Source organism: Molossus molossus, unplaced genomic scaffold (genome assembly GCF_014108415.1).
Source record: "Molossus molossus isolate mMolMol1 unplaced genomic scaffold, mMolMol1.p scaffold_m16_p_16, whole genome shotgun sequence".
In the NCBI taxonomy this organism is placed as follows: Eukaryota; Metazoa; Chordata; class Mammalia; order Chiroptera; family Molossidae; genus Molossus; species Molossus molossus.
The window spans coordinates 23,290,305-23,578,662 of NW_023425351.1; the positions used below are offsets into that span (position 1 = coordinate 23,290,305).

The 288,358-nt window shown below is 40.1% G+C and overlaps 3 protein-coding genes, 1 long non-coding RNA gene, 4 other non-coding genes and 1 pseudogene across 8 annotated transcripts; 5 read left to right on the forward strand and 4 right to left on the reverse strand.

The window, feature by feature from the left end:
- Positions 1-9,061: 9,061 nt before the first annotated feature.
- Positions 9,062-87,460, reverse strand: LOC118631672. The gene is made up of 7 exons (XR_004959886.1): positions 87,397-87,460; positions 86,330-86,352; positions 85,495-85,617; positions 82,763-82,817; positions 34,820-34,895; positions 33,903-33,973; positions 9,062-9,167 (listed from the first exon to the last, which is right to left on the reverse strand). It is a non-coding gene; the product is annotated as an uncharacterized LOC118631672 (long non-coding RNA).
- DNAJC5B (DnaJ heat shock protein family (Hsp40) member C5 beta) lies at positions 41,424-137,008 on the forward strand. Its single transcript, XM_036264173.1, has 6 exons — positions 41,424-41,521; positions 73,529-73,648; positions 82,734-82,861; positions 117,963-118,176; positions 121,637-121,808; positions 136,830-137,008. Exons 3-6 carry the CDS (start codon positions 82,743-82,745, stop codon positions 136,922-136,924), a joined length of 600 nt encoding a protein of 199 aa, XP_036120066.1. The 5' UTR covers positions 41,424-41,521; positions 73,529-73,648; positions 82,734-82,742; the 3' UTR covers positions 136,925-137,008.
- A 12,687-nt stretch (positions 137,009-149,695) lies between these two features.
- Positions 149,696-149,768, reverse strand: TRNAR-ACG. Its single transcript has one exon. It is a non-coding gene; the product is annotated as a tRNA-Arg (tRNA).
- A 329-nt stretch (positions 149,769-150,097) lies between these two features.
- On the forward strand, positions 150,098-150,191 carry TRNAY-GUA. The gene is made up of 2 exons: positions 150,098-150,134; positions 150,156-150,191. It is a non-coding gene; the product is annotated as a tRNA-Tyr (tRNA).
- A 499-nt stretch (positions 150,192-150,690) lies between these two features.
- Positions 150,691-150,779, forward strand: TRNAY-GUA. Its single transcript is given in 2 exon segments — positions 150,691-150,727; positions 150,744-150,779. It is a non-coding gene; the product is annotated as a tRNA-Tyr (tRNA).
- Positions 150,780-150,911: 132 nt separating this feature from the next.
- TRNAA-AGC lies at positions 150,912-150,984 on the forward strand. The gene has a single exon. It is a non-coding gene; the product is annotated as a tRNA-Ala (tRNA).
- Positions 150,985-157,261: 6,277 nt separating this feature from the next.
- On the forward strand, positions 157,262-199,433 carry TRIM55 (tripartite motif containing 55). The gene is made up of 10 exons (XM_036264282.1): positions 157,262-157,791; positions 158,322-158,494; positions 164,729-164,894; positions 167,369-167,464; positions 179,238-179,471; positions 179,824-179,846; positions 179,950-180,074; positions 181,303-181,616; positions 182,935-183,222; positions 199,190-199,433. The coding sequence occupies exons 1-10, from the start codon at positions 157,624-157,626 to the stop codon at positions 199,310-199,312; spliced, it is 1,710 nt and encodes a 569-aa protein (XP_036120175.1). The 5' UTR covers positions 157,262-157,623; the 3' UTR covers positions 199,313-199,433.
- CRH (corticotropin releasing hormone) lies at positions 199,314-202,176 on the reverse strand. The gene is made up of 2 exons (XM_036264281.1): positions 201,591-202,176; positions 199,314-199,424 (listed from the first exon to the last, which is right to left on the reverse strand). The coding sequence occupies exon 1, from the start codon at positions 202,174-202,176 to the stop codon at positions 201,595-201,597; it is 582 nt and encodes a 193-aa protein (XP_036120174.1). The 3' UTR covers positions 199,314-199,424; positions 201,591-201,594.
- A 50,244-nt stretch (positions 202,177-252,420) lies between these two features.
- Positions 252,421-263,036, reverse strand: LOC118631879 (annotated as a pseudogene).
- Positions 263,037-288,358: the final 25,322 nt, after the last annotated feature.

The window sequence follows — 288,358 nt, forward strand, 5'->3', positions numbered from 1 at the left end:
CTGGCCTTCCCATTTGCTCATCTCTCCATGCAGACCGTGGTCCAGGCCTGCCTGTTCCTTTGCTCTTCCCCAGGAATGGCCCATGCTGCTGTGTCTGGCTGACTCCATTCCATGCATCGCCACCTGTCATGATCCTGCTTATCATTCAAGACCCTGCTGAAATCTCACCATCTCACCAGAATGTCCCTGCTCTCACCTGCAGGAAGGAAGCTTTCTGTCCTCAGTGCTTCTACTACCATCAGAGAGCTATTTAAATATTTATCAAGGTCTGCTTTCCATCAGACTTCTTTATCTATGTCAGCGTCCTTCACCAGATGGTGAGATCCTAGAGAAGGGGCCATGCCTTCTGTGCACACCCCTATGCTCACACCCCCAGACCCCCACATACACTTGTGCCTGGCACAGGGCCTGTGTGTGTTCTAATCGTCGAAAGAACCTGGGAGCAGAGAGAAGGAATGGGGATTTGATCCCTGTCCTGTGCCCTTCTCTCCCTCTTTACATTCCCCCAGTTGCTTTTCCTTCCCCCCATTCTTTCTTTCTGCTCTTGCTTCTCCATTTGTTGGTTATAAATATGGTCACACTGGGATATAGTTAAGATTAGAGTTTGGCTTTTAAAAGCATGCGGCCGGAACACTGAGCTCCTAACTCTACCATATCCAAACACGTGACGAGTGTTGCAAAACAAAAGTGACTATATTCCCTTTTAGAAACTTATGTGCCTTCTCCATGCCAGGGTTGAAATCTTTTAGAGAATGATACTTTTATAAGAACATTTAGAAAAGTGTTGATTATTAAACCAAATTGGTTAAATATGCAAAGGCATGAAACATTATTTGCCTCTTCAAAGGGAGAGCTAGATCTGACCTCTGCAGCTGTTACTACATTATGACCCTTGTGTTCAGAGACATTTTACTTGCACGTTGGTTTACACTTGACTGTTAAGAGACAGAAGCAAAACTGTTCATAGTGTTCATTGAGGGTCAGTCGGCTTTCCTTCTTTCTTTCCTGTTGTTAACTACAGGGTGTCTTTAACTGTGCAGAGCCTTTCTAAGTGACCCTTTTGGTTTCTATAGCTACTACTTTGTACACGCACATACACACCCCTTCTTTGTGAAGGTATCTGCTGAAATACAAGTAAACGAAAAGCCTTGAGTTTTATGACTACTAGTTAATAGCACATCTGTGTCAGGCCATAGTAATCAATTAGATAAAATGTAACTTCTGGTTATTAAATAAAGTCACCATTTAAAAAATTTACCAGAAGAGGTAAAGAAGAGGACTTAAACTTTTCTATTACTTCTAGTTTGTCAAACAAGCAATCACACCTCTCTCGTCCTTTCCCCTTCAAACTGAAAAGAAAGAAATGAAAATAGAAAGGCAGGAAGAAGGGTAGGAAAAAAGGAAGGAAATAAAATCCAAACATTGTTAACAATCAAACAGGGAAATATTTAACAACTTCTCAAGAATAGGTGCTATGTTTCTTAGATGAAAATCTTTAATTTAACCAAATAAACTAGAACCTGTTAACACTACTTTTCTTTTGGCTCCAAACCCCCATCGTGACATTTTACTGAATCCACATTTCTACACTAATTACTATAATTTTTCTAGAGGTAAAACAACAACAGATGGTATGGCATTCGAGGGAGGCTAGGAAGAGGATACTTAGCATTTCCAGCTTCTATAGAAGAAGATGGCAAGAGAATAAAGAAAGTTATAAATGACGGCTGAGTTACCCAACAGGTAAAAGAAAGGCTTGGTCATAGGCAAGGGGTTGGAATGTACAAAATAGGCTGGAGGAAGGGCAAGCAGATGACATCTCACTGGAGCTGGGGTTAGGTGAGAATTAAGAGATGAGATTAGAGCCCTGGCCAGTTTGGCGCAGCGGTTAGAGCATCAGCCCGAGGACCAAAGAGTTGCGGGTTCAATTCCGGTCAAGGACATGTACCTCGGTTTTGGTTCATCCCTGACCCTGGTCAGGGTCATGCGGGAGGCAACCAATTGATGTGTCTCTCTCACATGGGTGTTTCTCTCTCTCTCTCTTTCTCTTCCCACCTCCCTACGCTATCTGAAAATAAATAGGAAAATATCCTCGGGTGAGGATTACAAAAAAATAAAAACAAAAACCAAAGAGATGAGATTACAGAAATAGCTTGGCACCAGGACCTTACCCACCAAATGAAGGAGTCTGGAATTTATCCTTTTAGCAATGGGGATCCATTGGAAATGTGTGAGTAGAAGAATGACATGATTAAAGCAGTGTTTGAGCACCAATAACCTGGCAGAGCATAGAATGCATTGAAGGAGGAAAGCCCGAGGAGGAGGCGAGGAGACCGACTGCTGGTAAGAGGAATAAAAGGTGTGATCATGAAGAAATTATAGGACATGAATGTTCAGGACTTGTTGGCTAATGGAGGGAGCATCAAGGCTGACTCGGCAACGTTAAGCCTGGGTAAGTGGGGAAATATGTAATAGAAGTAGGAAACCAAGAGGGAGCTGGTTTTAGGAAGAAGTTGACTAGTTCAAGTTTAGATGTGGAGTTAGTGGTAGAGGCAGCAGGACAGGCCATAGAAACATGTCACAGGCAGATCACACACAGCTCACAAGATATTGAACATTACGAACAATGCTGCCTCTGGTGCGGCTCCCAGAAGGCATTTGGCACAGGAAGTGAGGTGATGTTTCCTAGAGGAGAGTTTGCAGGGTTTCAAAGAGAGGCAAATACTTCTATACATGGTCTGTACTTGGCACAAGTGAAGCCTGAACATTTTTTGAGATTAGTAATAATGGCCCCTAAAGAAGAAGCAACATTCCATGTCAAGTAGGATGCAATATTAGAAGTATATCCCAAATCCTGGGAGAAGAGAATCCAGGCTGTATAATAGTTGAGACAATTCTCACAACCTCACTCATTAGCGTTGTCACCAATTTCTCAGTGAAAAAGAGCTAGAGAGTATTCAGAATCACCTGTATGTTTGTATATAAGATACTTGCCTAGTAAACTTCAGGTGTAGTTCTCTTTCCAAAGGGTGCTGTCATAAGTTAAGGAACCTCTATTAAATTGTTATAGATGGAAACGAGTCTGAGTAGATGGGAACTAATACAGTCAGGACACTGTGTCGGAATGACGAAGCCAGGACAGACATTTCGGAATGCTTTCTTAGCAAGGCCTGCTTTGTTCTGATCAGGCTGCCGCTGCAGGGCTGAGCTGTCTGCAGCTAGAGCTGAGCTAAGGGTGATCGCCGCGCATGCAGTCGTTCAACTTGAGGTTGAGGATTCGATTTTTAAGACGTAGAGAGAATAAATGTGTTCATCAGATTTACTACATGGAGTAGGATTATGTTTTTCCTTTTAAAAAGTTTTTAACAAGAGAAACCCCTGAACCCAGAAAGTTAAAATATCCTTTAACAAATTCTGTTGACCTGGCTGGGTGGCTCCGTTGGTTGGAATGTCGTCTCATAAATAAAAAATGTTGCAGGTTCAATTCCCGGTTAGGGCACATAGCTAGGTTGCAGGTTAAGTCCCCAGCTGGGGTGTGTACTGGGGTGGCTGATCGATGTTTCTCTCTCACAGCAATGTTTCTCTCCCTCTCTCTCAAATCAGTTTTTAAAAAGAAATATATCCTTGGGTGAGGATAAAAAAATTTTTTTGTTGAAGGGAATAGAATAAGGTGAATGCAATATTCCATCCTTATAATAGGATAGTTTGTTAAGTCAGTGTGAGTATCTGACCTGTTTTCAGGGTTTTCATCCTAGAGTTTATCTATACACTGGGTTGCCAGGCAACCAAGAAACAAGCCGTCAGATTTGAACACCTAAACTAATTTTATGAATGTCAGCTACCACATTTCTTTTACCTTGTGTTATATAAAGACCAGAGCCCAGCAAACATTCACATTCTACTTTGATTTATATTTTGAATGCTGTTTTCATTTCATAGATTAGAATGTTATAAATGTATATTATATATAGTCATATATAGTTACATGACTCACTGTTTATGTAAAAGATGAAAGATGTATGTATGTATCCAAGTATGGGGAAGAAACTGCAAGTGTGCCTATTTTTAAAAGGTAAATGGGGCAATAGATAATGAAAAAAAATAATCCCAAAGAACAAACAATAACAACAATAAAAATCTTGATTATTCACATGTGAATTAAAATTAAAGGCTAAGTTTTCTGGATTTTTTTCCTAGAAGAAGCAGACCTATAAAAAAGTCCAGTTGATATCAGAGCTTAATTGAAAATGCCACTGTTTTGTGCTCTGGCATTTCTCTGGTGGGGGGGTCCTTGCCAGGGACGAGGGGGGGAGGGACTGCGGGGCGAGGTGGGTGATGAGCAGCGGCTGCCGTGGCTGGCCAGGAGACCCTGGGGGTCCAGAGGAGCCCGTGCTGGATAGCAGCTGGGTCCACTTCAGGTAATCAGTCAGGAATGGGACAATTCAGCCCAACAAACATGTGCCAACTCAAACAGTGGTGAACAATACAATCAAACCCCTGACTTTACCGTTTCAACTCTTGGCCTGGGTACAACAGAAAAATTGAGATCTTGTCCTTTGGCCTTGACAAAAATGCTTGAAAACGCTCCATGTTAACTCTTGAGCCCGATTGGCAGAGATGGGCTCTTTTAGCTCCTTTCTTGCTGTGGGCACCTGTTAGTCTTGAGAAAGATCTCTCCCAGCTGATTGAGGTGCTTGGCTAGGATTCCTATCTCATGGTGCCCAAACTATTTGCCTGGTGGGTCTCTGATTCCCTGGTCCCAGGTTTCCTCACCTGATTCTTCCTTTTTCTCCTCTCAGAGTCTGAATTTGTCTGTCTACACGACTTTCCTGGTCCTCTCTGCCACTGGGCCTTTGCCTTCCCTGTTTGTTCTCCCCAGCCCTTTTCCTAGTGAGTTCCCAATCCCGGCTCCTAAGACCACCCATATTATACATGAAAATGAAGATTGCAGGGAATGCAAGTCCTCCAACACTGTGCGCGTGGCCAAGGCTGGAACAGGCCTGTGATGCTCGCTCGTGCTTGCCTGGCACCTGACAGCACCCACGCACGCCTGACACAGAGAAGACATGAGTGAAAGGGCCAACGAGTAAGTTAATGTGTATTTACTTCAAGTAGGAGACTTAGAAATATTTTTAATATGGATTGAAACAAAAAGATGTTTCTAATTGGCCAGCTTATTAGAAAATTTAGGAAATAAAAAGGTGTATATATTTATAGTTCATTGAGATTTCAATCCTAAGTATTTTGCCCTTGCCTCCTCAATGTCCCTTCAAACGCACCAAGTAGCCTTACTCAGGGCCTTCGTATTTGCTATTCTCTCTGCTTGGGATATCCTTCCCTCAGTTACTTCATGGCTCATGTGTTCCGGAATGTTATGTTCATAGTTTTCTGCATGGTTCATGTGTTTGCTTCCTGTATTTCTCTGCTCAGATGTCATCACAGCACAGAGGCCTTGTCCTGACTTCCCAGCTGAAATAATAGCACCCATCACTCTCTAGATTTTTTGCCTTGTTTCATCATTTTCTGCCCACCTGACACATCATATACTTATGGGTCCATTTCTGTCTCTTCCCACTAGAATTTGCAAGAGGGAACATCTTTGTTGTTTTCACTACCATATCCTTATTCCCTGGTGCCTGGTACAAGGGAAGAAGGTGCTCAGTAACTATGGCAGTGAATGAATGATTGAAGGTAGAAACATAACTATGTACTTTTAAATCTAATGCTTAAAATGACATTCTTAATCAGTAATCCAGTTTAAGTAGGCAGCTGTTATTGTTGGACTACACAAGAAATTATGAAAGAAAATAGCCTACTGTTTTTAATGTTACTGCATTTAACTACAAACTAAGCTTATATTTATAAACTTTGTGATGCTTTCTTCATTTTTATTCACCCTTTTGAGCTTCATTAATCTATTCTAAAATATGTCCTTTTCACTCAGCGACATTTTCTCTGCAGGCTAAATAAGTCAGAACATCTGCCTCCTAGATTCATATAATGAACCATAAAAGTATGCACCCAGGTCAGGTGCAACAAAAGCAGAGCTCTTCAAACACATTAATGTTTAATCTTTTTTTATACATTAGAATTAAAGGAGGTGGTGTAAAGAGGGATACATGAAACCTAGCAGGAACCGAACCCGGGACTCTCTGGTCCGCAGGCCAACGCTCCAACCGCTGAGCCAAACCAGCCAGGGCTTTAATCTTTAAGTGGATTTTCTAGTGGGCTTTTGACAATCTGATAGGCAAAGTGCATTTATGAATTAATGTTTCTAAAGCCACCCCCTACTCATTCATGAATAATTCTATTAAAAATTTTTTTTCTCGTTTTTAATAGGAAGTCCCAAGCCAACACTGTGAAAAAGCACACATCAACTGTGTGAATTTGTCATATCATCCATTAGACACCAGATCCCAATCTTGGGCTTCTCTGCTAAGCCAAGCACCCCAAAAAGTATACAGGTACTTGTCATTCATGGGAGGTTGATGATCAAAGTGGATATAAAAGGATTGTAAGCAAAGATTAGGATAATAAGGAGGGAGGGGCAGGGCAGGGGAGGTGACAGAATGTCCAGAGAAAATTGTGTAGGTCATTGGACAGTGGTCAGGTCCATAGGTTTTTTTAAGCCACCCAAGCAAGATTTAAACTTTATTCTTTAGTTATTGAAACATACAGCAGAATCTCCTGCTGCATGTCCTCAGGTAAGAACTGTTACTAAAGCTTCTACAGAAACTCCCAAAGCCTCTTCCCTTCTTACCAGAAGCTAGATGTAACAAATAGAACCCTAGTCTGGAAACCACTCCCCTGGCTTTAGGAAAGTCGCTCAACTTCTCTGAGCCTCAGGCTCCTCATCCGTTAAATAGAGGTGATAATAATGTTATAGGTCTTTGTAAATATTAAATGAGCTAATATACATACATAAGTGCTAAGCTCCAGACTGGTGATTTAGTAAGTACTCAATAAGTTAATATTAGTGATTACTTCTTTACATTCTTTCTGTACCCTCACTCTTTCTCTCTGCTCCCATTTCCCTTTCCTTTATTTTTCCCTCACCACAAAACCCAAATTGTAATGATTATTTGTAAATATTTATTGAGCATCAATCAATTACCATTAAATAATAGTTCAGAAGAGTCAATACACATGTAAAGATTTATTAAGCAATTATCAGAAGCAAAGGGCTGAGAGAGACTGTGTACTTGGTCCCTGCCCAGTAGGTAAACAATCACAGAGCCATGCAATGCAATAGTCTGGGCCAACATTGCCACTGAATTGCGGATGGTGGCTGGCTTCCCAGAGAGAAAAGACCTGCAGTATTTGGATTCTTAGGAAGCTTGTTCTCATTTGAGATCCAGAGGCTTCCAGGTAAATGCTTCCAGGGTGAGGGTGGGAGGGGGCTCATTGCCCTGCATCCTAAAATCCTTGGGCTCAGGGAAGCAGGCCCTGTGAACTTTGGGGCAACGACTCTCTTAGGGCTATTTTTGAGAAGTGGGCATATCTAGAAAAAGGCTGTGTCCTACCAGAGATGTGTGGCTCAACTATAGCCAGACAGGGAGCTGTGAAAGCTGTTCCATGAAACCCCTCTCTGCTCTTTCCCTGCTCATACCTTTGTCCTGGCCTGTTGCTCCCCACCTCTTACCATGTCTTCTATGGGACTCCCGCTCCCAGCCCTCATGTTTCTACTTGGTCATTCTGAAATCCTTACAGTTCCCTGAAGGAGCCCTGTCTTCTCTGCTTTGCATATTAAAGACAGAGGAAGCAGCTCCTTAATCATTTTATTGGCGTGTCTCCTATTTATCATCAAGACCCAGCCCAGGTGCCACCTCTGGGCAGTCTTCATCCCCATCCTACAAAGTGCCCATGTGTCCCCATGGCCTCATTAGTCAGAACGTGGCTGAGAGGACTGCCCACTCTTCTGGAAGTGCCTTGAATGAAGAGGCCAGATTAAATCATCTTTGCTGCGGTAACACAGTACAGTGTCTGATGCTTGGAAGTGCTGAGCAAATGTTGGCAGAACAAATCATTAAGAATCTCCACTACGCCCTGGCCAGTTTGGCACAGCGGTTAGAGTACTGACCTGTGGTCCAGAGAGACCCGGGTTCGGTTCCCGCTAAGGGCATGTACCTCGGTTGTAGTTTGTCCCCGGCCCTGGTTGGTCGTGCGGGTGGCAGCCACTCGATGTGTCCCTTTCACGTCGATGTTTCTCTCTCTCTCTCTCCCTCCCTCCCACTCTATCTGAACAAAAAAATGGAAAAATGTCCTTGGGTGAGGATAAAAAAAAAAAAAAGAATCTCCACTACAACCTTCTCTACTCTGTAAGTAAGCTGCTGACTGCTCTCCCCTAAAAGTTCATAAAATCGTATTGAAAAAGTGCATATTTTCGCCTGTCTCCTTCGGTGTTGAATAGACTAATGCCTATTTAGCAGTGAAAGTTTTGTAAGAAGCCTTATATTCCTTGGAGGTAAAAGGCCACATATATTTTATTTTTATTTTTTAGGGGCCATATCTATTTTAAAATTCAGTAATGATTTTGATCCGTGGTTATTGACACATCTTTTCTTGTGTTCTGCTTATAGAGAATACAGGTGCCCTGAACTACTTAGGAAAGTGATACAATTTTTTAAATGACTAAAAATGATTATACATTATCCCACATTCTTGTCAGATGAAATAAGAGAGATATTCTGAAAGAGAAAAATGAAACAAAACCAACCATTGATTTGTTCATATACTCTCTACCCTTCAACAGGGGAGAACCAACTATTCTTTTTTAAGAGTGTAGTCTGCCAAACATTTCCTTTTTTTCCCCTGAGATAATACGTCCAGGCATCACACGCCACATTGCCACAGTCAGCAACTACAGATGAGGAGGATACAGATTCAGAAAGTAATCCAAAAAAAGAATATTCACTGGGTATCAGTGGCTGTTCCTCGTGGCTTCTGATATAGGAAGGTCCTTGCTGAATAACAGTAATGGTTTACCGACCACAAAACACTTCCTCTTAAATATGGCTCCACTGTGTCCCTTCATTTTCTTCAAAATCAACTCTTCCACCTACCTTTGCTTCAAGGTGCCCTTGGCATTGATGCCTGGCCTTCCATGAATGGTAACAAGTGGAGCTGAGGGATTCCAAGTCTGATATACTTTCCAACAATATTACCACCTAGAATTTGTCAAATAAATGGAGCAGAAAAGGCTTTAAAAGCTTGACTTTTCTGGGAAAACTTCAAATATGAGCATTTAAAAAATGCAATGAAAACAGAACGTTTCAATTACTTCTTGTATCCCTGAGACACCTCCAAGAAAATGCCCTAAAAATGTCACCATAAAGAGAGAGAACATTATCACTATCAGCAAAGAAACTTCTGAAGCACAGGAAGAGCTTTGACCAGCTCCAAGGTGGGTGACTGGTGCGAAAAGGGTATGGGCTTTGTAGTAACAGACCAAGTTCAACTCCTGCTCCCTCATTTAGTAGCTGTGTAACTTTGGATAAATTACTTAATTTTGTGAAGCCTATCTTTCCAAATTTCATTTGGATTCCTAACAGCCTCATGATTTTATTGTTCATTCATTCAAGTAATTAATAAATGTTTATTTATTGATTAATTACTAGGAACTAGATGCCATGCTGGGTGCTAGAAATCCAACAATAAGATACAATGGTTTCCCTCAAGGATTTCATTGTCTAGGAGCAGAGACAGTTGAATAAACGGAATAATTGCAGTACATTGTAATAATTGCCGTGATACCGGCAAGTTCAAGTAGTACAAAGGAAAAAGTGATCAGGTTGACTTGGGACAACCAAAGAAGGCTTTAAAGTAGAGCTAAAGTTTCAGCATCGTTTAATAGACAAGCAACAGTGGTGAGCGGAAAGATGTGCAAAAACAACAGAATGCTCAGTGGCATGATGTGAAAATTAGCTGCTTCAAGAGTTTGGACACATCAAGTAGCTCAGCATGTCATTTTGAATGAACAGAGTCATAGCAATACTTCTTAGGACCCCCATCTCTTTCCCATTCATTTTCTTCTTATCACAAAGTGCTCCCCCAGCCCTCCTACAAGTCCTGAAAAGCCTGCCCCACCTCCTAGCCCCCACATCTCTTGTTCCTATTTCCCTCCCACTTCTTCCTTATTCTACATCATAATGTGGACCACAAAGGGGTCATATACTAAACCTGACAAACTCAGGAGAGGCTTGTATGGCAGGCTTTACAAACTCAGAGACCTAAAGTAACCACATAGGATGGTCTGAAATTAAAACTTCCAAATTAAAAGGGAGTCACAGCTGGAAGTCATGTCGTAGGCCACTATCTTCCTTGACAAAGGTCAATATTTACCTTAACTGAGCCTGTCTATTATCTTTTTGCATCTGTGATAACATACCTTTGAAATGTCAGGGTAATTTCTTTTTTCCAGACCCCTCAGGGCACAATCTCCCACCAAAGCAGGAGACCACAGAACCCCTCATTATTATTGTTATTTAATCGTGTTAATTAACTGTTAACTATCCTATACCCACCAATGTAAAAGAAGCATTTGCCTATTCATTTTACTTTTTATCCAATCCCAGAGATTTCCCCATTTTTTCTTTCTCCTGCCTCCCTAATGTATCACCAATGGATTTCATGTAACCCCCTTACACCTTCTCCTTTAATTCTAATGTATAAAATAAGGCGAAAAACCGCCATTTTTTGGAGCACTTTCTCAGTCCCTTGAGATGTTGCTTCCCAGCAACTATCCTCAGTTTGGCTCACATAAACTCAAAAATTCTTACAGGTCTTAGACATTTTTTAGATTGACATTTACTTGGCATAGTGCAGCAGGGTTTCAAAGAAGTCCACCCAGGACCACCTTGCAGACCCAAACCAGTGCTAGGTACCAGCAGGGGCCTGCTGTGCCCTACCAGCTCCTCGTTTTACACTGGGTGAAGTTGGCTGAGTTTTTCTTGGAATTCCAGACCTCCTAATTTTAAGGTAAGAGGCCCTGACTTTATTTGAGCTGTGGTTTTGTTTTGTTTTTTAATCCCTGAAGTAGAATGAAAGATTAAGAGTTGAGATAACCCAAGATAAATATGAGTTGAGGTAACTCAGGGACAGGAGACAAAAAAAAAAGAGTGGCTGATTTTTAATTTTGAGTTACTGAGAATTTGAATAAAACCATTTGCTGGATAAATAAAGGTCCAAGTTCATGGAGATCTGAAGATAAGGGACCTCTACTTCCTCTGGCTCTACTTTTGGGTATTCTTAGGTGACTAAGAATCTATGTGGAGGTGTCAGAGGGTATCCCTCAAGAAGAGCAGAAGCCCCATCAGGAATTGCAACACAACAGTAATTAATGATTTGATTTGTTTGGGGACGTGCATCAAACTGGTTTCCTGTTGCTCCGAGTCCTCACATTTGTATTATACAGCCATGGAGAGAAACCGAGACATGTAAGAGGGTCGAAGTGATGTGGGAGGTGACAGTCCCTGAGATTCCACTCTAATCCAATATGTAAATGCTTTACTTTTATGCACTAAAACATATTAACTTCCAAGAGGGCATAATTTACCTGCTACAACAGGTAAAAGGACAAGCTTCGATTCTGTTTATTCCAGATAAAATATCATGGTTATCTAATATCTAAATGTAGGTTACTAATTAGCCTTGAAAGACTCAGAGAAATAATATCCTTTCCTCTTCTAAAAACAAAAAACAAACAAAAAATAAAAACCCAGCTTATAGGGTTCCTAGGCCTGACTGGATACTGTCACAATTGGATTCCAAAAAAAAATTTTTTTTAATCCTTACCCATGGATATTTTTACATTTTATTTTCAGACAGAGTGTGTGTGTGTGTGTGTGTGGGAGAGAGAAAGAGAGAGAGAGAGAGAGAGAGAGAGAGAGAGAGAGAGAGAGAGATATCAATGTGAGAGAGACACATTGATTGGTTGTCACCCACATGACCCCAATGGGGGCCGGGAATGAACCACAACCTTGGTACATGCCCTTGGTAGGAATCAAACCCAGGATTCTTTGGTACACAGGCCAATGCTCTAACCACTGAGAAAACTGGCCAGGGCAGATTCCAAAAATTTTTATTAGTGGCCTAGCCTCTATGTCTTATTAAAATCAAACTGACCTAATCCAATTCAGTGGAACCCAGAACGGAAATGAGCTGTAACATTTCTAAAGAATTACCTAAAGCTTCCATCCTGACATACCTTAATTGTAAACTTTATAACTTTTATACATGAAAATAAAGGATTCTTATACTTTAGAAGTTTTAACTAAAAAACATAGATTATCATAGATTTATAAGAAATTTTGATCAGCAACTAAACTCAGTAGCCAAAGGGCTTTCTCCCTGTATGACAACAATCTCGGCTATAGAAATGTTATGCAAACAAACAGAAAAGATAGTATATAGGTTCTCTTTGTTTACATTCCTCATTCTATTTTTTTCTCACTTTAATTTTTATAAATCTAATTAATTTATTTTTGTTTCAGATATTTCTCCTTTTCACCCATTGATACCCCCTTCTCATTCCTGCCCCTTTCCACCCAGCATTGTCTATGTCCATTGGTTATGCTTATATGCATAAGTTCTTTGGTTTTTCTCTTCCCTCCTCCCAGCCCCCTCCTCTGAAATTTGTCAGTCTGAACCCTACTTTTATGTCTCTGGGTTTATTTTGTTTATCACCTTATTTTTTTCATTATATTACACAAATAAGTGAGATCATGTGATACTTGTCTTTCTCTGATTGGCTTATCTTGTTTAGCACAATACTCTCCAGGTCTCTCCATATTGTCTCAAAGGATTGTAAAGGACAAACACATGACCTTGCCCCCTGGATTTTTAAGGGTATGGCAAGAACTATCTGCTAATAGATAACCACTGCATTGTATAGATAACCATTGCTTTGTGTACACAGAAACTGATTGTTCCCTCAGGCATAACAGCTAACTGCAAATATCTGCTTCTGTACTTGCTTGCTTGCTTGCATATCCTTAATCCAAATTCCTTAACAGGGGCTAAGACAACTATATAAGCAACCGTCCCCCTGAGCTTGGGGCTGCTCTCTCCTCTGAGTAGGATAGGACAGTCGCCGCGCAGCTAATAAAGCCCTCTTAATTTGAACCCAGTTCGGAGTCTGAGTCTGGTCTGTCTTGTTGGTCTACAACAAAATATGAGGTCTTCCTTTCTTACAGTTGCATAGTATTCCACTGTGTATATGTACCATAGCTTTTTAATTTTTTTTATACTCACCCAAGGACATTTTTTGCATTTATCTTCAGATAGAGTAGGAGGGAGAGAGGGGGAAAGAGAGAGAGAAACATCGATGTGGGAGGGACACACTGACTGGTTGCCAACCACATGACCCCAACCATGGCCGGAACAAACTGCAACCGAGGTACATGCCCTTAGTGGGACCCGAACCTGGGACTCTTTGGTCCACAGGTTGACGCTGTAATGGCGGAGCCAAACCAGCCAGGGCGTACCACAGCTTTTTTATCCACTCATCTATTGATGGACATTTGGACTGTTTCCAGATCTTAGCGACAGTAAATAGCGCTGCTATGAACATAGGGTTACACATATTTGTTCTGATTGGTGTTTCAGGCTTCTTAGGATATGTTCCTAGAAATGGGATTACTGGGTCAAATGGCAGTTCGGTTTTTGATTTTTTGAGGAAGCATTATATTGTTTTCCATAGTAGCTGCACCAGTCTGCATTCCCACCAGCAGTGTACTATAGTCCCCTTTTCTCCACATCCTCCCCAGCACTTGTTGCTTGATCATTTGTTGATGGCGGCCATTCTGACAGGTGTGAGGTGATACCTCATAGTTGATATACTTATTATTTATTTACTTATTTATTTATATTAATTTATTTATGTTACAGATGTTTCTCCTTTCCCCCAGACACCCTCCTCCCTATCTCCCTCCCCACCCCTGTACAAGCATTGTTATCTATGCCCATTGGTTACTCACACATGCACATAACTCCTTTGATTTATCTCATCCCTCACCCCTGCCCCCTTCCTCTGAAGTTTGTTAGTCTGAACTGCACTCCTTTCTATATCTCTGGGTCTATTTTGTTCATCAGCTTTTTTGGTTCATTATATTCCACAAATAAGTAAAATCATGTGGTATTTGTCCTTCTATGATGGGCTTATTTCATTTAGCATAATGCTCTCCAGGTCCCTCCATGTTATGTCAAAGGATAAAAGATGTTTTTTTTTTTTTTTCTCACAGCTGTATAGTATTCCATTATATAGATGTACCACTGTTTTTTTATCCACTCAAATATTGATGGACACGGGCTGTTTCCAGATCTTAGCAATTGTAAATAGTGCTGCTATGAACATAGGGGTAGATATATTCTTTCTGATTGGTATTTTAGGCCTCTTAGAATATATTCCTAGAAGTGGGATCACTGGGTCAAATGGCAGTTCAATTTTTAACTTTTTGAGGAAACACCATATTGTTTTCTATAGTCGCTATACCAGTCTACATTCCCACCAGCAGTGTACTAGAGTATGCTTTTCTCCACACCTTCACCAGCACTTCTTGTTTGATGATTTGTTGATGGCAGCCATTCTGGCAGGTGTGAGGTGATACCTCACAGTCATCATAATTTGTATCTCTTTGATGATTAGTGATGTTGAGCATTTCTTCATACGTCTCTTGGCCATTTGTATGTCCTGTTTGAAGAGGTGTCTCTTTAGGTCCTCTCCCCATTTTTAAATTAGATTCTTTGTCTTTCTTTTGTTGAGTTGTATGAGTACTCTATATATTTTGAAAATTAACCCCTTATCTGTATTGTTTGCAATTATGCTTTCCCATTCAGTGGGTTCCCTTTCCATTTTGATGGTTGTTTCTTTTGATGTGCAGAAGCTTTTTAATTTGATGTAGTCCCATGTGTTCATTTTTTCTTTTGTTTCTCTTGTCTTAGGCATTGTATCAGTGATAATTCTGCTGAGTGTGATGTCTGAAATTGTTGCCTATATTTTCTTCTAGGATTTTTATGGATTCACGAGGCACATTTAAGTCTTTTATCCATTTTGAGTTTATTCCTGTGTATGGTGTAAATTGGTGGTCTAGCTTCATTTTTTTGCATGTAGCTGTCCAATTTTCCCAACACCATTTATCAAAGAGGCTGTCTTTACTCCATTGTATACTCTTGCCATCTTTGTTAAATATTAATTGATCATCATGTCTTGGGTCAATTTCTGGATTCTCTGTTCTGTTCCATTGATCTATATGCCTGTTCTTGTGCCAGTACCAGGCTGTTTTGATTACAGTGGCTTTGTAGTATTACCTGATACCAGTATTGTGATCCCTCCTACTTTGTTATTCTTTTTTCAAGATTGCTGTGGCTTTTTGGGGTCTTTTTTGGTCCCATATAAACTTTTGAAGTGTTTGTTCTAGTTCTGTGAAATATGTCATTGATATTTTAATGGGGATTTCACTGAATCTATAAATTGCTTTGGGTAGTATGGACATTTTAATGATGTTAATTCTTCCAATTCCTGAAAAAGATATATTCTCCCACTTTTATATATCTTCCCCTATTTCTTTTTTCAATTTCCTGTAGTCTTCTGCGAACAAGTTCTTTACTTCATTGGTTAAATTTATTCCTAGGTATCTTAATTATTTTGTTGCAATAATAAATGGGATTGTTTTTTTAGTTTCTCTTTCTGTGTGTTCATTATTGGTGTATAAAAATGCCAATAATTTCTGGATGTTGATTTTGTATCTTGCTATTTTGCGAAATTTATTTATTAAATCTGGTAGTTTTTTTGATGGAGTCTTCAGGGTTTCCTATGTACAATATCATGACATCTGCAAATAATGACAGTTTCACTTTTTTCCTTTCCAATTTGGATCCCTTTTATTTTTTCTTTTTGTCTGATTGCTATGGCTAAGACATCCAGTACTATGTAAAATAAGAGTGGTGAAAGTGGACATCCCTGTGTTATTCCTGTTCTTAAGGGAAATTCTTTGTTTTTTCCCATTGAGTTTGATGTTGGCAATATGTTTGTTATAAATGGCCTTTATTATGTTGAGATATGATCCTTCTATTCCCACTTTGCTGAGAGTTTTTATCAAAAATGGATACTGGATTTTGTCAAATGCTTTTTCAGCATCTATTGATATAATCACATGATATTTATCTTTCATTTTGTTTATGTGGTGTATTACATTTATCAATTTATAAATATTATATTAGCCTTGCTTCCCTGGGATAAATCCCACTTGGTTGTGGTGTATAATTTTAAAAAATATATTGCTGGATTCGGTTTGCTAATAATTTGTTAAGGATTTTGGCATTTATATTCATCAGGAATATTGGACTGTAATTTTCTTCCTTTGTAGTGTCTTTATCTGGTTTTGAGATTAGGATTATGCTGGCCTCATAAAAAGAGCTTGGAAGTCTTCCTTGTTCTTGAATTTTTTAGAATAGTTTGAGGAGCATAGGTGATAGTTCTTCATTGAATGTTCGGTAAAATTCCCCTGTGTAACCGTCCGGACCAGGGCTTTCATTTGCTGAGATTTTATTGATTACTTCTTCTATTTCCTTAATTGTTATTGGTCTGTTTAGGTTTTCTGACTCTTCCCAGTTGAGTTCTGGAATAGCATATAATTCTAAGAATTTTTCCATTTCACCTAGGTTGTTCAATTTGTTGGCATATAAATTCTGTAGTGTCCATTGTTCCTTCACCTGTTTCATTTCTGATTTTATTAATTTAGGTTCTCTCTCTTTGTTTCTTGGTGAATCTGGCTAAAGGTTGATCAATCTTGTTCATCTCTTCAAAGAACAGCTCTTGGTTTCATTGATCTTATATATATATATATATATATATATATATATATATATATATTTTTTTTTTTTTAGTCTCTCTGTCATTCATTTCTGCTCTGATTTTTATTATTTCTTTCCTTTTACTAACTCTTGGTTTTTGTTGTTGTTGTCTTTCTCAATCTTTAAGTTGTTGGGTTACATAGTTTATTAGAAATTTTTCTTATTTCTTGAGATAGGCCTGTATTGCTATGAATTTCTCTCTCAGGACTGCTTTTGCTGTGCCCCATAGATTTTGTATTGTTGTGCATTCATTTTAATTAGTTTCCAGAAAGTTTTTCATTTCTTTCTTGATCTTATTTGTAACCCATTGTTTAATAACATGCTATTTAGCCTCCATGTGTTTGACTGTGTTTGAGTGTTTTTATTGTAATTGATTTCTAGTTTCATGCCATTGTGATCTGAGAAGATGCTTCATATGATTTCAATCTTCTTGAATTTGTAGAGACTTACTTTGTGTCCTTACAGGTAGTCTTTGAGAATGTCCCATGTGCTCTTGAGAAGAATGTATATTCTGCAGCTTTGAGGTGAAATGTTCTGTAAATATCAGTTAAGTCTAGTTCGTCATTTAAGGACTCTCTTTCTTTGTTAATTTTTTGTCTAGAAGATCTATCCAGTGGTGTCAGTGGGGTGTTAAAGTCACCCACTATGATTGTATTGCTATTGATCTCTTCCTTGAAGTCCTCCAGAAGTTTTTAATACATTTTGATGCTCCGGTATTTGGTGAATATATGTTTACTAGGGTTATATCCTCTTGTTGGATTAATCCCCTTAATATTATGTACTGACCTTCTTTGTCTCTTATTATGGCCCTTGTTTTAAAGTCTATCTTAGCAGATATAAGTATTGCTACACCAGATTTTTTTCATTTTCATTTGCCTGGAAAATCGTTTTCCATCCCTTCACTTTCATCCTGTGTAAGTCTTTTGTTGTGAGTTGGGTCCTATGTCTTTTTCTTTTTTAATCTTCACCCTAGGATATTTTTCTATTTGTCTTCAGATAGAGTTGGAGGGAGAGAGAGGGAGAAAAAAGGAGAGAGAGAGAGAGAGAGAGAGAGAAACATTGATGTGAGTGGGACACATAGACTGGTTGCCTCCTGCATGACCCTGACCAGGGGCTGGAGATGAACCACAACTGAGGTACATGCCCTTTGCCAGAATCAAACCTGAGACTCATTGGTTTGATGAGTGGGCCGATGCTGTACCACTAAGCCAAACCAGCCAGGGCTACTCTATGTCTTCTTATTGGAGCATTTAAGCCATTTACATTTAAGGTTATATTGATAAATACTTATTAGTTGCCTTTTTAATTTTATGCCTGTGTTCCTCTCTCTCTCTATTTTTCTTCTTCTTACAACAGTCTCTTTAGCATTTCTTGCAGTGCTGGTTTGGTGGTGGTAAATTTCTTTAGTTTTTTTTTGTTTTGTTTTGTCTGTGAAGCTCTTTATTTCACCTTCAATTTTGAATGATAGCCTTGTTGGACAGAGTAGTCTTGGAGTCAGACCCCTGCCTTTCATTACTTTGTATAATTCATGCACTCCCTTCTGGCCTGCAGTGTTTCTATTGAGAAATCAGCTGATAGTCTAATGAGAGCTTCCTTGTAGGTAACTTTCTGTCTCTCTCTTTCTTCCTCTAAGATTCTTTCTTTGTCTTTAATGTTTGCCATTTTAATTATGATGTGTTTGGCTAAGGGTCTTTTTGGGTTCATCTTGCTTGGGACTCTCTGTGTTTCCTGGACTTGTGTGACTTTTTCCTTCACCAAATTAGGAAAGTTTTCTGTCCTTATTTCTTAAAACAGGTTCTCTATCCCTTTTGCTGATTCTTCTCCTTCTGGTACCCCTATGATGTGAATGTTGTTACATTTCGTATTGTCCCAAAGCTCCCTTAAACTCTCCTTCTACTTTTTAATCCGCCCCCCCTCCCCCAATTTGCTGCTCTGTTTTTTAACCTTGTCTTCGAACTCACTGATTTGTTCTTCAGCTTCTTCTAATCCACTATTGAGACCTTCTAAGGTATTTTTGATATCAGCTAAGTCATTCTTTATTTCCACTTGATTTTTATTCATAGCTTCTACCTCTTTTTTTATGCTTATGTAGTTCCCATTGAGATTTTTTTTTTTTTAATCCTCACCCGAGGACATTTTTCCATTTTTTGTTCAAGTAGAGTGGGAGGGAGAGAGAGGAACAGAGAGAGAGAGAGAAACATCAATGTGAAAGGAACACATCGAGTGGCTGCCACCCGCACAACCAACCAGGGGACAAACTGTAACCGAGGTACGCGCCCTTAGCGGGAACCGAACCCGGGTCTCTCAGAACCGCAGGCCGACGCTCTAACCACTGAACCAAACCGGCCAGGGCTCCCATTGAGATCTTTATAATTCTCATTAAGTTGCTTGTAGTTCTCACTAAATTGTTTGAGCACCTTTAAAATCATTGCTTTGAATTTTTTATCTGACAAATTGCTTGCTTCCATTTCATGTAGTTTCTTTTTTGGTGATTCCTCCTTTTCTTTCATTTGGGTGTTGTTTCTTTGACTCACCATTTTAGCAGTCTGGTAGTTCTGGGCCTGGTGAGGGATGTGAAATATGTAGGCAGGTTGGTGTATATCAAATAAGGCTGTTGTGCCTCTCACTGTTTTGGTGTATTGCGCCTCTTGCCTGCTATGGGTCTTGGAGGATTGACAACTGGTGGCTGGTATTGGTCTGTCATGGTAGCCACTGCTGGGGTGCATGGTGTCCACTTGGTGTATTGCTGGGCTGTGTGGGTCCTGCTGGTGTACTTCTGGGGTGTGTAGGTCCTGCTGGTGTGCTGCTGGGGTACATGTGTCCCACTAGAGTTCTGCTGAGGTGCATGGGTCCAGCTGGTATGCTGCTGGGTTGTATAGATCCAGCTGGTGTGCTGCTGCCTGGTGGGGCTCAGCTCCTGGTCAGTTGCTGCTGATGCTGATGGGGACTATGGTCAGCTCCTTGTTTGTGCTGCTACTGCTGCTGCTGCTGTTGCCAGGGGTTGTTGTCAGCTCCCAATCCTCTGCTGCTGTTTAAGGCTGAGGATGCTCAGCTCCCGGGACATTTTTGTTGCTGGGGGAGGGGCTCCACTCCAAATCAGCTGCTGCGGTTGTCAGGGGTGGGTTTCAGCCACCTGAGCCTTGTTGCTGCTTGGGCTGGGGCACCATTCCTAATCAGCCTCTGCTGATGCTGCTGGGTTGGGTCTCAGCTGCCAATCTGTGTTGCTGCTTCCTGGGGATGGATGTCTGCTCCTGAGCCTCTGCTGCTGAGGGTATGTGTCAGCTCCCAAGCCTCAGCTGCTGTTGGGGGTGGAACTCCATTCCCACCCAGTCACTGCTGTTGTGGGGATGGGGCTTGGCTCCCGGCTGGTTGCTTTTCCCCCGAGTAGATACCTTGACAGTGCTGCTACTATATGCTGGTCCACATTGACACAGTGGGGTCCACTGTTTCAACAAAACATGGTACACTGGTGGGCTCAGGTCACTTGGCCCTAGCTGCTCCCTGCTGCCTCCTCCCAGAGAAGACCAGGGATCTTATAAAATGGTGGGGCCTCCCGGCCGAGCAGGGAGAAGCACCCTGACAAGCCGCTTACCGTGGTAGCTGGCTGTTCCCTGTCCACAGCATAGGAAACCTCTGCCCCATGTTTCTGCATTGCTTGAGGTTGATTGTCCACACTCACGTCTACTCACACTCTCTCTTACACTTGCTCACACTCTCACACACTCACCTTTGCTCTGGTCCTGCCGCCGCCATCTTTTTTCCCCCTATGTTTCTTATTCTATTGAATCTTCACTGAATTCTTATCACACTCAACATTTGTCAGTCAGCTGGCTCTTGCCTTCTGTGCCTAATGTTACTTTAACTCAATGTAATAGTCTTAACCCAGCAACTTTGCTACCTTTGTTGCAGGATGAGCACAGCGATGATTGCGTCTTGTTTACTGACCACCTGCTTGTTCCTAGAATGGTTTACAGCAAACTCCTATTGATAATGCTGACTATTCTTTTAACTTTATTTTATATAGAGAGAGAAGAAGGGGGGGAGGAGAGAGAGAGATACATCAGTTTGGTTTTTCACTTATTGATGCATTCATTGGTTGATTCTTGTATGTGCCCTGACCAGGGATCAAACCTACAACCTTAGCATATTGGGACAATGCTCTAACTGACTAGAGCTACCTGGCCAGAGCCAATAATGCTGACTTAATTTGGTTTACAGATAGACCTTTGAAAGGTCAATAAGGATGCCATCAAGCTGAATATGCAATAAGTTGCATAGTAGACATAATAGAAGGTTCTTATTTACCTGAATAAGATCTACCCAACAAGCTGAATTAGTTGTCAGGCTTGTCAATTGGCCAAAGATCAAATAGCCAATATTTACATTGATAGTAGCTATACTCTTTGGTGTAGGTCATGACTTTGGAATGTTGTGGAAGCAGTGAGGCTTTTAAACTTACTCAGAGAAGCCCATAAAGAATAGAAATATGTTACAGAATTATTAGATGTCATACAAAAATGAAAACAATTGGCAATTATCAAAATTCCAGGACATTCTGAAGCTACCACCATGAAAGCAAAAGGAAATTATTTAGCTGATGCTACAGCTAGACAGACAGCATTAAACAGCCAAATCATCGAGACCCGGGGGTGCTCCTTGCTTCCTATTAAATACATAAAAGACTTGATTTTAAAGCTCCAATGGGCCACTGCAAAAGAAAGAAGGATATGGCAACAAAAGGGGGGAAGCTTTGAGCCAGACAAACAGATGTGGTTTAGAACGAATCAGAAACCAATCTTACCTTTAGGGGTTCAATTACCTATACTTTAACATATACATGAGCTAACACACTGGGGTCCTGAAAAGATGATTTCATAGAATAAACGATATTACTAGAGACCTTCTAATGAGCTTGTAAAGTATATAGCTGATGTTCTATCTGTCCAAATATATCCCTGAAAAATAATTCTGAGGGCCCTAAGGACATTTCCCACTTTTTTTTTTTTTTTTTTTTTTATCCTCACCCGAGGACATTTTTCCTTTTTTTTTTTTGTACAGATAGAGTGGGAGGGAGAGAGAGGAAGAGAGAGAGAGAGAAACATCGACGTGAAAGGGACACATCGAGTGGCTGCCACCCGCACGACCAACCAGGGCCGGGGACAAACTGCAACCGAAGTATGTGCCCTTAGCGGGAACCGAACCCAGGTCTCTCCGGACCGCAGGCCGATGCTCTAACTGCTGAGCCAAACTGGCCAGGGCCATTTCCCACTTTCTTTAGATCCACTTAAAGTATGGCAATTGGGTTTTACTCAAATGCCACCATTGCAAGGATACAAATATGCATTAGTTATGATTTGTATGCTTTTTTTTTTTTTTCCTGGGTTGAGGCATTTCCTGGCAGGAGAGCAACAGCCTTAATAGTAGGTAAATTATTATCGAAAAAATTAATTTCCAATTGGAGAATTCCCTCTGAGTTACAGTGACTGGGGACTCATTTTACTTGGCAAATAATTAAGTCCATTTATAATACTTAACCTATTCTACAATATTTTGATTGTGCTTATCATTCCAGTTCTCTGGATTGGTTACACATACAAATAGTACAATTAGAACTCAACGAGGTAAATTTTCACAAGCTTTTAATTTCCCTTGGCCAAAAGCTCTTCCTATAGTGCTCTTAAACCTAAAATCGACTTCTTTTGGTAAACATAGCTTTTCTCTTCATGAAATAGTCACCGGCTGCCCTACGAATCTGGATGAAGGGGCATATGAACCAACCTTGATGAAAGGAGACATATTACTTATTGTCAAAGGCTTGTTAACCATCCTATAGGGATCGATAAATTAGTAACATTTATTTTACAGTGTGCTTTCAGGAGATGAAGACTTTAAGAACTACAACTTACAACCAGCTGATTTTGTCCATTGGAAAAGACATCAATTAAAGGTTCTTTCCAACATAGTCAGGTGCCTAACTGTGAATAGACATCTGCCCCTGTCTCTGGCACTTGCCTCTGCCTACAGCAGAGATAAAAGATGTCTTGAGGATGAGAAGCCACCTACATCAGAGATAGACAGCTATCCCAAGACATCGACAAGGCCTGTATACCTACCAATTGATGCTGAACTTCCAGTCAGAAAGAATATATGCACCCCTATGTTCACAGCAGAGATATTTACAATAGCTAAGATCTAGAAACAACCTAAATGCCCAAGTCACTTAGAAAAAGGCTAATATCACATGATCTCACTTATAAGTGGAATCTAAAGAACAAAATAAACTGACGAACAAAATAGGTCCAGTGGTATGGGTGCATGAAACAGAATAATAGATCTTGGGTGAGGGGTGTTGCGGGGAGGGGAAAGGAAGAGATTAAAGAAAGAATATATATGTATATATGCATAACCCATGGACACAGACAATAGCATGGGGAAGGCCTGGGGCGGGGCAGGGATTGGGTAGAAGGAAGCAAAAAAGGAGAAAATGGGAGACATCTGTAATACTGTCAACAATAAAGTAAAATTTAAAAAAATAACTTTATTTGTTTGATTATCTTTACCTGTCTGCTAATAACATTAATCATAATACTAATTATACTTGTTCTTTGGGCTTTTCTCAAACCAACTGTTAATAATTGCTGAAGGTGTTTAAGATAACTTTTGTATTATCAATAATATTCCTTTGGAATTTAGAAGGAGTGTTATTACAAAAGGAAGGAAAGAGATGTGTGTTTTTTTGTTTTTTGTTTTTTATCCTCACCTGAGGACATTTTTCCGTTTTATTTTGTTCAGGTAGAGTGGGAGGGAGAGAGAGGAACAGAGAGAGAGAGAGAAACATCGATGTGAAAGGAACACATCGAGTGGCTGCCACCCGCACAACCGACCGGGGCCGGGGACAAACTGCAACCGAGGTATGCGCCCTTAGCGGGAACCGAACCCGGGTCTCTCAGGACCGCAGGCCGACACTCTAACCGCTGAGCCAAACCGGCCAGGGTGAGATTTGTGTTTTTAAGAGACATTAAAAGGAAGTAGTTTGTCCTAATAAGTCGGTTATTCTGAATGAGTAAAAAGAGAAGCTAAGAAGAACAGGGAAATTATAAAAGATTAGTGGAAAAGAAAGGAATTTCATGTATAAATGCTAGAATCCAATTATGGGAACATGCTTATTCCCTAATCAACAAGGACTATTACTATATTAATTCAAATGGAGCTGGAGTGGCTACAAAAACATGACCCTCTATAACTGCTGGGGAGGCACAGGAAATTTACTGTCCTCCTGGCCTCTGGAATTTTAGATTATTATGTAATTATAATATACACCATTGTGTTCTTACAGCCTTGGACCTAAATAAACCTTAAAGTTACAGCTTCCAATTGTACAGCTAGCAGGAATCACCTTAATAATAAACAGCAATTGAGAGCTTCCAATGGGAAGTAGATGGGCCATAGTGAATGGGAACTCACCTGATGGTCAGATAGAAAACTAAAGAGGTATATGGTGTGCCCTCAAACTTTAAGCAAATGTTATATTAGATGCAAAACACAGAGAATTGAGACAGACAGCAAAACTTGGACCATGATAGCTTGTAGGTTAGAAATGATCCAGAATGTTTTTCTTTTCTTTTATTCTTACCTGAGGATATATTTATTGATTTTTAGAGAGAGGAAAGGAGATTGAGAGAGAGAGAGAGAAAGAGAGAAACATCTATGTGAGAAAATGTCCATCAGTTGCCTCCCATATACGCCCCAACCAAGGATCAAACCTACAATATAGGCATGTACTCTGACTGGGAATCAAACCTGCAACCTTTTGGTACATGGGACGACACTCCAACTAACAGAGTCACCAGCCAGGGCCAGAGTGTTTTTCTTGATGAAGGTCCATAGACCTGACTGCCTCCCATTTACCTGCTTTTCTTTTTTGAGAAAAACTTGTTCTTGACTTCCATCCAAGATTATGGTCTTGTCTCCTCCCCAGTGGTCCACTGTTCAGCAAGACAAGGGCTGACACTAAGCTTTCCTAGGAATGAGTCTTCCCAGCACTGTGGGACCACATTATCCGACCAAAATGTTGGTCATCAGTGCATCCTTTGGATTTATTTTTTTATTTTATTTTTTACTAATCCTCACCTGAGAATATTTTCCCATTGATTTTTGGATAGAGTGAAAGGGAGGGAGGAAGGGAGAGAGAAGGGGGGGAGAGAGAGAGAGAGAGAGAGAGAGAGAGAGAGAGAGAGAGAGACATCGATGTCAACTGGTTGCTTCCCATACAACCCGACCAGGACTGAGGATCAAAACTGCAACCCAGGAAAATGCCCTTGACCAGGAATCGAACCCCTGACCCTTCAGTCCACAGGCCAATGCTCTAACCCCTGAGCCAAACCAGCCAGGGCAACTTTGGATTGCTTTATGACCAAAAGGGGGAAGTGTGGATGAAAAGGGGGACACATACTGAACCTGACAAGTTCAAGGGAGGCTACCCAGTGGGCCTTACAAACTCAGAGGCCTAAAGGAACCACATAGGATGGTCTGAAATTAAAACTTCCAAACGAAAAAGAGTCATGGCAGGTAGTCATGTCCTCGGCCACCACCTTCCTTGACAAAGGTCAATATTTCCTTAACTGAGCCTGTCTATTGTCTTTTTGCATCTATGATAACATGCCTTTGGAATGTCAGGGTAATTTGTTTTTTCCAGACCCCTCAGGGCACAATCTCCCACCAGAGCAGGAGACCACAGAACCCCTCATTGTTGTTGTTATCATGATCATGTTAATTGTTAACTGTTAACTATCCTAAACCCACCAAAGTAAAAGAAGTATGTGCCTATTCATTTTACTTTTTATCTAATTCCAGAGATTTCCCCGTTTTGTTTTCTCTTGCCTCCCTAATCTATCACCAGTGGATTTCATGTAACCCCCCTACACCTGCTTTGATTTTAATGTATAAAATAAGGTGCAAAACTGCCATTCTCTGGAGCATTTTTTCAATCCGTTGAAATGTTGCTTCCTTGCATTTGTCCTCAGTTTGACTCAAATAAACTCATAAAAATTCTCTACAGGTTTGGATGTTTTCTTTCACTGACAAAAAAAAAAATCCCCAAAGATAAATCTGGTAAGCAGGAAGAGGCTTCTCTGGTGGGTGGGAGAGGAGAAGAAATGAAGCCTGCAAAGTCAGGATCCTTTTAGAGGCTAGGAGGAAGGACTCATGTATTAATAATTTTGTTTTTGTTACAGTAGACTCAAAGCCAGGCAGATCATCTAAATAAGTCATGCATGCAAAAAGGTTAGCAGAAAGTACAGATCCTTGTTCCAGGGAGTGGGATAGAAACACAACAAGAAAAGAAGGTTCTAAGTAGTGGGTGAAAGGTTGCCTAGAGAAGTTCCCTGGGCTGCAGGCAATGAGTGAAGCAACGTGTGTAGGTTCTAGTGCTCTCTGGCACGGGGAGAAAGGAGACATAACAGGTTCTGGTAAGGCATGGGCATCACCGGAAGAAGGTGTAGAGGGAGAAGAAAACAAGAGTCAGGACGGAAGCTTAGGTAGCAGGTCAAAGGAGAAAGCCAGTGATAGGAGTCTGATGAAAATCTGCCAGGAGGTGGAAGAGGACCAGGTGTATGGTATCCTGGAAATCAGGAAGCATTTTTCAAGGAGACAGTGTCAAATGTCCCATAATCATCAAGTTGATAAGGAATAAAAAGTATCCATTGAATTTGGTAATTAGGAGATGACTAGTAATTTTAACAAAAGCATCTTTAGTAGTAGGTGCAAAGGCAAATTGCAGTGTGTTCATTGATGGTACCTCCCTCAGATGGGTTGTAAATATTAAGTGAAGTAGTTTACCATACAGTATATTACTTCATACAATGCCAGGGACACTTTGAAAAGGGTTTTTAAAAGGCTAGTTATTATGATGATGACTTGCTAGTTGACTTCCTGACCTGAGTCTTCAACCAACAACTTGGTCAAGAATGGTAGTTACTGTTCTGGGCTCTATCACTAAATCAATGTGACCTTGAACAAGTCACAACCTCTAAGTGCCCTCATTTTCTTTCTGTAAAATGAAAGGCTATGCACTAAATGATTGTTTTATAATCTCTTCCAGCTCTGATGATCTCTGGGTCAATTTTGACCTAATTTATTAGATTTTTATTAGGCCTGGTCTATTTCCTCCAGCCACCAGACAAGATCTATTCCATTATTGGTACATTTGAAGCTGCTCCTACACAAATGGCCCTGTAATGACTGAGTGGTTTATGGTCTGAGAATGCAAACTAAGTTTACTATTAACCTGACAAAGCATTCCTGTTATTTTAGTCCGTAGTTATAGAACTTTTGCTCTACCTCAGACTACAGGCCATGGGGAATATAACACAGCATTGCATCTGGTCCCTGCCCTGAAGGAACACAGGGAGACCTCTGAAAAATCAGACACTACTATGAGGGATTATATAATTAAGCCCAAGCACTACAGGAGTTGAAAGAAAGGGGACAATAAGAACACTTTGAACAAGAAATGAGAAAGAAGCTAAATCTTCTGCTCTTGCTATTTGTCATTTATTCCAAAATTAAATGGGTGAGATTTAGGAAGCTATATACAACGCTTCTTGTCTTTGTTGGCACAGATAATGGAAAAGTAGATTCTTCATAACTGCAGACCTTCCCTCCTATTCTCCCTGGCGTGTTCTGTGCAAGGCTGAATGGCCAGCAGGTGCACTGTTGCACGCATTTACACATGCATACCTGTAGACATCATGACAATCCCCATCACCCATGCATTTGGGGACTCCCCACAGGAGATTAAGTTTCATTAAGGTGGGATCCCTGCTTCTCTTATCCACTGCATAAATATTTGTAAAATAAATAAAAGAAATTATTGCTTTTCAGAATATAGGAGAAATAAAGGGGAAATTTCCCTATCTGAAACTTTCAATGGCATTAAAATCTTTAAAATGGTGATGCTTATACTGGAAATTCTTTGGTTTTCAATGTCAACCCAATGTGACTCTCTGATCCCACTCTCCGCAAAAGGTTGCTTAAGCCCTATTGGCAGGGCTTCTTGTTCAAAGAGCCATTGATAGAAGCATTGCCAAGAACTTGCTGGAGCTGAACAAAAAACCAGTGGGTGTGGGCAGAAGAAAAGTTATGCTTGAATGACAAGCAAACACCAGAAGGATTAATCTTACAAGCTCACCTTTGAGATCAGATAAAGACAGCTTGACTTTTAAAAGACAATATACATTTCTATCAGTTTAATAAACTGCTCTTAGCAACACAGATAGTCATCTTTAGTGGGCAGAAACAAAGAAGCCCTATTAACAGTAAATTTTAAATTGTTTACTTATCTTACTTTAGTTTATTGCCTCTTTCATGATGATCTTTTGCTAAATGAGTCTAAAAAAATACTTGGTAATGTGTGTAAACAAGCCAGAAATTCTCAAGACTGTGGTCTAATGAAAGCAAATAAACAGGGTTTACAAAATAATTCTGTACACTGAAAGAGGCAGTGTTTGGGATGTAAATATAGATTCCTACAAACAAGAAGTTAATAATCATAAATCAAAATTTATAAGGATCACTATAAAGACTGGACATGGAAAAATAACCTCTAGATTCAGAAACATCTCCTAGCCAGTTGCAAAAACTAATTCTTTCCATTAATTATTACCATTTATATTCCAACAAATTTTTGCAAATGTTTATTGAGCTCCAGTTATGTGCAATGAATATTTCTCAAAACATATACATCTAATCAATGCAACCAATCATTACATATTTACTAAGAACTGGACTACGAGTAGTCTGGGTAATATAACGTACATGTGCTATTTTTGCCTGCCCAGCCTCTATGTATTGCCCCTTCTTCTGTTAAGAACACCTAAATTTTCCTTTGGGGAACCACTCTCCCCTAACTCCACACTATGTGTTTTTATGGGATTAACACAACCCTTCTAGCTCCAAGGGTATTCAGTTAATCATGACCAGCTCAATTGGCCACAGTGATTGATTTAATGACTGAAACAGAGATTGGTTTAGTGCTATAAACCAGGCCAATGAGACTAAATTCTGTATTTTTGTTAGAAAATCTTGGGCAAGAGAAGCTCTCTTCCCACAGATTGCAAGCTGTAAAGGTGATGAGCTGAGACCCTGTTTAGAAAGACACCAACACAGAAGATGAAGAGTGGGACCAAGTCTCAATGATGGGGCTGGGTATTTGCCCCTTGCTCCAGACTTTTCCTCTCCTGCTCTCTACCAGCTGACTAAAAACGGACTCTATCAATCCATCTTCCCCTCTGGCTTCCAGGCAGAAATATTGTCATATCAGACACATTAGGTTACTTATTTCCCACTCTCTTTCCGTGGGGTCTCCTTCAGGCTGATTGTCTTTCTACTGAAGGCTACAGCTCCGGTTAGGAGGCTGTTGCCACATTCTTTACCTTCAGGTTCCAGTAACCACTCCTGCTTTGCTCCTTCATGCCTAAAGATGGTGACAACGTCCCACTGTTACTTGCTCTGGTACTTTAATATCCCTTGTAATCTTCCTGAATTTTGCCCTTATCTTCGTAAGTTGTCTTCTTAAAAACCTAATTAGATGGAGCCATCCATTTCCTGCTAGGACCCTGACACATAAAATGACCTTACTTGAGTTCTGGATCCAGACATGCCTAAAGATAGTCATACTTCCGACTTTTCAGTTACCTGAGTCAATAAATTCCCTTTCTCGTAAGGTTGTTTGAATTGGGTTTTCTGCCACTTACAACAGTCCTAATACTGTTTGTTAGGTTATTTTGATTGCATAGGCACACACAAGACACTTAAAAAAAGGGAGGGGCACTATTATAAACTGAATTTGACTCCTTCAAAGTCATATGTTAAAGTCCTAACCCTAATACCTCAGAATGTGATTATATTTGGAGTTAGGGTCTTTAAAGAAGTAATTATGTTAAAATGAGGTCATTAGCATGGAGCCTAATCCAATCTGATTGGTATCTGTATAAGAAGAGGAGATTAGGACACAGATATGCACAGAAGGAAGACACTGTGGGGGAAGATGCTCCAACTATGAGCTAAGGAGAAACCAACCCTGCCGATACTTTGATATCAGACTTCTAGCTTCTAGAATTGTGAGAAAATAAATTTCTGCTGTTTAAGCCACTTAGTTTGTGGTACATTGTTGTAGGAGCCCCAGCAAACTAATGTAGGTGCCTATAAACTAGAACTGGGAAAGATACTTCTAGGAGCCAACGAAGGTCTCTAGCTCTCCCAGTCAGCATGGTCTCTCTGTAAATCGGTTCCATTTACCTTTATTACTCACTGGCCAGTCCTTCTATATTTCCCAGTGCAAACAAATTGCCTTGGCTAATTGCCATTGATACTGCTGAGGTGAGACCTTTGCCCTGACCCACCTCAGCAGCTTTTGGGCAGCACTGGATAGCTGCTTTTGATCACGCGCCTCCTCTGTTCCACCAGTGGCTATCAGGTATCGGAAATAGTTGCAAGCTGGTTCGCTGCATAGAGTGTGGCGGAAGGGTCAGTTTCAGAGAGAAAGAGAGGCTGGATACAGCTGGCATTTGACAAGTCCAGCATTTGGTCTCCCAGGCTAGTAGCATTAATAGTTACATGAAAATATCAATACCAACACATACTACTCAGATTTGGCTTCATTTTTTACTACAGTAGCCAATTCCTCATTTCAGTTATTCAGATAGCCCACTTTCTTGACCTTGAGTTTCATGAACTATCCCAGAATCTTTACACTAACCACACTGTTTTGCTTGAGTAAATTTGATGTGTTTGTTACTTGAAAACAAACAAAAAAGCCTTGATTAAAATCATTTCAATAGCGAACAACAATTTTGTTCCAGAAAGAGGGATCTGTTTATTAGTAAACATGACTTCTATGGACTATTCCTAACAGTGCTATCAGCTTTGTGACCATGCTGCTCCCTGCACCTCTTCATGTGTGATACAAGACATGGAAGGAACGCTGAAGAATGTCTTCCACGTCCCAGTAATGTTGCAGAGAATCTTAAGAGGGTACCTCATGAGGTCATCTACTCCTACCTCAGAAACTGTTTTCTTCTAGTTTCTGAAATCCTAAAGAAGCGAATTATTTCCAATTTCCTGAAATGCTGTTATTATTTTTCCTTCTCCACTGACTTCTCTTTCTTTACTTACTTCCTGATACCACAGACACAAGATCTAGTGGGCACAGGGCTTAAAGTTCACCATTTGTGGAGCTAATAGCACATGTCCAGCAGTTTGATTACATTTCTGCTGGTAGTCATTTCCCCCTTGGAGAGGTCTGGTGTGGGGCAGGGAGGCATTGGCTTGGGGTGAGGGCAATCTTGTGGGGCACTCAGGCGTTCAGGTTACTGTGCTGTCCAGTAGGCCTGTCTAGCAGCATGGCCAGGGCTATTTCACCTGTATCCAGGAGCCTGGCGGTGTGGAAGTCTGAGTGGGCAAGGGAAGCTTGACCCTTTACCAAAGCTGAACGTTCGGGGACAAAGGCGGGCACACACGGAAAGCCACCTTTTGTTTACTAGAGGCAGAGTATAAAAACATTGAAAGATTTGTCAAGAGAGCCACAATATCAAATTTTCACCATAGAAAGATCACTCTGGATCAATTTGAATAGAGAGTAGTTTGGAGATGGTTAGGCTAGAGGTAGAGCAGGACTTGAAAGCTGGGGTAAGGAGCCAAGCTAGAGGTGATGATGGCAGGAAGGAACTAGAGCCAGCAAGGATGAGGAGAGGAGGACACTGAGAAAAATGTAAGGATTACAAGGGAGGCTAGAGCCTGCTGTCCAATACCCCCGCCATTGACTGGGTGTGACTGTGTGACTGGCTTTGGCCAATAAAATGTGAGCAAAGACTTAAAATATACTTGTGCTGATTTGGTCTGACCATTTGCATTCTTGCCCTCTTCTGTAAAAAGATCCCTCTCCATCGCCTGGGCCCTGGAGAGAGCAGAGAAGCAGATCTGAACCACTTGCAGGCTGGGGCAGAGCCATTGTGGGCAACCTCGAACCCATGGGTAAGATGTCTTTGTTTTATCAGTCACAGAGATCTGGCGGTTGTTTATCACACAACATTATTGAAGCAAAAGCTGACTAACGTAGAGATTCATCCCTAAAAATGTGGTGCTGCTGAGATGAAAACTTAAAATACGTGTCCTTGGTCTTGGGACTGAACAGCAGGCAGCAAGAAAGTGTTGCAGACTGCAAAAATGAGGATCCATGCTGTCGAGTAGCAAATTTGGTAAAACTATCACCTGTGATAACTTGAAGACAAAAATATATGTATGAACATGTGGTTTTGGTGATGAGATTTCAAGACAGACTGTTACCAGCATGGGGTGGTTACTGACTTTGTTAAGGTCTTTTCAAAAACAGCTGGCCTGCTCACAGGCAGGATAAAAGAGTAAAGAGTGACTCCAGAAATTCTGGGACTTGCAAATTCGAAAACTAGAACAGTTTCTCATCTTTAAATAGAAAAAGAAATTAAGAAATGCTGAAGGCCACAAAAGCTGGTTAAGATGCTTAATAAGACCCAGTTTCAGGATAAAGATCAAATAAAAATCTGCATCATCCTCTTTGGTAAACGTCTGGATTAAGGTGGCACCCAGTAAATTTTTTAATCTGGACAAAATGGTTTATTAAAAAAAAAAAAAAAAAAGAAGGACTAGGTTCCACTAAGCCTGATAAGCTCTAACTATTTGTAATTAAGTTGAGAGAGAGAGAGAGAGAAAGAGAGAGAGAAGGTGGGGGGCATGACTTGAAAATTATTGTGGATTTGGCTATTGAATCATAAAAATTAAAAAAAATTTTTTGTCTTTATTGATTTTAGAGAGAGAGGAAGGGAGAGGGGGAGAGAGAGATAGAAACATTGACGAGAGAGAACATCGACCAGCAGTCCCCCACTGGGAACCTGGCCCATTACCTAGGCAGGTGCCCAGACTGGGAATCGAACCAGTGACCTCTTGGTGCATGGGTTGACACTCAACCATTGAGCCACCTAGCTGGGCAAAAACATATTTTAAAATAGTTTTTAAGAAAAATCCAAATCCCAAAGCACCCTGGCCTGGAATAAAAAAGACCGTGACTTTTTCTAACTGACACTGTGACTCTTTGTGCCATAAAGAAAAAAGATCTTAGGATAATAATAATGTATCAATATTGGTTCATGAGTTGTGAACCACACTAATGTAAGGTGTTAATAATAAGAGAAACACCCTGGCCAGTTTTGCTCAGCGGTTAGAGCATCGGCCTGCGGTTCAGAGAGGCCTGGGTTCAGTTCCTGCTAAGGGCACGTACCTCGGTTGCAGTTTGTCCCCGGCCCCGGTTGGGTCATGTTGGAGGCAGCCACTTGATGTGTCCCTATCATGTCAATGTTTCTCTCTCTCTCTCCTTCCCACTCTGTCTGAACAAAAAAAAATGGAAAAATGCCCTCATGTGAGGATAAAAAAATAATAATAAGAGAAACTAGGTATTGGGTATATGAGAACACTCATACTATCTTAATAACTTTTGTGTAAATCTAAAACTATTCTTGATTAAAATTTTATTTAAACAAAGAAAGAAACCTTAGTGTCTCCGATATTCTGGTAGCAGAATGGGCGAGCTGCTCATCTGCCAGGAAGAACATCTCCTCCTTCAGACATGGCCAGAAAGGATCACGGAAAATTATCCTTGAAGGTGGAGCCAAGAAACACGAGAACAGTAGTAAGAAGAGGTATTCCCAATAGTAAGAATAGAATTGGAGCCTAATCAAGGAAGTCTACCTTTAGGTTGGGACTTGGCAATATTTTCCCAGGAAGATTTCAGAATCGCTACAGACCAGTGACTGATTCCCCTTCAGCAATGGACTGTTTATTTTTGTTATCTCTGGTCTACTAGGATTTGTTGAGTGCGGGAACTATTCTCATTTCTGCCTTCCTTTCCTCACCTATATGAAGAGTGTTTTACCTTCTCCATTGATGTTGGGAATGGCTTTATGAGTTGTTTTGGTCAGTGAAGGGGAGTAAAGCTTTGAAGGTGCTTGCACCATGTGACTTACCTCTCAGGCTTTTCTCATTCCCACCCTCTGCATTAAGAAGAGTTTGTCCCAGGAGCCACTGTTCTTTCAACCTGAATCCCAGAATGAAAGACTCATAAAACATACCTGAAACTGACCCACAGCTAAGAGCAGAGCTGCTGCAGCTGCCCAGTCAACCCAAGGCAAGATGTAAATGCTTTGTTATTGCAAACCACTGAGAATTTTTAGTACACAGCAAAGTTGATTCATACATCTGGAAAAGTTTCCCAAGGAACTGAGGAATGGCTCTAGATGGGATTTGAGGCGAGGGAGTAGGCGAAACAGAGAGTTCCAGGGCCTCTCCAAATTATAATTTGTTCTATCTCCAAAATCAGGCGAGAGTGCTTCAAACATCACATCCACAAGAGATACTAGAAATATTCTCTGATGACAAGAGTCTAGAATGTCATATTAAACTTCAATAATTAGTGAATGGGTTTTACCACACAACAATTATAGCCCCAAACAAGGTCCTGTAATAAACTCCTTGGGAATGAGACTGAGATATTGAATGCTGATGAATATTAGAACCTCTTAGATCATTTTTATGCAGAATGCACAAATCTTAATGACACAATCTCAACTGTGTCTTTCTGATAAATATCTTAAGATAATTATTAAAACAGACATCCAAGTCAAAAATTAACTTCTATATTTACAGAATAAGATTAAAAATCACTTGTTCATTTTATGAGCCATAAGTTTGTGCCTTGTGAAGACAAACATAGGTAGAATTAAAACTCTTTTATTGCAAAATTATTTGAGTCTACCAACAATGGCTTAATTAATCATAATATTGATATTTATTTCATTCTGATATAAACTTCATATATGTAATTTTATGCTATGTAAGATTTGCTGCAACAAATTACCAACATAACAAAATAATTCAGACTTACCCACAGAGTTTGTTTTAATGGGAATAGATCTTTGTTCAATGACTGCAAACCACTTGAACAGGTTTTACTTGTTTACCTAAAAGACATTTTTAAAAAGACATTTATTTTTTCATTTTTCCTGGCATTAACTAGGGACAATCTTGCCATAGTTCTACTTTACAAAACTACAAGGAAGGAACATTCAACTTGATGTTCATGTGAAATATAATTACCCACTTTTCTTCCTTTACAACATGTACTCTATAGACAAGATGACAAGCCAAGAAGTACACAATACTCTGCCTGTCATTAATAATAAGTATGCTCTTTTGAAATTTATTTCACAATAACACTTATTCAAACTGTCCTTTGCTAGCTTTTTGACTATTATGAATATTATAGCACCTCAATAAGTATCGCCTGTTTCAAATCAAAGATATAAATAGAAATTTATTGAATGAATGAATGGACCAGGTACAATCATAAATATTGTAAAAAATGTTTTAAATAAAGATTTTAAAAATGTTTTTATTATTATTATTATTTTTTTTTTTCAGAGAGAGAAGAAGGGAGAGGGAGAAATAGAGAGAAACATCTCTCACATGTGCCCCAACCAAAAATCAAACCCTCAACCTGGGCATGTGCCCTCACCGGGAATCAAACTGGTGACCTTTCAGTGCACGGGATGATGCTCAACCAACCGAGCCACACAGACCAGGGCAGTGTTGCAAATTTTAACATGTACACAGTTTCATCTCTGTCCATCACCCTTAAGGAGGTTACACTGGTAGACTGAGGGTTTCTATGCCAGGATTGTAGACAAACGAAATGCATCCATCTTGCCCTAAAGAAATATCATCACACATTCTTCAAGGCTTTGCACAAAGGCCATTTGCTGAATGAAGTCTTTCTTGAGTCTCCCAAGCATATGGGATCTCTTCCTCCTTTAAATTCATAGAGCTAATAGTGAAAATTGCACTGACATTGAGAACTTCCCATGTGCTTCAACCTGCTAACCTCTACATTTACCATCTCATTTCTTCTTTGCAGCACTCCTGAAAAACAGGCATCATTATTTCCACTTTACAGATGAGGAAATGGGGGAGGATTTGACCTTACAATTTAACTCCAGAGATGGTAGTTTTAACAACTCTGTTGGAAGACATGGTCTGCACTTGAATTGTTTGTGATTTCTGTTTCCCTAATCAGTTGGGGAACTCCTTCAGGCAGAGGAGAAATTCATTTAATATGTTTTCATTGATTTTTTTTTTTAGAGAGAAAGAAAGGGAGGGGCAGAGAGAGAGAAAATATCCATGTGAGAGAGAAACATTGATTCGCTGCCTCTTGCATGCGCACCAACCAGGGATAAAACCTGCAACTTGGGCATGTGCCATTTCAAAGTGAAAGGGAAGGTAATCAGAGAGAGCTTAGTAGAAATAAAAAAGTTGTGGCTTCAGTGGTTTTAAGAAAACACGCTGAATACACCAAAATCTCACAAGGAGGGAAAACTGCTAAAAGCTTACATCTTTATGATTCCTAAGCCCAGGTAAGCCAGAAACACAGCTGGTGGGTAACTAGGTGTCCAGGTCTATCTGACTGAACTGTACATACTCTGTTCCCAGATGTCCTGGTAATGACTTAGAATGAGAAAAATCACATGATAATAATGTTCTCTATAGACAAGATGACAAACCTCTGAGGCAGGGACATGAGTAGTCTGTCTACTAGCTGTTGCTGGAAGGAAGTCTGGGGAATGTTTAGGAGTGACGTCATGAAGGGAGTATAAAATATATCTAGTTTGGGTACTTTTATATCCTCCTTGTCTTGCTTTAGAAATGGGCATTGTGGTTTGAAAGAAAATGTAGTACATTATTCTTTCCATTAGATTGTCTTGGAAAAGGAGAAAAGAGAACTAAAAGTAGCTGTGTTGGGAGAGGGGTCTGGGGTTAAAGGAGGTTTTGTATTTTTATAAATAGAAAGGACTTGAGACTGTTTTAATGCTGAGAAGAGAAAAACTGTGGTAGAGATTAGCTACAGGAGATAGTTAAAAGAGCAACTTCCTTAAAGTAGCAATATTGAGTGGGGCTCAGGGCACAAAGGGAAATATTAACTGAAGGAAGGCGTTAAGAGATGGCACGGATGTGGTATGTTCAGAGTGCTGTGGGTTGAAGTTGGAAGATGTAATATTTAATGACTTCTGAGTTCTTTGCAGGGGAGATAAGGCTCCCTGCTAAGTGAGAGGGAACTAGGAAAGAGAGAGAGGGCTTCAGGAGATTGGAGACGGTTTATAGACTGTGCAGTAGACAATGGAAGAGCTGCCTTGTGTTGAGGGCATAACTGAGGTTGGAGACCATTTGTAGTGGAAGCAGTCTGTACGGTGCTGTGAGTTTCTTCAGCTGTGATAACTATTTGGGGTAAAGAAAGGAGAAAAGAGGCAGATTTATCCAGGGCTCAGCTATTTTCTCGAGAGTTCAAAGGACAATAAAGCAAGGCATCTGAGGTGTGCCTGAGAGAGTGGCTGGAGGGATGGGATGATGGCATCCTCAGCTGAACAGGGGAAATTGGTGAGGTCAATGGAATGTGGGTCTTTGTAAGGTTCAAAGAGCAGTTTAATAGGAAATAGTGGGTTTGGAAGGACAGAAAGAGATGGTCAGAACAACTGGAATTAAAAAGCTTAGAACTGGATGATATAACGAGACCTGGTGGATCCAGAACCAGCAAAGTTGAGTTGAAGAACTCTGAAGTTGAGGAGGATGGAGTTGGGCAGTATCTTATTGTACTGGATCATCCCATAAGATAATGGAAGCTACCTATGACAACAGTAGGCAGTAAGGTGTCGGGGATGATTTTTCCTTCATTTAAAAAAAGGTTTAATTGAAGTCTAAGATAGTCTACCTTTATTTTTTAAAATTATAGACTAATTTTTTAGATCAGTTTTAGGTTTATAAAAATACTGAGCAAAAAGTGAGGAGTTCCCCTATAATCTTTATTTTTAGCTATCTTATAATATATATGGTTTAATTATATGCTCTCTCAAAGCCTTTGGAGTAAATCATAATAAATACCTGTCTTTTTAAAAAAATATATTTTTCTTTATTGATTTTAGAGAGAGAAGAAGGGAGAGGGAGAGAGATAGAAACATTGATGAGAGAGAACATTGATTGGCCACCTCCCTCATGCCCACTGGGGATTTGGCCCACAACCTGGGCATGTACTCAGACTGGGAATCGGATCAGTGACCTCTTGATGCATGGGTTGATGCTCAACCACTGAGCCACACTGGTCAGGCACAATAAATGCCTATTTTGATTGTATTTTATAGCACTAAGATTTTGACTTGATTAGGATTATTGATAACGGATAAACTCTAATCCAGCTGTCCCAGAAATTCCTTCTCACCTCTCGTTCTCATCTTCATCTTTGTCAAAAGAGTGCCCATCCTTTCACTCTTGTCATATGCCTTCCACTTCACGAGGCTCTCTTCGATTGCCACACCAGGATGCCAGTCCCCTCTCCTTTAATATCTCATAGTACTTTGATAATAATTCTTTTACGATACATATACACTGCCTTCTGGTAGATTTTTTTTTTTTTTTTTGGTATCTAATTTATACACCGTTGGGCTCTAAGCTCTCTGAGGAAAATGTCTTTGTTTAACACATTCCCTGTAGCATCTGGCTTAGTGCCTTGCACAAGGTAGGTTTCAATCAACATTCGTGGAAGTGAATGAATTATGAAGTGAAAATTTCAACTTTATAAAGGTGGTAAGCTAGGATGCAAACATCCCTTCTTTCAACAAAGGGTCTGGTTTCATGGTTTTTTTGCTAAATAATTAGTTCCTTTAATGCATTTAATATATAATTTATAAAATTTCAACTAAACTAGGAACAGTTCAGTTCCCAAATTTTAATTAAACTAGGAACAGTTTCTTTGTGAAAAATAAAGTACATTCATGTAACTATTTACTTTTGATTATTTGAAGCAAATTTTGCTTTCTGTGTTCTTGTTAACAGAAAGAGTCAATACTAATGGCCTTCGTTCAGACCTTACACTGTTTCTTGTTTATCTGTACTCCTCCCAGAAACTCTAACCCAATTTTAAGCCCAAACATATTACCTTCCCTGAGGTAGGGGAAGGAGTACGTTATTTAGCTCATTCTAGAATGATTCAGCCTTGGGGAGAGAGAGCACAACTTCTGGAGTCAGGTGTTTCTCAGGTTCAATCTTGTCTCCATCACGCACTGCTATAGAGTTCAAGGTAAAATTTACTTCTCTGAACTATGTCCTTATAAGTAAAATGGTATTAATAAGATACCTAACTCATAAGAGAATGGTGAGGACAAATATAATGTATATCAAGTACCTAACCACAAAGCTCAATAAATATGTTTCCTATTCCTGAGATATGATTGTGTCTGCCTCTGTCACGGGTGTAAGAAGTAGAAAGATTTCTTACGAGGTAGCTTGGTGGGGAAGTTAGACCAGTATCAGTTCCAGTCTTCAGGAACGTAAACCTTCACAAAGTGTCTTATGTTTGGTTTAAAGCATTTCCAGCCCGGCTGGTTTGGCTCAGCGGTTAGAGCGTAGACCTGCGGTCCAGAGAGACCTGGGTTCGGTTCCCACTAAGGGCACGTACCTTGGTTGCAGTTTGTCCCCGGTCCTGGTTGGGTTGTGTGGGTGGCAGCCACTGGATGTATCCCTTTCATGTCGATGTTTCTCTCTCTTTCCCTCCCACTCTATCTGAACAAAAAATGGAAAGATGCCCTCGGGTGAGGATAAAAATAAATAAATAAATAAATAAATAAATAAATAAATAAATAAATAGCATTTCCAAAAGACCAGGCAGTCACACCCAAATGGAATTACACAGGTGTACTACAAAGCCAAATGTATGTTATTTCCTAAAATGTTTGTGTTATTAGTCCTATATAGAACTTTCTGTTCTTCAGAGAGGAGCCACATTGCACAGGTGGTCCTGTAGGGATCACCTTACAGGATCTAAACCAAGAAGTCCCTGAGACTTTAGTTATGATACAGCATAAAATGTCTCTGTTAATGACTTGAGCATTGTATTTCTTGAATCTGTAATCACTTATTATTTTAACCTTTAAAAGCTAATAATTTTAAAGCATTCAACTCAAACTACTTTCACTGGGCTAGAAATGCTTTATTGCAGCTTGGCTGACATTTTCTTTTACTAATGTCATTAGCACTGCTTAAAAATGAATTATGCTGGGGTATACAGTACTACCTTTGTTTTGAGAAAATATCATTTTATGAGTACATGAAGTGGGTCTCATAGGAACAAGCATTAACATATATCTTTCTGATTCTCCAGGCATGCTTACATTTCTATTAAGCATAAATAGTTTGTCTTGGAAAAAGGCCTGGTTTTAGATTTATTTTTCCAGGATTATGTCGAGTTCTCGTAACATCTTTTAAAGGAGAGTCTAGCTCCAGAGTCACTAAGGCTTATTAAAACCTCTAGCACCCAGTCTGTGCATATCCCTTACCTGGGAATTGTTGTTATGCTAACTCTGGTGTTCAGTGGGTCAATGAAATCAAATTAATGCAGTTATTTGAAAAGTCAGATATCAATTGTGTTCATTCATCAACATTCTCACACATAAAAGGTACAAAATAAAGGAAACGTAATTCTGTTTAACTTGGAGACTCTTATATGGATGGACATAGACTACATTTTAGTGGAAAATAAAATTATTTGTAAAATAAAATAATTTTCTTAAAGAAAAAAAAAACAAAGAACAAAGTTTCTTGATATGCAAATTCTTCTGAATCTTTAATGGGTGAAGACTCATTCAGGGTCTCAAACTGCATTTCCTAGGGCTTTGGAAATACTCTTAGAATCCCCCAAGTTTCTTGGGATGAACACAGGGGTCCTCAATGGTCCCAACCAGCAACCCCATCACCATCTGGGTACTTGTTAGAAATATTACATTTTGGGCCCTGGTTGGTGGCATACTTAGATTTAGTGTTTTCTGTGCACCGAAAGATTTCAGGTTTGATTCCCAGTCATGGCCCATACACAGGTTGCTTGTTCATCTCCATTCGGGAAGCGTGCAGGAGGCAACTGATCAATGTTTCTCTCTCTCTCTCTTTCTCCTTTCCTCTCTCTCTAAAAATCAATAAATACATATCCTCAGGTGAGGATTAAAACAAAACATATATATATATAATGTCTTGGGCCTCCCCAGGGCCCAGAACCAGAAACTTGAGGGTGGGGCCAGCGATCTGTGTTTTAACAAGCACACCAGACACTCTGATGTTATGCTCTCCAGTTTGGGAACCTCTGTCCTACACAATTGTTCTCAAACCTTTCAGTACAGCAAAATTCCCTGGATGATTTACCTAAGCATGGGACCCTAACTCAGTCCTTGAAATTCGGTGGCAGTAAATTCAGGGAGTTGTGTGGGAATCCACATTAATTTTTCTTTTACAAGAAAAGTGAGTGGTGCTGGTGTAGGTGGCCTATAGACCACAATTTGAGAGATTTTGGTTTTAACTTTTGACAAAATTAATGCCCCCCCCCCCCCCAAATCAAATTCCCTTCTACAATTGAGCAGAAAGTTTTGAACTCTGACTTCCAATAACTTTCATTTAGACTGAGAAGGCCTGCTTATGGAGGTGTTTCCTCATCCCACTGCCAGAGGGGCTGGAAACCTCTGCGGGCTCCAGCGGTGAGGCTTTGCCCACCTTACCACAGGTAAGGCACCTTACCACAGGTATGGCACTTTTCATTCCAGAAACCTACACTATAGGAGAAATGATGCAATCCATACATTAGCAGAAGATTAAATACATGGACTCAGCCAAGAAAAACACAAGTGAGAGTCTAATTTTTTCATGAGATGCTAGCTGGAGATCGATCACATTGGAAAAAGGGAACTCAATCCTTGAATATCCTGCTATGAGAATGCTCTATTCTAAGCAAGGTGACCTTTATAGAGAGTTTTGGGAATTATTTATTTCCTTAATCCCTGGGTACCATGAAAATATTAATAAAAGTAGGGAAATTATTGGTTTGTTTTATGCTTCCTCTAATGAAATTCTGCTTGCTCTACAGTCTTCCATTTTGTGTGGTAGGACTATGGTAATGCCTATTTTTGCATACCAAATAAATAAAAAGAAAGATGTAAACTGTATACTGGCTTCACACTATACTATTTAGCTAGTTAGAATATACAAACCTATTATTAATATACAGGATGGGGCAAATGTAGGTTTACAGTTGTTCATATGGAAACTACTATAATAATTAATAATACAAGAATAAACTCTGTTTCTCATACTCACAACTGTATTTCACACTCACCCTGTTTCAACTAAAGAATTGATACTCATTCATTATATTTACAAGTATAGTCCTTTCCATGTTTTTGTTTTTTCTACTTTATTAGAGTTTTAATAGTGAAATCAATAATGCTTGTTAAAGAAGTCAAACACACTCAGCCAGAGTGGCTCAGTGGTTGAACGTTAACCCATGCACCAAGAGGTCACCTGTTCGATTTCTGGTCAGGGCACATGCCCAGATTGTGGGCCAAATCCCCAGTGGGGGGCATGCAGGAAGCGGCCAATCGATGTTCTCTCTCATAGATGTTTCCATCTTTCTCTCCCTCTCCCTTCCTTTCTCTCTAAAAACAATAAAGAAAAAAAAAGGAGTCAAACACTACAGAGATGTATATATGAATATAAAGGTCCTATATCTCCCTCCAGTTTTACCTCCTAAGCATATGTATTTCAAATAGTCCTTTTTCCCTTAGAGAAAAATACATGTTCATTGTAAAACATTTAGAAAAGGTAGACAAGCAAAAGAAGTGAATCACACTTCTGATATAGTCTCTCATTCTGATGTAACCAACTGTTAATATTTTGGAGTTAAATTCTCAAAATTTTTCCAATGTGTATATTTATTAAAAGTGGTACCGCCCTGGCCGGTTTGGCTCAGCGGTTAGAGCGTCGGCCTGCGGTCCGGAGAGACCTGGGTTCGGTTCCCGCTAAGGGCATGTACCTCGGTTGCAGTTTGTCCCCAGCCCTGGTTGGTCGTGTGGGTGGCAGCCACTCGATGTGTCCCTTTCACATCGATGTTTCTCTCTCTCTCTCTCCCTCCTGCTCTATCTGAACAAAGAATGAAAAAGTGTCCTCGGGTGAGGATAAAAAAAAAAAAAAAAAATGGTACCTAGTTGTTTGCAAGTTATCTTTTTTTGCTCACTAATATCTTGTGGTCATTCTTCTATATCATTAAAATGAAAAATCTTATTTCCTAAAGCACAATATTTAATATGTGCCACAGTTGATATATGAGATGGTTCTTCTTTTCTTTTCTTTTCTTTTCTTTTCTTTTCTTTTCTTTTCTTTTCTTTTCTTTTCTTTTCTTTTCTTTTTTGGTGTTATATGAACACAGTTTAAACATTTCTAATAGTTACATTTTTGTGGATAATTGAAGAAATATAACTAGTACATCAAATTTGTAATTTTATAGCTACTGTTGCTTGAACAAGGCTAAAGAAGGTAGCACTGTGTTCATCAACTTTATAAAGAATGTGTGGATTACAGCGAGACCCTCAGGCATGCCTGTGAATGTCTCACATAACTTCTTGGAATTGCTGAGTGGTACTCAACCCTATCAGATCCAGTGTCCCCTTTTAATGATGAAGTTTTAACTCCCTTTGTCATAGATAGCTTACCTATGTACATAATTTAATAAAAATCAGTATAATGTTCTACCCTGGGACAAAAGGAGAAACAAAGGAAAATAATTCATATAAAAGAATATGCATTTCAATGAGATAAATGCATGGGTTTGAGTACCACAGAGAACACACGGGAGATTTGCTGAGAAAGAGAAATTGTAAGTGCAGACAGATACAGGTGACTTTCACTGTGACTCAAATACTGCCACCAGCATGGCCATTGGTGATGTTGATTTTCCAAAATTGTGAACAATTTTTGGTAAAGTTCTGAACAAAATAAAGAATAGTTTTCCCTGATGTACAAAATAAAGAATAGTTTTCCCAATGTAGTTGAATTTCTAGAAAAATCAGTGTATGTTAAAGCTGTGCATTTACATGTTAAATGGATTTAGGTCTGGCTTAGGTAATTATGCATTATGAATAATATTTATGTCTGACAGTAGGTTTTTCACTGACTTGGATTTTCTGTAAGACATTTAAAGTCACTTTGAATTACCAGTCAATTCCTGGGGACCATGCCTGGCATCAAAGTCTGTCTAACATCTCTGGCCCCTGTCCAGCAAAGCCATTAGTACCTCTAACATCCAATTACTGCAACAACCAAAAATACCCACAAATTTCTAAATTCTTCCTGGGCAGTACACTAAATGTCTATATGACAGCTATGCTCTTTTTTTTTTTTTTTAACTTTTCTTTATTGTTGAATGTATTACAGATGTCCCCCCTTCTCCCTCTATTGACTCCTTCCTCCCCAATCTAGCCCCTCCCCTGCCCTCCCCACACTATTGTTTGTGTCCATTGGTTATGCATATATGCATAGAAGTGCTTTGGTTTATCCCTTCCTGCCCTTCCCCCACCCCTTCCCTTTGAGGTTCATCAGTCTAAGAACCAATTTGTACTTCTTAATTCCTTCATCTTTTTCACCTACCCCCCAGCCCCCTCCCATCTTGAAAGCAACAAAAAGTTCTCTCTATCTATGAGTCTGTTTCTGTTCTGCTTGCTCATTTTGTTTGTAGATTCAATGGTTATCAGATATGTATTTATTGCCATTTAATTGTTCATATTTTTGTTCTTCTTCTTTAAGAAGACCCTTCAGCATTTCATATAATACTGGTTTGGTGGTGATGAACTCCTTTAGCTTTTTCTTGTCTAGGACACTCTTTATATGTCCATTGATTCTAAATGATAGCTTTGCAGGATAGAGTAATCTTGGTTGTAGGTCATTGCTTTTCACCATTTTGAATATCTCTTGCCACTCCTTTCTGGCCTGCAAAGTTTCTTTTGAGAAATCAGCTAACAGTCTTATGGGAGCCCCTTTGTAGGTAACAAACTGCTTTTCTCTTGCTGCTTTTAAAATTCTCTCTTTGACTTTAACCTTTGGCATTTTGATGATGATGTCTTGATATGGACCTCTTTGGGCTCAACTTGTTTGGGACTCTCTGTGCTTCCTGGACTTGTATGTCTGTTTCCTTCACCAAGTTAGGGAAGTATTCAGTCATTATTTTTTCAAATAGGTTTTCAATTTCTTGCTCTCTCTCTCTTCTCCTTTTGGCACCCCCATGATGTGATTATTGGTATGCTTGAAGTTGTCCCAGAGGCTCCTTACACTATCCTCATTTTTTTTTGGCTTCTTTTTTCTTTTTGCTGTTCTGATTGGGTGTTTTTTGCTTCCTCATACTCCAAGTCAATGGTTTACTTCTTGGCTTCACTTACTCTACTATTGATTCCCTGTAAATTATTCTTTATTTCAGTTAGTGCATCCTTCATTTCTGACTGGTCCTTTTTCATGTTGTTGATGTTCTCACTAAATTCCTTGGAGTTCTCCTTAAGTTCCTTGAGGCCCTCACTAAGTTCCTTGAACATCCTTATAATCAGTGTTTTGAATTCTGCATCTGATTGATTGCTTATCTCCACTTTGTTTAGTTCTTTTCCTGGAATTTTGTTCTGTTCTTTCATTTGGGACATGTTTTTCTGTTTCCTCATTTTGGCTGCTTTCCTGTGTTTGTTTCTATGTGTTAGGTAGAGTTGCTGTGTCTCCTAGGCTTCGTAGGCTGATCTATTGTGGTAGATGTCCTCTAGGGTCCATTGGCACAGCCTCCCTGATCACCCCAGCTGGGCCCTTGAGGGGCACCCATAGTGTGGACTATACACCCTTCTACTGTAATTGAATCTTGATTGAGGTTGGCACATCAATGGAAGGGATTTACTCAGGCTGATAACTTGCAAGGACTTGCTGTGCCCACTGGCCACTGGCCTCTGACTCCCTTGGAGGATCAGCTGTGTAGGGGCCCAACACACAGACCAAGACTTACTTCAGCTGGGCTCTGGTACCCACTGAATACACTCACTGAGTGTGTCACTTGTGGAGGTGGTTGGGTGGTGGTGTTTTGATGTGGTCTAAAGCTGTCCACTGGGTGTACTGGCTCTGGGGAAAGGTCAGCCTCTGCCTGTGTTCTACCTGGGGCCACCAGGCATAAGTTACAAAGTGATCTGCCAATGGCTGCTTCTTGTGGTGGGCTTGGAGTTGCCCAGGCAAAGCCAAGCTGTGAACCAAGTCTGGCTGCTTCTAGTGCTAGTCCTGGGGCACTTAACATGAGGTATGGGGCTGGCTGAGGCCAGATGCTGCTTGTTTGAGTGATTTTAGGAAAATCTGAAGCAGGATCCAAGACAGGCCAATCCTATGGTAAAGCCGCTAGAACCAGTTTGGACCGGAAAGTTGAGTGGGGCAGGGCCTCAGGGCGGGGCAAACAGTGTGAGTCAGGTTGCTGGAGTCCCAGATGTGGCTGCCATCTGCTGCCCTAGGGAAGGGCTCACCAAAGGAACAACAGCCTCATATAGAAAGTCTGTCCAGGAGAAAGCTGCCCCTCAAGCTCTCCTCCCAATACCAAAGAATTCAGTTCTTCCCCATATGTCTCTGGTGCATTTTAAGTTGCCTCCCCTCAGCACTGGAGCTCAGAGGGAGCGAGTCCGAGTACATCCGTGTTCAGGCCCTTTAAGAGGAGCTCCCTGGAGCTCCAACAGCCTCAGCCTCTCCCGGCATCAGTTCCCTCCGGTTTTTACAAGTCATGGGGACTTCTCTTTCTGGCATTGGTACCCTGAGATGGGTGCCTGATGTGGGACAGGGACCCCTCACTCCTCAGGGAGGACCTTCACAGCTGAGGTATCCCCCTGATTTTTATCCACCACATGTGGGTGTGGGACTAGCCTGTCTCTGCCTCTACCCCTCCCATCAGTTTCCGTGTGGCTGCTGTAGTTGTAGGACTTACATTCATCTCAATTTCAAGTGGTTCTGAATGATGGTTGTTCTGTAGTTTAGTTGTAATTTTGATGTGGTGTGGGAGGAGGCAAGTACCACGGTTTTACCTGCACCGCCATCTTGACCAAAAGTCCTGCTCTTTTTTTTTTATTTTGTTTTTATTTATTGGTTTGAGAGAGAGAACGAAGAGAGAGAGAGAAGGAGAGAGAGAGAAACACTGATTTGTTGGTCCACTTATTAATGCATTTCCTGTGTCCTGACCGGAGGAGATCAAACCCACAAACGTGGCACATGAGGACGACATCCTGGCTGAGTTGCCTGGCCAGGGCAGCTATGCTCTTTTCTGCGTTACATCAAAGGGTCACTTTTGGAAGTTGACAATTATTTAGTATACAGGTATACTAACTGAGATTTGGAATCAATTACACACATTTCTCTTCCTTATTGAGACTGTTGTATAACTGTGATGAAAAAAACAAAAACAGAAAGGTAAAATTTGTGAGAGAAATAAAGGGCATTAATTGTGATTTAATTAAATCAGTCCTGTTTTTTTTTGCTAGGTGACAGGACCAAATCAAAGCATTAATAGCATTACTTTGTTTTCCTCATATTTATTTTTATGGTTATCTGACACTTAAGGTAATTTTACTGTATTTCCACTTATGTAGTGATAAAAATTACCTTTCAAAACTCTTTTTTTAAAATCATTATTGATTTCAGAGAGGGAAGAAGGGAGAGAGAGAGAGAGAGATTCATCAGTCACCTCCTGTATGTGTCCCAACTGGGGCTTGAACCCAAAACTTGGGTATGTGCCCTGACCAGGAATTAGACCTGCAAACTTTCCATGCACGGGACAATCCTCCAACCAACTAAGTCACACTGGACTGGCCAGGGCTCAATATTCTTATTTCAATAAAATGTGCAAGTTAATTTAAAGAAAAATGTTAAGAAGATATTAGTGTAGATGGCAATATTCCAAAGATGGCACATAAATGATTAAAGTTAGGGAAAACCTCATCTACAACATTATTTTCATGAATTAAGCATAATTCATTTTACCACTCTTCTAATGTTGAGCTTTTAACTTGTTTTCTATTATAAATAATGCTTCAAGTAACCTCTTATAGCTAAATGTTGTTCCTATTCCATGATGATTCCCTTAGGAGAATTCATAGATGTAGAATTGTCAGGTGGAAAGGTAATGACTATATTATTTTAAAGTTTGAAATTAGTGTTCATTATCTATTTCTCTAAGTTTTTATGATGACATTTAGGAGGTCAGTAAAGCAGTATTTACGACCCATGGGAATAATATCTCCTTTGTTACTCTAAGGATTGCATATTGCAATTGCCTTCAAGAGTGTTCTGGGGCCAAATAACAATTCCTTCCATCCTGGGGAAGCCCTGTGGTAGGAAAATGCTTGCTTGGAAGATCTGGCTTGTAGTTAATGTTACCCTTTCCACTTAATTAGCTTTGTGATCATGTGCAAGTCACCACCTTTCTAAGCTATAATTTTCTCACACATAAAATTGTACTAAAAAATAGTTTACCTCATTGAGCTGTGATCATTAAATGAAATGATATATGCAAATATGACTTATAAATGGTAAAGCACAATATAAAATGTTAATCGTTGGCATTATAAAAGTGCAATGTATGTTCTCCTCTTGAGAGATTCTGAAAGCGCAATTCCCTGGATTGACAGATACAAGTCATCTCGTGCACTGCAGATAATTTTTTAATGCCATATGTGGACAGTGTCTAGAAAAGGTGAAGCGTACAAAAGAAGAAAGAACTAAATTCCAGTAAGAATATTTCTTTACTGATTGTTCCTTCCCATCCCCTCCTCAATAAACACTAGAACCTGACATGGCACTGCAGTCAATACCAATCCTGGCTTTTGAGCTTTGTTCCTACCTGTCAAATCTCATTGAAAACATTGGTTATGCAGAAGTTACATTGGTTGTTAAATTAGAATTGGTCTGGTGGCTCAACAGTTTTGAGTTAGGGCTCTGATCAAAGTTAGCGAATCCTGGAACCAATAGATCGGAAAAACTAACGATAGTCACTGAGACTGTTCTCTTCCCATTATGCAATTTTTTTGCATGGTCTCTTGATATAGATAGATTTGAGTAAAAGTCATCTCATCTGGTAGCTGCCTACCAGAAAACAGTGATGTTGACAAAATTCAGAGAGTTGAGCCAGTGTGAGTATAGTATGTTAAAGAAGGGCCTTGACACAGAGGGCACTAGTGCTTTAGATTTAGCTCTGCCACTTACCCACCTGAGGCCTCAATATTCTCATCTGCAAAATAAGGGAGTTAAACTAGAATCTAGTCACTAGTCTCCACAGTAAGGTTCTAGAATTCTCTGGGTCAATTTAGAAATTAGGAGGTAGACCTTCCAACCTCCTACCATGCACAGGAGAGGAGTGTGCAGCCAGGGGCTCTGGCTGGGCCTTTGGGAGGAGCAAAAATTGTGTCTGTGACATCACAATATCCAGCCCAGGCTCCACCTGGCTACTAAGAAGAAGGTAACAGGAGGTTTGGCTACTGATATATTAGAGGTGGGACTGTACTGAACAGAGTCAGAAGAAATCAGCCAGCCATGCCTCCAGTTCAGGTATGTGCCATTTGCTAAGCTCAGAACAGAAATAGTGGGTGTCTAAAGGAACAGGAGGAGAGGACCACACGATGAGTGTGTCTCCATTAGGAATAGCAGCATAAGCAAAGAGACTGTGCACCAGATACTTTAGGGCAATGTAAACATTCCAAATAAGTAGACCAAAGGTCAGAGGCAGTCCCACCAGAAGCAGAGCTGGGGCATGTCCTCCCAATAGCCAGACATACTGTCATGAAGCCAAACCACAAAGACATTTCCAAGACTGTTAGCCCTTCGCCGTCCTCTCCCCAACCACTGGGGAAATGCAAAAGGCACAGGCACCTCAAGAGTTCAGTGTAAAATTACTTTCTAAAATAGTCCATATTTGTGGCCTAGTAATGTTTATTCCTTTATCAATATGATTTTCTTTTAATAACTTCTTCCCAGAATGACAGAGAATAAACTAAACAAAAAATAAGTTAACTAAAAGAAGTATTCTTTTAGAAAAAAGTACCAAAAATATACAAACCAAAGTAATAAAAGAAGGAAACAAAATTTATTATGGGTTAGCAACTGAGACTGATTCGGAAGTCTGCTTTTGAAATGTCAAGGCTTAAAAGGCAAAAGGTCGTCCCCTATAAACAGTGGAAGAGAAGGGCCTTATGGTTGAGAAGTAAGTAGAACAGTTCAGCTGGAACCATCCCCAGCTCCTCCTCCTCTAAGGGACTCACACCAGTGAAATCATCACTGGGGATGCGGACAGTTCTGTTTTCTTTACCTTGCCTTGGGGTTTTGGCTTCTAAAGTATTTGTTTCTTCCTGGAGTCTGAGAGCCCTGAGAGGCCCCAAGTGATGGCAAATAGCTGTTCTGTTTACCAGTAGGGCGGAGTTCGGGGTAGGCGCCAGGCCCTGACTCATCTCCACTGGCCTCCCCTGGGTCTCAACACACTGCGACCCCAGAGCTGAGTACAAGGCTGCTCAGGAAGCATGCTGAGATTTGCTTGCGGGAGCCAAGTTTATTGCCACACTCCCTTGATGGAAGCAGCCGTCCAGTGTTCTGACAGGTAGATTAGTTACCCACAGGGGACCCCAGCAGCAACAGACAAGGGAGGGAGACCCCATCTCTAGCCACAGGACACAGTTTTAGCACCCGCTGGCCTCTAGCACATCAGGAATAAATATATCTCAGGAGTAAGGCCAATACTTTCATATTGTAAAAGCAGAACAACCCAAAGCGCATAAATAAAGCAAAAGGTCCGAATAAAAATAAAACGTAAAAAAAAAAAAAAAAGAAAGAAATGTACTTGCACATTACCTGGAGCACATATTCAACTTCTATCTAGAAAAGCCTCTATGATTTTCACAATTAGATTATAATCCAACCTCTTAAATCCTTGAAAATTAAAACCTCACTGGTCCAGGTTTCAGACTTTGCTCATTTTATAGTCATTAAAAACTAAGTTTAGGTTTACTTCACAAAACACAAAATGTCCTAACTCATCTACACTTATATTTATTGACCATAATGTTCTCTGACCTTTGTGTTAGTCACACACCACAGAAGTTTAGAATTGGAGGGGAACTAAGAGCTCATCCACTCCAACATCCTCATTTCCAGAAGCGGAACCAGCACAGAGGTGAAGTGTCTGGACAGGTCATGGAGTTAGCTACTGCTGCTTGGAGGCTCACGCTCACGCCCTCCCTCTCTCAGCCTGGTGGCCTCCAGTGCCCCCTGCCCCTAGTTCATGCTGAATGAAGTCACTGGTTTGAATTTGAGCTATTTTAATTTCCAAGTTAGAATATTCTACGACGAGGAAATCTCACTTTGTCACCTTGGTATGGTTATTGGTAAAGTCACCAAAGCTCTGCTAGCCTTCCCGGTTCTAAACAAAACAAACTTGGGTCAAGGCCAGGAAAAGGCACTCAGGACCCTATCCACAGGCTGATATAACCATGAAAATCAATCCAGGGAAACTGACAGGCTACTATGACTTGAGGCCTGAATAGAAGTTCATTGAGGGGGAAAAGCATTTATACAATTAATGAGCTTTTGTTTTATAATAAATATACAGACTTCCTTTGGCCTTGCCTGTTCTGGTTTCGGTAGATCACTTTGTTTTTATGTATGTATGTATGTATATAGTCTGTGATATGTGTATGTGTACTCTGTAAATGTAAACACTTCATCAGGCAGGTGTGGGGCCATTATACCACCCATGGTAACTGACCTCTCCTATTACCTAATATGTCTCCTATTTATCCCATGATTAACATTTTATTTGGAATTAATTTGATAATTTAGGGGCTGCATCAGATGTATCCAGGGTTTGTTTTATGTAGAACTATATATGTTTTGCATCTCCAATTAATCTGTAAGTGTGAGCCCGAGCACTCCCTGGATACAGAGATACTCAGAGTTTTCTCTGATTGAATTCATTGCAAACATATTAATATTAGCCTAAAGTCCCCAAATCTTAAAGAAAAGGAAATGAAATGAAGAATTGTTCAATATAAGTACAGACTTTAGTTTTATAGCCAGATAGCTGATGAATATTTTGTAGGCCACTAGATTTTTTTTTTTAACCAACTAGAGAGTATAGATCCTGTAAGGATTTCTATATGTTTCTGGTTTTCCACACAGATTATATTTAATAAAGAGATTCATGAAATGATTACCAATAGGAAAAAGCATTCCATCAGGACATGGGGTTTAATATCTGTGGCAATATCCTTCAGCTTCCATATTAATTTCACAGGTTGTGTAATATATTGAGTAATTTTGCACTTGCTACAGACAGCATAGAACTGCCGGAGAAAGCTGTTTGTAAAAATGGAGGTATAAAATGAGCTTTAGTTTAGATTCTTCATTGTGGGTTTTGAATTCTTAAATCTCTCCAGTAAACTGAAACGTAGGTATGCAAGTCAACTTTTGAAATGTTTTCTGCCAAATTATCTGATAAGATGCCTCTCGATAAGTCTCATTTAACAGCTCTGAAAGAACAAAAAGTAAAAGAAAGCTACCTCCTCAGAGATCCTGAGATACTTGATTCTTTCTCTTGCTGCCACCACCTGGGGTGTCTTGGCACTGGCCACACCTGGATCTCTGACACATGCAGGACACTCCCCTTCATCCCAGCCCAGCCCCCATGCCCAGTCTCCTAAGAATTGTGCAATGAGGCCTTTGTAACCCGAGGCCTGTGAAGTCTGGAAAGGAATGTGACCCAGAGCCAACATGCTACTAGGGCTGAGAAGGAGCTCTCCTGCTGTTTACCCTGGGCCCCGGGAACCTCAGAAGGGGAGAGGTATGCACTAAAAGGAGCCAGAATTGAGCTGTTGGCAGGACTGTGAAGCAAACGCTCTACCGCCTTTTCCCTTTGTCTTTCTTTGCCAACCTCCAGGCATGCTCCATGCTGCTCCAGAGAGGAGACTCAGATAGATCTACTTCAGAGCCACTTGCTCTCCCATTCCTAACTACACCCCCTTTTGAAAGCTACGAGTCGTAGGTCCCATTCTTCTAATGCCCTGTTCATGGTAAAGGGTGCTCCTAATGGGAGGGTTCCATATCACACAGTGACGTTGATGACGGAGTGCCAGAGACTGGCGGCAGGACAGCTGGAGAGATCTCTGTGATCACAGGCCTATTGGTACTTGTCACCTGACAACACAAAACCAGCTCCCTCCCTCTTCCCCCCCAGACATCATGATAAGCCCACATTCTGGCCACTGGCATACTTGGGGTTGTCCCTCCTCTTCTGCCCAGGGAATTATGCTCCATCATCTTGACGGCCACACAAGTGAACTTCTAACTGAAAGGAAGAACTAAAAGGAAATGAAAGACTTAACCCTCAGTCTTGCCATTTGAGCATGGTTTAGTAAAACTCAGTATAATTAACTGTAAATGAAATGTTTTTATTTTATTTTACCAATACTGTTTATAAACAAAAGGTGGTCCCAGGAAAACAGACATTTTAGCCAGTTGAGAAGACAACTCACTTGACAATTAGAATGCCAGTGTTCTCCTCCTTTCAAGCATGTGTAAAAATGCAAAGTCATTATTATTATTACACGAAGGGGAAAAACACTTTTTATGTTAGACTGTTCCTTTGTATATTAGGAACTGATACCATCTCACTCTAACCAGCATATTACCCTGTTCTTTCCAAGTAGTTACTGTCCTGCCTCCTCTATCCTCCAAATGAATTGTCAGTTTCAATCCCATTTATATTCTTTGAAAACATAGTATGTATCATGCACCATGGCAATGACAAAATGAAATGTTTGGCATAAATTTGGCTCTTTAAGAATTAGGAATTTAGTTTGGAAGACAAGAAATACACCTGTGAGTTAAAAGCAAAGAAAGAACTGCACAACTACGTGAAAAACGTTTGCACTGTGGATTTCAAAAGTATCCCAGGGCTCAGGGCAGAGCAGAGGTGAAACTGTCTTGAGTGCTCAGGTTGCTCATCGCGGTAGAGCTGGGACTTGACGGGAATACTTGAAGGAAGAGAAACAGAATAGTGACTGACACCAGTTTGGGGAGTAAAAACACTTTTCTAGTGCAAATTTTGGCCCCAGCTCAACAGGTCTTCTCCCACCCACAGGCCTTATATTCACATCCCTGTGGTTTTACAACTCCTGCTTTGCATACAAGGCAAACAATTCACATGGCTTCTTTGGGATATGAAAAACAGGAGTCGTGGAAACATGCCACACCAGGAAGGACAAGGCCGGTACTAAGGGGTGGTTTCTGTGAAAGGGCCTGCGTTCTGTCCCCAGGGCTGTGCCTGATTTGAATTATGGACATGGGCTTCCTGGATCTGATACCCTAAAGTAAACAGGTTCCACACCTAATTAATTCTCTTCCTCCAAACCTACTCCCCTCTTGTGATTCCCCTCTCAGCCAGTGACCTCACCATGTTCCCAGTTATTCTGGCTAGAATCTTGAATCCTCTCTGATCCCCAGTTCTCTCCTCTGCATTTGGTTATCAAGCCCAGGAAGTTCTGTCTCCATATCTCTTTTGAGTCTGTCACTCCCTGCTAGTTCTGCCTGCTGCCGCCTGGGCCAGCCTCTCCTCATGTCCCCAGTTGCATTTGTCTGTACTCTGTTGGTCACATCTTCCTAAAATAAATACTAGACATTGTCACTTGCCAGTTCAAAAACACTTCAAGCTTTCCCATTGTTTGAAAAATGAGGACTGAACTTATATAGGCTTTTGAGTTCTGTCACCTTCTCTAACTTTGCTTGTTCCTCTGCAACTCAGTCTTCTAGTCCTCCCTGGTGCTTCGGGCCAGATGGGCCCTTCTACTTTCCACTCCCCAGTCTTCCCAGCACTTTCTTGCCTCTATTGTCTTGCTCATGCAGTTCTATCCTGAGAGCTGAATCCTTGCATGATTCCTCCTCAAAGGGGAGATGGGTTTCCTCCTCCATTATTATTTTCTCATGACATTCTTATTATTTATGATCCATGTGCTGAAGGAGTGAGCCAGGTGGGGTTGGAAGACCAGGGAGAAGGGAGTAGAAGAACAGCAGGTGCAAAGACTCAGAGGAAAGATGGTGTGCTGAAGGTGGAAGGAATTGGGAAGAGATGGGACGGAGAAAGAGGCAGAGGCTGGCCCTGCTAGAGCTGGGATTTTAGCTTAAGGTCAGTGGGCAACTTTAAGGGTTATATTCAGGGGAGTAACAGGATGCTATTTGCATTTTAAGAAAATGTAGTGTTTGGAGAACAGATGGGAGTGGAGAAAGACAAAAGAGAGGGCCAGGCATGGGTCAAGCAGAGAAGAAATGAAGAAAAATAGCCAGAAATGGCCCAGCAATGGTACTGTAGTAGATGCCATATCACTTCCCGCTAATGCCAGTTAAGGAAACAGGACTTGGATCTATAGGAAACAGGAGGCAGCAAGGATTTCTTGGCGTTGATAAATCTAGTTTTTGAAAGAGCACACTGGAAGTGGTGTGGAGAATGGCCCCCAAGGGGGAGACTTGTTGCAGATGGACAGCAAAGTGATGCCGATGAGGTGGGTATTTAATGCTGAGAGGGCTCATGGCAGTGGGCGCCTCTCAGTACCGGTGATTCTGCCTTAAACATAGTTTAATGAAAGAAAAGTGTTTTAATTGAAAAGTTGTATATGCACAGAGTAAAAAAAAATTTAAACAGTATAAAATGTTATGTTCTGAGAAATAATTCTCCCTCCCATTCCAGTTCAGGTCCTTTTCCTCCCTGCAACTTTGCATTTTAAATTCTCTCCAGAAATGTTCTATGTGCACACAAATATGAGACCATGTACACGCTCTTTCTGGGTGCATGTATGCATACACAATATCGCTTTTTAATGAGATTACCATACACACTCTTATGCCTTGCTATTCTTTAACTGTGAAACAGTATGAAACCATTTTTATATCAGCTCACACAGATCTGCTTCATACTCTTTGATGTCTACAATGGAGACACACTGACCATTATCTCACAAGTCCCGTGTTGATGAACATTTAAGTCAAACATGGTTTTAAAGTGCTCTTGCCTGTCTTGCTCTTGTCCCCCATCCTCAGTTCCTGATGAGCTTGCTGCGCTAAGCCACCCATGGTCTTGCCCTGGGTCACTTTCTCCTTCCACCTTTCACACAGATCTCTTTTCAGATCAGAAGTAAGAGGATTCCTTCTGCAGCCACAAGAATTTAGGGTGTCCCACCACCTTCTTCCAGCCCAGAGTCATCTGTGATGGTGGCGTCTATCTGGCTTATCGAATTCATATTCAACCAGTTTTTTCTCTGAATTTGTGAAATGTGTTTTGAAGATGCTGTACTTTCCAGTCACACCAAGGGTGTTATAAATTCTAAAATGTCACAGCCCCACTGCCAATCAGTGACTAATTCTTTGCGAGTAAGAATTAAACTCAGATTTTTCTTACTTCTCAGAGATGAAACTTACAATAAGGCTGTTCAAGAGCGCCTCAGGCCCTGGCCGGTTTGGCTCAGCGGTTGGAGTGTTGGCTTGCGGACCAAAGAGTCCCGGGTTCGGTTCCCACTTAGGGGCATGAACCAAAAAATTAAAAAAAAAAAAAAAAAAAAGAGCTTCTCAGATATGTCAGTTGATATGAAGCCTGAATCACATTCATTTGTTAAAGTCCTGGGGTACCTAGGTGTTTAGTAGACCTTGGTGAATAGACATGTTCCTGTAAGTATTGTTCCTGATAGTCTTCCTACTATCTTTTTCTAAGTATTGTTGGGTAGTTTATCCTCTATTGCCTTTCATAGCACAAATTGTAATTGGGCCTATTCTTTCTCCCCAACTCAGATTTTCGTTGAAAACCTTAATTAGGCCCTGGCCGGTTTGGCTCAGCGGTTACAGCATTGGCCTGCGGTCCGGGGAGACTCGGGTTCGGTTCCCGCTAAGGGCATGTACCTCGGTTGCAGTTTGTCCCTGGCCCTGGTTGGTCGTGTGGGTGGCAGCCACTCGATGTGTCCCTTTCACATCGATGTTTCTCTCTCTCTCTCTCTCCCTCCCACTCTATCTGAACAAAAAATGGAAAAATGTCCTTGGGTGAGGATTAAAAAAAAAAAAAAAATTAGGGGAAAACCTTAATTAGGAGATAAATCTCCTGCCTGCCCGGTTGTTGATGACTCTCAAAGGCATCATGCATTCCTTGCAGGATGTCTAGTCAAGGTCATCACCAGAAAACCAAATCGTGTCCTCTGACACCATCCCAAGCTAGCTGTCTGCTTCCTTCATTTTCCTTTCTCAAAGTCCGTACAAGAAGAGATTAAATATTCCCGAGGGCCCTATGTCCTTTTCCCACCTGAAACAAAGTCGCTGAACATACAGTTTCTTCTTATTGCATATTTCCTTTCCTTATAAATCATTTTAAGGCCCCTCATGTCATCAGGAAGCAGCACGTCTCCAGACTGGCCAACAAGGTCGACTTGCTCTGCCTGCCCCTGCCACCACTGCCAGCCCCCGGGCCCTGGGGGAGGAAGAGGTTCATGTTACACTCCATATGCTGCACAACGGGAACAGTCACAATGATGCATTTCTTAGAACGTATCCCTGTTGGGAAGTGGCACATAAAACTGTACTTGTAGGAGGGCTGGTTTGTTTGTTTTATTCAGGCCTTCAACTGATTAGGTGGAGACCACCCACTTAGGGAGAGCAATCTGCTTTCCTCAGTCTCCCAAAACACCCTTACAGACCCATCCAGAAAGGCCCTGGCCGGTTTGGCTCAGCGGTTAGAGCGTCAGCCTGCAGTCCACAGAGACCCGGGTTCGGTTCCCGCTAAGGGCATGTAACTTGGCTGCAGTTTGTCCCCGGCCCTGGTTGGGTTGTGTTGGTGGCGGCCACTTGATGTGTCCCTTTCACATCGATGTTTCTCTCTCTTCCTCTCTCTCCTTCCCGCTCTATCTGAGTAAAAAATGGAAAAATGTCCTCGGGTGAGGATAAAAAACAAAAAACAAAAAAAAAAAACAGACCCATCCAGAAAGATGTTTGACCAAATATCTAGGCACTCCATACCTAGTCAAGTTGACACATAAAATGAACCATCACACCTACCACGTCACCAGTAGGCCTAGTAATGATCTCTAATCCCCACAAAGACACATGTGGAAAGTAGTCTTATTCCCCTTTTCTCAATAGAAATTTATTTAACAAGTGTCTGTATATTTTAGAAGTGAGAAAACAGGTTCAGAGAGTTGAAATAACTTGTCTAAGGTGGCAGAGCTAGTAAATGGCAGAGCCAGGATTCTAATGTAGGTTTAAATGTCTTCATCTGGTACTCTTACCCTGCGTGGCCGCTGCCCCCCTGCACTGATGCTGTGTTCTCCACAGAGCCTGAGGTTCCACGCTTGAGGTGGGACAGGTCTGAATGTATTATCTGTCAGTCAAAGCTCAAGGGCAGCAGCTCATTTTTGTCTTCACTTGTATGAACATATTGGACTTGCGCGCAACTTAGAGCTACTAGGAAGGCTCTGCTTTCCTTTGCTTTTGAGGCAACCCATAGATCATTAAAAGTACCTGCCCTTTAGTGAAAGCTCTGCGCTTATGCTTTACATAGATGATATCACTTAATGTTCACAATGACCCTGTGTTCTTCCCACCACCCACCCTGCCATGGGAGAGACAGGATAATGGAGTCATCATGGGCTGCCACGGGTGGGTATTCTGAGACATCCCTTTTAAACCACTGTCTTCAGAGCCACCAGGAGCACTCTATATTCCCTTAAACGTCCCCGTGGGCCAGTCCAATCCTGCTCCTCCTCCTCTCAAATCTGCCCATGCAGCCAGTTTAAAATATGCATGAATTAATAATTCTTCAGGTGTGTGCTGTCTGCTGATTCACCCAAGGAACAGGCCTGGGCTTTCCCTTCATTTGCTCCTCATGCCTGACATGTCACTGCTCCTCACTATCCATCCTCACCAGCACTTTCAGAAAATGTTGTCCAGTTGAAAACTTACTGTAAGTCTCTAGATCAATCTTGTTTAAAGGAGACTCCTCTTATCCTCTCCCTGGGTTGCTCTCCGGGAGTCCCCTTGTACAATCTAAGCAATCTTTCCACTGTTGCTGAGTTAGCTTTGGCCACAGCAAACCTTTTGTCTTAAAGAGGAGGAATCCGAGACCCAGGAGGGTGTGTCTTGCCCATGTTCACAGTTAAAAGCCAAGTCATCCATTTTGCAGTCCAGTGCTTCTGGTGTACCCCATAGCTTTTGGTTCTGATGGGGTGAGGGTGGGGCAGCCTCAGGTTCAACCCAGTGGAGGCAAGCCGAAGAGCAGCATGATGTCAAGGCGGCATTTGAGGGGCAGACTGCATCAAATGACCCCTCTCTCACATCTGCCCCATGTTCAGTGATATACAGTGATGTGGGTGCAGCACAAAGCAAAGTATTGGGAGAGAAATAGGGATAGGAAGTCATTTTCTATGAACAGAAGCAGCTTCCCTTTGGTCTGCATGCTTCACCAGAAGGCTGGGGAAAGAGCTGAGATTCCTATCTGTCTGGAATTGCAGCCAGTGACTCCCTATGGCCCCCATTCACAATAGAAGTTGCTTTGGCTTGTATCATGTGTCTAGGGAAAATCAGCTCCTCTGTAAGTCCCTATGGTGCCCTTGGATGAAGCCTCCAATTTTTAAAAAATTTTTAATATTTTATTAATTTATTTTTGTTACAGATGTTTCTCCTTTTCCCCCCATTGACACCCTCCTCCTGACCCCCCCCTCCCGATCCCGTCCTCGGTATTGCTGTCTATGTCCATGGTTATGCACACATGTATTTAAGTTTTGTGATTTATCTCTTCCCTCCTCCCCAACCCACTCTTCTGAGGTTTGTCAGTCTGAACCCTACTTCTGTGTCTCTGGGTCTATTTTGTTCATCGGCTTGTTTTGTTCCTTATATTCCACAAATAACTGAAATCATGTGATATTTGTCTTTCTCTGCTTGGCTTGTTTCACTTAGGATAATACTCTCCAGGTCCTTCCACGTCGTCTCAAAAGATATAAGATCTTTCTTTCTTACAGCTGCATAGTATTCCACTATGTGTATGTACCACAGCTTTTTTTATCCACTCATCTACTGATGGGCACTTGGGCTATTTCCAGATCTTAGCAATTGTAAATAGTGCTGCTATGAACATGGGGGTACATATATTCTTTCTGACTGGTGTTTCAGGCTTCTTAGGGTATATTCCTAGAAGTGGGATCACTGGGTCAAATGGCAGTTCAAATTTTAACTTTTTGAGGTTACACCACAGTGTTTTCCATAGGGGCTGCACCAGTCTGCATTTCCACCAGCAGTGTACCAGAGTCCCCTTTTCTCCACACCCTTGCCAACACTTGTGGTTTGATGATTTGTTGATGGTGGCCATTCTGACAGGTGTAAAGTGATATATCATTGTTGTTTTAATTTGCATCTCTCTGTTAATTAGTGAAGTTGAGCATCTCTTCATATGTCTCTTGGCCATTTGTATGTCCTGTTTGGAGAGGTGTCTCTTTAGGTCCTCTGCCTATTTCTTAATTAGATTCTTTGTCTTCTCTTTGTTGATTTGTATGAGTACTCTACATATTTTGGAAATTAACCCCTTATCTGATGTATCATTGGCAATTATGCTCTCCCATACAGTGGGTTCCCTTTCCATTTTGATGACTGTTTCCTTTGCTGTGCAGAAGCTTTTGAGTTTGATGCAGTCCCATGTGTTCATTTTTTCCTTTGTTCCTCTTGCCTTAGGTGTTGTATCAATGAAAATTCTGCTGCATATGATGTCTGAAATTTTGTTGCCTATATTTTCTTCGATTTTTATGAATTCACAAGTCACACTTAAGTCTTTTATCTATTTTGAGTTTATTCCTGTGTATGGTGTAAGTTGGTGGTCTAGCTTCATTTTTTTGCATGTAGCTGTCCAATTTTCCCAATGCCATTTATTGAAGAGGCTGTCTTTATTCCACTCTATGCTCCTGCCACCTTTGTCAAATATTAATTGATCATCATGTCTTGGGTCAATTTCTGGGTTCTCTGTCCTGTTTTGTTGATCTATATGCCTGTTCTTCTGCCAGTACCAGGCTGTTTTGATTACAATGGCTTTGTAGTATAACTTGATATCTGGTATTATGATCCCTCCAACTTTGTTCTTTTTTTTTTTCAAGATTGCTGTGGGTTTTCAGGGTCTTTTTTGGTTCCATATAAAGTTTTGGAGTATTTGTTATAGTTGTGTGAAATATGTCATTGATGTCCTGGCCGGTTTTGCTCAGCGGTTAGAGCGTCGGCCTGCGGTCCTGAGAGACCTGGGTTTGGTTCCCGCTAAGGGCATGTACCTCGGTTGCAGTTTGTCCCCGGCTCTGGTCAGTTGTGCGGGTGGCAGCCACTCGATGTGTCCCTTTAACATCGATGTTTCTCTCTCTCTCTGTTCCTCTCTCTCCCTCCCACTCTACCTGAACAAAAAAAAAATGAAAAAAAAAAAGAAAAGAAATATGTCATTGATATTTTAATGGGGATTGTATTGAATCTATAGATTGCTGTGGGTAGTATGAACATTTTAATGATGTTAATTCTTTCAATCCATGAACAAGGTATATTCTTCCACTTTTTTATATCTTCCTCTATTTGTTTTTTCAATAACCTATAGTTTTCTGTGAAGAGGTCCTTTACTTCTTTGGTTAAGTTTATTCCTAGGTATCTTAATTTTTTTGATATGATGGTAAATGGGAGTGTTTTTTTAGTTTCTCTTTCTGTGAGTTCATCATTGGTGTATAAGAATGTCATCGATTTCTTGACATTAATTTTGTATCCTGCTACTTTGCCAATTTCATTTATTAAATCTAGTAGATTTTTGATGGAATCTTTAGGGTTTTCTGTGTACAATATCATATCATCTGCAAATAATCACTGTTTCACTTCCTCCTTTCCAATTTGAATTCCTTTTATTTTTTCTTCCTGTCTAATTGCTGTGACCAAGACTTCCAGTACTATGTTAAATAAGAGTGGTGAAAGTGGGCAGCCCTGTCTTGTTCCTGTTCTTAAGGGAAATGTGAAGCATCCACTTTATTGCTTGACCTGAGATTCCTGGAATTGGGAGATCTATGTTCCTACCCAGGCTCTACCCACTCAGTGGATTCTTCATGGCACCTCTGTTAGCCAACAAGTGTGCATTTGGGCTCTGTGGGATAATGTTTCTAAGTCAATACCGTGGTTTGGCTTCCTCCATCTCCTCTCTGGTGTTGTTTCCAGAGCTTGTGAACCAGGTGACAGGAACCGAGAACACTCTACCAGATAAACATTTACACAAGGAAATGGTCATTGGTGGTAACTCTCAAAAGAAAGGAAAATAAAACTACATATTGATTTTAAGGTCATTCTGCTTTTTAATTTTTTAAACACAAAGGGCAAATGACCTTCAGGTGCTTTGAGAGCAATAGAATCCATTGTTGAGAAGTCAGCACACTCTAGAGGTGGATACAGAATTTGGAAGATACCCAGAGACACAGGTGCTAGTCCTGGCTGCCAAGGACTTGCTGGTGCCCTCGGACTAAGTATCCACTTTATTGCTTGACCTGAGATATCTGGAATTGGGAGGTCTATGTTCCTACCCAGGCTCTGTTAATAACTGTCTGATGTTGACATGAAACTCCTCTGAGCCTCAGTTTCTTGATTTGTAAAATGGGTATAACATTTCCCTGCCTACCTGTCCCAGTTGTGTGGACCTATGTGAAAACACATGGTTAACAATGGAGTATTCTATATTTTTTCTTGTGATGTAAGACATAATGTCTTTTGCTGGCAGTGAGGCACAAGACTGGAGGATGGTTGAGAATGGTGAAAGGACTAAGGTCCCCCTGGGACACACAGCTGGGTTGCAGCTGGGATTGGAGACCATGGGTCTGTGGCTGCAGCATTCACCCTATCAGTGGATGTACAGCTGAATGCTAGCTGGGATGGTGGAAGGAGAGAGGAGTATTGACAAGGGAATAGTTACAATGGTGACGCTGGAGTCTAAGCTCAACAGGGTAAGGGTTGAAGGAAAGGACACAGCTGACAGATTTGGGGAAATGAGAAGTATTGGTGAGATGTAAATGCCACATGTGCGGGGTAGTTAGCTGGTGAGGTGGGCAATGGTGGGCAGAAAGTGCACAGCTGGAGTTGAAGGTTTGAGAGATGGATGACGTTTAGGTATCCGAAGAAGACAAAAAGCAGTGATGGGAGATGCTGGCTAAGAGGGACACGTGGGAGTAGAAGGGCCCAGATTGGTGACAGGATTTGTGGTGATAGGAGAGAATGAGAGCTGAGAGCTGGGGCCCTGAGAGGACATGGGTGAGTTATCAGACCTGGGATGGCCTTGGGGAGGGCAAAGGACCTGTGGGTGGAGACACATCAAAGGTGGGGGTTGGCAGACAGTCTGCAAGGCTGGGAGGAGAATAATGCTGATGCTGCTTCAGGGTAAGGGACGCCCTGAAACAGAACGGCCTGGAGGCACGCTCGATTTAAAATTTGATAAGAATTATATACTAAATAAGTCCTTTTACATATAGATGATCAAAAGTTGTAGGAGCATCTTAGCCTCAATACACAAATATATAAAAATTATAATGGATAACTCCTTTTAGCCATTGACAACTTTAATATAAGAGGCCCCAATGACATGCTGGAGCCCGTTCGTACCAGTGGATGAGGACCCACATTGTTAAATTTTCTGGAATTTTGCAAGCTAGATGTCACGTTGGCAGCTTGAAATAGGCCTGGGGAGAAACAGTTACACCATGAAAATCTGCAAATGCTGCAAACTAGGGCCTTTCTTCCCCTACAAATCTGGTTGTTAAACACTTCCCAGCACACCACCGAATAGGCCTAAATATAACGTCCAAATCTGCCTGACTCCACAGTCCTGTTGTGGTAGGGTTAATTGTGTCACTAACAGAGGTAATCCTAACCCCTGGTGCCTGTGAATGTGACCTTATTTGGAAATACAGGATCTTTGCAGATGTAATTAAGATATGTAAGTCAAGATGAGGCGGCACTGGAGTGGGGTGTGCCCTTGATCCAACATAACTCGTGTCTTTGTAAGAAGAGGAGACAGAGACAGACACACAGAGAGAGGAGAACACCCTGCGAAGACATAGACACGGAGGGAATGCATGGCGATGGAGGCCCAGGCTGAGGTCCGCCAAGGACTGCCAGCAATCCCAGAAGCTAAGAGGAAGCCCTGAAATCAGACTCTTTCTCAGAGCCGCCAGAGGAACCAACCCTGCTGACGCCTTGATTTCAGACTTCAACTCCCAGAACTGAGAGGACACTTCAGTTGTTTTAAGTTGCCCAGTTTGTGCTACCTTGTTACAGCAGTGCTGGGAAACTGATACCTGTCACACCAGCATCGAGTCTGGGCATGAGGCCAGCGAAGTTCCTCGGTGTGAACTGCACAGGGCAAGTCCCTGTTCCCGGTACTTCGGCTCCTGGGAGCCTTCCCTCCCACCTCTTCTAGCACGGATTCTCTATACCATCTGTCTTTCCTGTAGGCTGCCTTGTATTGTGTGCAGACATGTTGCCTCCTCGTCCAGGTGGTGACCAGGGTTGTAAACGCAGCTGCCTCATGGGTCAACGCTGCCGAGTGTGATGCCAGGGGAACCATTTCAGACTGGAATGTGTGCCCGCCTTTAAATAAAACACTTTCCCTACCCTGCTGGCCAAGGAAAACTCGACTAACACCTGCCATTTTGGGACTTGGGCATGTACCCGGAGAGAGGGGACATCTTTTGGCCTTTGTCTCCCTCCAACAGCAGCTAATGAACATATATTACTGTTTATGAATTTGCTGCCTAGATCGCTCAGGTCTTCTGTCCTGCCCAGGCAGTGAGTACATGGGTCTGAGACCTCAGAAGTTCAACAACTGTTTCTCTCTTCAGATAAAAGCTTCAAAACATTTTGTAAGGTTATAATTTATATCCCCTGGACTCGACATTATTGCAAAACTTCAGCTTCAGAAGAATGCACCAAGAGGGTGGAGCTCCTTCTAAGCACAGTTTGCCCTACCCTGATGTTTCTGTGAGTGTTTTTCTTGGCAATTCTTGGAATCTCAGGTGGCCGAGAGAGGGAGGCCTCTGGGATGCTGGAGGGTGATTTGGGGTGAGGAATATTTTGAAGTGGAAACTCCTGTTTACAGTTCATTTCTTTTTGAACACCAGAGGGCGATGCGTGCCTACTGAATAGCCCATCTACCTTGCTTTAAACTTGAGATCCTGGGAACCAGTTTTTTGTTGTTGTTTTTTAATGTGAAAACAAATGCTGAATTGAATATTTGTTCATTTGACTATGGATTTTGCTCAGGCTCCTAAGAAATTTACAGAGAAGACTTTTGAGACCACTTGGATGTCCGAGCCCAGGAGCCTGGGGCTGGGAGACACAGAAAGGTGTGGGGCAGGGTTGCAGCCTCCTCTGTGGGGAAGCACTTGTCACTCACCCTCCCACCCCAGCCTGAGACTGTCTAGTTCTGGTCAGCTCTATGGAAAGGTTTGAACAGTGTCCCAGGTAAGAGCCACCTTGTGTTAGGACCCAGCTTGTTACTTTCAGGGCCATTTTAAATTGGTTCCATGAGATTGTTCTACTTAATATCTGGAAGTGAGGCCTGGCCTTGAGCAAATGAAGAAGGTCAAGAGACTGTAGAGGTCCTCATGGTTATTACTGGCAGTAGTGGGGCTCTGGTGATGGTGGCCAACTGACCAGTCTGTATGACTGTGATCCTGGACCGGCCCCTGCTGATGCCCTCTGATAATGAGTTTCTGGAGCAATAAGGAAAACTGTACAGCTCATTGATAAGTCTGGAAGGAGCAATGGTAGAGCAGTTGGGAATGTCTATGGGAGTCTTGGCAGTGGTGAGGAGACCCTGGGAAAGGAAGACTGAGCTGACTCCCAGGGGAGAGCTCAGCTTTGGAGCTTTGAGGCCTGTGGACAGGTGCCCACCGAGGTGGACAGCAGGAAGGAAACACCACCAGCATCAGAGCCCATCTAATTTTGCATGTCTGGCACCCATGGATTTGTGCACGCAGTCATAGAAGAATCTGCACCCAATTCATTCAGAAAAGGGCCTGTCCATCTTCTTCCCCTGGGAGAGGCAGCTCAGTTTTACGCATTCAGCTCTGGTAACCATCCAGAGGCATTCAGCAGAGAGCAAGACTGTTCATATCAATGGCGTTTTGTCAGCAACAAAGCACCACTTACTACACAAGATAGAAAAAGGCCTTGAAGAACAAAAGCTCTGCTAATGGGTTGATTGCTATTTAGTCCAGCTGTTCATCTGAAAGTGAAAACTGACCAAATGAAGGAGAATGTATATCTATAATAGAAGGCACAAGGCCACTGTCATCCAACACGTAGGTTGAAATGTACCGCAGAGAAGATCTACCATATAGACTGGACATTGGTGCAGAGGCGCGATCTGCATGGTGCGGTGGGCCCAGAAGGCCGACAGAGGACTGCCCTGCTTCCTAGGTCGGTGACCACTGCGGGGGCGGCCTGGCCACGTATATAAATAAGGTGGGATCCTTGTTGTCATATAAAATTCTATTGTTCAATTCAGCCTTTTTATTTAACAAGCATACAAAATAACAGGATTTGGAAGCAGAACACTTAGATTGGACTCCAATTTCAGCTTTTTTTTTTTTAAAATCCTCACCAGAGGATATTTTTCTATTTATCTTCAGGTAGAGTGGAAAGGAGGGAGAGAGAGAGAAACATTGACATGAGAAGGGCACATCCACTGGTTGCCTCCCGCATGACACTGACCAGGGCCAGGGACGAACTGCCCAGGGCTGAGGACGAGCTGCAATCAAAGTATGTGCCCTTGACCAGAATCGAGCCGCAACTCATTGGTCCATGAGCTGATGCTCTAACCACTGAGAACCCCGGCCAGGGCCAGTTCCAGCTTTTACCCCTCACTGATGTTCATGCTTGGGGAATTCACATGACCACACTTAGCCAGTTATCTCTTTCTAAAAATGGGCACTGTGTATCAAACAAGGTATACATGTGAAAACATTTAGGAAATTACCAAGTGTGATAAAAGCGGGCATTCTTAGCATCTCCTTCTCTCGGAAATACTTGTCTGTTATCTGGGCTGGGTGAAGCTTCATTTGAAAGGGGGATTCATTAGAGTTAAGATAAAGATATATTTTTAATTTTTTGTCCAGTCCTACTACCACTTACAAGCCAAATAAAGCAGAATGAGAACTAGTTTGGTTTCTGTTCACTCTATAGTTTGTAGGCCGTTTAACCACATTCAAACAACAATTTATAGAACAATAACATTATGTTGGAAACACTAACGAAAAGGACTTTTGTCTTGAGCAAAAGTTTTTGTCTTCTATCTTATTTATTTACTTAACATAGAGACATTTGGGGCTAATGTGAAAAGGGAACAACTATTGGCCAAATCAAGGACCAAGGTTCTTTTACAGACATTTTGTCAAATAAACACTTCTGTCGGACCTGAAGCCTTGGTTTATTACAGTAATTGCTCACCATGAGTAAGCAACTAGGTGTTTAAATTTCACATCTGTAAACTACATATTATGTTTCCTAGCAGGGAACAAGACTCAGTCAATATTTTTTCAGTAACACAGGTCTCAGATTCAGAGCTTTACTTAACCAAATAGACATTGTCCTTGACACTGAACTACACGCTGGGTGTTATTAATGAACATGCTTATTGATAGTTCCTTGTTTAAAGCCATTACTCCTTTTTCCCCTTCAGCTTTACCACATACACCATCTGGCTCAGTCACAGATGGATAAGCAAGGGAGTACAGCAGGCAGCGGTTCACTGGCATTAGACTATCAACTCCTGAAGCAAAGCTCTCTAATGTAGTCTAGACTCACTGCTACTGTCAAGGATCCCATAGGATTCCCAGCTGCTCCTTCCAGACCCTTCGATGAGTTGTACACAGTTTTCTTATTGCTTCAGGGACCATGAACTTTCTGCCAGACTGTCCTCACTATCAGAAGGTGTGTATTCCTCCTCTGTAAAACCAGGATATGGAAGTACCAACCTGATACTTTTGTAGGATTTCAATGAGATAATCTAGTCATATGATCACCATCATCGCCACCTGTGAATCCCTCACAACCCACAGTCTAGTGCCTTGCACTGTGATAACGGGGGAGCGATGACCATTTATTGTACACCATTCACTGATGAATTATAGATTTGGAATGAAATCTACCAGGATTTCACTTTCAAATTCTTAAAGCACTTCTCATGTACCCTGTTCCAATCTGGGGGAGGAGGAAGGCACGGAGAGAGTAACCACTTAACAATTGCTCAAACCCTAACCCTAGAGAACAATCCTTACATCTGTGTCTATAGAAGTTCCAAGCATTCTTGGCACCCTGTACTAGACATCTGACAAAAGGTCTGACAGATAAAAAGGGTGCCTATTTTATTGTTTTACAGAAAAGACAGGCTTACGGTGACTTGCCTAGAGTCTAAGAAACACGCATGTTGTTTTTAGATATTCCTTCTTGAGTTAAACTATGCGAAGCCAAATTTTATTTTGTGTTTAATCACATGGGAGCCATTATCTTCAGTAAATGTTTTCTTAGGACACCCAGGCAATGGAAAATTCCTCTAGAGGGCTGCTTGGTCGGCAGGTGTTTTCCATGTTACTTAACTGAAGAGCTCTCTGCTGGTCAGATGGAGTGAACAAAGGACCTGGTTAACAGCGGCTCTCAACCCAGCAGCTCTTTAGAACCACCCAGAGCCCAAAAGTGCCAGAGCCTGGCCCCATTCTGCAGGATTTTACTTTGGGATAACAAAGAGATTTTGCTTTGGGGTAATCTGGGTGGGACCAGGCATAAAAATTCTTAAAATCTTTTTTTTGTGTGTTTGACTCTAAGAAGAATTCCTATCTAGTTTTTACCCTGTAGCCTTCTGTGAGTCTATGCTTTCACCATATTTATAGATTTAGGCACATTTAAATTCCATTCTCTTTGTAACCTTCCTCAAAGGAGACATTTTTTTTTTTAAACCGGAAAGTTATGAAACATAATAGGAATTAACAAATTTGCTCTTCTGAAATACAAAAACACTTGATTTTACAGAATTTTCAGAATTGTTCTGTAGTTATGTCTGAGATGTAGCCAGAGTGGCAGCCAACACCTTCTTCATTTTACAATCAAAGCAATCACCTGTCTTTCTCCTTTCTAAATTCACTTAACAGAATGAAGCTTTCTCACATGAGTCTTCCTTTTGAAATTTGCAAAGGGATAGCCTGGATTCCATGTATTGCAATAATAGTAATATAAACAATATAGAGGGGTAATAAATATAGTAACAATGAGAACAATAATAACGTCTTTGTTGATTGTGTTAGGCTGTTTAGATTGGGATTTGTTGAGGCTATGTGCCCTCAAACATCACATGTTCATAATGAGTGGTGTTTGAACCTGCTGAGATAGGAAGTTTAAATTAAAGATTATGTACCCCAATGTTTATGATAGATTTTAGTTGAATATTTAAAGTTTGTCTAGCCTCTGCTTCAGATTCTGTGCTAATGTACTCATCATTACTTATAATAATCCTAATCCTGCACAATAATTGAGACAGGTATATACAATTATATAGGAGCACCCAGGGGAATAGTGAAGATTCCATAAATAGAATACACAGGGAAAATTAGTGTGTAACACCCCCAACACACACACACACACACACACACACACACACACACACACACCTTTCTCTCTCCAATTTTCTACGTCACAGAAAAGCCACTTTGTTTCAATCGTGGAATAACTTCTAAATTATCTTCTTCAAACCTGAATGATTTAATTGGCAATGCTTTTTACAATACACTTAGTGCATTTTGCATCAAAGAATTATGTGCTGCCCTGGCCGGTTTGGCTCAGCAGTTAGAGTGTCGGCCTGCGGTCCCGAGAGACCTGGGTTCGGTTCCCGCTAAGGGCATGTACCTCGGTTGCAGTTTGTCCCCGGCCCTGGTTGGTTGTGCGGGTGGCAGCCACTCGATGTGTCCCTTTCACATCGATGTTTCTCTCTCTCTCTCTCTCCCACTCTATCTGAACAAAAAAATGAAAAGATGTCCTCGGGTGAGGATAAAAAAAAAAAAAAAGAATTATGTGCTTACCATGAGTTCTTTCCTTTTACAAACCTCATTGAAATTCACCATTTCTAGAAAGCCTCACCTGTTTAAGTGGAATGTGATCCCATTAATCTCTGGCTGTATCTCCAGAGGATACATCAGAAGCTACATGTGTATAGGCATATGCTGACATCCTATGCACTATGTATGAGAGCACGTCAACACGCCTCTTATTTCTCTAATTTTAGCACAAGGGCCATTGAACATGCTCTTTCACTGCCTAGAATATATCTGCTTCTACCAGCAACCCCATCATCTAGTTCTTTTCATATCTCTGCTTGGTTATTTTTGTTCAGGGAGTCTTTGACATCCCTCTGCCCTGCTGATTTACATGGTCTTGTTGCATCTTTGCAGTCTCACTTTTATTCTCATTTGAGTAATCATTTCAGTATTATCTGTCTCTCTTGGTGAACTATAATTCTGTGACCCACAAACCCAGAGTCAGTGGTTGGTTTTGTTTGCTGGTATATTTCTAGCATTTAGCCTGGTGATGCAGGGACCTGGTAGGTGGCTGGCTGCTGAGCGAGCAGGTAAATAAGAGAACCTGTGTCTGCTCTCTGAAACACAGCTACAGTTCTGCTTTACCTGAGGGTTTTGCAATCCTGAAGACATTTCAAAACTCATGGTTTTGTCAATATTGAAAAAATTAAAAAGTAATGATTTAAGAAAAAGTAGTTAATGTGAAAAATAATGAGTTTTACTAAATATATTTATTAAATTGCATTTGAGACATAAACTATATGTATTTTTAAAAAGTCACCCTTAATCTCACCATATTTATATATGAACTATTTTTATTTCATTAAAGGACACTGTCCTTAAGCTAAAGGGACTCTGGAACTTGGGTATTTAGATCTAAATTTCTTTAGTCCCCTTCTCCTCCCCCCCCCCCCCCCAATTTCTCTGCAAGAGATGGGTGGCTTCCTAAACTCTGGTGGGAGGTCAGGATCTATGAGAAATAGCCTTTTATTCCTTCATATCTAACAAAACAAAAACAGTGCCACCTAGAGATGAGAGTGCTGAAGTGTACTCACAAAATAGCCCCAGGCTTTGCTACCTGTCCCTGTCACACAAAGCAGCACACTTAAATTCTGCTCAGCCTCAGGAGCCAGACAAATCCACTGTGCCAAATTCAGGAGTAACACCTGTCTCATTTGACTTAAGACTTTCTTAGTCTGTAGGATCTTATTTGAAATCATAGAAACTATTCTTAAAACCACCTCAGTCACCTTGACTAAGATGTGGGTAACTAGACTTAGTGCCTCTTGACTAAGATTAGGGTAAAATGTTCAAATATAAAAATAGTTGAATTGTGTATGGAGCAATTACAGTTTCTCCCTTACTAATGTTACATGTTCTTCTCAGTAATTTTAAAGCAAATAGCCTTAGACCTAAAGAAAATAATATTTAAAAGAACCCACTTTGACCCTGAATAGCAAAAGTAACCTTGAGAGAGTAATAAAGCTGGAGGCATCATGCACCCTGATTCAAACTATATTGCAAAGCTATAGTAATAATAACAACATGGTATTGGCATTAAAAACAGACACCAAGATGAAAGAGAATGGAGAGCCCAGACATAAAGCCAAGCATATAGCCAATTAATTCATGACAGTGGAAGCAAGAATATGCAGTGGAGAAAGAACCATCTTGTCAATAAATGATGTTGGGGAAACTGAACAGCCACATGTGAAAGAATGAAACTGGAACCCTGTCTTACACCGGACACAAAAATTAACTCAAAATGGATTAAAGACTTGAATGTGAAACCCGAAACCATAAAACTCCTAGAAGAAAACCTAGGCATTAAGTTCCTTGACATTGGTCTTGGTGATGGTATTTTAGATTTGACACTAAAAACAAAGGCAACTGAAGCAAAAATAAACATGTAGGACTGCATCAAACTAAAAAGAATCTGCACATCAAAGGAAACCATCAACAAAATGAAAAGGCAACATACCAAATGAAAGAAAATATTTGCAAATCATGTATCTGATAAAGGATTAATATCGCCAAAATATAATGACCTCATTTAACTCAACGGAAAAAAACCCCCAATCAATCAGATTTAAAATGACCAGAGGATCTGAGTCGATATTTTTCCAAAGAAGACGGTCAAAAGGTACACTAAAAGGTGCGCAACATTACTAATCATCAGGTAAATGCAAACCAAAACCACAATGAGATAGCACCTCATACTTGTTAGAATGGCTATGATCAAAAAGGTAAGAAATAAGTGCTGGTGAGGATATAGGGAAAAGAGAACCCTTTGGCCATGGTCAGTTTGGCTCAGCAGTTAGAGTGTTGGCCCTCAGACTGAAGGGTTGTGGGTTCGATTCCGGTCAAGGGCACATGCCTGGTCCAGATATTTGGGAGGCAAACAATTGATGTGTCTCTCACACATCGATGTTTCTCTGCCCCACCGACTCTTTCTAAAAAAATCAATTGAAAAATATCCTCAGGTGAGGATTAACCAATAAAAAAGAGGGAAACCTTTGTGTCCTGTTGGTAGGATTGCAAATTGGTGCAGCCACTGGAAAAAAACCAGTATGGAGCTTCCTCAAAAAATTAAGAATAGAACTATCATATGATCCAACAATTCCACTTCTGGGTATTTATCTGAAAAACAGAAACACTAATTTTTACCCCTATGTTCATTGCAGCATTATTTACAATAGCCAAGAAATGGGAATAACTGAAATGTCCATCAACGAATGAATGGATAAAGGAAATGTGACATTATCTATCTATCTATCTATCTATCTATCTATCTATCTATCTATCTATCTTCCATATATATGTAGATAAATATATTCTATATAGAGATGTAGATATAACAGTCATAAAAAAGAAGAAAATCTTGCCATTTATGACAACATGGATGGACCTTGAGGACATTATGCTAAATGATGTCAGACAGAGAAAGACAAATACCATATAATTTCTTTTATATATTGAATAATTAAAGAATAACAACAGATCTCATAGATGTAGAGAACAGATTGGTTGTTGCCAGAGATGGGGGCTGGGGATTGGGCAAAATGGGTGAAGGGGGATTCAAAGGTACAAACTTTCAGTTATAAAATAAGTCATGGGGATGAAATATACAGCATGGTGACTATAATTAATACTGTATTGAATTTTTGAAAGTTGCTAAGAGAATAATTCTTAAAAGTTCTCACCACAAGGAAAAAATTTTGTAATTATGTATGGTGATGGATGTTAATTACCCTTACTGTGGTGGTTATTTAGCAATGTATACAAATATCAATCATTATGTTGTACATCTGAAACTAATATAATGTTTTGTCAATTAAATCTCAATAAAAAAAATTCACTTTGAATGTCAGAAGATTAGCATATTTTCTTAATTGAAAGTTCTGGTGAAAACCTGGAGGCAGTTCCATTGTAGCATTTGGTTTAACCAAGAACCAGCTGACTAATGAACAAATTAGATGCAGCATTATTTTGGTATCACTAGATGCCTTGTAATGGCAACCTTTATGGTCATGCATGTTTTATTCTGTCTTTGTTATGTTTTCCAGAGGGATAACCAATTGGCTGATAGAGTAACAAATGAAAAGTAACTTGACTCCATTGACCCGCTTAACTCCGCATGGGAATGATGGAAAGGAGCAGCTGTTTGCTTTGAAACAGTGGAACAGGTATGGAACAGCTCCTTTCATTTGTGCCTTCCTTTATGTCTTTGCACATCTATTTCCAGACCAGTTAAAAACATCAAGTTGTTTCTGGTTGAGAACACGGACTCGGAGTTACAGGAACAGGTACTGTGGGCTATTTGTAACATTTCTGAGTTGCGTGTCTTGAGGTTGCTGTTTACAGAAGTGCCAGTGCAATTAAAAGATAATTATGTTTCAGTAGCAAATAAGTAATCATGCTAGGAAGAACTATTACTTTAAAACATATAATTAACATTTTGGATGTGTTTAGCTTTAAGATACATGATTTGAATAAGGAGATATTGCTCCAGTAAATAGATTCCTATGGAGGAATTACAGAAGTACATAGTAACAAAATGGTACAGCATCTTGGTTTCCCCAATCCAAGCCACTGAAAGTGTTTTTGTTGTGTTTAATGATCACCTCCTCTGCCCATTTTTCTTTTCTCAGCTGTGAAAGGACCTGCCAAGAAAGGCAATGTTTGATTTTTTTCCTTTTTTCAGAATTCACATAATAGATATAGATTAGGCTTCTTTTGCTTTGAAAGAAACATTTCATGTGAACATGAAAAATTGAGAACAGCATTTGTAGGACTTTTGGAATTAGAACCTTTAAAACATGTGTTTATTTTGAATTGGATATCCATCATTATCAGAGTGCTGAATCTTCTTTCAATTGTATCTATTATCACGGGACAAGGGAGTTGTATGTGGTTTGGTGGTGACTCTACAGTAATCAATGTTTTGAGAAATTATGGTATTGATGAATTGTAATACGGCTGGAACATATTTAAGTTCAGAAGATTAAGTATCGTACTGGATGATCAAAATTAAATTACTTAACTTTTCATGACAACATTTTTTACTTCACTGGATAGCTTACAGATGAGAGACTATGAATAAATAATAAAGACTTGAATTTTGCATAGGAATATTAGAATCCAAAAGGCTACAGAAAAAGAATTCATAAAAATTATATTTTATGTAAGGAATTAAATTAAGGGCATGACTCCGTTATTTAAGGTTATTTAAGGAGAGGTTTTAAGGGATGTTTTCACTATTACTCTGTAGTTTGTATGTTCTCAGGGCATAATATATTTTCACACATTAAAACAACTAAAGGTTTCAATGTATTACTCTATTGAATTTGAAACTAAATGTGGTCTATATCAATAATATATGAAGAGTCTGGTTTCTAGCTCAGCAAGGAAACAGAAAAAGCAGCAGGTTGTTGCTGCGAATGCACAGGGAGCAACCTTGCAGGTTCCTTCATGTTGCAGCTTGTGGTGAGCCAACTACTAACCACATTGACCAACTCTTTATTTTCTGTTCCAATAATGATGTAAATGGGCTTTAAAAAATACTGTAATTAAGAGACATTTATCTGAAAGGAAATCTTTGGAGAATGGGGCAAAGAAGGTGATACAAATAATAAAAAAGTTTCCAAACTCTCTGTAACAACCCATTCTGAGTATTATTCAATATACCCCACAGAGCAAGTCAGCCACCATATTTCACTTAGGTACAGATTACAGTGTGATTAGATTTATAACTGAAGAGATGATTTGAAAAAATACATAAACCAAAGGAATGGCCAGTTACCATGTCTTTGTTGGTGTGAGTTTCTATGTATGAAATTATTGGAGAGATGCCAGCTGCCTTCCCTTTTTTCCATTGGGAAGAGAAGTGTGTAGAGCCGTGGCCGCAGGACAGGCAAGGATAAATTCCAGGCTGTTTCCAGCACTATTCTCTGGAAAGGTAGCCCCCAACTGACCCCATCTCTTCTGTTCCACACCGGGGATAACTTTGAGGGAGACAGTCTTTAGAAAAAAATATGCCAGCCAAACTGTCAAAATGTCCCTCTTTTGGCCACCAAGTCCATGAAGATACAAGGTTAGGCTTAGATACAGGGGCCATAATAGAAGGATGTGCCAACTTCTATAGAAACAACTGGTAGCTTTATTATCAGCTCAGATTTCATCTTTTCCTGAAGTTCTCCCATTCAAGTTAACCACTTTTTTTATTTAGGTACCCAATAGACATTTATCACATATCCAATATGTGCCAGGCACGATGCTAGGACTCTGGTGGCACAAGCTGAATCCTTGTCCTCCAGAAGATTCCTTCTTGTTCTGTTTGACCTCTATACTCAGTACTTGTTTAACCCTGAGCACTAGTTTTATTATTGGCTTTCAGTTTTGTATCCCATGTTAATCTGCAATCTCCCTAAAGACCCAGCCTATAGTGCAGACTTTGAGTAAGTAACTGAATTGTCTGCTGTGGGTGTTATCATAATCTTCTTAGCAGATTATCTTTAGTAATCTGTAAATCTTTTTCCCGGATTAGTGATGGCAAGACCCAGTAAGAAGGAATCAAAGCTGGTCCTGTAGGAAGATGTTCCCAAAGTGGAAATTGTGCATGTCTGTGCCTTGTTAAGATGGATTTTAGGACTATTTGTTGATTTATGGGAACCATGACAACTGTCTTATTTCATGATACAGATGATGAAGAGCGAATACATTTTTCCCCCTTCAACTTGAAACTTCCTTTTGAATGCTGAATATAGCGAAAAATAGATAAAGCAAAGGTAACTATCTGCCATACTTCTATCTCTTATTAGTTCTCTTGACTTTCTTTATGAAAGAATGTTGACCTAGATTTATCACTGCTCCTTTTATCCATACTAGTAATGTCTACACACTACATCTGAATCTGTTTCGTTTGAATCTCTTAGTATATCATTGTTATTTCCCCAAAGTATTTATTCCCCAGTACCTAGAGGCCACATTCAATTTAAAGGAAGAGTACATGCAGTGATTTATGAAAAATCCACAATGGATTAGCTTGCCTTGGAGATGTTCAGCGAACCACTACTGGTTTAATTGAGAGAGCACATAAGAGTAAGGAGTCTTGGTTGACAGTGACCAAACTCTAGCTAAAGTATGCTCAAAAGAAAAAAAAATGTGTGTATATTTGTGTGTGGGGAGGAATTTTATTAGCTCAATACAAGTAAGGGTTGACTGACACACTGTAGGAGAGGAAGAGGTTAAGGGCACAGAGAAACAACAGGACCAGTGGGCTGAACCCACTGCGGCTCCCCTTCCATCTCTTCCTGCTGCTCCTCTTCTGTGAGTCAATTTCAATCTCTCATTTCAGGCCAGTCAATAACATCCAAATTTTACATTTTACAGGTTTCACCATCTGAGAGATTGTCCTTTATTTAAAAAAAAAAAAATCCTAGGGAAGGACTCTGATTGGTCTGGCTTGGGTCAGGTACCCACTCCTGGTCTCTACTGAGATCAGGTAAGACTGAGGTAGACCTCAGGAAAAGCATCTGTGTTCGTGGAAACCTAAGAATTCCCCAGCTAGGGGAGCTAATGGGCTATTAGTAAGTTGTTTACTCTAATAATCTCTGGCCAGAATGCCCCAAATGACATTTGTTAAATTGGCTTAGATTACTTCTAATTTCATATTTTACAGTCCTAACATTTGAATCCTTATGTTGATATATGCTTAGTAACTTTGGTGATCTTGCTATCCAGTGAGTTCTTAAAATATCAGAGACAAGCATAATGACTGTGGCCCTATTCCTTGTTCACCAAGCCACACAGAAATCCCTACTTTCCAAATTCCATTCATTGATGGCATAGAGTGTGACTTGTGAGAAGTCAGCCGATTACCTCCATTACTGGGGACTATTAGGTGGATGTGTGGGGCAGAACATCAGTATCCTGAGCCTATGTGTGTGGTGGCAGCAGGAGAGAGGGGACAGGAAAGGAAGTAGGGGGGTTGTCAGTTGCTCAGGCAATTTTTCTTTCTGTTGTGAATAGTCAGCTGGGCTGCGGTTCCAAGACAAGGCTGAGCCACAGGGCTAGAACATAGGGATGAATGACACAGCCCCAAGCCTTGAATTGCTTACTTCCTAGGGACATTGTCACGGGTAGGTGAGAAAGTTAAAGTAGAGCAGTAATAAAAAGAAGTACTACAATTCACTGAGTATGGACATCAGTTAGATACTGCTTTGTGGCAGGCAAAACCAGAATTTTTTCTCCTCTTGTTTTTGTGTGAACCAGGGATTTAGGACTAGAGCTCCTCTGGCCTCCAGAGGCCCCACATTCATGAAGAGCTAATTGAGTGGGGACCCTACAGTCAAGCCACAGTCACAACCTCGGGTAGGTCAGGGTTGTCCTTAGCACCTTCAGGGATGCAGGATTGTTGCCTGGATCTGACTTTTAGAAGCTAAAAGCTCACAAAAACATTTTTAAGTTTTTACATTGTTCTCCTTAACTGAATTCTCTAGTACCACAAGCACTCGCTGTACAATGTTGGGGTGTCGGAGGCCTCCAAAACCATCCTGATTCACCAGGCAACATTGGGCAAGCTCTGCTCCTGCCTGTGTTGGTTTGGTCGTTAGCCTGCTGGGAGCAGATCTGGGAAGCTGGCTCACACGGAGCCCACTCAACCCTGAACCCTGTCGAGCTCAGCTGCTGCCACCGCTGTCTCTGTAGATTCCCTATGTTGGACATGAGGGTCCCCACATCCCTGCCACCGTACTCTGGGCCCAGCTATAGTCACTCATTCACATTTATTCACTCATAGCACTTGCCACACAAGGCCCCAAACTAAGAGATGAATGATGATTTTCAAGAAATTTTTGGTCAGAGGAGTTGGCAATCTAAGTAGTTTTCATGTTTTTTGTTTTTGTTTTTATGGTAAAACATAACATACAATTTACCATTTTAACTCTTTTAAGTATACAGTGCAGTGGTATTAAGTGCAATCACTGTGATATTTAACCATCACCACTGTATATTTCCAGAACTTTTTCATCATCCCCCAAAAGAAACTCTGTACCCATTAAGTAATAACTCTTCATTCCCCACCCGACTTCAGCCCCTGGCTACCTCTATTTTACTTTCTGTCTCCATGAATTTGCCTATTCAAGGTACCTTATATAAGAGGAATCATACAATATCTGTTCTTTTGTGGCTGGCTTATTTCACTTAGCACAGGGCCATTTAGATATTTATAACATCATTCTCGGGCCATACAAAATTATCAACTTAAAAATTAGCCTGCTATATTTGGTCATTTAATGAACTCACCCCTAATGTGATGGCTGGAACTGCTTCTCTTTGGTGAGTCATGTGATGTTAGCTGGTACTGATGATGTTGCTACACGTAACTGCTTTTCCAGGTTTGCATCAGTCAGTCTGGAGCACAGTTAACTCTTTGCGATGGTAAGTTTTGAAAAGAACTGCTTGCAGCAATAAGTTGTTCTGAACACAGACACGTATTTCAGTGCATGTCTCCTCAAAGTGGGAAATTCATCATTGCTTAGGTAACGTTTCCAGAGCTCAAGCAGCTGGAGGTTGTTACACCTAGCTTTCAGCTCATCATCCCTTAGCAGCTGAGTGATTTTCGTGTTGTAGGTTGCCAGGCACATCAGCTGGTTCCACGTTGAACTGTGTGGGAAAGGTGTTCAATTCCAATTGTTTACTTTTCACATCCTTGAATCTTTCATTAAATGCCTCAGTTCCTTTCACACATTCACCAGCATATTCAAGTGTTGTAAAAGGCTTTTGTCCTTCCAGAGTGGGGAAATGCACCATGTTATTCCTTTCAAGTTGCACTTTCCACAGCCTTAATTTAGCTTCAAATGATTTCACGTTTGAAAGCAGGGAGTTGAGAAGCCTGGTTGGGGCCCTGCAGCTTGACATTCAGCTCTGAAAGATACTTGGTAATGTCCACAGTGAACACTAAATCACACAGCCACTTGCTATCATTGAGTTCCCTGACAGGTTTTCCCTTCATCTCCATGAACTGCTTGATTTCATCTTGCAGGTCGTAAAACCTCATGAGCATGCTCTCGAGACTCAGCCACTGTACTTCACAGTGATAAACAAGATCACCGAACTCAGACTCAAGATCATTCAGTAACTCCTTAAACTGTGGCTGTTAAACCCTCTGCTTTTGACAAAATTTATGCATGTCACTACTGTTGACATCACATTGTTAAGCCAGAATGACTGTGCACAGAGACTCTCTTGGTGTATGATGCAGTGGCATGTAATTAAATCACTGGGATCAAGACTGAGATGATTCAGTTCTTTCTTGACAAATGCAATTAACCCTTTTTGTGAGCCAACCATGGGTAGAGCTCCGTCTGTAGTAAAGCCACTTAACTTTTCAAATTTTAGCTCAAGTTTTTCCATTGATAAAACAAGTCTCTCAAACAAGTCCTCACCTCTTGTAGTGCCCTGCATGGCTTCCAGTGACAGCAATTCCTCTCGCGTGTCAAACTGCAATTATCCCACAAACAAAAACGGCTAGTTGGGCAGTATTTGTTATGTCCGTTGTCTCGTCATAAGCCAGAGAGAAAAATGGGAAATCTGCAGAACCCTTCAGTGTGTTTTCAATATCTTGTGCTAAGTCAGTGATCCAATCTGAGATGGTTCTCTGAGACCAACTAACACTCTGAAACAATTTTACTTTGTCTGATGCTAACAACTCTGCAGCAGCCACCATGCACTCTTTCCCAAACTCTCCCTCTACATGAGGCCTCGGCTTCTTTGCAACTAGCTGGCTACTATATCACTTGTCTGAATAACGGTGTCTCTGTCATGACAAGGTCTAGTGAAAGCGGCTTGTTGTGATTCCAAACACTGCTGAAGAGCATTGATTTTATCCAGATGCATTTGACCTCTCAATTCATTGAAGTTAGCATGTTTTGAGCTATAATGACGCTGCAGATTGGCCTTTTCCATTACTGCTAAGGCATTGCTACAAACCAGGCACATAGGTTTGCCTTTGACTTCAACAAAAAAATAATCATTTGTCCATTTCTCTTGGAAAGATTGACACTCTACATCAAATCGTCTTCTCTTTGTAGTTGCCATTTGTAGGATGTCACACCGCTTAAGTTTTAATAACTATCCAGTGTGTATGTCACTAGCTAGGTGATTATTTTGCTTTGATCACTGTTCTAATCCTGCATCTTGGATTAGAAAATATCCAATGTTCATATCATCAACTCCTAAGGTCTTTTCTATGTACTGTAATTTCCTTAATCTTCATCTGAGATTCAGTTTTTGTGAGGATTATTGATCGTGGATGTGTGGATAAAGGTTGGATCGGAGTTATTGTCTGTGCTGACAAAGAAGTTGACAACATCATTGTCAGTCATCAGAGGCAAGGTCATCAATGTTTCAAGGAATCACCTCATTGCATCTTGTCTCATCATCACCAGATTGCCATAGTTTGCCAGTCTGTTAATACTTTCGCAGCTTGTACACTTCCAGCCTGCCTGGCACCGACTGTCCTCTGAGTCACCGTGATATAGGCAGACAGGCCTCAGGCAGCCTACGAGAAGTACATGTGTCTGTCCTGTCACATACTCATATGTGTCCTGTCTATCCTTAATGGACACTCCTTGCTTGTCTCTCAAAATTTATTATGATTCATTGAATATACATTTATGTTGCTATGAAAAAGTCTCCTAGATTTATTCAATTTTATTTATTTATTTATTTATTTATTTTATCCTCACCTGAGGACATTTTTCCATTTTTTGTTCAGATAGAGCGGGAGGGAGAGAGAGGAAAAGAGAGAGAGAAACATCGACGTGAAAGGGACATAATTAAGTGGCTGCACCAGCATGACCCAACCAGGGCCGGGGACAAACTGCAACTGAGGTACATGCCCTTAGCGGGAACTGAACCCGGGTCTCTCTGGACTGCAGGCCGATGCTCTTACCGCTGAGCCAAACTGGCTAGGGCAGATTTATTGAATTTCAAGTCCTGCCTGCAGTTGCCTTGGCAGAGTCAGACTAAATGATTTCTCAGGCCTTATAAGGCCCCGAGGGCCAGCGTTCCTCACCCCTGACTAAGCATAAGGTTTTCAAGGTTTATCCATATTGTAGCATGTGTCAGAATTCCATTTCTTTTTATGGGTGAAAAATATACCATTGTATGTATGTACATACCACGTTTTCATTTATCTGTCTATAAACATTTGGGTTGTTTCCGCCTTTTGGCTTTTATGAATAATTCTGCTATGAACAATGGTGTCCATTCTTGTTTAATATATTAACTCATTTAATTCTTACAACAGTTCCATGAATTTAAGCACTTTTTTTTTGCCTCCAATTTTCAGATGGGGAAGGTCATGCAGCTGGGTCATGGCAAGGCCAATATTGCAACCCAGAGGGTCTGACTACCCTGCACTCTCTGAATTACACACTGTGCTGCTTTTAATAGAAAGTTACTTTATCATTTGAACTCATTATATCCTGGGTACATTATATACATTATTTCTAGATGTGGGCTTTTTTTATCCTTATATCACAGGTGCAGACATTAAGGCTTGCAGAGATTAAGTGGTAGATGCAGAAATGCTCCTCAGTGTGCTTGCTACTCTGGGTGACCCTCCATGAGCCAGGACGTAGCAGGAAGATGGTTCCTTGGGACCTGGACTAGCACAACTCTTTCCGGATAGACCTCAGGGAAAGGAGCTCTCTCAGGGGCAGAAGCCATGAGCACCCCCACGGTTACAGGGCTCCCAGATAAGACCAGGACATTGTTCCTTGATACTTACAAAAAGTTGTTTTGTTTTTATTTTTTTAAACCCTTGCCCTAACAATGGCTAGGCTAATAGGGTCAAATGGATGGTTATTTCCATTGCTGGCTAACTTTGGAAAGCTGACCAAAAAAAAAAAAAAAAAGAGAGAGTTATGCAAATCCTGGCAAAAATAAATCTACACATGTTTGACCTGTGAGGATTGTTTCTTAATAATTCTGAAATAGCTAAAAATCTAGGTAACATTTTGCTTCTACTTAACCATGTGGACAAAGCCATATGCTATTTGCATAGCTGCCTGTGGCCTTTCATACTGGCTTGAAGGTCTACTTTTGGCAATCCTAACCCTTTCCTCCCCTCATTTTGCAGCTGACACAGAAATGTACTTCAGGTTGTCATTTTACAAAAGATCAGAAATGAACTATTTTCCCCTTTAGAGAGTGGGATCCAGTATGCATAACCTTCATGGCTATTTCCCCCTTTTGGTTTTACAGCCTGAGAAAATGGCATGTAATGTACCTACCCAAAGACAACGGAGTATGTCGACCTCTGGAGAAGCTCTATATGAAATTCTTGGTCTGCATAAGGGAGCATCAAATGAAGAAATTAAGAAAACCTACAGGTACAAAGGCAGTTCAGTGATGACATTTCCTGTACTTCTAGTGATAGTTATTTTGTGATTGGCAAGTGTTTCCAATTAAAGACATTTGCTTCCTGCTAAGACCAGGTAATCTCAGTTTTGGAGCTCATGTTTCCTGTTCTATAAATACAGGCAGTTAGGAATAGAAAGACAGACATCGATTTTATGAAAGAATTGTCTCATGATGCTCGGCCTTAGGAAAGGGCAGCCTATGTTCTAAGCCTCCAAAGAGAGAGATGGGGCGGGGGTAAGAGACATCTCATTGTGAATGACTGGGAGTTGTGATTTAGCCCATAACCCATATGATATTGTTTCAGTGAATCTGGTAGAAGGATTTAAAAATAAATAAATAAATGGGGGTTTGTTGCTGTATTGTATACAATACTTTTTAAATCTTTAATTTTGATCTTTCATATTAGCTCTAGTTTCAAGTTAGCTATTTTGGGGAAAAATTGAAACATCTTTTCCTTTAAAGCTCCAAGGCATTTTTTTTTTAAAGGAATGAATACAAAACTAATTTAATTATTATAGAAAAACTGGAAACCACTAAAAATAAAAGCAATAATATTTATCCATAATTCTACCTTAATGATAATTATCATTGACATGTTTTCTTTCTAGTCTTTTTTTCCTGTTTAGATAAGAAATTTCAAAATCACATTGGATTCATCTATGTTCTCTATCTTTCACTTTAACAGGGTTTTATCATAAAAATATCTTGATGTTATTAACTATTCTGATTTTTAATGCTATGGCTATTCTCTTATCTAATTACTTTATTAGCTATTTTTTAAACATGTACATTCTTTTACTTTTTTCCTATTAATTTCCTTGTATATAAATAATGATGTATATTTTCAATTATTTTCTTATTTATTGAGGAATAGAGTTGTGTCTTTAGAAAGAAAAATGAATCAAAATATAAATGAAAGTTTATTTTTAATCGGTTACTTCTTATTTGGCCTTGAATCCTTGCATTAGGTTTGTAAAACTTATGAATTTTTTTGCTTGTTTGTTTTTTGATGTATGTAAGTTTAACATTTTTTAGTAGATAAATTTGTGGATTTTAATTTATCTGTCATGGTTAAAAGCCTCTCCCAATTACAATATTATAAAAATATTAATTCATTTCTTCTAGTACATTTATTAATTTATTTTATTTGGTTAATCCTCAGCTGAGGATATTTTTCCATTGATTTTTAGATAGTGGAAAGGAGGGAGAGAGAAACATCGATGTGAGAGAGACATGTCAACTGGTTGCCTCCCACATGACCCCAGTCGGGGCCAAGATCAAATCTGCAACCCAGATGTATGTCCTTGACTGGGAATCAAACCCATGGCCCTTCAGTCCCTGGGCAGATGCTTTAACTGATGAGCCAAATCGGCCAGGGCTGGTATTACTTTTTCTATATTAAATCTTTGATTGATTTGTTGTTTGATGTGAGGAATAATGGTAAGATTTCAGGTTTATTTTTTCCTAAATCACTAGCCATCCAAAATTTATTGAATTCTACATTTTTATCTACTGATGGTAAAATTCTTTAGCTTTGGATTGGAACCTTCACCATGTGGTAAACTGTAGTACCCAAAATGCCTTCAAGAAGCATGTATTGAAGAATAAATGACAGAAGTGAAAATTGCCATTTGAATCCAAACAGTTCTATGAAAATGGTAAAGTCTGATCAAAGTCAATATCAACATTGTACCTTATATTTCAGTTAAGGTGCTGGGGAGAGAAAGAATCTTTCTGTTTTATTGTGTGCTAGAGCTATCCAGGAGTGTGCCTGGGAGCTGCTCAGCACTGTGTGTGGATGTCCTTGGATGAGTCACTAAACTTGACTCTTAGGCTTTAGGGCTGAGACATTGTGCTGGGGTGGGAGTTGGGAATCAAAGTAACTGTATTGTAAGCCTAATACCTACAAAGATGCTCTCCAAAATGAGAAATAAGTGATACCTAACTGCCTTGTATGTTTTAAAACCCACTTTACAAATGTGACTTTTAATTGCCTTTATTAATTTTGTAAGCTAAAATTTCAGGTCATATTCTAATTAAGGCACTAATTATGCCGAGCTGTTTACAAGTTTAATAATTACAACCTAAAGTCTTTTCATGTAATCAGCACCTTCCTATTAATTTTGTTTTAATGTCATACAAATATTATTTTTTCAGCTGATTAGGGTACTAGTATGCTGCCAAAAGCATCTGCTTCTATCTAAATTACACATTTGTATTCTGCAAGTTATTTGAAGTATATGAGCAGGCTGAAAAATCTACTGAGAATATTATTCTTATATTCAGAGATCTGGATCAAAGCAGCCAAAATACAGTGAAATTAGAAGTCAGTGAAATTTAATAAAATTACCGACTGTTGATTCCATACGGTGCTTGACCTCTGTTGATCCTTGGTTGTGCTCTTGGAAACAAGGCTGAGTTAGAAGACATTTTTTCTCCTTTTATATTTTATTTTTATTTTTGAATAGATAACATATTATCTGATTAAAATGAAATCAAATAGATATACAAAAAGTCTCCCTCATACCTCAGATCCCCAAGTTCCTGAACCTGCAGGGAAAGCAATTCCTTGCGTATCCTTCTAGAGAGATCTTATACTTACCTACACAAGCATATATACAGACCATCTGGTCCCAGCAAGATGGTATAGGTTTGTCTCTGTTTCCATGTGCTAAGCATGACTAAAAAGCCTTGGATATAATGCAAGAGACAACTAAAACAGAACCTTGAAAGGTGGAAAGAGAAGATGAATTAGTTAGGAAACACAGGACAAGGGAACAACTCAGTGGTGAGGCATCTTATGACTCCCCACCCAAGAGAAGATAACCCAGGCCTGGCCTTTCCTGACACCCACTCCAGCAATAGAAGGCAGCCAGGTAGAATCTTATTCTTCCTCCCAATTGAACAGGAGCCCTGCCAGCAACTATAGACAAGCCCAACAGAAACAGCAAAGGGGATCAACTGAAAGTCCTTATTACAAAACTGTGCAGAGGACTTTCCCTCCAGCCTGAAACTCCCCTTTCTCACCCAGAGACCTTACTCGACAGGGGGCATTAATAAGAAGGTTTATGCCACAACACAGTCTGAGCCCAGCAAGTGCTTTTTGCAGCCTGGAGATTCCCTTCTCCCACCTAAAGGCACCAGGCAACCCAGGCAGGAAGCTCTTTTCACTTCCTGAACTAGTACCAATGGTGCCAGTGAGGGCTCCAGAGGCAGGAGACATACCAAACCAATGCAAATAACACCACAGACGCTCTGAAAATTAGATCGTCAGTGGAACCACAGTCCACAAAAGTAAGCTAGAAACTTCATGTTAAACCCAGAGTGGTTGCCCGTTAAAATAAAAATATATATAAATAGGACTCAGTCTCCTAGCTAAAATGTCTAGATGAAAATCATTGTACACAGAACAGCCATAAAAAAGAAGGAAATCTTACCTTTTGCAACATCATGGATGGACCTGGAAAGTATTATGCTAAGTTAAATAAGCCAGTCAGAGAAAGACAAGTACCATATGACTTCACTTATATGTGGAATCTAATGAACAAAATAAATGAACAAAGTGGAGACAGACTCATGCATACAGAGAACAGATTGATAGCTATCAGAAGGGAGGGGATTGAGGGCTGGGTGAGAAGGATGAAGGGATTAAGCAAAGAAAAAAAAAAGAAAGACTTGTGTACACAGATAACAGTGTGTTGATTGCCAAGGGTGGTGGTGAGGGGATGTAGAAGAAGGTAATGAGGGAGATAAATGGTAATGGAAGGAGACTTGACTTGGGGTGGTAAACACAATACAATATACAGATGATGTATTATAGAATTGTTTACCTGAAACCTATATAATTGTATTAACTGATGTCACCCCAATAAATTTTTTTTTTTAAAAAGACCACAACTTTCATGAGAGAACATAATCTGACTTCCACACTGAGATGAGCCAGATATTGGATTTATCTGCTAAGTGTTTTTAAATAACTATAATAAAAAAGATTTAGCCCTGGCCGGTTTGGCTCAGCGGTTAGAGCGTCGGCCTACGGTCCGGAGAGACCCGGGTTCGGTTCCCGCTAAGGGCACGTACTTCGGTTGCAGTTTGTCCCCGGCCCTGGTTGGTCGTGCGGGTGGCAGCCACTCGATGTGTCCCTTCACATCGATGTTTCTCTCTCTCTCTCTCCTTTCCTCTCTCTCCCTCCCACTCTATCTGTACAAAAAATGGAAAAATATCCTCGGGTGAGGATAAAAAAAAAAAAAAAATTTAGCAATGATAAATTCTCTTGAAACAAATAATAATTAAAAAAAAAGATATTCCACCAAAGAAATAGAAGTTATTCTTAAAAAGGAAACAAATGGAAATTAACAGAACTCAAAAATGACAGAAATGCTACAAATAACTGGAAGAGCTCTGTAGCAGAGAAAGATGACTGAGGATAGAACCAGTGGAGTTGAGGACAGAAAAATGGAACTTAGCCAATCTGAACAAGAGAGAGAGTCAACTGAAAACAAACCACAGAGTCTCAGGAACCTGTAAGACTATAACAAAAGGTCCAACATTTATGGCATTGGAGTCCTAGAAGGGAAGGAGAAAGAGAATGGGATTGAAAGAGTATTCAAAGAAACAATGACTAAAAATTCCCCAAACTTGGCAAAATCTATTAACCTATAGATCAAGAACCTGAGTGAATAATAAATAGGGTAAATGTAAAGAAATCCATGCCAAGACACATCATAGTTAAACTTCTGAAAACTAAAGACAAAGAAAATACCTTGAAAGCAGACAAAGAAACAACACATTATTTATGTGGGAACACCAAGTCAAATAACTGCAGATTTTTTATCTGAAACAACAGAGGCCATAAAGAGGTAACACAACATTTTTCAAGTGCTAAAAGAAAAGAACTGTCAACTCTGAATTCTGTATTTGGTGATACTATGCTTCAGGAATTAAGGGGAAATAAACATATTCTCAGATGAAGGAAAACTAAAAGAATTTATCACTAGCTGATCTACTCTTAAAGGACATTCTTCTAAATAAAGAAAATGATGAAGAAAGGAATCTTGGATCATCAGGAAGGAAGCAAGGAAAATAAAACATGGATAAATACAATAGTCTATCCTCCTCAAGAGTTTTCTAAATTACACATTGAAAGGTGAAAGTCAGTGGTTCCATGTGTGCAGGCATGCTAAATAGCAATCTCAGACAGTGAATAAAGAAAAATTGAATTTATTTAAAGAAAGGGGATGGGGGATGGGTATATCCAAAGGGAAGGGCTACACATCACAGAGCCATGGGGTATTGGGTTGATGATGGCAGCCTCTAGGAGCTGGAATTTCATCCTTATATGCATCCACTGGCTGGAAGCTTTTGTTAGTCAGTGAGTTTTGGGGTCTTGGTTGGTGGGTTTGAGCAGGGGGTTGGATCTACAGAAATGCAGATGTGCAATTGGGTGCCTCTTTGGTTGCTGGTGTCCAGATGCATTTTTTGTCTGGCCAGTTCTCCTGTGGTGGGAAGTTTGGTCTTTGTTCTCCTAGGGTGGGGAGGTTTGCAAAATGGACTTTAGGAATTATATTGTCTGTGTAAGTCCTAACACATATGATGATTGGTATAGAGTTTATAACATCATCTGATACTCAAGACAATTATGTCTAAAATTGGGGAGGATAATGGGACCCAAATGGGAGTCAAGTTTCTACACTTCACTCAAATTGGTAAAACAATATCAGTAGACTGTGATAAGTCATTTATACACACACACACACACACACACACACACACACACACACACATATATATATAGTAATACATACCAAAACATTATGAGTAAATCTAAATGGAACCTTTAAAAGTATTAAAATAACCCACAGGAAGACAAAGAAAATGGAGGACTGAGAAGTAGAGGACACAAATGGAAAAAAATAAGATGATAGACTTAAGCCCTAACATAATAATTATATTAAATATAAATGCTCTAAGTATACAGTATATTTTTCCTTCCTTGTTATACAAATGGGGGTGTACTATCACTCTTATCCTGCACTTTGCATTCTTCTTTTAACAATGTACTTTGGAGATCATTCTCAGGAATGATCCATTCATAAAAAGTTTCATTCTTTTCACACTTCAGCATCACATTCCATGACATAAATGTTCCATGACTTAATCAGTTCCCTGTTGATAAATATTTAGGGTGTTTTCCAACTTCGAGCTTCTCAGGAAAACCCCATGGTACCAGAAAGGTAGAGAGAGGTGGGGGGAAGGAAATTATCTTAGCTCCTGTCCATGTCCAAGTTTTTGCTGTGGCTCTATTCCAAATTTCTGGAGCAAGGATCTAACAGGCCCAGCTGGGTCAGAGATTCTCACAAGTCTAGCAGACTCTGACTAGAGATCTGGAATCACAAATACCCACTAACTTAGCAAGGCCCATGAGATCCAGTTCTATGGGAAGGAAAAGGGGCAACATTTGGGAAGGAAATAATGTCTTTAGTTCTTTATTACTTTAAAAAAATTTAACATAAATAGCAGCCTCAGACCTATCTCAGCCCCATCTTGTATCTATTTGTAAATCTTTATCATAAAATCTTCCTGTAAGTAAAGCATCTTTTTTCTTCCATCATTTTTCCTACAATAGTATAACCATATTCATTTTTCAGCTGGTAAATTGGAGTCCCCAGCTACCTCAAAGGACAGCTGGGAGGAGTGACAAGAGGAAGGCTTATATATCAATCCATCATGTACTGAAGCTCTTGTCTCACTGAGATTTTATAAAGAGAAATGAGATCATTTTTCTCAAAGCATGTGGAGCCCTTTGTGGAAAAGCACAATGAAAACATCAGGTACTATTATGAATGGATAGATATCCTCATCATCCTTAAAAGTCTGAAATTACCCAGCCATTTGCTGCTTCTATTCAAAAACCATTTATCCAGCATAAAGTGACTTTTTGCTCCATGTCAAAAGTGCCATCTCACAAGATGAGACTCATGGTATGTATGAGTTTCATGCACGGCCTTCATTATGGAATAAATCTGCTGTTTATATTGCACAGCATAATCATTCCAAGGAGCTTGAAGTTCAAGGCTCATTTAATCCAAATTTCTCATTGCTGGGCCATGCCACTTAATCCTAACAGTGTTTGCATGAGATAAGCAAATAGTATTCCCTATTCTCCCACTGCCTAAAAGTCTTTACTTCACTTGTTCACGCTCTCTGAAGGAGACTTATTTGAGTTAATCAAATACACTTGAAAAGGCTAAGCAGTTACCCATCTTGCACATATTTGCCGTAACTTTAAACTGGCATATTTACCCCTTTCACCTAATTTAAGTAGTCTCTTTGAGGCAACAGGAATTTGAGCTGGGAACCTGGGGAAGAAGGAGAGGAGGAGCGAGACACTGGTGAATGGTAGGACAAATGGGCCGGTTGTTGAAATAAGATACTCAAAGATTATTCTCTAACCCCCAATACCAGGCTGTGGTCCCTTTACAGGGAACTCAAGAACTTGCATTCTTCTCTTAACGATGCAAGAACTTGGGAACTCAAGAACTTGGGTTCCCTGTAAAGTCTTCACCACCCAAGTCCTTCTAGACTTTCCTCTGGGAAAGTCTCCCAGGACCCAGGAGTGAGTTCATCCCCATGTAGCAGTGTTGCTCCACCAAATCAGGTTTCCATCCTGTTAATGATACTGCTTCCCTCCCAGTGGGCATGCTGATGGCCACTGCTGGCACAACCCTGGGCATGCTGGGTAGGCTCTGCTGCTGCAGCTCCTGTGGTTCTCAGCTGGGCAGAGCTGTTCTGCTATTCTGTGCCATGCCTGGCAGGTATAACAGGTGCTCCTTGCTAAATACTCGGTGACCAAGTCTTCTGATTACTCCTCCAGGCCAAGAAGCCACCTGTGGCATTCATCTTGAGACTTGAGGGAGTCACCAGTGCCTGCTGGGCTGTGTGCCACTGGGAGGTAGAAGGCTGGATGTAGGGGATGGCTCCCTCCTTTTTGTGATACCCTCTGTTAAAGCCTCCAGTGAGTGTCCAGGTTTGTTAGAAAAGCTCCTTCCATCTTTTCTTATAGATGTCTTTCTATAGGACCCAAACATGTGCTCAGAGGTGAGTCAGAGAATAGCAGTAATGACTCTATACTTAGAATCTCCATCTTTTCTGACTCATAAAACTTTGCTCCTTGGTCAAGCTCATGATGCCTGGATCTTTCTTCCCTAAAATGACATTTTTTTTCAAGGAGCCTCCTATCCCACCTCCAGATAGGCTTCCATCAGGCTGCCCCATTGGTTCATCAGACTTACCCAGCCGTGGCTACCCCAGCAGGGTGTATGACATGGATTCCTTTCCGACAGGTTCTTCAGGCTTGGGGGACTTCTGGGAGGCTGCGTCCATGCCTCCAGGAAGGCCCTGATGTGCTCAAACTCCCAGCCATGAACAGTGAACTGTAATGGCTCAAAGATGCATCCACATCCCATCATAGCCCTAAAACAAACAAGGCTGCCTGTTCCGTATTCCTTTTAGTAACTTGAAAGAGGTAAATATAATTTGCTGCTCAGCAAGCACTTTGAGTGTGTGATTAGATCCTCCTTTTCTTGATATTGACTGGCGCATAAAACTTCTTCACTCCAAAGACTGTTGATTTATACCTCCTAGTGCTACCGAATTATAGCAGATGCCAAGAAGGCTGATCCGAGCACTTAGTACCGACTATATGCCTCACAATCATTAATGGCTTTCTAGCATCAAGTTCTGTTCATTATTCAACAGATATTTACTGAGTACCAACTATGTGCTGGGCAAACAGGAAAAATCCCTGCACCCCTGAAGCCTATATTCTGGGCTGGGGGAGTGGGAATGCTTAATTATAAGTGAAATATACAGTCTATTAGATGTTGTAAGTGCTGTGCATAAAGCAAAGCAGGTAGGAGGTGCTGGGAGTGGTGCTGGAAGTTACATATTCTTTTAAAGGTGTTCCACGTAGATTTTAACACTAAAATCCCTTGGTTGCCATGAATTCTAAGTATGCAGTAGAAGTTAAGAGCACAGGGTATGAATTTAGAAAAACCTGGACTCAAATCCCTTCTCTTAGTCTCAGTTTCTTCCTAAGTAAAATACAGTTAATGATACTGAGCTCAGAGAACTGCTGAGAATTAAGTGAGGCATACATGTAAAGTATTCAGTGAGGGTCTGGCACACGGGTACTGGGTGCCGCAACAAATGCATAAGAAGCAATAGAAAAAACCCTATAGAATTGCATTCTTCTAACTAGTTAGGGCCTGGATTCAAGGAGAATGTCCAAGGAGAGAGAGAGAGAGAGAGAGAGATTACATGGAGCCATTTAGGTGGGTTTGGGGAAGGAGGGAGACCTGTGGGGGGCCTTCCTTGAGACCCTCTATATGCTCCATGGCCCACTGTGTTGTGCCATCAGAGCATAAAACCCTTACAGGTTTTAGTTCCTTCCTTTCTTGTCTGCCTCTTCCGCTGGATCAGTTCTCTGAGGAAAGGCACAGTGCTTTGTTTTCCTTGCTCTCCAGCCCTAGCACCATGCTAATGTTTATCAGATACAAGAATGAATTGGTCAGCAAATAGATTTTGCCTCTGGGTTTCTCCTTGATTATATTCTCAGTTTCTTCAGGATCATTCTCAAATGTTTGGTCACTTAGCTGGACAGGGCATCATGTACACTGAGCCAGTAAATAGGGACAGATCAGCAAGGAAAGGTCATAGTTTTAGTTTGGGACCTGGTGCATTTTGTAGGGCTGTGGGACCTTCCAGTGAGAAGTAGTTAGTGGATAAGGAAGGGAAAACTGTAGAAAATACAGCTAGTTATGCAATTTGGAGAATGTGAGTCTTGAGTATTCAAAATCTCATGTGTAACTCAAAAGTTAGTTTTTATTTACACTGATATGTACATTTTTGAAGTTAGATAAAAACAAGATTAGAATGCCCAAAAGGGAGGCTGACTGATTTCCCTTGGTGCAAGAAACTAACAAAATGCTGGCCTACTTACTGAATGAGATCTAACTCTTCCTTAACGTCTCAGAGACCACAAAATCAGAGTGAAGTAGTTTTATATATCAGCACCTGGGTCTCTGTGCCTCATGGGTGAGCTTAATTTCTCCTTGATGGCAAGGTTCCAAATATCCTGGTTCATAGAGCAACAGGAATTCAATTGATTCTTCTATTTCATTCAATTTTACATGGAACTTTCTGGAACTCATCTTCCATCTCTAAAGAAGTGATCTGCCTCAGAGTAGACAGATGAAAGTAAGTCAAAAGGTGTTTTCACAAGGAGCAGAAAGGAGTGTCATTTCCATAATGATTTGTGGCAACCCCAAGCTGTGGTGCTTTTACCCATAATTATTAGCAATTACAGGTCATAACAGAGGCTGCTGATGAATAAAGTGTAAATGTCAGGGGAATGCATAGCTAATAGAAGAATTGTAAATATTTACAAGGCAAAATGATGATTCAAGCTCACAAGATAAATTGAAATTAATCTCTATCAAGCACTAATTTGTTTCCTGAATTCTAAAACCTTCCACTAAAAACAAGAGAAAATGAGGCTATGTCAGAATTATCTTCCAGGTCAGCTGCAAAACCTCTCTTCTTCCATGGAAAATCTTCCACTTAATCCTCTTATTTCATGCAACTTCAACTAATTTGTTCCTGGGCACTAGAATCATAATGATCAATAACTTTTCTTCCACCCACTCATTCACTCAATAGCTATTTAGTATTGGATACTTATTCACATTATACTGTGAGAGATGATAAAAAAAAATCATGGCATCATTCTGTCTATGTTACTTGCCATATACCCTGTACCTATAGCCATGACTGATAGACTAGTGCTTAATAAGTAGTTACTGAATAAATACAGGTATGAAAGCACTCATGAATAAATCAGTGAGAAAGATCAATACTTCCTGGGTGCTTTAGCAATGGGTGTCAAACCAAGTAATCTAATATACTAATTAAAAGAAAGTATGTGCACATAAATTTTAAGGCAAGGGTATGAAGGTACAACACTGTTTGACCTCAGTGAAAATTGTTAAATCTATTGCATGCCAAACTGTTCCTTAAGTCTGCTTTATGTCTATCAGTATTATTTAAAATAAAGCATAAATAATAAAAGTATACTTTCAAAGGAATATGTTTTCTATAAATTTTAATGAACTTGGTATAGATATTAAAACTATTGATAGGCAATGATGTCAGTGAAAATGGTAGTGTAAGGAACTCCCAAATTCTGCTCCTCTATAAAAGCAACTAAATATTTTAAAACAAAATAGCTGTTAGAATAAACCTTTTTGGAATCTGGAAATTGACCAACTATAAGACGTTGTTGAAAGAAATGAAAGAAGACACAAATAAGTGGAAAGATAGTCCATGCTCATGGATTGAAAGAATTAATATTATGTCTTGGTTGGTTTGGCTCAGCGGTTAGCATTGGCCCATGGACCAAAGAGTCACAGGTTGAATTCTAGTGAAGGGCACATACCTGGGCTGCAGATTCAATCCCTGGCCCTGGATAGGGTCATGCAGGAGGCAACCAACTGATGTGTCTCTTTCACATCAATGTTTCTCTCTCTCCCTACCTCCCTGCCTTCTAATCTATCTAAAATCAATGTGGGAAAAAATCCTCAGTGAAGATTAACAAAATTAAAAAAAAGAAAGAATTAATATTGTTAAAATGTCCACATTGCCCAAAGCTATCTACAGATTCAATGCAATCTCAATTAAATTCCAATAGTACTTTTCACAGAAATAGAACAAAGAATTTTAAAATAGGTATGGAACCACAAAGGACCATAAAACTCCAAGAAGAAAACATAGGTAATAGGCTCCTTGACATTGGTCTTTGCAATTATTTTTTTGATTTGACAACAAAAGCAAAGACAACTAAAGCAAAAATAAACAAGTGAGCCTAACTAAAATGTTTCTGCACAGCAAATAAAACGATTGGCAAAATGAAAAGGTAACCTACTGAATGGGAGTAAATATTTGCAAACCTTATATCTAATAAGGGTTTAATATCCAAAAATATATAGAACTCATACAACTCAATAGGAAAAAAACAAAACAAAACCCATCTGATTAAAAAATGGGTTGAAGATCTGAATAGACATTTTCCCAAAGAAGACATACAGAGTTGAGTACCCGAAAAGGTGCTCAACATCACTAATCATCAGAGCAAGTTTCTGCTGAGGGCTTTGACTGGAACCAGTGTTGAGAGCTGCTGTTGGAACTAGGAAACAAGGTGTGGATAGCCATTTCTCCTACATTCTAGTCCTGTTCTCCCTTGATGTCCAGAGTTCAACAAAGATTGCTTTAAAAAAACAAACACAAGAATGTGTATTTTTCCCCCCAAGAAATGTAATAAGGTTAGAGGCCCAGAAACTTTTTTTGGGATCCTGAGCCAGTTACAGAGATCATGAATTGTGTGCAGCTCTCAGATTCTGGGTGAGCTGTGCATTGAGGAGTCAAAGGATTAAAATATAGTGCTCAAAGATCTTAGAAGACTATCCATGGTCTACTGGTGTGAGAACTTCAAGTCCTCGTTCTCTAAAGTAGTAATTTTATGATCAGTGTAGACAAATACTTCTAATATATATTGGACACATTTTATATACTGTGTTTGCATAAATATTCTAGTCTAGTCTACGTTACTAGGGAGGGTAAAGAGCTGGGTCTTAAACTAGCCATTGAAAAGAACTGTACTTTGACCAGAAAACTATATAATACAAAGCTCTATCACTGGCATTTGAACTTTTCAAAAGTTTAAGTATTTTTATCTCTAATATTAAAAAACATACTCAAGCATACTCTCATAAATTCAAGTTATTAGACATTCTAATAAAAATTCGGGAAGATTATTTGCCAAGGAATCATTGAAGTACAGTGGAATCACTGTCTTGACTGCCACTAGAGGTCAGTACTTGACTCTCAGTGTGGTTCTACATGAGGGAAAAGACCAATTCTCTGAAACAGATCATCATTTATGGTTCCTATTGTTATCTCATGCAATCTGTCTTGAATCATGAATGTGACGGTGGATCCCAGAAAACACCCAGTTTCTGGGGTGAGATGCTCAGATATTTCATCTATAAATGTGAGTAAATCACAGGACTGTGTAATGTGTCTTCTGAGGGCCCTGGGTAGGGCCTTGGTGGTCAAATTACTCGAATCATACATGATGGGAGCAGGTGTTCAGAAATAGTTTTATAGCAGAGGTAGTACTGGCATCATTATTTGCCAAGTGGTGCCCTGACTTTGCTCTTCTGTCCCTTCACTCTGTGCTAATCATCACCCAGTGGCTACTGCTTCCTTGAGCCCCACTAACATTCCTGTTCTAGCTTTCTCTCAGTAAGTAGCACATTGTATTAAAGGTTCTTGTAGGGAGTGAAATTGTATTGGGTTCACATATACAAAAAAGTTGTAGGGTGTTGAGTACTTGGGGGCTGATCAAAGGAAAGGATATAACCAAGAATGTCGGTAACACACAACATGTTTTATTCAGCAGTGCTTCAATAGGATCACATGAGAGGGAAAGTCTCTCATAGCATTGGACCATTCAGAGACTTGTGGCATTAGGCCACCCTCAGAAGAGGAAAAGGGCAAAGGCACTCCCAGCAGAAGCGTGGGGGTTGGAAAGGAGGCCTACTCTCTAGGTGGTGTCCCTCAGGAGCTTAGTGAGGAGTCTCGGAGCCAGAGAGCTACAAAGGGCCATGGCGACTTGAGTCTTATAACCACAAGGCTGTACCTTATCAATGGCCAGCAGATGTAGGGTGAGGTCTTGTAGGTATGCAAAGCAGGCAGGCTCTAAATAGCTAAAAATTTGCTTGTTAGGGTTATTTTTAAAATACTTAAATGTATAAAAATTTGAGATAGGCAACCGGTAGGGTTTTGAGCTAATGGGTCTCAGCCTGCAGTAAAGAAATAACAGCCCTGGCCAGCGTGGCTCAGTTGATTGGAGCATTGTCCCATGTGTTGAAGGTCTCAGCTTCGATTTCTGGTCAGGGTATATACCTAGATTGCGAGTTCGATTCCCGGTCGCGGCACCTATGGGAGGCAACCAATCCATGTGTCTCTCTCACATCGATGTTTTTCTTGCTCTCTGTCTCTCTCCCTTCTTCCCTCTCTAAAATAAATTTAAAATAAAAAAATAATGTAGGGTCAACATAGAGGTGCTTTGGCTCATTTATATAATAATGGTATAAATCCTTTTGTGGAATTAATATATATTTGAAAGAAGAGAATATAAACATAAAAAGTAATCAGAAGTCTCTGAATTAGAAGTTTCTTGTTATTACTGGCTAGGTGTTTGTAACAGTTCTCTCTTCTGCTGAGAACAACTGAAAAACTAAAAGGAAAGTTCTATCTCTAAATACACATCTTAAAAGCATTTGAGAGTAAAGAATTACTGCTAACTAGGTCATACTATGGAAAAAAGAAGCTGAGAGGCTGAGCAGGATTCTACAAGGGGGAAAAGTTTTGGACCCTGGCCCAAGAAGAACGGGAATTATGCAATTCTATTTAGAAGTGCAGCATCCCAGGAGAAAGGGCAGCAAGGAAGTAAACTATCTGTGGTTGATAATTACTTTAGTGATCCTCCCAAACTGTGTCCTCTGGTATTCATGTACTGTGGAGTCCTCTTAATCTGAGTGGCTCTCTGACCCGATTTAACCAATAGAATGTGGCAGAAGTGATGATTTACCTAAACCTTTAAAAGGCCTAGCAGCTTCTATTTGTGTGAGCTGGCTTAAGCCAGCCACCATTGAAGAAATATAACTACCCTGAGAGCATCATGTTGTGAGGAAACTCACCTACCTATGTGGAGAAGCAACATGGAGAAGAGAATCCCCAGCCCATAGCTCCAGCTGAGCTCCTAGCCACAGCCAGTGCCACTTACCAGCAGGTCAGGGAGGCATAGCCAAAGCCAGATAGAGCTAGACAAGTATTCCTACCAAGTCTAACTCATAATTATAATATTGTAGGCAAACAAATAAAATGCTTGTTATTTTAAACTACTAAATTTTACTGTAGCTTTCTTACACATAAATAGATAATGGAAATACCAATCTTGTAAGGACTGTAACTAAACTCTGAGCCATTCATTGGTTAACCAAGAAAATCTCAATCTCTGATATTGCATTAAAATAATCCAGTGGACTTCCGGTCAAGATGGCGGGTAGGTAAACGCGGTATCGCGTCCTCCCACGACCACATCAAAGTTACAACTAAACTAAAGAACAACCATCATTCAAAACCGCCTGAAATCAAGCTGAATGGAAGTCGTACAACTAAGGAACTAAGGAAAAAAAAAAGCAGCTACATCCAGACTGGTAGGACGGGCGGCGGCGCGAGGGGGGGCGGCGGCGGCGCAGTGGCGGCGGAGCGCGCAGCGGCGAGACGGGCTGGTCCCACACCCAAGCGTGGTGGATAAAAATCAGGAGGATCCCGAGGCTGGGAAGGTCCTTCCTGAGGACTGAGGGGTCCCCGTCCCACACCAGGTGCCCCGTTCAGGGTTCCAGTGCCAGGAAGAGAAGTCCCCATAACTTCTGGCTGGAAAAACCAGCGGAAACTGAGGCTCAGGGAACCTGAAGCGGCTGGAACCCCAGGCAGCTCCCTAAAGGGCCCGCGCACGGACTTATCGGACTCTCTCCCTCTAAGCTTGGAGGGGAGGCAGCTCGAGGGGCGCCAGAGACATACAGGGAAGAACTGAGCGGTTTGGCGCTGGAGAGGGGGCTTCCTCGGGGACAAACGTGCTGTCAGAGGCCTTTGTTCCTTTGGTGAACCCTTCCCGGGGGCGGCAGACAGAAGCCATATCTGGGACTATAGCAACCTGGCTCACACTGGTAGCCCCGCCCTGCTGACTCCCTGAGGCCCTGCCCTGCCCCACACAACTTTCAAGCTGTTGCCACTTGCTTAACCATAGGATTGGCCAGTCTTGGATCCTGCTTCAGGTTTTTTCTAAATTCTTTCAAACGAGCAGCACCGGGTCTCAGCGAGCCCCATACCTCTCATTAAGTAATACACAGAAACAAACACAGGGAGGCAGCCAAAATGAGGATACAAAGAAACAGGTCCCAAATGAAAGAACAGAACAAAACCCCAATAAAAGAACTAAGCGAAAGGGAGATAAGCAACCTAACAGATACTGAGTTCAAAATACTGCTTATAAGGATGCTCAATGAACTTAGTGAGAACCTCAGTGAACTTAGGGAGGGCCTCAAGAGCATAAAAAAGTACCAGTTAGAAATCATGGATACACAGTTAGAATTAAAGGAGGCATTAACTGAAATAAAGAATAATTTACACAGCTTCAATAATAGAGTATGTAGATCCAAGGAGCAAACCATCGATTTGGAATATAAGGAAGCAAAAAATCCCCAATCAGAACAGCAAAAAGAAAAAAGAATCCAAAAAAATGAGGATAGAGTAAGGAGCCTCTGGGACAACTTCAAGCGTGCCAACATTCGCATCTTGGGGGTGCCCGAAGGAGAAGAGAGAAAACAAGAAATCGAAAACCTGTTTGAAACAATAATGGCAGAAAACTTTCCTAACTTGGTGAAGGAAACAGACATACAAGTCCAGGAAGCACAGAGAGTCCCAAACAAGATGAACCCCAAGAGGCACACACCAAGACACATCATCATCAAAATGCAAAAGGTTCAAGTCAAAGAGAGAATATTAAAAGCAGCAAGAGAAAGGCAGCTAGTTACCTACAAGGGAATACCCATTAGGCTGTCAGCTGATTTCTCAAAAGAAACTTTGCAGGCTAGAAGGGAGTGGCAAGAAATATTCAGAGTGATGAAAAGCAAGAACCTACAACCAAAATTACTCTATCCTGCAAAGCTGTGATTTAGAATCGATGGACATACAAAAACTTTCCCAGACAAGAAAAAGTTAAAGGAGTTCATCACCACCAAACCGTTATTATATGAAATGATGAAGGGTCTTTTTGAAGAAAAAGATAAAATGTATGAACAAACAAAATGGCAATGAATACATATCTATCAACAATGGAATCTACAAACAAAATGAACAGGAAGAACAGAAACATTCTCATAGATACAGAGAACATTTTATTGGTTGCCAGTTGGGAAGGGGGTTGGGGGAATGGGTGAAAAAGGTGAAGGGATTAAGAAGCACAAATTCATTGCTAGACTGACAAACCTCAAAGGGAAAGGGGTTGGGGGGGGGGTGGGAAGAAATAAACCAAAGAACTTATATGCATAACCAATGGACACAGACAATAATGTGGGAAAAGGTGGGAGGGGGGCAGGAGTGGGGAGGAGGGGGTCAATGGGGGAAAAATGTGGAACATCTGTAATACATTTTACATCCAACAATAAAGATTTGGAAAAAAAATAATAATAATAATCCAGTTTTGCAGGTGCCTCTAAACATCAGAAAGTAGGAAATTTAAATGTTGTCTGGTATAATATAACATTTTCTTAGTTCTCAAATTATTTCTTTAATAGTTTTAAATTACTAGCACACAGAAATGATAAAGTGCTCAAGTCAAGGAAATATGAACAAGAATCAGCAAAAATGATAAAATAGAAACAGAACTGTGGAAACCTCAGGTATTAAAATGATCAGATAAAGATTTAAAAATAACTATCAAGATCAAGAAAATAAATTACAACAATGAGAATTTGCACAGAGAACTGAGAATTGTGAAAAGGTACAAAACTTCAGAGTTTTAAAAATAAACATACATTTTCTAACTAAGAAAACACAACCACCAACTCAAGGACTCAAAAGTACAGTTAACATATTAGAGAGCTGACTGGAAGATAGGCCAGAAGAAAATAACCAGAAAGAATTACAAAAGGACAGAAAACAATGCAAGAAGATAAAATACATAGAGGATCCATTAAGACGGCCTGAGATAAATGCAACTGGATTCTGAAAGGACAGTAGAAAGAGAATTAAGAGTATAATACATGTGACTTTTCCAGGTTCACAAATGATATAGATCCTTAAATACCAGAAGCCTAGTAAAAGCCAAGAAGAATAAATAAAAGAAAATCTATGTCCAAGCATATCACAAAAAAATTGCTAAATATCAAAGATGAAAGTCTTTAAGGCAATCAGAGAAAAAGTAGACTATCTTCAAAGAATAACTTACTACTACTAGATTTTCAACAGAGATAATAAAAGACAATGGACTAAAATCTTCAGTATGGTGTAAGAAAATAATTGATAGCCTACAATTCTATATCCAGAAATTATACTCTTCAAAAATAAAGGTAATCAAACAAAAGTGTTGGTGAGGGTATGGAGAAAAGGAAACTCTAATATGCTGCTGGTGGGAATGCAGACTGGTGCAGCCACTATGAAAAACAATATGGTGTTACCTCAAAAAATTAAAAATTGAACTTCCATTTGACCCAGTGATCCTGCTTCTAGGAATATACCCTAAGAAGCCTGAAACACCAACCCATGTTCATAGCAGCACTATTTACAATAGCTAAGATCTGGACACAGCCCAAATGTCCATCAGTAGACGAATGGATAAAAAAGCTGTGGTACATGTACACAATGGAGTACTATGCAGCTGTAAGAAAGAAAGCTCTCTTATCATTTGAGACAACATGGAGGGACCTGGAAAGTGTCATCCTAAGTGAAACAAGCCAAACAGAGAAAGACGAGTATCATATGATCTCACTTCTTTGTGGAATATAATGAATATAACAGTCTGAGGACTGGGGTAGTCCCAGAGACATGGAAGTGGGGTACAGACTGACAATCCCCAGAATAAGGGGTGGTGGGGGAGAGATAAACCACGGAACTTATATGCATGTATGCATGAACAATGGACATGGACAACAAAGCTGGGGACGGCGGGCAGGGAGGGAGAAGGGAGAATCAGTGGGGGGGAAAAGGAGAAACATCTGTAACAAAAATAAATAAGTTAAATAAATGAAAATAAATAAATAAATAAATAAATAAATAAATAAATAAATAAATAAAGGTAAAGTGGAAAAAATGGCGGCAGAGTGAATGAAAGCTACACAGTTTGTCTCCCAGGACCAAACAGGAATTATAACTAAAATAAAGACTAATCATTGGGAAAAGCCAACTGAAGAACAGCTGGACAGAACCACTACAACCAGGGACACCAAATCGACCTTGGTAGGAATCGCAGAGGCACATGAGCACAGGTTGGGAGTCTGTGGAGCAGTGGAGAGCTGTATTAGTGGTGTGCACTTCCTGCTGAGAAAGTGGGGGTTTTAAAGACAAATTATCAAGAAAAGCCAACTGAAGAGTAGTTGGACAGAACCGCTACAACCAGGGATGCCAAATTGAGCCTGGTAGGAATTGTGGAGGCACATGGGCGCAGGCTGGGAGTCCTTGGAGTAGCAGAGTATTAGCAGTGTGTGCTTTCCACGAGAAAGCAAAAGTTTTTTTTTTTTTTTTCAAAAGCACCAAAACAACTACAGCCGCTCACCTTGGGCTCAGACAGAGGGAGGGCAGACTGGACTGGAATTGAGTGAAAAGACGGCTCCTGGCTCCAGAGGGGTGGATACAGGGAGTTCTATACTGAATCACTCCTTCACGGGACAGTACCCATATTACTCAAAGAGCCCCTTCTCAGAGCCCTAGGGAGAAGCAATGTCCCCTCCCACAGGAATTCAGCACCACCAGGCCAGGCCAGAGAAATGCAAATTAAGGTTCCTTAACATTTCATTTTAATGAGCTAGTAAAAGCCTCACTGGCAAATCAACTATAGCCACTCACCTTGGGCTCTGGCAAAAGGAGGGCTGGACAGGAACTGAGTAGAGAAGGTCCAGAGGGGTGGATGCCAGGAGTTCAGTATTGAATCACTCACTCACTCACAAGACAGTAGCCATATTATTCAAAGATCCCTTTCCTAGAGCTCTGGGGAGAAGCAAGGGACCCTCCCACAGGAATTCAACACCACCAGGTCAGGCTAGAGAAATGCAAATTAAGGTTCATTAACATCTAAATTGAATAAGCTAGCAAGAGCCACCTGAGGCTCATCAAGCAACTGAAACTAATAGCCTCCAGGCAAATAGCTAGAGGATAACTGATCCTTTTCTTAGCTTGCAAATCTACCCAGGAAAGTAAGACTTGACAGTGGTGTTGAACGTGGGTCCTCCCACAGTCATCCAAACCCAGTAGAGGGAGCCACAAAGAGCAGAACACCAACACTCACAGGCAAAATTTGGCAGGCTCCAAAACCCACTGAGACAGCCAAAATGGTGAAATAAAAACACAAATCCCAAATGAAAGAACAAGATAATTCTGCAGGAGAAGAAATAAATGATAGAGAATTAGGCAAGATATCAGAGGAAGAGCTCAGAGCAATAATCATGAGGAAGCTGAACAGCATGAGTAAAGAGCTTAATAGCATGAGTAAAGATATAGAAACTTTGAAAACCACCCAAATGGCAATGAAGAAAGACATAGCAAGAATAAAGAACGCAGTGGAAGGAATAACCAACAGAGTAGACGAAGCCAAGGACCGAATCAGTGAATTAGAGAGAGGGTAGAAAAAAATCACCCATTCAGAAAACCAAAAAGAAAAAAAAAACAATTAAAAAACAGAAAGAGAGCCTAAAAGAACTGTGGGATGTGAAGCATAACAACATATGCATCATAGGTATGCCAGAAGAAGAAAAAAAATGAGCAAGAGTTAGAGAATATATTTGAAGAAATAGTGACAGAAAACTTCTTCTTCTTTTTTTTTTTTTATCCTCACCAGAGGATATTTTTCCATTTTTTGTACAGATAGAGTGGGAGGGAGAGAGAGAGAGAGAAACATCGATGTGAAGGGACACATCGAGTGGCTGCCACCCGCATGACCAACCAGGGCCGAGGACAAACTGCAACCGAAGTACGCGCCCTTAGTGGGAACCGAACCCGGGTCTCTCCGGACCACAGGCTGACGCTCTAACCGCTGAGCCAAACTGGCCAGGGCAACAGAAAACTTCTTTAGCTTGGTGAAGGAAGAAGGCATTCAAGTCCAAGAAGCCCAGAGAGCCCCAAGTAAGAAGAACCCAAAGAGGCCCACACCAAGACAAATAATCATTAAAATGCCAAAAATTAAAGACAAAGAGAGAATCCTAAAGGCAGCAAGAAATAAGCAACAGGTTACCTACAAAGGACCCCCCATAAGGCTATCAGCTGACTTCTGAACAGAAACACTCAGGCCAGAAGGGAATGGCATTAAGGAATCAAGGTCATGAAAAACAAGACTACTCTATCCAGCAAGGCTATTATTCAAAATAGAAGGTCAAATAAAGAGCTTGCCATATCAAAAAAAAACCTAAGGGAATACATTAGCACCAAACCAGCACTGCAAGAAATATTAAAAGGACTGCTGTAATTAGTAGAAGAAATAGGAAGAAAAATATAACCACATTAAACAGAAATGGCAATAAATAAGTACATATCAATAATAACCTTAAATGTAAATGAATCAAATGCTCCAATGAAAAGACACAGAGTAGCTGATTGGATAAGAAAGCATGACTCATATACATATTGTTTTCAAGAGATCCACCACACAACAAAAGACTCACATAAGTTGAAAATGAAGGGATGGGAAAAAAATTTCCAAGCAAATGGAAAGGAAAAAGAAGCTGGGGTAGCAATTCTCATATTCAATAAAGTAGACTGTAAAATGAAGGCCATAACTAGAGACAAAGAAGGCCACTACATAATATTGAAAGGATCTATCCAACAGGAGGATATAACCATGGTAAACATATATGCACCCAACATAAGTGCACCAAAATACATTAAAAAACTTTGGAGGACTTCAGAAGAGAAATTGACAGCAATACAATCATAGCAGGGGACTTCAACACCCCTCTGACATCACTGGATAGATGTTCTAGGCAAAAAAATTAACAAGAAAACAGAAACTCTGATGCACTAGATCAAATAGATTTAATAGATATCTACTGAGAATTACACCCCCAAACTGCAGAATTCACATTCTTCTCAAGTGCACATGGGACATTCTCAAAGATAGACCACATGTTAGGACACAAACTAAGTCTCTATGAGTTCAACAAGATTGAAATCATATCAAGCATCTTCTCAGATCACAATGGCATGAAACTAGAAATCAATTATAACAAAAACAAGAAAAAACATTTAAACACATGGGAGCTTAATTGCATGTTATTAAACAATGAATGGGTTATCAAGGAGATCAAGGAAGAAATTAAAAACTTCCTGGAAACCAGTGAAAACACACAACAAAACTAACAAAACACAGCAAACACAGTCCTGAGAGGGAAGTTCATAGCACTACAAGCCTACCTCAAGAAACAAGAAAAAATTTTAATTGATTATCTAACCTCACAACTGAAAGAACTAGAAAGCAATCAAAAAGAAAAACCCACAGCCAGTAGAAGGAAAGAAATAGTTAAGGTCTGAGTAGAAATAAACAACATAGAAACTAAAAAATGATTCAAAAGATCAATGAAACAAAGAGCTGGTTCTTTGAAAAGATAAACAAGATTGATGGACCCTTAGCCAGACTCACCAAGAAACAAAGAGAAAAGACCCAAGTAAACAATATCAGAAACAAAAGAGAAGTAACTGACACCACAGAAATACAAAGGATTGTTCACAAATATTATGAACAATTATACACCAACAAATTGGACAATCTAGGTGAAATGGACAAATTTCTAGAAACACAGTCTCTCAAAACTGAACTGGGAAGAGATAGAAAACTTGAACAGACCAATAACAATTAATAAAATTGAAGATGTAATAGAGAAACTCCCAGCAATCAAAAGCCCAGGCCCAGACGGCCTCATGGGGAAGTTTTACTGCACATTCAAAGATCTAGCACCCATTCTCCTCAAACTATTCCAAAAAAAATCCAAGAAGAAGGAAGACTTCCAAACACGTTCTATGAGGCCAGCATAATTCTAATTCCAAAACCAGATAAAGACACTACAAAGAAAGAAAACTACAGATGTCATATCTTGACATAATAAAGGCTATATATGAAAAACCTACAGCCAACATCATACTCAATGGGCAAAAACTAAAAGCATTTCCCTTAAGAACAGGAACAAGACAGAGATGCTCACTTTCGCCACTCTTATTTAATATGGTACTGGAAGTCTTAGCTACAGCACTCAGATAGGAAGGAAAAATAATATGCAGCTGTAAGAAAGAAAGATCTCATATCCTTTGAGACAACATGGAGGGACCTGGAGAGTATTATGCTAAGTGAAACAAGCCAATTAGAGAAAGACCAATACCACCTGATCTCACTTATTTGTGGAATATAATCAACAAGGTGAGCTGATCAACACAATAGACCCAGAGACATAGAAAAGAGTATGGTTCAGACTGAGAATCCTCAGAGTAGGGGGTGGGGGGGTGGATGAGATGAATCAAAGAACTTATATACATGTATGCATAACCAATGGACATAGACAAAATGCTGGGGGTGGGGTGGGTGTGGGTATGAGGATGTCTGGGGAGGGGGACATCTATAACAAAAATAAATTAATAAAAATTGGGGAAAAAAAAAGAGAAAGGAACAAAACTCAGCAAGCATAAAAATTAGCACCCTAGGAAAGAGAAAATGGAATACATAAAAATAGAAAAAATGTAATTAATGTTTACATTTATAAAACGAAAAAAGGATGTTAAGAAAAAGTACCAATTAGAAATGTTATAAAAAATGGTTGTTAAAAATAGAACTCAATAAATGAGATACAGAGCATACTGGACATAACTGAAGAGAAAATGAGTGTGTTATAGGACATATTCTGCCAGTTCTTAGAACAGAAGGACAAAGAGATAAAACATATAGAGAAAGAAGGACAGAGTCAAAAGTCCAACATGTATATAATGAGTTCAAGATGAAGAGAATACAGACAAATCAATAAGAAAAAAAATCAAAGATATAATAGAAGAAAATATCCCAGTGCTGGAGAAAGATGTTTTGATGAAAAGGGCTCACCAGGCCCTTAAAGAGAATAAATTCAAAATAAAATTAACCCTACACACATTCTAATGCAATTTTGGAAGTGAAAGGGGGAAAAAAAACCCTGTCTAAAAGCTGTCAGAAAAAACAACAACAAAGATTATCCACAAAGAAATAATCAGATAAACAACAAACTTCTGATTGTCAATAATGTCTTCAATGTTAAGAGAGAAAATAATTTTGAGCTTAGAATTGTGTCATGACCCAAATAACTATTAAAATGTAAAGTCAAAATAAAAGCAGTTTAGACACACACACACACACAGACACACACACACACACACACACACACACAAGAAGGAAAAATAAAGGGGATCCAAATTGAAAAGGAGGAAGTAAAACTGTCATTATTTGCAGATGGCATGATGTTGTACATAGAAAACCCTAAAGACTTCATCAATAACCTACTAGACTTAACAAATGAATTTGGCAAGGTAGCAGGATACAAAATTAACATCAAGAAATCGATGGCATTTTTATACATCAACAATGAACTCACAAAATGAGAAACTAAAAAAAAGCAATCCCATTTACCACTGCAGCAAAAAAAAGGTTATGTTTATAGATAAGATACCTATGTATAAACATAACCAAATAATTAAAAGACCTATTCTCAGAAAACTATAGGACATTGAAAAAAAGAAATAGAGAAGATATATAAAAAAGTGGGCCCTGGCCGGTTTGGCTCAGAGATTAGAACGTTGGCCCACGGACCAGAGAGTCCTGGGTTCGTACTCTAAGGGCACGTACCTCGGTTTCAGTTTGTCCCCACCCCCGTTGGGGTCATGTGGGTGGCGACCGCTCAATGTGTCTCTTTCACATCGATGTTTCTCTCTCTCTCTCTTTTCCTCCCTTTCTTCCTCTCACTCTATCCGAAGATAAATACAAAAATATCTTCGGGTGACAATAAAAAAAAAAAAAAAGTGGAAGCATATGGATCATGGATTGGAAGAATCAACATCAGTAAAATATCCATTCTACCCAAAGCAATCTATAGATTCAATGCAATCCCCATTAAAATATCAATGCCATATTTCATGGAACTAGATTAAATTCTCCAAAAGTTTATATGGAACCAAAGAAGACCCCTAATAGCTACAGCAATCTTGAAAAAGAAGAACAAAGTAGGAGGGATCACAATACCAGATGTCAGGTTATACTATGAAGCCATTGTAATCAAAACAGCCTGGTACTGGCACAAGAACAGGCATATAGATCAATAAAATAGGACAGAGAACCCAAAAATTGACCTAAGACATGATGTCAATTAATATTTGACAATGGTGGCAAGAGCATACAGTGGAGTAAAGAGAGCCTCTTTAATAAGTGGTGCTGGGAAAATTGGACAGCTACATGCAAAAAAAGTGAAGTTAGACCACTAACTTACACCATATACAAGAATAAACTCAAAATGGATAAAAGACTTAAATGTGACTCGGGAAACTATAAAAATCCTAGAAGAAAATGTAGGCAACAAAATTTCAGACATCACACGCAACAGAATTTTCACTGATAAAACACCTAAGGCAAGAGAAACACAGGAAAAAATGAACACAAGAGATTATCAAATTAAAAAGCTTCTTCACAGTGAAAGAAACAACCATTAAAATGGAAAAGGAACCTACTATATGGAAGAACATAATTGCCAACAATACATCAGATAAGGGGTTAATCTCCAAAATATATAGAGTACTCATACAACTCAACAAAAGAAAGACAAAGCAGTCAATTAAAAAAAGGGCAGAGGACCTAAACAGGCACCTCTCCAAACAGGACATACAAATGGCCAAGAGACATATGAAAAAATGCTCAACGTCACTAATCATCAGAGCAATGCAAATTAAAACAACTGTGAGGTATCACCTCACACCTGCCAGAATGGCTGCCATCAACAAATCATCAAACAACAAGTGCTGGTGAGGGTGTGGAGAAAGGGGACTCTAGTACACTGCTGGTGGGAATGCAGACTGGTGTGGCCACTGTGGAAAACAATATGATGTTTCCTCAAAAAATTAAAAGTTTAACTGCCATTTGACCCAGTGATCCCACTTCTAGGAATATATCCTACAAAGTCTGAAACACCAATCAGAAAAAATACATGTACCCATGGGTTCATAGAAGCACTATTTACAATTGCTAAGATCTGGAAACAGCCCAAGTGTCCATCAATAGATGAGTGGATAAAAAAGCAGTGGTACATATACACAATGGAATACTATGCAGCTGTAAGAAAGAAAAATCTCTTATCACTTGAGATGACGTGGAGAGACCTGGAGAGTATTATGCTAAGTGAAACAAGCCAAGCAGAGAAAGACAAATATCACATGATCTCACTTATTTGACGAATATAATGAACAGAATGGACCCAGAGGCATGGATGTGGGGCAGAGACTGACAAACCTCAGAAGAGGGGTTAGGGTGAGGGAAGAGTTAGATCACAGAACTTATATGCATGCATGCATAACCAATGGACATAGACAACTATGCGCGGTGGGGGGCAGGGAGAGAGGCTTGGGAGGAGGGTGTCAATGGGGAAAAAAAGAGAACCATCTGTAACAAAAATAAATAAATTAATTTAAAAATAAAGGTAATGTAAAGATAGTTTAAAGCTAAACAAAATTTATAGGAATTAATCCCAGGCAACAAAATAGAAAAATATGTTAGAAAATGTTCACAACTACTAATTGTATAAAACAATTACTAAATACTAATTGGTATATATAACAATTCTTGAGGGCTTAAAAGACTTAAAGAATTAAAGTACATGTACCAACAATTAAGTTAGAGGTGAGTAACACTGGTAGTGTTGTAAAGTTTTCATATGAAAACTTTAAGAAGAAGAACTAGAAGAAGACAAAAGTACATGAATACTATATATTGATAAGTTAAGAACTCTGTAATCTTTAGGAGGATTCCCAAAAAGAATAATAAAATAATGTGTAATTTCCAAAGTAACAGAGGGAAAAAGTAGAATAATGAAAAAGAATCAATCCAAAAGAAGGCAAAATAAAAGAAAGGAAATATATTTCAGATGGACAAAAAAAAAAAATAGCCCAATAAAACTATAATAAAGTGTAGTAGATTTAACCTGAAATACAGCATAATCATATTTTAAAAAACACAGACTAAATGCTTCAATTAAAAGAAAAAGAATGTCATTGTGAATAAAAAACAAAATTATATAGTGCTTATGAAAGACACATTTCATATATAAGGATACATAAAATTTGAAAAAAGAAAAAGGAGAGAAAAGTATATTCTATGAAGATGCCTACCCAAGGAAAGCTGGTATAGCTTTGATAATACCAAAGTAAAGACAAAAAGTATTACTAGAGATAAAGAGGTATATTTCGCCCTGGCCAGTTTGGCTCAGCGGTTGAGCATCGGCCTTCGGACCAGAGAGTCCTGGGTTCGGTTCCCGCTAGGGGCATGTACCACCATGACTACCAAAAAAAAAAAAAAAAAGAGGTATATTTCATAATGATAAAAGTTCAATTCACTAGAAATATATAATGGTTGTGAATTTATATGCTTCTAAAGAACATGGCTTAAAATATACAAAGCAAAAAGTAACAACTTAAAGGAGAAATGAGTAGTAAACCTACAGTCATAATGGGGATTTTAACATATCTTGCTTGATAGATCAGTAAAATGGCTAAGAATAGAAAAGATTTGTACAAAAATTAGCAAACAAAATCTAATGTTCTTATATAAGAGCAAAGTACCCAATAGGTACAGATATATATTCTTTAAAGTACACATTGAACACTTATAAAAAATTCAAAATATAATGAGACATAAAGCAAGTCGCAAATTTTGAAGAATTTGAATTGTGTAGAATATATTCTTTCACTGCAGTGCAATCAAGCTAGAGAGCATAAACAAAAAGATGGCAAGAAAATTCCAATATGTTTAAAAATTGGTAGGCACAATTTAAAATAACTCATTAGTAAAATAAGCCATAATTAAATTTAGAAAATACCTAGAACTGAATGTTCACATTAAAACTGGTGGAATGCAGTTAAAGTCGCACTTTGAGGGACATTTACAGAATTCAATGCACATATTGAAAAATTGAGTCTGACAATAAAAAAAAAGTAATACATAATGACCAAGTTGAGTTTATCCCAGGAACACAAGCTTTACCTAACATTTAAAAATCAATTACATTAACAGATTAAAAGATATATATCTTCTATCTTCTCAACAGATGCAGAAAAAGCATTTGATAAAAATTTATAAGATCCATTCACTTTTAGTAAATAAGTAAAAGAAGAAGGGGGAAAGGATGCCTGCTATAATCACTCTTATTTGACATCTAACTGAAGGTCTTAGCCAGGACAATAAAATAAGAAAAAATGTATATAATATAAAAATTAGAAAGAAAAAAACATCATCATTTGCAGATTATATGATTGTGCATGTAGAAAATGCAAAAGAGCCCTTTCCGGTTTGGCTCAGCGGTTGGAGCGTCAGCCTTCAGTCCAGAGAGACCCGGGTTCGGTTCCCGCTAAGGGCACGTACCTCGGTTGCAGTTTGTCCCCAGCCTCGGTTGGGCTAAGGGCACGTACCTCGGTTGCAGTTTGTCCCCAGCCTCGGTTGGGTCGTGCGGGTGGCAAACACTCGATGTGTACCTTTCATGTCGATGTTTCTCTCTTTCTCTCCCTCCCACTCTATCTGAACAAAATATGGAAAGAATGTCCTGGGGTGAGGATTAAAAAAAAAGAAGAAGAAGAAAAAATGCAAAAGAACCTATAATTTATTAACATTAATAAATAAACTTAGGAAGTTTGTGGGGTAAAAGCATCAATATATAGAAATCTTTTATATCCACAATGAGTTAACAAAAATTTTAATGTCAATACCACACACACAAAATTAAGTTCCTAGGAATAACTCTATTAAAATATATGGAGGACCTAAATGATAAAATTATAAAACTTTGAGAAACATTTAAAATTTCTAAAGAAGTGGACATTATATACACGTCAATCTCCAAGTTAATCTAAAAAGTCAATGCAATTGCAATAAAAATCCCAACTATGTGTGTGTGTGAGTGTGCAAATTGACAGGCTAATTCTAAAATTTATGTGGAAATGCAAAGGGCCCAGAATAGCCACAGACTGTTAAAGAACAACAATATGAAAAAACTTCCTCTTCAGATACTAAGACATATTTGGCAGGTATTATATTTAAGACTGCTATTGGCCTAGAAATAGCCAAATAGACCAATGAGGCAGAATAGAGAGCCTAGAAATACAGAAGAAGGATTTAAAATTGTAAATAAATTCTGCTAGGACAGTTGGATATCTATTTTTAAAATGAAATTGGATGCTTACCTTCCACCACATTAAAAAAAACCAGCTACAAATGGATCATTGACTTCAATGTGAAAGGCAAATCCATAAAGATTTTAGAGTTATAGTTTATAAGACAATATCTTCCTGAATTCAGGAAACCTGATTAATTCAACTAAATTAAAATTAAGAATTTCTGTTCATTAAAAGATTCCGTAAAGAAACTAACAACAATGACAACCAAAAATGGCCCCAGAAATGGAGAATATATATGCAGTGCCTACAACTGACAAGGGATTCATATACAGAATATGTAGTCCTAAAAATTCCTACAAATTAATTCTAAACATCAAACTAAAAACTTTAAGAAACTAACATGCAGTTATATAAAGGATATGTAAAATTAGGAAATGCAAATTAGACCACAAAAGGAAATTGTTAAACATTAAAATGTCTGTCAATACCAAATGTTAGGCAGATGTGCATTGGAACTCATATACTGGTTTCTTAATTTTCACCAAGTCCAAGAGGGCACCACTGAACCTCCAGTATTATGACATACTTTCAGGCTCCATAGTTGGAAAACTTGCCATATACCTAGGGTTACCAATCTAGGGTTTGTTTTCACTTGCAAACTCTGGCTTACAGCAGTTCATTTTCCTGTCTACTATCAGTCTCCTTCCCTTTGTAGCCAATTTTTCTAGAATGAATAGTCTATATCTGAGGTCAGATTTTTGCTTTCTTTTGCTACCTTTGCAATACATGCTGGCTCTGTACACTCTCCCTCTTCTATTATTTTGTCTTAGGCAGCAGGTTTTCTTCTGAGACATTAAAAGGACAATCATCTTTGTGGCTGAGAGATTTTAGCAGAAAGTCACACAGCAATAAGGAAATCTTTCCGATAGGAAGCAACAGAAGGTAACTGGAGAAAGCAGCTGAAAATATGTTGAGTGGTGAAAGGCAGCTATTGACAGCCATGCCTGGTGGAACTTCCTGAGGCCCACAGGCCCACTTTTCCAAACAATAAGGTCTCCTCTGACATTCCAACCCCATGGAGATCGATTTGGACTAGAGCTGCTGGGGCAATATGGTCAGAATTGGATCTTAGGTGACTCAGGAACTGGTAGAGAGTAGCAGGTAGATTTCACCTGAGTGTTAGAGGGTGCAAGGAAGAGAACTAGGTAGAACATTACAATTCTTAGAATTATTCCACTGCATCAAAGTAGGTAGTTCTTAGGGGCCTTAAGCAATCAAAACTATAAACCCATGTTTAGCTTATCTGCCACTCACTAAATTCACTATGCCTTTCAGTTGATAGCTGTCATTGGGTTTTGAAGTGGAAATTAGAGGCATTGTTGCTACTTCTAATATTAGTTAAAGGTTCACATTCTGGTTAAATAGTATGTCACTTTTCAGTATAAAATGAGAAATTATAAGAAATATTTTAAAAAGTAATAGGCGAGTAAAGGTACATTTAAATGTACTCCAAGCACTTCCTTTCACCCTAAATCCTATACGTGTTTTCTTGCTTTATAGACAGTTCCCAAGGGGGTGGGTTACTGATCAACTACCTCCTTGAGCAGTTGTGTAATTTTGGCAGCTGCCTCTGCTAGCCATATTTCCTGAGGATTCCTTAGAGCCAAGAGAATCTGCCAAGAGGAGTCAAAATGCTGCTCACCACCAGGAATTGGACTTGTTACAAAAGGAGATGTTCCAGTCCTCTGAATGTGCCAACTCCATTGTTAGAGGAATGTGATAAATGGTTGAGAGCATCTGCCCTTGTGAGCTGACAACGATCCAAGCAGCTTAAAATATTACAGGAAGGTTTCTCTGGCTATTCTTGGGCAGTGTGTATCAGTCTACAACTGAACACTAGAAACAAAGAAATATATGGAAAGAGCCATTTTCCAGGGATTTCTTTCCTTCAACGCAGAAGTTAATAACTCTTGCACTTGACTGGCCTGGCCATGATCTCTGGAACTAGCAGAAAAAATGCTGCGATTGTATTCCAAGGGCCCAGAGTGAAAATCCCAGGAATATTGAGTCATTAAAATTAATGTGTTTAAAGAATCCACTTGAGGTTTTTGATGATTGTTGTATCATTAAAGTTTGAGGACTTCATTCTTTCTTCCTTTTGTCCCCTCTAATTTGTAGTGGGCCATTTAAGAGAACAAACTCTAAACTTTCAGCTATTAAAACAAAACATAGAATCACCTCTGTTTTAATCCCAATGTGCATCTATAAACACAGTTAATTGTGGTTATAACCTTCCATTTTCCTCTTTCGTTTCTACTTATTTTTCTGCTTTATTTCCCCCAATATAAAGACATATATACAATTGTCTCTGTGTGTATATATGCATGTGTGTGTGCGGGGGGGGGGGGGGGGTATATATGTCAAAGTCACCAAAGATTTCTGCATAACTAAACCCAGTAATCAATTCTTCATCTTCATCATTCCTGACCTGTCAAATACTTTGTTCTCTTGTATCCTAGAGATACCATTGTAATAACCCAGTTATTAATTAACTGGAAAGGAGCAAAGAAAAGGCCAAATTTTATAGGCATGTCACTTGTACAGCTTTGCCAGGAAGCTGCAAAGCCACGGTCTGTCCCCTCACTGGAAGAAGGGACTGGACAGGGGAAGAATAGACACATGCCAGTAAAGTATGAGTGATGTAGGAAAGGTACATGCATGTCAGCCACACTTGGGAACAGGCCATCAGCCAGGATAAGCATGGCCACTGCAAGGGTGCAAAATCTGAGATCCATAAACTCCTAAACAAAAGGAGTTTCTGCTCTTGCTCTTGCTTGGGCCCTGGGCTCCTGGCTCTCTTGTTGCTAGGGGAACACTGCCGTGTGGACCTACACAATGGACTGATGGACTACAACTAGTTTGATGCTGTGCCAGACCCAACTCCACGGTTGAATGGAAACCTTGAACACTGGCTTTGCTTCTAGCTCTGCTGAATCTCTAGCTGCACCTCTTTCAGGGCTGATTTAAGGGAAATAAAACTTTAGAATCAAGGAATGTAATTCCATGCAAATAAAAATTACCCATCCTCCCATGCAAGTCTTAGAAAATTCTTTTTCTCAAGATATCATAAGGACCCAATCCACAGCTCTCAGTGGGGAAAGGAATTCTCCACTTCCATTGGTAAATACCCCACTTCCACTGATAACACCAAGATCCCACATTCTCTGGATTTTTTCCTCATACATTATCTTTCCTTTTATCTTCTTTGCTGGTTCCTCCTTCCTAAAACTCAAGTCTTTGGACTTCTCTTGAACATACTCTCTTGTGATTCTTTTCCTGTTCCATGGCTCTAAATACTATCTAGCTGCTGAGAACTCCCAAATGTACATGTCCCATAGTTCTCACCTGAACTCCAGGCTCATAGATCTCTCTATCTCCATCTTCACTAGGAAGTCTAACAGGCATCTCAGAGGTGTCTAAAATAGAACTCCAAATTCTAGCAAACCATTCTCTTCTACATATATATCTAGCCAACACTTTAACAGTAACTCCAAATTTCCTGTTGCTCAAGACAAATCTTTGGTGCCATCCCTGACTCCTCTTTTTCTTTCACATCTCACATCCAATCCAGCTAGTCTTCAAAATATATCCAGAATCCAACCACTTCTCACTACATCGTCCACACTATCTCACTGGTCTGAACCACTATAAACTTCTAAAAGGGTCTCCCTGCTTTCACCTTTGTCTTCTCCAAGACTGAGTGGCCCTTCTAACACTAAACTCAGATCATACCCTTCTCCTCAAAACACTCCAGTGCCTTCCCACGTTACCTCGGCCAAAAGCCAAAGTCCTTACAATGGCCTACTAACATTCTGTGTGCCTGACTTTTTTAATTTAAAAATATTTAGGAGGCAGAGTATTGGTGGGAAGAGCATGTGCCCAGGATTGAGTGCCTGTGTTCAAAGCCTGGCTCTAATTATTAGCTGTGTGACATTGGGTAAGTTACTTAACTTCTTGGTGGCTAAATTTCCTTATCTGTTAAATGGAATTATAATATCTATCTCATAGAGTTGTGGTGAAGATTAATGAATTAATATTTATAACATCCTTACAATAATGTTGGCATATAATAAATATAAAAGGTTTTAAAAAATGACAAAATATGCATTTTGTGTCATTAGAACAAGACTTCATCATAAATTCTGCACATAAAAAAAATGTCTCCAATGGTTCTATCTATAACAATTTACAGAAACCCCAAACATCTCTCAAAAAGGATGAAAAGATGTTTTGGTTAAACAATTTAAAATGAAACATCATTGTTTTATTCTGAGTTCAAAGTTAGAATGGATTATATACTGCGATTTATACTTTTAAATATTTTGGTACTTTTTAAGCATTCTGATGCTGAGCTGCTTTATTATTCACTCACTTCCTAACCCAACAATACTTTAATTCCTAAAACAGGTGTGATGTTTTTCCAGTTTATTGCATAGATTGTTTTATAAGATATACATTACTTCTCCCATCTACTTAGGGCCTTTATTATTGCATTAAAATAAAACAATTTGCTCTGGCCAGTTTTGCTCAGTAGTTAGAGCATCGGCCCGTGGACCAATGAGTCATGGGTTCAATTCTGATCAAGGGCATGTATCTCGGTTGCGGTTCATCCCCAGCCCTGGTCAGGGTCATGCGGGAGACAACCAGTTGATGTGTCCTTCTCACACTGATGTTTGTTTCTCTCTCCCTCCCACTCTATCTGAAGATAAATAGAAAAACATCCTCAGGTGAGGATTTAAAAAAATAAATAAATAAACCATTTAATTTAAACTGATAAAATAAACAAAACTTTAAGGTATATTCTCACATACACCTATGATGGGCACAGTAGAGAGAATAAGTTATGTGGACTTCCCAGTAGATAGTCATAAAATTAATTCCCTTTGTAGTAGAAAAAATACTATAGATTCAATTTGTCTACAGAGGGCTACTAGCCAGAGCCTGACTACATAAACTCACTTCTTACATCCATTTAGAGGTTTTTAAATACTGAAGTATACTGAAGAATAAAGAATACCGCCAAGTCACTCCCCACCACACACACACACACACACACACACACACACACACGATGCAACACAATGCATACCAACACCCTATACAAACTGCTTTATGGTCACAGAGGAGACAGGGCCTTTTATTCACAAGTAAATTTCTATGGATTATTTGAAGTGGAAAGACCTATTTGGAAAGAGGTGAAAATACATTTGAATAAAAGGGAAGTCACAATATTTGTTCAGAAAAACAAAGAAAATTTGTTTGTGGAAGATTTGCGAAGGGGTTATAATGTCTATTCAAGGGAATATAAATTAGAAAATTCTTTTGATAGTTGAGTTTATGAATATGTAGTGTTAAGTTTTGTTAATTCCAGTTCTAAATAGAATTTTGGTGTAAACTGGTCCTATTGCTGGAACTCTTAAAGTTCCATGATGTTGTATGTTGAGCTGGGATACTAATCAGCTTCCAGGGAAAAATAAACTTTACATATTTTCCAACAGCAAGATGTCTCAGACTCAACAACCATGCAGTTGAGAATCCCTTTGAGGATGTGAGAAGAGAAACAATACTATTGTTCCTGCACATTAGAAACAAGAGGCAACATTAATGAACACTTGTGTAGTTAAATCAACATTATCAGTTCACAGTACTTACATGTATAAAGAATGTATAGATGAATTGTGTCCTTCTAAAATGTCATTGTAATTCTTGTCAAATGACACTTTTCCTTGCTTTTTTAAAAAGGAAATTGGCCCTGAAACACCACCCAGACAAGAATCCAGATGATCCAGCTGCTGCTGACAAGTTTAAAGAAATCAACAATGCCCATGCAATACTTACTGACATGTCCAAGAGAAACATATATGACAAGTACGGATCTCTGGGACTCTATGTGGCTGAGCAATTTGGAGATGAAAATGTTAATACCTATTTTATGCTGTCAAGCTGGTGGGCAAAGGTGAATCATATTTTTTTTCCTTTAAAAACAATTTCCTGTTAGATCATGATATTAGACTCAATCTCAAAGAAAGCCTAACCTTATATATTATTAAACTCTTGAAAATAAAAGGAGATATAGCTTTGATGGAAAGCTGTTATTTGAGGATTACTTTTGCTTTAGCTCATAAAATTATTATAACATACAGCATGACTTAAAACACTTCCAGACATTATTATATTTGAATTTGAAGCTTCAGGTTAATTCTGACTGCCTTTTCTCCCCACATAGTGACTAATTAAGAACTGACTCATTGCTCAAAACCAAAAATAATTTATTAGTGTGACGACTGTTTAATAAATTATTATTAACAAATTTAGCCATGTACTTTACTATTTATAGCATAGGCTACATCAGCAAACACAATACTTGGGAGAGTGTGTGGTAATTATGTCATAGGCTCACGTGGAGTGTGAGTGAGGTAGTGGAGAAGGAAATGAGGGGTGAAAGGTGAGAATTAAGTAATGGAGGACAGGGAGTTGGAGAGACAGAGAGAGAGAGAGAGAGAAAAGATATCTGGTCAAGAAAAAGGCAACATTGTTAGGGACGTAATGCAATCAGAACTGATGTTTGACAGTACATTTTGTGTGGTTCCCTAAGAATCCCTAGAACATGTATGTTTGGTCATGGCTTTATATTTATGAGTTTTAATATCCTTATTTTCTGATAAAAATGTATTTGCATGTGAACCATACATATAGCCCACTAGCATATATTTGGACAATTCACATATGAATAGTTCATACATGTGAATAGTTCACACATTTTGTGAAACCAGATGAACTCACATTCATGAGTTGTAATTAATAATTTAAAAAACTGCTGATCTCCAAAAAGGCAGATTTCATGTTCTGTAGTATTCTGATTGCTATTTTCTTCCATTAAAATAAACTTGCTAAATTGAAGTGTTGTATATATGCAGGAAGAGAAAAAAATATGTTTTTGTACATAAGCATGGGGAGAGGCTACAATTTAAAGCCTCAATTGTCTTCCGCAGTCCCCATAATTCCTTTTCTTGAGGATAATCAGGATTCCCCCTGAAAACCCCTTTCTCTATTGTTGAAGACTTGGGAGGAAAACAAATTCCTGCCAGGCAGATCTGGAACTTGGAATGAGAGTGTATATGCTGACAATGTCATTTCTGATGATAGATTGAACATTCATATAACAATATGGGCTTTTTGTGGGCTTGCCTGGGAACCTAACCTTCAGACATGACACTTTTTCCACAGGAAGGTCCATCTGGAGTTCTAAATTATTTGCACACTAGCCCCTGATTGCATATTGGGGCCATCTGCATAAAAGTGAGAATAGGTTTCTTTGCTCAGGAAGTGGACAAAATTGACCAAAATTCATAGACAAGCAGATGTCCAGTAGTGTAAGAGGTATATAAAGTAATTTCTGATGTGGCTCTTTAAAAGTAAGGCTACAAAAAATTCTACTTTCCCGTTCTGCTGGTGCCAAAGCCTAACTACACAGTGCCCACTACAATGTCCAGGTGTGTAGTGGTCATGTATTAAGTATGCATTGTATGAATGAATCTGTACCACTGGAAATATGTATTTAAAAATATTGGACATCTGCTTGCACCTAGTACTGTGCTCAGCACTGAAAGGGATATAAGACAAGGTTATTTCTGCAGCAGACAAAAACCATTTAGTTGGAACAACTAAAGAACACAACAGTATATGATTTAAAGAAAATTTTCAGACAAGAGAAAAATCTGGGGAATTTCATAGTAAAAATTTGCACAGGACAAAAGTGGGTAAAGAAAGGAGGAACTTGGGGCAATGACTCAGGAATACTGAGCAGGAGGGTCTTAGAGGCAGTTGGGAGGGGGGTGTTGCAGTTTTGCTTTCAGAGTAATTTACCTAAATCTATGAAAATGTAGAGTATTCAGAGCAAAAAGATTGTAGGTATGAGGGTGTGACTAAAGCTCCCTCACTCCAAGCCACCCGTAGGCTCCGCCCCAAACTGGGGCCAGTCAGATAGACATAGTCCTGGGCTGGGAAGCTGGAATGGGGCAGGCAAGGTTCATCAACGTAAACAATTCCACCTTAAGTCACTGAAGAACTGAAGATACATTCAGTGATCTTTATCCCCTTTGTTCCTTTTATTAGATAAAATCTGCATCCTGATTCAAAGATGTATTAACTACTTCCCTTCTATTTCAAATAACATTTTAAATAAAATCATAAATTTATTTTGCTCAGTTAACAAAAATGCTTATTTTAACCTCAAATTGGGGAGTTGGGAGAGTTTCTTTTACTCTTTAGCTATGGCAAACTTAGTGAACAAACGTATATGCTTAGGGGGGAATCCTGGTGCTATTCATTAAAAGGGACGTGCCATTTGCTTATCTATTACTTTATACATTAATTCAACAGGTATTTAATAAGTGTCTGCCACATGCCAGGCACTAAACCTTAGGTAGGAGGGATTGAAAGATGACTAACATATAGCTCTAGCCTTCAAGAATCTCCTAGTCTGAGACAGGTCTATAAACTGACAAATGTCCTAAAGTGTCAACAAATAAAGTACAGTGGTAGAATTTTGTATGGGGTACAGCTGGGGCACAGAAGAAGGAAAGGGAGATCAGAAAAGACTTCAGGGAGAGGACCTTTAGATGATTCTTAAACATGAAGTGGGTATTTGTAAGATGGCTGGGGAGCTGGGCAGAAGCACGTCTAGGCTGATGAATCCATAGAGTAAAGCTATGGCAGAAGCAGGAAAAGGGTCGGCTGGTGTAGGGGAGGGCTTGGCAGAGGCCAGATGCCCATAATAAGGAGCTCCAGCCTTATCTAAGAGGCAGCAGAGTAGCTGCACAGTCAAGAGAACATACATTTCAGGAAGCTCCAGCAGCGACACATGTGGTGGATTAGGAGGCAAGAGTGGCGGCAGGGAGGCCAGTTACGAGGTCACTGAAATGTTCAGAGCAGAGATAACAGGATCTGTTGTAAAACCCTACTAGCCAGGAGAGTGCAAGAGATATGGAAGAGAGAGACTCTGCAGGACTTGGTGACTAAGAGGAATGTGGGTGGGGGAGAGGTGAGCTATCAACAGCTCCTTTGGTGAGAATGATTCTGTCCCCTTGGTTAGATCATGAGACCTGTAGAGTTTTGCTTGTTGGTTGTTTGGCATGTTGTTTTGTTTGCTTTAATCTTAATAATGATCACGATAGCTTAAGAATAAAGAAGAAAACGTCATACATCATTGTTTTGGCTACAAATCATTTTTTCTGGGTTTAACTTGCTAGGTAGGCAAAACTTTGTGGAATTTGTTTCCAAGGAAACTAAAAAGATTGCATGCAATAGGATGAGGGTGTGATATCTTTAGGTCTCTGGAGGTACATGGGCACATACCTGATTTCTGAGGGCCTCCCACACCCCACTACCCCTCACCCCTGTTTTGCTTTGCCTAGACCCTGTTCGTCATTATTGGCCTCTTGACCGGCTGCTATTTTTGTTGCTGTCTGTGCTGTTGTTGCAACTGCTGCTGTGGACACTGCCGGCCCAAATCATCAATGCCAGAAGAGGACTTCTATGTGTCCCCAGAGGATCTCGAGGAGCAGATCAAGACTGACATGGAAAAAGGTGGAGTAAGATGAGAGCAGAGGTAGTGGGTGTTCCTTCATAGGCCTGGCCAAGCACTAGGTCCCATGGTGATGGTTATCACCAAAGTGAGAGAAATCCATCAACTCACAAAATATGCTGATCTAGTACAATATGCAAAGCTAGTACATATTCTTGTAATGGTCTCATTACAAGAGTGTGAGCTCTGGGTTCAGGAAGGTTTGGAAGTGCCAAGGGGTAGGAGAACCAAGGTAGAAATTTCTCCCAGGAAGAGCATTTCAGCCTGTTACTTTAGGATTTCTACTCAAATTGAAGGGAATGGACATCAAATAAAGCCAGCAACCCTTCACTTTTCTTCTTTTTGATTATTTGATAATGAGTTTTGGATAGAATTGGGGGAGCATAGTCTTTCTTCCCTGGAAATGTAACTTCCTTCCAAATCTACACATTTAGAACTAGCCTCAAACCAGCATCAGAATATTGTCCTATATAAATAGGACTATTTGCTTTGCTAAACCACACCCACATGTCTATCTATGTATATGCATAGCCATGATATATTACTTGATTCTTCAAGTTCATTCTGCCCAGAAATGATAAAGAATAAATGTAGCAAATGATAAAATCTCATAGCATTCACAACACCAGGAATATTTCATATTCTCTGAAAAATGCCTTTGTTTAAATAAGCAGGAATCAAACCTGCCATTGTCCTCTGTCTTGTAGCCATAAACTTACTGTCATTTTCTCTTACAAAATACATCATTATTCTGAATTACAGACTTTATCACTAGTCACAATAAACCCTGATCAGCCAAATAAGAGAATTCTTTGGTAATTCAGACAGTGGACCAGTGTTGTCAGAACTGCTGAAATTAGGGATGGTGTACTTCTTTGGACTGTACCATACTCTGATTCCTTGCATCACAATGAAACAGAAAGTCCATGAAATCAAGCAGCAGACTGCTTTAAAAGGCTTGCACGGATCTTTTATTCCCAATCACGTGATGCTAAGTAGTATCCAGTTATTACCCACCCTGACTCCAGCTTAAAGGAAGGAGTCTTCAATCATGTGAATCATTCTTAGTCTCACACCATTTTAGGATTGGGGTGTCAGAGTGGACAGAAGGGATATTTCTATAATCTGTGACCCCTTCCTACAGGGACCACTGGGTGGCCAGTCGAGTAAACAGGAGGGTCATACATACAATTTTTTATTACTATTCCTGGAGCCAGATTATAGACCCATGGTGAAATGCAATTATAAATTTATTTTGCCTTATTTGGGATATAAAAGGACAAGTCTTTTAATAGGGGCATAAATATAAAAATGAGCAAACAAGCAGTATTACTCATAAATGGGTTAAAAAGAGATACATATATGCAAACTCCTCTTCAGAGAAGGGCCAGTGACCTTGGCATAGCTTGTTTAAGAATGATGAGCCCAGTGTATTAATCCCATCTGCTCTTGTGAGGAAGATAAACTTTTGAAAGATCATGTCAGAGGTCTCTGGCCCCATTGTTCATAGGATCTCCTATAACATTCATCAATCCTGTCCAGTACTCAGTCACTGACGGAGGATAGGAAGGAGAGCATTGTTATCGTCATCCACTGTTAACAACCTTATCTTAACTTGTCTTTTATACTGTGGACACCAAAACTAGGTGCGTTGAAGCTAGATATCACAAATCCAGTGTGCACACTTCTCTGAAAAGCCCCAAAGTCTTTCTTCTTTTAAATTAGATCAAAGTTCCACCAGGTCATTTCAGCAGACCTTCTTTGCAGATTTCTTTCTGGAACAGAAATTCATCCTTGGTGCCAAATTCCACCCAGGTTTCCTTCCTGCAGGGTGACTGGTGATAAATCTCTGTGCTACTCACTGTTCTCAGTTCTGAATCCCCCAGAGCTACCAATTCCATTGCAGAGGTCAGATTCTAGACTAAGTAAGTAAATCATGATCCCTTTGGACTGTGTTACTAAGAAGACTTAACCAAGAGGAAAAAGCTTTATTCCATTCCTAAATATTTAAAAGCTACTAAACAGAGTTAATCCAGGTTTTGTAGGGCCAGAAAATTATACAATTTGGGCAGTCCTTTTAAAGAAAAAAAAAAACAAAACATAAAATTACAAATGCAAAATTGAATCAGAAAGTGAATATTTTAGATGGGAAGAAGAAATCATAACAAATTGCAAAGCTTAAAAACTGACAACTAACATAAATATCAGAAAATCTAGAAAACTAGCAATAGTTTAATTAACTGCCTGGCACATCTCTAGAATACTTTTACCCTGGGCTTTCTTGGTGCATATTCTTTGTTTGCCTCCTCATTTAACTATAATTTTATAATCTCATTTTCTATAAGAAGAATAGAAAAATAATTCTGTCTTTTCTCTAGCATGTTTGATCAAATTTGTTTTTTATAATTGGCAGATTAGAAAAGTTTCAGTTTTATAACTTATTACTGATAATATTGTCTAAATTTATAGGGATTGATGTCAAATTTGCAAAAATTAATCTGCTTAATATATAACACGTAAAATTTGGAAAAAATTTCCACACATCATTTTCTGACTCTGCACATTTCAAACCTTGTTTCCCCCCAATCACCCAGTTCTGCCACGATCAGAGCCCACTGACACGTTCATATTGTGTGACCCACCTCTGGTGTGGGTCTTTATGCCCCCTCAGCAAGTGAGTTGGCATAGTGAGCTACAGAATTATCCCTACAGCCATTCCGATGCCTGTATGGCCACCAATAATTATACACAGAGTTGCTGCAAACCACAAAAACATATCCCACTAAACTCAAGGAAAACCTCTCCCTAACTTTATTTCCCCTTAACTGAATCTCTAAAATGTCTATGGCCCTTCTGTTGCCACTCATCAAGAAGAAAAGCATCATGGAGGAAAAGTAAAGTGGAAAGAGACAGGGTTTGGTTACGGTAAAATATCTTACTTTTGCAAATCTACAAAAATGTGTACACATTTCTAGGGTCCCCAAAGACCCTTGGAACGGTCACAGACAAAGTTCCCTGAAGCTTAAATTCCATGAACTGTGCAGTAAATCCACCACCACTGCTCCTCAGTCTAACATTTCATTATGAGAAGTTTTGCCTTGTTTGAAGTTAGGTGCATTAGTTTCAGACTTTTACTCCACTAATTCAGAGACTTAATGTAGTTGTAGTTTACTGGTAAAATTAGTGCACATTAAGGCTTGTAAGGATAAAAAGGCAGAGTTCATGTGAAGACTATGCTTTCTGGACTCTGATACTATTAATGGACTGTGTTCTCTTCTGTTCTGCAAAAGAAGACCACTTAAAGTTGTTTAAGAAAATACACTTAAAAGTGGCTACTAGTCACTTGGATGTCAGGTTACTCATGACAAATGACAAGCACCATAAAGACTTAAGTCTATTAGAAGGCACTTGTGAGACATTGGAGCTTTGAGTATTTTATTGCAGTGATTCTGAAATTAAATAAAATATGGCACACATTTCTTACTGAGGGAATTTTTAATTATCCTATATTGGATCTACATAATATCCTAAAATTTTGGAGTTGAAAGGGATCCAACTCTGCACAACTTTCTAGCATACTGCTGCCCAACCTCATTTGTAAGCTACTAATGGTGAGGAAGTTTGGGAGCTTGTATGAAAAGTAAGACATACTCATAAAAATTTAACCACCATGGGAGGGTACAGAGTCAAAAAAGGCAAGTTTACATAAACCTCTTGGTACCAGCTCCTCAAGGATAACAACTGTAAAAAAATTTTGTGTAACTATTTATGGGGTTCTGTTTGTTTTAAAAAAATGTTATGGCTACATTATTGAGGTTTTCTTTTTGCTGTTGCTTTGCAGAGCAAAAATTTTGATGAAAAATTTATTAATTTTTAATGGATTGTGCTTTTAAAAATGTTTCTTTTTTAAAATGTTATCTTTATCGTTGAAAATATTATAAATGTCCCTCCTTTTTTACCTCAATGACACCCTTCTCCCTTCTCCCACCCCTATATCATTGTCACTACACTGTTGTCTGTACATTGGTTGTGCATATAAGCATATAAGTTCTTTGGTTTATCTCTTCCCGCCCCCACCCCCCTTCCCTCTGAGGTTTGTCAGTCTGTTCCCTACTTCCATGTCTCTGGATCTATTTTGTTCATCAGTTTAATTTGTTTATTAGATTCCACAAATAAGTCAGATCATATAATACTTGTCTTTCTCTGACTGGCTTATTTTGCATAGCATAATACTCTCCAGGTCCCTCATCATGTCATCTCAAAGAGTAAGAGGTCCTTCTTTCTTACAGCTGTGTCGTATTCTATTGTGTAAATGTACCAAAGCTTTTTTATCCACTCATCTATTGATGGACACTTGGGCTGTTTCCAGATCTTAGCGATTGTAATAGTGCTGTTGTGAACATAGGGGTGCATATATTCTTTCTGATTGGTGTTTCAGGCTTCTTAAGATATATTACTAGAAGTGGAATCAGTGGGTCAAATGGCAGTTCCATTTTTAATTTTTTAAGGAAAAACCATGCTGTTTTCCATAGTGGCTGCACCAGTCTGCATTCCCACCACCAGTGTACTAGAGATCCCTTTTCTCCACACCCTCACCAGCACTTGTTTGATGATTTGTTGATGGCAGCCATTCTGGCAGGTGTAAGGTGATACCTCATAGTCCTTTTAACTTGAATCTCTCTGATGATTAGTGATGAGCAATTTTTCATATGTCTCTTGGCCATTTGTATGTCCTCTTTGGAGAAGTGTCTTTTCAGTTCCTGTGCCCATCTTTTAATTGGATTGTCTTCCCTTTTTTGAGTTGCATGAGCACTTTATGTATTTTGGAAATTAAGCCCTTATCCAAGGTATCATTGGTAAATATGTTCTCCCACTCAGTGAGTTCCCTTTCCAATTTGATGCTGGTTTCTTTTGCTGTGCAGTTAGTTTGATGTAGTCCCATTTATTATTTTTTTCTTTGTTTCTCTTGCCCTAGGTGATGTATTGGTAAAAATTCTGCTATGTGTGATGTCTGAGATTTTGCTGCCTGCATTTTCTTCTAGGATTTTTATGGTTTTATGAGTTACATTTAATTCTTTAATTCATTTTGAGCTTATTCTTGTGTGTGGTATAAATTGGTGGTCTAGTTTCATTTTTTTCTGCATGTACCTGTTCAATTTTCCAAACACTATTGAAGAGACTGCCTTTACTACATTTTATGCTCTTGCCTCCTTTGTCAAATATTAATTAAGCATAATGTCTTGGGTTGATTTCTGGGTTCTTTGTTTTGTTCCATTGATCTATATGCCCGTTCTTGTGCCCAGTACTAGGCTGTTTTGACTACAATGGCTTTGTAGTATAACCTGATATCTGGTATTGTGATCCCTCCAACTTTCTTCATCTTATTCAGGATTGCTGTGGCTATTTGTTTTTTTTATGCCATATAAACTTTTGGAGTATCTATTCTAGATCTGTGAAATATGCTGAGCCTAAACCTACATTATGAAGATTTTCTCCTATACATTCTAAAAGTTTTATGTTTAACATTTAGATCTATACCCATTTTGAGTTCACTTTTGTATAAGATGTGAGGTTTAGGTGCAGACATTTTTTTTCATGTAGAGTTTATTCCAACATCATTTGCTGAAAAGATTATCCTTTCTCCACTGAATTGTCTTTGCATCTTTGTCAGAAATCAGTTGGCTATATTTCTATGGGTCTACTTATGGACTCTCTACTTCGTTCCATTGATCTATGTGTCTATCCCTTCACCAATAACATACTGTCTTACTTTCTGCAGCTTTAGAATAAGTCTTAAAATAGCTAGTATTATTTCTCCAACTTTATTCTTTTTCAACATTGTTTTGGCTACTTTAGTTTCTTTGACTTTCCATATAAAATCAGTTTTAGTATCAGGTTGTCTAAATTGACAAAAAAATACTGATATTTTTATTAGTATTGCATTAAATTTGTAGCTTAATTTGGAAAAAAATTGAAATTGATATCTTTACTATGTTGAATCTTCCAATCCACCAACATGGTATGGGTCTCCACTTATTTAGGTTTCATATGATTTCTGTTATGAGCATTTTGTAGTTTTCAGTATATAGAACTGATAAATATTTTGTGAGATATGGATATCTAAGTATTTCATTTTGGAGGGAGCTACTATAAATGGCATTCATTTTAAATTTTGGTTTTCAGTCATTCATCACAAGTATTTACAATTATTTTTGTGTGCTGATTTTGTATTCTGTAGTCTTGTTAAGCTCACTTATTAATTTGCATTTGTGTGATTTCCTTTTTTAAAAATCCTCACCCGAGGACATTTTTGCATTTCTCTTCAGATAGAGTGGGAGGGAGAAAGGGAGGAAGAGAGAGAAAGAGAAACATCCATGCGAGAGAGAGACATCGACTGGTTGCCACCCACACAACCCCAACTGGGTTCCCGGACAAACTGAAACTGAATTATGTGCCTTTAGGGGGAACTGAACCCAGGCCTCTCTGGTCTGTGGGCTGACGCTCTAACTGCTGAGCCAAACTGGCCAGGGCTCCTTGGGATTTTTTATGTAAACAACATTTCATCTTCAAGTAGAGAGCCTTATTTCTTCTGTTCCAATATATATGCTTTTTATTTCTTTTTCTGGTCCTATTACACTGGCTAAGATCTCCAACACTCACTTGGTTTATTGCTCTTCTGTCACCATTTTGAAAACCTTAGCTTTTGAATCAGGCATACTACATTTTCATTTTGCAGTTAGTTTTGCAAATTATGTAGTCAATAATGTTAGAATATTTTCATATATATATGTATATATATATATCCCTATATATCTAGATTTCAAACTTGATACTTACTGGTAAGGAATAAAGAAAAATGCCTCCAGAGCAGAGTACTCTGCTGTTAGGGAAAAGGAAAGCTAGTTGAGATAAAAGAGTGTGGTGGGGAGGAGTGGGTGGAGCAAGAGTTTTACATTATTATCCATCTAAATGCTATACTACAGATTATACTGTGCTTAGAAATTTGGCCAGTATACAAAGATTACAACTGGAAATTTATTTTTTATATATGAGTATTGATTTTTTTAAGAAGTATGGTTAGCATTTCTTTCTTATATTATTTTCTCTGACTTTCCAGAAATGCCAAGATACAAACTATAATAAAACTAATATGAGATAATCCCCTCTCCAGAATAAAAGTTATATCTGCTTAATACTTTATTGTTTCCTTATGCCTAGACTAACAAAAAAGACTAATAAAATAATAGACTAATAACAGAAGCTAACTAGAGAAATATATTTCTGATTTGAATTAAATGACACCTCAAATTCTACATTTAAGAATTCCATGTTATAGGACACTGTCGATATCTCTTAATTTATGAAAATTCAAATTTGAAATGTCAAATCAAACCTTTTAACAATTTTTTAAATTGAAAAGAACTATTAGTAATGTTTTCACATGCCTTGAGATAGTTTAATAATTCTAGTTTTCTATCTAAAGCTTATGATTTTTCTTGGATATTTTTTATTATGTGCCTATTTCAAACATGCCTACTCCTTGACACTAGCTAAAGCCTAAGATACCTTTTGATGCTGTTACATGGTACCAGTTTCTATTTGAGAGTAATGGTACAGAGTGGAATTTGGTAGTAGAGAGGAGGGATTTGCTTAGGTTATTGTGTCTCAACTACGTGAAAGAGTGTAATCCAGCTTTTATCCTTAAGAAATAAAGAGGGAACGTTCAAGACAGTGGCATCTTCAATATTCATTGGAAACTATATAACTTGAAAACTGGATCCCATCTCTATCTCAAAATAAAAATGTATGCCCAGTGGAATCCTAGGAACACAGGCAAGTTCTGTTATTCTTATGAATCACTCAGGAACAAATATGAGAGAGAGTATCTTGAGGGAGGGGGGGTAGAGCCCATCCTTCCTTTTTTGTCTTGGAAACTTGAAGGATAAAGGTAACTCCCGTTCCCTTCAAATATTCACAAATTAGAAGTTTCACTTTGTGAAATTTTGAGTACTATAATTAAACAAGTTCATTTAGACCCTATACTTCTGTGTTAGTGGAAGGCAACAATAACATCAGAATTCTACTAGCCAAGAAGGCTTTACAGACCATCTTGATATAGAACCCCATTTCCTGGGAGTGTGTGTGTGTGTGTGTGTGTGTGTGTGTGTGTGTGTGAAAGAGAGAGAAAGGGAGGGACACAGAGAGAGAGAGAGGGTGAGGGAGATGGAGAGAGAGAGGGAGAGGGAGAGGGAGATGGAGAGAGAGAAAGAGAGAGAGAGAGAGAAGAGAGAAAGTACAGAGACAAGAGCATAAATGGAAACTAGTTATCTCTGAAACTCTGACACAGCAAACCAAAAATACAAGAGATAAATTTAGTTCTTCCCCCTGCCCCCAAGCTAAAAGCAATAGATTGAAAACTCCAAGTTAAACCCAAAAAATTTCTTGTGGAGTCATGATTTCCCCAATTGTTTAAAGGACAAAGAAAAGGAGGGAATAAATTATCTAAAGGAGGAGATTTTATAGTGTTGACCTTGGATCTAAAAATGTGAGATGCACAGAAAAATCGTTTGATTGCTTAACAATTTCTGCTACTCACCTGGATGAAACCCAAATAAATTCTCAGCCACTGAACTGAAGAGGCCATATGGCTTGTAATTAGACTCTTGCTCTTGGTCAAGATATTGAGACATTTACTACATTTGTTGTTCGGCATTCATCACACTTTACAGACCAGAAAAAGGTCACCAAGGAAGATATTAAAATCATACTCCTTTTCACTAATCCCCACTCCCCTACCTTTCCCCTTTTCCCCAATCAAAAGGAACTGATTTCTAAGAATAATTCTTACAACTAGTCCAAAGCCCTTTACTGTTTCTTAATATGGAAATACAAAGTAAGCATCATCAAGGTCCTGGGCCATGGGAGCAGGACGAGTGACTCAGCTCAGAATGTTACCTCAGAAGCAGCTCAAAATGGACCTGAAGTTTCTTGAATTTTTGGCTGCCAAGGTTCAGAGAGCAAATTGACTAGATAGGTTTATCGAGACAGTTTTTCAATAGCAAACATTAATTGAGCACTTAGTATTTGCCTGACACTATGCTAAGGGCTAGAGAAAAGACAAGGTGCCTGCCATCTTGGATCTTCCAATCCAGCAGAGAAATATATTCAACAAATAATCACACACAGAGTTAGTTAATTTACAGGTGTAATAAGCCCACCAAAGGAGGAGCACTGGAGCTGTCATAGTGAACACTAGGGGCCCTGGCCTGGAAGAAATGACATTTAAAGCTGAAGACTTAAAGAATGAGGAAGAGTTAAGGGGTAGGGGATTATGGGGATGGAGAACCTTAGAAGGGATGAATCTTGATGTCAGTAAAGCATATGGCACAGTATCTCCCAATGTTCTGTGGATAAGATGGTGAATGGTGCTCTCAATGTCAAACAAGGCAGGTATAGTCACACTGGGCTGTTCTTTTGAAAAGTTTTAACAAGGAATTGAATGAAGCAGAAGTTGTGCAGAGATCATATTTGCAAATAACTCCAAACTGAACTATGCTCAGACAAAGGCCCATACCATCCAAGTGAAATGTGGTAGATGGAAAGCAGTTGGAATTCTGGACAGTTTGCCAGAGAAGAGCAAGAGTGGTAGGATTTGCCCTGGCCGGTTTGGCTCAGCAGTTAGAGCATCGTCCTGCGGTCCACAGAGACCAGGGTTTGGTTCCCGCTAAGGGCATGTACCTTGGCTGCAGTTTATCCCCGGCCCTGGTTGGGTTGTGAGAGTGGTGGCCACTCGATGTGTCTCTTTCACATCGATGTTTCTCTCTCTCTTCCTCTCTCTTCCTCCCATTCTATCTGAATAAAAATGGAAAAATGTTCTCGGGTGAGGATTAAAAAAAAAAAAGAAGAAGAGTGGTAGGATTTAACTAGGAAGTGGAGAACGGAGTTGAGAGAAACCCAGAAGGCTATAAAGAGAAAAGTGCAAAGAAGTAGAAGAGAGGTGAAATAGTATTCAGCCCTAAAAAAGGAATGAAATACTGATACATGCTACTGTGTGGAAGAATCTAAAAATATGACGCTAAGTGAAAGAAGTCAGACACAAAAAGACAAATATTGTATGACTCCATTTATATAAAATGTCCAGAATAGGTAAAACCATAGAGGCAGAAAACAAATTGGTGGTTGCCAGGGCCTTGGGGGAAGGGAGAAACAGGGAACAGTCGCATAACGGTGACTGGGTTTCCTTTTGGGGGTAGTGTTTTGCAACTAGTGAATTACACATTTAGTACATTCTAAATGTGTTAAATCTACTAAATTGTTCACTTTAAAATGGTTAATTTTATGTAACATGAATCTCACCTCAATTTATATATATATATATATATATATATATATATATATATATATATAATTATATATATATATATAAATCGTAGAGGAGAGGGGTAGACCAAAATTTGACAAGAGAAAAAAACTAAATACCCCCCTTCCTTTAGAAAAGAAGACGGTTCTTTGTTCCCTGCAAATCCACCCATGGCAGGGAGCGAAGGATACCACAAGCTCTATTTAGGTATCAATATTCACAAAGTGTGGAAAAATGGGAAAATTGATTGCCTTTTATGCCAGCTACCCTGAAAGCAGTACACAGAGAGCTTTGGAGTCAGACAGCCCCATTTTAAGCCCCAACTATATTAGTTACTGGCTGAGGTTTTTTGGACACTTAACTACTTTATGTTATTGTTTTTGTTAAACATTAAAATACACACAAACAAATATTATAACTTGAATTTCTACCTTTCAGAAAAAGAATATTGCCATTACCTTTTAAGTTCTTTGTTTGCTTTTTCCTCTCCAGGGGTAACTGTTATCTTAAATCATTTGTAATCATAATTCACATACAGCACTAGATAAGTTTAAGGTGGACAGCATAATAGATACATACACACATATATATGTATATATGTATATATGTGTGTATATATCTATATCTATATCTATCTATATAGATATATATATATATAAAGAATTACCACAATAAGTTAACACCCATCATCTCATATAGATACTCCAAAAAAGAAAAAAAATGTCCCTTGTGATGAGAACTTTTAGGATTTACTCTCAGCAACTTTCAAATACACTACACAGCAATGTTAGCTATAGCTATCATGTTGTACATTATATCCCCTGTACTTACTTACCTTATAACTAGACCTTTATAAACCTTTTTACCACCTTCATCCAATTTCAATTTCGCTTCCCCACTCCCCATCTGGTAACCACAAATGTGATATCCTTTTTTTTTTTTTTTAAGAGAGAAAGGGAGAGAGAGATAGAAAAAAATATCTTTGTGAGAGAGACACATCGATTGGCTGCCTCCTGCACACCCCCCACACATCTATAGGATCTATATATATTACTGTCCCATTTTTTATTCCTTATATTGGTTATTTCTGCTTTCCTTGTTTTAGTCATTCTCACCAGAGATTTGGAAGTATAAAAAGTAAAAGTTAGAAAATTAACAACATAATAAATTAAGAGAAATAATGAAGAAAATAATTAAGTAGAAACAAATATACAAGAGAATCAATAAAAAGGAAAGTTTTTTATTTCAGAAGAGTAAAATTTCCAAATATGGTCACATTCTGAGGTACTGATGTTTAGAACTTCAACATGTAAATTTTTTGGTGGGGGGAGGGCAGACACAATTCAGTTAACAACATTACACTTTTCAAATTCTTTATATCTGTAAAGATTTTTTTTTTTTTGCTTCATTAGTCAGTTACTGAGAGAAACATTCAAGTCTTCCACTGTGATAATAAATTTTTCTATTTCTTTTAAAGTTCTATCAATTTTTGCTTTATATATTTTGAAGCTATGTTATTAATGTATATAAGTTTAGAATTAGTATAGCTACTTGGTGAATTGAACATTTTGTTATGTAGTTATCCTCTACAGCAGGCAATGTTTTTTGTCTCATATTTTTATTTTGTCTGATAAAATATATTTAGAATTAGCTTTCTTTTTGTTAGTATTTCTATGGTAAATGTTTTCATCCTTTAATTCTCAACTCTTTTTATCTTTATGTTCTTTGATGTGTCTTGTAAACAACATAAAACTGAAGGGATTTATTCAGTCCAACAATATTTTTCTTTTAAACAGTCTTAAGTCCACATTTATTAGAATTAATGATATATTTTTGATTATTAATACTAACTTACTCTTTTTTTGAGAGACAGTATAGCACAGTCTTTAAGAGAACAAACTAAGAAATACTGCTTGGGTTTGAATACCAGTTCTATTACTACCTGTGTAACTAAGTCTGGTTACTTAAAATACTCTATGCTTCAGTTTCCTTTAGTGCAAAATAGCTATAATAACAATCCTACCTTTCAGTGCTGTTATTAAGTGAGTCAATGTATATAAAGTGCTGAGAACAGTGTTGGGCACATAATAGGTATTATATATATGCTTTCTCTTATTATTTCATTATTATAATTATCACCTTAAATTTACTATTTTTTCTGTTTCTCTTTTCTTCCCTTTTTTTTCTTTCTTTTGTATTGATAGAATATGTTTTTCTCTCCTCTAGTTTGGAAATTATATTCTCTGTTCATTCTTTTAGGGATACCTTTTATATTTATTGAGCATAAATAAGTTATTAAAGTTTAAAGTTAATTCTTATCTTTACCCCCTCTTGAACATCAGAACTTTATAATACTTTAACTCTGTTCACCTTCATTCTGATTTATACACTATTATTGTATTCTAGTATTATCTTAATTTTAAGCCTCATGAATTATTATTGGTGTACATAGTCAATAATAATTTAGTTTTATTCACATATCTACCATTTTCTCTACTAACCATTCCTTTTTACAGCATAAATTTTCCATATGGTAACACTTTCTTTCTGCCTGAATTACATTCTTTTAAATTGAGTCTGCTGGTGGCACTATTTCTGTTTTTATTGTCTGAAAATACCCATATATCATGCTTAAAAAAAAAGGAATGTAACAATAAGAGGGTTTGGTAACAAATTTAGATTGATAGATATCTTCTTTTAGCATATTGAAAATATAATGCCATAGTTTTCTATCTTCCATATTTGCTATTGCAAAATGAGATTCCTTTTAAAATCATTGTCTTTGGTGTTCTTCAATGTCACCAAGATGTCTTTAAAATGAGTTTCTCTTTCATTTATCCTGGCTAGTTCTTAAATCTGTGGATTGAAGTCTTTCATCAATTCTAGGAAATTCTCAGCCATTAAATCTTTCAATATTGCCTCTACTCTTTATTTCTTTATAAAAGTATTATTAGATATAAGTTAGACCTTATCATTCTATTCTTTTTTTTCATCCTCACCCGAGGACATTTTTCCATTTTTTGTTCAGATAGAGCGGGAGGAAGAGAGAGAGAGAGAGAAACATCGATGTGAAGGGACACATCGAGAGGCTGCCACTCGCACGACCAACCAGGGCCAGGGACAAACTGCACCGAGGTACGTGCCCTTAGCAGGAACCGAACCCAGGTCTCTCTGTACCGCAGGCCGATGCTCCAACCGCTGAGCCCAACTGGCCAGGGCTATCATTCTATTCTTCATGTCTTTTAACCTTGTTTATATTTTGCTTATTTGTTTCTCTGTGTCACATTATGATTGATCTCCTCAGACATCTTCCGTTTTGCTAATGCTTTCTTTATCTGTTAAACCCATTCATCAAGTTTTAAAAATTTCAGATGTTTTAATCACTAGAAGTTATTTTTATTAATTTCAAATTTAATTTTATCATTTAAAACACAAATCTATTTTTTAAATATTCTGTGTCTGGTAAGTGCAGGATTTAAAGTCTTTCTGGGTCTGCCCTGGCTGGTTTGGCTCAGCGGTTAGAGCATTGGCCTGCAGTCCAGAGAGACCCAGGTTCGGTTCCCGCTAAGGGCATGTACCTTGGTTGCAGTTTGTTCTGGGCCCTGGTTGGTCATGCGGGTGGCAGCCGCTTGATGTGTCCCTTTCACGTCTATGTTTCTCTCTCTCTCTCTCTCCCTCCCACTCTACCTGAACAAAAAAATAAAATAAATAAATAAATAAAGTCTTTCTGGGTCTGATTTGGCCTTCTGTTGTTCCTACTAGCTTTCACTCAGTATGCATTGTTTATATGTGTAATCTTTCCTCAATCTCTCTCTCTCTCTCTCTCTCTCTCTCTCTCCCCCCCTCCTTTCTTCCCTCCCTCCCTCCTATATCCTATCTCCTATCTTTCCTATCTATTTGTTTTTACTATGAGTTCATGTTTCTTGTGACTTTTAGTGATTCTTTGAGGCCTGAGTTTAAGGTGGGGCCATTCACTTCTGCTAGGTGCTTGGGGAGCACATCTTACACTGGACCATTTCAAACAATTATCAGCTTGAGCTTTCTTACACAGGTATCATAAATTTGGTCTGCCAATTTGTATGCTCATTGGCTTGCCATTAAACATTTTAGGGGAGCTCTTTCCTCCCTCAACTCAGCACCAAAACTCAAGACTAACAAACTTCCTTGCAGATTTAGAGGTATGGTGATTTAGAGAGCACATAACCATTTTGGGTGCTGGTTTTATGTAGGGAGCTTCCTATTAGATTCTTCACCTAAGCAAATTCTGGGTTTTGCCCTCTCTCCCAACAATAACCTATATGCAACTGTGTACTGCACAACTCTAGGGGATACTTTTATATAAATATACACTGTAGTCTATATGACATACGTGGTGTGCCTATTCTCATTCCCACAAGATGGTAAAAACTAAACCAAGTTCAACAATTGCCTCAAACTAAAATCTGGGTTCAGTGCTTTGGCTTTATATTTATATAACTGATATAATAGTAAAGACAGTGTCTCTTCCCTTCTGAAGTCCTTTAAATGGTAGGCATCCTCCATATCTTACAAATTGAATTGATTTGCCAATCATCATGTTAACAAAAATATCCATTACTTGCCCCATTAAAGAAAATATAGCTTGATAAGAGGGTATTTATTGCTATGCTTTGTTTATTTTTAGATCTGGACTTTCCAGTTGTTCTCCAGCCTACAAATGCAAACGAGAAAACACAGCTGATCAGAGAAGGATCTCGAAGTTATTGCACAGATTCTTAATACCGAACCCACTGAGGGTCCACAATAACTCCTTTTGGTTCAACTATGTCTCCAGGTGGTCATGGGGAGAGGGTAGGGAAAATGAAATGCTGTGAACTTTCCCACATTTGTATTTTATTTTTAGTTTAGGGAAAGATAACTTTCCCTACATAACTTTCTCAGTATGCAGGCTTACTCTCTGAATAGAATGCCTAATGAAACATTCCATTTCAATGAATAAAGACCTGAAGAGTCGTTTTATGCTCCTTGACTGAGGTAAGACAGTGGCACTGGACAGGCCTTTTGAGCCTGCCCTTCACATGAGCCAGACCTCATTTCTTACAGACTAAAATAATACTCTGAAAGAGAGGCCACTTTTCATCTATTTAGCTAAATGCAATATTCATATCTGCCATAAATATCATCAGCAAAATATACATGAGAATTTAGGAGGAAGTTTCATGTGTGGAGATTTTTTTCCTGTCCATTTTCAATATGGTTACAGAAATATTTCAAAAGGCAGGAAGAAATTACTAGGTGAAAAAGACAAACCATATTAAAGTACATTTTTGAAAGATTAAAAATTTTAATTTGTTGAAAACTGACAAGTAAAACCAGGTTGAAACAGGTTTTATGTGTACTTTTAGATTGGCATAAAAACAAAAACAAAACTCCAACCTGGTTAAATGTTATAAATGATCCAGAAAATCACTGTGAGCCCAAACCAGTCCCAAACAATGTGTTGACCATTTTTTAATAAAAATTATTTCTGAATAACTGGCCTAGATTAGACTAAAGAAAAACACAGCACATGAGATAAGGGGTAGAATTCTAAATTTTATAGCCCATAATTTAGAGGCGATATCATTTATCCCATTTTTGGTGGGATTAATTACATTGGCCAGAAAATGCTCATCCCTGTGCATGTTAAACATTTAAACTTAGAAGTAATCTCTGCACTTACTTATTTGATCCTGATATTCACTATGTGGTGGAAACCATGTGCTATTTCTGAATAGTACAGCAGCAAAAGTATTTGTTTTTTCAAGGTTTTTCTTAGATCTTTATATAACATTGCATTTTTCAAGATCTTGTTATGTTTTTATATGATAATATGAAATGCCATTTTCTTTTTTCTTTCTTATTCCCCTACCACCAAATTACAGTTAATTAAGTTTAAATATACATGGTGAGACTTGGTGTGAAACCTCTTGACAGTTCTAATGTCATTAAAACTCTGCTCTAACTCTTGAGTTACTGGAATTTTTTTAAATCGACATAATCAAATAGAAAGGGTCCTGGTTTGAAAGTTAAGAAACTTCCTAACCTCAGTTCCAATGAACTAGCCTTCTGACCAAGTGAGATGAGAATGATATGGCTGATCTCCCTATGACTCTGTTTTCATACCTGCTGTCGTCTTCAGTAAGACCAGGTAAAAGAACTAAATTTTCAAGTGTTTAACAAATAGAAGCTGGTCTTACATCAATTTGTATATGTTGATACACAAAGAAAAATGTAATGTGAATTTCTTATGTATATAAACTCTCACTCAACAAGACTCATGAAGATACCCAATACTAACAGCCCCAGTGAGTTCAGAACTCTGAAATAAATAGCCCCACCTGTGGAAAATTTGAGCCAAAGCAAAGGTCAGGCCAATTTTTAAATAAAAACCGGCACATGACAAAGCTCATTTTCTCTTTCTCTCCCAGACCTCATTTTTCTTTCTCACAGCAAGTTTTTTTACTTCCAGCTTGCCCATAGAGCTGGTACAAGAGTGGTTCAGATGAGAACAGGACATGAATCAGAATCAGAATCAAATGGTTGAATTAATTTCCTGAAGAGGTCCTGACCAATATTTCCCCAAAAAGGCCAGTTTCTAATTACAGTGATGTGTGCCAAATGCCAGCACATGAATGAGAAAATGAATTCCACAGAATGTCCCTTAGCTAACAGACACAAGGATCAACTCTTAATCTGAGGAAGGGCCACTTAAACATCTTGTGGGAGTCAAGGGGCTGGAACTGTCATCTGGAATCACCAGCAGTTATTCAGAATCCACAAGCATCTTAGCAGAGAAACATGAAAGAAAGAAGGGGCATGCTGACCAAAATCCTCAGCAACAGTTGCATAGCTTTGGTTCATGCAGGGTCAAATGAACTGGCAACTTCAGTGGCTCACTACCTAATCTTGACCTCCAGGCTACCTGCGTAGGAAATTTCATATAGTTTCATAGGTTATCCATTTATTTTTGCTGTCTTACATTAGAACATAATAAAAATATGCATTTTCTTTACCAAAATGTGCATTCTTAATGCTTTGAGAATAAAGACATGTTATTTGTACATTTCAAATGATATGTGGGCTAAAATACATTTGATATGGCCTACCCTGGAAATACACTTACCTGGTAATGCACTGCCTGATCCTCTGACCTACAGAGAAAGCACCAAATAAGGCTACATGATCTCTGTGAGAGGCACAATAATGAATTCCCAAGGTGTGCATGTCCTAATTCTCAAAACCAATGAATGTATCACTTCTTATGATAAAAAGGTGATTATTAAGAACCTCAAGATGGGAAGATTATCCTGGATTATCGAAGTGGGCTCAATCTAATCACATGGGCCCTGCCTGGTGTGGCCTCATGCGCAATGAAAGGTTTGATTCCTGTCGGGGCACATGCCCAAATTTCCAGCCATATCTCTGGTAGGGGGCATACAGGAGGCAGGAGGCAGCTGATTGATGTTTTGCTTTCATATGAATGCTTTTTCTTTCTCCCTCTCCCTTCACCTCTCTAAAAACCAATGAAAAATTTTAAAGAAAGGAGAACCTTTTCTGGCCATGGAGAGGGAGAGATGTGACTACAGAAGAATGGTCAGAAAAATGCAATTGAAGATCAGAGAATGGTCAGAGATATGACTTAATGGTGGAAGAGGAAGGGGCCATAAGTCAAGGTATGCAGGCAGCCTCTAAATGCTAAAAAATTCAAGGAAATGGATTCTCCTCTAGATCCCCCTCCCCTAAAAAAGCCCTAGCACCATCTTGACTTTAGCCTAGTGACACTGTCAAACTTCTGACCTCCAGAAGTTTAACACTGAACCAGTGCTCCTCACTCGTTTTTCCATTGTCTTCTTACTCTTTATTCTATATTTCTCTTTTTATTCACTCCCTCATCGTGAGTCTCTTTAACATCATTTTCTCCTTTGTCTCTTCTTTGCACCATTTCTCAATACTCCATCTCCTTCCCTGTCTCCTTCCCTCTCCCTTTTCTACCTGTCTTCCATTTGACCCTCATTTCTCTGTTTTAGTCTCCTAATCTCTCTGCTCACCACTGTCAAGTCTCCATCTTAACATTTCCTGGTCTTCTAGATAAACTAAACTATTGTAAATATACCCCAACTGGTGGGGGAGGGAGAGATTGGAAATAGTCTGGGTAAGGAAATATTCTTAAAGGAATGTCTCTCCCCCCCCCCCACCACCACCAACTTCAAGCACAAATAATCACAATGCTAATAGGCAAAGGGGACCAAAACTATTTTCCAGCCCTGGCCGGTTTTGCTCAGCGGTTAGAGCGTCGGCCTGCAGTCTGGAGAGACCCGGGTTCGGTTCCGCTAAGGGCATGTACCTCGGTTGCAGTTTGTCCCCGGCCCTGGTTGGTCACGTCGGTGGCAGCCACTCGATGTGTCTCTTTCACGTCGATGTTTCTCTCTCTCTCTCTCTTCCTCTTTCTCTCTCCCACTTTATGTGTACAAAAAATGGAAAAATGTCCTCGGGTGAGGATAAAAAAAAAAAAGTATTTTCCAAACAATTCTCTGAATGTATTGATGAATAGAAATAATTTATATCAATCACATTCATTATTTAGATGTATAGAAAGGTAATTTATTGAAACATTAATTTTGTTTTGTCCTTAGTGCTTTAGGAGACTAAAAGGAATGAGGGTTCTCCTACTGAGTTTCATCTTTAAAAGGTTACCATAGCCTTAGAGGTTAAAAACAAAAATAGTCGGACACCTAAAAAACCACTACCCAGGCTTTTGTTTGGGAGCTTGGGCTGTAAGAAGGGCCATTCGAAAGGTGTGTAGTGAAATCTGAGGAAGAGAAGTACCCCATCATGAATGGCCTCTAGACTAAAGATGGATTTGGAATTAGGGGGCAGTTTCCAGAGTACCCCAGACTTGGGTCCCTACAGGGGAGAGCCTCTATAATGAGATAACACTTGGAAGCCTGGGTGACAAAATTAAGTCATGGCTTTGCAGCCATAGTGAAAGACTCCTGTGCCCATGTCTGGACCCTCAAAGGAACCACACAGGGGTGGACACTGAGACCTCAGAAAAAACAGGCGGGAACAAGATTAGGGGCTTGAAACTCACTTGGAGGACGGAGACATAAACCCCTGCAGACCCCTTACAACCAAAGGAAAGGGAGAGACTCTTAAAACCTGACTGAGGTAAATTTTTTGCTACTCTGTTAAACTGCAGCTCTTAAGCTAGTCAGAGAAAGACAGGTATCACATGATCTCACATATGTGGACTCTAATGAGCAAAATAAACAGATGAACAAAATAGATCCAGAGACATGGAAGCATGGAACAGACTGACGAATCTCAGAGGGAAGGGATGAGGGAAGAAACTAACCAAAGAACTTATACATAACTAATGGACACAGACAATAGTGAGGTGAAGGCATGGGGGGTCGGGAGCAGGGTGGAGGGGGTCAAGGGGGGGATATATCTGTAATACTTTCAACAATAAAAATAAAATTAAAAAAATAAATTAATGCAAAAATTAATGTTATCTTGGCACCCTATCAAGGCTCTGACCCAATCACCGAGTTATCTTTTTAAAAAATTTCAGCAGCCTCCCCTCCCTTCTCACTGACACAAAGACAAATGTCCAGGGTACCAGTCTTCTAGGCAGAGAAACCGAGTCGTCTTCTCCCAAAGCCCCCTTTTCCTAGCCTGCGGCCCTCCTAAGCGCCTGAGTCACATTCATCTTCATATTATTTCTGAGCAGTTCTAGACTCCGAAGGGCCAGAAATTTAGATTATGCATATTTAGATAACCAGTTTCTGTAAAAAAAAAAAAAAAAAAATCCATTTCCAAACTGTAGATGGCTCAAATTAGCAGTGATTTCTAGAATCATCTGTATTTTGCACGGTTCTAAAAACAAAGTAGGAAACAAGTAAGTACTTATTTATTAATTAATTCTCATAACATATGCTATTTCTGAGAAAGCCTTTTTCCAAAAGGAGACTTGCACATCTTCAGTGCCAAATGCATGGGTGGTAAGTGTGACACAACTTTTTGGAATTTTATGCTGTTCCAGGCTGTCCCCATGAAGCAAAACTAAATTCCTAGAATCATATCAGCAGTTATTGGACAGCTCTTAACACATTCCGCTCACCACTGGGCTGCCAACTGAGCTTTCTAATAGCTGGAAATCCAGTTATTAGTGTTTCCAATTCCTGAAAGCCCACACATCCTTGTTACAGGGCCAGAAAGAGGGATCTTACCTATCGAGAGTTTTTCCTTTTACTTCTGAGTAATCTGCTCTGATATCCAAGTATCTCCACTCCTGAGATGTCCAAATTCATCTGTCAGACAAAGTTTCATTTACAGTACATTTCTTTCCTGCGGGAAATTTTTTAGGGCAGATTTTCACTTTGAAATGCCAAAATTTTCTTAAATATTTTTAGAATTATCTATTTGTACATGTTTATATTAACTACTTAACTGTCATTTTTCAGGAATACTTATTATAATTGCAGAAAGTAATATTTTAAAGCTAACCTAGGTTTAAAAGTAACAAATGAAAGGCACTGACAATGAAAAATATTGTCTACATATGAACTTATCAGCATAACAGTTCTATATAAAATGTTTTCATTTCAAAAGTTTATTGTCTTTAGAATAAAATTAAATTTTAAGCACAATATATAGCATTCTAGGAAATTAATTTTTAGCCACAAAAAATTTTACCTGAAAGATATGTAAGAAGATAAAGTTTTAATAGAAAAAAAATTGATTCATTTCCCTGCTGATTCTGTTTTTCTTAGTTCTCTCTCTTACCTCTTCCCAGCTAAAGAATTTGAAAGGAGGTGGAAAGTGATGGCTTTTAGGATCACGGTGCATTTGTATTTGAAAAAAATGATTCACTCTTTCATAAACATGTATCTGTCAAATTAATAATAACAACCAATAGCTGTAGTGCTTCATACCTGACACTGCCCTAAAAGATTGATATACTTTATATTTACACATTCACTTAATACAACAAACTATGGGACAAGTACTATCACCATTCCCCAGTTTTCAGACTAAGAAACTAAAACACAGAAGGGTTGAACAACTTAGATAAGGTCACTCATCTCTCTGTAAGACAAATGGCTCCTGCTAACCTCCTTAATGGAGGTGAAGGGCTGGGGACTGGTTTCATTATGATCTTATAATATAGTGATTTGGCATATAACTCAGGATTTAGTTTGATTTAGAGTATAGTCAATCTTCTTCATTCACAGATTTCATTTTTGCTAATTTGCCCACTTGCAAAAATTTATTTTGTGGCCATTCAGACCACAGAATATACAGAATGACAGAAATTTGAGTTTCCCAGTTGAAGTTGAACAAGGATGTTTAGTCTTCTTAGCTCAGGTCTGTTATTATAAACAGATGTTACCTTCTTTTTTGCATTTTTTTTGCTTTTTCTTGGTAATTTCACTGTTTAAAGTGTTTAAAGGCATAGTGCTAAAACGCTACCTACTGTTCCTAAGTGAAAGAAGTTATAATGTACTTTATGGAGAAAATAAGTCTCTGAGTTGAATGTTAGTGAATCAATAATATACATTAAATACAGTGTCTAAACAGAAACACACATAAAACGAAGGTATATATTTATCATTTAATGAAAATGTTGTGAACAGGCTCACAGGAACTCAATAGTTGAGTATTCACTAAATCAGTGTTTGTGGTGATTTTATAGAACCTAACTACTGCAAGTAACAAGAATCCACAATCTCTCCTAGAGTTCTCCAGAATGGTTCCCTTCTGATCTCAGAAACAATCTCTGTGGTTTCTCACAAATAGCCTTCTTGGACACAGTAGCTATTTACAGAAAGTCAAAGGTGAGAAATCAGTAAACCTGAGTTCAGCCCCACTCCCCCCAATCTGAGGATCATCCTGAAGAAATTATTTATTTATCATTTCTTGGTAAAGCTTCCTGATCTGTAAAACTGTTTCCACCAACTGAAAGGAAGAACTTGAAAGTTCTTTCATGTGCATAGGTGTAAAGTACTTTTTAAACTGAACAACAGCTTTTGTCTTCAGGTCTCAGGGTATCCTGACATTAACTTTTGTGGAACACCATTTTTAACAAATTCTAGGGATTTGATCTTTGGATTCTAGAGGTAAGAGAAGAGAGTTCCCTTGAATAAATGGAACATTCTGCTACTCCCAGGGTGTGCTGGTCGTCTGACCTGGTCTGACATCGAAGGCCACTTTTCAGCCTCTTTCCTCCCAGAAAGCAGTCCAGCAATCCAGTCTCTCTAATCCAAGTGTTCAGGTGGGAACAAGGAGACCAAGTAATACAAAGGAGAGAGTCCTAACTGGTGACAGGAAATCTGAGATCTCATCTGTCATTGAGCAAATCTGTTACTAAAGGTAAGTCATTTCACATTTTTGGGTATCAGTTTCTATGTTTTTAAACAATTTTTATTAGTTGCTGGATTAGATGATAATTACTTGACTGTATGCCCCATACATTATATAAAATAATTCGTATACAGTTAAACAAAAATGCAAACAATACCAAAGAATGTAGAAAAAAAGCAAATTTCTCTTTCCTCACCATCCCTATATTAGTTTACTAGGGTTACCATAACAAACTACCACAGATTGAGTGGCTCAAACAATAGGAATTTTTTTTTTTTAACAGTTTTAGAAGCTAGAAGCACAAGATCAAGGTGTCAGCAGGTTTGATTTCTTATGAGGCCTCTCTACGGGACTTGCAGATGGTCCTCTTCTTGCTATGTGTTGACATGGTATTCTGTGTGTACACATGTCCAGAGTCTCTTTCTCCCTGTGTCCTATCTCTTCTTATAAGAACACTAGTCACATTGGCTGAGGGCCCACCCAAAGAACTCCATTTTAATCCAGTTACCTCTTTAAAGGCCCATCCCCAAATACAGTCACATTATGAGGTACTGGGGGTTAGGGCTTTAATATTAGAGTTTGGGTAGGGTGACACAAGTTAGCCTGTAACGCAAGCCATCAATTTATCATAATTGTGCCAAATTTCAGTTTTCTTCCATTTGGACCATGAGTTATTAGTAAAGCTCTTTGTTTTTTGTTTTGTTTTTAGAAATTCCTAATTATCTTTGATTTGCTTTTGAGAAAATGACATGCCTTTATCATATCTCTAAGGTCTTCCTGGTAATAATTATATTACTATTGTGCAAGAATCCACTTTCTTTTTGAAAAGTCATATACCTAGAGCCTTCTGACCTTTTTTTTTTCCCCCCCAAATTGTCTGGATTGCTTTCACGGCTTGCTGTGTCACTGTCAACTTGGGATTTATTTTGAGCTCCTTGGTTTGTTCCCTTTTTTTTTAATACTGTGTACTGCTCTTTCTTGGATTCTTATTTTGTCTTGCTGAAGTACATCTGTGGCAGCCACAGAGATTTGCTCCTAGATTGCCTTTCAAGAAAGAACTTAGTACCAGTTGCAAGAAGGATGGTTAACTAAGGGCCTCCAGGTGTTAATTCCTTGTGTCAGAGGTTGTCAGCCTCTGGCTAATGACTAAACAAGGTGGCCAGAGGAGGGCCCCGACATTTCTGCCCAACTCAGGATTCCTCAAAGGGAAATATTTGCTCTGAGACTATCAAGGGGACTGGCAGAGACTGCCAGGTCTGCATCATTGTCTAATAGCTATCCCTACTTAATCGTGTGTTCTTTACCCCCTAGTAAAACTCTGTACTCTAGTTCTGTGTTGGCTTCTGCTTCCTGGAGAACCCAATCAGTATAACATCGTCAACTATTTTTAATTTGTTTCAGAAAGAAATCATGGCATTTAAACGTTATGAGACCTGTGTGAACTGTCCTCATATGTAATTGCTACTTTGGTTATACAATTCTAGGTTAAAAATTATTACCCCACAGAACTTGGAAGGTGTTACTGTTTCCATTATCCAGTATTGCTGATAAGTCTGAGCATAATCCGGTTCTCATCCTTTGTAGTTAGCCTGAATTTTCTGTTTGTTCCTCATCTCTGAAAGCTTTTAGAGTTTCATCTTAATCCCTCAATGCATTAACATTTCACTAAACTCTGTCCAGGCACAGTTGTTTTCATTCATCCCTACTTGGAGGCCCTTTCAATCTGATGACTAATGTCTTTCTTCCATTCCTTTCCCTGCATGGTATCTGCTTTCTTTTCCTGGAACTGACTAGATAGGCATTGTGTCTTCTCGGTCTATTCTCCATGCTTTTACTTTTATATTTCCTCTTCTCTATATGCTGGTGTACTGGGAGATAATTTCCATTCTGTCTTCTGTAACTCCAAATCTGATCTTTAGCTATGCCCAACATGTTCTTTTTCACCTCAGGAATCACACTTTTAGTTTTCAAAAATTCGATTATTTTCTTTGTTGCTCCTTTTAATAACACCTATTCTTGTTTTAAGCGCTCCAATATCCTCTTAGGTGTTCCTGAGGATACCAATTAGCACTTTAAAAAATAGTTCTGCACTATTTCTTACATTATATTTGTTTCCTCCTGGCTCAGTTATTTTGTTTGTTCATCTTGGACTTTCGTTTTTAAAGTTGTTGTTTACTCTCCCATGTCTGTTAGACATTTATTTATATTCATGAATAAAGGACTACCTTGATTTATATCTACAAAATTTGTATCCATAAATTGGAAAGCCTGCTTGTCCCTGGTAGGCTTTTATGGTGCATGAGAGCAAACAGTCATGCTGGCCCAAGATCACCCCAAATGCCCACTCAAGGAGGGACTCACTTTGAGTGGAGTGGCCTTTCTTTCTCTCCATGTCTGTTATTATTAGGCTCTACAATGCCTCTCCCCTCAGCCCTATACTCACCCACAGGCTCTCCTCAGCTAAATCTACTCTACTTAAGCAGTTCTCAGGTAGCCCCAGCTGAGGACAAATGCTATAGCAGCTACACAATGTTGTGGGCCTGTGACCTTTGTGCTGCTATCACTGTGCCTAGAGCCTCTTGGGAGCTCCATGGGGAAAATGGTTCTGTTTCTACTAGCTTCTAGAATGTGTATTCTGAGCTGAGATTTTCTTCATTCTGGGCTGTATGTCTGTCTATACAATTTCATTTGCTTTCCACATCACAGAAATTAAAATCTCAGGATTGCTGATTGTAACTTCTGTCGTTTTCTGTACTGTAAAAGACTTTTTTTCTTTTGGTATATAACTTTATTATATTTCCATTGGGATCCTAGGGAGGAGGGGATGCAATCATATGTGCTCAACCAGAAGGCTAGAGGTGAGCTTCCCAGATGGCTGCATGTAATCCTGACCCCTGGACACATTTTGGGGGTCAGGAGTGTGCATCTAACCGAGGCCAAAACAATGAAGAGTTTTGCTGTCAGGACTGAGAAGGAGAATTGAGTCTCTACTTGATAGAGGTCTTATCTGTTTGGGTTGCTGTAACAAAATAGACACCACAAACAGGGTGGCTTTAATCAGTATTTATTTCTCATAATCCTAGAGGCTGAAAGTTCATGATCAGGCTGCCAGCATGGTCAAGTCCTGTTGAAGACCCTCTTCCTGCATGCAGACTTTTGAACTTCTGTGCCCTCGCATAATGGAAGAGAGAAAGGATCTCTCTGGAACCTCTTTTATAAGGGCACTAATCCTGTTCATAAGGGCTCTGTCCTCATGACCTAATCATCTCCCACAGGCCCCAATTCCCAATACCATCAATTGAGTGTTAGGTTTTCAACACAAGAATTCAAGGAGACACATATTCAATCTACAGCAATAGACTATGAGGAATAAAGGTCAGAAACTTTTGGGGGAAGGCAGCACCATGTTTTCAACTCTGTGCACTAAAACAGCGATTTTCAAGCTTTTTCATCTCCTGGCACACATAAACTAATTACTAAAATTCTGCGACACACCAAAAACATACTATGTTTTTGCCAATTTTGCCATCTGCAAAAAAAATAATAGGTGTAATCTTTATTCATTCACACCAGATAGCTATTGTTGTTGGCTGTTGTCATTTTTTTATTTGACAATCTAAGGGGAAAAAGGTCAGTGCCTCTGACTAAATAGTCAGGTATTGCATGTTTTAAAAAGTCTTGAGGCACACCAGTTGAAAATTGCCACACTAGAGAAGAATAAGAGGAGTTGAGAGGCTCTTAGAGAAAAACCATAAGAAGGCCCAGTTTTATTTCATCCTTGGTTTCCCTGGGACAGCCTGTATTTTTATAATAAATGTCTCTTGCTTACACTAACTCTGTGTAAATTTCTGTCACAAGTAGGAGAGCCAGAAATCTTGCACCATCTTGGCCCTCTTGAAATGTGTCAGTCTGGTTGGCTACCTGTTGGGGGGAAAAGTGCGTGGAAGAGGTGTTACACCAAGGGGCCAGGGTTTCTGCCACAGTGCAACTATGGCCAAGACAGTGACCTCTGAAGATAATAAATGCCTTACTTACCACCCTTGTAAAATAAAAAAGGTACAAATAAGATAGAGTCTCTTTTCTCTTAGCCTAATTTACACAGCTCTGTTCATAAGTTGAGGGGAGAGGTTTAACATATCTCCCCAACTTCCCATGGAGATGCTATTTTTAAAAAACTCTCGGAAACACTATGTAGCTTAAAAAATATATCAGCTTGTTGCATGTGAAAAATGGCAACACGTTCACTAGAAAACAGAAATAAAACCCACCATTATTTTGTTCAAATAGTCTGTGCTTGCCAGACGCCCCCCCACTCTACCCCCACGCCCCTAAATTTTTAGGTTCTTTTAACCATATTTGTTGTAGCCTTAAGGAAATCTCTTTCCCCACTTAAAAACCAGCCCTTTCCCCTAACTTTACATGTTATCTTCTTTAACTTATCTCTTCCCGAATTTCACATTTTATTAAAGATTTTACTTTTAGGAATTGCCATCTGCCTAGAGAGTTTAAAGAAATAATTCTAAACTCTCCACAAATAAGATCAATACAACTTCGAAGTCAAGACTCAGTTCGCTCAAACCAATAAAATGATTGCCCTCTTCGTTAGAAGACTTGAGGGCAGAACCGAAGTCATTCGATGATTTTCAATTTTGTGTTTACAACCGAGGAGGGGGAGCGCAAAATCTTTAAAATTAAATGAATAAAAACAGGACCCGGCCCGAGTCACTGTACATGACCCTAACTTCTAGCCTCTGCCGGTGGGGGATGGGTGCGGCGGCTTCCCTAGGAGCCTGGCGCCCGCGGCGTCTTCAACGACCTTTGCAAGACCCGAGGACTCGAGCTGCCGGGGAAGTGGGCCTGGAACTTGAACCAGTTTAGTCGCGGGAATGGTGGGTCTCGCCTTGCGGCTTCCTACCTGGGCCCACGAGAACGGCCCCTGCGGCCCGCGGGGGCCTGGGCGCGCCCGGCCTCGGGGTGCGGAGTGCTCCAGCCCCTCCCATTTCCCAAGCTCCGCGGAGCGAAGCGCCTTAAATGACTGGGCACTTATAGTCTGGGGACCCGGAGGAGGCGGTCACCTCCAGGAGGGGGCGGAGGGGTTCTGTTTGGATAATCTGTGCTTTAAAACGTCAGGCGGCAAAATACCGAGCCAGGCAGGAGTCGAACCTACAATCTTCTGATCCGTAGTCAGACGCGTTATCCATTGCGCCACTGGCCCGTCACATAGGAGCGAGGTGGGGTGTGTACACACCATAGAGTCGGGAGGCCTGACCAAACCGACACCGCCCAACGCGCAGCAGAAAAGGAAAAGCGCGACAGGCAAGCGGGAGTGGCGTCGGAGTCCCGGCGTCCAGGCACTACCGTCTTGGACGCCCGAGCTGGACTCGACTCGGGTTTGGGCTCCCGCAAACCCAGCCAGGTTATCTTCCTGCGCACTCGTGGAACGACGCTGGCACGTACCGCGCGCGCCCCCGGATTGCGCATGCGCAAGTCCATCTCCAAGGTGGGGCTGAATCTCAGGAGGCGGAGACCCCTCCCTAACCCGTCCCTTCGATAGCTCAGCTGGTAGAGCGGAGGACTGTAGGTGATGTCCATGTCACGAGTCATCCTTAGGTCGCTGGTTCGATTCCGGCTCGAAGGAGACAAGTATCCTTTTACTTCACCCTCCAACTTTCTGTGACTTAGTTCCTGTACACATTACCTTCCAAAGCATAGCTGTGAGTTCTCGCACTTTCGCTCCAGTTTTGTCCTAGGGCAGCACCTCCCGTGTGAAGTCTTTTGCGAATCCCGGAACCGGGCACGGCCGTCCAAGTTGCAAGCGGCGCAGTGAGCCTGCGCTCGGCCGGAGGCTGCCGGCTCACAGCCTCTGCTTGTTTCTAAGTCGGCCTTGGCGTTTCCCGAGCCCCCGAGCCACGCAGACAAAGCCAGCGCGGCCACGCCGCCTGCCCCCCGGGCCTCGGGCTTGCTCCTCGGAGCCGCCGGTGGGGCGGGCGCCGGAGCTGTCGCTGCGGCCCCGAGGAGGTGGGAGGTCCGCGCGGGAGATCTTGTGCTCCAGGGACTCGGGAAGGAAACGGGAGAGCACAGGAAACCAAGAAGTGTCTACAAGTTATATGGAGGAATCAGCACCCTTCTTCCTGCTCCCTTCGATAGCTCAGCTGGTAGAGCGGAGGACTGTAGACGCACGTACGCTGTCATCCTTAGGTCGCTGGTTCGATTCCGGCTCGAAGGAGAGTTGGACTCATTTTGTTGCTTCGGCATTAGCCACAAAGAAGGTCAGGAATGTGACCCGCAATGTTTATCTTCGCAACTACGTGTGCTGACCTCTCTCTAGGGGAAGAGATAAGAGGCCTTGGCTAGCAGTGGGGGATTAGCTCAAATGGTAGAGCGCTCGCTTAGCATGCGAGAGGTAGCGGGATCGATGCCCGCATCCTCCAGTTTTTTTTTCTCTGTTATTTTTCTTTAGATTCTCATTTAATTTCGAATGTAGCCGAAAGTCAGCCATCGGGCAAGTGAGGGGTGGAGCAAGTTTGAAGTTGCCTCTTAGCTAAATTTCCAAATGAGAGATACGGGTACTGGAGGTTTAGCCTTATAAAGTTTTAAAAGTTTAGACCTACTTACTTTGGTAAGTTCATGAAATTGGTTCCTTTTCTCTCCTCAAGTGGTGACAGATTGCAGTCACATCTTGCCATTTCAATTCGTTTGTGATTTCTGATTGATGGCAGCACTTCCAGGGATCCATCCAGGACTAAGTTGCCTGTAGTTAGAATAGCTGACAGATGGAAAATAAACACTAACAAAAACAGAGATCTTGGGGAAAGTGCGCTGACTACTTTAAACTTATGTTGAGCTGTGGAAGGGAGGACTATTCTGCTCCATCTCAGCTGCATACAGTGTAGTGCCTGTGGGCTCCTGGAGAGGTGATCAAATGGAGAAAGGCCCTGAACCCAGGGCTTGCTGATGGAGGAGAGTTGTAATGTCATTTTTCTCCTGGGAAATAACTGTGGAAGGTTAAAGAGAGAGCAGCAGTATGGGAATTCATTGGAAGAAAGTTATATATATAGGGCTGCCCTTCAGTGTAGTCTATTTTGTTAAACAAAGACAAGACAAAACACACATACACTTACTGAAAGATTCAGAGTGAGCAGAACACAAGAGCTTTTCTAACAATAAGTTCTCTCTATCCTAATTTCCTAGAATACAGCCACAAAAAAGCTGTTGAAACCATACTGCAGCTCTAAATACAAAACATAAATCTTTTGGACAAAGGCAGAGATACTATCTTTTTTAAGGATTACAATGAATAAATCATTCTTTTATCCAATGTCCATTTTAGGGTTCTAGGCAACCTGTACATTTTTGTTACCAATGTGTACAACCTGTTATATTTTATTGGTATATTTTTCACTTTTTAAGACAGTCTATTCTTATCTCATTTTATTCTTTTCATGGAATGCATAGTGATTCACTTAAAATATACCCTCATCATTTGGAGGAAAACAAATTACAAAGTAGGATAAGAATCATTTTATCAGATGATATGTCCCCAATTTTGGGATTGTGGGTGTTCTAACTAGTGGACAGGAGGAACTGGCAGTGAAATTATAAATAATTAAAAGAACAAGAAATGAGTAATAGGGCAAAAGAATGGTAAGGAATGCACAAAAAAATCCAGGTGAAGAACACATGTCTAGGGCAGATGAATGAGCAAGAATGCAAACAAGGTCTTAGGATCAGCAACTTGTGTGTGGAATGGAATTCATGACCAAGTGGGATTTATTCCAAGAATATAAGAGTGGTTCAAAATTCCAAAATCAACATTAATTCATCATAGTAAGCAGACTAAAGAAGAAAACCCACATGATCATTTCAATAGATGCTGTAAAATGTTTGACAAAATTCAACATCCATTCCTGATTTTTAAAACTGTCAGCAGACTTGGAAAGTAAGGGAACGTCTTCAAAGTGATAAAGGGCATCAATGGAAAACATACAGCTAACATTATACTTAACAGTATGACTGCTTTCCTCCTAAGATCAGGGACAAAGCAAGGATATCCATTCCGGAGTTTCTAGCAAGTACAATAAGGCAAGAAAAATGAAGTAGAAGACCTCTAGATTGGAAAGAAAGAAGTAAAATTATCTCTATTTATGGACATCTCATTTTTTAAAATATTGATTACATGTTGAAATGATAATAGTTTATATGTTTGGGGGTTAAATTGAATATATTAATTAAATTAATTCCATTTGTTTCTGATTTTCAATGTGGCTCATAGAAATTTAAAATCATATATATGGCTCATATATGTCACTCAAACTTTATTTCTATTGGACAGTTAAGTCCGAGAAATAGGTAAGAGCCAGATCAGACCTTAGGGACCACAATGAAGATTAATATATTTATCCTAGGGGTAATATGACCATTAATGGGATTTAAATAGGGAGTAACATATGAGAAATGGATTGCAGAAGGCAAGAGTGAATTCAGAGAAATTGATTAGGAGGTTGGGGTGGAGGGAGGTAGGAGGGATTGTGTATGCTGAGAATGGAGTCAAGGAGGGCCAGGAATCAAGGTTAGGAGTTCAGACATGGCCTCTGGGAAGGCCATAGGTTAAATATTTGCTACTTGTTGGTACTGTCACTATTTATTTCCAGCATGTGCATTATGCTAAGGAATATTCAGAGGAAAGTACAATATGTTAGTTTTGAAACACTTCCTCAGACATTTATGAAGTAAAATTTATAAACAACAGATTTGAAAAAGGAGTAATTATCAAGATGAAAAAAAAGCTTTCAGCCAGAAGTTTTCACACTATCTAATGGAAGAAATGCCATAGTATTGGCTTCTGTTATATACTTTTCAAGGTAGTTCATTTCTCTTTAACTTTAGATTTAAAATTTTTATTACAAATTTAAAAACCACATATCCAAACTGTCTATTGTCACACAGCTAAACTGAAAAAATTGACAATGTAGACAGAAGGAAAACAAGTATTTTCTAGATGTCATGAGTCAAGTCCTTATAAGTTCTTTTTGTTTTCTCTTCCACCAGGACTGCACTCTCTGCATCGCTGCTTTGCTTCAAACTGTATCTATTTTTTACTTCCCATTAGCTCTATATGTCCATAAATCCTCGGTTTTGTCTGATGCATTACTCAGGTTCTTAGGGGCCCGTGTTTCTTCCTCTGACTCACCTTGGGGATTGGGAAACTGCTGGAGGAGGTAAGAACAGTGGTGGTTTCGCTTCCGCTTCTAAATTTCTAAACATACTTCTGCCCCAGTCTGGTGGGACTCAGACATGAGGGGCAATCGGGGCTTCCAAGTAATTGCCCCCATTTGGTTTCAAACCCCTTGTCCTAGTGTGAGGTGGGGTGGGGTAGGAGAGGAGGAGGAAGTCATGCACCACTCTTATCGAGTATAAGATACCTGCAGGAGACTAAGCTGGTTTTCATGTCTCTGTGGAGGCCCAGGTCCACCCCAAATCCCAGCAACTTGAAGCTGATTTAAATTCTGATTCAGTTCCAGAATTCTACCTGTCTCTCAGACTGTGTGAATGATTTGGGAGTGGAACTTGCGGGTTCCTCCCTAGAGCGGAGTGCTACTCCTATGTCCTATTCTCAACTCACATGCCCAACCCTGTGGAAGAATGGAGAAAGCAGATGAGGAGGAGAAGGAAATCATTACCCATCAACTTCACTTATATTCCTATGGGACTCTTGCTAGTTTCCTGTGTAGCGTCCAGGGGCAATTCTAAGAAAAAGTAAAAGGCAGAGAGCAAGAAGGAACAGAGGAAAAAGAAAAGAGAGCATAGGGATCAACTCCACATCAAAAAATCAAATTGGGGATTCTCAATGTCAAAATTAATAGTTTCAGAGGGGGGTTCCCTTACAAATTCTGCTAAATTAGGTTATGAAGTACACTCACTTATAGATAAAGTAACTGAAATCCAGCTAGGTGAGGTCAGTTCCCTGAGATCACAAAGTGAGATGGATGTTGGTGCTGAGGAGGCTTGTTTCCTGACTCACTGTGCAGCTTTCTACCCCATCATGGCTTGTTGCTCAGACTCAGGGCACCTGAGTCATCTCTGAGTTTTACTTTCATAGTCAATCCAGAGTCCATTTCCTCCTTTCCTTCCCCACTGCCACCACCTGGTGCCAGGGCTTTGTGACCTCTCAACTAGGCTATTGGCAACGACCTCCCATCTGATCTTCAGCCGGGTCACCATCACTCTTAACTGTCCCAACCACCACTGCGAGATGATAATTTAGCCAACACACAGCTCTCATGGAAATGTCCCCGTGAGGAACTTTTAACAACTTCCTTTTGTCTAATTTATTAAGTGTTAAAAACTCTTTAGCCTGGTGTGCGGGCCTGCCAATGAGTAGCACTATGTTCTGCACTCCAGCCCAAAGCACCGTACACTGAGTATTCCTAGCGCTCCTGTGTTCACTGTCTGTGCTTCTGTGCGTTCTCCTAGGACACCCCACCTATGACCCACCGAAGTTCCTCAGTGGATCAATTCAAATGCTGACCCACCCATGCAACCCTCCTAATTCCTCCAGCTCTGAAATTCTCTAGCTCTTTATAACATGTCTTGTACTGTGGTTTTGTATATTCATATCTCATCTCTACTGTAAGATTGCCCTCCTTGAGGACAGTGACCTGTGTCTAGTTTGTCTTTCAATCCCAGAGCCCAGCACAATGGACATATATGATAAACAATGAATGATTCTTGAAATAATTAATTTCTCTTATAAGGATAGACTCTGCTACAATGTATATCATTAGAAGTGCTTTTCTTTAGGTTGCAAAGCTTTTACAATAGAAACTTTGTTTTGTTGTGCTCAGACCTTCATAGCCCATGCAATGATAAGCACAATTAACTGCCCAGGCTAACTGAACTGAATTAACACAGTAAAAAGATCTCACCAATTCCCTTCTTCACTGTAGTTGCTAAATAGATATTGAAAGGAATAACAAAATTCTCCAAAGATCCCTGGAATGTTTATGAATATATATAACTTATTATTAGTTAATGGAGCTTGTTAGATTCTCAATAAGCTCTCATTACACACAGCACTAAGACCACACATAACCAGTTACACCCACTTAGTCTCTGCCCATAATTAAGTGCACACCAGGGATATGTTAAAATATCTTCATTGTTTGAGGTTTTTAAAATCAAGGAGAAATGAGGCTGCAAATTCATCACATAAAAAATAGACATGTACTTCTTTTTCATTTTTAATCTGATTAAAACCTTTTATTTATTTGTTTATGTATTTTTTTACAGATGTTTCTCCTTTTCCCCCCATTGACACCTTCCTCCCAATCCCCGCCCCTGCCTCCGTCCCCTGCATTGTTGTTTATGTCCATGGTTATGCATACATGCATATAAGTTCTGTGGTTTATCTCTTCCCTCCCCTCCACCCCCTCTTCTGAGGTTTGTCAGTCTGTACCCTACTTCTATGCCTCTGGGCCTATTTTGTTCATCACTTTGTTTTGTTCATTATATTCCACAAATAAGTGAAAGCATGTGATAATTGTCTTTCTCTGATTGATTAGAAACTTTTAACAGCCCTGGCCGGTTTGGCTCAGCGGTTAGAGTGTCGGCCTGCGGTCCAGAGAGTCCCAGGTTCAGTTCCCACTAAGGGCATGTACCTCAGTTGCAGCTTGTCCCTAGCCCTGGTTGGGGTTGTGTGGGTGGCAGCCAGTCAATGTGTCTCTCTCACATCAATGTTTCTCTCTCTCTCTCTTCTTCCCTCTCTCCCTTTTGCTCTATCTGAAGAAGAATGCTGAAGAAGAATGCATAAGTGTCCTTGGGGGAGGATAAAAATTTTTTTGAAAAATAAACTATATATTAATGAAACAGTTCTTTCACAAAGTCTTGGCAAATATCGGAATTGATATTTATGACTCAAGAGCAGACCAAGAATATCGGAAACCAGTAGGGAAACTACCATTTAAAAAATCAACTTGGAGGACTAGGCAAATGCAAAGGGGTGTAGGTATTTCAGACTGATAAGAAGCAGGTGTAGACGCAGGACTTCATTTTTGCTTCAGTTGGCAATGGCACTGACATCTGTCCCCGTTATCTGTCAAAGTGAGATAATGGATCTGCTATCCCATGTGCCAATTACTACCTCATTGCTGACAGTTGTTGCAAACTATTTTAACCTTTTAAAAATTGTCCAGTTTTCGGGTGTGTAGGGGTGGAAGTCGGGGTACAGGATGACAGAAGGTTAAGGAAGAAGGAAAGCAATGTAACATAGAAAAGAGCATTCTAGAGTTTATTATACAGCTTTTAAAAAATAATTTCATCATCCACTCATATTTGAATTGTGCTTTACTTTGTAGATGCTTTCATAGTGACAAGGTTTGAAATCGGTTTTAAATTAGAATGTTTCCCATGCTGCACCCCTTGAAAAGACGAAATATTCAACACTGAGCAAGTCTTTTTAATGACTGCCCTAGTGAAGCTAGGATAATGATTTTCAAGATATGTTTTATTTTCACCTAAGATGATGTGATCATGCTATTTGAGTAACTCAGTTTCTAAACTCTAAAGACAGAAATGGCTTTCATTACACAGTTAGACTCTCGCTTGGGCTGCATTCCCCCTGGCCCTGGAGAAACCCATCCCCAGTCCTTCCTGAAGCTTCACAGAGAGCAGGGCTCGGCGACTCTGAAGAACACACATTCGCATTTGTTGTTGACAACTGTGCGCTGCAACCTCCTTCTCCTCACTGCCCCGTCTAAATGGGGTTTGTAATCCTCCTTCCCACTCACTCTTTTCACTCCTGGGGCAGGAATGCCGGCTCCTGTTCTCTGTCACCTGTCAGGATCTGTCCTCCTGTCACTGGCTTATATGGACAAGTCAGCCTGTCATGTGACCCCAGCTGCTAAAAACAGCTCCGGCTCCCACTCCGAACCTGGGCCTGAGACAATGTCCTCCACCGAAAGAAACATGAAGGACACTTGATCACACAGTTCTTGGAATTATTTCCAGGAAACACTTGTAGAGACCATTCGGAGCAGCCTTCCCCTAGCAGTGCACAAGGCGACGGCTAGGAAATGAGCGCATCTTTGAATTATAAGTCTTTTTCCAAAGAGCAGCAGACCATGGACAACTTGGAGAAGCAACTCATCTGTCCCATCTGCTTGGAGATGTTCACAAAGCCTGTGGTCATTCTCCCCTGTCAGCACAACCTGTGTAGGAAATGCGCCAGTGATATCTTCCAGGTAGGTTTGTTTGGAATGCAGGGGTGGGAAAGATTCCTTTGAATCAAGTGCTTAACTTTGAGGTGGATTCCTTTAGAAAACTTTAAAAGGCTGCATTTACTTTCAAGAAAAACAACATAATTTCTAATGATTTGCTTTCTGCTTTGCTGTCACCTCCTCTTATTCCCAAATCTAATTTTATTTCAATGCTAAGAATCATATTTGTCTTTTTAAAAAATGAAATCTGTTTCAAAATTGTAAATGAATTACTATCTGAGACATTGATGTTGGATTTTCTGGGTGGAACTTTAGGTTATGAAAACATTGCATGGACAATCACCTCACGCTGAAAATGGTACATTGCAGTTGACTGTGGATGAGCGCTTGGCCTATGTTTTAGGACCACTTGCTGATAAGGCCCTAAGGGATTATCTAGTGGCAAGCTTAAAGTAGAAGTTGATGTTGTTTGTAGTAACAGGGAGTGAAGAGGGGTCTCATGAAAGCTACCCATGACATTACTTAATTCTTCTTTTCTTGCTTGGCAAGAACAGGCCTCTAATCCGTACTTGCCCACAAGAGGAGGCACCACCGTGGCATCGGGAGGCCGATTCCGCTGCCCATCCTGCAGGCATGAAGTGGTTTTGGACAGACATGGGATATATGGACTTCAGAGGAACTTGCTGGTGGAAAATATCATTGACATCTACAAGCAGGAGTCCACCAGGTATGGTTCTTCCATGTATCAAACCCATTGGAGGCTTGTTTTTATTTATTTGTTTGGTTGTTTTAGTGGGTCACTACACTGAATACTTGTTTAGCAATCACAGGCTAATTGTTTTATAGCAAAATGTTTTTCCAAGTTAGTCTTTTCTAATGAGAGTGATTTGCTCATGGAAGGAGAAAAGGGAGCTGGTGACCATGCTTTTGTATCAATTTAAGAATGAAGTAACTCAACACTAATGCAGTCCAGATGGTGACATTGAAAGAAGCATAATGCTGCCCCACTCCAAGCCTTGTAGTACATGCAGTGTACACATTTCTGCGCTTCACAGGGCCTTCGTAGCTCCCAATTCTACATGAGAAAAACTATAGTATAAACCTTTACAGAAAATTACAGAAATGGCATCTTCTAAAATAGTCCATTCCTAGTTCAGACAGTCTCACCTTAAAATGGTCTAGATGATAACAATAAAAACAAAATTCTCTAACATGTCATGGTATTGACTCTGGAAGTTGCAAAGCAAGGCATAGTCCTGGCCTTTCGCAACTTAAAGTTTAGAGACATAGGAGAAATAAAAGAGGGAGTTCAGATTATGTTTCCCTATCTCTAGATTGTATGTACTGCATACTAGTAGCATTTACCTGCTGATTGATGGTATGCAGTATATATCCAATTATTTTAAAAAGGTGGGGGCGGGGGCTTCTTCCTCATCAGATCATATTGGCTATTGAGTTCCTTTCCTACAGACAACACTGTGAGAATTAATTCCTGGAAGGCATGGTGTGAAGAGCCCTCTTTCAATTTTATACATGTCAGGTGGGTCCACAAAGCTTGATAGCAATATTGAGACCATCTAGAAATGACCTCATTGTGATTCTTGTTAGAAGACATGTATTTATGGAACATCTGCATGGCTCTGAGAGCATTGCACTCTTAGAAAGGAAGCTGCTTTATAAATCTAATATATAATTATTGTAATCACTTAGCTATTAGTTTCTGCTTATGATTCAAAACTAAATTAGATGGTGCCAGGGTATAGATGGAACTAGGGAAGAACAATGATTGCTGATGACATAGTCCAGAGATACAGAGTCGACTGTTTCCCTTGTGTCCAAAGTCTCTAGAGAAGAAGGAAAGTACTATTGTTGCTGTTGCTTGGATTTCACTAATTTAAAATGCAAATGCACACACTGTCTCTTAAAAAAAATTAACCAGCCAATTAGTAATCAACCAGTATTAAGGGAGTTTATATAACAACTGATTCAGTGCCTAGTACAGGGCCTTGCACAGAATAGTCGCTCCATAAGTGCCAGCTGATTGGGCAACCCCACAAACCTTCCTGCACCTTCTAGTTATTGCAGTCGTTTTCTGTTTTGCTACTTGCCACAATGAGAGCTTGAAACATGTGCAATAACAATAGTTGTTATGAAATCCAGAGATGTTAAAACTTGTGGCATTAATGAAACGACAAGACTCATTAGTTAACTATAAAGTAAGTCTGTGTGGTACATGTGCCAAAAACAGTGCCCAGGTGAGCAAACTGTATAAAAGCAATGAACCAAATGTCCAACAATGAAGCTCAGAGCTGAGTGCACTAGGGTTGTTTTTGTGATTACCAAATGCTTCTTATGCCGTTGTTTCTTGAACTTGAGACTTGCCTTTGGGAGATTTTTACTAGGTAGCAAAATCACAGGTTGCAGAAAGGGCTCAGGCAAATGTTTGGGCATAAGCCCAGTTCTTCCCTAGAGGCTAGCAGCCTTACCAGACCAGAATCCTGGGCCTCAGGGAAATTAGGTGACCCTGGAATAACCTGGGATATAGAGGGTGAGATGAACCCAACTCTGACTCACAGTCATTGGGGCTGGAGGCAGGAAGGGGGGAAGCTGGTGAACTTTGACCTCCTATAGAAAAGCTAGAGATTGTAGGTCTGGACAAAACTTGGCCTTCTTATCTAGAATTCTGCAGGGTGTTGAACTAGGCACAGTTCGGGGGGAATGATAAGAGAAGGAACTAATTTCACTGATATTAACAATGAACACAATAATTAACTTTAAAATATAGCAAGTTAAACTAAATACATGCTGAGTATGTGTCAACCACTGTTCAGGGGTGGTTTACACATGAATCCTGAGTAATTCTTGAATTCTCACAATAATCCTGTGAGGTTGTGACTAGTATTATTACTATTATTATTACCTTATTAAAAATTTTAAATATTTTACTCAGAGTAATTCATTTATATAATTTTAAACATTCAAATAGTACTACAAAGCCTCTTATTTTATTTTTTATTTTATATATGTATTGTTTTTTTTATTCTCACTCAAGGACATTTTTCTATTTTTTGTTCAGATAGAGAGGGAGGGAGAGAGAGAAAGAGACAGAGACATCGACATGGAAGGGACACAGCGAGTGGCTGCTTCCTGCAGGGCACTGATTGGGTCAGGGCCGGGGACAAACTGCAACCGAAGTACATCCCCTTAGCGGGAACTGAACCCTGGTCTCTCTTGACCCCAGGTCGACACTCTAACCACGGAGCTAACCTGGCCAGGGCCAAGGCCTCTTATTTTAGTGGGATTTCAACAGAAAACATAAATAAATAAACACATGTGTTTATTTAAATTCTGCCATATTTAATGAGAAGACCCTAAGCCAATTTTTAGATATGAGTAAAAGCTGAGGCTGAAAGAGGTTAAGTAACTTGCTTGAGGCCACACAACCATCACCTGGAGAAGCCGAACTGGAATTAAGCTTTAACACATTGTTGACTGGCAATTTTACACAGAAGTTATCTCATGTCACTGCCTATTTTTTCATAATTGAGTATGAAAGTGAAACAATCTAAATAAACTTCAGTATACTTTATTTATACGTAGTGAATTTAAATGAAACTTTGTACATATCTGCTACATATTATATTTTATACATATATATGAGTAATTTTTTTTGGTGTGTTATACTGTATAGCAATCACCTATGTGTAATGGTTCACAACATGTTTTGCAAATATATCTGGTTTCGCTGCCCTTTCATCTAGGGATAACTCCTGCTTAGGTACATACAAAGACTGAAATTTTGGGAGAAAGTAACCCAAAAGAGGCCTAATTTTATACAGTCTGTCTTCACTAGATGTATTTTATGAATTATCACTAAGATGGAAAAATGTAAGAATTTGCTCGAAACTCATTCTGCTCATAGTTTTAGGAAATATTGGAACTTCAATCAAAGGGTCCATTGACCAGTAATCCCTTTAATGTGATTTTTCCCTCTGTCCCATCAATATCAACAAACCGAGAAACTTCTCTACGAGTTAACTCATGAGTGGTCAACAATGTATTTAAGATCAGTTTGACTCTAACGGTACCGCCTGAAATGCCTCTTCAAGACCAGATACCCACCCTTCAGGAAACTCTAGGATTGTCCCAGCAACCTCAGAGACCGAGAGCACAGCCTACAGACGCCTTCAGTGTAGTCTGCACTGAATGGCTAGGAACACTGCCAGCATTGGGCACTGAGCCCTGAACCACAACTGTGAGCTCGGCCACCTGATCTGAAAGGGCACTGATGTCTTCATTCTACGTGCCACGTTTGTCCCAAGTCTTACTGTTTGTTGTTGTTTATCTTCACCTGAGGACATTTTTGCATTTATCTTCAGATAGAGCGGGAGGGGGAGAGGGAGGAAGGAAAGAGAGAGAAACATCGACTGGTTGCCACACACACCACCCCAACCGAGGACATGCCCTTAAAGGGAACTGATGGTCCGCAGGCCAATGCTCTAACCGCTGAGCCAAACCAGCCAGGGCCCATTACATCTCTTAAGTTGTCTAAATGTTTTCATTATGTACTCATTTATAAGTGGGGAATGCCTGTGGGCCCGTGTTGCCACCTAATAAGAAAAAACTAGTAAGGAACATGGAAAGTAGTTCTCAGTCCCTTGCATTATGAAAAATAAATAATCACAATAAAAAACTAAAGATAGAGCCTATGGCTATTTCTACATTTCTAGTGCTTGCATATACTGACTATACCCAGGTTCTCTAACATTGTCGGTGGTCAGAGCTGTTGACATCAGAACAGCACAGGGACGCAGGCTGCCCTCAGGAAATGCCTGGGAGAGATGAGCCGCTGTAGCATCACCTGTGCTATTTCCAGTAAATGTGCTCCAGACACTTGCTTGACATTTACTAGGAGGTGAAAACACATGAGAGAGAAAGTTCTCGAGGTGGAGAAGCCTTTGACTAAGCAAAGACCCAATCACCACACCCATCTCCTCACAACCCCCGGAGGGCTTTGTCATTCATCAGTGGAGTCTTAGGCTGTTGTCTGGTCTCCTTGCCCCTTGTGAGTGCACAGTGACCCAGGCTTTCCCCGTATTTCACATTGCTTTTCCAAATGAGTGATTTGATGTTAGAGCACAGGGAGTACTATCCACTAATTGAAATTCTCTGTGATTCATTCAATAAATATTTACTGAGCACCCATTCTATGCAAGACTTTGTTCTGGGCACTGGGGATCCAGCAAAAAAGAAGACAGGCCATGGCCCCTGCCTTCACAGAACGCACATGCTAGTGGAGGAAACAGACAGACCTGGGAGGGGGGGATAAATGTTCTCCGTTGCGGAACTTATTTTCTCCTGTAGCTTCCAGGCATGTGGCAGAAAGCAAGTCAAGAGGTCACAGACTTCACGGAAAACATATTGCTACAAGACCAGGCAAAATTCCTTAAAACAAAACAAAAAAAAAATCAAATTCCCAAATCTTGAAGCTGGCAGTCTCGGGCACTCAACTTCAACCTAGTGACTTATAGATGCTGATCGTACATTCACTGCCTTTCTGAGTTCTGGGTCTGCGGCTGCCTCAAAATTAGTGGTTTTCAAACATTCTAATTCATGTCTCACGTAGGAAGTATGTTTTGCATTGTGATCTAGTGACCACTACATATAAGGATGGATGTAGATATATAGATATACATGAAACATATACTTTTGTTTCAGTTCTACACTGATATGTATATACACACACATATGTATGTACAACTAAAACCAAAGTTGCATGTATTAATACCTATCCTTACTACATGTAGTTCACAGTATTGGCTACTCTATTTTATTTAAACTATTCTGGTCATGACCCCCTAACTTGACTTCATAAAAACCTGCAGTTTTTAAAAAGTAGATCTTGATAACAACTAAAAAAAAAATTTAGTTCCAAATCTAAGATGCTTTTAAATAACCATGTGCTTAGTAATATGAGGCAAGGTTTTGGATTTGTATTTAAAATTTTCAAATACCTCTGAAAATTATTAACATCCTCAGCCTTTAGATAAGATATATAAAAATTCCAGATTTTTGTGTGAGTCGGCTACATCCACACCTCCCACCTGCTCTCCAGAGGGAACCTAAAACAACTTGGTGTAATTTTGATCTTGATCATAACACCTAAGCCATGCTGATGGTTAGGGGGCCATACAGGGTGCTATCATGTGCTGTGAGCTTGGGATGCTACAGGTGATTCCACAGCTGACAGGTTATCCTTAAGAGCAATGACTTGTCACCTCTCCCTCATGGTTTCTTCATTGCTTGTTCGTCGTCGCACTAGCGCATACAAACCCAATGCTCCATCATTGCCTGCTGCAGCTTGAAAAAGTTTTGGTTGGTGCTGCCCTGTTGGGAGAACTAAAACTTGGGGATTATCTGTGTGATTTGCTCTTCCAAGGACCACCATGTCCCAGAACAGCATTTGCATTTTTCTTATTGCCTAATCAGTGTAATTGTTCACATTCACTGAGCACATACTACACACTCCTAACCACTGCCAAGTTCTCAGGAGGTTATTTACATTTAATTTTCTGGGTTAATGGCAGGAGTTCTCTGGAGAAACTAGTGGACTGTGGAGACAGTGCTGGAACACGCTCCTAACACACGAGCCGAACACTTTCAGTGCTGGTTTTTGAACCTTCAATGACTTGAAATCTGTCATCCTGGGAATACTCATGCCAGGGAGGCTGGCAAATGCTACATATCAGAGTCTCCCCCTTCCTCCCCATCTCCACCCCAAGCTGGTAGTTAGAGAGTTGTCTGCACATTTCTGTTAAATTTGTAGGGAAACTGAATTTGGAGGGCTCTGGGAGCCCTCTGGAATGGGGTTTCTGAGGCTAGGTGGGATTTGCAATGCTGATCACCCATCTCGGCTCTGTCCCAATGGGAGCTGACACATTTATCTGCTACCTCCTCTCAGACCAGAAAAGAAGTCCGACCAGCCCAGGTGCGAGGAGCATGAAGAGGAACGCATCAACATCTACTGCCTGAACTGCGAGGTGCCCACCTGCTCTCTATGCAAGATCTTTGGGGCACACAAGGACTGCCAGGTGGCTCCCCTCACTCACGTGTTCCAGAGGCAGAAGGTAACAGAGTCCCTCCGGCCCCTCCTCCACAGCCCATTCCAAGTGCCCCTGTGATTGGTTCCCTCTGCCAGAGGGGTTCACCCAAACCAAGCGGGAACACGGGGCTTTGAGACGGAAAGTCCAGCAGGAAGGGACGCTGTGCACAGGTGGCCGGAAGTTTGTCTCTGTAGGGTGATGGGGAAGGCCAGCGAGAGAAGGGACCCGGAGGAGTCAAGAAGGGGATTGGAGAGGAAGGGGATTGGAGGTTTTTGCACCCTTTTACAGTTGCTAAAGATGAGCAGTGTTAAGGGACTCTCAAGCTGCTCAAACATTATTTGAAGTTCAAACTACAGATAAGAAAAGGATAATTTTTTACTCCAATCAGAATATTTTTCTTCATTCACCAATGAAATGTTCCTTTGTTCCTACCCACCCACTTTGTTTCCCCTACTAGGCGTGGGGGAGAGATACGATGAATGACATTTCAAGAGCAATTTAAAATATTGCTTGTGCTGGCCCTCAAGGCGAGGTGAAACCCACGCCTAGCCTTTCACCAGAGGCCAGTCGATGAAAGGCCTCCTCTGAGTGCCCCCATCCCAGGGCCTCTGGCTCAGTCCCCCCATTCTGACCAAATGCAGCATCTTCTCCAGCTTGTCACTAACCTGCCAATATGGTTTCACCCATGGACAAATAGGACCTTATCCATTTGACAAATAAAGGTTGGAGTCATGTGTTCAAATAGGTGTAGCCACTCTAGGCACCTAGAATTTGATCAGCTCCCCATCTCTGCTTCTTAATGTTAGGAACATAGATTCCACATTTGGTCAGTGTTTTGCTAAGGATCAGAGTTGGCATGAAATTTGGAAGCCAGACTTTTGGGCAACACCAGTTCCCGCCAGTGAGTACTAACTGCTAAAGAAGCTGGATTTAGTGAGACGTCTATAACATTTATTTTTCAGTCCACTTGTGATTACCCCCCTTTCTTCCTACCCCTGCCCCCAGTCTTAGTGTGCTAGAACTGAATAGTCCCAGTTCACACTGCTTCCCTCGGAGCCCTGGGGACTCACCGGGATGGACAGAAGGACAGACGGCAGGACTTCTCCCCCACTCTCGTTTGGCCAAAGCAGCTTCACTCTCATCCATTTCTTTTCTTTTCTTTTTTTTTTTTTTAAAAAAAAAATCTGAGTTATTTATTTTTTATTTTTTTAATCCTCACCCGAGGACATTTTTCCATTTTTGTTCAGATAGAGTGGGAGGGAGAGAGAGGAAGAGAGAGAGAGAGAAACATCGATGTGAAGGGACACATCGAGTGGCTGCCACCCATACGACCAACCAGGGCTGGGGACAAACTGCAACCAAGGTACGTGCCCTTAGTGGGAACCGAACCCGGGTCTCTCTGGACCGCAGGCCAATGCTCTAACCGCTGAGCCAAACTGGCCAGGGCTCATCCATTTCTTCCATTTGAAGAAAAGGTTCTGCAGCTTTAACTTGTTTTACAACCACTGCTCTTGTCACTTAATGTGTGAGAAAATTAGGTTACGCGGTTTGCCCAACACCATAGAGAAGTCAAAGGCAGAATTGGACCAAGCAGGTAGGTCTCCTACTTCTCCACTCTTGTTCCCTGGTACTCCTTCGACCAGTTGGCAAGGGAGTAAGTACACACAATAGAGTCTCTTTGGGTCAACAGTCAGAGGAATTTCCCCTAGAACCAGTTGAATGTTTGTAGTTTCAAGTTTGTAGTGACTTAGTCTAGTATGTGAGTATGTGTACACCTAGCATATAGAAGGTGCATAATAAGTACATATTGAATAAGTCTAAGTAAATAAGTGTAAGTGAATAAATGAGTATTTACTTTATATATTTCCCTAGTAAAACTGATCCTCAGCTGCACCCAGCAAATTATTTATCTTGGGTTCCTGATGTCACATATTGGACTCCATTCAATTTATAAACAATACTTAGAAGTCTTGCCCTGGCTGGTTTGGCTCAGCAGTTAGAGCACTGGCCCTCGGACCAATGAGTCACAGGTTTAGTTCCAGTCAAGAGCATGTACTTCAGTTGCCGTTTGTCCCCAGCCCTGGGGTCAGGTGTGAGGCAACCAGTTGATGTCATAGCATCGATGTTTCTCTCTGTCCCTCTCTCTCTCCCTCGTACTCTAATGATAAATGGGAAAATATCCTCAGGTGAGGAATAAAAAAAATACTTAGAATTCTTTAGCTTGAATATGTTATTCTCTATCTGTGGCCTATAATTTCTGTTAGGAATTAGGTGGAAAATATGAAACCTCTTCCCACACAAAGGCATTTCTATACTCATCCATACAGAATTTTACTTACAAGATTAGGAGGTTCTGAACCTCCCAAGCCTCGCTGTTCCTCCTCAGGGTTTTATGGGTCCTAGGTTCAGAACCCATGAGTACAATTCTATGATTAATCCACAATCAGTACTGACTAGAAAACCCCTAAGATCGTGCACCCTTCTTCTCTCTTCATTAGTCTGAGCTCAGTGATGGCATTGCTGTCCTTGTGGGAAGCAATGATCGAGTCCAGGGAGTGATCAGCCAGCTGGAGGACACCTGTAAAACTATTGAGGTAAGTCAAGACTCCATGGGAGTGTAAACCAAGCCTGAACTCCTGGGGTGTGGCTTCCTCAACACCACACTAGAAATCCCATTTCAACGTTTCAGTCTCTCCTCATCGATTTACCTCCTTCCTGGTATGTCTCCGGTACAGGAAGAGAAGTGACCACATGAGCCAACAAAGGCAGATTTTACCACCTTTACTAGGATTTTGTTACATGTAGTGTTCTTTCTTGGTCAACCCATTTTGAAAGATTAGCTACAAGAAAGATAATTCCAAGTAATGAAAATGAGATTATCCACCTTTACAGCACAATTTCTTTGTGGAAATCCAAATGGTCTTAAGAAATGCTAGTTAGTGCTGTAGGAATTCACATGCAGGTTTGGGCTGCATATCCGTGCTCTGACAGTGGGGCTGCGACGGTCCAGCAGGAGAGAGATCTGCCTGACCCTGCTCAGAGACTTGTTCAGCAACTGGGAGCTCAGGGCGGCCTGAATTCTGCTTTGTTCAACTCTGCTGCCCTCTGCCTGGCCCAGAACCTGGCACATAATAAACACTGAATGAAAACTTGATGAACAATTGGATGAATGGCTTGCTATTTAGCTCACTCTTAGGTTTAGCATGTAAAAACAGACAGAATCCCCTTTTTCTCAAGGTCAACTATAAACTGTGTGATTGCTGAAGGCAAACTGCTGGATCCTAAAAAGGTTCAGCTCTGTAGGAGATATCTTTTCAAGACTTGAGGATTCACAGACTAGTTAAGCCATGCTGCAGAGGGGCGGGTGTAAGATCTCTGAGTCTCTGGCCCTGTACCCTGGAACCTTTTATTCCTCTCTCCCTGCCCAAAGTTTTGGGGTAATTTTTTTTAGTTAGACTTCAGGTGCAGAGAGTTGAGGCACTGATCTGCTCAGTTCATGGCTTATTGTCTTCATGTCTGTGGGCAAGGCCCCTCTTGTTATCTATTTATTTCCTTTTATCCCCATCTCCTGCTCCTGTTCTCTTCTCTGTAAATAACCTCTCTAACATGTTTGATGCTCCATCTACCTGTATTCTTATAAAATGTGTACTGTTTTATATGCATGTCTTTTATTTTATAAATGGCATTGTGTTGTATTTCTCATTCTGCTTCTTACTTTTTTTAAAAAACTAAGCATTTTGCTTTTAAGATCTAGTCACATGTACATTCAATCTTTCAGTTTTCTCCTCTGTAAAAGTGGGTTATTACAGTACCTACTTCATAGTTACTGTGAGGAATTAAATAAGCATAAGCAAAATGCTTAGCACAGTGCCAGGCATAAGGTGAGTGCCCGATAAATGCCCTAGTCTTATTATTTTATCATTAGAAAGGTACATTCTAGCCAAAGCCAAAGGCTAGTTCCTAGATGATGACTTCAAGACACTGGCCAAAATCTCTCTTCAGATTCACACATCATGAAAGTAAATCTCTCTTCTCCACACTCATATTCCTAAGAAAATCCATGATAAATCTGGCATCCATTTATAGAAGAAAATGTTTCTCTTGGTGAAAAGCCCAAAGAGATTCCTGTGTGGACATTATAAACTTTTTTCTTTCTACTTATTTACAGTAAAGGCCAAATACAATTCAGTCTTTAAGCCATGAATCTGCACTCCGGTGTGGTGGCACCTAGAGCTGAGTGTATAAATAGGAGTGTGTTGCTTCTGCGCCAGTGAGGTAATCTCTATACTCGTCTCTGGTGGGGCCTACATCAGAGGCCTCTGTCGTGGGAACAGGCCTTCTGTCAGGGAAGTTCAGGCTAGGGAACACATACAGGAGGAAATCCTGTGCGTAGCAGTGGCCTTGAGCAAAGCCTGCATCACAGGACACGAGAGGGTGCAGAGAGATTTGACAACCAGTTTTGCTCTTGGAGGCTCGGGTGCAATAGAAAGCAGCTGCTTTTATTTTCACTGAGAACGAGACCAGAAGGAACAGGTTTGAAGTTGTGTCAGCAGACGGGGTTTAGTGCAGATGTCAGGAAGCACTTCCTGGAAGCATCCATCAGGATTATTATCTCTGTAATTACAGATAAGAACATTGATCAAACACTATGCACTTTTATGAGTACTTTCACAGGTTACTGGAGAACAGTATGTAATTGTCATCTGCAAGGCTTCACAATGAGACTGAAAATTGGCAGGAGTCTTAAAAGTGTCCATCCCTTTTACCTGTTGACTTCACTTCTGGATTTTACCTTAAGGAAATACAATGAAAAAGCAGTATATAAATCAGTATGGAATGTATATATTAATAAATAACCCCATATACATTCATAGGGGAGAAAACTCCAGAAATCAAAAGGTTAAGAGCAGTGAGCGGTGGGACCACAGGTGATTTTCAATGCCTTCCTTATATTTTTCTGCATCCCACATTTTTTCTAAAGCAAGCTTGACATTTTTAATAACCAATAAGATAATAGGGGTGAATGAATGAATGAATGAATGGGGCTCAGATAAGCACAGGTCTTTCAGATCAGCTTAGGTAGCCCCTCCGGGAATGCAGGGATTGGTCAGAGCCCCACAGAGGTCTCCGATTTTATGATTCCTACCTGATGCCAATATTCCCCATTTGAAGAGGCCCTGAGGACAGAGACACTGCCACCAAATGACCACACTGTGCACACCTGTAATCACCAAGGTGCTGTCCTGTAGATGTAGGGCCTTGCATACCAAGTCCTTGGCTCAGAGTGAAATGATCCAAGGTGAATTCTGTACCTGGGGCCAGGGTCCCAGAGCTCTTGTGTCCTCTGTTCAGCCTGGGGTTGTTGTTTCCCTTTCTGGCTCTGCTCACCACCTGCCTGGAAACATTTTCAGAGAAGCCTTTGGTGGCTGCTGACCAGGGGGTGGGGAGCTGTTGTTAAAGATTTCTCCTTTCTGATTGGTAAGGAAGCCCTGAGGGATGGGAAATGGAGTATCCTCTGGAGTGGGCTCTCTGCTTCCCTAATTACTTCACCTCTCCCCACAAGGGGCCTGACACCTGCCCTTTGGTCAAGTGTCCATTTCCTACACATGTCTAATTTTGTCCGTAAACATGTAATGTCTTGCAAGGCTGGCCTGGGCAGGCACCTGGCCCAGGACTAGCCCTAGAGAGCTGCTGAGCTTAGGGGAAATCACACTGTGGACTCCTTGTTATCCTTTAAAAATACCCCGGTTTGGCTCAGCGGTTAGAGCGCCGGCCTGCGGTCCAGAGGGACCCGGGGCACATACCTCGGTTGCAGACCCTGGATGGGTCATGCGGGTGGCAACCATTCAATATGTCCCTTTCACATCAATGTTTCTCTCTCTCTCTCTTCCTCTCTCTTCCTCCCACTCTAACTGAACAAAAAATGGAAAAACGTCCTCGGGTGAGGATAAAAAAAATAAAAATAATGTATCCAGATGAGGTGAGTTCACATTGATGACGAGAGTGGCGTTGAGAGGGGCTGTAGACACAAAAGGGCAGTCTGAGCTGTGTGAGAAGGGGAGTGAATTCTCCTGTTGTTGTGGTCTGATGCTGGATGGAGGAGCCTCAGTCTGTCTTGTCATCCTGGCAGATACGGCTCAGCCTGGGGCATTCCCAGAGCTCTGGATTGCAGGGCATTGGAGGGGCTTCCGGGCCCTTCTAGTCGAGCCCAGCAGAGTCTGGGGCGACCCTGGCCTTTCCAGGCCCGGAGATGTTATGGGACAGGCTGGGACTGAGGAGGGGGTTGCTGGTGGAAGTGGAGAAGTATACTCCAGGAGCTCTCTCTGCTTCCAGAGAAATGTGATTGACTTTCGATCTTCACCCCTAGAAAACATAACCTCCCTTTTATAGTCTGTATTAATGGCACTTAACCTATGTCACTGGACTTCAAGAGAGCAGACTATTAATATTGGCCTTCCCAACGCAGGTGGCCAGACATGCTAGAAATAATCCTGTTTTCATGGATGCCTGTCTAGGAGAAACAGCTACAAATTGAAAATAAATATTTAATTTTGAGCATTTGCTATATCTGAAAAATGTCAACTTTAATAAAATTCTCCAGTGATTAGGCAATGAGAATAAATCCACTGTATTTCCAAAATAGTGATTTTTATCCAGCTTTGAAACATTGTCTATGTGGTTACAAATATGAAGTATGACTACAAGAATCATTTTAATAAGCATGCCCTAATTTTTAAGGCAGTATTCCAATGGCAATATAACATGTGCTTAAATATAACAGATTCAGAGTTTGAATTTTATCTTATTTATTTTTTGTGGGGTGACACTGGTTAACAAAATTATACAGGTTTCAGGCACACAATTCTACAACACATCCTCTGTACACTGTATTGTGTGTTCACTACCCCAAGTCAAGTCTGCATCCATCACCATTTATCCCCTTGTGCCCTCCTTCACCTCCTCCCAACTATCACCACACATCTGTGTCCATGAGTTTTTTCTTTTTATCTTTTTTATTCAATCCCTCCACCACCCCTCGACAGCTGTCAGCTGCTCTCCATCTATGAGAATGTCTCTATTTTGCTTATTAGTTCATTTTGTTCATTAGATATCACATATGAGTGAAATTATATTGTACTTGTCTTTCTTTGACTGGCTTACTTCACTTAGCCTAATGCTCTCCAGGTCCCTCCACACTGTCTCAAAGATTTTCTTCTTTTTTACAGCAGAACAGTATTCCATTGTGTAAATTTACCACAGTTTTTTAAATCCGCTCATGTACTGATGGGCACTTGGGCTGTTCTAAATCTTGGCTATTGTAAATAATGCTGCAGTGAACATAAGGGTGCATATCGGAGTTTGAATTTTAACACTGTCACTTAATTATATGACCCTGGGCAAGTTACTTCAGCTCTCTGACCCTTAACTTCCTTAACAATACCATGGGGACAATAATACCTTCTTCACAGTGTTGTTGTGATGACTGATTGGTGGTAGGAGGCACATGCCAGGGACTCAGTAAGTGTCACCTTGTATGATCCTCAGAGTCACCCTAGAAAGAGCACACTTAGTCTAACAATGTTAATAGTCATTTTAACCAAGGAGAATCTGTAACATCTTTTAAATGGGGTCAGATAAGTATGTCAGGATCTTGGTCAATTATGACGCCAGAGGGAAAATATGAGAATGAATGGAAGCTCTATCTTTATCTAAGAGGCTTTGTGATAGCTTGAAATATTAGTATCCAAGAGAGGCTGAGCCTCTTCCAAGAAAAGTACTGACTATCCACAGCAAATGGGCGTGTTAAACAGCTGCTCAGCTTGCCGTGGTCTCGTAGCTTTTACTGAACCAGGGGGTCGAGCCAGGTCACCTGAGCCTCAGGGAGTGTCCTCAGGGAGCTTCTAAATGATCAGGTCTAATCCAGAAAACACCTCATGCCAAGAACCCCAGGAATAGGTATTAGAATTTCCGTAAATTATAACAATTATTTTTCTAACATGAAGTGGGTGACGACACAATACGTATGGTAGGAAAAAAGCATGAGTTTGGGAGTCTCGAGACCCAAGGCCATTGAATAGAGTTGTTGCACTGAACACGGCACAGAGGCCGGCTGGCTGGAGAGGGGCTGAACTCCCCCCATGTGCCTGGAGGGACAGTGTCTTTCCACCTTCCTGGTGCAGCCTGGCGGAGGAGACCTGGGCCCTTATCTTAGTCCGCTCTCATGGGACTTCTTCCAAGTGCTTGTAACAGGCCTTTCCGAGAGAGAATTGGGTTTGATTTCCTCGGGAGACTCTTCCTACCTTAACATAGTTCTTTCTTTCGTATTATTAACCTACTGTCTACTTTTTAAACCCTTTCTTGGCTTATTGAAGAAAATTTTGAAGGACTGTATTTCAAGTGGAGCTGAGTGGGCACTTGCAGACCAGAGCTGCGCAGACAGGTGTGCCTCGAAGGGAGGGAAGTGGTAGAGATATGACTAGGCCGGGCAATGCCAGTTGCTCAATGACAAGTGGTGGGGCTAAGAGCTTATCTTTAGCTCTATTTTGGTCACAAAGCCAAGCTCCTTACATGGTAAGAGCAGTGGTCACAATTGTCTCAGGATTTTCCTGTCGTGGCCATGGCACATTGCCAAGCTGGGGCTGACATTACAGGGCTAGGACATTTCATTTATATCTTAGTGCTGTAGATGACCACTCTGAAACCCGTCAGGAATCGAGAGAGGCATTTTACACATGAAGAGGCATTTCATAGCCTATAGAATGTTGGAACTGAGGAAAAACCATCCAATAATCCCTTCCTTTAATGTACAGATTTTTAAAAACTGTCCTGAGGTTAAGTGGCTTCCTGAGGGTTATATAGCTATTTCTTGCTCTTTTCTTTTGAGCATTGAATAAAGCAGAGGTTTGGGGCATCCAGTCAAATACCTATTTCTTTGGAACAGAACAAAATAGAAACTTTTGAGTGAGGGCTGACTATTCATAGAGTCAAGTGATAGTTCACTCATTCATTCAATCATTCAAACCATATTTCTCATTTGAGCATTATCTGTATAGAAATGCTGGGAAAATAGTGATGAACTAAACAGAAAAATTCCTGTTTCTCTGGAAGATCTTATTCTAGTAGAGGAGATAGATAATAAAACAAATGAATTGCAAGATGATTTCAGACAGCAATAAGTGCCTGGGGAGAAAGTGAGCCTCTAAAAATCTGACCGTGGAAAACAGTGGTATGACAGTACTTTGCTCAGCAGGCTACCTACTCTTTTAGAATAAGATCATCTATTGCTGATTTTTCCCATTAAACATTTCTCTCTGCAGTTGTGTATATTGTTTTATCTTATTTCCACAAAAATATAAAGGTGGCTAAAAATTAGAGTCAGTGAATTTTAACATTTCTGTGAAGTCTACAGCTAAACTGTGATTTTTGGATAAACATTAAAGATTACCTACACACTTGTAAGGAAACACCAAATTACTACTCTATTTTTTTCTTTTCGTCCAAATAGTATGGCATTGGTTAGAAAGAAATATTCTACCTGTCATCATTTCACCATGTCATTATGAACAGAATAGTCTTCCCTTTATAAAATGACTCCTTTTTGGTATACTGAAATGGCATCCATATTGGGCTCTCCCTAGAGATGGGATAAGTCTTATTTTCAATAAAGTATTGCAGACAACTTTTATTTGCTTCTCCTAAGTAGCCAATAAATACAACTGTCCTGGAAGACCCAGGAGGAAGGTCATAGTACAGTCTGAGGCTTTGCATCAGAATATGCTTGGAGGTCAACACCTGGTGCATTCATGATGGAGGTTACTTCAGTTACTAAACATGCTCATGCATGTACCCATGTGCATGCATGCATGCACACTCACACACACACACACACACACACACACACGACAGAGGAACCATAGACATCAAAGGGGAGAATGTGGAGAATATTTGAAAAAAAATAAACTTGAAAGTTCGAGAAGTATGTATTTTGATTCAATTACTATCCAGAGAAGTGGGGAGATGGGGAGGTATACAAGCTGGAATTGGGTTTTTTGTTTTTTTTTTAATTTTTTTTTTTATCCTCACCCGAGGATATTTTTCCATTTTTTGTACAGATAGAGAGGGAGGGAGAGAGAGGAAGAGAGAGAGAGAGAGAAACTTCGACGTGAAGGGACACATCGAGTGGCTGCCACCCGCACGACCAACCAGGGCCGGGATCAAACTGCAACCGAAGTACGTGCCCTTAGCGGGAACCAAACCCGGGTCTCTCCGGACCACAGGCCGATGCTCTAACCGCTGAGCCAAACTGGCCAGGGCTGGAATTGGGTTTAAAGACACATGCCTTTTTACTCAAATAAATAAAGAGGTATGTTAAAAGCAAGGAGAAATCTTCTGAGGTGAGGAAGTTTTTGAGAAGAAGAAATAAACATGGGTGCTATCATGCCTTGGCAGGTCACAATCATCCCTGAAACTGAGCGTTTGCAGACATTTTGATAATGCAGAAGTCCACATTTTTTTCCCATTCCATTTTTAGGTTACTAGAAAGTCACTGTTGAAACATTTCAGGCTCACGTTTACAAAGGCACAGTAGGTTCTAAAACTCAGAGTAATCATTATCGGTAGGGAGGTGGCCTCTAGGAGCATTTTTTTTTCTTTCTTTCTTAGCATATAATTGTTCCCTAATTACCTTGGAGGGCAAGTTGATAAACTGAGGTGTTTGTTGTTTACCAACTTCCCAGCATGTTGAAGGCCTTGTAGCTGAGAAAGACTAAGGTACTCACATTAGTCTCTGTGTTGCTTCTACCTCAGAGAGTATGAAAAAATAGAGAAATTTCAATTTCATGTAATATTTCTCAATTTAATCTGAATTAGATTAACCTGAACATCATAAATTAATTTCTGAAGTGTCTAAGTACCAATTTTATAATTCAAAAGAAGAAGCATGTATTTTACCTATTTCAGAAACAGATCTAATTCTTACCATATTTTGCATAGAAGTAAATTGAAGGCACACATTAAACAAGAGAAAAAAAGAAGTGAAGGTTTCTTTTTAGATATTAGAAAATATAATAATTTTTTCTATGGTTCTCCTGAACACTGGAAAAGTATAGTATATTTTTAGATTTTATAATGTTTGCTACATAATAGCATTTAGTAGATTTTGTTGAAGAAATGAATTAATGATTATAATTCTGAAACAATTTGAGATTTTTTAATCATTAAGAGCCCACTTGCAACATACTAGATTTGTTAAAAGGTACATGTTCAGTTGATTCACAGTCCACATAAAAATATTTTCAAGTTACTTTAAAGTACATCACAGCTGGGTGTGGTAAGAGTAGCAATGGCCCAGGAGTTCAAAGACCTTATTTGGCTTTAGGCTGAACACCAACAGTAAATGACAGAATGGCTTGAGAAAGAGACTTAATTCTGCTCCATTTCAGCATCTACATGAATGAAATGATTGGTTTGGAGCAGTTACTTCTGATATTCCATGCAGCTTCAAAATTCTACAACTGATTAATTCAAATTAAGGAAAATTGGATCTAAAGTAATAAAAACTAATATAATGCCTACTATATGCCAAGTAATATAATAAATGCTTTACATCATATATAGTCATATAATAATAATAATAATAATAATAATAATAATACATATCCTATGCATGGAGTAACATTTCCTAAACTGTAAATTATAAGCAAATGATAGTTGCTATTAAAATGATAGTGGTTTTATCAAAATTCAGTAGAGTACAAATCATTAAAAAAACAGGTAAAAATATAATACATGGTATTTCATCTAAGCCACTAAATAAAAATTATATGGGCCAAATAATTGATCTAATCTTTGACTTGAGGGAATACACTAGCCATGACTCATGACTTCACATTAGTCTCACTGAAAAGAATTCAGCTCTCATAAACTTGAATGTTCTCACACCTATTAAATTATATAGGAGAAAATTTTATGAAACAAAGATATCCTGCCAGTATCACATATTAATATAATACTCATTATTATAAAAGTCTCAACTGTACAATTCATTTTAGAAAAATAAGCTAGGAACCACCCTGTGTTCACAGTAAACAGTAGAGCATCAAACATCAAAGGTGTATTTCAGGAATGCAGTGGGCACATGGTTGCTTGTAAGCTTATAACAGAAGGTAATACAGAGAAAGAAAGTTTGGGAAGCTACTAACAGGCTTCCGTTGCTAAACTGCATAATAGTCTAACTCTCAAGCTGAAGGGCTGGAAATGCATGGAAATTTGATGAGCACGGCAGTTTCGAAGTATGGTCATACCGTAGGGGCCCTTGGCTTATTACGTTGACTACTGCCGAGACTCCACACATTTTCTTTCCCTTCTGTAATTCCTCTACTCCTATTCATCCTTTATGGCCAAATTTGGGCACCACTTCCTCTGAAAAGCTTTTCCTAAGCTAGCATCACCTCTCTCAGATGTCCCCCACCCATAGAGGTGGATTAAGGTCCCTCTATGCTTCTATAAAACTTGTTATAAATCATTAATATATTTCAATTATTCAGGCTGCCAGGTTGTATTACATTAGTGGCCCATAGTCTTTCTCATTCAGTGAACTTTGAGTTCCTTGAGAACAGGAACTGTGTGTAATTCATTGTTAGGTCCCCAGAGGCTTGCACAGTGTTTGGCATGAATGATATACTTAAGAATTGTTTGTTAAATGAATGAATGGACAGGTGGATGACAGCAATACTGTTCTTACTATTAAAATGGTTTGTACCATTAGATCTCCTTCATTTACTGTAAGTGGTTAAAAATGTGATGAGAATTGACTGTGTTCCAACAGAGGCAGTGGGGTGAGGGATGTATTGCTTGAATATTTGTGGGGCATCTTCATAATTAACAATTTACTTTAAGTCATCCTTCCCCCCTCTTTGTCTGAGAATAGTAGAAAAGTTGGGGGAAAATGAAAAGTGATTTTTAAAAATTTATTTTACAGATATTTATTGAACATGTGCTATCCAAAAGGGTGTGTCCTAGGCAGACACAGATTCTATCCCCAAGAAGACTATACTTTAGATACGCAAAAACTTGTGTAAAGGGAGAAAGTAATATGTGATATTAAAGAGAACAATGTTTACTAAAATGAAAGAACAGGTAATAGGGTCATAGAAAGGTCTGAGATGTCAGAGAAAAAGTGGCTGGATTCAGGAAGCACCCACCAGAAAGGAGAACTAGGTTGGATCATCATGGCTTGAAATCTGCTCTCAGCTATAAAGGTCCTGCACCCATAGACGGTCAGGTCCATGGAAACAGGCACACACACACACACACACACACACACACACACACACACACACACACACACACACCCCAAGCTAAATGGAGCTGGAAAAACCAAAAGGTCAATGAGCAGGCCAACTGGAAAGTTAATTATGATTGAAACGTGGACTCAGAGTAAAGAGAGCTGGAGACGCTTTAGTCACACAGGGCAAATGGACAGCCTTCCTCTCCAGGCATCCAAGGCCAGATTCATACTTCCCTCTCTTGGACAGTACTGGGTAAATAGGGCATCTGGCAGATACAAGTATATGCCATAAATGATAACTATTATGGAATTTCAGAAGATTAAGAGATGATACTCAGCCCTGGCTGGTTTGGCTCAGTGGTTAGAGCATCGGCCTGTGGTCCAGAGAGACTCGGGTTCAGTTCCTGCTAAGGGCACGTACCTCAGTTACAGTTTGTTCCTGGCCCTGGTTGGGTCGTGCGGGTGGCAACTACTCGATGTGTCCCTTTCACATCGATGTTTCTCTCTCTCTCTCCCCCCTCCCACTAACTAAACAAAAAATGGAAAAGTGTCCTTGGATGAGGATTAAAAAGAAAAGAAAGGAGTATGCCAGATGCAGATGCCAGTGGAAGCGTCGGAATCTGCCTGGGAGGACTGAAACTAGAATAGTAGCAGTGTAGTCAGGGCAGAGAGACTGAGGGTACAAACCAGGAAGCACCATGTTTGTTTGTGTTTCTTATATGTACGCACACACTCCTATTCCAAAGCAAAATATAAACCTATAAGCTATATAACCAATATGTAATTTAAAACAAAACCTGTCCTAATTTATACGAAATTCTCCACTTATAAAGAAGATTGAAAAATCATTGCTCTATTTAGCCAATTTGATTGATTTTGGATTGTCCAAGTATCAAATTTAATAAAAGTGGGATTTTCAAAGTATCAACACAGTGGGTATCTGTAAGTAAGTGACAACTTAAGGAAAAAGAAAAAATATCCTATATAAGTAAATTTCTTATCTCCCAAAATGTCCAGGTGATTTTTCCAAACAGACATTCTTTTAAACACTTTCTAACATTAGCTAACCCAACTAACAGGAATGCTGCAAAAAACAGAAACAGGAACTTTGTGAGAAGTTTGATTACCTGTATGGCATCCTGGAGGAGAGGAAGAACGAGATGACCCAAGTCATCACCCGAACCCAAGGGGAGAAACTGGAACATGTCCGTGCTCTGATCAAAAAGTATTCTGATCACTTGGAGAATGTATCAAAGTTGGTTGAGTCAGGAATCCAGTTCATGGATGAGCCAGAAATGGCAGTGTTTCTGCAGGTAAGTCTCCTTTTGGCACCAGAAGAAACTAACCGAGCAAGTAGGTATTTGAGAAGTGGTTGTCATCACTTTCCATTATTTTATGTACATCTCATTCTGATTTATTGTACCAGCTAAAATATAAGTCCATTATGTGCTTATTCTCCATCTGTTTAAACAATTTCATGAGCATATACTTATTGGATCATGACAGTGCTTAAGTATAAGAGGGTTCTGGTATAAAAGAGCAGTTATTGATGGCATTTGAAACTAAGCTATGAGATTTTCAGAGTCAACAAAGGAAAGAATTAGGTCTCAACATGTCTTTGATGAAAAAAATTTAAGTAGGCTTGTCTTTTGTTTGCTTTCACAGAATGCCAAAACCCTGTTACAAAAGTAAGTAATTTTCATTTTATGGAAAAATGCATACTTTTCATTTTTACCCAAAGCTATCAAACTGTAAACAGTGACAGAACGTAGCAACTTGTCTTTGTTGCAGAATTTCTGAAGCATCGAAGGCATTTCAAATGGAGAAAATAGAGCATGGTTATGAGAACATGAACCACTTCACAGTCAACCTCAATAGAGAAGAAAAAATAATACGCGAAATTGATTTTTACAGAGGTTTGTTATTCTTGTGACCTTTTGGCCAAAATTACAAGTGTGGAAAAGCTGCAGAGAAGTCGGTGGGAGGAAAAGTGGACTCAGAATCACTTTCAGAATGGATGGCGACAATTTTACAAGGATTGGAATCTAATGTGAAGCTCTATTTCCTTACAAAGTCATACAGTTTGTTGACAGTGTTTATTTAGCTTTGCATATCACAGTGCCCATTATAATGCTGTTATTGCGCATTTAATTCTGGGTAGTCAAATACTTAATAATTGATGGTGATGATGAAATCTCAATTTCAACCCTACACAAGATGTTATCTACAATGATATAAAATGTCATCAGGTGCAAGGTTAAATATGAGATAAAAATAAAGCATAGAAGACATCTGGATAGATAGTATAGCACATCCACTTAATCAAACTTTAGAAGGCAGAATCATAGCAAGTCACAGAATAAGTCACAACCTGGAAATAAAACTTGGTCCATGTGACCAGATGTACTTCATGAGTTATAAACACATCCCTACCCTTTGGCCCAGAAATCCCATTCCTGGAAATTCATCCTGATGAAATCATTGAAAAAAGGAAAACAAGCACATCTTGGTGATAAGACATCTCAGCTAGACCACTGCTAATGCCATGAAGCTGTATTAGTGTCCACAGATGTAACTTTAGAAGTAAATATTCAGGGTGGATCTTTTGAAAAATTACTTAATATTACCTCTCCTTAACAGTTCCTGAGGGAATATTAAGATCAGCGGGTAAGGAAAAGAGTCATGGTATTAATTGTGGCAGAAGTTAGCATTCACTGAACAAAGAAAGTAAGAAATTACAACAAGACAAGGATTTTGTGTGTTTTCTCAGATAAGAAAGAGCTGCATTTCCATTTGATTTGATGCAGATAAGTAAGTGACAATCCTAGCCCTTCAAGAGCCTGCAGATGTGACAGAGTGTGATTACAATGTGAACAGGCTGTGGGTGGGGGTCAGGGGCATGTGCAGAGTGGTGGTGAGGACTGCACATCACACTGGGGAGGGGAACCAGGAAGATGGTGATGATTTGGCCACCTTTACATTTGGCCTGTCCACATTTAACTAGAAGCGCAAAGCTCCAACACGGCATACTTGGACCATAGGCAGTTGTCTGTTAAAGACAATTTCCCTAGCCCTGGCCATTAATTGTTTTCATGGCTACAGTGGTCATTGTAGTGATTTAAAAATGCATTACCTTACCAGAAGAGGAAGAGGAAGAAGAAGCAGAAGAAGGAGAGGGAGAAGGAGAAGAAGGAGGAGGGGGAGGAGGAGGAAGAGAAGAAGGAGAAGGACAAGGAGAAGTAGAAGAAGGAGTAAATTTGGAAGAGGTAGAAGGAGTAAATTTGGAAGAGATAGAAAATGTTCGAACAGAGCCATCAGAAGAAGATGAAAGTCTGCAGAAAGCCTTGGAGCCCTCTCAGCTGGTCTCAGAGCTCCAGGCTGCCCCAGTGACACTTCCTGCTTCCTCTCCAGAGCCACCTCCTGCCCTGCCACCTGCTACAGATGCCCCGGGCACCCAGGTAAGTTCTTGAGTTCTTTTCTACAGGACATGCAGGCTGCTTCCTTGCCCAACAGTCTAAACCATTTATTCTACCTTAAGGAAAAGGTAACTATATGCCAGACATATTTGTAGGTGGAAGACAAGGATTTCAGGACAGTCACAATGTCTGGGAGAAAATCCCTGTAGGTTGTTCAACAAATTCATTGTTGTTATAACTGGTTTAACATGATTTTCCACCAATAACACCTTAAAATTTGAGACAATCTTTGTCTGAAAATTGTATGTATGTACAATATTCACAGAGCGCCAATATCATGAAGATTAGGTCTGCTCGGAATACAGATTTAAGGTAGAAGGCGAGAGTATGTAATACAGGGTGAAAAACAAAAATGGTTATACTTTTGAAACTTTGCATTTTCTAAAGATAATAAAGGAAGTGAATAGAGAAGCCATGTTAGTTTGCGTCCCTCTTGTTTATCCTGAAATACAACTCTGCTTTTCGTTCAGCAGACAAACAAGTGAAGCCTCATTTTCTATGTATCTGTCATTTGATGAGATTATGTATTGACAGAATTGTTAAAAACATTTTCTAAGAAAATTAGCTCATACCACATGCTGTACCTGTTGCGTGACCTTGTATTTCTAAGATGTCACTGGTCAGTTTTCAAGTCTTTGTGCTGTCTGCATGACACCTTCAGCAGACAGGTCCCAACCTGTTGTTTGTGGACAACGCAGACTCATCATAAAGGAGCCCTGTTTTGGCACCTGCTTTCAAAGTGGATTGAAATTACCTATATAATCAAAACCTCAGAGCAAGAACTCAGGGATGGAAGTATATTCTATGCCCTGCCTCCATAGGAAACCAGGCTAAAATACTATTTATAGTTCCTAAAATCTTAAAAATCTGGATATACAATTGCACTGAAATTGAAAGGGGGATGGTAACTAAATGAGAGTAAGATCAATGTTTGGTTTGACAAAAAAGGTTTTGGGGGCCCACATAGGTAAAAAATTAATTTTGGTCAATAGTTTGACCTTTCGCCCATACCTGACATTTTGAAAGTAATTTTCATTTTAGGATTCTGTTGTCTGCCTGGCCAGGCTACCGTCTTGTGAAAGATAAGCCCAGAAAAGAAGAAGGGCACATGAAGAGGGCACTGTTAGTATTTCTTCCCTTAGCACTTGCGAGGGGGGATGGACTAAAACGTGCCCTGAAGCAGGCACTGCACAGAGCTGCACAGGTTGTCAAACCCGAAGGGAACTAAAATCGACTGCTTTTTCTTCTTCTCCTTCTTCTTTTTCTTTTTTTACTTTTAAATGTATCTGTCCTGATTAAGGGGGAGGTTGTACCCACTGGCTCTCAGCAGACCACAGAGTCTGAAACTCCAGTCCCTGCAGCAACGGACACTGCGGATCCCTTGCTTTACCCTGGTTGGTATAAAGGCCAAACCCGGAAAGCTACTACCAACCCACCTTCCACCCCAGTGAGCGAAGGTCTGGGGCACGTAGGGCCTCCAGATTCTGAGGATTCGAATGTGCAGAAGGCAGAAGGGGCAGAAGCCACAGCCAGTGAGAGGGCAGCAGTGAGTGGTAAGGCAACTAGTTCACCTGCAGCTACTTCTCAGGTTAGTGTCCATGCTCTTGTGCTTGAATGCTTCCCTGTGCCGCCCAGGGTCCTGCTAGAAAGAAGGGGTTCCAAAGGGGCAGACAGGAACTGTGGCCTTGGGAAAATCTCAGGAACAGCTCAGCCCCAATGCTGGCTCACTGTTTAAGCCTTATACTGACATGTTTTTTAAGCCTTACATAAAACTAAAAAGAAAAAACAATTTGACTTGACCCTGCGTGTGTGTGGTGATCTCACACCTGGCTTCCCAGGGGAGGGGCTCTAGAGAGCCTGGCCCTTAGGCACGCAGTTGAAAGCTGCTTTGCCTGCAGTGCCTGGCTGGTGTCCCTGTTCCCCTCTGCAAGGCCACTTGCCCTTGCTCAGCCTATTCTGTGTCCTCCTTGGGCTTCCAAAGACTAATAACCTGCTTTTGTGCCCTTTCCAGCAACCCCTAAGGAGCACGTTTGAATTGAGTTCTAAGTCTGCTCTGGAAAATAACCCGTGATTCGTGGATTCTGGGAGTGTGCTGGCTACGGCTAGACAAAGAGAGTCTTGGCTTGATTAAACCAGTGCTTCCGAAGCATGTGCTCCTGGGAGCAGAAAAGCACAGGTTTTCTCCCATCAGATCTTTAAAAAAGGGACACTTCCTTGATCCCCCCCCCCCCCTTCTTCTTATAATGAAAGTATGCCGTCCACGTCTTCTTCCTAACACTGGGTTAGATGTTTGCATGGCGCAGTGATTCCATAGAAGAAATCTACAAGTTCTTCTCAAGGAAGAATGTTCATGGTTACTCCATACCCGTGAGCATTCTCGAATGCTGTGTGGGTGTGAGTGTTGCCCAGACAAGGGGCTGCCAAACACTCTCTAGTTCTATACTCCTGGGTCATCAGGTGATTACAAACAATAAACAATATTTTTTTCAAAAATCAGAAAATTTCCTATTACCTTGACTGTATCTGCTCAAGTGAACCTTCATTTCATGAGATAAGAAAAACCACATGATTTTTGGCAAATTAAAAGTGACAGGCTCTTGTGCCATATATTTATTTTCACAGATGAAGATGACAAAAATAAATGTTTGGTTTGAGGAAACCTTTTGAGGTGGATTTTAGTTTTTTTGTTTTTTTTTAAAAAGGAGTAGATTGTGATTATTTCTACAAAGTTTATGGGAATTCTTACATCTTTAGTAGAAGCTGAAGTGAGGAGGAGCTGTTTTCTGAAGAGACCCTATGAGGAGCACAAAATAGGGCTCCGAACCAAAATGAAAAGTCCGTCTAAGTGATGCTGGGAAATTGTTTGTGATAATATCAGTGAAGCTTTCTTCTTGTTTCCTCACAGGAGTTAGCAATCTGCCTAGCAATTTGGGCTATTCTTACACTTCACTACATCTGGAGTCAGATTCAGTTCTGGTTTTTACTGTAATGGGTAGGAAACATTTTCTTTTCCCTTGACTAACATCTCATGTAGTTTCTTTTATCATGTTTCTCTTCTGTAGGCCCAGAGATGAATTTCTCCCCAACCTTGAGGCTCAGCCACCTAAAAAGAACCAAGTTCCTAGACAATACTGTGGCCTCAAGCTCCCACAATGCAGTCGCCTCAAGGCGTCTTCCCGAGGAGAATTGCTCCATTATCTAATCCTGCATGGAGGGAACCCTGACTCAGAAGTGACTCCGTGGGCAATTATTCAGTAATCCAGTAACAGTGGACCCTCCAAATGGCCATTAGGGGAGGCCACTTTCAAAAGGCCCCCATGATGCTGTGGGAATTCACTGCTCTTAAAAAAAAGGGAGGAACAGCAAAGAACTATAGGGTTTCCATAGATTAAGCAGCAGCATTTCATCTGCTTACACCAAAGGGACCCAGGAAGTGGCCAGATGACTCCTGTTGGAGACACACAGGCAATTCTTGGTCTCGTGAGCAGGTGGAGTAGGTGACCTTTCGGTGGTCTTTGAACCCTCAGACTCTACAATGTCTTTCCTGGGAGGGAGGACCCCTGAGAGAAAGGTGCCCTGGGTACAGTAACATCGGGGATTGCAGCCAGGTGACAAGTGAATGAGTCAAGAGCAAGAGATCAAGGTTCATTTACCAGCCATAAAGAATTAGAACCAGAGAAAATTCATAAAGCCAACAACAGCGTTTTATTTTTGAGATACCTTTCCCATAGTCAAGGCTTTTCTTGATTACTGTTAGGAGGTTTGCTCAGGGACTGACATCTTACTTCTTTAATAACCTTTTGAATGTTATCAGTTTAATTAATAATATTTAAAAATCCAAACCCCATGCACTTTCAGTATATGACCCTGCTGGACCCAAGACCCAGCTCCCTGTGCCTGTAGCTCAGGAGCAATTCAGGGTGACTGGTGCAGAAAGGCCTCAGCTAATTCTGGCTCATTGGCTTTTCCCTGGGTTGACATTGAGTCTTCTAGAAGCTCCCATCATACAGTTCCTTTTTGCCTTATTAGCTGTCTGCTCAGCAAAGGTCGTGGGATCTTCATGGATCCCTGTCATGTTTTTAACTGTGTGTAAGTGGGACCTGCCCCCAATGTCTAATAGCCAGAAACCTGTGCCCCTAGAATGTTTTGAGTGTCCTTATAGTTAGCTCAGGTGCTTAACTCCTCCTCCTGTTGAAGAGGAGTGGGAGGAAGTATTGGCTATGGACTCAGTGAGGCAAATGGGGAGAGAGAAAACTCCATGTATTACTGGAATAATCTAATGTGGATCTGAATAATTGTCTGAAGAGTCCAGCTTACATTCTGAGAAGTCAGGTTTTGGGCTTGGTTGCCATATATCCTTGTAATACTTCTCTGAGGCTGCACGGGGAGAGTCATGCTTCTTGTCTTCCATCCACTGAGCCTGTGTCATGCACACTGACATTCATGTGCCTGTCTGGTGAGATGAGGGTGAGGTAGGTGGGGATGAGCTGGGGTCAGGTGAATTGACATCCACTTTTGCAAAGAACTGTGCTTGTGTAGTTCTTGGTGTGTGAGAAAGGGCCTTTCATGTAGAGAAGGAAATCTGTTTATGATAGAGTGCCACTCTTTGATCCATGAAAGAGGATATGGACAGATGAATAGAGACCTCACCATAGTATCAGATTTCTGGTTTCTGAACTTTTTGCAGGACTGATTCACCTTCATCAGCTCAGAAACCAACTCACTAGATTAGTATTTGTCCAATGCAAGGTTAGTTGTTGGAATTTCATATTTCATCATTAGTCTTCCCCTGAACATTTAGAATATAATACAAAGTTCTTAATTCTCTGATGGTCTGACCTCTCTGGCCTCTCTTTACTGGTCCCATGCCAGGGAATAAGGCTGCCTTAGAAACTCACTTGCTCACCTGTAAACTCACCTCAGACATCAACAGAACTGCAAATCTCTTAAGACCATGTTCAATTTCCAGATGCTCTTCTCATTGCCATTCACCTGCCCTTGCTTTTGCTGCCTGTGATTTCTTGCAGTCTCCAATTTATCATATACCTTCTCTCTTTACCTAATCACATAGGCACATTATATATTAAAAGGCTGGTTAGGCCAAAAAAATAGACATCAACTCTCTCCACCAGTGGTGAACGGTAACTCTGCTTTTTGAAATATCAGAAGAGCATTGTTGCCTTCCCCACCCTCATTCTCGAAGGAAAAACAGTTTCTCAGCAAGGTTTGAATGCAGCACTATATCATATTGGATCTCATAGAAGGCCCTGGTTCCTATTCATCCTTCAGCAGGATGCACTTTGAACCTGGCCACCCCCCATTCTTCCCAGAAAACTGCTATACATGAACTGGTGTTTAGATACAAAATTGCCCTCTCAGTTCCCACCATTCTAGGCCATATCTGCTATATGCTCAGTCAACGCAAAGGGAATTTGGTGGAAATGACATTTGATCCATGTCATGTGTTGATTTTTTAATTTATTTTGAAAAAATTACACCAGACCCTAGTTAACCTCAGAAGACAGGGCAATAATAAAGTAGGGAGAAGGACTCTGTGAAAGTGGTCTTTGTGAGCCTCATCTCCTGGGGATGTCTGGTCCAACCTGCTTCTACCTGCTGTTCTTTCTCTTCCTAAACTACTTACATGCAACTTACACCTGGATGTTAACACAGGGACAGTCTCCACCCCCATCCCCCAACCTGGGCATTTTATTAGGAATATGAGTAGCAATTAGATTTTTCCAGAAATAGAAATGGTAATGTAAGCCCCTCCCTGTTCCCCTTTCTCCCCTCCCTGTGAGGTTTAGTGGACTTTTGTGTAAGAATTTGTCCAAACCATTTAATGGGAGCTGTTCAGGGAACAGGGATTTCCAAAGAAATGTCTCCCTATATGGTGGATTAACTTGGCAGCTGCTCTGAGTGACACTTGAGCTGGACCATGGCAGTTGCCTCAAGGTCAGAAGGCCATCCTATCTCACTCTCTGCACATGTGCGCGCATGCGCGCACACACACACACACAAAGGGCCAACTGCTTCGGAGATAGGGACTTTGACATTAAAATTTCTGCAATGTCTGCCTCTATAAAAAACCACAGCTCATGTATTTGAAGTTGTAGTTGTGCAACACCCTAAGAGCTATACAATATTATTGTTTTTGAGAACAGAATATTGACTTATCACATTCTATTCTTCAAATTTGAGAACAGACAAAGAAGTTGGGCAGAAATTCTGCTAAGGCTTGGGGCACTGGAAAGTTCAATAAAATTAGGAGAAAGGATTTAGGTCCCAGTCTTTCTGCTTCTACACCTGACTCTGGGCATTTAATTTATTTGAGCCATAGTTTTCTCACCAGGAAAATGGGATAGCTACTCAGTGAGAAGGTTCATCTATTTACACAGTGTTTGAGAGTGAAAAATCTAGCTATATAAATTGTATAAATTGTTTCAGGATGCTTTCCATGGGAGGGTATGGACTTAGGACTGATACAAATCACTCTGAGTGACAATAACAATAATAGATTCTCAATGAAATGAATAGCCCATTGCATTTTCCAAAATATATTTCTTGCCTCGAAGCTCTTATATAAAATTCCTACTTCCCAAACTGTTTTCCAACTCTCCTCCTAGGCACTCATTTAACTGAATGTTTACACAGCTGTTATTACTCCTTTAGATGCCATAATCTCCATAAAAATCCATGATGACTCAACTCTGAATTCCACCTAAAGGCATTTATAGAACCCATTGCCCAGTAGAGCAAAGCAGAATGTACACATTAGAGACAGTCACAAAATATTAGATAAGATGAAAGATATGTGATTTTTAAAATTTACCTATTTTAAGTGTAAAGTTCAGGAACGTTTTACAAATATGTAGCATTGTATAGCCACTACCACAATTAAGATATAGACTATTTTTGTCACTCCAAAATGTTCCCTCATGTGTCTTTGCAGTTAATCCCTCCCTGCACCCCAGCTGATGTTTTCCTTGTCATTAAAGTTTTGCCAGTTCTAGAAGGTCATATAAATGGAAAGATGCATTCTGTAGACTTGTGACTGGCTTCTTTCACTTGCTATAATGCTTTTGAGATTCATCCATTTTTTTGCATGTATCAGTAGCTCATTTCTTTTTATCCTGAGTAGTATTCCATTGTATGGATATACCATTCATCACTTGATGGATGGTTGTATTGTTAGTAGTTCTGGCTATTTATAGATAAAGCTTCTATGAACATTCACATATAGGTCTTTGTGAATATGTCTTTTCATTTCTCTTGAGTAAATACCTAGGAGTGGAATTGCTGGATTATGTGCTAAATTCATGGCTAACTTCATAAGAAACTGTTAAATTTGAACATAGTGGCTATTCAATTCTGTGTTTCTACCAGCAATGTAAGAAAGTTCTATTTACTACACATCCTAGCCAGAACTTGGTATTGTGTTAATCTTTTACATTTTTGCCATTCTAATGGATGTGTATAGTAATTTCTTGTAGCTTTAATTTGCATTTTCCAGATGACTAATGATATTTAACATTTTTCCATGTGCTTTTTAGTAGTTTTTATATTTACTTTGATGAAGTATCTGTTCCTATATTTTGCTGCTTTTTTATTGGGTTGTTTATCATCTTAGAGAGTTATAAGTTCTGTATGTATTTTGGATAAAACTACCTTATCAGACATGTTTTGCAAATATTTTCTCCTAGTCAATGGCTTGCTTGCCTTTTCATTTTCTTAACTGTATTTTAAAGATCAAACATTTTTTGTTTAAATAAAATCCAATTTGTCATTTTTTCCCCTTATGAATTGTGCCTTTTGTGAACTACTTCAAAAATCTTTGCTTAACTCAAAATCAAAATATTTTTCTCCTATGTTTTCTTTTAAAATTTTTTATAGTTTTAGCTCTTAAATTTTATCTAAGATCATTTTAAGTTAAGTTTTGTATATGTAAGGTAAGAATAAAAAAGGTTTTCAGTTTTTGTGTGTTTGTTTGTTTTTCATATAGATATTAATTTGTTTCAGCACTATTTGTTGAAAAGACTATCTTTTCCTCAGAGATTTACTTTGATAACTGTAGAAATTCAAATGACCATATATGTGTGGGTCTATTTCTTGACTCTGTTTTGTACCAGTGATTTGTATTTTGTTTATCTACCAACATCACACTGTCTTTATTATAGCTTTATAGAAGTCTCCAGAACAGGTAATGTAAGTCCTCCACCTTATTGGTTTTATTTGGCTTTATTGTTTTGTTGTTGTTGTTGTTGTTTTTCTATTTTTGGTCTATTTTTTCCCTTTATTATTTTCATTTTTATGCTTACTTTGGGTTTCATTTTTCTCTTCTCTTTCTAGTTTCTTAGGGTTAAAGCTTGGATTATTGATTTGAAATTTTTCTTTTTTTCTAATAAAAGCTATATGCTATAAATTTTTTTCTAATCACTGCTTAGATCATCGCACAAGATTTGATATGTTGCATTTTTATTTAATTTAAAATATTTTCTAATTTACCTGTGGTTTCTTCTTTGACCCCTGGGTTATTTAGATGAATAGTCTTTAATTTCTAGATATTGGAAGATTTCCTAGATATCGTTCTATTTAATTTCTGGTTTGATTCGGTTGTGGAGAAAGAATATTCTTTATATGATTCCAATCCTTTTAAATTTATTAAGATTTGCTTTGTGGCCCAAAATATGATCTAACTTGTTGAACGTTTCATGTACAGTTGAAAACATTGTATTGTCTGTTGTTGAGCGGAGTGTTCTACAAATATTAATTAGGCCACTTGATTTGTAGTGTTGTTCAAGTCTATTATAACCTTAACAGTTTTTAACTAACTAGTCTTATCAATTGCTGAGAGAGGAATTTTGAGATCTCTGACTATAATTGTGGGTTTGTCTATTTATTCTCTAAGTTCTATCAGTTTTGAAACACTGTGTAGGCATATTGACATTTAGCATTGTTATATTTTCTTGAAGAATTTATTCCAAGATAGGTGTTTTTTAAAAAAAAGATAACTTCTTTTCTATCTTTCCTGTTTTTCTGTCTGCCTACTTGAATGGATTAAAAGAGGGTCATCGTTCACATACACCATCTTTTAAGGTAGCTTAAGGGAAGGACCCCGGAGAAGGACGGTGCTGACAATCCTTAAGGCATTCCAAATGACTGGCCACAGGGAAGGCTTCATGGCCTAAATCCAACAAGCCCGTCTCCCCTTCCTCCTCCAGCCACGCACAAGGCCAAATATAGCAAAGGCCAGGATGGCTGAGGTTCCTTATCTTTACAGTGACTAAGCTGAACTTGACAATCCGGTGATTAGTTGTCACTGGTCTGCGGGTTCCTATTTTTAGATTTGATGTAAACTGCTTTATGAGCTAATATCCCTGTACATTTTCATGACACACCTATACCCTAGTTTACTCCTCGTGTTTAAACCAGTTTCCACGGAGGCGGCCCTGTCATGGGCCGGGGACTTCCAGCACCGGCTTGTTCTCTGGTGAAGAAGGTCCAAGGTTCCCAACACAGGAAGGTGCAGATGGTCTCTTCTGTCCTGAGTGTTCCCCTCTAGCAGAGCATGAGCTCAGAGACAGAAGCTGAGGAGCAATGTGGGTCACCCATACCTGTGAGCTCTTCATTATAAAATAGCAGAAGGATGTGTGGAGATCAAGGCCAGTATGGAAAATACCACCAAAAAAAAAAGTAGTCTGTGGCTATCTTAGTTTCCAACCCAGGTTCTATAAAGGCACTTCCAGAGGAAATTTAAAAATTAAAAACAACAACATTTTGAGAAAGAAAGGAGGAAGGAAAAGAAAGAAAGAATGATGAAGAACTATGGTTTAAATGGTTAAAAAGACAGGCGGGAGATAACAAAGATTCTTTTCTTTTCTTAAAGCCCAGGGTTTATTTCAGAGACTCTCAGAAACTAATACATGTGTCCCCAAACCTGAGATCTTATCAAATTCTCATGATCCCAAGATTCAGTCCCCTTGAAAATATTTATATTTTCCTAAGCCAGAATAAACAATAGGCCAAAGCACCCTTGGGAGCCCTGAGTCTCTATAAGTTGTCACATACATAAAAGATAAAATCATTTTCATGCAAATAACCTTTGAGACCAAATCACTGAATCTGATTTCAAGGGCAAATATCAACTCCAGCTGCCACCAGGGACTGAGAGGTGAGAGATACCTGAGGCTACCGGGCTAGAACACTTCTTTTCTGAGCAAGATTAATTTTATAAGTTATTATAGAACATTAGGAAAAAATAAAGCAGGAAACCAAAAACATGATTTCCCATGAGTGTGACTATAGGTTCTGTGTTTTTTTAATGATCTATTTAATTTTTGAAAACAAACTGAAATGAATGAAAATGTAACTGTGTTCTCTAAATTTAATTAAGGGATTCAGGGTGTCGAATTACTTTCTAACAGAAATCCCTACTCGGAGCAACTGCTATATTTTACAAATTAGAAGATTCAAGCTTACAAATCACTGATATGCCCTGTGTCCTGACTGTGCTAGAATTTCAAAGCAGTAAAAATAGAGAAAAAACTGATCCATGGCCAGGACTGGCCTGCATTTACTGCTTAACAATTGTCCAGGATTTAATAATCCTGGACATTATAAGAAGTTATAATAATGAAATGCAGGCACTTTTACATAGAAAAAATTATAGAAGAGAGTAAGGTTTTTTTTAAACAAGTAAGCTGTAGTGACTCCACTACATTAACATTATTAATGATTTTTCATTTGTATCCTACAACTGCAGTTTTCTTTTCCTGGGATTTTTTTTCTTGCTAGGAAAGTGACATCCTAATAATTGTAAATTTGGGAACTTTTCTAGAAGGACCAAAAAAAAAAAAAAACAAACCTATACTAAAACTGTAGACTAAATTTCTCAGGATCAAATAGCATCTTTAGTAAATGTCACTTTAATAGGAAGCTAAACGGATGCGTTCATTTTAAAGAGGAAAATATCGTAAATTGTGTGTGAGCAATGTAATGAATTCATTTCCCCTGGCAACTCATGCCTACGGCTCTACAATTCTATGAAAACAGTAACACAGGCACCAGAGAGGGCTCCCTGGGGAGGCTGTTATGACATAGCTAGTTGAATTTTGCTTCCTGTGTTTTTAAATTGTTTATTATTCTCATTTAACCTAAGACCTATGTCAGCGTTGTACATCCTGTGGATTTATCCCTGTCTTTATTTATGTATCTCAGTGATTTCCATGAAATGCATTTGTGCCCACTGCAGCCCACAGAGGGAAGAATTAATCCACCATCATGTTAATGCAGCTAAAAAACCAATCCCACGAGGCGGTGGCTGTAACTAATGTGTGTATATTGCTTTATCATTTACAAAGTCTTCCATAGAGATTCTCTCACTTACACCTCCCAAGAACTCTGTACATAAGGAATTGCTAAACTCCCCATTTTATATTGAGGGATTATAGAGGATGAATGACTTGCTCAAGCCCACAGAGCAGTAGAAGCTCGGTGCCCAGTGATCCCTCATCTGTCCCTGTGTATGTGCAGATGAGGCCACGCCCACGCCCGCATCTAGGAAAAGTGAGTGATCCCGCTTCACTTGGGCTGATGTGACTGAGGCAAAAATAGTGTGACCAAGGGTTCCTTTGCTTCGACTCACCACTCATGGTACGTTGGCCCAGCTTCCAAGGGCAGCGAGGTCATTTCTGGCCTCCACTGCTTGCAGGGATGCGCTGTCCCTGGCGAAGGACAGCACTCCTGTCCGGTAGTGGCACCTCTTGCTGCTGCCCAACCTGCCCCTCTGTCTGACTTCAGGGGTGGAGTCGGCTGTCCCCTGAGTCTCATCTGCTCAACAGCACCAGCTACTCCTTTTCTCTTTGGATGCGTGGTCACTATTGACAACTCTCAGCACTTTATCCTTGGAATTACTTGAATGAAGTTCTTCAGCCTTTCTGAGTCTGAGTTTTCTCATCTGTAAATTGGGCATAATAATACTATCACCCTGCCATGGCTCTTGAGAACCTGTCTGGCCTATTTGTCTGACACAAGGCCAAGAAGCCCTTGACTGAAGAATTAATGATCTAATAAGCAGTTCTTTATAATTCAGTTCTCCTTTCAGAAACAGTGAGGACATACACCCTCTACACTGGACACACACCCATCAGGTCCATGTCTGAGAAAACAGCAGGCTTTATGTTTTTCTAGGCTGTGACACACACATTTTACCTTCTTCCTGCTCCCCACCTGACCCCATCAATTCCTAGACATCATGTGGGAAACAAACCAAACAGAATACACCATATATCTTCCCCTGGGTTAAGAAAACATGAGCAAGTTTTATTTCTTCTTGTTTCATAGGCCTGAGAAAATTGCTCTGTTTTTACATCTCCCCTTAGCAGGAGGGAAGCAGCTAATAGCAATGAAGCCCCCAAGTCAACTCCCTTCACGCATCCCTTCAGTCACTCAGTGTGCATAGCCATAAATCCTCCCAGGGGAAAAAATGCTTTATAGCGAGTGCTTTCCTCCCAGAGCTCCTTTGGGGATGGGGCGGGGGAAGTGTGTGTGGGGGTTCCTATTTTCTTCTTCTGCTAGCTTTCATGGAGACCATGCTATATTTTAACAGTTCTGTGCTTGCTTCATTCCTAACACATCTTGGTTGCTCTGTCACTAAGCAGGAATGTCTGCATTCCTGTGAAGAAATGCCCACAATGGCAGACCTGCCTGACAGTTTCCAGGGCTTGGACCCTTGCCTGTGAGTCACAGACCTGCCTCAGTTACTTCTCAGGCATAATGACTCACCCAGACTCTTGGCTGCACTCTCTTTTCCAGTCTGGAATCCATACTGCTTAAGCTATCCAAGGGCCCCAGGTTCAGAAATGCCAAGTAGGGGAGCAGGCCAATGCTTGGGTTTAGTCTTTCTGGATAAACATTCTAAACATGACCTCAGCATTCCTACTCACACCTGTTTCCAGCATCTGGCTTTGATTCTCTGACCCAGCCTAGCAGGTGCAGGGTAGACACAGGGTGGTTGCCCACTCAGCAGCCTCAAGTCTAGCCTTACTCCTCCTATGCACATTCCTTTAAGGCAAACGTATTTCATCACACACAGACAAGGGTTCCTCTGAATTTGCCTAGAAAGACTGGCATTTCACATGCAGTGGTAACTAGATCCTGCTGTCAGCTTGCATTTATGATTGACATTCACAGCAGTGGAGAGGACATGGAGGCCCAAGTGTGGGGGCCTGGACACAAATGTCCTTGCTGTCTCTAACATCCCCACTGATGGCCTGGAGTAGTGGCTAACATGCCCACAACAGTCATCCCTCAGGATAATACATGGACCTCTCTAGGCAAGGAATGTACATCAAACCATTGTCACCCATTGATATATTACTTGCAATTCAGTTCATCAGGTCAGTTACTATCACTTGGATAAGCCTGAGGGAATGGGATAAAGACAGAAAAATTTTAAGGGGTGATGCAGGGGTGACCATTTGGGGAAGGGTTGAGGCTGGCCCCTCATGGAGTCCTAGGAAGTTTAGAGGCCACCCCAGGGCCCTGGTTACTGATCAAAATAACCTGGCAGTGCTCACTCTTTTACTTTGGGTCAGCTAAAAAACAATAATTCCCATCTTAAATGTGACTTGTGCCAGAATGAATGTCAAGAAAGCATCTGTTTAGTTTTGTTCAGCCAGTGGATCATGTGGAGTGAGAGCCATGTAGGTAAAGTAGAGGAGGTTGCCGGGTGCCCTCAAGCCAAAGCAAGAGCATGCTCACCAGCCTGCATGCAGTTACATCCTGCAAGCTGAGTACTCAGGGACGCATCGGCTTCAGGAAAACACTGGAGGCGGGTTCATGCCTTGATTTTTAAGAATCATAGTGTAAGAAACATGTTGGCTTTTAAAAAAATTCATCACATTTAGCATAAAAATCAAGCCAAATATTCCACTGAGCATTTTACTGTTTTTTTCTTTGACACTTTCCTACTAAAAACTAGCCTGTTAGGAGCAACAAGCTCGTGTGCCCTTGAGACTAAGAAGGTAACATTAATGAAAAAGAAAGAAAATTGATAGAAGCAGAAATACAAGATATAGTTTGCTTTCCTCTTAACTCTGCTCTGGGCACAGCAACTGTACAAGTACAGTGATAAATAGCCACTGAAACAGCCTTGCATCGGGGAAGCAAAAGAGGGTGGCGGGCCCTGTGGAAAGCAGGAGAGAGAGCATCCGAATCTGAAGGGGTGGCGCTACGCAGCCCTCCATGCAGGTTCTTTCTGGGTTGCTACATTTCTATTTTGTCAAGAGAACCTACAAATTCAGATTTTAGTGTAAAGTGTCCTAATTTAAAAAAAAAAAAAATGAATTGTGGTAAAAAAAAAATACATAACGTGAAAATCACCATCTTAACAATTTCTAAATTACAGTTCAGCAGTGTTGAGTATATTCACATTGTTGTGCAGCCAATCCCCAGATTTTTCACGCTGCAAAACTGAAACTCTACACCCATTAAACAACTCCCCATTGCCCCCTACCCCCAGCCACTGGCAATCACAATTCTACTTTCTGTTTCTATGAATTTTACTACTTTAGATACCTCATAAAGTTATCAAAAGTGGAATCATACAGTTTTTGTCTTTTCTGATGGGCTTCTTTCATTTAGCACAATGTCCTCAAGGTTCACCCATGTTGTAGCATGTGTCTAAAAAGAATGTCCCTTCTTTTTAAGGCTGAATAATATTCTACTGTATGTATATGCCACATTTTGTTTATTCATCCAGTGATGGGTGCTTGGGTTGCTTCCACCTCTTAACTACTGTGAATAGGGCTGCTATAAACACGGGTGTGCAAATATCTGTGTGAGTCCCTGCTTTCACTTCTTTTGAGTATATAACCAAAAATGGAATTGCTGGCTGATATGGTCATTATATGTTCAATTTTTTTGAGGGACCACCATACTATTTTCCACACTGCTACAGCATTTTACATTCCCACCAACAGCAAAAGAGTTTCTTTTTCTCTACATTCTTGCCCCTGGGTTTTAAAACAGTTTTCACCTAAAGATATTCTGGATAACCTCTGCTCTTGGCCCCCACTCTGGCACTGGCCTTACTTTGAAAGATAACTTATCTAAAAATAAGGTCCATATTGTTTGGAGGAAAATCTAACAACTGACTGAGAACATGAGGGTGTGAAAGCAGCAAACCCAAACTGTTTAATATTGAGTTTTGAAGGCTGTAGGGTATTAGCAACTAAAACGTTTAAAATGAAAGATAGATTGAGTATAGAAAAGCACAAAAATATATAGAAATTCCTAAAGCAGTCTCAAATAGTTTGTTAGCAACCAGCAGTTTCACAAAGACTTTATCTCTAAGGAGAAAGTACCTTACCCAACTAATGTCACCCATTAGATAGTTTAGAACAGCTGTCATGGTAGTCTTTCTAGATTAGAAATATCTTCAAAGAAAAGAGGCTACAAAATGGGCCTGATGGTCTATTCCTCTGGGCAGAATTCACTATCCACTCATAGAATGGTTAGGAAAGAATATCTTACACATCAGTGATATGCCCAGATTACTTGGGGTTCTTCTCAGGATTTGTGGGAAAAGGATGACTACAGTGGGGAGGAGAAGTATTTGATGTGCATAAATAGGCACAGGATTCTGTCAAGGTAATTCTCATTCCACCTCAACTTCAAGGACATTGAGTTGGCCAACCTATTACTAAAAGAATCCAGTAGCAACCTTTTTGTAAAAGCCCAACTGCCCTTGATGTCTCAACTGTTCCTTCATAGAAAACCACATGCTTCAGTTTTATTCTACTGTGGCTGATAGGATTTCAGCATATTAGGGAGCAACGTGGCCATGAGAGAGATAATCCTAAAGCCATAGGACTTGGGATAATTTTACTAAACAGGAAACACTACCCCAAAACATATACTTAGGGTAAAATCTGGTAAAGTGCATTTTTTCATTTGAAAGTATTTTGAGTGGCAACAAAACTACGTAATTCTTAAAGTTCTGATTTGCTTGTGCCAGGTATTGTCCATTTGTGTAGCAGCTTCAGAAAATCACCCAGGGCATCTAAGTTGAATGCATGTGCCTACCTCATTGCTTTCAAATCAGTGGCATTCTAATCCAAGGGGATAATCTAAGTCATCGGAATATGTTAGTCTGTCTTTGGTAGTTCTCCTGGAAAGACTTGTATTTGTCATGGTCCCTTTAAATGTAAGGAATTCGAGTTTATACATCATTGCATTTCAACAAGACTTCTTTAAAATTGTCCCTCATGTCTGGCCAGTGTGGCTCAGTGGTTGAGTGTCAACCCATGCATCAAGAGGTCACTGGTCCGATTCCTGGCCAGGGCACATGCCCAGGGTGTGGGTTTGATCCCCAGTGCAGGGCATGCAGGAGGCAGCCAATCAATGTTCTCACTCATCAGTGTTTCTATCTCTCCCTCCCTCTCCCTTCCTTTCTCTCTAAAAATCAATGAAGAAAAATAAATAAATAAAATTGTCCCTCATTTCACCAAGTTATATTTTATTTATTTATTTATTTTAGTCCTTACCCGAGGATATTTTTTCATTTATCTTCAGATAGAGTGGGAGGGAGGAGGAGGAGGAGGAGGAGGAGGAGGAGGAGGAGGAGAGAGAGAGAGAGAGAGAGAGAGAGAGAGAGAGAGAGAGAGAGAGAGATAAACATCAATGTGAGAGGGACACACCAACTGGTTGCCTCCCACAAGACCCTGACCAGGGCTGGGGACAAACTGCAACTGAGGTACGTGACCTTGACCGAAATTGAACCCGCAACTCTTTGGTCCACTGGCTGATGCTCTAACCAAACTGGCCAGGGCTCACCAAGTTACATTTTAAACTCAAAATGACATAAATAGTAAATTTCACTTACAGATTAGATTGAACAATTACTTCAAAATTGTAATTTGTATCTGTCAGGTATCCATAAAAGATAAATGTCTTTTATAGTGGTATCTATATAAAGACAGATATCTTTTAGAAATATTGGTGTTATTAGATTTTATGGCCTAAAGGGGGAAAAAAACTTCTTTTATTCATGATTTGCTCAAAACTAAGACTGCACTTTTGCAAAAATTATACTATACATATTCACATCCTAGTAGAAAGTCTTACTTTAGCAGTGGAGAGAGAATAATAATATGTCTTGTGATATTATGTGATGTAGCAATGTCATTTAAAACGGGATTTTATTTATTCTGCAGACTTTTCTAAATCCAAATTCCAATTAGTTTCAAGGCAGCTTTCATTTTAGTAAATAATGTACAAATGGCCTTAAAAATCCTAGAATAGTCTGGACTCTTTCCCAAGAACTTCCCACTGCATGCATTACTGTTGCCCCTTTTTGGATCATGAGTGTGAATTACTTTCATGGCTCTTGACCATGGCCAAGATAACCTGAGCTTGCTTCCCATCCCTAATAATAATTATGTCCTATATAATTATTATTATGATGATCCTTTCTCCTCAGTAGAAAAGTGCCTGGATCAACCCCAAAAGGACGAGTCTCCTCTTCCTCTCACTCAGATTTTCTTCTGTTACAGATTGGATTTGAAGAACCCCCCCTCCAGGGCCAGGCTGCAGCCTCAGGGAGTGGGAACGGAGCTGATTCTGAGCCAGCTCGCCATGTCTTCTCCTTTTCCTGGTTGAACTCCCTGAATGAATGATGTTCATTCCAACTGCTGCCTCTGCGTCTGCCTGGCTGAAATGCACACAGGCAGCAGAGAACCTAGATGAAATTAAAATGATGCAGATGATAAAAGGGACCTCAGAAGATTTCTGCAAAAACAAAAAAAAATATCTTTAATTCCAGATGATTTATCTAACACAATAAGGGAAAAGAGTTGCAGAAAGCACTGGAAAAAAAGAAACTTGATCTTATGCAAATCTTTCATTGTGTGGGAAACATTATGAAGGATGTGTAAGTGTGGTATGTGTGAGTGTGTGTCAGTAACAAGTGGCAAGTGTTGAAAAAAGTGGGCACTAAACTCTCATCTCTGATAGGCACTGGCTTTTGTTATTATACATAGTAGCTCTTATTCTTTTTCCTTTAACAATGTAGATGGTCAGTGAAATTCAGTATTAATTCAGAAATGACTGATTTATCAATATGTGGACAAAAGGTAAATCATTGACCAAAGGTATGAAATGTTTCACAGAGGTTTCCTCTTTTCCATAATATATGTCACTGGATATATATCTAGAAATGTTCTTTGACTCTGGTGACACTTTCATAGTCCAGAAGGGTGGAGGCCTAGGACATTTCTTGTGACATTTTTCTAACCTTAGTTTTAGATATGCAGATAGCAGGCACTTTAATTGAAAAAAACAAAAACAAAAAACTTTTCAACAGGAACTGCCTACTTTCTCATGTATCCACTGAGACACAACTACATGTATTTAAATATATATATATATATATATATACACATATATATACACACACATATATATATACACACAATACATTATATATGTATATATATTTAAATCATGTTTATTTGTCCCATCATAACGCCTCCTTCAGAATATGAGAACTTTACTCTGTATGAACTCTTAAATAAATGCTGTTTTTAACAATTTAGTTTTATAATGATTTGTTCAGTGTTTCATTTTATCTTATTAATCCATTAGTCAAGTATATTTAAAGGGTCTCAAGGGAAGAAGCATCTTCATACATCCAAATTAATTTTGAAGTACTAAACATTCAATTGAATTTTTAAGTTGTCATTAAACTACCAAAAGTGAATGCATTGTAAAACTCATTAGATGTATTGTTTGAATTTAGACGTGAATAAAGAGAGATAGCTTATATTCCTAAGAATTAAAGTGATTAGGGTCAGCATAGACATAAATGAGGAGGGTATTTGTGGAGCTATTAAAGTCAAAATATTCTTTATAAAATTTTTCCCAAGTGTCATTTTATAGCAACTAAATTTAGTTACTTAAAGTGGAGAAGCTATCAAGTTCCCCCTATTGGAAGTAGGCAGTGGAAAATAGCTTATAAAAAGTATTCTATGGTAGCAAAGTAAGAGCTGGATGATGTAGAAAAAAGTACAGCATCTGGCCCTAGTTTGGGGCCTTCCTCAACCCTTCTCCTCTTTTTCTTTCCTCCTTCTGCAACCCTCCCCAATTAGTTTACATCTTGTAGTTAATCAGGGTTAAACGTATTTCCATTATGAATTGATCTTCCATGTATAGAATTAACAAGTCTTAGAGCTGGGAGCAACCTCCCAAATTATTTAACTTGATCTCAGAGGAGTAATCTGAGGTAGAGAGATGAGCCTAAGGAGATTGCAGGATGTGATCTGTGTAAGCCACTGACTTTCATATTTATAGAAAAAATGCAAGAGATTTTGTTTCTTCTTGTGTTTAAGTCAGTTTGGTGGAAGCCAGTAGCTGAGAGTATTTCCACTACTAGCACTGAAGAGGAAAGAAAAAGTCATGATTACTTTTGCAGCATTTATTAAAAATATAACTATTGAACATTCTCTTACACAACCAAATTGACCAAGGATTACAAGGATGTTTTATTACTGAAACATTTACAAGGAAAAGTTGATTCAAAGAGCTTACACGTTTTCTCTCACCCACCCAAGAGAATAACAGTCTTTTTGGCTCAGACCACAACAAAATCAATTGGGTGACTTGTCTGTTTCTTCAAAACATTTCCTCCTGGGACTGTGCTCTTTTAAACACCATTAAAGACACCCGGAAATGGGAACTAAAAGTAGACAATACAAATACCATTCTGTGGTTATTACTGCACATAAACACACTTTGTGCATGCTAATTAAGGGGTTTGGGCGCTCTTGCTGTACATCCTCTACGTTTCAAGCTATATAAAAATAAACGAATGGTATCAGAGCCACGCTATGATACAGAATACTGTATTCTTTTATTTTTGTTTTTGTTCTAAATCAGAATCATTTTGGTCAAACGCACCGTTTCACTTCCCAGCAATCTCCATCAGTTTCCTGTTGCTGTGAGCTTGCTGCGCTAACTGCTCTGCCCTGGCCAGTTCCAAGACTTCTCGGAGGAGGTGGAAGGTGAGATCCAGCGAAATGGGAGCTTCCTCGGATCGCTTCTCCATTTGTGGTGCCTCCTGGTGGCCGCGGAGGGCGCTCTTGGCGCCGCGCCTCGCAGGACCTGCATGGCTGTCGAGCGGGTTCCGGGGCAGCGACCGCAGCTGCCTCAACGCTCGGAAAAAGTTGGCTGCTACCCTGTCCTGTGAAAGGCGGCTGCCGCTGCGGCCGGCGAGAGGCGAGGAGGCAGGCCACCGGGGAGCAGCGGGGCTCTTTTTGGGGTTACCCTGGCGGAGGAAGTATTCTCCCCCCATATGGAGCAGGACCGGCGGAGCCTGCGGCTGCTGGGGCTGCGGCGGCTGCTGGAAGAAATCCAGGGGTTGGGGGAGCGGTGGGGCACGCGGGGCACCTGGGACAGACCCGCGGACGAGAAGGGCCCTGCATGGCGAGCAGGGCAGGAGAGCCACGAGCAGGACGCCCGCGGACACCAGCAGCGGCAGTCTCATGTTAGGGGCGCTAGGAGAAGGAAAGAGAAAGAAAGAGTTGGTCAGAGTTGAGCTCAAGTGGGAGGTGAGCTTGGGGTAGTGGAGGGTGTCTTCCCACGGGACACCCATAGATGTGGCTCTGGGGCTCGGACCGGCGCTGTCCGCAGTGCTGAAGCTCCTGAACCAGGACTACTAGAACTGGAGTGAAAGGGGGAGCAGGACAAGGATGCCTGCTGGGCTCTGCGCCAAAGCTCAGCCCCTCGCCAGGCTGGCGTGACCCTTTTCCAGGAGCCCTGAAGGGACGGTCCCTAAATTCCCTTTCTAATGATCCTAAAACTGATTTCCCGTGCTCTAGAGAGGATCTACAAATTTAAGATCTCAGCCACTCTAACCCCCACCCTTTGGGGAGGTTTCAGCATTTTCCTCCAAATTTAGAACGGCCTCCTCCTCATCCTTATCCATCTCTGCTCTGGCGCCCTTCTTTCGGGGATCAGGATCGATGGGGTGCTCGTCTACACAGCCAGCCAGGAGTTCGGTAATGATGAGTAGCCGTCTAAGTTTGCTTTTGCCCCATCCTAGCTACTATCGGGATCTTGAGGCACAGCCAGAGCGCACACACACACACACACACACACACACACACACACACACACACACGCCCGCCTGCGGTGGAAGGGACACCGGCCGAGGCTCCGGCTCCTCCTCGGTGCGCTCAGTGGCGGCTCGCGCAGTGTGAAGTTGGAGGCGCGTTTCCGTCTAGGCGCTCCCTACCTTCTGAAGCGTTGCTGCAGATTGTCTCCCGGGCTTTTTCAGGGGTTTTACTTCCTTCTCCTTTCTGTTTCCACTCCTGTTTTTTGTTTGTTTGTTTTGTTTTGTTTTGTTTTCCTCTTCTTCTCTCTCTTCAGTCTCTCAACGGACTTGGGCTCTGAGTTTCCCCACACCAGAGCCTGGAGTGGGATTTTATAGCGTCGACCCTCTTCAGAAATCACGCAGCATTTGCCTAATAAGCTGACGCTCTCTTGACAGCTCGATTGCGTGCTGCCTCTGCTCCTGCATAAATCATAGGGCCCTGCTAGGGAACCAGGGGCAGAATTTTTGCTATCTCAACACTGAATCTCACATCCAATTATATCAACAGATATTTTATCACCTCCTTGGTGACGTCAACCAGCCCTGAAATGGAAGGGCTTCTTATGACTTGCCCATTGACAAAAATCCTTGAATGAGATTTCCCAAGTGTGAAAACATATTGACATTTTACTAGGAAAGGCCAACTTGGTCAGAAAAAGAGACAGTGAATGGGAGAGGAGAGGAAGGGAAAGTTGGAGGGAAGGGAGGTCTATCAATGTGCAGTACAGGGGGAAAGCAGTAACCAGGTACAGGGCGTGGTCCTGGATCCTCTTCTTCCCTTACCTTCTTAACTTCTCTGACCAGTTGTCTTGTGCATTACCTCAGTATCCGAAAATACTCCTTTGCTAAGAGACAGTGTCCTCTGGCTTCCCTGCCTGGGTAAGAATGAAGAACTAGGAGATGGGAGTGCAGGGACACTCAGCTTTTAAGCCTCTATTTTCCTCCCAAGAACAGATATTGGAATTATGAGCCTGTAAAGGCAAGACCAGTGAGTCTTAAAACACTGCTCAAGTTTTTTAAATGATGGCAAGAGCTATGCCCATGATGAAGGGGCACAAACCATGTTCAGTCTGGGTTGCAGCAAAGATTTTTCAGTTCTAGAAACTTACTGATCCTCCTTTGTCTCTTCTCTCAGAATCTGAAATTAATTGTGGACTTTTCTACTCCCAAATTAGACAGAGAAAGGACCAGTGAGAAGTGTATGAGTTAAATAATTTTTATTTAGTTTACTTAGTGCATACCCAAATGAGAAAAGCATCTGTTAATGTCCTATTCTATATTGGAAAAGGTTTAAATTGCTTGATAACAGGACATGTATGCACTGATGCATAATGAGCCTGTAAAAAGGTAAACTTATTCGTTTTACTTCCAAATGCTATTAACATCCATGATAGTATCCATATCAGGGACACCTAGGAGTTTATTATTATTGTTGTTATTATTATTAATTATTTCTTTTTCCGGATTCAAATATAACTCCTTCGGAACCTGATAAACAAATGCTCTCTGTCACTACCACAGAATGGAATGCCTATAAAACTTCATTCACATTTTTAATTAAATTGATACTACCATATAAGTGGGAGGCAGTTACCGCTAATTGTACAATTCAAAATGCAATGTCAAACTCTGGTATCTAGGATCCAATTCAGCTTCTAGATGACCATCGGAGTTATTTATCAGAAATTTCCTCATTCCTCATTTCTGGTACCCTGGCTGCCTCTTTGTAGCCAACATGACAAATAACATAATGCATATTTCAACTCCTATTTTGGCTCTATGCCAATCTACAACTGCTCTAAGGAATAAAAGGAAGGTAAAAAGGGAAATTCTGGCAGTTTCCAAAGAAGTCAGCCCATAGTTGGATCATTGTACTATTAAACATATTTTTGATGTGAGCGAACAGAGAACGAAATGTGTCTTCTGGGAAAGATGTGAGTTGATAGAAGATCATGATTATTAAAAATTTTGAGATTCTAATCTGGCCAATGTGACTCACTGGTTGAGCATCAACCCATGCACCAAGAGGTCACCAGTTAGATTCCCGGTAAGGACACATGCCCAGGTTGTGGGCCCAATCCCCAGTGGGGGCATGCAGGAGGCAGCCAATTGATGTTCTCCCTCATTGATGTTTCTATCTTTCTCTCCCTCTCACTTCCCCTCTCTCTCAAATCAATAAAGGAAAAAAAAATTTTTTTAATGTTGAGATTCTAGAGGAAAGCTGTGTTTTATGTTGGTAGGGAGCATACAGAACCTTAATTTTTTGTTTTTGTAGGTTTTTATCCCTTTTAAGTTGGAATGAATCTCAATTTTTTTTGCTTACTTTCCTTTATAAATCCTTTTCTGTTCCCATTGGCAGATGTCAGCTTGGATGTCAATCTGGAAGTGGAAGTAGATTCAGAAAGCAAAGTTCAGGTCAATGGATGCAGAAGAAGGATGGGGAAAGGGATAAGACCAGGGCTTTAGCTAGGGAGGCTGGGAAGTTCCTCCAGAGAGGACACATGTTTTGGGCTTATCTTATTGGGCCATGTTGAAGATGTTGTTTTATTTATTTATTTTTTTATCCTCACCCGAGGACATTTTTCCATTTTTTGTTCAGATAGAGCGGGAGGGAGAGAGAGGAAGAGAGAGAGAGAGAAACATCAACGTGAAGGGACACATCGAGTGGCTGCCACCCGCACGACCAACCAGGGCTGGGGACAAACTGCAACCGAGGTACGTGCCCCCAGCGGGAACTGAACCCGGGTCTCTCTGTACCGCAGGCCGACGCTCCAACCGCTGAGCCAAACCGGCCAGGGCGAAGATGTTGTTTTAGTATAGCTCCCTCATCATGAACAGATTCTTGCTATGAGATTTTCCTAGAGTAGGTAGTTGGTTAGGGATAACGTGGCTCTGACTAACAGTGAGAAACAAAAAGCCTATATCCCAGAGGAACAGGGACTATGCAGAGTAGTCCCTCCCACAATTTATCCAAAAGTTAGATATCATCAAATCACTGAATGTTCAACTTAGAAATGACTTGAAGGGATCATTGGGTTTAAATAAAAACCAGAAAGGTTAAGTGAATTACCTGAAGTCACTCAATTAGTTGCTGGTAGTTCTTATGACTATGGTCAGTATTATTTCCATAATATAACAATACCATTTGAACTTCCTTTTCCAGCAGAGATATATGAACAAACTGAAGTAAGAAAATGAATTTAGGTAGTGTCATATTTATATACCAATGCTGAGGTACTTTTTTTTTAAATCCTCCCTGAGGATATTTTTCCATTTTTTTGTTCAGATAGAGAGAGGGAGAGAGAGAGAGAGAGAGAGAGAGAGAGAGAGAGAGAGAGAGAGAGAAACATCAACGTAAAAGGGACACATTGACTGGTTGCCACCCACACGACCAACCAGGGCCAGGGACAAACTGTAACCGAGGTACGCACCCTTAGGGGGAACCAAACCCAGGTCTCTCTGGACCCTAAGCTGATGCTCTAACAGCTGAGCCAAACAGGCCAGGGCAAGGTACCTTTTCTTATATTGATAAATCTCATCACATATAAATCTCCATAGGCATGAGAACACAGAGAATCTTCTAGGCACCAAATTTTAAGTTTCTATGTGCACACACTGCATATACCTGTAAGCTGAATCTTGTCATTGTAACATGAGGTTTTTAAATGCATTGCCAACTTAAGAAGCATTAATTCGATTTTCTACCTAGTTCACCTTGGAAAATAGAGATGTTTTGATATAGAGTGATATGGTTCTCAAAATAATGACAAAAATGTGTGGTTGGAGAAATAACATGATGCAGAGGACTTACATGTGCAGTAAACAAAATACCTAAGTCCATAAAAATCACCACTGACAGAATTTGTCTTACATGTAGGAATAACTTTTTGAAAGGAGTCATTGGAGAACCAGTTTAAATAAAGCATAATATAGGGTATAGTTAAAATTAAAAAGACATGGCACAGTCATCCAACGAATAAAGAAATACCAGAAATAACAGGTAACTGCTGGGCTTATTCCTGTTATCTGCATCTCCTTGCCCTTTAAAGGAGTATCCCAATGTGTGCTTATACTAGAAAAGTTCATGGCTACTTTGTTAAATGAAACATTTGTTGAAAGGAACCTACCATTTCCAGCGACAGCCTATGGTGGACAGGTGATTTGGGATAGCTTGTAACTGTGCTTTAGATAGATTAGTAACTAAACTAATAGGAAAGGCTAAGGGAAGGATCTCAAAAAGCACAAATATCTAACTGCTTCACAGGTAACAGTAACTTCTAATAATCTATTCTGATTATTAAAACTGTTCATCTTCCTTGTAGGAAACTAGGAAAAATTAGAAAGGTATAAAGAAGAATACAAAATTCCTCAGGTTACAGAATCAAAAGATAATCTCAGTTAATATTTTGTTGTTTCCCTTGAGCATTTTTCCCGAGCTCATATATTTTTCATAATTGGGGTAACACTGTGCTCCTAATCGTAAATCTTTACAAAAAACACCTCCTTTATTTAAAAGAAAACTAATTGAGGAATCTTTTCCAGATTCCTAGATTAGGTTTAGGACCTGTGTTCTATGTTCTCCTAACATCATAAATGTCCTCCGTCATAAACATCACATTTTTTTTAAATCATTATTGGTACAATATGTATTTTCCTTGCTGAATGGCAAACTGTGTAACAGAAATTTGATTGTATTTATAAACTGTCATATTCATTACTCCAGCCCCTAACAAATGCTAAGTCTTGGTAGATACCCAATAAACCTTTTGAATGAACAAACTAAAAATTTGTTGAATGAATGAAGTATAAAACAATCATCCATAAGCCTATCACCCAGAAATAACTCAATTTTTTTTTTTTTATCCTCACCCGAGGACATTTTTCCATTTTTTGTTCAGATAGAGTGGGAGGGAGAAAGAGAAACATGGATGTGAAAAGGACACATCGAGTGGTTGCCACCCGCACGACCCAACCAGGGCTGGGGACAAACTGCAACCAAGGTACGTGCCCTTAGCGGGAACAGAACCCAGGCCTCTCTGGACCGCAGGCCGACACTATAACCACTGAGCCAAACTGGCCAGGGCATAACTCAATATTTTATAACCAAAATTTTATAACTTACTTTTTTCTACTTAAAATTATATTTAAAACATTTTTCTATATCTAAATGACATCCATTTTATTGCCTGCATGGCATTCCATCAAAAGATGTATCATAATTCCTATTCATTCTTCATTGTTGATCACCATCCTAATAACCCTGCTTTAAAATTTTCCTTCAATATCTTACTCTTGCACCATGCACCTTTAAGTAACATCCCCACAGAATCATTTCTGGATCCTTCAAATATAAATAATATCTGTTCACTCCCCATATTGTAAAATGAGCATATTACTGTCCCTTTAGATGTTCACACACTTTTCTGCACCTTGATCCCCCAAGGTCTGTTTTCTGTACTTTTACTTCTAGAATGTCAATGTTACTATTTTTATAATCATAGTTAAGTCTTCTGCTTTAACTGTAGATAGATTTAAAGTTAAAATTCAATATAGTTATTAATTATTGACTATGTAAAATTGTTTGCTGTAGAACAAAGTCATAGGCTCATTATCAGTTGCCTTTTTTATATTCATGGCTTGGTTTTTCCTAGAATTATTGTCTTAATTATGTTCCCAATCTTTTTCAGAATTTTAGTCATGAAAAGTAATATATTATGCCCTCCCCTCTTTTTAAAACTTTCCTCCTTGAGCACTCTAATCTGCTGCTTTCATACTGGTAACTTTCTTTTTTAAAAATTATTATTATTATTATTTGCTATTAAATGGGTCAACCTCAAAAGTAAAATAGCCAGTTATTTTACCAGCAAAATGAGTATATTCAGGAGATGGTCATTTTCTAAATCTGATGCACAGCTGTCTTCCTGAGACTTCTCTTTTCTGTTTTTCTAAATTAAATTCAATTTTCATAATCATATTATTTATTTCTTCTTGCTGTCTGTATTTCTTTTGCTAGAATACATCCACAGATAACTTTCTAAAAAAAAAGATGTATGATTGGTAAATTTTCTGAGTTCTTGCATTTCTGAAAATGGTTTTCTTTTACCCAGATACGTGAGTGACACGTTAGCAGGGTATACAATTTTAGGATGAACATAGGCTTTTTCCAGAATTGAAAAATATTGTTCCCTGTGTCTTATCATATGGTGCTGCTGACAAGAAATTCAATGTCATTGCCCTTGACTGGAATCAAATCCGTGACTCTTTGGTCTAAGGGCCAACACTCTAACAGCTGAGCCAAATTGGCCAGGGCTCATTTATTCATTTTAAGTTGGAGACTCTTGTTCTTCAAGTGTGGGAAAATCTTTTGCATTATTTCTATGATAGTTTTTCTCTGTTCTTTCTTTCTGAAATTTCTATTATAAGATGTTCCCCCTCTGTTGACCTTCTGTGTTATTATGTTCTCTCCTCCTGGAACTCTTTGTTTTGGGTTCCACTTTCTGGAAAGGCTCTTATGTAACCCCTAGCTCTTAAATTAGTTTTATTTTACAACCATATATTCAACATCTAGGCTTTTTATTCTTTCTCCATTCTTTTTTTTTTAACTCCCATTTTTTACTTTATAGTATAATATTTTCTCAAATTTCTTTAAGAATCTTAACTAGAAAGTTTCTAAGCTTTCTTTCCTTGAATTATCTATTTCATTCATGATCATTCGCAAAAATGTTTATTTTGGTTTCTCCAACCCTCTCACCTGCTTATGGTCCTCAACCTGTTCTCTTCATCATTTTAGGTTTATACTATCAGTTCAATGGGGTCTCAGTGGGAAGGGAGGCAAACATACATGCATTTTGGGAAGACCTTCCTGAATGCAATGGGAAGAGTAAATTGGAGGGACAAGGACACACAGACAGGGAGTTATGGATTTTGGGTCATTACTGAGGCAGGATAGTAAGAAGTTAAGAAAATTCCTTGGCAAGTGGAATGGGAAAACTGAGACAGACAACTGATTCAAACTGGCCTCATCCAGCACCCTGACTCACCTGCCACCTTCTCCCTTGCACACCCACTCCCTTAAGCATCAAGCCCTCAGGACAATGAGGTTCTGATCAGCATCAAATAATCTTAGGAACAAAGCCTCAGATTTGTTGACCACATGGACAGAATTTTGGTCAAACTAGAGATAACATCTAGGCTTCAGTTGTGTTCCAGCTCCATGCCCAAAAAAGCAGCAAAACCAGATGAAGCAACACCATGGCTGACATCAGGACCAGATGCAATGACTAATGATCCTCTACCCTAGCACTGACCAGTCAGTAGAGACCACAACCCTGACCCTACATGCTCATTTTCATGAATCAGAATATTAAAGGACACACTTGGAAAGCTGATGAATATTCTATTGAGAGCCTCCCCTAAAATTTCTGCCTTTAGAAAATAGATAAAAACCCTTAAGACAAAGGACCCAGTGCACATTCTCTCTCTCTCTAGAGTGCCCCCAGTGCCTTCTTCAGATGTGTATCTTTACTTTATTTCTCCTAAGCCCTATGGGTCCCATAAGACTTACAACCAGGAGAGCAGTGGGGAACAGCAGCTCATCCCACACAAAACCCCTGAACCTATCTCCAAAGGCTCTTCTTTTGACTCTGTAACTTGTTTCCTGAATCCATGCAGCCCAGCTGGCTTACTTCTTCTGCCTCCATGACTTTCTTTCTAAAAGGCCAAGGCAGCTCTCTGAGCAGCCCATTCTAATATTTTTGAGTGCACTTTTGCTTTGCATGCTAAATAAACTTCCTCTTGTGCTAGAGTTCTTGGCTCTGAATTCTTTCTTTACCGAATTCAAGAACTGAGAGCCAACATTGCCGGTAACAATTACCACCGGACCTCTATAGAATGAGTATCAGATGCCAGTGAAAATAGGAGCTGTACAAGACAATGGCAAGGTCTCCTGTGGATTACTCTAAGAGCTCAAGACACTACCTGTGGGCAGCCACACCCCTATTCAGGGGTCTGTGGGGCAGGGCTTCCTTTCAGTTCTCCATCAGTCAGTGCATTTCTCAGCATCCAGAAATTATCATTGGGGGCTTTATCTCCTTTCCTCAGAAAATGGCAAGGACTTTGTTACCTATCCCTTTATTTCTCCAGAAGTTAGGAAGTAATTTACCCTGGGGAGATGACTCAGAATATTAGAAAAGGGGCATAGTTCTGCTTCTTTAACAAGCTTATGCCTTGATAGACAAGACTGACCTTTCTATTTACATCATAATACATCAAGTTTTCTGTTTTAGGTTCCAGATAATGAATGGAGGGCAGGGAGAGGATGTGTGTGAACTTTCTGTCATGAAGGGCAATTTGCAGGAACTACTCCTCTTACAATAGTTGGTCATAAGAAAGAAATCCATCATCCAAGCATTCTGAATTGGTATTTATATTCAAGAACATTTCTTCACTCTAAAGAAAGACTCCCAAATTGCTCTCCTAGGAATGTTATTTGTGTTACAAAGGGGTGAAAGTGGTGGCGGGTGTTAAAGAAAGGTTAAATATACTTTTAAAAAATATATATGTTTTTATTGATTTTTTAGAGAGAGAGGAAAGGAAAGAGAGATAGAAACGTTGATGTGAGAGAGAGTCATCAATTGACTGCCTCCTATATGCCCCCCACTGGGATAGTCTGCAACCTGGACATGTTCCCTGACCAGGAATCAAAATGGGACCTCTCAGTCCATGGGATGATGCTCAATCCACTGAACCATGCCGGCTGAGCTAAACATACTTTTCACTGCAGAATTTTCTGGTGTTTTACAATATTTTTTCAGCAGTGAAAATCCCCAAATCTTCAGCATTTCCCAGACTTGTTTGACCACAGATCATGTTTACTGTGGGACTAGTTGGGAAATATAATAAGCCAAGGCATCTTATGAGGAGTCCAGCTACACTTTCTTTCTTTGCCATTCATATTAAAGTCCATGATTAGAACTACTGAGTCATTTTCTACTGCTTTTATGAGAAACTTTTAAAATGATACTTTTTACCCTTGAAGAAACAGTTTTGGGTCATGGGGAGACATTTATTTCCAGTGTTCCTGAAGATTACCCTGGGAAGAGTTACCTTACAGCAAGCAGCTGCTGAGCCCTCCCTTGCTATCCAAGAAATGGTCAGGTCTGTTTGCACACTTCCTAGTCAGAGTAATTTAGCCCATTGGAAATCTGTGGGCCCATCTTGCAAAAAGGACTTTTGGGGGTATGAAAAGGCAGAAGTGTTCTAGACAGAACTGAGTACAGTGGATGACACTGGGTTTTTCACAAAGGATATTCAGTTACTCAACAGGCAGTAGGCAATGAGGATTGCAGGGGTAAACAGAGATGATGGGCAGTCAACATTCAGGAGCTGTGGATTTCAAAGATGTTGCTACTGGTTGTGGGTTCAGACCTTTTGTGAACCTTCTTGCAAGCTCTGTTTATCTCTGAGGGTTCTGTCATTCATCCGTGGGAAATGTAATGTTAGCTATTACTGTGAAACCTACAGTTAACTTTCATGGGTGTGCTTGTTTGTCTCCCAGCTTGTTGTGAACGTACTTCCCACTTCTTTGTAGTCCACCGCTTACATGTGATAAGTGTTTGTTGATTGTTGGAGATTTACTATATATGGCCGACATAAGAGAAAGGCTACATCAATTCAAAGTGATTTCATAACTGTGAGTCAACGAACTCTTGAAAGGATGGTTATGTGAAACCTATATGTGGGAAAGAAAGGATCCATCTGATTTGCCATGTTCACCGTTCTCTCTTGTGTAGATTTTAGAAGTGATCTGAGCAACAATGTTCCCAGGTCAATGGAAAAGACTTAATGGCCTCGAGCTGCAGTGAAGTTTAATATTCCCATTTATAAAAAGTTAAATATAGATACATATTTGAGCCTCACCTCATTTTCCAACGTGTTTTCTTTGCACTTTAATTTTTAATAACTGTAAAGTTCTGCCTTGTGCTTAATGTACTTTCATCTTACCAGCAACAACAATAATTGCAATAAAGGGATTTTATTTGAATGGAGAAATACAATTAAATAACCTGATAGATTTCTTCTTGTAAAAAATCATTCCGCCTTTTGAAGCAGAACACCATGTCGAATTTCTGTTTATGATGGAATTTATTCTAAAAATCTTTACTCAAAGAATTCATTAAGAATAAAACTCCTCAATGCAGCCTTGCAGATAGAGAGTGTTACCTGGCTCTCTTCCTGTGGGGACACACTAGATTTCCGAGTATGGCAGTTGTCAAACTACCTCAGTACTGTTTTGACTCTATTACTTCCTAGCTGGGTGACCTTGGGCAAGTTATTTAAACTTCCCAAACTTAGCCCTGGCCACTGTGGCTCAGTTGGTTGGACGTCTTCCCATGCACAGAGAGGTCACATGTCTCGGTTGTGGGCTTAATCCCCAATAGGAGACATGCAGGAGGCAGCCAATCAATGTTTCTCTCTCTCTCTCTTTCTTTCTCTCTCCCTAAAATCAATAAAAACATATTTTAAAAAAATTTCCCAAGCTTATTTCCTTATTTGTCAAATCATTATAAAATATCAGTTTCCTTATTTGTTCCTCTTAGATTTGTGGGATTAAATTAGATAGTGAATTCAGGACCTAGAATATAAGAAGCATTCCATTAACATTAGTCATTGTTGTTGGGCTAATGACCCAGTTGTTATGGCTAAAGGTAGTGAGTCTATCTAATCTCAGTTCCTCAGAGTCTAGCATTATGCCCAGTATTTTTAGGTTTAACACATGTTTACTAAGGAAATAAAATAAGTGTAATCACTACGTTTTTATTCTAATACCAGAAGTTTTTCAGCTATCCAGCTGATTTTTAAAAATTTAATTAATGGACTTTGTTTTGTAAGAGCAGTCTTAGGTTTATAGAAAAATCGAGCAGAAAGTAGAAGGAGTTCCCATATATTTTTTCTCACCCCCTCACCTATTCTCTTCTTAGTTTTTCCCTATTATTATTATTACTATTAATATCTTATGCTGGTGTGGAACATTTGTTACTATTGATGAGCCGAAGTTGATGCATTATCATTAACTAAAGTCCATAGGTTACATTAGGATTCACTGTGTTGTACATTCTGTGAGTTTTGATGAGTGCATAATGTCATATACCTACCCTGATAGTGTCATACAGAATCCTTTCTGAGGCCTAAAAATCCACTGTGCTCCACCTGTTCCTCTCTTCCTCTTCCCTCCCAACCCCTGGCAACTACTGATCTTTTCAGTGTCCCAAGAGTTTTGTCTTTTCCAGAATGACTTATCATTGGAATCATACAAATTATAGCCTTTTGAGGCTAGCTTTTTTCACTTGGTAATACAATGTGCATTTTAGGTTCCTTCCTGTCTGCCTACATTTTTATTCATGAATAGTATCATTTTGATTTGGGAAGTATCTTTTGGCTGATGTCTCTCTACTTAGTAAATGTCTGGTCGCTTAAGGATTATTTCTGTGTTGACACTTCTATTCTCAACCTAAACATTTATTGATTTAACTGAAAGTAGAGGCACTCAAAAGGAAGTTTTGCATTTTAAGGAGGGGTTCAAAGCAACGAACATTTCTAATTAAAAATAAAATACAAGAATATATATTTATCTTTTCTATTCCAAGGTCAGTAGTTCCCCCCACTTCCTGTGGAGGCCTCTGTGCCCCACAGGCCACTATGGACTTGTCAGATTCTCCAAGTGTGACCTGGATAACCACTGCCATCAAGCTGGCTGAGAGCTCATTTTCTTCTCCACACCCTAAATGCTCCTAGACAACCTTACTATTTATTGTTTCATTCTTAGTCTCTGCTCTACTGACAGGCAATAGAAAATAATCACTCACCATAAATTTTTAGATTTGCCTTTTATTCATCTTATCTGTCTCCCTGAATCAGTCTCTGGAAGGTCCACCCTCCAGCCTGAGGGAGGCAGCGGGAGAGCATAGACACACTGCCTGTGTGTCTTTCCAGGCCAGCCCCTGACCAGTAGGCCTCTTCCGGATTTCATGTTCTTGATAATTTTATGTTCATCCTATTCCACAATACACTCTGAGATACAGTCTCTTCTGCAGCCCTTCAGCTTCTTCTTAACTTAATGTTTGTACCTTTCAAGTACTTATAAACAGGGTGTTTCTCCACTGGTCTAAATTTAGAAAATCCATAAATACACTTATTTGGCTGCTTCAGTGCTTTGTTAAAAGCCATTTCCTGAGTGCTTGAACTTTTCATGGGGCTTTTTGCTGGGGAGATGGATAAAGAGTAGGCTTTTCACCAAACCCCTTAAAGCTGGGTGATCTGGATTTCTCTAAAAGATCTGCTGTATTCCTCTTGTTTCCACTTCTGTTTCTAATCATGGGGGAGGCTCCTGATCATGGAGCACAGTACCACTGGGGCCACCTTTCCCGTATACACAGGCAGACTCCCCTGTTCAGGGCCAGGGTGGTGAGCCTGGTCGGAATGGTGTTAGGAGTACCAAGAGGGGGCCGGCTCAGAACAGAGTCCTGTGTCTATCCAAGTCTCAATCACATCCCCAGAGCAATATTAGAGCCCCTGAAAATATGTCACCTCTTTGAGCCAACTCCATACTTGACTAAGAATCAAGAATAAGGCTAAGGATAAACATCAGCAATGGCTGGCAACCAAAACTTGGGGGTTTAATGAAATATAAAAATGCCAACCTATGTTTGTATCTTCTGGGGTTTTATCAGAAATCTTCTGGGGGTTGCTGAAAGTGGCTACACAGATTCTCAGGTACTGCCCACTGAGACTTTTCCTCTGGGAACTCTAGGACATTGTAGCTTTCTCCCTTTGGGTCAAGAAAAGTGTAACAGTGGCTTGCCTTATTTATGCTTCCTCCGGAAACCTTACTTCCCTTATCTCTAATCCTCATTAGAACCCTGCTAGGAAGTAGATACTGTTATCCGCATTCCATAGATGAAGAAACAGAGGTTCAGAATGGGCAAGTAATTTGGCTGATGTCTCGCAGCTGATATAGGGAAGGGTGCCGGGATCCACAAAGAGCTCCCCCATCCTCTTCCTCTTTTTTTCCTACTCAGGCCCCCAAGGAGCTCTGGGGAGGAGTGGGCATTACATGGTTGAGAAGGAACAGGCCCCTTATTTGTGGCATGCTCCTGGGTTGTCTCTTCCCTCAGTAGTAGCCACAAGGTCTGATTTTGAGGAATACCATACTGCCTGTGCTCATGTCCCTCAAGAGAACACGAACTGAAATGTCTGGGCTCAGTGGGAACATCCCTGAAAATGCATCCAGGCATTATCCAGAGTAATTTGCTGTTTGCTTTCGGTTTTTCCTCTTTAATTTTAATCCTCACACCTCTTCTGTGTACACCATGCTCAACTTCCCATTCCATCCATCCTTCACTGCCATTCCCAGGAGCAATGGGGACAATGTGATCGCAAATGTGCTTATGCATTTCCTCAAAATAGATCCCAACCTCCCCAAGTCGCTGGGCCTTGAAAACTTGTGCGTAGTTTCTCATTCTATAATGGGTGGTATAAGTTGATGCTAATGCTTCACACCAGTTTCTAAATTAATATTTGCTGTATGGAGTCCTGCTAATTAATAATGTACCTTTCCTGAGGTTTCAAGTCAGCTATCTGAAATGGAAAGGAGGCAGAAAGCAACTTGCAAATTCTGTGCATAATGAAGTCGGGAACAAGCTCACATAATGAAGACAAACAATTATACAACATTTGCATGATTATTTTTTTTTCCTTACAACATGAGACAAGGCACAAGGAGCTGATTAGCATGCTTCCCTGCTGGGAGTTTTGCTTCTTATTTCCCTACCATTTGGTAGGATTCTCAAAGCCAAGAGCAGGACACACTGTTTGGTTAAAATTTTCTTATATTATTCTAAGGACTGTCAGGCAGCCAAGATCACACTGCCAAATTCAACCTGACACAAGTGACTTCTGTATCTGTGATGGTCCCCAGGGGTGTGTCCCTCAGCTGATATGCCTAGGCCCTGAGTTTGATCCCAATTCAGGTTGCAACCACTGAACTCAACTGTCCAGAAAGTACTAACACTATTCTTACCAGTTCTTCAAATGTTTACAGAGCATCTCCTATGTTCTCGCCTCCGTGCTAAACATTGGAGACAAAAATGAACATGTAAAACCCCTGCTGCCTTTGAGGTATCCACTGTCCACCGAGGAAGACATGGAACAACACGGGTGGAGAATGCTCTGTGAGTACAGAGAAAGAAGTCTACTCTGACCGCGAAAGGAGGAAGGGTTTGGGAAGTGCTCCACAGAGGGGACAATGCCTGAGATGAGGCTGGAAGGAAGAACACGAATGGTCAGCAAGCAGAGGGAGGGTGGTCTCTCCAGACAGGGCAGCTTTGGATGGAAGGAAGCAGAGCTGTGAGGAAGCCCCTAGTGTTCCAAGAACTGCAGGTGGTTTCCTGTCATGTGTGAAGATGTGCAAAGAGGAACGTGCTCCAAGGCAGAGTTAGAAAGGTCAATAAGGGCCAGCTCCTGAAGGACTCTGGACCTGAAACATGATCCTGGGCTGATGGGGACCCAGTGAGGCTTTAAGTAGGGAGATGACAAGGAAAGACTTGCTATTTATTATTTATTTATTTATTTATTTTTATATTTTTCAATCCTCACCCAAGGACATTTTTTTCCCATTTTTTGTTCAGATAGAGTGGGAGGGAGAGTGAGAGAGAGAGAGAGAGAGAGAAACATTGACGTGAAAGGGACACATCAAGTCGTTGCCACCCGCATGACCCAAACAGGGCCAGGGACAAACTGTAACTGAGGTACGTGCACTTAGTGGGAACCCAACCGGGTCTTTCTGGACCACAGGTTGAAGCTCTAACCGCTGAGCCAAACTGGCCAGGGCAAGACTTGCTCTTTAGAAAACACACTCAGGCTGTTTGGACTAGATGGATAACATATAACATGATGATGATGATGATAAATACCTTTGGGTCCCTCCTATGTGCAAGGCACAATGCTGGACAAGACAAGAGCAGAGACACCAGTCAACCTTTAGACCTATTCAGCTGGGGTCAGTCCAAGGCGCTTGAAAAGTTGTCAAATAGCAGAAACATTAAGATCCTGTCTTCTTGGATTCCAATCCCTGATCTGTGACTTTCTAGTTGTGTGACTGGGTAGGCCATATAAACTTCTATGCCTCAGTTTCTTCATCTGTGAAATTATGATAATAATAAGACTCATCTCACAGAGTTATTGCTGTGAGGATTAAATAACTTTTAAGTAAAGTCCTTAATATAGCTTTTGGAACGGAGTATGTGTTCTGTAAGTGTTAGCTTTTATTATCTAAACAATGGCAGGGGCTGGAGATGGAAGCCATTGCCTCAAGAAATGTTAAATGCAAGAAGAGGTAGAGGAGACGTCCAAACCAATTTCATCATTTTGTTTAGGCAACGGGGCAGATGGTGAACATAGCAGGAAAGCAGTTTGGAATGAGAAGGTGACAAGATTTATTTGGGAAATACTGAGATGGAAGAATCTGGGGGAATATTCCAGTAGAAATATCTAAGCAATGGTTGTAAACAGGAGTGTGAGCTCTGGAGAAAGTCTGAGCAGGACTGGACAACTGGAATCCTCAGCAAAGGTTGAAGCCATGGTCAGAATGACCTAGGAGGAGCAGGATGAGACCAGGGAGGAAGCTGCGGAAAGCCAAGCTCTAAGGGGTAGCCAGAGATCATGGCGGAGACTGAGAAGGAGTAGTTCAAAAGTGAGGAGAACCAAGAAAGGATGGTATCATGAAGCCAGAGGCATGGGGGACAGGAAAGCTCTTGAAGGACGTAGTAGTCAGAAAAGTAAAACACTGCACAGAAGTGCTGTTACGGTGCAAAGTTTGAGAGATACCCACTGGATTTGGCAACCAGGAGACTTTTGGTGACTATATCAGTTAGGATCTAGATAGCAAAAGAGAAACCACCCTGTTTATTTCAACAGAGAAGATTTAATATAAGGAATTGAATAAAGAGGAGTTAGAGGGCTTAAAAACAACAACAAAGGGAACATTGAGAAAGCACAGAATATTAATTGTAGGGAACAACTTGCTCTCCTCGGGCCCAGGAAAGAAGGCAGAAGTGGGAGCCCGTGGAATCCAGGCCCTCAAGGGAGAAGTCTCATGGAGCTGGTCTCAGGTCTCTAAGGAGGGGCTGCTGCTAAGCTGGTTCTGATATCCCTGGAGCTCAGAGAAGGACCTCATGGAGCTGGTACTCAGGGAAGGGTTCCCATTTAGCTAGAGCTGATGCCTTAGAAGCTTGGAGGATAGGACCCAGCAGAGCAGGAGCTGGGACCTCTGTGGAGAGGGCTATGAGGGTGGCCCCAGGAGTGCTGGTAGAAGCTGGAGACTGGAACCAGTTACTACGCCGGTGGTGTGGGGATGATGCTGGTAAGATGCTGGCCACATCAGCAAGCAAGCAGGAAAAGCAAACCCTTTCTGCCTCCTCCTGCCTGCCAGCATCTCTCTAGTATCTTTTCAACAAGACCCAGTAGAAACCAAATGACCAAGGAGAAATACAGTTGCAGACTTCTGGCCCTAGGATCCCAAAGCAGAATGTAGAAAAGTGGATTGAGGCCAAGTGACATGCTTTATAATCTACACAGTGACCCTCACAAGTGTAATTTTAATGGTTTGGAGGAGAGTCATATAGCAATGGGTTGAGAAGCAGAAGTGAAGACAGTGAATCAAGACTATTTTTCTAAAAAGTTTTGCTGCAAAAAAGAGAAGAGAATAAAGTGGCAGGAAGAAGTAGATACAATGTTTAGAAAGGGTGTTTGTTTATGAAGAAGGAAGATTCTAAAGCAAGTTTCAACCTGAGGCTACAGAAAGGTGTTCCATATCAATGAATAAAAGCATCTCGAGGAGATGGGAAAGATGAAACCCAGAGCACAGGTGAAGGGATGGGCTGAGACAGAAGCAAGAGAGCATAATTCCTCAGACAGGTGAAGAAAGATGTTTTTGAAAACCAAACAAAAATGTCCACTTTGCAAGTGACATGTTGAGTCTACCCAAAGTGAGGCAAAGGGAAAGTACCTCTCATCTCACTGAGAAAATCTCTCAGGTCTTCACACACCTTCTCTGACCACCCTATCTAAAATTTTAACCCATTCTCCCCCCCCCAAAACTAGAAATTTCTTTCTACTTTCTACTTGTCCTCCTTAGAAAGCACATTCTATCTTAATTATTGGATTTATTGTTATCGCTCCATAAAGGCAGGGATTTTTGTCTGTTTTTCTCAGCACTGTGACCCAGAGTTAAAATAATGCTCGGCACAAAAAAAGTGTTCGTTTTTTCCTTTGTTTCTCTTGCCTTGGGTGTTGTATCAGTGAAGATTCTGCTGTGTGTGGTGACTGAAATTTTGTTGCCTACATTTTCTTCTAGGATTTTTATGGATTCATGAGTCACATTTAAGTCTTTTATCCATTTTAAGTTGATTCTTGTATTTGGCTAAGTTGGTGGTCTAGTTTCACTTTTTGGCATGTAGCTGTCCAATTTTCCCAACACCATGTATTAAAGAGGCTGTCTTTACTCCATTGTATGCTCTTGCCACCTTTGTCAAATATTAATTCAGCATAATGTCTTGGGTCTATTTGCAGACTCTCTGTTCTGTTCCACTGATCTATATGCCTGTTTGTGTCCCAGTACCAGGTCATTTGAAACAATGGCTTTGTAATATACCTGATATCTGATATTGTGATCCCTCCTACTTTGTTCTTCTTTCTCAAGATTTCTGTGGCTCTTCGGGGTCTTTTTTGGTTCCATATGAATTTTTGAAGTATTTATTCTGGTTCTGTGAAATATGTCATTGGTATTTTAATGGGGATTGCATTAAATCTAAAGACTGCTTTGAGCAGTATTTTAATGATATTAATTCTTCCAATCCATGAACAAGGTATATGATTCCATTCTTTTATATTTTCCTCTATTTTTTTTTTCAATGTCCTGTAGTTTTCTGCAAATAGATCCTGTACTTCTTTGGTTAAGTTTATTCCTAGGCATCTTAATTTGTTTTGTTGTAATGGTAAATGAGATTGTTTTTTCAGTTTCTCTTTCTGTGAGTTCTTTATTTGTGTAAAAGAATGCTATAGATTTCTTGATGTTAATTTTATATCTTGCTACTTGGCCAAATTTGTTTATTAAATCTAGTAGATTTTTGATGGGGTCTTTAGGATTTTCTGTGTACAATATCATGTCATCTCCAAATAATGACAGTTTCACTTCCTCCTTTCCAGTTTGGGTCACCTTTATTTTTTCTTCATGTCTAATTGCTGTGGCTAAGAGTTCCAGTACTATGTTAAATAAGAATGGCAAAGTGGGCATTCCTGTCTCGTTTCTGTTTTTAAGGGAAATGCTTTTAGTTTTTGCCCATTAAGCATGATGTTGGCTGTAGGTTTTTCATATATGGCCTTTATTATATCGAGATATAATCCCTCTATTCCCACATTTCTGAGAGTTTTTATCAGAAATGGGTGCTGAATTTTGTCAAATGATTTTTCAGCATCTATTCATATGATCATATGGTTTTTATCTTTTATTTTGTTTATGTAGTGCATCACATTTATTGATTTGTGAATATTGTACCAGCCTTGCATCCCTGGAATGAATCCCACTTGGTCAGGGTGAATAATAATTTTTTTAATATATTGCTGGATCCTATTTGCTAATATTTTGTTGAGGATTTTGGCATCTATGCCCATCAGGGATATTGGTCTGTAGTTTTCTTTCTTTGTAGTATCTATATCTGGCTTTGGAATTAGAATTATGCTGGCCTCATAAACTGAGTTTGGAAGTCTTTCTTCTTGAATTTTTTGGAATAGTTTGAAAAGAGTGGGTATCAGTTCTTCTTTGAATGTTCGGTAAAACTTCCCTATGAAGCTGTCTGGTCTTGGGCTTTTGTTTGTTGAGAGATTTTTTATTACATCTTTAATTTTCTTAGTTGCTATTGGTCTGTTCAAGTTTTCTATCTCTCCCAGGTTCCGTTTTGGGAGACTGTGTGCTTCTAGAAATTTGTCCATTTCACCTAGATTGTCTAATTTGTTGGCATATAGTTAGTTGTTCATAGTATTTGTTAACAATCCTTTGTATGTCTGTGGTGTTTGTTGTTACTTCTCCTCTTTCATTTCTGATTTTGTGTATTTGGGTTCTCTCTCTTTGTTTCTTGGTGAGTCTAACTAAGGGTCCATCAATCTTGTTTATCTTTCAAAGAACCAGCTCTTTGTTTCATTGATCTTTTGAATTGTTTTTTAGTCTCTATGTAATTTATTTCTGCTCTGATCTTTACTATTTCTTTCCTTCTACTTGCTCTGGGTTTTTCTTTTTGTTTTGTTTCTACTTCTTTAAGTTGTGAGGTTAGATATTTGGTTAGAAATTTTTCTTATTTCCTCAGATAGGCCTGTAGTGCAATAAACTTCCCTCTCAGGACTGCTTTCACTGCATCCCATAAATTTTGTGTTGTTGTATGTTCATTTTCATTGGTTTCCAGGAAGTTTTAAAATTCTTTGTTGATTTCCTCAGTAACTCATTCATTGTTTAATAACATGCTATTTAGCCTCCATGTGTTTAAATGTTTTTGTTGTAATTGATTTTTAGTTTCATGCCATTGTGATCTGAGAAGATGCTTGATATTATTTCAATCTTCTTGAACTCATAGAGACTTAGTTTATTTCCTAACATGTGGTCTATCTTTGAGAATGTCTCATGTGCACTTGAGAAGAATGTGAATTCTGCAGTTTTGAGGTGTAATTCTCTGAAGATATCTATTAAATCCATTTGATATAGTGCATCATTTAGAGTCTCTGTTTCCTTGTTAATTTTTTGTCTAGAAGATCTAGACAAAAAATGTCAGTGGGGTGTGGAAGTCCCCTGCTATGAGTGCATTGCTGTCGATTTCTCTTTTGAAGTCTTTCAGAAGATTTTTAATATGTGTTGGTGCTCCTATATTGGGTGCATATATGTTTACCAAGGTTATATCTTCCTGTTGGATAGATCCTTTCACAATTATGTAGTAGCCTTCTTTGCCTCTCATTATGGCCTTCATTTTGAAGTGTAATTTATTGAATATGAGTATTGCTACCCGAGCTCCTTTTTCCTTTCCATCTGCTTGGAATATTTTTTCCTATCCATTCCCTTTCAATTTATGTGAGTTTTGTTGTGAGGTGGGTCTCTTGTAAACAATGTATATGAGTCATGCTTTCTTATCCAATCAGCTACTCTGTATCTTTTGATGGGAACATTCAATCTATTTACATTTAAGGTGATAATTGATATGTACTTGTTTATTGCCATTTTTTATTATTGTGGTTATATTTTTCTTTCTATTTCTTCTGCTAATTACAGAAGTCCTTTTAACATTCCTTGCAGTGCTGATTTGTTGTTAACATATTTCCTTGGCCTTTTTTTTGGGGGGGGGGGCTCTTTATTTCTCTTTCTATTTTGAATGATAGCCTTGCTGGGTAGAGTAGAATCAGATTCAGATCCTTGTTTTTCATGACCTTGATTACTTCATGCCATTCACTTCTGGCCTATAGTGTTTCTGTTGTGAAGTCAGTTAATAGCGTATGGGGGTTCCTTTGTAGGTAACCTGTTGCTTATCTCTTGCTATCTTTAGGATTCTCTCTTTGTCTTTAATTTTTGGCATTTTAATTAATATGTGTCTTGGTATGGGCCTGGGTTTGTCTTACTTGGGGTTCTCTGTGTTTCATGTACTTGTATGCCTTTTTCCTTCACCAAGCTAGGAAAGATTTCTGTCACCATTTCTTCAAATACATTCTCTAACCCTTGCTCATGGTCTTCTTCTGGAACTCTTATGATGTGGATGTTGTTATGTAGCATATTGTCCCACAGTTCTCATAGGCTGTCTTCCTGTTTTTTAATCGTTTTTTTCTATTTGGTTCTCTGATTGGGTGATTTTTTCTACCCTGTCTTCTAATTCACTGATCTGGTCTTAAGCTTCCTCTACTCTGTTGGTTATTCCTTCCAATGTGTTCTTTATTTCTGCTGTCCTTCTTCATTTCCCATTGGCTGGTTTTCCTTTTAAGAAGAATGCTCCCCTCCCCTTTTTATTGATTTTAGAGATTGCGGAAATGAGAGGGAGAGAGAGAGATAGAAACATCAATGAGAGAGAACATCGATTGGCTACCTCCTGCATGCCCCCACTGGAGATTGGGCCCACAACTTGGGCATGTGTCCTGACCAGGAATGAAACTGGTGACCTCTTGGTGCATGGGTTGACACTCAACCACTGAGCCACACTGGCCAGTCCAATTGGTTGGTTTTCAATTTTTCTATATCTTTACTCATGTGGCTGAGTTTACTCATGATTATTACTCTGAACTCTCCCTCTGATATCTTGCTAAATTCCCTTTCATTTATTTCATCTTTTGTAGAATTATCTTGTTCTTTCATTTGAGATTTGTTTCTTTGTTTCACCATTTTGGCTATCTTGGTGGGTTTTGGAGCCTGTCAAATTTTCCCATGGGTGTTGGCGTTCGACTGGTTGTGGCTCCCTCTACTGGGTTTGGATGAGTATGGGAGGACCCATGTTAAACACCAATGTCAAGTCTTACTTTCCTGGGTAGATTTGCAAGCCCAGGAAAGGTTCAGTTATACTGTAGCTTTTTTCTGGAGGCTATTAGTCTCACTTACTTGATGGACCTTGCTTGTAGCCCTCAACTGAATGAAAAAAAAAAAGAAATCCCTCAGGTGTTCATGGTAAGAGGATTTCCAGCAGGTGGGGCAGATGCTTGCTGGCTTTTAATGAGCCTCAATTTGCATTTCTCTGGCCTGGCTGGGTGGTGATAAATTCCTGAGAGAGGGGCTGTTGCTTCTCCCCAGGGCTCTGGGAAGGGGCTCTTTGAGTAAGAGTGCTACTGTCGTATGAGGGAGTGGTTCGGCATAAAACTCCCAGTGCCCTCCCAGCTCTCCAAGTCCCAAGTCTCTCTACACAGTTCCAGCCCCGTTTGCCCTCCCTCTGCTGGAGCCCAATGTGAGTGGCTGTAGCTAATTTAGTGCTCTGTCCTGGCCCTCTGTGCTGTGGAGCTGGCTTGGGATTTCAATGCCAGGGGAGCTGCTCACAGCTAAAATAGCTGTCTGTGGGCTCCTAGCTCGCCCTCTCATGCTTCCACAGTTCCTACCAGGCTTGATTTAGTGTCTGCTCCCTGCCCCTGGTTATACAGATCCTCTCCAGCAGCTTTTATGTTGTTTTTTCCTGATGATTTGTCTTTATTTTAGTTGTAATTCCAGTTTGGTCCTGGGAGATGGTCTGTGTAGCTTGCATTCACTCCTTCACCATTTGGGAATCTAACATGCACTGTTCTTAGAGAAATCACTGAGTAATAGGACTCTGCTCTGGACTATTCCCATAAAATTATTTTTATTTCTTTTTTAGAAACCTAAATTTAGTGCACCCAATACATGTGCATACATACACATGCCACATAGAAATGCACAGACATCACACACACCCACAACACACAAACCCAGGAAGGTACTTGATTTATTTGTGTACATACACCATTGCAAGGCTTGCCATCAACCAGAGATGTTAGGGAAATAATTAAAAGAATAAATTAATAATTTATGAATGAAACTAATGTTTTATCTGTAATCATTTAATCAGAGCACAGAGCCCTCTACGCCTAACCCTTACAGTTTTAAAGAGTCATTTATTGATATTGGAGTTTAATTTCCTTTAAAAAGAAATTTAAAGTGTGGGCAGCCCTGTCCAGGTAGCTCAGTGGTTAGAGTGTTGTCCTAATACACCAGGGTTTCAGTTTTAATACCCAGTCAACCAGTGAATGCATAATTAAGTGGAACAACACATTAATGTGTGTGTGTGTGTCTCTCTCTCCCTTCCTCTCTCTCTGAAATTAATTCATAAATAAAAAATTCAAAAGTTTGGGATAAAGGGTTCCTCCCCAAAGCTTTTGCTATTACTATAGTTTATTACATTTATTTATTTATTTACTTTTATTGTTGAAAGTATTACAGATATCCCCCCATTTTCCCCCATTAACCCCCTCCTCCATGCTCTCACCACTCTCCTTCTTTCCCAAACCTAATGTCTGTGTCCATTGGTTGTTCATTATTTTATTAATTTTGAAAATTCAATAATTTGTTGGGTATTTTTTCCATTAAAGAGAGGAAATCTCTCTGAAGAGAATGGCAGTGGGAATTGCCAGCCTGCAAGCATCCCCTTCTCCTGACAAAAAGACACACACACACACACACACGTACATACACACACACATACATACATACACACACACAATGCTCAGGATGAGCCTACTGTCTGGTTCCTAAATATGATGTAACAGCCAAAAATTATAGAATTTTGAGGAAACTGCAACACAAAAGAGAGTCCGAGATAAACAAGCGGAATATGCAGCTCTTAAAGGAATGGACATAATTTAGGAACACAATTTAACCATTAAAATTATCTTATTATAGTGATTCTCAAACTATCTAAAGTAAAGGATCAGTTTTCAGTTTGTTTTTGTGCTCTTGATACTTTTGTAAAATACAATGAAAATAGGAAATGCTTGAATAATGAAAAAAAATTCTAATATTGCCAGAAAGAATAAAAGTTATCACATTAACAAAAACTAAAAATAGCTAACAAGAAAGAACTATTGTAAAATTAAAATATGACTCTGAAATTTAAATAGACTATAGATAAAGTCTAATAAAACCACCAGGTAGTAGAATAAAGATATGTGAAAAACAGGCCCAGCCAGTGTGGCTCAGTGGTTGAGCATCAACCCATGCACCAAGAGGTAGCCATTTTGAGTTCTGATCAGGACTCATGCCCAGGTTGTGGGCCCAATCCCCAGTGGGGGCATAAAGGAGGCAGCCAACTGATGTTTTCTCATCGATGTTTCTATTTCTCTCTCCTTCTCCCTTCCTCTCTCTCTAAAATCAATAAAGAAAAAATATTTTTTAAAAATGTAAGTGAAAAAAATTAAAGGGAAGCTATATAGAGGATCAACCCAAGAGGTCCTACACCTAATTAACAGAGTGACAGAAACAAAAACAAAGAGGAAGAAATCAAAGGAATATCACTAAGGATTTTCCAAGATTTTAAGGACATGACCATATGAGCTTCAGCAGAAAAAAGAGAAATTTAAAAGATAACTACAAAAAAATAAGAACTCCGACCAGTATCAGACTTCTCTTCATCAGCTTCACTGGATCTGAGGAAACAGTGGATCAAAAGCCTTCACAGTTCTGAGTTACAATGGTTGTCAACCTTGAATTCCATACTCAACCCAACAATCAAGGACAAAGGTGGACAAAGCCATTTTTAGAAATGCATAAACTGAAAAATACTACATTTCACACTTGCAAGCAACACTACCTTGAGACTTCTTCCTCTTTAGGGGTACTTTTCTTCAAGTTCTAAGTTCCCTCCTGGGCCTGGGACTTAGCAATGCTGATAAACCAAGCTCAGATCTCATTCTTCATGGAGCTGGTCTCCAGAAGTATCTTCTTTGAAATTTCCTAAGGCCTCCTTTTTCTGGTGGCTGGGACCTGCCAGGGCCAGCAGAACCCTCCTGGCGGGACACCCTAACTTGGACCAGGATCCACATGGGCCTCAGTCCCCTTTCATCTCCTTCCTAGTGCTCTCCTACCCTGCACCTGAGTTTGTCAAGATGCCCCAAGGAGTTCTGGAGTCATGCCATGGGCTTTCTTGACGTCCTGAGCTAACCCTGGTTCCAGGAGGGCATCTTGGCAGGTGAATTGCTCCTGCTGCCTGGTGTCATATTACTTTCACAGAATCATGTGAGACTGGGCTGCCAAAATGGCACTGACATAATGATTTTAAGTGACTCTCAAACATCAAATACAGGACAAGTTCTAGGTTCAACCCTGTGGACCCTTGGCTTGAGTTGCATGTGTGGGCCCATGTGTCTGTCATCTCTTGCCGGGCTTTGTGTTATGGTGCTGCCTCCAAGAGCAACCCAGGGTAATAGGAAGCATCCTTCACTTTGTATGTTCCCTAACGATGTCCTTTCCTGCCTCCTTTAATGTAAGGACATGATGCTTTCCTAGTTGGCTGAAGTCATGCCTGATGAGGAATAGACATTCCCCATGTCCATAAGGCCACTCTTCTCATTCTTCCTCCAGTCCTCTCACCGGTGGCAGTGAATGGAAGGTAGGGTGCAGTTAACATTAAAATAAAACTAGTTCCTTTCTAGGAATGCAGTGATTATCACATACAGAATTTAAGAGAAGACAGAGTTGAAAGACATGTTTATGTTATAAAATTCTTTTAAAGTAGTAAATTCCACATAAGCAGGAAATAAATTATTGTTCACGTTTTCCTGTATATTCTAAATAAGACTTGGATTTGTGGTCATCATTAATGAAATACAGCAACAACCTCTGAGAGAGTCATTGGAAACCATTATTCATGAGTGGCATGATTGATGATGTAGCATCATAAGTAAGAATAAAACCAGCATTCAATAAATGGTATTTCAGAATTGCCGAAATATAGATCTATATTGTTTCAATGCAAATAGGTTCTCAAGAGCTTGACATTGTGAGTAATAATAGTATTGCTACTCTTCTCTGCTGGTGGAACATAGTCAGGAATAGTGCATTTGACAATAAAGAAAATGAAAAAATCTTCCATGAATTTTGTAATACTTTAAAAAAATCAAGTTATTTATGTAGAAAGAGGACCCACAAAAAGTATTTGTCTGAGGTAATCCTGTTTTTAGGAAATACTTTGAGGATCTGCTTTAACCCATAAAGTAAATTTAAAAAACAAAATAGAAAAACCAGAAGTCTTGGAATCCAGAAAGCGTAAGATTCAACCCAGGAAAGCAAAGACAAGTCTAAGGATAACAAATATAAACACAAATTTAGAAATCAACCAGAGGAGAATGGAAGTTTCCGGGGCGGGGGGGGGGGGGGGGGGGGAGGATTTGAGGATTTGAGAAATAGCTAATATCCTTTACAATTTTTGAAATTAGCAAATGACAAGTGCAAAATTGTGACACAGCAAAGAAGTTTGATTAGAAATTCCAGAAAAATAAAATGTTATATATGAAAGGCAGTGTGATCACTTCTTCCACTTGGCTCTATAGTAAACCACATTTATTTAACCACACTCAGGTAAGCAGTTTACTGATTTTAAGCATTTATAAACAACCTATAAACAAGGCTTGAGACAATTATAATTATAAAACAGAATGTAAATGTCACCAACTTTAGCAACATAGACATAAAAATTCAAATGATAGAAACTGGGAAGTGGCAAGCAGTGAAGGGAAGGGAGGTGCCAATGGCCTCATCTTTCAAAGTGTGAAGTCAAGGATCTTAGCCTCATGATAACTTTAGAAATAAAATAGTGATGAAACTATATTGGGAGGACAGGTATAGATGGTAGGTATAATGAACTAATATTCATATATCAGAGCAGCAAATATAAGATAATGTCTAAAATTTAATTCATCAAGATATTATCTTCTAGAGAGTGGGATCTAAATTGCACTGGGGATACAAAACTGTTGTTTTTCATTATACATATTCTATTTTAAAACTATATGTAGGCATTTCTTTAATAAAGAATAAATTTTAAATACAAATGAAAGTATTATATGGCTTAAAAAGATGACTTCTAAGATTCTTTCCATATCTTAAATCCCAGGGATGGGCTCCCAAAGCTTAGTCCACTCTGGAGGAACCTGGAATTTTTCCATTCAGACAGTCTATCTGATCAGAAGCCAGTTCTTGCCACTGGAAATCTCATGAACATTATTTTGATAAATGTCAAATTTTCACTCCTGACCTTATTTTATCTTCTCAACAGCTCTATGAAGCAATTATTATAATCATCTGCATTTTTTAGATGAATTCAAGACTAAATTAATTGTCCTAAATGACAAGAGCTTTAAAATGTTAGAATTCAATTGAATGCACGGCCTCATCACTCTTAAGATTTTTCTTTCCCACCACATTATACCTTTTGTTGGGCAGAAAGAGAAAAGTAAGAGAATTCTCTGCCCAGAGCCAATAACCCAGTGAGATGTTTATATAAATGCACTGTCCTGTGGTTATACGTTAGCTCCTTTGGGAAGCCCATGAAGGAGGCTAGCAACCTACAGCCTTCTTCTCTACTTGGGCTCATGAACATGGGTGATCTGTCAGCACACTTCACCAAGGCTTTAAGGGCTCATCAAAGGACCTGGAGAGACCCATCCTAAGTGATTGGCACCTACACAGTGTACAGTCTCCAAAGGGCACTGACAGTGATCACTTGGACCCCCCCAACTGCAGCACTTTTCCTTATGTTTGGCCCACCCTTATTTTTCACATCTTTTGCAAGTCCCGAGTCATAGGGAGATACACCTACATTTCTTGCTCATGCTGCAGTGAGGAGAATGTTTCCAAGGCAAGTGGCTGTCAGGAGTGGAGAACTCCAGGAAGATTCTGGACGTTATACTGCTCATGGCTGTCAGAGAGAACCTCCCAATACCTGTCTTCAGGGGGCTTGGCCAGTCAAGTTACTTGTGTCAAGTTTCTGCTGTGCCACAGGGCAGCAGAGTTTCTAAAGAGGGTTTGGTTTATGTTAATATAACAGCAGAGTCCTTGACCTGTGGAAACTCCATGGGAAACTGGAGACAGCTTATATAAATTCCCTCTGAAATATTACTTATTCTATGTGGCTCTGCCAAATTAGAAACCGGAACCTCACAGCAACTTTGTGAAGTCACTGTGTTCTGTCTCAACCTGATCCTTCCTCCTTCCTTTTCTTTCCCCTCCCCAATCCCTGGCTGCCCAGAGATGCGATGTGCGGTACTCCCTCCATTTGGCCAGAATAACATTGCCTCTCCAGATCTCCTCCTTCCCCTTTCTCTCTGAGCCACTCGTAGGAGACAGGACAGTTAATTTGATAACTAATGATGCCAGATGCTATGTACTGATGTATTGTTCCTCCCAGAAACATGTTTGCATTCTGCAGGAAGCCTTCAGTGCCTAAGTCTTGACAGATGGAGGAACACATGTGCCCTGTGGCAGGTATACTGATGTGGTGGCATTTTGAAGCAAACTCAAACTCTTCAAATCACTTGAAGGAGGCAATCTGATGTCATCCATGCACAGTGCCAGAGCTGTCCTGGGGCTCACTATGAATGGCATAAGTCACGTGAAAGTTCCACGCTTTGTTATGGTAACATGGAATATTTTTCTTTTGGCCCCTACATATTTCTTAATTTTACATTTTAATATTATGTCAGTTTTATAGTCAGGTCTCCTCGGTCACAATAAGACCTAATTTATCAAAATTCTACCATTCAGTAAAATAAAGTCAGATTATTGATAATGGTCACCTCTCCACATCAAAGAAATAAGTGCACAAAGTTTCCTTGCTATGTGGACTTATATTTTTAATCTATGTTTTTAAAAAATTCACAAAAGACATAAAGGGAATAAATTCAAGGCTTAAATTCAGACTCAAGAAACACAAGAAATAAAATGGTAGTGAAATAAGTATGAGGAAAAGAGCAGTTTATACATATGTTTTTTGTTTTTTTTTTATCCTCACCAAGGACATTTTTCCATTTTTTGTTCAGATAGAGTGGGAGTGAGAGAGAGAAACATCGACGGGAAAGGGACACATCAAGTAGTTGCCACCCACACAACTCAACCAAGGCCGGGGACAAACTGCAACTGAGGTATGTGCCCCCAGCGGGAACTGAACCCGGGTCTCTCTGGACCGCAGGCCAACGCTCTAAAGCAGCTTATATATAAACCTCATAGAATCATTTTTTTATATTAGAGTAGTATATTCCAAATGAAATAGGACCCAACTGTCTTAAATGAACACACAGGCTCTCTTTTGTAGTGGCTAAAATATATATAAACTTAGCGTAAATTTCTTGATTGAATATATAATAAACTATGACATTTTCTCTGTCCTACTAAACTTATAACTAAACCTAAACAATTAGTCACATGGCTAAGTATTTTTAAAGAAGCAAACATCCCAAATATTTAGAGGGTCAGTTCTACCTGAAATCTGGAGCCCCACACTTCTTTAGATACATGGCTATGGGGCTACTCACCAATAGCTACCAATGGAAGCTGCAAAAGGAATCCTACAGAATCCTGCAGTCTGAAAATAAGGACAAACAAAGGCGCCTTCAGATCTAGATAGCATGGCCATCTGGTAGGGGCCAGGGCTCCTAAGGTACCTCTAAATAACTTCCCAAGCAACTTTCACTTTTCTATACATCTCATTAAATTCTATCATGAAATCCTCCTCTTGAAAATTTAGGAAATGAAACCTACATCCGCTGCTGATTTGTTATGATGCCAACGTCACTAAAATCTCTCACCCCTCGCCTCCACCACCACCAACCACCACCAAGATAAATCTTTTATAAAGCAAACCCTGGGTCTTCCCCTAAAGCCTATCATTGCACTAACGTTTAAAAATATTTTCTCAACATTTTCAAGCAGTGTTCAGATCAGCCTGATATATATAGAGCCTCCTTTAGTAGAATAACAAGATTATTTTTATCATTTTCTGATTCTCAAAAATCTGACCTGTAACCAAAGGACTTCTAAAAATATCAGAATGATAATGATATCCTTCGTCATTTCCCTCCTAACTTATGGCTGCATTACTGGAGTTGGATTTTTACTTATTTTCTGAGGGTCCTCTCTGAACAGAGAACTCATTGTTTCTCTGCTTCAAGATGTGGGACAGACTGGCACCTTGAGAAGGTGGCTGGTTTCCCCCCCCCCACCTTTAAAAAGAAGTTGTTTTATAAAACATTCAGTTCAATTTACTTTCTGCCTGTCTCATAAACCACATTTTTTTAGTTGAAAGTATATTGGAATGGTTCCTAAAAACAAATGCTGACTGAGGAGAAGTATTTTGTTCTTTTACCACAGCCTATTCAAGTCAGCAGCAGCTTTACTGAGTGCCTACTATGTGCCAGGAATATAAAAACAAATAAAATACTCTTTGCCCTTAAATAGCTCATAGCTTACTAAGACAGTACCACTAACAAATAACATTAGTAAGCTGTAATAGAGCTATAAATTGTATTGCTGCTTTGTATAAATATACAAAAATGAGAACACAAATAAGAAAACAATAAATATTGTGTGGGGAAATCAGAAAGGAGATGTAATGGGAAACCAAATGATATTTTAGAGATAGACCTCAACAATCTCTTGTTGCTCAGAGATTGTGTCTCAATCTTGATATATTTGGGTTGTTGTGCTTTTTTAAAACTGGTTCTAGAGAGTTGTTGGAAGCATCTGCTTTTGGGGTAGAATTTAGAATACATTCTTGAAGTAAGTTATCTCCCATTTGTTCTTGGGAGTTCATTTTTGTGAGTTATCTTTAGTCATGGACAGAGAGTAGCTCCTTGTTGGTCTTGCAGAAGCCCTGAAAAGGAGTGTTCCAACTTTAGATGCTTCAAAGGGAGAATGTTTATTACTCCAGCAATGACAAATTCTATCTTCAGATTGGCCAAGATCCTCCAATTATATTGTCAATTATTATATTGTCTATTACACTGTCAACAGACTTTCCCTTACTCTGACTGTAGGTCTGGAAGCACAAGGTGGAGATTTCCAAGCATAGAGAAGCGTGGGCCCTTGTTCCAGGGGCAGGAGGTGAGAGGAGAGAGAACCAGTAGGGGGTTGTCTACCATGTTCAAAGAGATATGACAACAGCATCTAGGAATGGCGATATATATTATCTTGCTTTAGGTTTTCCTTTTTTTCATTATAAAGTTTGTTGAACATCATTACCTCATATTGTGTTAAGAAGCATTGGAGAATGAACAGAAGCTTCTGTATCCATGTTTTGGGGTCATGTGGACTAAAAATGGCTGTGGCAAATTCAGAAAATGTTTTAGGAGATGGCCAGAGGTGATGGTGGTACAGCTGGGAAGGAGGTGGGGCTCGGGCAGCCATCTGGCTAAGTGGCAGGGGGAGCCCCGGGCTCCTGTGCTCCTTCAACAACTCTCAACCAAGCCTGCTTTCCGCCCTGCTCAGCATCCTGGCCTTCAGCAGTTCAGGTGTTTCCTATTCTAAGCCTTCCCAAGGTTCCCATCAGAATTGACTTGCTTTTCTCTCATCCCTTCTTATTGGCTTCTCCCCTCCACATACATGCAGCTTTCAATGGTCCCTAATCTGCTAAGCTTGTTACGACCCTCATATTTGCTTTCCAGCTTCCAAAATTTTTTCTCTCATTCTCTCTCCCCTTCTCTTGCTCTTACAGGTTCATGCATTTTAAATTCCTTTACTGTGAGGTTTTGCATAGGTTGGAGATGAGTGCAGGTGTTCAATCTGTGGTTTCTTTCTCAGTTATATTTTTTTTATCTATTCATTAATAGTCCACTTAATTAAAAATAACACAACACTAGGATCTTGCTTAAAATTAGCACTCAACTCCTAAAAGGGCTTATAAAATCAAGACCCTCAGGGTTGAAATGAACTGTAAAGGTCAACCTGTCCAAGCACTCATCAGATGTTTAATCTAGGAGACTCTTTAGCTTGCCTGATATAAATTTAATTTACTGAGTGAAAATATGTAAAGCTATTATTTTGCTTATCATCATGCATCATATTTAATAACAATATCTGCCGCTTGTGGTACCTTTTCCATTGCCCCCCTGTGCTAAGCGGCATTCATGCCTCCCAACAATCCTTCCGAGGAGGTATACACCACTGTCCTCCACCTCCAGAAACACCATTTTGCAGAGAAAGAAGCTAAGGTTTAGTTCAGGTTTAACTCACTTCCTAGTTGCTTGTAGCTGGTACATGACAGGGAGAGCCTAGTTTTGAACTGGCTTTCTCAGACTCAAAAGTGTAGGCTCTTGGCTCTATGGTTCCCAGATTTAGGACTGCATGACTCTTAATGAACTTAATTGTTTCTGCAGGGTGACTAGTGTGTGCTTTTCCCACTTGCAGCTTTAGTCACTGATGTTATTGTGATTGTATACTATTGCTGACATTTGTGTTCTTGGGGTTATGACCTACCATGGTCCCAGTCTGACTAGCTGCTATCTAGATTACTTCTCTTTTAAATTGATATGAGCCCAGGAAACAACTAAATTTTAAATTAATTTTGAGCAAATAATGAAGGTAAATCTATTGTCAAAAAATGTGGAATACCTTTTTGGGTAGACTATAAGTTGCATTGCATTTATATCCATTATATCAAATCAATATTGTTTGTGTGTTGAGTATAGTTAAGCTAGAATGTTGACCAAAGATTTTGAGTTTGATGGATTCTTTTTGGTAAAATAATCACAAGTTTCCTGACCACAATTTCAGTAGTTGAGGATACACTATTAGAGTAGGCAAATATAGTAGAAAACTACCCAGAACCCCAAATCAGCAGACCTGGGGTCGAGTCACAGCTCCGTGTCTTTGTGTATTTTGAACAATTCACCTAACTTCTCTGAACCACAATTCCAGGCTCTGTATAAAAGAGAACCTAATACACAATAGTATTTTGAATGCAACCGAGACGATGTATGTATAAGTGCTTGCTTGGCACAGAGTAGGAATTTAATAAAAGCTCATTTATCAGCTTGTTTCAAGAGTCTCCAGCAAGTGTTGAAGGAATGCTTGCTGAATAAATTAGGGACTGACAGATAGACACTGAGAATATGTATAAGCAAATAGAAGAGCTCGTATGTCTAAAATCTCACATCTTTCTAAAGCATCTCCAGATTCTCAGAGATGGCCTGTCTATTTCTGATAGCTGCACTAGTCATGGAGATGGTCTCAGAAACTCAGTGCAGAATTGTCAGGCCACTTAACTGTGCCATGATTTGTGATGTTGAATGTAGCACACGGTATTGGCTGCAATATCCCTCACCTCTACTGTTATTAACTGTAACCCTGCCTGGCAAAACTCTGAGCATCTACAGAGGAGAAAATAGCAGAATCTTCTCTTGGACTCACTATGGATGTCTTCTGAGGATAAAAAATGCCACATGAAAGGCAATTTATCTAGGTAAACACTACAGTCTCCTAATGTCTGAAGTCTGCTAGACATAAATGTAAACCCCAGCTGAAAATCTCTGAAAGGTTTGCCTCTGTGTTAGGTCTGCCAACGTCAGAAGGACTTCAAGAAGAAGGGGAGACATTTTTATTTTCTTTGGTATTTGCGAATTATGGCACAGACTTAGGGAGGCAATGAGGGTGTCCCACAAAGAACTGAATGCCTGGGCTTAAATCAAAACAGCCCCCATCTACAGATGCTCCCTAAGACCCCTTAGGGACCCTTATACCAGCAATGGTTCGGCACATAACCAACACCCCAAGAGCAATTACAGATTGAAGCAGGCTCCTTAGAGTCCTTGGTGTTCAGTCCCAGCCCCACAATAGATACTAAAAATGACTGAACATTCTGGATTTGTGGAGAAAAGAGGGCATGAAAGGAAAAATCGACTCATCTTATTTCTTCCCTTATTATCTCCCAAATGGTCCTCATCCTTGAGACATGTACCTCTCAGGCAAGAAGTCCTTCTGACTCTGAAAGACTTCTACAGGAAATGGGTCATCAGAGTGGCACAATAATAGAGTCCTTGGTAGGCTGGGGGGGGGGGGTGCAAAACTGAACCACAATCTCAGCTCTGTGGCTGATGGAATACTTCACAGACAAGTTACTTAATCTCACTGGGCCTAGAGTTGTTTGTTGTTTTCAATTTTAAAATAGATTTTAAATGAGAACATGGGACAGGATTCTCTCTGGACCCTTCTAATTCTAGATATCTATTAATCTGACAGGAATGAGCTGAGCTGATAGAATCATATGTCTAAGAGGAAACATTCCACACTATAGTCAAATACTTCCTGTTTCCTCTGCTAAGTGTTTGACGAAAATATGAGTTACAGTCTGGGGCTCTGGATCCTGTCTGAGCTGCCCACACTAGAAAAAAAGATAAGAGCTATGGCCTTTCAGCTGTTGAAAAGACGTATTTCTCATAATCTAAGTAGTTGTGACACCACTCACCACAACCTGACAATTAAATTTCTCTCTTCGTCTTCTCTAAATTTCAACCAGTGGATATGCTACATTTAGAATTAAACTGTTCTGATGTGAAGACATCTCTTTTCTCTCATCATAGCCCGAGAAGCTGCCAGTGCCAGTTTCCCTATTAGTAAACAATCTGCTTGCTCAGACGGTTCCTCACATTTTTAAAAAAATCTTCACCCGAGAATATTTTTCCATTTATCTTCAGATAGAACAGGAGGGAGAGAAGAAGAGAGAGAGAGAGAGAGAGAGAAGCATCGATGTGAGAGAGACACATCAATTGGTTGCCTCCCACATGACCCCAACCGGGGCTGGGTACGAACCACAACTGAGGTACGTGCCCTTGGCCGGAATCAAACCCAAGACTCTTTGGTCTTCAGGTTGACGCTCTAACCACTGAGCAACCGGCCAAGGCGATGGTTCCTCACATTTTCTGCCGAGTGAAAATGTTGCTGCCCAAGAACAGAGGAGCAAACACAGCTGAAGATTGGAGAAGAGCTGAGGTGGTCTGCATAAGGCCTCAGGAGCTGAAAAATGTGCTGCTCACCTCACCAAGGCAGGAGAAGCAGAGCGCTGCTCAAACCATAGGGAAACTTGCCTGGTCAGTGATATGGGCACGGTGCCCTGGAGAATATTTTCTATGGTTGCATTTCAGGAATTGCTCACCTCAGGCCTTATCCCGTGACTGATTTTTGTTTTATTTCATTAGGCACTCTTTTCAATCAGCCCAAGTGGCACAGTTTTCTCCAAGGAAGCTGCTGCCAACTTCACAGAATAACCAATGCACCCCATTCCTTCCCTGCTGTTGCATGGGAAACACACCATGTACCGTATACATCCTGATCTGTGACTAGTTTATCGAAGGGCAAGGGAGTCTGCAAGCTTGGTCTGCCTCTCCGAAGACTCTAAGGCCCTTGAGTAAACAAACTGGCCTCAAGAAAACCTGCTGAGTGTGGTTTGTCACAAAAGACCAAGGTTCCCAAGACTGGTGGCTGTTAGTCCCAGTGGAGAAAGTAAAACAGGCAGGACACCCAAAGGAAAAAGAGTTTTCACAAAATTCCATGTGAATATCCTGGAGGAGTAAGACATGGTTAATGGAAGTGAGGGATAGAAGTTGGAGCAAAAACTGGAATCCTGGAAGATCTTGTCCAGCGAGAGCTTTGGATCTGCAGGGAAGGGAGGTGAATGGGGAGCCAGCAAAGCTGGTATTTTATCTGGGCATTTTTGTTCCCTCTGTATTCTCTCTTCTCTCCCGCTGGTGTAGTCAATGGTTCTCCTTTTCTACAGTCTCAGGTCCCTTCAAAGTGCCTAGTGAGCAATTTTCTGCTTCCAAAGGCCCCTATATTCCTTGACTCACCCTTTAAGGAAGAACCAGAGTTTACCATTTTTATGGATTTCAGTGACAGGCCCATTTTACTGTAATAAAAATAAAAGTATCTTATTGAAATAAATCATATCACTAGGAAGGCCAAGAAAGCCAGCCATTTGAATATGAGCACTATAAGCCTCAATGTGAGTTCTTCTGTGTTCTCTACTAATATGTACTCACTTTTCTGTCATTAGCCTGGTGTTTTGTTTTGTTTTGTTGTTTTGTTTTGTTTTTTTTAACTTCAGCAAAATATACATCCAGAAAAATGCACATCTCAGAAGTGTAGAACCTCACAAACTGAACACACCCATGCAACCAGCACCCAAATGGAGAGACAAGATCCCCAGGAACCCTTCCTCACCCCTTCCAGGCACTCTTCCCCGAAGAGTAACCATCAACCACCTTACAACAGCATACGTTAGTTTTGCTGCTGGGTTTGTACTTTACAAAATTGAAATCATACAGTATATTCTTTTTTGTAAGTGCACTATTTCACTCACCACCATTTGTGAGATTCATCTACATTCTTGGGTATAGCAGTAGATTACTATCACTGGACAGTATAGTATCCCACTGCTAATAACCACATTGTACCCATTCTGCTGTTGGTGGGCATGCTGGTAGCTTCTAGTTAAGGGATATTTCAAATAGTCTTGCTATGAACATCTTGATACATGTTTTTGGTAAATATGTACAGTATGTCATATGTTTTAGTGATATCTGGCCCCACGGTAGATGGTCATATATCGGTCTGCTTTTCCTGGCCCCATTTTTGAAAGCTCAATAAGAAAATATGTACTGAGTGTATTTAGGAATCTATTTTAAAAGTAGGATGACTTGATATTCACATCATCTCTCCACAATATTTTGGCAGTTTGTTCTCTAGAATCAAGCAGCAACGAGTCAGCTTATGCCATAGCCTTGATTCTTACCGCTGTGGGATCTCGGCATTCTTGCCTGACAGGCTCTTCCTCCTTCCTGGCAGCAGCTCATGTCATATTGTCTATTTTCAGCTCACACAAAATTTTTTTTCAAAAATACTTTCTCCCAGTCTAATTTTTCTTCCTTAAAATTCTTTGATAATTTTTTAAATTAAAATATAAAGATACACTAGTTCAGCCTAGTATCCCATCTTCAAAACAACACTGAAAAATGTTTTACGGGGATGTGGGAAAGAATAACCTTTCTATTTCCTCAGAGGAGATTCCTGTGTTCTATAGTTTAAAATGGAAATCAAAATGAGCAAATTCGGAAAAACTATTTCCAGGCGGTGTGTGTGACAGGAAAGGGGTAAACATAGTTCCAATATTCTTTGACATTCCTCTCATGAAGTGGGAGAATCTGGGTGGATTGTGACTGGTTTGACCAACTGAGTATGACAGAAAGGACCTCAGGGCTGGGTCATAAATAGCCATGTGCCTCCTATCTGGCTCTCTTGAATGCTCACTTTCAGAATGTTCCCTCTCAGAATCTAGCCACCAAGCTGTGAGATGCCCAAGCCACATGGAGAGGCCATGTGTAGGTGCTCTAGTCAATAGTGCCAGCTAAGTCCAGCCTTGGAGTTATCCCAGCTGTTATGGTGTTGAATTGTATCTCCCCAAAATGAAGTCTAACTCCAAGTACCTCAGAATGTGACCTTATTTGGAAACAGTCACTGCAGATGTAATTAGTTAATGCTGGAGTAAGGTAGGCACTTAACATGTCCTTATGAAAGAGAATACCATGTGAAGACAGACACACGGAGAAGATGACCACGTGAAGCCGGAGGCGGAGGTTGAATTTATACTCCACGAGTCAGGGAACGCCTGGAGACTACCAGAAGCTAGATGACCCTGTTGGCACTTTGACGTTAAACTTCTAGACTACAGAACTGTGAAAAAAATACATTTCTGTTTTTTTTTAAGCAACCCAATTTGTAATATTTTGTTAAAGAATCGTAGGAAACTAACACACCAGCTTAGGTGCCAAACATGTGAGTGACAAAGTCAGCCCCAGCCAATCGTGTCTTCCCAGGTGAGGAGCCAGGCATTTAGAATAGACAACATCCCCACTGCACTCTGAATTCCTGTCCCACAGAATATGTGAGCATAATCAGATGGTTGTTGGTTTTTTTTTTCTTTATTGATTTTAGAGAGGAAGGAGAGGGAGAGAGAGAGATAGAAACATCGATGAGAGAGAACATCAATTGGCTGCCTCCTACATGCCCCACATTGGGGATTTTGATTGGGCCCACAACCTGAGCGTGTGTCCTGACCTGGAATCGAACTGGCGACCTCTTGGTGCATGGTAGATGCTCAGCCACTGAGCCACACTGGCCGAGCAAGATAGTTTTTACTTAATGCTTCTAAGAATTGAGTATTTTTCCAGGTGACTCAGTCTATACTACACAAAGGACCAACCAGTCACCTCTACTCTGAAAGTGTGCTAAGCATTAGAGGTGTCTGTCAGCCAGACAGAGGAACTCAACTCGGTGTCCTGTGGGAAGCACAGGCATTAAGCCAGAAATAACAGGTACTATAAGCCAGGCAATGCTACGGATTATCTCATTTAACCTTCCAGTAGCCTAGTAAAGTAGGGTCATTTTCATAAATGAGGACCCTGACACACTAAGATGATCAGAGACCTGCCATGAGTTACACAGTTGATATATGGTAAAGCATAGGCTTCATTCACACTTAGGAAACTGGCACCAAGAATTAACAAGTTTAGTCATTGAAAAAAATGGATATGGCCCTGGCCAGTTTGGCTCAGCAGTTAGAGGATAGGCCTGCAGTCTAGAGAGACCTGGGTTCAGTTCCCGCTAAGGGCGCTTACCTCAGTTGCAGTTTGTCCCCGGCCCTGGTTGGCCCTGCAGGTGGCAGCCACTCGATGTGTCCCTTTCACATCGATGTTTCTCTCTCTCTCTCTCTCTCTCTCTCTCTCTCTCTCTCTCCCTCCCACTCTATCTGAACAAAAAATGGAAAAAATGTCCTCAGGTGAGGATTAAAAAAAAAATGGATATGATGCAACTTGTTTTCAGTGGCCCAAATGTTCATTCGCTTACCTAATGGACATTAATGAATTCTGCTCTGTGTCACTATGTCCCTTAGGGAAGGCACTAATGGCAGATTCAGACATATAAATAGACATCTTTTCTTTTTCATTCAGTCCAAGATTGAGTTATTTCAAAGGAAACTGTTGTGATTGAGAAAATTAAAGAAAATAAAGTAAACAAGAAAGAGGGAACAATGGGGTTTCCTTGCAGATAGTAGCAGAGAGAAAGTTGAGGTCAGAGGTAGTTAGTTCTTAACTATAAAACAGAAGTTTGGGGTAAATCAAGAAGTGGAATGTGAAGGTCAGCTGTGACCTGGCGCTGGGAATCCAAGCAATGTGCCATATTCTCCCAGTGCCCCACGGCATCTCACAAGATCAGGTCCAGCACAGATGGGACAAAAACACTCATGACCACTTCTAGATGAGTTCACTTTTGAGTTGCATTTTTCCCCTCAATCAAAATGTACCCTTCGAGGTCCCAAAGGAAAGGGAAAGGGAGGAAAGGCAGAGATGATACGTTCACTAAGAGAAAGCCTTCTCCTGCTCTCCCACTACTCATAACAGCCAGGCCACCACACTCCCAGAGGGTCACCTGGGCAGATGGGTAGAGAAACAAATTCCAGATGCAGGCAGGATGCTGGTCATGGATCGTCCTGTCATCCAATCACTCAAAGGGTGAGGGTGTTGCACTTTTGCAAAACTGACAGAAATAGGTCAGTTAAGCCCCTGGAACTTTAGCTCATTCTGAATTATTGTCCCCTCAGCTCAGTCATGACTATAACTACTTTAACCTTTTCTTCCAATGGAATGTTCCATTCAAAACTTAAAATAGTTTCAAAAAATGTTTCACAGAAAAAAGGCCAAGGTTACATGAAGCTGGCTCGACCATTTTGTGACCTAAGATGAGAACTTTGGTTTTTATTTCTTGTATATTTTATTGGTGCTTTAAAGGGAGAGAGTGAAAGGCATTTGGGGCATTTGGTCAGGGAAAGAGTAGCCTGCACCAGACAGGATGTATGCAGACCCTCTATCACATGCAGGGCCCACTAGTTGTCAGTGAAGAATGGGGGAAACGGAAATTCCTAAAAGCCAAACAGCTTTCTTTGCTTCGGTTCACCAGGCAGCAACTCATTACATATTTCTAACAGAACATACCATGTCTGCTTTTGTGGACCTTTTAACACCTAATTGTCTTTATTGTATCTAATGGACATGGAGCCAGGACTACACCAGAGCACACTTGGCAATGGTTTTGGAATTCTCCAAGTCCCCACAGAGATATGCTTTAAAGCTCTTAATAATATTTGCCGTTTTCTCATGATTTGAGCAAATGAGATGGAGATGGACAGATGACAGAAGACCCACTGAGAGGAAGACCTCTTTGAGTCTCTTTGTCACATCCAATCGTGAGTGAGGATATGACAAATGAGGAATATTTCCCTCACTGGATTAACTTTGGTGTGACAGGCAGTGAAGTTGGACCCTTCTGGGCAAGACATTTTGGGGTTGAATTCAGGCTATGCAATTTACCAGCTGTGCAATTTTGAACAATGACTTAATCTCTCTGAGTCCCTCTTCCTCGTCTGTAAAATGGGAATAGTAATAGCATTTACCTCCTAGGGTAGCTGTAACCAATAAATTAGTTAATATAGGAAGGCCCTTTAGTAGTTGTGTCATAATGTGTTTGCTATTACAGTGTTCATGTAAAAAGGGAGAAAATGAGTGGAATAAGGTGAGGCGATTGAGATTCTGAAAGATAAAAGCTAGTCACAGATTCTGGGTCCTTCTTCAAAAGCCACTTTAAGCATCAGCATCGATGGTTCTCCCATCCATGAGTAAAGCACAGTCAGAAACAAGAAATACTTATTTTCAAATCACCAGAAACTCATAGGAAGTCACAGAAAACCAAAGTGATAACTCCTGCTCTTATTCCTTGTATAAGCTCTATATATCTTGTTAACAGACTGCCTTATGGTGTATAATTTGTAGGGCCAGTTAATTCAAGATTATCTGAAAAACGTTTGATAAGAAAAAAGTCAAGGGATTGGTAAGGTTTAGTGGATCTACCTGCCTTTCAAATTCTTCAACACAGAAAAGTAGAGTGAGTAAAAAATGGATAAGAGGTAAACCATAAGGGTTATGCTCTTTCTGATCCTGTACCAGATCAGTTCTTAATCCATAATAAGTGTTCTTTCAAAGACCACCTCTTTTAGGAGTCTATATCCCTTGAAGTCTATAACAGTCCTCCGAGCACAATGCCTGACACACAGCACTCCTAATTTTAAAAAACGAATGACTGGATAGATAGATGATAGATGATAGAGAGATGATTGATAGATAAATAGATAGATAGATAGATAGATAGATAGATAGATAGATAGATAGATATGCAAATTTATTCAGATACCTAATCTAGTTGAAAGATAAGTATCTAGTTTTTCATAAATCCCCAAGATCTTTATTATGGAAATTTCTAGATTTCACCCAAATCAGTTTTCTGTATAGACACAGGCTTCTTGTGCATATCATTACACCACAAATTGTCTTTTCAATTTCCACTAAAATTTTATCTCTCACTTGATGAGCAATTTTTATACTAGCTGAGACACCAGCTGAAACTATTTCACAAAACACTTTTTTCTTCTTTTTGTGGAGAATATATGGTGAATTGCTTATATTCATAGAACCGGGTCACTGCTGAATTTCACATTCCACTGCTTGATTTATCCCAAGTTCTGTTTTCCAGTTAAGAACTATAACTGTCCTTGACCTCAACTTTCTCTTTACTTCTATCAGCAACACTGGGTTACCTGTCTTTTCAAATATTTTTTTTTAAACCACAGAAAAATCTAATTCTTTTTATTTCAGGAACATCATCCTGAGATATGGAGGTTGGGGCGGTCAGCTAGGTGAACTCATTACCTAAAGGTCTTGATCTCACATACCAGTCTGGAAATATGACATATCATAGAACTTGCTTCCAACTTGAGTCCAATGACTTAATATCTCAACTTTCAGGCCACCTTTATATGAGTTTTTATATATAAAATCATAGCTCATACTTGTATGACTTTCTCATCATAAATAAAACCCCTCAGTACCAACCAAATCTCATACAAAAAACCAAATCCCATATGTACAACCATCTGAAGAGTGTGACATCAGTATCATAAATATTTCAAAAAACATTTTCTTTTAAGTAGGACAGTGAGTAGATTTGGGGGTTTTTATTCTCCAACATTTGTTCAATTGGTTGGAAAGGCTTCACTTTTTTCAGGTGAGATAATAACGTTTCTTTTTTTTTTTTATCCTCACCCGAGGATATTTTTCCATTTTTTTTTGTACAGATAGAGTGGGAGGGAGAGAAAGGAAGGGAGAGAGAGAGAGAAACATCGACGTGAAGGGACACATCGAGTGGCTGCCACCTGCACGACCAACCAGGGCCAGGGACAAACTGCAACCGAAGTACGTGCCCTTAGCGGGAACCGAACCCGGGTCTCTCCGGACCGCAGGCCGACGCTCTAACCGCTGAGCCAAACTGGCCAGGGCTTAACGTTTCTATTAGAAATAACACCACTTACTTTAAGACTCAGAAATGAAAAACTCATTCTTATAAGGAATGATGTCAAGTAGTATATGCTGTGAGGTAGTATGTGCAATTCATATACACAATATCCTTGCTTTGTGGGCTGGTCTTTTAGTTCCTATTCCAAGAATTAAAACACTAGCCTCTTGGATTTCTGGACCTAATGTTGAGGCGTGAGCAGATAGAGCACTACCTACTTTTCTGGAATTACTTTGCTTGGGTTTCACCCTATGAAATATTCCAGGTGTTGTTGTCTACTAGTTTTGAATCTATCTAAATATTAAGATATATTAAATATCACTAAAGACAACTCTTTTACTGCCTGAAAATAGACTAAGTCTAAATTTCAAGTGTGCTATTAAAGCTGCAAATGCTACCACTGGAAAATTTCCTTCTAGATTGTCCTTGCACAATGGAAGATGCTCCTGAGCTGGATGCTCTTTTATCTTCCATGCCAGATGTTGCTCTTCTTCCATCTTGGCCTCAGCCCAGTCCATGCTTCATTAAAACCAACTCTCTGTCCACTGGTGAGTTAAAAGGAAACCAATGACATATAAAAGAACTGCCTTTCTAACAACCCCAGCTTCATAAAAGACAAAATCTCTTTATTGATAACAATGCCTGATGTTGGAGCAGTGCTTTAGCTTTTCAAAGCCATTGGTTCCATGGGCATTCTTTCCTTAGAGCTCTCTGAGGTTGGCAATGATCACAGTGAAGTGCTTGTAATTATCTGCTCAGGCCTCTTGACTATTGTGTGATGACCCTGGGATCGCCATTCAGGGCATTAGATATAACTAGGCTCCTAATTACCACATGATATAGCCTTGAAATGAATTAAAATTTTCATTCAATTAAGATTTCATGCAATTAAGATACTCTGTAGCCCACTTAGAGATGCAGTACCCACTCTAGCAGCCAATGACTCTAACCCAACAGTAGCAAGATGACAATGCCACTTATCCACACTACGCACCTCTTCCTGCTGGTCACTGCGCCCAAAGGTGTTGGATGGCAATGTGAGTCAATTATTAAAAGGCTGGTATAAGTCCATTCTTTTTGTGCAACAAATACCCTTACATAGTAATGTAGGGTTTAAAGCATCCTTTGAGTTTACAGCTGTTTTGCCAAGTGAAAATCATCATGCTCAAATTCCTTACTCCAGATCTACCAAATTAGATTTCCCAAGGACTTCATATGCTAAGGAAAATATGGGGGGTACCAGTTTCATAACAACATTTATCTAAAAATGAATGCAAAAACATGATTCTATTTTATTTCAAATATTTATGAAAGGAATCATGTCCTTCCTGCTAGATTCTCTGACAGAGATACAAACATAAATAAGTAAATAAATAAATATTTTTTCTATGTACCAGGCGCTTTGTATATTTATCTCTAAATCTTCATGACAAATATATGAGACAAGTTATGGATTCCCATTTTACAATTAAGAAAACTAGGGTTTAGAAAGCTAAGTCACCTGCTCACACAGCTCAGAAATAATGGAATCCCAGTCATTCTGGCTTCTCATCCCCTTCTCCACTCACTACCTCTGCTGCCTTCGCTTTTCTCCTCAAGTGAGATAAGATAGATGCCTAGACCAGAATACAAGACAAAATGGTGTCTGTGCCCAGTAGGGTATAGATGTAAGTTCTACGGCATTAAACAAAGAATGGATTACTGCGATCTGGACCAAGTCAGAAAGACTTCAAGGAGGAAGCAGGAAGTCAGGTAAGATTAGGCAGATGGGAAGAAGGAGAAAGGGTATTATAGGGAGGAGGAAGGGTAACACAAAACAGATGTCACTCTAATTATCAATAATTATCTATTAAGCACTTAAATGCCAGGCACTTCCTATGTACTTTGTGTTCCCACATTTAGTGCAATCCTTACATCAGCCGAATGAGAGCAGTGACTCAGTCTCATTTTTACTTAACTTTAAAGGCCACCTGTCATAGAGAATAACTGAAGTTCCATCTACTTTCTCCCTATTTCAATTCCTTCCCTCCTCTTGTCCCTTGTCCCCAGTCGCACCTCAGGGAGGAAATACACAGAATGTATCCTCTATAGATAAGCCCAGATGGTGTTCACAGTGGGGCCTAGTATAAGTGAAAGTCCAGCCATATTGCAAATGCCATGGGGAACTTTATTTCATGTTTTCAAACAAATTCTGTGGTCTGTGGAGCTTGTGCAAACCTCATTTGAAATGGGTAAATTGTTCATGATAATTAAAATGTTCGGGGCTCTTCAAAAAGTTCCAGGCCATCGGTCACATTGTTCTGCTCCGTGAACTTGCTCTCCCTGGAGCATGAATCTGATGTGTGACCCCTTTGTGTGAGGCTCTGAAGGGCCCTCAGAGGAAGGCCTGTGCTCCCAGAGTGTGTCAGGTGTGGTGAGTGCTGCTCAGAGAGGCAGGACCACTTCTCTTCCTCATGGCTGCTTTCAATGTTCCTTGAGAAACTTGACACTAAAATTTACATAGAACAGGGACTGGCCTTAAAATAAAATGATCAAATTGGGTCTCACTTCTGTGCCCCCTCCCTCCTTTCCTTTGCACCCAGGATCGTTAGGCCTCCAGGCACCAAAGCCTTCTGTGGGGCCCAATCTAGGGAGCCAGGCTTTTCATGGGGAACTGCAGGTGTTTCTTCCTTTCTCACTTCTTTGCAATCTTTCATTATAATATTCGTCGGTCAAAGTTCTGGAGGCTGGAATTTTGAAATCAGGGTGCCAGCACAGCCGGCTTCTTGGTGAGGGCCCTCTTCTAGGTTATATCCTCATGTGGCTTTCCTTGGTACATATGGACACAGAGAGAGATCACATGTCTCTTCTTAGAAGGACACTAATCCCATCATGAGGGTCTACCCTACTGACCTCATCTAACCCTAATTACTTCCCAAGGGCCTCACCACCACATTGGGAATTAGAGTTTCAACATATGAATCTGGGGGCAAAGGGACACAAATATTCAGTCCATCACACCTGGTGTCCTTGCCAGGGTATTAATGCTCATGTCCCTAGAAACTGTCCCCAAGAAAGTGAATTCTTATTAATCTAGTCATACATTTCATTCCCCTTGATCAACTACCCTCAAAACCTAGTGCCAAGAGCACTCGAGTGCCTGATGGCAGGTATATTCTGGCTAACTTTTGAAGTTCCTTCAGTGTACAGTCTCTTCTCTCCTTCATCAGGCCCAGTGTGGCTCTACCAGGTTATGCTGATAAACTGTTGTCTGCCTGGCAGCAAGAAGTGGAAGCAGCTTGTGTTGTCTTGTGGACATGAGGTCTCTACAGTGTCTCTTAGCACAGCGGAAGTACTAGCTTGTACTGGGGAAACTCTGAGGGTTTGGGAAGTCTTCCGAGACTTCCTTTCAGATGTCTCCCTGCCATGTTTCAGGGAACCAGGTTTTCTCTACCAGGGCCCTGACCTTAGTATGACAGACTTGCCTCAGCTGAACACTGATGTCTCTCATCTCTGTAATTCTCCTAAAGACACTGCTCAGCGGGGTCTCTTGGCAAATCATCAAAGTGAGCCTCTGGCTCTCACCATTAGCCTTTACTGCCTGTAAAAGGCCCTCTCAGTTTCTCCTGGAAAAGCCCCATCTCATTTTCAGCAGCAAATCAGTACAACTACAGACATACCCCAGATACCGCAGATTTAGTTTCAGACCACTGAATAAAGTAAATATTTCAATAAAGCAAGTCACACAATTTTTTTTTGTTTCCTAGTGCTTATAAAAGTTTACACTATACTGTAGTCTAGTAAGTGTGAAATGGCATTGTGTGTAAATATATATATATAACTTGCCCTGGCCGGTTTGGTTCAGCGGTTAGAGCGTCGGCCTGCGGTCCTGAGAGGCCCGGGTTCGGTTCCCGCTAAGGGCACGTACCTCGGTTGCAGTTTGTCCCCGGCCCTGGTCGGTTGTGCGGGTTGCAGCCACTCAATGTGTTCCTTTCACATCGATGTTTCTCTCTCTCTCTCTGTTCCTCTCTCTCCCTCCCACTCTACCTGAACAAAGAATGGAAAAGTGTCCTCGGGTGAGGATTAAAAATATATATATATATATATATATATATATATATATATATATATATATATAACTTAATTTAAAAATACTTTATTGCTGACTGAACTTAGAGAATTTCACTCTTGGAAGAGATCTTAGCATTACAGGTTCTAACCTGCGGTTTGATTCTCCTTTTCAAACCCCTGCCTCATGACCTGTCATTCTTTATTTAAATGCTGCCACAGTCTGGGACTTCACCATACCCATAAGCCATCCCTTTCATCTTCAGTTAAGTCTGGCCGCTGACTTCCTCCTCAGAAAGAGTTAATAAGTCTACTTACGCTTTCTTATAGCCTCCTGCACAGTCTCACTGCCCTGGATAGCCTTTATGTTCACCCTACTCACTACTTCCCAGCTGGTGTATCTTACGAATATGAGTAGCCCATGAAGGAGTCTGCATCAAGCAGTTAGTGCTGAAGGCAAGTGGAGCTTCATCCTGAGGGGCAAGGAATTGGGGGCATCTATCAAAACCCACATATCGTTGGCCAAAGGATGTTTTTAGAGGCACATTGATTCTCTGTCACTTCTGTCTTGCCACATGGGCAAAGTCAGTGTGTTCCCACAGTCAGAACAAGGAGGGAGCCTTCACATGTAGGAATGAGTGCCTGAGATGGTATCAGCAGGGAACCAGCAATATCTGCTATAGGGAGGGGTAGGAAAGAACGTGCTTGTCAGAATAAAGATCTCAGCTACTGGAGAGCTGAAACAGAAAAAAAAAATACTTTATTGCTAAAAAATGCTAACCATGATCAGAGCCTTTAGTGAGTCATCATCTTTTTGCTGGTAGAAGGTCTTACCATCAATTTGTAAAAAGTGCAACATCTGTGAAGTGCAATAAAGCAAAGCAAATAAAAGAAGGTATGCCTGGCCCGGCTGGTGTGGCTCAGTGGGTGAGCGATGACCCATGCACCAAGAGGTCACTGGTTCAATTCCCATTCAGGCCACATGCCCAGGTTGTGGGACAGGTCCCCAGTGAGGAGCATGCAGGAGGCGACCAGTCAATGTTCTCTCTCATCAATATTTCTATCCCTCTCCCTCTCCCTTCCTCTCTCTCTCAAAAAAAAAAAAATCAATAAAGAAAAAAAAAATTAAGGAAGTATGCCTGTAAATAGTAACCAGCCTAGTCCTCTGCCTTTGTAGACATCACCCTCACCCCCATCATTTTCAAATGCTGACTCATTGCTCCCAAAAGGAGGTTCCCCTCACTGGGGCATTTTTCCAGGTCACCACTGGTGAAGAGTTTAGTCCTTGCACCTCCACCCTGTTCCAGGGATTACCTGTTCTGTTACCATAAACCACGCAGGATGGGGCCCTCTTTGCCTTATGGACTGTGAGTAAGCCCATTTTACAACCCCATTTTACTGGCTTTTTCGGACCACTCCTGGCACAACTTGTATTTTCTTGGGTCCTTCAAGGGTTAGATGTGCAAGAGATTTGAGTGAAATACCTCTGTTGTAATGTATCACTCTCCCTTCCTACTCACAGTACAGCCTCTAGACCAGAAGCATTAGCTTCACCTGGAAGCTTGTTTAAAAATGCAGACTCCTGGGCCCCATCCAGTCCAACAGAATCAGAACCTGCTCTTTAACACGATGTCAAGAGATTCTGTGTGCACATTAAAATTTAGCTGCTCCGGTCTAATGTACCTTGAGCAGGTGACAACCCCCTGCCTCAGTTTACTCATCTATCAAATGAGGAAGAAGGATAAAAAGCTAAGAGCCCTACGACTCCTAGGTCCTTTAATCTCTGCTTCCTCTCCTTACTTCCTCAGATGCTTGAACTGTGCCCAGAATTATCCCGCAGTTCTACAATGAAGGCAGGGGAGAACTGATGGCTGATACAGTGATGTATGTCCCATATCTTTCAATATTAATAGCTGTAAATGAGAATCTTTAGCTCGGGAGGGGCAAGGCACTGGTTTTGCAGCCTGGAGTCATTTGATCTCTGTCCTAATTGAATGCCGACTTTTAGCTGAGTTCCAGAAATATGACATTAGCACAGAGAACCATGCCACAAAATGGCTCTGAGATGTGTCTTGTTCACCAGGGTAGGGGTTGGGGGGTGAAAAAGTCATCTCTCTGTGGGAGAAAAATAAGCATAAGTTCTTTTGGAATCAGCTGATCAGAGTTCGGGTTCTAGCCCAGCCGCTAGCTGGGTGTGTTCCTCAGTGTGCTCATCTGTGAATGAGAAGTGGTGAGGGGACCCATGCCAAGGGTCCCTGTGAGGCTTACAGGAGATTATTTCTGTGACACGCTTGGCCCAGACGAGCTCAACAAATGCTCAGTATTTTTTTTTTTTTTTTGGTCAAAATTCATTTTTATTAATAGGAAATAAACACCTAGTTCACTTTCAGTTGTTATACTTAAAGTTACTCATTTTTAAAAAAGAATTTAAAATAATCACTCAATAATTCTGTTTTGATTATAACAATGAAACTGGGGCTTTAAAAAAAAAAGTATTCAGCCCTGGCCAGTTTGGCTCAGCGGTTGGAGCGTCGGCCTGCGGTACAGAGAAAAAAAAAGTATTCAGCAACATTTGCTCATAGGCCTTTCAGAAGGCATTCTTTAAGTGTCTGGAACTTTCCTTTCTGTAAAGTACAGGAATTGCAGATCCGCATGAGGAAGTCTCTCTGGGACAACTACTAAGAAGTGAAGCAGTCATCATAAACGGAATCAGTGCACATTCGGTCACTTGGACTGGACGATGCTCCCCTCCCCTCCACTTTAGCTCAGAAGGGACATGCTTCAAAACACTGGGGTATGAAGAGTCAGCCTGTTTTCTGTTATAATTGATTTTTCCAGATAATAACAATAACTCTCTGGCATAGATGCTAGTGGTCTTTCGTGTCCTGTGATTTTTAGGAAACTTTGTAAATAGTTTGGATTTAGTTCAATTTATTCAAAAGTCAAATATGTTTAATAAGGTTCACTACTCGGCCAGAGTAACTATCTGCTGGTTTAGTACCCTTCTAAAATATATATAATACATGTAAGTAAATCTTTGTCTTAATGTACACTTAGAATACTGCATTATTTAAAGCAAAATCTATTTTAACAAAATGTCTATAATTAGATGCGGTGGATGAAATAAATCCAAAGTTATGACAGGGGAGACTTATTCTCCCTTGAAGCTGTGCTGCATGGAAAACTTTAAAAAGCAAGTGCCCTTAAAGCCACTCAAAGAGAGGTTAGCAGGTGCCGTCTCCTCATTCTTTACTATAAGATTCCAACTGAGGCTGGGCCAGAAATGAGCACTTTTAAATATTTCAGGAAAATCCACAGAAATGTTAAAAGACTTTCATGCAAAAGAATGTCTGTCTTCTGCAGATATGTGTATCCCTGCCCACATGTCCATGAGCAGAAGTGCTCATCTGAATTTCCTAATAACACAAAGGCAAAGGCAAGTCCATACACTTGATCAGATGTCAAAGGAATGGGAGATAAACTATCAGGTCACCCTTCATCAGAACTTCTACTGGCTTTTTACTATATACAGTTCATTAATGTGAGTCAGGTGGACCTTTGTGAGAGAAGAGAGTTCAGTAGCCAGGACCTCGTTGGCTATTCTTTCTAAATGGAATACACAACAGATAAGAGTAGGGGAGGTGTACAGGGAAGCTACTCTTTCCAGCTAAGGAGCTGATGAAGCCCAAGTATGCATTCCAGAAGCCCATGGGGTCCTCTAGCTGTGGGTAGTGGCTGATGTGGTCATCCAGAATCAGCACTGTGGACCATGGCAGCGTTTGCCGTACAGCTCCCAAAACTCCAGACAGGGATTCACTGGATCCAAGGCCACAGATAAATTAATGGGAATAGTTACAGAGGCAAGAGCTCCCACCCAGCTTCTTCTAAACTTCTTCCTCTGATTGATGTACTATAAGAGACTAAGTTCTCATCATTGTTGTGTATCCCTGCCCACATGTCCCACAGCTCACTCTCAGAGGGTCAGGTGTATGGCCCAAAGACTGGGGTGAGACTGCAACAGAATACAAAGAAGTTCATCGATCACGTGAGGATGGGTGACAGCATGCTTCCATCTTTGAGAAGCTTTTGTAAAAGGAGAGGATGGTGAGTTTCAAGAAATATACCTCCATTTGACAGACAGAGACTCTTTATGGTAAGTCAACTGGATCAATCTTGCTTGAACCTATATTTGATATAATTTTTACCTGACACATAAGGCTTTATAAGAAAATGAAGACCTGAAGAAGCTGTTAAGTCTGACAGCATTTTTATTGTAGGTTTGATAAAGAGTTGAAAGCTGTGAAAAAATGTAATAGGACAAAAGGTATGAGCTAAAGGTATAAACTAGGAGAAACATAGCAAATCCAGTTCATTTGTATTCCTCTTGGCATGACTTTCATCTTCAGAGATTAGGATGATCCTTTCCTTCTGGTACAGAAGGGCACCTCTCACATGAGGATGTATGACTCGCTACAAAATAGAAGGGAGAGATCAGAGAGTCCTTCCTGTACCTGCCATTTCTTAAATTCCCTCAGCTTAAAATATTTAATATGCCAAGGCACCATATTTTGGGGTTGCACATCCTAAACCCCACCGTATTTAAAAGCATATTTATTTCAACACTGTTTATAACAGTAAGAACTTGAAGGGGGAAGGAGCCCTAAAACTAAGTAATATAAATAGAAAGATGGTTAAATAAATTATAGTAATCCATATCATGGAATATTATACAGTTAGTAAAAAGAATAAAGTAACAAAAAATGGAAAAATGTCCTCGGGTGAGGATAAAAAAAAAAAAAAGAATAAACTAGACCAATTGTACTGGAATAAAAGATCTCTAAGATACATCAAGTGGAAAAGAGCAAGTCACAGATGCTTTTTTGCAAAACAAGATAAAATAACTACTGTATTAATATATGTGTGTATATACACATATGCGTGTAAAACAGCAGTGAAATGATATTTGTTATTAACTGTGAATAGGAGAATATGTGTATGTGTGTGTACATGGGCGCCCATGTGTGTATTGGGTGATGACAGGTGTTAGAAGGGTCTAGCATATTTTATTCTACTTCTTTTTCATTGCTTGAGTCTTTTACAAAAATGTTATGTACTGCTTAATAATATATACTTATGTATTATTAATAATATATAATTTAATAAACAAAAATATTAAACAATAAAAATTTTATCATCTTCTGGGAGAAACGCAGTAGCATAAAAAGTCTTAGGACATATCAGTTTTGCCCCTTAAATTCTCTGGACCATCATTCCTTATCTATAAAATGAGGATTTGGAGTAGATTATCTAATTTCTCAGATTCTATAAAATATAATATAAAATATAATTTTTTTACTTTGTTATTTTGTATTTATTTCTTTTTATTGACTTTAGAGAGAGAACATTGATTTGTTGTTCCACTTATTTATGTATTCATTGGTTGATTCTTGTATGTGCCTTGACCAGGGATTGAATTCACAACCTTGTTTTATCAGGACGACACTCTAACCAACTGAGTTACCTGGCCAGGATTTTTTTGTATTTTATTTCTAATTTGTATTTAACAATTACCAGGTCAGTCTTACACGCATGTTACCAATGTAACAAATAAATAATTTTTTGTCTGAGTAACTGAAGTTTGTCTGCCATGAGTGTGGTTGCCTACTTTTACATTTAAAATGATAGAGTTTAGTTTAGTTCTTTATCTTATCAGAATTTCTATAATTCAACATGATTACTGCTATAAAGTAGGTATATGTGAAGAACTATGAGGGAACATAGAGAAGGGAACCTCTAACTATGTTTTGGGAAATCAGAAAAGGCTCCATAAATATTTGAGCTCAGTTCTATAGCATTAGTACAAATTCCAGAATTATAGAGTAGACTATCTATTATGTCTGAAGTATGAACATTAGTCATCAAAAGCAATAGCTGATAGCACCAACACAAACATAGAAATAGAAAGTAAAAAAAAATGTCTTCTGGTTTACACACAGTTGGGGCAATGGAAGCGTTCACAAAGCTCAAGAGCAAAGCAAGAATACCCACTGTTCCCACTTTTGCTCAACACTGCAGAACAAAATGACCAAATAAGACGTCCCATGCTTGATAGTAAAAGCAAAGGGCAACAAAAGCAAAAATAAACATGTGGACTACATCAAGCTAAAAGCCTTCTGCACAGCAAAGAAAACCATCAATAAAATAAAAAATCAACCTACCAAATAAGAGAAAATATTTGCAAAGCATGTATCTCATAAGGGGTTAATATCCAAACTATATAAAGAACTCATACAACTCAATAGCGAAAACAAGAGAAACAGAAAGAAAAATATGATTTAAAGATGGGCAGAGGTTCTGAAGAGACATCTTTCCAAAGAAGCCATACATATAAACAATAGATAAATGAAAAGGTGCTCAACATCACTAATCATCAGGGAAATAAAAATCAAAACCACATTGAGTTGTTACCTCATACCTGTTAGAATGGCTGTTATAAAAAAAGATAAGAAATGCCTGGCCAGTGTGGCTAGTGGTTGAGCATTGATCCATGCACCGAGGTCGCCGGTTCAATTCCTGGTCAGGGCACATGCCCAGGTTGTGGGCCCAACCCCAATGGGGGACATGCAGGAGGTGGCCAATCAATGTTCTCTCTCATCAATGTTTCTATCTCTCTCTCCGTCTCCTTTCCTTTCTCTCTAAAATCAATAAAAAAAAATTTTTTTTTAAAGATAAGAAAACCCTGGTTAGTTTGGCCCAGCGGTTAGAATGTCAGTCTGTGGACCAAAGAGCCACAGGTATGATTCTAGTAGAGGACACATACCTCATTTGCAGTTCGGTCCCCCGCCCTGGTCTGGGTAGTTCAGGAGGCCACCAATCGATGTGTCTCTCTCACATCAATTTTTGTCTCTCTTTCCTCCTCCCACTCTATCTGAAGATAAATGGAAAAATATCCTCGGGTGAGGATTAAAAAAAAAGATAAGAGATAATAAGCGTCATGGGTGATGTGGAGAAGAGACCCTTGTGCACTGTTGGTGGGAATGTAAATTGATGCAGCCACTATGGAAAACAGTATAGCAGTTCCTCAAAAAATTAAAAATAGAACTACCATATGATCCAGCAATTCTACTTCTGGGTATTTATGCAAAGAAAATGAAAACACTAACTTGAAAAGGTACATGCACCCCCATGTTCATAGTGGCATTATGTACAATAGCCAAGACATGAAAACAACCTAAAAACAACCGAAGTGTCCATCAATAGATGAATATACATAAAATGGAATATTATTCAGCCTTAAAAAATAATGAAATCCTGCCATTTGCAACAATATGGATAAAACTTAAGGGCATTATATTAAGCAAAATAAGTCAGAGAAAAGTACTGCATGATCTCACTTATATGTGTTCATTTCTCAGTGGCTCTCAGGTCCTAATCTATCCCTGCATTGGAAGCAGAGAAAAGGCAGTTTAGGGCAGGTAAAAATGCTCCAAGCCTGAAGAGTCCTTCAGGTATTGGCAGGTTGCTTCTAGGGGAGAAAAAGGGTACGGGTAGGAAGGACCATAACCACAGTCTATGCAACTTCCCAGGTTATTAGTGCTGTGTGGATGCACCAGACGGGAATTCACTCTGGTGGTGGTGTTCAGGAGTATTCCGAAGACAGTGTTTTTCTTGCTGTGTCTGAAAGGGGCACCAGTGTAATGGTTACAAGCACCAGTCTATCCACTTTAAGCAGCTTCCCTTAACAATGTCTTTGTTTTTGTTTTTAACCTCACATCTTGATAAAGGCAGCTAAATATTAGTTGACAAGAACTAAGACAACACTATGAAGATTCCTAAGTAGTTAGACATAAATGCCAAATATAAGAGAAAGCACAGATATTAGGCATCAATCCTTCCTCTCAGAGACACAGTCTAGCTTGCTAGACACATCTAGAAATTATATCAGCAGTGGAGCTTGGAACCCTTTGCTAGGAGGTATGAAGCAAAAAGGAAGTTTAGCTACTATTTTATATTTCACCCCTGCTATTAGTAACATGGTTGAGTCTATTTTTAGCCAAATCCTTGTCTAACTGTTCTGTCCTGTCATTGTGGGTTCAGGACCAAGGCACTGATTGAACTTAGTGACTCCATAAGAAATAGGGATTCATCTAGTACATGACAGATAATTTCTAGTACTATTGCTTTGAGGAAACATTTGGTATTTACTTAACATGATGCTTATTAAATAAAAATCAATGTAAATTAATTAACTTGAAGTTGTTATCTAATTTCCTAATCAGTATTCGTGATATTGTGATTAATAAGAAAAATATCCCGGCCGGTGTGGCTCACTGGTTGAGTGTTGACCCGTGCATCAAGAGGTCGCCAGTTCGATTCCCAGGGTACATGCCCAGGTTGTGGGCCCATCCCCAGTGGGGAGCATGCAGGAGGCGGCCAGTCAATATTCTCTCTTGTCGATGTTCTCTTTCATCGATGTTCTCTTTCATCGATGTTTCTATCTCTCTCTCCCTCTCCTTTCCTCTCTCTCTAAAATCAATAAAGAAAAAAAAAAAAATATATATATATATATATATATATATATATATATATATATTATAAATCCTCACCTGAGGATACTTTTCCATTTATCTTCAGTAGAGAAAAAGGGAGAGAGAAACATTGACATGAGAGGGATACGTTGACTGGCTGCCTCCCACATGACCCTGACCAGGGACTGCAATTGAGGTACGTGCCTTCGGCTGGAATTGAACCTGGGACTCATTGGTCTGCAGGCTGATGCTCTACTGCTGAGCCAGACCAGCCAGGGCAAGAAAAAATATTAAAAAAGAAAGAAAGAAATATACATTTGGTCTTTATCCCTCTTTCTTGGCCCACAGCTCTGAGGAAACCATTTAGAAATCCCTAAGTGATGACAGCAACAAGGGTGTCTTTTATTATGTTAATAAGGTGACCTTTGGCCCCGAACCAAGGGTAGGGGCTGATTATCAATAGCAGCCAATCATGTGTTTAGAGGATTGGGACTTCAGTTTCACCCCTGATTTCTGGGGAAGGGCTTGACATTGACTTGATCACTAATGGCTAAAGACTTAGTCATTCATGACTCTGTAATGAAACCTCAATAAAAATTCCAAAAGGACAGCTCATTGGCCCTTTTTCAGAGAGCCACCTTGCCAGGCCCCCAGCTCCATGACGACAGACGCTCCTTTGTTTGGGACCTTGCCTATGTATTTCTTCATCTGGCTGCTGATTCATATCCCTTAATACCCTTTGTAATACACCAGTAATTTAGTGAGTAAATGGGCTTTCCTGAGTTCTGTGAGCCTTTCTAGCAAATTAATCAAACCCAAGGAGGGAGTCATAGGAAGCTCTGATTTATAGCCAGTTGGTCAGAAGTACAGGGAACAGCGAGGGCTTGGACTGGTCTCTGAAGTGGAGGCCGCCTTGTGGGACTGAGCCTGCGGAGTGTTGGGGTGGGGAAGCCACCACATACATGTGCATTAAAATTAGTACCAGGACCTCCTCAGTGTTAATGTTGGTTTCTAGTAGCTAATGCTTCAGAGTAAAAAATACCTAACTTAGGTATATTTATTTACCAAGTTTCCCCCATTGTATTTAGTTTTAATTTTTGTGACAAGTTTCACCTCACAAAGTGCTTCCTCCTATTAGATTCTTTTTTAAAATATTTTTTTTATTGATATTTAGAGAGAGAGAGAAACATCTATGTGAGAGAGAAACATCAGTCTGCTGCCTCCCGCATGGCACCAGGACCAGGGATTGAGCCCATAACCTGGGCATGTGCCCTGAATGGGAATTGAACTGGCAACCTTTTGGTGCACAGGACAACACTCAACCAACTGGACCACACCGGCCAGGGCCTACTTGATTATTTTTAAACACACATTGAAATCTGTTTATATATTAATTTCTGCTAGAATCACAGACATCTCCTCCTCTATAGCTCCTTCCCAAAGGACCAAAGAGGCCTCTTGAATGGCTATAAATGTCTCATTATAAACAATCAATAACTATGTCACAGTTAGAGTCAATCAGGTCTGTACTCTTCATGCCAAAAAGCAAAGTTTTTCAAGCTGTGCATTTTTACTATTAATTTTCCAGTGTAGCTTTTGAATCTCAATCAATTCTTTAAGAAATGCAAATGTTCTTTTCCCTTTAGTTTAGCAGTAGCCGCTGGGAAATACATATGTATAATTCCGTCCTGGCTGTGCATACTCTGTAACAATAATCAAAGCTAGGAGCCCCCAAAAATATTGCAGAGCATGCTCAACGTTTTCCAACTTGTTGGAAGCCATTTAACTTACGGTTTTCCCCTTGGTTCAGTCAGGCAGACAGTGAAAGTGCCTCTATGCAGATGCACAGGATTGATCTTAATCTGTTCTCACAATTCTACTTCATTTCTGATGTTGGGCCCTTGCCTACAGTGATCTCTCTCTCTAGCTCACCCTCCACTCTTTTGCTAGGGTGCTCTAGGGCCCTTCCTAGCCTGCCTGAGGTAGCACCCTAGGTTCATCTGCATTCCTCTTAATACCCAACCTCAGTAACATACCTATGCTCTAATTGTGACATCATTAGCAACTCCCAAACACACCATGAGGTTGCTTGCCTCCATGCCTTTGTACACATTCCCTCTGCCTGCAATGTCCCTATACCCCTGTGTGATCTCCCATCTATCCTTTTAAACTCAGTTTAAAAGCCATCTCCTCTGTGAAGTCTTCTCTCATGCTCTACTCTGCTCTTGCAGAGTTGAGAATTCTCTCTATTAGTCCCCATAGCACTATGGGCCTTCCTCTATACAAGAATTTATCACACGAATTTAATGATGAGTTTCATGACTATCCCACCAATATCCTGTCAGCTCCTTAAAAGCGAGGATTTTTTTTTTTTTTTTTTGGCCTGGCTGGTGTGGCTCAGTGAATTGAGTATCATCCTGTGGACTGAGAGGTCCTGGTTTGATTCCTAGTCAGGGCACATGCCCAGGTTTCGGGCTCCATCCCCAGTAGGGGGCATGCAGGAGGTAGCTAATTGATGTTTCTCTCTCACATTGATATTTCTATCTCTCTCTCTCCCTTCTTCTCTCTAAAAAATCAATACAAACATATATATATATTTTTTAAAGTGAGGATTTTTTTCATTCTTATAGTCTCAGTTGATAGTACCATGTCTGCCAATGGCAAGTAATCAAGAGGTCTTAATGCAATGGACAGAAGAAGGTAATACCAATGGGAGAAGTATGCACTTTCCAGCTCACCCATACTCATGGAAACATGTGAATCCCATACTTAGGAGATGAATTACCTCTGCTCAGAGTAGGCTTCACCCCCTAACCAAGAAAAAAAACAAGCAAACAAAACCTGGAAATGGCATCATTATTTGCAGATCCATCTTACTAATTGTGAACTCTGCCTAATGGGACATGGGCATGGACCATGGAAGTATATATGCAGTGAGGGGGTCCAGAATACACCACTGTAACATAAAAATTATTTTGAGCTGAAGAAAGCATTTGAGTTCCTGAAATTCCTTATCTGCCTAAAAGCAGAACCTCCCAAAAGTATTTAATGTTCATAAATCCCACTCCCAGAAACAACCAGGGAAGATTGACTCTTACCACCATACCTAAATAGACAGTGTCAAAAACAAATCATCATATATCCCATCTATTCTCCTAAGAGCCCATTTATCTTTCCAAAGTCATTTATTTTCACATAAGGGTCCTTTGTTTTCCTCCCCATCCTCTATTAAGAAGTCATATGTTTTCTGTAAGTGCCCTACTTCCTCTTCTCTTCCCTTATTAAAATGGTAAATAAACCCCATATTCTAACCACCACTTTGAGTCACATTTTTCTGTGACCTCCCATGTACATACTTACATGAATAAAAATCTGTCTTTTCTCTTGTTAAATGGTCTTTTGTCAGTTTAATTTGTAGGCCTCCAAAAATTGAACCGAGGATAGAGGAAGGTCTTTTTCCTCCCCTACACACACACTCTCTCTCTCTCTTTCTTTTTCTTTCTGTCTCTATTTCACACACACACACACACACACACACACACACATCTATACATGTGCATGTACATATTTACATGACCAAGTACACATAGTCACACAACTGCTAATGCCTATAGAACAAGGGAGGAATAAGCTTTTTCTCCTTTTAGTTCGGTGGTTTTCAAGTGACTAGATCTTAGGATAAGGGGGCTTAAAACTAAAAACAGCCTGGCTGGTGTGGCTCAGTAGATTGGGTGTCCTTCCATGGACTGGGAGGTCCCAGTTCAATTCCCTGTCAGGGCACATGCCCGGATTGCGGGTTCGGTCCCCAGCAGGGGCCACGCAGGAGGCAGCCAATCATTGTTTCTCTCTCACATCAATGTTTCTATCTCTCTCTCCCTTCCTCTCTCTTTAAAAACAAAACAAAACAAGAAAACTGAAAACAAACAGGGAAAATAGAATAAAAAATGGCCCAAATCAGTGGGGGAAACGCCCTCAACCTCGAAACAGTTTTCGGTTCTCTTTGGTTAGTGGGTTGGCAGAGCCCAGATAAACTGTATCAATGAAAAATCCCCTTGTCTGCTTTCCATTTCCAGCCTTCTCCCAAATAAGCATTTTTGTAGCCGTTAACTAGTAACATTGACCTTTTCTGTCAACCTTCATGTGAAGATACTAGTGAGCAATAACTATGTAAAAGAAGGTGAAACCAAGGTGAGAAAGAATCAAAAGAACAAATTTTCTCATGATTGGATCATTTCCTTGATTGAAAATGTTTCAATGTGTTTCTCTTCCTAAACCTCAAGTACGATAATCTAGACCAGTAGTTTTAAAGTGGGTTCTTCTAACCCACTTAGATGCACTCAGTGGCACTGGGGATCACAGGGGAGATCCATCCCCACCAGAAAGTTTCAGCTTTGTTCTGTTTTGAACTTGGGCACATATGGAAAACTTCATTTGGAGGAAAAGTTCTATAGCAAAAACAAGAACACCAGTCCAGAAAATGAGGCCATTGGCTCTGGTGAAATTCCACCTGGCTTTTACAAAAATTAGAGTGACCCAGCAGCCTGGGCGGTGACCTGTAGCTTCCCCTCAGCATAGTGTAGATGAAGGAATCCAGAACAAGAGATTAAGGCCCAAGCCCCATCCTGCTGGATGTGATGGTTGTTTCCTCCACAAGATTCCCAGGTTCACTGAGGCAGCCATCCTGTCTGTTTTGTACATCATGGAATCCTCAGGGCCTAGCACCGTGCCTGGGACGTGGCGGCTATTCTATGGCTAGTTGTTGAAAAACAAATGAATAAACTCTCCTGTGCTTGTCTCAGAAGTTCTGGATCCTCAGCTTGCAAAGGTAAGCTCTCTAAGCTTCAGCGCCATCACTGATAAACAAACATAATGACAATACCTATACCAGAGAGTTGCTTTAAAGATTAAATAAAGTAATTTATGTAAAATGCATAAGCACAATGCCTAACACAAAAAGGTGTCCAACAAGCGTCCACTATTATTTTTGCAATGAATATTACTATAGTACTCCCTGAGCAGGACTGAAGTTCCTCTTTGAAGCACTTTTTATTTTTAACCTTTTAAAGGCAAGGTAGATGGAGGCTTGGTATTCAGGGAAAATTTCTTAACTTCTCTGAATCTATAGTTCCTTATTTTAATAATGCCTTTTTTTCCAGGGTTCTGGTGGGAATAAATAAGGCAGCATAGCTATTTATATAGTCAGTTTTCAAGAAATATTAGCCAATTGTCAATTAACATGCTCACCTTGGTGGTGACAATGCGAACAGCCACACTCACACAGTACGTTTTGAGTCTACATAAATCATTCAGTCCTCAAAAGGTAAGCTTTATTTGCCCCATTTTATGATTCAGAAACCAAAGCTCAGAAGGGTTAAGAAACCTGCTTGACATCACACAGCCAATATGCAGAGCAGTAGGATTAAAACTGGGATGCACCTCACCCCAAAACACGCCATCTTTTCTCTTAGTAGTGGCTTCAGTCCTGCCACTACTGGATGCCTTGACGCAGGAACCCCTGCCCACCTGTCTGCTCTGTCGCCAGGAGGAACGTGTGTTTGAAGAGGACTCTTACCCAGCACGTTGTGGCTGGGATCCAGGACGCCTCTGCCCCTCATGAATCTGGCATTAGCCCCATGGCAGGTAGGGACAGCGCTGTCCTTCATGTTGCTTGTGAGAGAAGCAAAATTGTCATCCACCCATAAGCAAGTAAAAGACTTTACAGTCTGCATTTTGAATTGGCCTAGTGTCTATATCATTTTGTCTCTCGTATTGTTTTCCTCTTCCTTTCTCAACTTTCTCTAGTCTGTATTTTACAAATGTTTGTTAGCTATCTGAAAGCATATTTGGAACCAGGAAGGAGTATCCTAAATAAGCCAGCAAACAGGGGGTTCGCTTGAATGCCCTGGAAAAATCAAGAAAGAACATGCCCTCCCTTTCCTTCCCTTTCCACAGAAGAGCTGTAACATGGCACAGAATTCCTGCATCCCAGCCTGAGTCACACAGGAAAGCCACATACCTCCACAGGCAAGCGTCATCACACGTCTCACCTTGCCCGAAGGAGTGAATGAGCTGTGGCTGCTCCAGACACAGGCTCCAGGCAAACCAGAGACAGTGAAGAAACAGGCTTCGAAGCCTAACCTTGTAAAACAGCACGACTCCAGCGGAATGACAGAATCCATGACCTGGGTGGATGGAGGTTGAAAGAAGGTCTGGGGTGCTTGCTCATAAGGCCACTGCTGTCTGACAGCCACCAGCAACACCCAAGGCAGGAGAAGGGCGGAACAGGGAAGCCTTATCCCTGGTGTCCTGTCCCAGGGAAGTCCAGGGAATGAGATTTAGGCAGTGATTTCAAAGTGATGAGAAGGAAGAGTCCACCTTAAATCTTGCTGGCTTTTCAAGGCCCAGTGTCACCAGTTTCAGGCTAAACCTGAAATTTTGCTGGCTTTTCATGGTAGTATCACCATCCAAACTTACTTTGTCTTCATTTTTCACTTGTTTAAGTTGCCTCTTCCCACAAGAATGTGAGTGCCCTGAGGAGGGGGGACCTTGTCCTATTGGCGCATCAAGCTCTTCCTGTGTCCAGGCCCCGATTTCACATCGCGTATGCCACTCCCTCCACACCAGGAGCCCCCCCCGTCACAGAAGGAACTGTCCTGGCACCGCATTGCTTCTGTATGGCACTTGGACCCGGAGCAATCTGTCTCCACATCCTAAAGTACTACCTCCATAAACATCTGTGGCAGAAAGGCGAAAAGCAAGAAAGGCAGAAGGGAAGGGTTGTATGGGTTTCCCCCTATTTCTATAGCCACCATGCTCCTGCCACAAAGACTCTGACCTTCCTTCTGCAGAACTCCAGGCCTTCCCTCACCTGGCCAAGACTCAGCGAGGTCACGGCAGAGGGTGCTGAGTCCCTGGGCGCGTGGACTGTGTTCTTCCTGCTCGTCGGTGTGCTGGCCAGGGTGTCAAGCACAAGGCCCAGCATCTGGCTCAGAGCCGGCCATCAGTAAATAAGAGTGAACATGGACAAAGGTGGGTGAAGGCGATCCAACCCCGCGATTTCGGACAGCACTGTCGGTGATGGTGCCTCTCAGAGCACTGCAGCAGTCCTCTGACGTAAACAGATGCCTGAGTCTCCCGGGGAGCTTCTTTAAAATATGGATTCCTGGACCTCACCCTATAGATTCTGTACTTCTGGATTGGGGGGGTGACGCAGAGCCAGGTTGGGGAGTCATGGCATCCAAAAATCTGCATGGTGAGTTTCTCCCTTATTTGGTCAATGAAACAGCTACTCTATGTGCTGTATGGAGCCTTGTGTTCTGTTAGGGACCCTGGTAAATGTTAGTCGATATTAATAGTAATAAAACCTTCCCCTTTATTCTCCTGAGCATCTTTTAATAAGGAATCCAGTTCCTGCGGCTCACTGTGAATGGTTGGTTTACAGGTCTTGAGCTGAGTTTAATATAATTCACCTGGGCCTGAAAGTGAGTCTTAAAAGAGACCCAGTTTGGGAAAAGGTGAGATATGAATGAAGAGAAATCAAATACTGAGCATGACCTCCCAACAGAGTCAAAAACAATAAAGCAGGCTTTCCGGCAGGGAGGATATTATTAACAACACTGAAATACAATAAAATGCACAGTTACAGGGTACTTTTTCTTCAGAGAGCTCAGAGCATTTTACTGTACCATCTCAGTTTAGCCCTCTGCAGTCTGATTTAATGGAGACCTTGGCTGGCACTGAGGTGAGGAAACCGAGGCACAGAGAATGTGAGCAAAATAAAGCTGCCTGCACCCTCCATCTATGGAAGTCAGACTGCATATGAGGGCTCCAGGTTCAAAGCTCACCGTTCTTTCCCCTGACATCTCTTAATGATGGTGATGAAGAGCAATGTAGATCAGTGAGACTAGAAAAGGGGGCATCTGGATTAGAAGTTGTCAGGCTCAGACTAGCAGATAAATTGAGATTGCTAAGATGGGTTCTCCTAAGGTCACCCCTTGACCAACATATCTGCCTCTTAGCTCAGCCCTGGGTCAGCAGGATTGAGTAGCCAGCTGTGGTCCATCCAGTATGAACCCAGATCCCAGTCAGGGCCCCAGCCATAGACAAGGAAGGAAGGAGTGGGGCTTCCTCAGGTTGCAACCCAGCCCCTTTGAGCACAGTAGGGGATGGGGAGTATCCCAGTGGGACCTCTAGGCCACTCTCAGCCCTGTCTTCCTTCGTATACTTTTCACAGGTGACTGTGTCCACACCAGGCAAGAGTCTGGACAGGGCCCCCTAAATTCCTCACATTTATCCAGGGTCATGCAAGATTTCTCTATTGAGATATTTCACCGGCTTCTCAAACTCAGCAGGCCCAGAACAGCACCATCTTCCCCCACAGGCAACTGCTGCTCTTCCACCTTCTGGGCTTCAGTGAAGACCACTGGCATCCAGTTAGTTCCCCAGACCATTCAGCACCCTGGCCCCTCCCTCATCTCCAAAGCCAGCTGGTCACCATCCCCTTAACAGCTTCTCCTCCAGGTCCCCCTTCTCCTAGCCTCTGCAGCAGCCTCTGAAGAAAGTCAGTGCCTCCCTCTCCGAGTTCCACCCCTTGCAGCTCAGCCTGTGCAATGCTGCCAAAGGGCAAGTTGACTGTGATGGAGTTTCTTTGTAGCTCCCCATCACTTTTAGGACAAAACCCAAACTCTCGGCATCAGGCCAAGCTCTTCAAAATTCAAGCAATACCTTCTTCTCCCGTTTTTTTTTTTTTTTTGTGGCAGGAACTAAGAAACTAATACAAGGGCCTGGAGATTGTCCAGATGGAAAAAGACAGGAAGGACCCCAGCAGCCCTCTCCTGCATCAACTCCTGCCAAGGCCCCACCCTGCCTGTGCCTCAGCCTCAGTTGTACCAGTGCACTATGTCCCCCTCTGTCTTACGCCTCGGCTGGCATCTCTCTTCCCCTTTCTCCACCTGGATAACCCAAGTATGAGTATTAGTTTCCTAGTTCCCACCATAACAATACACCACAAACTGGGTGGCTTAGGACAGAAGTGTATTTTCTCGCAGTTCTAGAGACCAGAAGTCTGAAATCAAGGTGTCAGCATAGTACCGATCTTCTTGTGGCATTGATTGCTGTGTATGTGTCTATCCCTGCCCACCGTAATTACCTCATTTTAACTTAATAACCTCTGAAAAGACCTCAACTCCAAATAAAGTCACATTCTGAGGTACTTGAGGGGGGAGGTCACACTTTTTAACTCATAAAAGTACTTAAAGACACAGCTTGAGCATTATCTCCAGGATAAGCTGGGATGGGTGCCCATCCCCGTACACTTCCCTGGGGTCCTGCCTAATCCTCATCACTGTGCATTTTAAAATCCAGTTGTCTGTGTCCCCCACCTGACCATGACTCTAAGAGAAAAAACAAAACAGGACTTTCATCTCTGCGGTCCCAGATCCGACCAGCCCGGTGCTGGGTACATCATGGGCATCAGTGTTTGTCAATGAATGAACGCAGATGGTGATGGACTTTGCACGCTGTGTGGCTGGCCTCATTACCTGCCTTCACCACAGGATTACAAGGAAACACATGGTCAGCAGGCTTAAGTGACCTCGGTCTAGACTCTAGCCTCAAGGACAGCTAGGTGAGCTGGCAAATTTTGTCCATTTGTCTCATAACAGCCTGGTCCCAATAGCTGGAGACTTCAGCAAAGACAGAGACCAATGGCATAAAACTTTAGGAGCTCCACACCTTTGTCTTGAATGTCTTCTTTCAAGTTCTGCTCATAAATGTTTGCCAAACCAAAGATGGATTTTTTTTCTGGTTGTTTTTCTTACTGACCTCTCCCTGGGCCCTGTGAACCCATTCTTCTGACGAAGACTCTTGAGCTAGAACAGCAACAGTAGACTCAGAGCTAAATAAGCTGCTCACTTCTCTTCTAGCATGTGGGGAAGTCACGAGGCTGCGGCTGTCCTTGCTTCTTCACATTCACACCCCCTGTATGTCAAAGGCCACCTGGAGCTGGCCCTGATCCCTGTTGTGGCTGGAGCAGCTAGAAGCATGTTTTGTGCAGGGTCCTTTGCTTCTGTCTATAGCACCTGGTCTTTTGAAAACAAGTTTTGAAATTAAAACAACTATCTTCCACCTCACCTATCATAATAATGCTGAAGATTCATTAGAAAATATAGGTCACAGCTGTCCTTCAATAAGTGGCACACCTAACATGTGTCTGTGTTGACCTCTTCCTCTCCAACTTCAGGAATTGTGAAATGAGGGTGCTGCCGTCTCTGTGCAGGGCTGCTCACCCAAGGGGGCTTAATGCCAATATGGTCAGTAGGTGGCAGAGCCAGCATTCCAGCCCAGACTGGCTTCATCCTGGAGCCCATATCCTTGGCTAAATCACCTTCAATACCTTCAGGTCTTCAGAAACCAAAGTCAGAAATAGAACTTTGAATCGAATGAAACTTAACTTTGTCCTCTTGCACTTCCAGCATGGAGTACATAAACTGATCTGATGGACAAAACTGGAATGTTGGCCAATTGTCTTCCCCACTCCCTGCTGCCCCCAGTCGTTAACACAGATGGTGGGATGAGGCAAGAAGGCCACCTGAGTGGAAGCACAGAATGAAGCAGTATCAAACAGATGAAAATAACTTCCCTGTGCCCAAGTACACCTCTAGCAGACTGGGCCCAGTGAGGATCTTTGCACAGCCTCATTGTAACTGAGGGGTTACAACTGATATGAGGGGTTCCTGTCCCCACACTTTCTACAGACTTTGCAGTCCTGCAGGCCTCACAGGAGAGTTACTCAGCTCACACCAGGCAAGCGAGACAAAAATACATCGTGGGCTCCGACAGAAGTCAGTCCTTTGCCAAAGCAGAGGTCATGCTGGATGAGGGTCCAGGGCTTCAGCCACAAGAGTTTACAAGAACTGGGTATATGAAGAGAGGAAGCTGAGAAAGGGCTTCAGCTGACCCCAGAGCCAGAACCAAACACATGGGTTTTCTTTCTTTCTTTTTTTTTTTTTTATCCTCACCCGAGGACATTTTTCTATTTTTTTTTTTTATCCTCACCCGAGGACATTTTTCCAATTTTTGTACAGATAGAGTGGAAGGGAGAGAGAGAGAGAGAAACATCAACGTGAAAGGGACACATCGAGTGGCTGCCACCCACACGACCAACCAGGGCCAGGGACAAACTGCAACCGAAGTACGCGCCCTTAGCAGGAACCGAACCCGGGTCTCTCCGGACCGCAGGCCGACGCTCTAACCGCTGAGCCAAACCGGCCAGAGCTGGGTTTTCTTTATTTTAATTCACTTCTAATTCATGCCTGTGGATAAAATAAGTGTGGGCCTGAAGACATTTTCAAAACTAGACTGGTGACATTTAATGAAAGCATTGTCGACTCTGCCAGAGGAGCTGGAGGCACTAAGGGAGAAGAGCCTTCATCCCCCTCCACTGCTTAAAGCCTTTCAGTGGCTCCCATTCCCTTTGGGCAGAAGTCCCAGCCTCTCGGATGGTGAAGAGGTCTGCACAGTGTGACTCCTGCTCTAGCCCCAGGCCACACCCAAGTCCCTGCTCCTAGGCTTCCCTAGATTCTCTAAGACACCTTGCTCTCCTGTCTCCAGAGTAGTTGTGCCTCGTACCTAGAATATCTCCACACTCACACCTCCTTACCAGATGGTACCTGCTCATCCTTCATATCTCCACTTACTCACCACCTCCCCCTGGAGCTATCTCAGCTGTCCAGTTCTCTCCTAATAATTCCACTCCCTATTGAAGCACTCATACTGATGGAAACTGCTTCTCACTAGTTGGAAAATTCCCTGGGGTTAGATCCAGATGATTGTATCATTACTGTACATCAGATGGGCAATATCGTATTGAAAATATGAACTCATAAATGAATAGAATAAGTGAATACAGGGATAAAGCTTGATTTAGTCCCCTGCCCCTGAGACGCCTCTTCTCTCTGCCCTAAAAATAGACCCCTCTGGTATTATTGACAGGGTCTGTCCAAGCAGGGAGTGTCAAACCAAGGACCTACCCAGGATCTTTGAATTTTGACTGTGTCCCATTATAAATATAATCCATAAACCTGGGCCAAAGCTCCATCCATCAGACACCAAAGGCCAAGACTGACGTCATCAATAACAGAGCTGATCTTGCCATCGGCACCTGGAACTGAGAAGAGATGCAAGCCCACAACTCAGGGATACCAGCAGCTGCTCCAGCTCTGACAGATTGCCTTTGGAGGCCCAAAGAAGGCTCCTGTGCAACAAGATGAAATTGCACAGATATGAAGCTTAGCTGATTGGGAGAAATTAATAAAATGTTACTTTGTTACTTAGATGTATATCCATTTTTCATCTGGATTAACGATATACCACATTTTTTATGAAAACGAAACAAAACATGCTGCTAATTAACTGACCTGCTCAGGAGAAGAAAAGCCAGTGTAGATTCCTTTTAATACTAGAGCAGGGGAGTAAAGCTGTCTCTTTATTACTAAATTGAATCCAATTATTCTGGAGGAAATTTTGGCATTTTTCTCCCCTTGGAGTTGTCTGCAGGAGACTTCAGGAAAATGGCACTACATGCCAGTGAACCTGACTGCAGTCTTCATCCCCATGCAAACTCTGCACAGGAAGACATGCACCCAACATCCTCCTCGACACTTAGACTCCTAAAAAGTAGCGCAGGGAAGACACTTCTTAGGCTGTCCTCAACAATCTCTCTTCTCTGGAAAATGTCTCTCGCCAAGCTCGGCATTCCAGTCATATCTGTCCTGAGACCCACCTTCCTGAATATGGGTAACCTAAGTTGGGCCAGAGTTGGACATTTAGAATCGGGGCTAAGAATGTCCAGTTTCAATTTGGGCTGGCCCCTTGAACAGAGGAGATGTAAATACCCAGGAGCTTTGAGGACAGCCATTTTTGGCCAAGTGGACAGAGTAGGACAGAAAGCCAGTATGACGAAAAGAAGCAGGAAGCAGCTGCAGCAGTAATAGAGACAAGAGAGGGACTTCCTGGGTTCCCTGACCTGGACCTTCACTGCTCCCTCCCTCCATTGCTTTCCTTCGGACCCTGGACCCTGCCCATTCCCCCTCAGACTCCATGGGGCTCTACCTCCACCTGACTGACTTGCCTTTTCGTGAATGACAGCTGGCTTAGAAGGGCGCTGACTTTGGTACCACATCACGCTTATCTTTTCAGATCATAATTCTAAGGACACATTGCTTGCACAGCACCTGGATGTACTCAACACATATTTATTGAATGAGTATTGTTATCCTTTTTCTTGAAGGCCTCTCTGTGGAAGTTTCTCATTCACTTGCTTCCCACACACCATAAAGACAGGTGGACATTCTTCCTGTTCCCAACTGCTGCTTCTAGATATCACTTCTCTTCCCTTATAAAAACAAAAAGGACAAACAGACATATAATACAATAACTACTCTTCTCTGAGATTTCTGACATCACAGTGATGCACCCATCTCGACCCCATTGCTCAAATCAAGTTCTCTCCATCCTAACATGGATTCTCATCAGCCCATGGTCCAATTTCACCCATCAATAATTTCTCCCCAGGGATTCACAGAATCCATTTCAGGGTAACATTTGAGAATGTCCTGTTGAAAATGGCTATGGTAACTCCATGTTTGAAACTAGACATGCTAAATAAAGATAAGAGTTTGGCTCATGTAAGCAGATAAACTATCAAAGTCAGCTTTGAGAAAAGGCTCTTCTCCTTTCATAGTAAGTGCTTTGACCTGGTAGAGTGCTGTAGCTCCCCCACTAAAATTGAACTGAGTGGACACTACAGCTTTTGGCACTTCTCTCAGACAAGAATTTCTATGGCACCATAAAGAATACCCTATATTTGACATCTATTCATCCTACTGCATAGAGCCAAGATAAGGACGATATCTCAGGAATGGTAATGGGCATGTTGGGGGCAGGGGGTGATCTAGTTTCCTTTTATAAGGCTCTTATGTGTTACAATTATCTGTGAGCAATTAAACCCTATGGATAAAAGTACTGCAAAGAAAATTGCAATTATACACTTGTGAACCTGCATGCACCTTTCTTCAAACCCATTTTATTTTTTGGTCCCTGTGTAACATGAGAGCTGTGCATGTGTAAAACAATTAGGATCAAAGAGCTTCTTCCCACAGAATTAGAAAGCAGGTCAGTAGTGTGAATTCCTACTTGCAGCAGAGGCTGTGGGGGAAGAAGCCACATGCTCAACCTGGCAGACAAGGTGTCATTGCACATGCTTTCCCCAGGCTCTAGTGCAACAACAACAAAAAAGCAGAGAGTTGGCATTTGGGGATCAGCCTCTTTGATGCCCAACTGCTGCCCACTGTTTCCTGAACAAGGGGAATCATGCAGATAGGTAAGAGAAGACATTTCTCCAAGGAGGCCCTGACTGATAATAGTGACAGTTTACATAAGGCCAAACAATATTCACCCTCCTTTGATCAAATCCAGATACCTCAAGAAGGCTCTGATCACATACATCTGCAGAGTCTCACCCATTGGCACGTTGGACCCATAGAACAGTAGAAATGACCAGTTCTAAGAATCTGCCAGGAGGCTCTAGCCCCTGGTTGCTCACACTAGAGTAACGTGCAACTCCATACACACACACACACACACACACACACACTGTTCTTGCCTCCTCCACCTGAGCAGTTCCTATATGAGGTCTATGATACAAACAAGCCCTGGATGCTCACAGGTGGGTGGAACGGCAGTGATGTTTCACATCCTCTTGCTCAATGGTGTGTTGGTTGTATCTAAACTCTCAGGCTCAAAACTTAAATGTTATAATTGAATGACAAGATTATCTAAAGCAATCAGGTACCTCTTACTTTCCATTTTAATATGTTATATGAATTATGTGCTGTTATATGTCTCAAAAGCAGGTAATTGCCCATAAAATCCTTATTGTTTCAAATTTAATCTTAGGAAATATCAACCAAAATAGATATAATATGCTGCATGAGATTCCCTTTCCAATTAATGTCCTCACCTATCCATTCAACCAAGCACATTAACATTTCTCATTCTTCATTGCAGCCATGTTACAAGCTGACCTCAGATGAAACATTACAGGACCTTTCCTCACCTATCTCCCAGACTCTGCCCACCCCCCACTTCCAAGCCACATCTCTTGGAGCTTCTGTGCTCACTGTCCTGCTGATCACCTCACTCCACTCGTCCATACATGTGATAAGGACAGGATCTGGCCCCTTCCCATGTCAAAATGTACCCAGTTATCATCAAATTACAATGTCCCTGGTGCCAACCAAACCAGACAATTCAGACCTAAATTGTTTCTAAAAGCTTGAGGTAAATTTATCAGATAGTTGCCAAAGTCTATATTTCACTTAGAGGCAGCAACACTTGAGCTGATTGGATAGTTTCCAGAATGACAGTCTGGTTATTCAAAATCCTGATTGATGAAGACACGATTCAGGCAAGCCTGGATGGGGCAATGACATAGTTGGTGAGAGAAAGGAGGGACCTACAGGAGCAGCAAGACTCCTTCCTCATAGTGGAGAGTAGGGGACCAAATAGGGGCTTACAGTGGTTGTTTGGAAAGTTTCAGGAGTGTTAGCACCTTTGCACCTTTAGAGTTCTGTTTTAAAACCCTATGTCTTATTCAAGAGTATTTGATGAATTCATTTTTATATAAATCGATACCTTCTTAGCTTTAGATTAAAATAATTTGCACAGCAATATTCATTTTAGCATTGTTTACAATAGTGAAAAACTGGAAGTCTATGTATGAGAGAACATAGTCAAATAAAATTAAGTGACTCCACTCAATGAAGTATTATGACAATTAACACAAGGATTCTGGCCCAGCCAGTGTGGTTCAGTTGGTTGAGCATCATCCCATGCACCAGGAACTTGCTAGTCTTATTCCCAGTCAGGGCACATGCTCAGGTTGTGGGCTTAATCCCCAGTAGGGGTCATGCAGGAGGAGGTAGTTGATGAATGTTTCTCTCTCACTGATCTCTCTCTCTCTCTCTCTCTCTCTCTCTCTCTCTCTCTCCCCCTCTCTCTCCCTGCCCCCTTCCTTTCTCTCTCTAAAAAAATCAGTAAGTCAAAAGGCAAAGGGAACCCAAGCATGTATAACATATACTATGATCTCACATTTTTAAATAGAACTTATAGCCTGGCTGGTGTGGCTCACTGGTTAAGCATCGATCCATGCACCAAGAGATTGCCAGTTTGATTCCCAGTCAGGTCACATGGCCAGGTTGTGGGCCCAATCCCCAGTGAGGGCCATGCAGGAAGCAGCCACTTGAAGTTCTCTCTCATCGATGCTTCTATCTCTCTCTCTCCCTCTCTCTTCCTCTCTCTCTAAAATCAATAAAGAAAAATATTTACAAATAAAATGAACAAAAATAGGCGTAGAGGATGTTGAAAATGGAGATGGAGTGAATAGAAGCTACACAGACCATCTCCCAGGACCAAATGGTAATTACAACTAAAATAAAGACAAATCCTCTGAAAAAAAGCAACAGAAAAGCAGCAGGACAGGACAATATAACCAGGGACACTGATAGGATCTGAGGAGGAGTGAGAGGGTGGTGGGCTGGGAGCCCATGGGCAGCAGCAGTCTTAGCTGTGAGCAGCACCCTTGGGGAATAAAGACCAAGCCCGTCTACAGCGCAGAGAGCCAGGACAGAGCACTAAAATAGCCACAGCCACTCACCTGGGGGCTACCACAGAGGGAGGGCAGACTGGGCTGGAACTCTGTGGGGACAACCGGGATTTGGAGGGTACTCAGAGTTTTTGCTAAGTTGTGGACAGAAAGGATGGTGACCAGTGTGCTCCTTCCCAGAGATGTGGGGAAAAGCAGCAGCCCCCCCACCACCACCACCACGGAGATTCAGCCTTTCCCAGGTGAGGCAAAGAAATGCAAATTGAGGCTCATTAACAACCAGCATCTATCCCACTCTCTGGAAATCCTCTTATGCAGAACACCAGGACTACATTCCAAGGCACTGAGTAACAGACTACTAGCAACCAGGAAAAAGCTAGAGAATAACTGAACCTTTCCTGGGCTTGTAAATCTACCCAGGAAAGTAAGACTTGACAGTGGTGTTTAATGTGGGCCTGTCCAGGCTCATTCAAACCCAGTAGTGGGAGCAACAAACAGCAGAACACCAACATCCACAGGGAAAATGGGGCAGGGTACAAAACCCACGAAGATAGCCAAAAGGGTGAAACAAAAAAACAAATCCCAAATGAAAGAACAAGAGAACACTATCGAAGATGAGATCAATCAAATGCAGCTAAGCAAATTATCACAGGTAGAGTTCAGAGCCATGATCTTGAGGAAGCTCAACAGCATGAGTAAGGACATCAGCACCATGAGTAAAAATATAGAAACATTGAAAACCAACCAAGTGGAAATGAAGAATGACATAGCAGAAATTAAGAACACATTGGAAGAACTAACCAGCAGAGTAGAGGAAGCTATGGACCAGGTCATTGAATTAGAAGACAGGGTAGAAATAATCAACCAATCAGAAAACCAAAAGGAAAAGACAATTAAAAAACAGGAAGACAGCTTAAGAGAACTGTGGGACAACTGGAAACATAATAACATTTGCATCATAGGAATCCCTGAAGAAGAAGAAAATGGACAAGGGTTAGAGAATATATTTGAAAATATAGTGACAGAAAACTTTCCTAACTTGGTGAAGGAAGAAGGCATTCAAGTTCAAGAAGCACAGAGAGCCCAAGTAAAAACCCAAATAGGTCCACACCAAGACACATAGTAATTAAAATGCCAAAAATTAAAGACAAAGAGAGAATCTAAAGGCAATAAGAGATAAGCAACAGGTTACCTACAAAGGAAACCCCATAAGGCTCTCAGCTGATTTCTTAACAGAAACACTACAGGCCAGAAGGGAATGGCATGAAGTATCAAGGTCATGAAAAACAAGGATCTGAATCCAAGACTACTCTATCCAGCAAGGCTATCATTCTAAATGGACGGTCAAATAAAGAGCTTCCCAGACAAAAAAAAAAAGGCTAAGGGAATAATATTAATACCAAATCAGCACTGCAAGATATGATAAAAGGACGGCTGTAATTGACAGTAGAAATCGGAAGAAAAATATAACCACAGTAAACAAAAATGGCAATAAATAAGTACATATCAATTATCGCCTTAAATGTGAATGGTTTGAATGCTCCGATAAAAAGACACAGAGTAGCTGACTGGATAAGGAAGCATGATGCACATATATACTGTTTACAAGATACCCACTTCACAACAAAAGACTCACACAGGTTGAAAGCGAAGGGATGGAAAAACATCTTTCAAGCAAACAAAAAGGGAAAAAAGGCTGGGATAGCAATACTCATATGTGATAAAGTAGATTTCAAAATGAAGATTATAACTAGAGACAAAGAAGGCCACTACATAATATTGAAAGGACCTATCCAACAGGAAGATATAACCTTGGTAAACATATATGCACCCAATATAGGAACACCAAAATATATTAAAAACCTTCTGGAGGACTTCAAAGGAGAAATCAACAGCAATATAATCATAGAAGGGGACTTCAACACCCCACTGACATCACTGTATAGATCCTCTAGACAAAAAATTAACAAGGAAACAGAGACTCTAAATGAAGCGCTAGATCAAATTGATTTCATAGATATCTACAGAGAATTACAGCCCAAAACTGCAGAATTCACATTCTTCTCAAGTGTACATAGGACATTCTCAAAAATAGACCACATGTTAGAGCACAAACTAAGTCTCTACAAGTTAAGAAGATTAAAATTATGTCAAGCATCTTCTCAGATCACAATGTCATGAAACTAGAAATCAATTGCAACAAGAACATGCAAAGACATTTGAAAACAAGGAGGCTAAATAGCATGTTATTAAACAATGAATGGGTTACCATGGAGGTCAAGAAAGAAATGGAAACTTCCTGGAAACAAAGGAAAATGAACACACAACATTACAAAATCTATGCGATGCAGCGAAAGCAGTTCTAAGACAGAAGTTCATAGCACGACAGGCCTACCTCAAAAAACAAAAAAAAATTTCTAATAGAGTATCTAACCTCACAACTTAAAGAACTAGAAAGCAAACAAAAAGAAAACCCTGGAGCAAGTAGAAGGAAGGAAATAGTAAAGATCAGAACAGAAATCAATGACATGGAGGCAATTCAAAGGATCAATGAAACAAAAAGCTGGTTATTTGAAAAGATAAACAAGATTGACGAACCTTTAGCTGGACTCACCAAGATACAAAGAGAGAGAACCCAAATACAATACATCAGAAATAAAAGAGGAGAAATAATAACTGACACCACAGAAATACAAAAGATTGTTAACAAATATTATGAACAATTATACGGCAACAAATTCGACAATATAAGCAAAATGGACAAATTTCTAGAAACACATAGTCTCCTAAAACTGGACCGGGAAGAGATAGAAAACTTGAACAGACCAATAACAACTAAAGAAACTGAAGATGTAATCAAGGCTCTCCCAGCATACAAAAGCCCAGTCCTGGATGGCTTCACGGGGGAATTTTACCGAACATTCAAAGAAGAATTAATACCCATTCTCCTCAAACTATTTCAAAAAATTCAAGAAGAAGGAAGACTTCCAAACTAGTTCTATGAGGCCAGCATTATTCTAATGCTAAAACCAGAAAAAGACACTACAAAGAAAGAAAACTACAGGCTAATATCCCTGATGAACATAGATGCCAAAATCCTGAACAAAATACTAGCAAATTGAATCCAGCAATACATCAAAAAAATTATTCGCCATGACGAAGTGGGATTCATCCCAGGGATGCAAGGCTTGTACATTATTTTCAAATCAAATAATGTGATACACCACATAAACAAAATGAAAGATAAAAATCATATGATCATATCAATAGATGCTGAAAAAGCATTCGACAAAATCCAGCACCTATTTCTGATAAAAACGCTTAGCAATCTGGGAATAGAGGGATCATATCTCGACATAATAAAAGCCATATATGAAAGACCTACAACCAACATCATACTCAATGGGCAAAAACTAAAAGCATTTCCCTTCAGAACAGGAACAAGATAGGGATGCCCACTTTCACCACTCTTATTTGACATAGTACTGGAAGTCTTAGCCACAGCAATCAGACAGGAAGAAAAAATAAAAGGAATTCAAACCAGAAAGGAGGAAGTGAAACTGTCATTATTCACAGATGACATGATACCATACATAGAAAACCCCAAAGACTCCATCAAAAATTTACTAAACTTAATAAATGATTTTGGAACAGTAGCAGGAACAAAATTAATGTCAAGAAATTGACGGCATTCTTATACACCAATGATGAACTCACAGAAAGAGAAACAAACAAAAATCTCATTTACCATCGCAGCAAAAAATTAAGATACCTTGGAATAAACACAAGCAAAGAAATAAATGACCTACTCACAGAAAACTACAGGTCATTGAAAAAAGAAATAGAGGAAGATATTAAAAAGTGAAAGCACATACCTTGTTCATGGATTGGAAGAATTAACATCATTAAAATGTCCATACTCCCCAAAGCAATCTATAGATTCAATGCAATCCCCATTAAAATACCAACGACATACTTCACAGAACTAGAACAAATACTTCAAAAGTTCATTTGGAACCAAAAAAGGCCCCGAATAGCACAGCAATCGCGAAAAAGAACAAAGTTGGAGGGATCACATTACCAGATTTCAGGTTATACTACAAAGCCACTGTAATCAAAACAGCCTGGTACTGGCACAAGAACAGGCATATAGACCAGTGGAACAGAACAGAGAACCCAGAAGTGGACCCAAGGCAATATGCTCAATTAATATTTGACAAAGGTGGCGAGAGCATACAGTGAAGTAAAGACAGCCTCTTTAATAAATGGTGTTGGGAAAATTGGATAGCTACATGCAAAAAAAATGAAACTAGACCATCAACTTACACCATACACAAGAATAAACTTAAAATGGATAAAAGACTTAAATGTAACTCATGAATCCATAAAAATTCTAGAAGGAAATGTAGGCAACAAAATTTCAGACATCATACGCAGCAGAATTTTCACTGATACATTACCTAAGGCAACAAAAACAAAAGAGAAAATGAACACATGGGACTACATCAAACTCAAAAGCTTCTGCACAGCAAAAGAAACAACCACCAAAATGGAAAGGCAACTCACTCTATGGGAGAGCATCATTGCCAATGATACATCAGATAAGGGGTTAATTTCCAAAATATAGAGTGCTCATACAACTCCACAAAAGGAAGACAAAGAACCCAATTAAAAAATGGGCAGAGGAACTAAATAGACACCTCTCCAAACAGGACATACAAATGGCTAAGAGACATATGAAGAAATGCTCAGCATCACTAATCATCAGAGAGATGCAAATTAAAACAACAATGAGGTATCACCTCACACCTGTCAGAATGGCCGCCATCAACAAATCATCAAACAACAAGTACTGGTGAGGGTGTGGAGAAAAGGGGACTCTAGTACACTGCTGGTGGGAATGCAGACTGGTGCAGCCACTATGGAAAACAATATGGTGTTACCTCAAAAAATTAAAAATTGAACTGCCATTTGACCAGTGATCCCACTTCTAGGAATATACCCTAAGAATCTTGAAACACCAATCAGAAAGAATATATGTACCCCCTTGTTTGTAGCAGCACTATTTACAATTGCTAAGATCTGGAAACCACCCAAGTGTCCATCAGTAGACAAATGGATAAAAAAGCAGTGGTACATATACACAATGGAGTACTATGCAGCTGTAAGAAAGAAAGATCTCTTATCCTTTGAGACTACATGGAGGGACCTGGAAAGTATTATCCTAAGTGAAACAAGCCAAGCAGAGAAAGATAAATATCACATGATCTCACTTATTTGTGGAATATAATGAACATAACAGTCTGAGGAATGGAGTGGTTCCAAAGACATGGAAGTGGGGTACAGACTGACAGTCCCCAGAAGAGGGGGGGGAGGGATAAATCACAGAACTTTCATGCATGTATGCATGAACAATAGACATGGACAACAAAGCTGCAGACAGGGTGGGGAAGGTGGGGAGGGGGGTATCAGTGGGGGGAAAAGGAGAAACATCTATAACAAAATAAATAAATTAAATAAAAACAACAAAAATAAAAATAAAATGAACAGAATTTATATAAAGAAAAATATAGTCTAGCACACATTTCAACAAAATATAAATGATGGATAATATACTTTTTTATTTTTTTCACATATTTATGTTTCTAAAATTTAATGAACATGTACAATTTTTCATTAACATATTGATAATAAATACTTATTTGAAAATATAAGTAAACTGTGTGAGAGGCTATAAAAACCACAGAAAATCGGAAGATGTAGGTAAGAGAATCACTATATTATGGAAGATGAGGGGAAGCTGAAGTGACTTAGAAGCTGGAAAAAAATCACAGGACTTACACTGAGGACACGGCCCCACATGTCTCCTGTCAACTGTTTTACCACAAAGAAACAAACAACACTTTTCTTCTGGAACTGAAAGCCTGCCTTCACCTGGTGTGTTTTTAATTTTCACTCCCCTTCTACTTACAAGGGTTTTAGCATATACTTTCTGCTCTGACTCTCTCAGGAACTAGACTCAGATCCCAGGAACTTTATGTGTCCTAAGAGAACGGAAATTCCAGAGAGGTTTTCAATCTATTAGAAGATTGTATTTCTGCAGACTCTCACCTCTCTGTGGACAAGGATCAACTTTGTCTTTTTCGTTATTACAAGCCCAATGCCTAGCACAGTACTTCATACCAAAGAATTCCCCAAAGCATATTTGTTGAATGGATGCTTTTAAATACTTCTTTAAAAAAAAAAAAAAAAATCAGGGTTAGCCTAAGCAGAAATTGAAGTAAGAGTAAAGCTAGTAAAAACTATATTTTATCATATTTAGGTACTGGGTTTTTAATTTGCCATGATTATATGTTATTTAGACAAATAACTTTACTGTTTTAATTAGTTTAAAAATTGACCAGATAAACACGTAGCATTATTTTTAACACAGTTATTCACACATAAGAGGAAGAAGCTAAAGCCAGACAAAACCATCCACTTGATGCAACTTATGTAGATTATAGACAGATTGCAAAGAAGAAAATCAACAGCCTCTGGAACATTACCCTTACAGACCTGAACCTATGAAGTGATGGCAATTGTTCCATGAAGAGTTGATCCTAACCACTCCCAGTAAGAGTATCTGTAGGACAGCCCTTGGGTACCAAAGCTGGGAGGAAAACAGCAGCAGCCATGTTGAAACCTCACAGCCAGTGACTAAACCAGGAAAACTGGCACCAGCAAGTCTCCCATGATGCCATAGCATAGCATCTGAAGAGGGCCAAGTACCTTTTATCCTATATTTCCTGTAGTTAATTTATAACTGGTCACCAGTTCTTGTGCTACACAGACAGGTAAATTCAAAGATTTCACTGGCTCTTTCCCATCTTGTCAGCTCTTAAACTCTCTGCCATGTCCTCAGTAAAGAGCCTTGTAGAATCTTCTGAATGAATATGAAATAATAATAGTAAAAATGTTTTAAATAAGTGAAGTCTGGCAGGTTCAAGTACTCTTCCATTCATTTCAGACCTTCTCATTAACCTCCAGGGGTCAGAATTGGAAAGTGAAACTTAGAAAAACTTTTAAGGAAATGTAAATTATTGACTTTAGCAAAAAGAGTCATGATATTGTCTCAGTGTGGGAATGGCTTACACACAGTGAAGAACTACTTTTCATTTACTCTAAATCAGTGGTTCTCAACCAGTGGGTAACTTCTTTGGGGGTTGAATGACCCTTTCACAGGGGTCGCCTAAGACATAACAGTAGCAAAATTACAGTTATAAAGTAGCAATAAAAATAATTTCATGGTTGGGGGTCACCACAACATGAGGAACTGTATTAAAGGGTCACGGCATTAGAAAGGTTGAGAACCACTGCTTAAATGAATAACAAGAAGAACACTGTTTTAGTTGAAACATGAAGAATTTAACTTAATATGTTGTCCTGGGTTCTCTGATATTCCTTCCCTGGAATTCTTTTAAGTAGGGTAGATTTTCATGTTTCTGAGATGCTTTTAAACCACTGAACCTGAATGCAAAAGATGGAGCAGATGGTCTTTCAAAGACTCCTCATCTATAAGATGTTGGACATTCAAAAGCTTCAAGAGGAAAGAGTACCTTGTCATTTGGTGGGAAATTCAGTTTTAGAAAACTTTTCTAAAATACCAGACATATATTTTTTATACAGATGATGACCTAATAGCTTTCTCACTCATTTAAACCTATTAATTGATTTTCTCCCCTAGTTATTGGGTACTGTTCACCCTTCCTCCAACTGTGTGACCTACTTCTTTCTTTTCTTTCATTCTAACCATGTCCCTGCGAAATCACACTGTTCTCTGCAATACAGAAGGGGACTTTTCCCCTTAAGTCACACAATCCTCTAAAAAAGGAAGATTATTGGCCTGGCCGGTTTGGCTCAGTGGTTAGAGCATTGGCCTGTGGACCGGAGAGTGCCAGGTTCGGTTCCCGCTAAGGGCATGTACCTCGGTTGCAGTTTGTCCCCGGCCCTGGTTGAGGTCATGTGGGTGGCGGCCACTCAATATGTCTCTCTCACATTAATGTTTCTCTCTCTCTCTCTTCTTCCCTCTCTCTTTCCCATTCTATCTAAAGATAAATGCAAAAGTGCCCTTGGGTGAGAATTAAAAATAAAAATAAATAATAAATAAAAAAGGAAGATTATTAACCACCACATTGATCAAATTCCAACATGGGAAATTACATTTTGCCTCCCTATCATTTCTTCTGTTATTTAATTAGAAGTACTCTCTAATATTGCACTCAAAATAAAACTTGTTGCAGGGAGGGCTGTCTCAGAGGAGCCTGCCTTCTCTAGCACAGAGGAGACAAAGTTTCAGAGATGTGTGACTAATACTCCTGGGGCAGGAGCTGAGTACATTGGGATCCTTTGGGAGTAGAGGTACCTCCAATGGATCAAATTGATTTTCATTTTATGCCTGCGGTAGACAATCCCATAAGACAGTTTTTTCCCTCAAGCATTTTGTAGCAACTGAGATTCAGAATCAAGGCGAGAGCTGCCTAGTAATATTGTGTGGATGACGCATTACACTGAGCTGACCCTGTGACATCATGTTGTCTTGTTCTCAGTTAGAGCAACCCAATGTGCCTGTCCTGCACACGCCAGCTCTATGAGTCACTGCATGATATATTGCCCAGGAAATGCAAAATGATGCTCTTCTTAAAACTCATGATTATAAATTTGAGGTTTCTGGCCAGGGAATGTAGAGTGAAAAAAAGTAAACTCTCAGGAGAGACAGGTTCTCATTTCTGTTTTTCTTTTCCTTATTGTTTAAGCATAGAATCCTACAAGGGATTGTATTATAAATAAGCATCGCAAGTAGTTATTGCCTTTGATGTTTTATTGTCTCAAATATGAAGTTTATTTTCCACCAACCAGAATTTTCCATTATGAACAGCTATGCTACTCTACATCCTAAGAAGCTTTTACCAGCAAAAATAACTGAAGATCTGTGTGTGCATTATGAATGTTGACTACAATGGGCTAAATAAGTTTCACTGTGTCTGAGGATCCTATAATACAAAACAATCTTGATACCTACAAATAGGGTAAATTGGAAAAATGATAGAATAAAATAAAATATCAAGGATAATCTACTAAAGAGAAAGTTAAAATTTAGGCTTATACACATACTTCCAATCTAAAAAAAAAATCACATGCCAGACTCCAAATAGTGGGAATTCAAATTATTTTCTTCTTCTGACTCCACCTTCCAAATTTCAGTAAGTAAAAAAATTGGTAAACCAAAGAACCAATGAACAAAAATTGCAGGAAAATATAGAAACAGCAGAGATTAATCAAGCCGAAGTGTTAACAAGGAGACAATCGATTTCCAGCAAGGCTGACCTTTCCAGCCCCATGCATAATACCTCTCACTCTGGGAATTTAAGACACTGGGACAGGCAGACAAATTAGCAAGAGCCCTGATCCCCATGGCTGGAAAGCAATCAGGCAGAGAGTACACGCTAAATAACCTCCCTTGCCTCAATAGCACCAACCTTCCCATGTTAGAAATGTACTGTTAATGGGGGCAGCATCGTAATGGGCTTTGGATGCTAGAAGCTTGACTTGGACCAACATGTAGTTAAATCACAAGGAGGTCTGCCCCATGAAGATGACACTGCAGGTTCCATAGAGGAGGGATCCCTCTGGGTAGTCACTTCAACAGGCAAAGAAACCCTGGAACCACTGGATTTGGAGGTCCAGCAGACAAGCAGAACCTGAAGGACCCTCTGGACCCAGTCACTTTAATACATCCCCAGGAGAATTTTATGTCTCTCTGTGCCACATGCCATTTGTCCAATGGAAGTCACTCAAGTACCCATTGGGTCTGGGGCTAAGAACTCAGGGGGGTTCAAGAGATAATTTATGTTACAGGTACATACTTGCCTAACAATGCATTCATTCCCTTTGGCTTCACAGCTGGAGCACAGGATGTGGAGGTGGCAGGTGAGAAACACCTGTTTTTTCTGTTTTTCCAATGTTATCAGGACCAGTTATGGAAAATCTCACTATTGGTCCCTCATGGGATCAAAATCAATGTCCCAGAGGAAATAGTAATGATTACAACTATAAAAATAAAAGTTGTCAAAATTTCAGAGATATGATGTTCACCCAAGAACTTAGAAATAATAGCAATAGCATGGCTTAAAATTAATGCTCAAGAAGGAGTAAAAGATACCCAAAGGAATCTGAGACAAGATGGCTCCCAGGCTTGTGGGTCTGACCATAGTTTCATTGAAAGTAAATGTGCCCTAGACAGTCTGGCTCAGCAGTTGGGTCATCCGCCTATGGTCTGAAGGATCACAGGTTCAATTCCTGGTCAAGGGCACATACCTGTGCTGCAGGTTTGATTCCCAGCCCTGGTCAGGATAGTGCAGAAGGCAACCAATCGACCTGTCTCTCTCATACTGATGTTTCTCTCTCTCTCTCCCTTCCACTATTTCTAAAAAATCATTGGAAAAATATCCTCAGGTGACGATTAAAAAAGAAAAAGAAAGTAACTGCTATTTTTTTTATTGTTGAAAGTCTTATAGATGTCCCCCTTTTATTCCCATTGACCCTTTCCTTCCCTCTCTCACCCCTCCCCCTGCCTTCCCCAGCCTAGTGTCAATGTGGATTGCTATTTTTAAAAGACCAAGTCAATCGAAACAAAGACCAGTCACTTGTAGAAGCTCTATGGCTCCTAGCTATTGTTACAAAAAAATAACTTCATGGTTGCATAGACAGAAACTGCTAAATTGTTTTCCAGAGGCTGTGGCATTCTATATTCTCATAAGCAATAAATATATCAGTGATTCAGTTTCTCTGCATCTTTGTTAGCATTCGGTAGTAATATATATAACCATTCTGATAGGTGTGTAGTGATATCTCATTGTAGCTTTAATTTGAATTTCCCTAATGGGTAATGATGTTGAACATTTTTCATGTGTTCATTTGCCATATGTATATTCTCTGATAAAATATCTCTTAATGTATTTTGACTATTTCATAATTATAGTATTTGTTCTTTTGCTGTTGAGTTTTGAGAGTTCTTTATGTAGTCTACATACAAGTCTTTTGTCAGATATATGGTTTGCAGATATGTTCTCCTGTCTGTAGCTTTCTTCTACTCCTCTTCACAGGATCTTTCACAGAGCAAAAGTTTTAAATTTTGATCAAGTCTAATTTATCAAGTTGTCATTTATGAATTATGCTTTTGGGGTCCCGCCTAAGAACTGTGTCTACCCTTAGATCCAAAACTAAATTTTCTCTTATGTTTTTTTAAAAAAATTTATAATTTTGCATTCTACATTTAAGTTCATACTCCATTTTGAGTTAAATTTTGTATAAGAGGTTTGTGCGAGATTGATTTTGTTGCCTCTAGACCATTTGTTCTTCCTCTGTTGAATTGCTTTCATAACTTGGTCAAAGTCAGTTGGGCATATTTGTACAGGTCTATTACTGAGTATTCTATCTCACTGACTGTGTTTTCTAACTCTCCATGAATACCAAACAATCTTAATTATTGTTGCTTTATAATTAGCCTTGAAATTGAATACAGTCATTCTTTGTACTTTATTCTTCTGTTTCAAAATTGTTTAACTCTTCTTGTTCCTTTGCCTTGCCATATAAAGTTTAGAATAATCTTATCTATAGCTGTAAAAATCTTGCTAGGATTTTGATAGGAATTTCATTAAAATATGCACATTCCAACCTGGCCGGGGTAGCTCAGTTGGTTAGATCATCATCCCATTACACCAAGGTTAAGGGTTTGATTCCTGGTCAGGGCAAAAACAAGAATCAACCAATGAATGCATAAATAAGTGAAACAACAAACTGATGTTTCTCTCTCAAATAAATAAATAAACATGCACATTTCATTTGGAGAGAATTGACATGTTTCCTATGCTGAGACTTGCAAACCAAAAACATATGTGTCCTTATTTATTTTAGATCTTTGATTTTTTTATCAGTATTTTGTAATTTGTAGAATACAAGTCTTAAGTTTTATTAGATATATACTTAGTTTTTATTTGAACAAGTATACATGGTATTGTATTTTTTAAATTTTTATTTATTGATTTGAGAATAAGGAAGGCAGAGAGAGAGAAAGATTTGTTATTCCATTTATTTATGCACTCAGTGGTTGCTTCTTATATGTGCCCTGATCCAGAGATCAAACTCACAGCCTTGGTATATCAGAATGACACTCTAACCAACTGAGCTACTTGGCCAGTGCCTATGGTATTAGAATTTATTTACTTATTTAATTTTTTAATTTATTGATTTTGAGAAAGAGAGAGAAATATTGATTTGTTACTCCACTTGTCCATGCATTTATTGGTTAAATCCCCTATGTGTCCCAACAAGATCGAACTTGCAACCTTGGTGCATTGGGATGATGTTCTACCAACTGACAACTGAGCTATTCAGCCAGGGCCATGGTATTGTATTTTAGTTTCAGTGTCTACATATTCATTACTAATATATTTAAAAAAATTATTTTTGTGCTTGATTTACTTAATTGTTCTAGGAGTTCAGGTTTTTCTTTGTTTTTTTGGAGTGGGTCTTTTTGGTAGCTTCCTTGGAATTTTCTAAATACAGTTGGCACTTGTTTATCGCAGTTAATCAGTTCCAGACGCTACTGCGATAAATGAATTTCTGTGAAGTAGGATTCTATAATTATATACAGTCATCCCTTGCCATTTCACACTTCGACTTTCATGGCTTCACTCTATTGCGGTTTTTTCAAATATAGTATATATTTGAGAGTGAAGCCACGAAAGTTGAAGCACAAAGTGGCGAGGGACAACTGTAGACAATTATGTCGTCTGCATATAGGAACAGATATATTATTTTATTTTCAATATATGTATGTGTTTTATTTCCTTTTCTTGCTCTTTTGCACTGCCTACAGTTTATACCACTAAGCTAAATAAGAGTGGTAAGAACTGACATCCTTTTCTTGTTCCCTCTTTCGGGGGCAAACATACACACAGTTTTTCACTATTAAGTTTGACATTAATGTTAGGATTTTTATAGATTTACTTTATCAAGTTGAGGAAATTCCCTACTAGTCTTGTTTTTCTGAGTGGTTTCTTTTTCTTTAATAAAATTTATTGATTTTTTAAAAATTATTGATTTTTTCCCCAGAATATTTTTGTATCTATTGATATCATTCCATAATTTTTCTTCTTTAGCCTGTTAACAATGGAGATTACATTGTGTAATTTTCTAATGTTAAACCAGCCTTGCATCCCTGGAATACATCCCATTTAGTCATGGTTTATAAATTCTTTTTGCCAATATATCGTTAATACATTTGTATCTACATTTGTGGTGGATATTAGTCTATAGTTTTTCTTTTTTGTACCGTCTTTGTCTGGTTTTAGTATCAAGGTAATATTGGCTTCATAAAATGAATTGGAGGTATTCCCTTCTCTTCTACTATGGAGAGATTATGTAGAATTGGTGTAAGTTCTTTAAACATTTGTTAGCATTATCTGGTGAAAACTTCTGGGACTGGAGATTTATTTTAGGAGGTTTTAAATTATGAATTTAAATTTCTGAATAGTTACAGCAATATTCAAATTGTCCATTTCATATTGAATGAGTTGTGGTAGTTTGTGTTTTTCAAGGAATTGGTCCATTTTATCTAAATTGTCAAATTTATGTATGTAGAATTTCTCATAAGAGACCCTTATCATCCTTTTGATATCTGCAGAGTCTTTAGTGATATTCTCTTTTTCATCCCTGCTATTGGTAATTTGCATCTTCTCTGCTTTTTCTTAATCTTGCTGGACATTTGTTAGTGATTTCTAGTTATTGATCTTTTCAAAGAAAAAGATTTTTGTTCCATTGATTTTCTCTATTTTTGTTTTTAATTTCTTTGATTTCTGTTCATATCTTTATTATTTCCTCCCTCATGTTTGCTTTGGATTTATTTTGCTCTTGTTTTCCTAGTTCTTGGGGTGAGATCTTAGATTATTAATTTTAGACCTTTCCTTTTTCCTAATGAAAGCAGTTAGTGCTATAAATTTCCCTTTCAGTACTGCTTTGCTGTGTTCCACAAATTTTGATGTTGTATATTCATTTTCATTGAGTTTAATTTTACTTCAGTATAATCTTTGACCCATGGGATTACTTAGAAGTGTATTGTTTAGTTTCCAAGTGCTTGAACATTTTGCTTCTGTTAGTGATTTCTAGATTAATTCCATTTTGGCCAGAAAGCATATACCACATTACTTCTCTTCTCTTAAATTTGTTGAGGTTTGTATTATGGCTTAAGATATGTTTTTTTTGGTGTGTGTGTGTGTTTTT

Excerpts from the sequence above, each read along its gene's own strand:
- TRIM55 (XM_036264282.1), top strand. The coding sequence starts at position 157,624 with ATGAGCGCATCTTTGAATTATAAGTCTTTTTCCAAAGAGCAGCAGACC. Across the intron at positions 179,847-179,949 it reads GCCAAAACCCTGTTACAAAA|AATTTCTGAAGCATCGAAGG; the intron begins GTAAGTAATTTT and ends TCTTTGTTGCAG. Across the intron at positions 180,075-181,302 it reads CGAAATTGATTTTTACAGAG|AGGAAGAGGAAGAAGAAGCA; the intron begins GTTTGTTATTCT and ends CCTTACCAGAAG.
- CRH (XM_036264281.1), bottom strand. The coding sequence starts at position 202,176 with ATGAGACTGCCGCTGCTGGTGTCCGCGGGCGTCCTGCTCGTGGCTCTC.
- DNAJC5B (XM_036264173.1), top strand. The coding sequence starts at position 82,743 with ATGGCATGTAATGTACCTACCCAAAGACAACGGAGTATGTCGACCTCT. Across the intron at positions 82,862-117,962 it reads GAAATTAAGAAAACCTACAG|GAAATTGGCCCTGAAACACC; the intron begins GTACAAAGGCAG and ends TTTTTTAAAAAG. Across the intron at positions 118,177-121,636 it reads TGTCAAGCTGGTGGGCAAAG|ACCCTGTTCGTCATTATTGG; the intron begins GTGAATCATATT and ends TGCTTTGCCTAG.